This window comes from Opisthocomus hoazin, chromosome 10 (genome assembly GCF_030867145.1).
Source record: "Opisthocomus hoazin isolate bOpiHoa1 chromosome 10, bOpiHoa1.hap1, whole genome shotgun sequence".
NCBI lineage: Eukaryota > Metazoa > Chordata > Aves > Opisthocomiformes > Opisthocomidae > Opisthocomus > Opisthocomus hoazin.
The window spans coordinates 11,656,918-11,916,544 of NC_134423.1; the positions used below are offsets into that span (position 1 = coordinate 11,656,918).

The 259,627-nt window shown below is 55.8% G+C and overlaps 1 protein-coding gene and 1 long non-coding RNA gene across 4 annotated transcripts; both read right to left on the reverse strand.

Moving 5' to 3' along the window:
* Window positions 1-59,846: 59,846 nt before the first annotated feature.
* LINGO1 (leucine rich repeat and Ig domain containing 1) lies at window positions 59,847-190,379 on the reverse strand. Of its 3 annotated transcripts, XM_075432113.1 has the most exons (4): window positions 190,272-190,379; window positions 168,034-168,076; window positions 120,708-120,793; window positions 59,847-62,057 (listed from the first exon to the last, which is right to left on the reverse strand). In XM_075432113.1, the coding sequence occupies exons 1-4, from the start codon at window positions 190,344-190,346 to the stop codon at window positions 60,204-60,206; spliced, it is 2,058 nt and encodes a 685-aa protein (XP_075288228.1). In that variant the 5' UTR covers window positions 190,347-190,379; the 3' UTR covers window positions 59,847-60,203. The 3 variants fall into 3 exon arrangements, with proteins under 3 accessions (XP_075288228.1, XP_075288230.1, XP_075288229.1); XM_075432115.1 differs by lacking the exons at window positions 168,034-168,076; window positions 190,272-190,379 and adding an exon at window positions 126,091-126,190; XM_075432114.1 differs by lacking the exons at window positions 120,708-120,793; window positions 168,034-168,076; window positions 190,272-190,379 and adding an exon at window positions 73,957-74,235.
* On the reverse strand, window positions 110,380-110,853 carry LOC142362609 (uncharacterized). The gene is made up of 2 exons (XR_012765188.1): window positions 110,744-110,853; window positions 110,380-110,658 (listed from the first exon to the last, which is right to left on the reverse strand). It is a non-coding gene; the product is annotated as an uncharacterized LOC142362609 (long non-coding RNA).
* Window positions 190,380-259,627: the final 69,248 nt, after the last annotated feature.

Consider the following 259,627-nt stretch of genomic DNA (forward strand, 5'->3'; position numbering starts at 1 on the left):
GGTCCTGCCTGTGACAAACGAGACATCAGCTTCCTTCAGGGTGTGGGTATTCCTGGTAATATATTTTCCATGTAAATAAATGGGAGTGATTTACCTATCAGTTACATCAACTGAAGTAGAGACTGGGAGCAGCAGAAAAAGGGGTGACCAGATCCTCTGCTAGACTGACCCCCTGCTGCCGTGCTCTGCTCCCCGGGGGCTGCACTTTGGGCACAGCCATGGTCTGCTGTGCTAAGCGTCAGAGCTGCCTTCCTCCAGATTTGTAGCAGCGTCGCTGGAAGTGGAATCTATCCCCCTGACTTCAGGGAGGAGGAGAACCAGCCCAGCATCTGTCCTTGGCTGAAGGGTTTTCCGTGGGTTTCAAGTCCTCCCCTAAATCCCTTTATATTCCCAGTGCAGCCTTTTCCATCGGATATGGTTTCAGACCTTCAGATGAAGCACCCAAGTCGCAGAGCCCAGCAGGGATGTCTGAAGGTCCTTCAAAAATCTGTCGGCGCAGGTGGCACGTGCCTGCGTGTTCCTTGAAACATAAATGCTCCTGAATATAAAGATTATTTACATTCCCAAACAAAGCTGCCAAACACTTTTAAAATGCGCTAACGGTGCCTCTCTCTTTCCGCTGCGCTTGCTGATAAAGGGCCATAAACAAGCTTGACACATTTATAATAACCTTTCTCCCCTCCCTCTTCCCTGCTCTCTCCTCTTCCTCTCTTGCCTCGCTTGCAGGCTTCATCGGGTAATTCTTTATTCTGCTGCCATTAGCTGGGATATATTGTTTGATAGGGGGAAATAAAATGTCGAATCTCTTTTTATTTTTATTTTTATTTTTATTTTCTTGTTCTAGAGGCAGCTGCTTCAAATGCCAAGAGCGGATGTTTGGTTTTAAAATTTTGTTTCCCCCAGCTTTTTTTTTTTCTTCTCTGTTCCTTTTCTCCCCTTTTCCTGTGTCTCCCTTCTAAAAGGTCATCTTAAATGATGCAAGGATACATGCTTTTGCAGGTTGTTTTTATCACTTATCAGCCTATTCCAAAGGCCATTTAGTCTTCTAGGCAAAGGTTGTAGCTTTCAGCCTCCACTTCCCATTTACAAAGGAAAAATGGATGCTACATTTCTTGGTATATAAATGAGGCATAAACAAAAATGCTAACCCATCTAAAATAAAAGATCCTTGTAATTTCTTTGTCTCTAGTCTGAAGAGGTCTCAGGTTCACCTTTTTTATGTCACCTGTTCCTCTCAGAGATATTGATGGAAGTGCCACATCTAACGATTCCTTCTCCATCCTGTATTGATGGTGCTGTAGAATGGCCCACTTGCTGGAGATGAAAGGCAGTGGTGAGCGGTCCGGGTACAAACAGTTCCTTTGGGGCTGCTCTTGAGGCTTTTTTGTTCAGTAACCCATGGCCGCAAGAAAGGGTTTGTGCGCGAGGGGCATGGGAGCATGAGGGGCTGCGCCGTGGGGCCCACAGAGTTGAAAGTGTGCATTTCTGGAGCCATCCAGCTGGTCTTGGCTTTGCAATTTTGTACCCATAACAATAAAACACATGCTTGTTTCGCCTTCCCTTGAAGCACTGGCCAGAGGGAGAGAAATGGACATGGCAGACGTGGCCTGGACTTGCTCATCCCCTGGAAGCAAATGAGGCGCCGGTGAGCTGGGCTCAGCCGCTGACACCAGGTTAGCCTTGCTTGGGGACCTTGTGGTCCGGGAAATCTGGCAAAGATGCAGCAACTGTGTAAGAAAACATTACCTCAGGCATGGCTAAGATAAGGTGAAAGTCTCCCTCACCTCTCCCCACTTAGTGTCACTTGTATAGTATGTATTCTGGGGGCAAGGACTGTCTGTGAGTAAGTGTATGGCTCCTGGTACCGCCAGCTTAATAATTGTGGTGTACAGACCTTAGGTGGAGCCACTGTCAGAGCTGGAGTCTTTCAGATCAGAGTTGAGGAAAGGGTTTTTTATGATTGATGCATTAAAATTGTTGCTTTTCCTCTTCACTTGGTGCGTTCTGTTGTATGTACTCTGTAAATTTGCAGAGATACGGTTGTGGATATGGAAATCACACAATGGAATAATTAAACGGCCTAATTGTAAAGTACATTATCTTCACCGTTGCACTCATCAGCTATTCTACCACACCTCATAGAGGAGGGCAGTAATTATGAAAAGCTGACACAAACTTGTACTCAGCAGGTGAATCTATCCAGATTCGGATTTGATGAACTGATCCCACAACTCATTAAGCCCTCAGGGTGGTCTTTGGCCTGGTCAGAGACTGAAGAAATTGGAGGGGGGGACAATGATCCACACAAGATAGATCATGAGGATCTGTACTTGCAGCACAGAGGAAGCTGGGACCGTTTTAGCTTTGGTACTGCCCTGGCCCTCTAAATCTGTTTTATGGGCCTCAGCTCTGCGTCACGTTCAGGCGTTTTCCCCTCTGAGGTCCTGGCTGGAGTTCTGTCAGAACAGGCCTGTGCTAGATATCCTGGGGCTTGCGTCACGACTGGGGGCTGATACTGTCTAAAAAATGAGGAAGGAATGAAGTGTCCTCTCTAATATGACACAAACCCCTCATCACCCAAGCCATTTTCCAGCATATTAATATTCATTTTGCACTAATGTGGGATGAATACATTTCAGTGTTTGGCCAGAGCACATTCGTCATTTTTATGTCATACTCGCAGAATGCATCAGTGTGATATATTGTGTATTTTGCCATAATAGTAGACAATACATCTCGGTATTTCATTTGGACAAGTAGCAAGTATGAGGCAAGGAGACAGCCACTGCTGGACAAGGGGTGAGCCCAGGAAAACAGAAATAAATTAAAACATATTAATCTGGAGTGAAAAGTCATTTCTCCAGTAAATGAAAAGCAGCAGCCTTCAGCTCTTGTTGAGCTGCTCTATTAGGCTGCTTTAGAAACGCTTGGCCAGGAGCTTCTTCTGGACATGCCTTCAAGTGTCATGAGGTTGGCCACGTCGGCCGTGCAGCTGGCAGCGTCCCTGGCGAAAGGCAACACCCGAGAACGATGGTGACTAGGGCAGGCGCGGAGCTGGAAGGTCTGGGCTGGGGATCTGCAGCCAGATGTGTGACGGGAGGTGTGGTCGTGCCTGTCCTCCGAGCACAGCTGTGGGAGGGTGAGGGGCCTCTGTGTGCAGGGACGGAGGGAGCGAGCAGCTTCCAGGAGGATCTGTAGGGTGTCCACAGAGGGGAGGCTGAGGGGTGGGCAAGGAGGGAGAAGGGGCCTCAAAAACGGCCGGTGAAGTCACGGGGACTGAATGGACTTCTCCCTGTCGCTGTATTTGTTGCCATGTTTTGCCCTGGGCGCTGGTGTTTAGTAATTTAGACCAAAGGGATCTAAAGAGTTGCTATAAAGGGTAGTTCAAAAATCAATGGATGTTAGAAAGGGTCAAATGATGCCGTAAAGAGATTAACAACAGCATGGAGAGATATTCCCCTGACTGCAGAGCTGGCCTTGGGAGCTTTATGACAGGGCAAGAAAAGAGCAGAGGCAGCCCAGCACCTCTTTCCCTGCTTGACTTCTCCCCCTCCTGCAAGCTGAGGGCTGCCGGGGGAGAAAGGGGACAGGATGGCTGGGGCCAGCAGCAGGGAACGGCTGTGGAGGTGAGAACGAGAGGAGACAGGCAGGTGGGCCACGCCACTACCTGATGAATTCTTCTTCTAATGCAGACAAACTGCAGCTCCGTCGACAGGCCCTGCTAAATCACCCAGGAGGAAGCGACTTACTCAGCAATCAGCCGCAGGTTTATTGCACGAAGGTCAGATTTTACGAGGGTCCCCTGGAAACGCACAGGGGAAACACGACGCGGCTGTGTGTCACTCTCGTGGCATTAGACCTAAAACCAGGGCGGGCAGCGTGCCAGGCAAGGGACAGATCTGGCCGGAGCAGTCTTCCCCCGCATCGCTTTCTCCTCAGACCCATCTGTACAGCCTCCTCACTGAGCTGGGGAATAAAACCAGGAGCACAGCCCAACGGACCCAGGGGCCGAGGAAGAGCTGACATTTGGTGATCAACTGAATGTCCTTGTCTGGAGCCGGAAATCTGCTCTCTGGGGATTTGCTTTTTGCTTCTTTTTCGACCATTCTTTGGTTCCGTGGCATATTCTCAGCACTGACAACAGTCCCATGTAGGATCTCGTTGAATTAAATAGCTCTGCTCTCTCCTGTCTCTCTGTCTGTGGGGACAGGCAGAATGAAGCATTGGCATTTTTTACTTCGAAAGCACTCTCGATGCGCTTGGATCTGCTGAGGATGCGTGGAGGGGCCACTGCTTCATGTCTGCAGTTGGCTGGGCTCAGGGAAGGGGCCTGAAGGAAGCGAAGAGCTACACCGCACCGTGTTCAGCAAGGATTGCCTGGGAAAGCTCAGCCTGACCCTTCTGGGAAGCTTTTCCCCTTGGAGAGAAGCCAGAGGCAGCTTCCCCATGGCCCAGCTGATGCATGGGGACCCTGGGCAGGAACAAGTGACCAGTGAGGGATCTTGCTTCAAAGCGTGTGCAGTCATTATAGGCACAGCTCCCTGGACCTTGCCGTGGTGACAGTCAGTGGCAGGATAAAACCGAGGCAAGCAACAACAGTGTTGTTTTCCTGGCATCTCACGGTACATCGTAGCATTGCAGGAAATTAGAAATCACACCCCGAGGTACTTGATGTTTCCTGGATGAAGGGTTCTTTCTCCTGGGTGCTGCAGATGGCTGGCCTGACTGGAGCCCAGCCAGGTGGGGGCTCTGTGGCAGGCACCCTTGGTATCTGGTGGGACGAGGTGGGAAGAACATGGGAAAAGTGGGGTTGCTTTTGGTGCTGCACTTAAGTGAATCAATGTGCGAATCACTGTGTCTGGAAGAGATGTGTTGAAGAGCCAGCAGACTGATGTACCACATTAGCAAGCCTGAAAGGAAAAGAAAGAGATAGCTAACCCTTGTGAAAAGATGACCTTGATCCACTGCCCTTTGAAGCCATGAAGGCATCTGCTTACTGGAAGAGACAGCTGCCATGTTATGTGGGAGCATTTGAGTCAACGTGTGCTAAGGGGACTGCACATGCTGAGCTCTTTCGGCTGCCGTGTTTGGATGTCTTTCGGCCAGTGTCAGCTCAAAGACCCCTTTCCCCCAGGAAGAACCTGGGAACCTTGCACAGAGGGACGTTTTTCTCTCCCTCTTCCTTGCTGAATGTAGCAGAGACGCTGGTGGCCATCAGGATGCCTGGTCCCTCCCAGGGGAGCGCTGTCCCTGCTGGGGACACAGCAGGGAATCTGCATTGCTGTTGCTGGACCCTGGGGCAGAGCCGCCAGGAGCCCTGGGCAGGGCTTCCGGACCCTGGTGTGGACCAGCAGCTTGACCTTGGGTCAGTCTCCAAGCAAAGCAGCATTTTACTGACAGATTGAACTTCTGCATGTGCTGGCTTTGCTTTTTGCCGTATCTCTTCCCTCTCTCGCTCTGCTCCTTGTTACCACTGTGCTGTTTTACCTCGCTCCCTCTCTCTGCATTTCTGCTTTTTCTATAGCTTTGCTCCTGATTCTACTCCCCTCCCGATTTTTTTCCTTCTTTCATGTCCTGCTGGCCCCGACCTCACTCACCTCATGGCCAGCCGTGCTGGGGCTAGCTCCCGGCCTGGCCCTCTTTAAGACTTTGTTTTCTTACCTTGCACCCAAGTGACAGCAGATGAGAGAGTAGGGTGCTGCCACGAGATTTCTGTGCTTGCTTCCATCAGTGCTTCCTGCAGAGCCTGAGCGATTATTATCTCTGTAAACGACTGAAAGAAGTATAGTGATAAAAGGATTAAACTAGACATGTTTTATTTTATTTATTTATCTCTTGCCACTCCTTCTCCCATCCCCCTTAACAAGTGGTGGAGCATATTGTGCTGCAGCTGCTGCAGCTGTTCCAGGGAGGAGCGGTGACACGGGGACCAAGGGGACAGTGCAGAGTGGTCCAGGAGCAGGCAGAGAGCACAGATGGGTGCTTGGGCAGGGGGTGCAAGGGGCTAAAGCAGGAGAGTGACGGACCCCACTGTGGCTGGGGATGCTTGCTCTCTTTTTCCTTGGCAACGGTCTCCTGTGAGTCCCTCTTTTCAAGACAGCGGTAGAGAGCCCACAGAAATGAGGTCATGGAGCTGAACCCGGAGCTGCTCAGAGCTAGTGTTTCGGTGGGTTATGGAGTGTCTCTGGACAGGAACTGGAAGAAAACCAACAAATTGCTGTTTGCCTGGGGCCCCCAAGGCATGCTGCAGTGGCACAGCACTGCTCCCATGAGCAGCTCTCGCCAAGCAGTTCCTGCAGCAGATCCTTGCAGATGCTTCTGGAAGCAGGCTATTCCCAGCTGAAGTATATTTCAGGTCTCTGTGTGTGTCTGCTAAATAGGCTACAGCCCACAGACTCGCACAGACAACCTAGTCCTGTCTGGGAACTTGCAGAGCCCTGCCTGCATCTGTGTCCTCCTGTATTTCCCTTATAAGGGCTGCCACGGCAGGGAGCCAGGGTGGCAGCAGAGTTGGTTGGGACTTACACCAAGACAGAGGCTCCGAATTATACAAAGCAATTCACTCTGAATATTTAGGTTTTGATGTTGCACCCCCCTCCCAGCTCCCTGGCATGGAGGGAGCAGTACATGATTTCAAGCTCTTCCTGGATTGAGCCCTAGAGGAACAAAAGCTGGAGATGTTTTTCCTGGCGAGGGCTCCTCTCTAAAGGTCATTTGTACCAAGGTTGTATCTGTTCTAGTAAATATATTGAGCCAGGACCCAGTCTCTGGCCCTGAGGGGCTGTGATGTGGTCTAGTTTGTGCTGACAGAGCTAAACATTGGCCTCTCCCATGCAGTTCACCGGTGACAGTCCCTGGCTCATGCCATCCCCTGAACTGTGTCCAGGATCGTCTGGGAGAGTGCTGGCTAGTGCGGGCCAGGGAGCCTGTGAACAGTTAAATGGCTTGGATGACCATGACACAGTGCCTGAAGCCTGCACCCTGGCCCTGTTTTAATTACCAGTATAGATCTCTCCTGAGATGCTTCTGCAGAGTAGAAGAGGTTTCAGAGACCCACCGGTTGGAGCCAGGCACGGGGGGCTTTCTCCGGAGTGCTGCTCACCAGCAGCTCAGGGTCATCACGGCAGGGAGGAGGAGCAAGGGTGAGGGTGGAAGGGAGTGGAGGAGTTTGGATGGAGAGGGAAGAGTGATTTGTGTCAGGCTGGGAAGGCTCAGCAAGCAGGACTGGGGGCAGGAGGACCCTCGGTCTTTTCCCTGCAGTCTCTGTGCTGGCGTGATTGTGCTGCCGCTGCCTGTATCAATGGGAAGAACTTGGCACCCTCCGTCTCGCTGAGTGCTGCGTGGAGACACATCAGCTGCTGTGTTTGTATGACTAAAGAGACCCAGGAGCACAATCATTTAGGAAGTGAAACCAAACGATGGCAGCCTTTGGGCCAATACCTTCAGCAGACCTGGGCATACTGGAGCTCTTCAGGCAGGTGGAGGAGCCGCTAAAACTGTCTAAAATGATTGTATGTTCCCCTGGACCCCTGGGGCCACGAACTAACCCTAAAGGGGCAACAGATGCGCTGTGATATTCCCAAAGGAGTTCCCATCCCTGGGGTGGCATTGCAGATATTTGCCTGGTAGGTGTCTGGTGGCAGCAGCACCCCTTTATTAAATCCTGCTATTTGTTCTGCCATATGCTACGGCTGCCAAGCAGCTGATGCTTGCTGGGCTGTTTGTGCTCTGGGACTTCAGGGCCCATCACTAAGCCTAGAGTTAAAGGACATCTCTTTGGGTTCATGGCCAGCAAAAGAGGCTGTAGGTGTGACGTGACCCACCGTCACCTCCGTGAGGCAGCCCAGGGGCTCAAGGCCAGTGTAAGTGTGCTGCCTTTACAGGCTAAGGCCAGACCCATAGGTCTAAGCAGAAGCAACAATTTTGTCTTTTCAAGTAAAGCATTTCGGAGATGAAGCTACATCAGAAGGGTCCTTCGTGGACTCCCGTCCATCCCTGGAGAACATGAGCCAGGTGAGATGGCCAGCCATCACTGGAAGGTCACCTGAGGGATGGACACCTTCTCACAGCCTGACACCACCCCGCCTAAAGTCAGAGTAATTCCCCCAGGCTGGCTCTTGCTTTGGTGGCTTGTCTCCACAAATCCCTGCTGGCATTTGCTTTTCCCTATCTCTCTCTGCTCCACCATTTCTATCTTCCCTTCCACCAGTGCCCACGATGAGCAGAGCAGTCCAGCATGGCCCAGTTTAATATTCCACAGATCCTCCCAGGCTGAGAAATGAGAACAAGAGGGGGAAGGAGGGAGTGGGAGCCTGGTGCATGGGGGGGATAGAAAGCCCTGAGCCTGTATTCAGAGCGGCAGAGATAACAATAAGCGAGAATAATAGTCTAACAAGTCGGAAATGTCACACGCGATCTGATGCCATTAACACAACATGGATCTGAAATATCACATAATTAGTTTTGTGCCTGTTGTTCTGATTTGGAGAGAAAAAATATTAAAGGGAAGAGATTTGGGGGGGCAGAGAGAGGAGTGCCAGCAAAGTGAACTCATAAAAGGGCGAAGCCTACAGCGTCTAATGTTTTTGGAATAGTATAATAAAGCTCTATCTCCTTACCCGTGTTTGAGGCAGAGATTTTTATCTGGCAGTATGGGATAAAAAGAAATGAGAACGTGAAAAGGGTAGATAAAATTGCGATTGATCTCTCTAGGACTGCCTTGCCTCCTTTCAGGGAAGCTTGTGGGCCTCGTGAATTGCTCCACCGCTGAGACACATGATCCCCACCCTTTCCCATGCCACCTCGCTAAGAGATGAAAAAGCCCGATGTTTTCAAGGCTATTTTCCCCCATCTCTTTGTAACCTGGTGCACAATACCTGTGTCTGAAGGCTGTGAAATGACTCAGAAGCGGTTTGTCCCCCGAGAGAGAGCCTAATGCATGGGTGTTCTGGGGACCCCCAGTGCTGCCGAGGCGTGCAAGTCCCCGTGCCTTCGAACGGGCTGCTCTGAGCGTTCGGCCTCCCAGGCCAGTGTGCGCCGGCAGCTGCGGAGCGCAAAGATCCAGCCTCTGCCTGCGGAGCCTGCTTCTCGCTGCTGGCGTTCGGTGGCTCTCTCGGGGACACGGGTACTATCGGCAGACACAGAAGTGCCCAGATCTCGGTGGGATGGGCGCTCTCTGGGGACGGGTGTACAAGGATCGGAACAGGACTCTCAAAGGTGTTAGGAAATGAGAAAGCTGCGAGTATAATGCGGAACAAACACTGTCAGTCCTTTCCTACCCTGCAGCCCTTTGGGGTGCGAGCAACCTGGCGTCCGTGCAAAACCCTCGTGAGGCTCTGTGGTTGTGTCAGTTGTACCCCTGACTGCATCTGGTGGGGGGTTAGGAGCAACTTTAAACTGAGAGCAAAGCCTTCGGGCTGGCTGGGACAGCCCCACAGCCTCGCCGAGCTCGGGCACGCCTCATGTTCTGGCAGGAGTTGCTCCTTTCTGCAAGGCATCTGGAGCACACTGAATGAGATGGGAGCACTTCAAACGGGGGTATCGCGTGCTAACCCACCCCTCCGTCCTGGAGGAACTTAACATCTTCGCAGTCGACAAGGTCATGACATGGATGGGAAGGATTTCTTATGCATGCTTCATTTGAAGTGTTCCCCTTTCCACACGCTTTTGCCCTTTCCCTCTCCCTCTGGTGAGAAAGCTGGAGCTGCTTAGACTGAACCACGCGTGGATTTCGTTATCCCCTCCGGCAGAGGAGTCCCCTGCTCCATGCCCTGGCTGTACGGTGGCCTACGTGAGGTCGATGGATGCCTTGGTCCTGCTCATGTTGGCAGGCATGAATCCCTCATCGGTGCTCTTCCAGGCAATGTTAGCAGAGAGACCGAAGGACTGCATGGTGCACGGAGCTAGGAGCTGGGTTTGGCAGCTCATTCCAGGGACCGTTTTCAGAGGGGAGGTGGGAAGGCCATTTGCTCCCTGCCAGTGCAGAGCAGCTTCGCACCCAACCCGGCCCACGTTGCCCCTTTCCCTGGTCTCTTCCAGGCTGGGTGGATGGAGAGTGGAGGAGATGCGCTAACCACAGATTTGAATTTAAATGCGTAATGAAGCTTTCTGTCATTTTTTTTATGTGCCAACTGCTGATCACTTCTGAACATATTCTGGGAAAGAGGTGCTTTAAAACAAAAGCAGCACTCCTGTGCCAAAGGCATGGATCGCTGTGTCCAACTCCTGTCTCTGGAGGATGCCTGTAGGATTGGGATTCAATTAATTCGGTCCCGGCGGATTCATCGCTTTGCCCGCTACCGGCCGGGTACTGACAGCCAGTGCGACAGGAGCGTTGATCTATTGCTGGCAGCTCTGGCCAGCCATGACAGGAGGCTGATGTCACCGTAAGGCTGCCACCTCCGGAGCGAGCTGAAGGCTGCCACGCACGGAGCGGGGGATTTGCAGGGGGCTGAAATGCAGCTGCCTCTTGGGTGGAGCACGGCAGCTGCTGAACAGAGCTCTGCTCCCTGCATTTGCATGGGAAGTGGAAAGTATTTCTGCATTTTGTTAACACTGAACAGAAGTGATAAATATTAGGACTGGGGAAGCAGTGAGTTTTCGTTTTGACAAGAAAGTCTGCAGCTTCAGTTTTTCCCTTGACTCTGAAACGAATGTTAAAAATTCTGATGAAGCATATGTTCTTCCAAAATTAAACATATCATTTCTATTTGAGCCTTTGCAGCTTGCTAGTATTTTTAAAACACAAAAACAATGATTTTGTTTGGAAAAATCGTTTTGAACAAGGCGTTTTCGACTTATCAAAGTGCTTTGTTTCATTTTTTAAAATTGCAAGGCTATTGAACAGTCTGCGTGACATTAGTATTTTCTGAAACGTGTTGATTTAAATGAAAATTGATTATTTTTTTTTTGGTGGAGAGCAATGCTTTGATGAAAACCTTCTGATGTGCTGCAGTAAGATGGGCACGGTCTGTATCGTATATTGGCCTCCATCCAGAGAGCGAGGCACCTGTTTCTGCAGGCAGTACAGGGAAGCCTGCATGAACAATGCTGTCAAAAAAGCCTTACACACGTAACTCCTCTCTGTCGTATGTCAATGTAAAGAATTAAATTTCCTCTAGGAATTTGCAGGGAATTTTATCAGAATGATGCAGAATCACAGAATCACAGAATCACAGAATCACAGAATAGTAGAGGTTGGAAGGGACCTCTGTGGGTCATCTAGTCCAACCCCCCTGCCGAAGCAGGGTCACCTACAGTAGGCTGCACAGGATCTTGTCCAGGCGGGTCTTGAATATCTCCAGAGAAGGAGACTCCACAACCTCCCTGGGCAGCCTGTTCCAGTGCTCCGTCACCCTCAGAGTGAAGAAGTTCTTCCTCATGTTCAGACGGAACTTCCTGTGCCTCAGTTTGTGCCCATTGCCCCTTGTCCTGTCACTGGGCACCACTGAAAAGAGCTTGGCCCCATCCTCCTGACACCCACCCTTCAGATATTTGTAAGCATTTATAAGGTCCCCTCGCAGCCTTCTCTTCTTCAGGCTGAACAAGCCCAGTTCCCTCAACCTCTCCTCGTAGTGGAGATGCTCCAGTCCCCTCGCCATCCTTGTAGCCCTCCGCTGGACTCTCTCCAGTAGCTCCTCATCTTTCTTGAACTGGGGAGCCCAGAACTGGACAGAGTACTCCAGATGAGGCCTCACCAGGGCAGTGTAGAGGGGAAGGAGAACCTCCCTCGTCCTGCTGGCCACACTCTTCTTGATGCACCCCAGGATCCCATTGGCTTTCTTGGCAGCCAGGGCACACTGCTGGCTCATGGTTAACCTGTCGTCCACCATGACACCCAGGTCCCTCTCCGCAGAGCTGCTCTCCAGCAGGTCCACCCCAAGCCTGTACTGGTGCATGGGGTTGTTCCTCCCCAGGTGCAGGACCCTGCACTTGCCCTTGTTGAACCTCATCAGGTTCCTCTCTGCCCAGCTTTCCAGCCTATCCAGGTCACGCTGAATGGCAGCACAGCCTTCTGGTGTATCTACCACACCTCCCAGTTTGGTGTCGTCAGCAAACTTGCTGAGGGTACATTCTAACTCTTCATCCAGGTCGTTGATGAAGAAGTTAAACAAGACTGGGCCCAGTACTGACCCCTGGGGGACACCACTTGTCACCAGCCTCCAACTAGACTCAGCGCCGCTGATGACAACCCTCTGAGTTCTGCCATTCAGCCAGTTCTCTATCCACTTCACCGACCACTCATCCAGCCCACACTTCCTCAGCTTCCCTAGGAGGATATCATGGGAGACTGTGTCGAAAGCCTTGCTGAAGTCAAGGTAGACAACATCCACGGCTCTCCCTTCGTCTACCCAGCCAGTCATGTCATCGTAGAAAGCTATCAGATTGGTCAGGCATGATTTCCCCTTGGTGAATCCATGCTGACTACTCCCAATAACCTTCTTTTCTTCCACTTGCTTCATGATGGCCTCCAGGATAAGCTGCTCCATCACCTTACCCGGGATGGAGGTGAGGCTGACCGGCCTGTAGTTCCCTGGGTCCTCCTTCTTGCCCTTTTTGAAGATTGGAGTGACATTGGCCTTTCTCCAGTCCTCGGGCACCTCTCCTGTCCTCCAGGACCTCTCAAAGATGATGGAGAGTGGCTGAGCAATGACATCCGCCAGCTCCCTCAGCACTCGTGGGTGCATTCCATCGGGGCCCATGGATTTGTGGACATCCAGATCACTTAAGCGATCCCTCACACAGTCCTCCTCGACCAAGGGAAAGTCGTCCTCTTTGCAAGTCGGCTTCTTCCTAAAGCTTTCTCTTCTGTCTTGTGATGACTGCGGTTGCAACCCGACCCTCTCCAGCTGGACGCGTGCGCACCAGTGCAGGAGTCATTGCACGCGTGGTCACAGGCTGCCCCACACCTGGTGCAACCTCTCGTGACATTTTCCCTTTTGGAGTTTCCTGGGTCTCCAGCCATGGAAACAGGCTGCAAGATGAGCATGACACTACTAGTTCTGCCATCCACTTTAGTCTGCTTGAGTTCTCAGCAGATCAGCTAAGCCCTAGCTTGTGATGAAGGTTCAGATGGAGCCCTAACACCAAGCCGAGTGTCCGCTGAGAGTGCGGGTCACAGGAAACCCGGCAAACCCCACCAGTTCTGTGAATTTGGGTTGCAAGGCTGAAATACAGTTCTGCCCCAGCCGTGAGGCTCGGAAACGAGGGTGCAGCTGGAACTAGAGAGGAGTTAGTACAGAAGTTGCAGGTGGTAGCGAGGACAGGGTGGGGGTAGCCCACCAATAATGTCTCTTGCTCAGCCCTGGGCTAATTGCAAGCAGATGGCAGGGCAGGGGGGAACAGCCAAGAAACCTGATGCCAGGTGAGCATTGCAGCACCTGGAATTGGTAATGAGGGGTTACAAATCTGGTTGACCAGGGGAGCTGAGGATCAGATAGTTGGGGTGCTGGGGAGAGATGTGCAAGCAAGGAGAAATTTGGAGGTGCTTCTGGTATGTTGTTTCAGCTTCAGGGGAGAGAAGCCTCTGCAGAAGCCAGAGAAGGCCTGCGAGTGGTTGATCAGCGAAGGGTGAGTGATTTGAATGGGAAAAACTTGGGAGTTGAAAGAATGCTTTGCTGGATGTGCTTTGGTGGTAGTTGTGGCTAGAGGAGACAGCTTTTCTAGCCCTCATTCCTTCTCTCTCCCTCAGGTGCAAAGCTGGATTGTGGTAGTGGATGGAGTTATGCCAGCCCTGTAAGCATGAGGGATGAGGGGCTGCAGCTGTGCCCTGGGACAGGGGTCCCCTGGCCTTGGGGGGATCTGCAGTGCCTGGCTTGAGAGGCCAGAGGAAGCTGACCCCATGGTGGAGTGGGTTGTGGGTTCAGAGGAGCAAAGCATGCCCATTTTTCCGCATTTGTGGAGGTTGTGTTACCAGACCTTTCTTGGGAAATGGCCTCCAGATTGTGTGACTCAAAGAGTAAAGGGGAAAAAAGTGAGCTTGTTCCATCTGGCGTGCAGCCCTTTGAGGACCAGCTCTTCCCCCCCGCAGCCATGAGGATTAGCAGCGTTCCATCTTGCTCGGTTGATTCAGAAAGCAAGGTTAAGTACGGTGCCGAAGACTCCAGGACCTGAGGGTATGCAATTCCCTGAACTTGTAAAATCATGACTTGGCAAAACTGCGTTAGCTGCAGAGCTGTTCATGCTCTTAACCCGTGTTTCTCCGAAGCCAATTAGGCTGAGTTTCTAGTGAGGGCAATAATGGCTGGGCACACTCTTTTGAACCACTAATGTAGGTGGTTAGAGTAGATGAGTGGCCTGCTAATGAGGGAAGGGCTGCCTGCTAGCGATGCATAGCTAATGACCCCTGTCTCCAGCAATCCATGGGCAGGCGGAACAAAAAAATCTATTTCCACCAAGGGCTTCATTACCATCCAGTTACGCTCCAGTGAGCAGCTTGGTTTGCAGAGAGAGGGGAGGGCAGTGTGACTGGGATGTGGCTGTTTGGGGGCAAGGTAGCGTGTTTTCCCTGCGTCGCCCTGGATAAGCCTCTCTGGGTGTTGCTGTTCTTTCCCCTCCCTGCCTCTGCAGCAGTGCTGCGCTGAGGATAGTGTTGGGAGTGAAATGGGTTGTGATACCCGCTGCAAGTTGTGGTGGAGGGGAGGAGTGCCAAAACCTAGAGGTTTTAGTGCCGTGGTTTGGAGGTTCTTGCCTGGTTAGCCTCTGTCACCTCTTCAGCCTCTTCTCAGGGGCTAATACCCTTCTGGGTTTGGGGAGGGAACTCTGGGAAGCAGGCAAGCCCCAAGACAAAAGGTTTTTAGTCCCTGTGAAACACGGAGGTGTCTGCAGGATTGATCCCTGTCTGTCGAAACCAGCATCAGATGTAGGCGGGCCTGGGCTGGGCTTTGCTGCATCTCTGCACCGGGAGGAGGGAGCATGCCCCTCCGGAGCTGGGACAGGCTGGTGTAGCGCAGGGCAGGTGGCTGGTGGCACTGGTACAAGCAGCCAGGCTCCAAGTCCCCATGTGCTGAAGCTGAGGTGTGCGAGGGGCTGTGTCAGCTTCTCTGAAAGGGCTGGGCTGGCTGTGTGCCGCTCAGCTTCCCTGTGCGTGGTGGTCAGGAGGGCGGCTGGGTAGGCCGGACAGAAATATCTGCTGAAAGATTTCTTCCTTTCAACAGATTAAACTCTTCTTGCAGAGCTCCCGTGCGTCTCCCCTCCGTCTCCCCTCCCACTTGAGATTATAAATACATTTTTGAGTGAGTTAGAGAAAAATTCAGCTTTCTACTGTAAAGACCCCATCTTCTAAGCAGGCCCTGTGAGATCTACATATGTCTGTTGATTTAGCCTTGTTGGATTGCTGTGGTTAGTAAAACGTATTGAGATGCCTCTAAGATGCTAAAGAAATATAAATGATTGCTGTTAGGCTAATTTATTACTATTTAGTAGAGAACAAATACATTTTTAAAGGGATATGGCAAATTAAAAATCCTATTAAGCAAATTTGCTGACCTAGTACTTAGTAACACCTTGGGCTTAGATGCCACAGTCACTTAAATGTATGCACAACTTTACTCAGGTGTGCAGGCCAAAAGAAATCCGAGATCTCTGTGAAATCAGGAACATGGATATTAAATGTAAATAATTAAAAATAGAAACCCCCCACCAAACTAGTCTTTTGCTCTTGGTACCAGTAGTCTCTTCCTGACTCTCTCTGCCTTTGCTTGGAAAATGAAAATCAATGAGGTCAGCTAGACTTCTGTTTCTAGTCTGTGTCAGATTGGTGACCTTACCGCAGTGCTGGCTTTGCAGGAGCGTGGTATTGATCCTGCCTCTGATCTGCAGCGCTTAACACCACGGGCTTCTGCCTGCTGCTGGCCGAACAGGCAGTGCCTGTCTGTACTGTACAGAGCGCTGCGCTCGCCCTCTGCCTCGGGGGTCTGCAGGATGGGTGCTGTGCCCCAGCGCCGCGAGGAGCATGGTGGCTGGGTGGGTTGGGAGAGCTGGCTGCCAGGGACAGCCCAAAGCAGGATTCACTACTGAAATGTTACTCTGAAAACTCATTTTCTTGGGCTGCTAGATGGACACAGTCAGCCTCCTTCAGGTGTTTCTTAACTTGCCTTCCACACTCATCCCCGAGCTGTTGCTGCTGTGCTGTTCTGCTCCATGCAACTCCCACCTCCCCTTTGAATGAGCCATGAACACCCAGTTCAGGCTCCAAGGATTAGTAGAAATCAGTCTTGCTTTTCTTCAAATTCTAGTTTGTGTTGTAAATCAAAGCTATAATCTTTCTGCACCTGGGTCGGAGACTGGCATTTGTTTATTGTGTGAGCTGCCATTTTTCATCTGTTCTGGTGCGGATAGTGGGATGCTCTCTTACCACTTTGGCTTGCCAGTTCAGTTGCGTGCAGGCTGCTTCTTGGCGTGGGGTAAGTGTCGTGAAGGTGGCCCTGGCTGTGAATGACTAACATGATGAGGCGTGCTGTGACAGGGAGAAGCACCACAAGTCGTCCGTGGTGCTTCCACACAAGTCTGGGAAGATGTGAGCAGAGCGAAGCCTGAGTTCCTCAGCTGGAATACTGCTGGGGTCAGGAATTCTTGAACAGAGAGCACATGCTGAAGTGTTTTGAGCAGGTATGTACGCCTGTGGAGTCTTGTTGTGAAGATGGCTCAAGAAGGTCCTGCGCAGCTCCCTTGGTTACTCTGATAGAGCCGGTTACAGGGCTGCGCTCCGTTTCATCACTGAAACGGTCTGGTTGTAAAACACAGCTCCTGGTAGGTGTACCAGCACAGCAGAGGTGTGCAAGCACGTCGTGAGCTGTGGCGTGAGGGCAGGAATGAGCTGCTGGAGGGGCTGGGATGAAAAATGATGCCTGTGGGGGGCAGTTCAGCAGGCTTTACATTGCCAAAAGCAGTGTGCTCTGGACCTTGGACCTGGGGTTTCTACTCCATGGCTGGCAAGAGCTGACATCTGCTGAGATCCAGCTTTTAGGGGAGCTCTGGCCTCAAAACAAAGTGTGAAGAGCTGTCCTTGGAAAATGAAACTGTGGTGGCGGCGCAAATAAACTCTCACCCAAAACAGCTGTTCAGCGCAGGGCTGGGTTCTCACCGTGGCCACCAGCACTTTGCTTTTCTCCGCAGGAGCCTCATCCCTTGCAGATCTTGGTGCTTGCTGGAGTCTTCCCTCTCCTGGTCCTGCTGCATCTGGTGATCCTGGTGACAGTCCGCAGCAGGGTCTGCCCTGCCCACGCAGCGTGTGGGAGCCGGTCCCCCGAGAGCGGTCATTACTAGCTCTTCATTAGCAGTTGACTTGCTGAGGAAGGCCTGTGGGGAGGCCGGAGGCAATTCGTGCTCCAGGCACCCACTGATGTGTGCCTGCCCTGTCCAGATTTCAGATTTGAGATGTTAGCGAGTCCTGTGCATGTTCTTCTTGGAAACGACATGTGCTATAATTCCTGTAGAAAAAAATATACTTGTGAATGTGTTCCTCGGGAGAAGCGGTGAGTTCAGATGACGGCTTTCAGAAATCCTTCCTCACTATTTGTACAATAATTTCTATTTATGTGAGAGTGCAGCTTCTGTGAGCACCCTAAATTTGAGCTGAGTTTGGTAAAGAGGGTTTTTCAGCAGAGGTATGAGATTTTGACTACCAAAACTCTTTGTTTTGGATGTATAAAGCAGTTTTAAGTTACTTTTTTGACCAGATTTCCCTGGAACTGATTCTTTCTGTTGGAGATGGCATACTTCAGACCAACATTTGGCTGCTCTGGTACAGAAGCAATGTTTTTTACTTGAGGCCAGCCTAAAGCACTTCTGGGAAGGGAACTGGGCTCATTCAGCAGTCAAGGATTTGTACAGCTGTGTCTGCATGTCTCTTGGGTGCCAGCTGATAACTGCCTTCCAATTCAACAGCAGTGGTCATCAGGGCAAGGAAAAGAAACCACATGAAGTGACCCACTGCAGGGTGTGAATAACTACTGAAAACTGAGGGTATGGGCCCCAGCTTCCACAGTGTGATTCTTACCTAACTGCGAGGATGCTAGGTGGCCTCTCATGGCTGTGGTCTGTCTGGCTGTACCTTAAATTGCGATGCACTGTGATTTTTAGTTTGATAAAAATCAAACCAGGAGAGACTTCAGTGTGAAAGTAACACCTTCCTATGAAAAGGGACCCCTCTTTCTATTTTTAGTGTGCAACAGTGCTATCGCAAGCTGCTTTGTGACTTGCAGTATGCTTTTATTATTGTAGATCCACTGGGCAAATATTTTTTCAAAACAGGCTTTTTGCCTTCTCTGCCCCAGGCAGGTGTTAGCCTCAGTTTGCAGGAGAGCAAAGAGAACTCTTTCAGGGAAAGCAGGAGCCTGCTGGTGTGTCGGCAGGCTGGTGGGGTGGGTGGTTCTCCGGGCTGCCGGAGCGGGGTGGATGTGAGTCATGCCTTGCCCTTGTCATTCCCTTGTTTCCTGAGCCATGCTCGCTCATCTTTCTGAGCGCAGGATGTGGCTGGCTTTATTTGGAATGTTACAAGCTTCCCTGTCTGAGTTAATTGACCAAGACAAATTTTGTTAAAAAACCTTGACATTAATAATGAGAAATAAGAGCTGGGAGGTAAAACACATGCTCTCTAGGCATGCATTAGCAGTACCCCCACCCTGCCAGACTCCTCCTGAGGTAGTATGGCAGAGAGCTTAGGTCAGTTAGTTTTAAAATTAACTTCTAGTCCTCAAGGCAGCCTTTAAATAGAGTGAGCCGTGACTATCACTAGTCTTTCTAGGCTGTGTAAGAGTGCCAGTCAAGGATGGATGGAACAGCATAGACCCAGAGAAATCTGTAACTGCTTGTGACCGGTCTCGTGGCCGATCCTGGGCAGCTCCTTCATCTCAGACCCCCAGGCTCTGCAAACCGAGCTGGGATACATTGCGCTCATTAGCATCATGAGCAAGGATATTCCTCTCCTCCACGTGCTGTGAGGCTGCCCTTTGCAGCCCTAATCCGTGAAGGTCTTGCCATGATAAAGCAATCAAAATGGACCTTGTTCCTGCTCCTCTCACCTTGGGTGCTGATTAGCTGTGCGGAAGGTTCACCTTGCATGTGTGTGGAGGAACCAGCTGATGTTGCTTCAGGCACCAAACATGCACTGAGAAGCTGTGTAAGTACATCCATGAGGTGCACAGCCCTTCTTTTGGAGCAGTGGATTGAGCCCAGGAGATATGCAGGTTCCTTGCGCAAAGGCAAGAGATAATTTTAAGTGGGGAAGATGCCTCAGATAAAAAATAAAAAGCCCCAGACACCCTCGAAGCCTGGTAAGCCAGGTGATGCTGCTGAAAAAACGCCTGCTTCTTGGCTAGCGGAGTGGTGTGACAGTAGAAGCTGCAGTGACGGGGTCTTTCCCGTGCCAAAGCCTGGCAATGTTAATGTCTCTTTACTGTCATGGGGAGGAGTCTCCGACAGAACGATGGCTGCTGTGGGGCGAGTCACATAACTTCCCTTCGTTGGAGAAATATATCATCCCCGTTCTCTGCTTCCAGACCCTGACAGAAATTAGTGATGAAAAGGTGCTCCTGAGGGCATCAGGAGAGCAGCAAAAGCAGTGTCTTCATTTGCTGCTGGAAATGGGTGGGAGCTTGACGCTCAGGGTGGCTCCTGCCCAGAGTCACGGGGCGGCCCTGGTCTCTCTCGGGATGCTCTGCTCCCTTGCTGTTCCCTGGTGACATGGGCCTTGCAGGCGATCCATCAGCCCCCATCTTTCCCGAAGTGGCAGGGCTGCAGCCGTACATCTCTGATCGATACTGCCCAACCTTGACATGGAATCAGTCACTCGTAGCCGGCTCATTACTGCTGGCTAACCGTTTGCCTGCAACAGCCCCTTAATAGCCTTTCCCGGCTGCTGCCGAGTCACAACAGGAGTGTTTAGCAGGCTTATTTACATGCAGCATTTCACCAGTCCCTCCTTCCCCTTGCTCGCAGCTTGCCATCTGGTAGGGAGCCTCGGAGGAGAGGGAGGTTGCGAAGCGGGGACAGGAGCGTTGCGCCTGTGCGTTGTCTCTATGGTGACTGAGTGCCCTGCTTCGTGGTGGGGGGGCTGGTCCCGGCTAGGCCTGTTTTAGGCCCTCTCTGCTAAAAAGCTGTGCTTTTTCTAGAAGATTTTGGCATTGTGCTTTGCTTTTATTCTGGCTTAGAAGCTGATTTTAGTTTCAGCAATTTTAACCTGCTGTGTGTTTCAGTCTTCTCAGCTCTGTTTCTACTCTCCAAGGGGTGGGGAAGGCTCAGGTTGCACTTCCTAGAGAGCAGCTTTAAAATGGCAATTTATTATTTATAAATTGGGGGATGGATGAGGTCTGAGAATGGAGTTCCTGCTAGTCTATTAGCTGGGCAGGTTGGGCCCTGTGTCGCTGCGAAGATGCTTTCCTTTATATCAGCAGCAAAGCCTTAGAGTTGACTCCTGACCTCAGTTGTGAGCCATTAATGATCTCTGAAGGCAGAAATACACTGACATGCACATTGGGGGCTGCTTGGTACAGCTGCTAGCATGCCATTGATTTACATGAGAACTCGGAGTCCAGGGGTTTTTTAAAATGGCTTTTACTTAAACTGAAGTCCGAGTTTCAACCTTGACCTCTGATTTTCATGAGAAGAAACAATGTCACCCTTGGGTGCGAGGATGCCGAGGATGGCGAGACATGATGTGTATGCGGGCAGCAGGGTTGGGGAATCAGCTGGTCTGGGTGGGGGGGGCAGCCAGAACTGAACTGAGGAGGGTGGGGAAAGGCAGCGGCACTGGAAATGAGGGGAGCTGGCGCCAGAGACAAGTGATGCTGGTGATGTGGCACTGCTAGGGACCTCTCCTGCTCTTCCTCCTCATGCAGCCTCTTACAAGGAAGCGTCACGGGCCTAGAGAGCGTGGTGCTGTGGCAGAGAACCCAGGCAGAGCGGTACCTGTGTGTTTGCTGCTTTGCTGACTTGTGATAGTTGTGATCCTCACTTGTGGTGTAGGAACCCCGTGCTCTGGCACTGCGGTTGCGCAGAACCAAGACGCAGCCCTGCCCTCGGACTCCCCACACCAGTACTGAGGGTCAAACCGATGTCTGTGCCATCCCTGCTGAGTAAAAGGGCTGTTTCTGTGAATCTGAACTAGTTCACTAAATTACTGCAAGTGATTATCCAGTTTCTTTACCAATTAGGAAAATCTTCTTTAAATACACAGAGGGTGAGACTTTGTTCCTGGGCATGTGGGAGGACCCAGCGGTGCTGTAGAACGAATTGTGTTAAAGGCATCTTTACTGTGGTGTGAGAGATGGGAAGGCTTGCTCCACGAGCCTGATGAGCAAGGAATGTTTTCCAGTCTGGTGTTTAGAATCACCATGTTAGGGCCTCAGCTTGTCTTCAGTGGTGAGAAAGAAATGAGTACTTAAGTTTCCTTACTCCAGTGCAAGCAGTGTTTTGCGTATTGAGGTGCGCTGCGTGCTGCCTTTAATGCCAGGGAGGGGAAGGCTCTCTGCCTACAGCTTGAGCTTGATGGAGGTTTGAGATTGGAGAAGGCTGGCAGCTAAATGTTTTCCTTGGTATTAGGGTCTGTGGCCCAGCCGCTGGCAGACTCTGGGAGCCATACAGGCTCAGAGCAGATACCCACAGACTTTTTTCCCTTATCGCGTGAGACAGTCCTTGCCATCAGCACATCTGCACTGCGCTCTGTGTGCACACCATGGACAAGAGGTACCTGACTCAGTGAATTGAGGGTTTTGTGCTTGTGCCTTTCCACGCAGAGGTGGATACGGTGTTCCTGGGAAAGCTGGGTCTCTTAGCATGTTTGACAGAACACTGCCAGCCTTTGAGGATAGGGCTGAACCTTACTGCTTGTCTTAGTGCTGAGATCAGGCCTGCGCAGGTGCAGAGCGTATGCTCACCCAGCTGCCTCGGCAGACCCCATGAAGTTATTAGTGCTCCCACCAAGGGAGAGGCTGCAGTGTGGAGCTGTGCTGTGTTAGCTTGGACGGTTATGGAGGAGAGACTTGGAATGGTGAAATCACCAGTCAGCGTTTGTTCTTCCCGCTATGGCAATTGCTGAAGGATGAGGCACGGTTGTAGGAGACCAGGCTCAGCACCTGCCTTGATCATCTTCTGATACTTGTCTTCTGTGCCCTGAAGGTGCATGGCTCTTCCAGTTCATCTGGGACTCTGCCCTCGCATTCTGTTGCTGATGAAGGAGATTTCTGTGTTTCAGGGTAAGAGTTGTAGGTCTCTGTTTCTCCTCTTGATTTCAAGAGCTGAATATATGGTTTCGCAATAGAGGACTATGTGCTTGGCTCTCTTGTGTACAAATGTAGCTCCAGAGACTTAGAGGACAAAGGCAGCCTGAAATGGCTTTGCAAACCAACTTTTATGCAGCAAAGACTGTCTGCAATGCAACCAAAGCTATTTATTGTGTTTCTTTCCAGAAATCTTCCCCCATCTCCTCTAAGTTGGAATTACACAGCAGGTTAATCTTCTTCTGTGTGGGAAAAGTTGGAACTTCTCTGTGGGGTGAAGTAAAAATAGATCATCTTGGCTTGTTGCATAATTTCCTGGATTTTGTTTCCTTTGGAAAAGTTACTAGGAAAATAAAACATTCCTCCTTGGCTGGCTGGATGGCACGAAGATGAGAGGGCTGGGCTGGGTGGGGAGAAGGCGAGGCTGACAAATCATCTCACCTCCCAGGAGGCCAGCTGAAGGTCAGTGTGTTCTGGGAATACCAACAGCCTAGTTGGTGGGCAGGCAGTGGGTGAAGGAGGTGGGCACATGTGGGATTTTTTTTTTTATTATTCCACAGTCAGAAATTGAACAACCAAATTGTTAGGCTTCCAATCTTTGTGGTCCCAGCAGCTGGGATGGTACGTCCAACCTGCAGGCAGGCTGGGTGCTCTGGAGTGAGTAGGGCTACACCAGCATAGACAACGTAGCACTGGGATGTAGTGTTTATCCTCCGTCTGAGGCTGGGAGGATCTCTGCCGTCCTGGCAGTGCAGGGTGATACATGACATCAAGGTCGGAGCAGCTGTCTAGTCCATCTCCTCCTCAGCCAGACCTTGGCCCCCTCCGCTGCCGTAATCCAGATGCAATCAATCTGGCACTTTCAAATATTTATGAATCATTGATGGATTTTTTTTGAAGTTTGAAGTTGTAGCTTTCATGGAATTTGGTTTGATTAGCTGGAAAGTCAATATTTTCGCTGCACTGTGTCTGAGCTGCATTAATTCCAGCCCGGGCAGCTGCAATAACAGCACTGCAGTGCTAATGGCTCTCTGCCTGCAACGGCTGGTATTTAGGTAGTCTGGGGTGAGCTTGGAGCATGTGGAGGAACCTTAGAGAGACAATAATAAAGCAGTACAGCTCGTGGTGAAAACTGGTGGAGGCAGGTAAAGGCCTGTAGTAATGTCTGGGGATCACAAGGTGAGGCGTTGAGGCTGCCTTCCTTTAAGTCATCTCTTCCAGGACATCCGAACAAGGTGGATTGCTTTTTGCCTGAACTCCCATTAACTTGTCTCAAAAGAGCAAGGCACCTTCAGCAGAGTGAATCAGAAGCTCATGGGACCAGACCTTTATTCTTCTTAGCTGATGCAAATAGGAAATTGATAGGTGACAGTTATCCTTGTCCTCACAGATGAGGGAGCTAAGCCATAGGGGAATTGTATGAGCTCAGCAGAGGCACAAACACCTTCTCCTTCTGTCACTTCATGCTGTGATAGACATTGCTTGCATTGGAGAGCACACCTCTCCCGTTCCTGTCTGTGATATCTGTCCTGTTCCAAATAAACTGTCCCAATCCTGTTCCAAAGGAGCCAAACAACTTCCACGGTAACTTGACATGGCCAAACAGGCTGATGGAGAGCCCATGAGCTCTCCACCGTTAGCGTAGACTAGGCTGAGCGTCCTGTGCCCGGAGGGTGTATATCAGAGCATCTCCGAGTTGTACATTACAGTGAACGTGCCTGCTGCTGTCAGGGTCTGGGTATTTTGGTGCCATCCCCGGTGTTAGTTGCCTGCAGTGGAAAGTCACGTTTTAGGGTATTTCCTCTAAATCCACATGTCCTGATGTGTTTCTGTCAGAGCTGGTAGCCCAGAGAAGCCCAATGGTTTGCAGAAGGAAATGTTTATGATGAGCTGTGCTCCCTGGGCAGTGGCAGCTCAGTGGGGGCTGGGAAGGCAGGTGGTCTGCTGGGTATGGATGGGATCAGCCCTTGTGAGGCACAGTGGTGGTCCGCGATGGTCAGACGTACCGTGCCCAGGACTCCATCCTGGAAGGCAGCCTTAGCTCTGCTGGTGAGGCTGCAGGGACATGAAGGCCGGGGCCTTGAGTCGGATTTCTCCTAGCTCCCTGCATCAGGAGCTAGGAGGCAGGGGACCAGCCTGGTGTGGTTGTGGTAACGGGATTACAGAGCCGGCAGGGATGCAGAGCATGTGGTGGCCAGAGCTTCTTGTGTGCTGCAGGGCTGTCGTATTGCTGAGCTCTAGCTGAGAGGTGATGAAAGGCACAAGTGACTGTCGCTGTGGCACTGTTCTCGAGCTGAGGTGAGCTGGCATCCTGGCCTCAATAGCGTGGATCAAAGGTGCTCTGACATGGTAGCTTAAAGGCAGCAAGGAATGAGAAGAAGTGCAAGTTAATCACTGAACTGACTGTTCCAACAGCACCACTAACCACTGTCTTCCAGTATTTGGAGTGCAGTTTCTGTGGTGGATTTCCATAGCCTGCAACTTCCATTCAGCTCCCAGTGTGGTCCCTTTGCTGTGAGCTGATCTTGTCTAAGTTTCGGGACACCCTTGTGGCGCTGGCATCTGTGTGAATGACAGAAGCGATGACAGTCCCCTTTTAAACTTCACAGGCTTTTCAGCAGTGTTAAGTGTGCAATAATGATGCCTGAGCTCCTTTGAGGGAGGAAATACAATGGCAGGTTGCAGAGCCTCACCTGACTGCTCCAAGGCTGTCGGATGCTGTGAGGGTCTGAGTCTGGAGGAACGTGTACAGATGTACACACATAGCCCATGCTTCAGGAGAGAAACCATAAGAAGTACCGGTGAGAGAGGTGGCAGATCCTCATGGATTTATGCTCATCTTAGAGGTGCTAATGCCTTGCTTTTACGGCTTGATCTCGCTCCTGTCGTTTGTGGTGGCTAATAAATACAAGCCAGTTCATCTTCTGCTTTGGCTCTTCCTGTGACCTTTCTTTAAATTTGGTCAGGTTCCTGATGCGTAGATTGTCTTGCCCCTCGCCATGAAGTGACATGCCCTGGGACGACCACAAGTCTCACTATAATTTCTGCTGCAACGCTTTATTTCAGACTTTATTCTGGAGGGATAAGACTGCATTCAATCACGCTCCACAGGGTGCTAAAAGCTTGTGGTCTGGGTGATGCTCTGTGTAATCTGCCTTGTCAATACCCATCGTTCACACCCACAGCAGTGAAGAGGGTTTTGCCAGCTGACTGGGTGCTTCTGAACCTGAAGTGCAATGCTGAATTTCCTGCCCTAGCCTGGCTCTCCTGCTTTCATTTCAAGCAGTTACTTTCCATCCTGGGTTCTCAGGGCAAGTAGCAAAACCACTGTGTTGACCCCCAGGAGGTATACGCATGGGGAGCCTGGTATGAGGGTTCCCTCATTACACACGAAGGAAGTGTGTCTTCCCAAGGCAGCTGTGGGGGGCACTGCCGGCTAGTCCTCTGCCTTAGCTGTTGGATCATGTTCCCATTAGTCACCTCCTCAGGAGCCAAATCAATCCATTGCTACTTCAGTCTTCCCTGCAATTGGCTGTCAAAAGGAAAAGAAATATCACTTATCTGGGAATTGTGCTTTCTTTTTCTGGCAGTGAATGAACTTACCTGGAACATCAGAGTTCCCAGGGCTGCAGGCAGGGTCGGTTCCCTACCAGCTCGCAATGAGATAAACCAAATGCATGCTCAGAGGGTAGAGCCCGAAGATCACGTGTAGAATGGCTGCAAGTGTCTCTTGTCCCCAGGCTAGAAATGCGGCTCATTGCAGGGGCTCAGCCATGGCTTTCCATAAAAAGTGCCATGTCTGGATGTGCTGGTTCATTATTTTTGCAGGGCATTTGTGTGTGTGTTTGCTTCCAGTGGCAAACCCAACAGGAGATGGGAAGTCCTTGTCTTGTAGACACTGCAGGTTACAATAGTATGAGGTGTAGCAGGGGAGGGGAAGATCACTTGACAGCAGAATCGGCTGGTTGTGGGAAGGGCTTGAGCAGGCAGTTGGGACAACTTTATGAAACATGTATGGTGTGCACAGCAGTCAGGTCTGGTGTGTGCTTGGCTGTCATCATTAGCATGATGTGCTGCTGGCACAGGAACACCTTCCCTGCTGAAAGCAGCTCTCAGAAGAGACAGTGAATGTGCCAGTTGCAACGAGGTGACAGTGATGTAGTAGATAAAGAGCAGCCTGGGAGTGGGAATTCGTGTTTTCTGATCCTGTTCAGGGCCCTTTGAGCTTAACATTTATTCTGTTTGCAAGCTGCTTGGGAAGGGGTGCCCTGGGTATGTGCCTGCCTAACTCAACATACTGCTAGTCTGTCTTGGACCCTAGACACTACTGTCACAGGATCAAGAACAAGAGGCCCCAGACCTCTTGGAGCAGCCCTTGATATACAAGAGTAGTGAACCAGTAGTCCCTGAAAATTTGTTCTTTGTATTTGGACACTTGTTCTTGGACAGCTGATTATTCTTGCCTGGGAGAAAAACCTGGCCCTTGTATCTGCCCGAAAAAGAACCAGGATTATTTCTCGAGATAGCAAGATCTTACAATCCTGTCTTCTAGAAGTGCCTTCAGTTCTTCCCACTTCATGCTACCTGCAAATTTAACAAGTTTTCTTTTAGCTCCATTATCCAGGTCAGAAGCGAAAGCCCTGAAGAGAGCCAGTATGTGATAGGCTCCTATGAAATGAGAAAGAAATTCTTCATTCTGAGGGTGACGGAGCCCTGGCCCAGGCTGCCCAGGGAGGTTGTGGAGTCTCCTTCTCTGGAGATATTCCAGCCCCGCCTGGACGCGGTCCTGTGCAGCCTGCTCTGGGTGACCCTGCTTTGGCAGGGGGTTGGACTGGGTGACCCACAGAGGTCCCTTCCAACCCCGAACATTCTGTGAAATCCTGTTTGTCAACATGTTCTTCCTTCGTAGCAGGGGAGACCGCTGGTATCTGCCCTCTGCATATGGCTGTCTGAGCAGCTGTGTACCTGCCCTGTCATCGTTGCTCTTAAGACCATATTCCCCTTGCTTCTGGGAATGGCAGGCAAGACAGTGTCGAAAGCCTTACTAGAGCTGAGATGTTTGACAGCTAGTGCTCTCTGCCGAAAGCCTGTTATGCTGTTGTGGGAGGAAGATAGATTGGCTTGATGTGATTTGCTCTTGACAAATCCATATTGGCTGCAAGTCATCTCCTTGTTATCTCATTGATTTTTGGAGGGCTTGGAGTTGGGTCCTTGGGGAACAGGGCAGTGCATGTGAAGGTACAAGAGCTTCCCATCTGCAGTACGGACACTGTGGTGTTGGCCACTGTCCCTGAAGTCTCTCTCCTGGTCCCCAAATTGCTTGTTGCTCCTTAGCACTGAGGTGGCCATGGGGTGGTTGTCCGTGTGCCCTTGGTGTTTTGTCCCACCCTGGTGGCTTGATGGCACAGTGGTGGTGGATGTGATGTCGCTGTGGGCTTCAGAGGACTTGCTTTTTGTTCGGAAACTTTTGTCTTGTGATCCAGTGGCCTGGGGTTCAGTCCCCCCCTTGCTCCCAACATGCCTGGTGGTCTACTTGCAGGCACCGACACCGTTCAACCCCAGATCTTCCCACCATACAGCAGCCTGTGGGGTGTTGACCACTTGCACTGAGGGGAGTGTGGGCTTGTTTGTGCTTCTGTAGCACCAATTCTTTTCTTCCATGTTTAGAAAGGATGATGAGGGGTTCTTTTTCCCCTCTCTCGCTAAGAGGCTTGGCTAGGGAAAGGCAGGATGATGTGCAATTTTCTAGTCCCTCTCCTCTGAGGTCCTGTTAAAGGCATGAGTTGCTTTCTGGCACTGTAATGGCAATGCCAGCAAATATGATCTTGTGGAGTCAGCATCAGTCCCTGCCCACTTGGAAGAATGTTTGGCAAAGTTAGGTTATTTACTTGGTCTTCTGTGGCTGCTGTGGGATCATTAGTGTTCAGCATCTTCACTGGTGGGTCTTCAGGTCAGCACCTGGCTAATGGCACAACATGCAGACCCCAAAGCTGGGGCAGAGCGAGCTTGTCGCATACCTCCCTCCCATGTGCTGTGGGGTTGAGGCCAGACTGGTTTGTGGCTGGAGCCCATTCCCTCCTGCCTCAGAGGAAATGGGTGGAGGGAGGTTACCACCACCCTGAAGAAGCACACTGTGCTGTGGGTGCAAGCTGAGCTGCTCTGACTCATGGGTAGACACGAGTTCTTTGTCACAAGCTCCCTGGTAGCTGTTTCTCTTTTAGAGCCCCATGACCTATGGGGGGTGATGAAAGATTCTTCTTTGCGGGTTTGGGGTTATAAGCGCCGAAGGAAGCTCTCATGGTGCAGTTGTGAGACTGCTTTTACACTCTTGCTAATCGAGCCTGAAATCATAGGGCTCCTAACGCGTTAGTGCTAGCACTGAGCTGTCCTGGCGCGAACACTGCGCAGATGGAAACCTCTGTCCTTCTTGTGAGGCAAGGCAGGGAATCGTACAGTGAACCGTGCTCAGGTCTCCCGGCTACTAGTCCCATTCCTGTCCTGCTATTATTATTATTCCACTATACTGAGAGGAGGCTGCTGCTCCCTAGGCAGATGTCTGGGTGCTCGTATTCGGGCCTGCAAGAAGCAGAAGCTATTCTTGGGCCTTTAAAACCCATAAATAACTGGTGCTGTGAAAGCCTGCTTCAAATTGCCATCAGTGTACCAGAAGAAAACTGCTGAGTTTGTGCCCTTTCCCATATGGAAGCAGCGAGCATGTTTTCTGCTTACACATGTTCAGGAAGTCAATGCTGCTGCCACCCCATGTTGGCTTCCTTGCAGAGCTTCTATCTCACCTTTGTCTTGTGTAAGGGATGTAGCTGAATTTTGATTTCCCACTAATGGGACTCCTGTGCCCTTGCCCTCGCCCTCTTCCTCCTCTCACTTTGATCATGATATCTTTAAATATCCGTCTCCAAAGTGTCTGAGTAGCATCTGGAGTGGATGGAGGACAATATATTTGAACCTGAAAGTTAGACACTTTTTTTTTTTTCCTCAGCAGTCTCTTTGCTTGTTCACAACATGTGTCTGTCAGAATTCTCAGGCGGCGCTGGGTGCGATTCCCATGGAGAGGATCTCCTGAAGGCGTGAGGGTCTGAGCCTGGTGTGGCTCAGGGCTGTTGTGGGGAGCGGTTGGAGGGGATGGGGACGCTTGCAGGTGACATGACAGCTGAGGAGTGGTACCTGGTGGTGGCTGTGCCGCACTCGTCTGGCTGTGCTTTACCAAGCTGGGCTTCTTCAGGTCACAAAGCAGCACAGAGATGCACAAATCCAGCTTTGTAATAGGGGTGGTGACAGCAGGAGGTGCACTGAGAGGCAGCGGGGCCTTTCTCCGAGAGCTGGAAGCGACAGGGTCCCGGGCCACGGAGGCAGCAGGACAGAGGAGAAGGTCATTCCTTCTGTTCTTTAGAGATGCAGAAATGCAGCTGAATCTGGGGCAAAACATCTGGGCTGTCCTTGCTTTGTTCATGCTCTTCCCTACCCATATTTCTGATTAGCAGCAAGTCGTGCTCGAGTCAGGTGGAGACTCGAGGCACTGCCTCTCCACGTAGGTAGCGCTGGTGGTTCAGATTCCCCGAGATGGCTGAGGTGTCCCACAGACTTGCTCAGCCATGGTGCTGCCCACTGTGGGGTAAGACAGGCCTCCATGGGTGCTCGGTTCCTGGGCTTGCTCTGCTGACAGGCTCTCGGTTTTCCTCCCCTCCTCAGCCACCGGAGGGCAGGCAGGAATCCCGTCATTACCAGCCACCAGGGAAGGGAAGCACGGGAATGATTAAAAAGCAATTAATGTGTGCGCTGCTAGAGCTGTGGTGGCATTGCTCTTTCCAGTCGCATTCTCTGTCTCTGGCCCCCTTACTGCCCGCTTCACTTTGTGGGTTTTCCTTTATTAGTTGCTTTTCTTTTCCACTTCAGCTGGTGGTGAGAGCTGGAGTAGAAGTTCAGATTATGCTGCAGCTGAGATCTGCTTTGCTGGAGGGATGATGGAGTTGGCTGTGGTGTGTTAGCTGCCAGGTAGGGCAGGAAGAGCAAAGCCTTTAGCAGGCTGTGATCAGACAGAAGCCTCTACTTTCCAGGGCTGAAAGTGCTGCTGTAGGGCCCAATGCTCCGAGGTGCCTGACTGCACTGGTGTAACCAATACTGCTTCCAGCATGGAACTGGTTGATCCAGCCTAAACAGGACAGCTGAGCTGTGTTGACCTCCTTAGTGAACTGGAGCTTCTGGGCTAGCCCTGTAGAGCTGTGAGCACTGGGGAAGGTTCAAACAGCAACTGGAGCAGAGCAAAGTCTGCTCCCACTGGTGTGTTTCTGTGTAATGAGGGCCCTAGGTGTAGTAGGGAGAAAAACTGAGATGTATTTCAGCTTTTTTAATTGTTTAGGTGAGCTCAATTTCTGTAATAGCTTCCTGGAGGAAAGCTGTGCCTGTTATGCGTGTCGAGGAGATGCATCACCTGAGGATTCAACTGCAACTGCTGTGACTTGGGAGGCAAAACAGGGCCAGAAGCTGCTGTGAAGGGAGAGGTAGGGCACGAGCAGCTGTACATGCGGTAGGACTGGTCGGAATGCTCAGACCCTGTGCTGAGTTAAAATAACCAATGCCGAGTGGCTGTTTCTTTCAAAACGTTAAAAATATCCCAGGTTCTCCGTGAATCTGAGATGCAACTGCAGTTGCCTAGCACAAGTGTGGATGACTGTCCTCCCTCACAGACCTGGTGGGAGCTGTAATACTCGCATGGAGTTGATATTTTAAGGATCCTTACAGAGTAAACCTCCTTAATCTTTAGTTGGGTAGCTAGGCTGACCCAGCGGGGGTGTAAACCAGTGGCTCAGAGTGTGAACTGGCCTCTCGTTCACTGCTCTCATGCGGGGCAGAAGGTCCAGCCCATGAAGTTGTCTGTATGAAACTGAGGCCGAGTGTTTTGAGCATACTGCTGTATTTCCCAAAGAGTCCTCCAGAGACGAGAGCCTCCCTCATCCCAGGGTGGAAGGACCCTCCTCTCAGGTTGGAGGAAGGCATCCCGCTTCCCCCATCTCTGGAGCTTGTTGGGCTTGTTGCCCCACCATCATGCCACCGTGCTGAGGTTATGTTGCTGCTGCTGTATAACAAAGGCACATGATCACACAGCGATGCTGTTCCTTCCCTCTGCCCTTCGTGTGCATCTTCTGGCTGCAGCCTGTTACCAGGTCCTGCTGGTATCCTCTCCCTCCAAGCCCTGACTGATGGAAGACCAGTTTCTATCCTGCTACCTCCAGGCTTTTTTTCCCCCTGCTCTCACTTCCCTGAGTTACTTCAGAAGAAATTTAACAAGGAAATCTGCTGTTGCTGGAAGGGCTGCCCTTTTCAGAGCTCTGATCTCCCCACCCTACCTGTTCCGAGCTCCCCGTGTCACAGGCACGGCCTTGCTTGCTGTGCGCTTCCAGCTCCAGGACACACGTGGCAGAAATGCTGCACAGCTTAGCGGGGGCCAAGGTGATCTCTAAAAGCATCTGTGTGTTGCTGAGATAGCGCTTATCGGTTGGGAGGGAGCGAGTGAGTGAGCAGGCCTGACCTCCAGAGCACAAGTGACACTAAGATCTCATGCCTGAATCTCTCGGCTGATCTATCAGATCTCCCTCCACCCACGAAAACATGAAAAAAATCAGTAAATATGACAGCAAGGTGCTAGAAGACGCTTGGCTGCAAGGCGATTGTACTAATGGGGAGCAGTGAGAGGGTAGCGTGGTACTTGCAGCCATGAAGTGTGCTATAAATTGGGTCCTGCGTGATGCTGAGCCACTGTCGCAACATATGGCAGCCAGTGTGGGCTGTGAAGTCTGAGCCCTTCAGCGAGTGCCTACTGCCACCCAAAATGGCTTGAAGCCATCTGCTGTGACTACCCCCTTCCCACCTCCTGCTGTAGTCACGGCCTGAGCGTGGAGTTCCTGCTCGTAGCCTTCGCAAAGCAGCCTCATCCTTCTCTCAGAAGAGTTTGGAAAGCTGTCAACCCAAATGTTTCACATAAACCTGCCTGTCAACAACATGTTAACATGTTGGAGATGTTACAGATGCTTCCTGCCCTCCTCAACTGTTTGTTCCCTACTGAAAGGGGCCAGGGGTGCTGGAGTTCATGTCCAGACTGAATTCCTAAAACAAGGGACAATGAATGTTTGTTTAAAATTCCCTTCCCTCTAATCTCCGCAGATGCTAGTGAGATAACATTTTTTGCAGGGTTACTCAGCAACGAAAAAATATTTGGGTCAAGTTGAGCTGTTTACATTTGCCTTGGTTTATCCATCTTGTAGGGAATGAAACGAGTTTCTTAAGTTTCTCCCCCTTCATTTTATTATCTCAGTACTTTTTATGCAAAGCCTTCCATGTGAATCACGGATATTAGGATTCCAGTCATGATGAAGGCCTTGTGACATCTCTTTGTGGTGGTGGTACATGACGGATGAGTAAGCTGGGTTCAGTGCGGTAAGACCCAGCCTCCCGTCTCTCTCCTGCACTTCCTTGGCCTTCTGGTTTTGAATGGGGTGGCCCCAGTTTGTGAACTGTTGATGGTAATAGTAGTAAATTTAAACTCTTGTCTTCTAATGAGATGCCCAGCAGCGCAGGGTTTCACATGTGATTTTCCAGTCCGTGTGTGAAAATGCTCTCAAGGGAACAGACCTGTTCTTTACACTCATATTATGTTTTCATGAACTCTTCACTTTCTGACTCAAAGTGGAGGTGCAAATAACAAAATGTCTTTAAAAAGTCAGTTTCTGCTTTTTGTGTGATCACAAAGTCCTGCTAAAGAGACTTACTGAAAGACTGTACTGGCCCTGGTCTTGTGGAAAGCTTCGTGTTGTCTGTGGGGATTCATCCATCCTAAAAAAGCTCTAATTATTTGAAGATGGTCCTGTAGCTTTAGAGGAATGTCCTGTGCCTGTCCCAGTATATTGGTTCCTGATTTGTGATCTGTGTCCTCGGGCTCTGTTGGTCTCATTGAAATAAAATGGTGGAAGCTGGAAATGATCAGCATTGCTGAAGGGTGTGTGTCAGCCCTCTGTGCTCTCCAGCCAGGGGAAGCTGTCTCCACTGGGGCCTCCTTGGAAGTGCTGCCACTTGAAAAGGCTGGAGAAGAAGCCCTGAAGGAATGGACTGGAGACAGATGATGCCGCACCAGCTCCAAGAAAGCGCCAGGCCTGGCTGAATAATCTGAAAGCCTGATCTGTCATCTTAGTTATCCTAGTACCCAGGGGCCTGCCCCGTGCCCAGAGCCCCTGGTGTTGCCATGGGGCTCTGGGCAAGGTGTGGATGGCTGCTTTCAGGAAGACCTGGGGCTGCTGTGGGAGATGAGTGTGTCACAGGCACGTGAATGAGAAGTAGGTCAGCAATGGGGAGCAGGTCTCCATGGGCATTAGCATGCTTGTGTGTGTCTGGCAGACTTGAGGAATGAAGGATAAAAAGCTGTTTTTCATCCTCTTCTTCCCAATGTGTGCTTTGGAGGGAAGAAGGTGTCTTCGGGGACAGCAGGACAGATCCTTCTCTGGAGTAAGTCTCTGTAGCTCCCTTGATTTAGTTGGCACTTCACTGATTCATACCAGTTGAGAATCTGGGCTGGAGTGTTTTGTATGCTTGTAAATAATTGAAGACCGTGTGAATACAATGATGTAAGGGAGGATGGGAATAAAGCAGACTGAAAAATTTTAGGGTTTTTACAGCGAGGCTTTTATGTGGAAACACATTGGCATCTTGGCTGCAAGGTGCTATGGTCAAGTGTGAGATTTTTTCATCATAATTATAAGGACTAGAGCTGGAGAGCTGTTGAAGCTGCAAAAAAGGGCAAGCACATCTCAGATGGGGAGAGGGAGACTGCTGCCATGTGTTTTCCCCCCTCCCTGCTGCTTGACTGGGTTTGATAAATACACGTTATTTTTTAATACTAAAAATGAGTCCTAGTTCTGGCAAGGTGCTAAGTTGACAAACCTGAAGATTAAAGCCCTCGTTATCCAGGGCAAAGCAGTGACAGCACAAGCTTCCCCTGCATGCCGGGGGACCCAGTTAATGCTCTATGACTTTGGTGAAGGCCAAGAGATGCAACTTGTGGTGTGGACTACAGGCTCCTTACACACGCTGGCTGCCAAATCGCTGCCCGTAAAAGATGCCTTTTGATGGCAGGGGTTGGTGGGAGCTAATGTTGACCTGTCCCTTCCCACTGGTCTGGGAGCAGATCAAGGGTTCCCAAATTCATGCCTCTCCCATTTACCCCTGTGTAAGATGCCTGTGAGGGCTTCAGCCCCTGCTTGCGGGGAGATGCGAGGTTAGGAAACCATTTGATGTGTTTAAGCCCATCTGTGTGTGTGCTTCGAGGCCAAGTGGCGAGCCAAGCCAGTGGCCTGTGAGCTGGCGGCTGCCCTCAGCTGCTGGGCAGGTGCTCCAGGGGTCTGGGATGGAGGGCTGCTGGTACGCAGCTGTGAGCTCTGAAGCCTGGAGGCTTCCCAGGAGCTCCTATGGGAGGAGATGAAGCTGCGAGGCCTGGAAGTGGGCCTGCAGATCACGTATGAGATTCCTAAAGCTCTGTCACATGTGAGCTGGTCGCCTAGCAGAGAGGGGCTGCGTCTGCGCTGCATCTCCTTGCAAACCCAGAAAAGGAAAATGCAAATACTTAGAATAACAACTCCCTCTAAAGATAAATGCCCAAGTTCCAGGCAGGTTCAGGTTTGGTTACAGCCTGTGGGTTGTTCCTTTTGCCCATCACAGAGCAGAAATCGATGCTGTGCAGCAGCAGGAGCCGCCGTGCTCGTTGCGCTCCGGGAGGCAGGAGCTGGCTTTGCCCACTTGCGGAGCAGCTGCCATTTTGTGTCTCGCTCCAGTTAGGCTGTGCGGTGAATTGCTGTGCTTAGCCTCTTGGGGAGGCTTTACAGTCGTTTGTTCTTTGTTGCTGTCTTGAACTAGAAATAAGTCAGTTAGAAACGAATGACCATTTTGTGTTCGGTGTGGGGCAATGTAATAGTGGCTGCAGGTGCCCTCCGTTTGCTGGGCCATGGGCACAGCTTGGCACCATGAACCAGGCTTAGTCTTTTCTTGCTGTAGTGTTTATCAGTTGGCTCTTCACTACACTGCAGATCCTTTTGTGCTGCAGGACGCTTTTGTATGCTGCCAGATCTCTGCTCGGCCGGTCCCTGGGTCTGGGGCAGCCTGTGCAGAGCCTCCATGGACTGGGGTTGGCCCCATTCCAGCCCTCAGCCCTTGCCCGGGAGGGGCTCAGGTGGGAAAGCCTTGAAAGTCAAGATTAAGATGCCTTGAGTTACAGATAGAGGCTGAAATCACACGGATGGATGCCCTTAGGACAGTGTCACAGCAGAAGATGGCAGGAGCAGGAGGGATGCTGCTCTGAGGGTGGACTGCAGAGGTGAGCTGACGCTTTGCTGCTGCTCCCTGTAACACCAGAGCAGATAGGGAGAGTGCTGGGTAACACGGCGGGTGCTCTTGTACCCACGCAAGTGGCAGGAATGCAGGATTTAGGGAGCTGCCATGCCCTCCCAGTGCAGCAGAGGTGGTTGGACCTGGAGCCTGTCTGAACGCTCGCTGCAGGAAGAGACTGGAACCTGCGGGGAAATGTCAAACAGCAATTGTAGAACATGATGCTGGAAAAAATGTCAACCCTTGCCCCACAAACTCATTCCAAAACACACATTGAATGGTACCCAGACAGCCTTAATACCTCCAGCAGCATGACCTTGAGAACCACCTTGAGAGCCAGAAACTTGCAGGCAATCTCAGCTGCTGGCCACAAACAGTGCCCAGAGAGTAATGTGCTTTATTCCTCACCTTGCTTTCACTTGCCTACGATTGCTGTCACCTGAGACTCAGCTGGTATCAGGTTTAGCTCAAAGAGTGACTGCCCCTTGGGGAGGTTCTGGCGAGGCATCCGTGCCACACTGAAATATTTATTTCATAAGCATCCACCAGGGAAACTAAATTTCCAAACAAGCCAGCCCACTGGGAGTACTTCCAAAAGGACATCTGAAGCAAATGTGGAGCTCCCTGAAAAGCATTCTCTCTTTTTTTTTTTTTTTTTTTTTTTTCCCCCAGTTGCACTGCGACCTAGAGTGCAGAGCTGCCCCTTGCAGGAGTGGTTGCCTTCCTCTGTAAGGCAAGAGCTGGTCCTGGGGTCAGAGGGTTGCAATCTAATCTAAATATGTGAAAATGGAATTGGGTAACTAAATCAACCCCATGACGTTCCTCAAACTAGCAGAGACCTGGCTTCTTTCTAGGGACTGGAGTAAAACAACAGTGGGATTTCTATGCCTGAAACATGAGTGTTAGGACACTGGCTTGGCAGGGAGGGAAAACAGCAGAAAACTGTTAAAATAGCCAGACAACTTTCAATCACAACTTTCAAACCCTCCTTTGACTTGTGTTTCATTTGCCTCAAGCTTCCCAGAGGTCTGCCCTGCTCGAGGAGCTCCCCTGGGGCTCATCACGCTGTCACTGGGCAAGGCTGGGGACAGGGAGGCAGGAGCCTGGTCTGAGGATCCCCATGACCTGCTGCTTGTGGCCTGGCTTTGTTGATAGGAAGCTCTTGGCAGTCTGTAGGACCAACCCTGGATTAGATTCCCTGCAGGAGAGGGACAAAGCGGTGCCCCTACCCAGTTTGGCCTTATGTTAAAGCATCAAGTCGAAGCAGGAGTCGGGCTGCGGGGGATGCTGTGGGCTGACGGGTGAAAGCGTGTGGCTGGCCAGGAGGGTCAGGGTCTGTCTCCTCATGCTCCTGCCCAGCTCCGAGGCTGCAGCAGCCCATTAGCCAGGGCTTGCGTACTGCTGAGAGGTAGTGAAAAAGGTTGGGAGCTGCAGTTGCAGAGAAAAGCTGTTGCCGAAATAGGCCCAAAATGCTCAAGTGGTGACTCTTTCATGTCTGTGTGTTTCAGGGGCACTTGCAAGAGCACTGTTTAAAAAAAAAAAAAAAGGGGGGGGGGGGCAAGTGAGGTTTCTAATCTATTATTCATTCAGGAAAAATCATTTTGGAGTAAAATAAAATATTTTCCTTCCCCACCTCATTGTTAATATACTCTTTTCTCTTTCTCTCTCCCCTGCCTTCCCTCCACCCTGCAGGGCTCCAGTGAAATTATTTTGTAAAATCCAATAAAAATTTTAATCGGGTCAACATCATTACAGGAGAAGAGAGGGATGGAGCTGCTCTGATCCATTAAAAAAAAGTAAAGGAAAAAAGTGATGTAAACAGGCAATTGTAGAAAGAAGTATGCCTGGACTCCATGCAGTGCTGCCTCCTCCTCCTGTCTCCATGAAGCACAGTCTCACTTTCTGCCACGCGCGTGCCAAGTCTGTGGCTGTTTGCTGCCACAGCCAGAAGCACGCATACGTGCCTTATCCCCTTGCACATGTACCAGATACACTCCAAAGCAGGAAGGTGCAGGCAAAAGTCTTTGGCTAGTACCGTTCAGGTGAAGACCTGCCCCTGCCTGGAGATCTTTACAGAACCTTAAGCCCCCGTGTCCAGGTATCATCTTTAACCAGTGGTTAGCAAAGCAGAGGCACCAGCTAGTTGTGTGGCAACTTCCCTTTTTAATCCTTGTCTCTCCGATTACCATGGAAGGGAATAAAAAGCCCTGGCAACACATGGTCATGCTCTGAGGATTTGCATAGCGTATTAAGGCTTGCTAAGATCTCATTCCTATCCTGACATTTACAGAAACTGCAGCTGGTGAGGCTTCTCTCCATCTTCCCTCTTTCAGATTAAATGTGAACTTCTAAATCTGCCAGGAGGAGCGAAGGGAGGGCAGGGGAATGTAACTGTCTCCCACCGACCTTGGTTCATTACTGCCATCAGAAACGTGGAGCTAGGCCAAGCGATAGGGCTGATGGATGTCCATGCAGGTCAAAACACTGCTGGGAGAGGAGCAGACATACCAAGCCCTAAAAGTGATATACTGTTGACTCCAAGGGATTTGGAAAAGCCTCCAGGAATGAGGCAGTCAAGGCTTGGAATCACGTCTTGACACCGTCAGGTTCCTTGGGAGAGTGCGGAGGGGGCTAGCTACCTATCAAACCCTTCTCCACCAAGGTCAAGGTGCTGACTGCGGCTGACAATGCTGGCTCTGGAGATGAGCAGAGCACTCTGAGGAACCCACCCATGCAGTGGGAAATGTAACTCCTGAGAGCAAGGCAGCTGTGGGTAGAGATGCCCATCTCTGCACTGTTAGGACTTCTTCTGTGGAGTGATCTGCCACGCTTGGGGAAGCAGGGACCAATGGAGCAACCATGGGCCCTTGTGCTTTTCTGACTTACCTGGGATGTGGAGTTGTCATGGCAGACTGGGAATGTTTTGGTAACAACTCGGAGAAACTTGGGTGGGGGATTTACTCCTTAGGGATGAGGGTGCCTTGTGTTTTCAACCTGGAGACAGTTGAGGTTGAGCGGTGGTTGAGCTTACTGAGAGGGTAGCATCAGTGGGAGTCAAGCAGGGGTTGCCAGGGCCCTGAGCTGCCCTACAAAAGGTGGCTGAATCCTACCCTAGGGCAGGAGGTGTACGTGGGGGCTGTGTCCCCAGCCAGGGTCAGACCCTGAGGTGTTTCTAGTGACGTCAGGGTCAGTGTGTGTTGTGGTTCATCACCTCAACGGTCCTTCTGCGTGGTGGTGTCCTGCACGGCTTGTGGGGACATGTGGCTGGGCCTGCGAGCTGGAGCCTCCACTCTCTGCCGGCAGATGGGCTAAAACAGGAGCCGAAACATTCAGCACTTCTGGAAAGAAAAAGAAATGCCCAGGCAAGTGCCGACTGCAGCAACCATTTTGGCAGAGCACCGTTGTGTAGGGGGCTGGGGGCAACAGCCTCATGGTCAATGGGAGCGTCCACAAGTGGAAGCAGCCCCCAGGTAGGCTCTTGCACCCCCTTGCAGTCCGCCCAGCAGCGTCCAGGCTCGTGCCTTTGCCCCCCACAGACGTGGGCTGCGCGGCTGGAGGCAGGCAGAAGGCACCCTGCCCACGGCACACGGGCTGGCACCTCTCCTCCTACCCGCAATATTTCTTTGCCACCCTCTGAGTACATGCGCACGCACATCCTACGGCTCTGACGTTATTCCTTGGTTTATGTGAAGGACTGAAAAATGTCCATTTTGGGGTTTTTATATTTTGGGAGCCAGACTGAGAAATCTTTTCACGGTCAGTGACGAGCGGCTTGTGGGAAACAGATGAACAATACTCCCAGGAATTCCTCGTATTGCTGCCTGTGTTTAAAATCTAAAGTTAGAAAAGGAACCGGGAGGAGAAAAATAAAGTTTTGTAGGCTGAATTCCAGTTGCATGCTGTGAGACGGTCTCTGCAGCTCTCCCTGTATGGATGCAGAGCTCAGCTGTAGAAGTGGGCACGGAAAGCTTGGCCGGGTACAGATCTGATTTGGAGCAAGGCCCTGCTCCTCTGACGAGAAGCTGCTGATTCTCTCGAAGGGTTTGGTCTTTCCTAGAGCCCAGAAAGCACTGGCAAGGGCACCCAGAGGCTGACCTGCCGTGGCAGTCTGCGTGGCGCACCCCGGCCAGGCCTGGTACCTCTTTGCAGAGGAGACCACGTTATTCTGGTCTCTCCCACCGTGGAGAAGTGATTTGCTTCCAGGCAGCCTGATGGTGACGGAGGACTTGGTGACCGCCCTCAGCCACCATTGGTGCCTCCAGCAGGGTCCGTATGCCCAGCTGTCACCTTTCCCAGCGCCGTAGATGGGGCTGGGTAGGTCCTACGGGATCGATGCCTGGACCTGCCCAACGCCAGCTGCTGGGTCTTTTCTCAAAGCCTTGTGCTGCTGCCTGCAGGGCTGTGCCTGGTTGTGTCGGCAGGCAGAGCCATGCCTGAAGCTGTGAAAGGAGAGCTGCGGCTCCCTGTAATAGATGGCAGGAGCGAGTGATGGCCCAAACGGTCAATAAATCTTGTGGGCTGGGTGATATAATAAAGCGCTTGACCTTTGCCCTGGTGGTTTATTTTGTAATCGGTGCCCAGCAATTGATTTATAGGATAATCAATCTCTCCCTCTCTCCCTTCCTCTGGCCTTGGCGTTGCCTGCACCATGGTCCTTGCTTCTGAGTGATGGCTCCAGGTTACAAACAGCGTCCAGGGCCGAGGCTGCCCACCCCTGCCCCCTTCTCTCCCCCATGCCCAGCTCGGGAGCGGGCGTGCCATTTACAGCCTCATCTGCCCAATAAATGTTTATTAGGTGGCTCTCATCCCTCTTGCAGGGGCAGCCCTCTCCGCCTTGCCAATCTGCAGTGCTCCTGGCCCGGCAATTGGCTTCCCAGCACCTCAGTTTATAACTCCTGCAACAAATTGTCCTGAATGAAAACCTTTCATGCCTTGTGATGGATTTCCCTCACATAAATTGAGGCTGTGAGCATCCTTGCTCTTTCTAGGGATGCTCTGCACTGGGAAGCTGCAGTCAGAGCACTGAAGCTTGGGCAGGGGCAGAAATCGTGCCCAGGAGAGGCACGTCTCTGCTGCGTGTTCATAGCGTGGCTGCGAGTCCCCAGGGCTTCAGACCCACTCAGTAACATGCGAGTAACTTCCTCCCTGGCTGCAACGCACAATTTTTCATCTCCATGGCTGTTATTCTCCTTTCTCTTGTGCTGGCTTGTGTCTTCTCTACTCAGTGCTATGCTGCCATGTGGATGGGGGCAGGTGGGGGGCAAGGACCGTGGTGTGCCTTGGGATGGGGACTGTGTCCCCCTTTGCTGCCCAGTAAATCCGGTCTTGCTGGGCCCTGGTTCTGCTTTGCTCCCTGCGTCAGAGTCTGACGGGATCCCTCCTGCTCCGACAGCTGCTGTGCGGCCAAGGCTGTCCAAGCAATCGATAGAGACCTTGGAGGGATCTCATATATATGGTTCTGCGAGGGAAAAAAAAATAGAACAAGCGAGGGAGCTCAGTGTGTAGCGGGCCTTTGATGGGGAGCCAGTTCACCCAGTCAGCGATAGCCTGAGGAAGGCATTGAAGTGCCAATTCCGGCTGGGTGGCATTTGTGATGAGCCAGTGAGATACGAGCAAAGGAGAAAGGATCTGAATCTCACCAGGCTTAACTGGAGGAGAGGCAGCCAAAGCCCTAAGTTCCTGAAAAGCACTGGAAAATACTTCCCAATTTTAACAGCATTAAATTTGGACCTAGATTTCTATCAGAGGCCCATCCTAATGATGTGCACTTACCAAGACCTGCACGTCTCCCACCCGTCGTGAGGATGTGATACCATGTACCATACTTCGGGCAACCATGGTGAAGTGGTGGCACCAGGAGAGCTGCCTGCGTTGGCAGGGACCCGCGGGACAGACCAAGGGGAGCTATGGTAGAGATAAAGTGCTCTGAGTAGGAGGCTGCTGGGAAAACAGAGCCCTGGCCCCATGGCACGTAGGGCCCAGGTCTGTGTGTGAGGGACGCCGTAGTCCTGGGATGATGCTGGGTGGGATGTTGGGCTGGGCTGGCTGTCAGCATTCCTAGTCATGACACCTTTTTGTAGAGGTTTATTTAAACATCTCCCCCTTCCTTAGGGGAAGACTTTCCTTATATCTATTCTACACTTGCCCTTCTCTTATTTAAGGCTGTTTCTTCTTGTAATACATCATCCTTGGTCAGCCTTAAAGGTTGGCAAACCCTGAGGGAAGAAAGGAAAGAGTTATAATGTCTGAGGGACTAAAGGTTTGATTTGGATGCAACCACATTTATTCAGCAGCAAATTACATCTTCAATCAAACCAATGCAAATCAGGCTTCCACTTCAGTCTATTTATTTGGACTTAGTGAGTGCAAGAGGATTCATTATTTCTTGGTCTTCCGTCCATCCTGCAAAGTTCGTGTGCGCATGTACGGACTCGCGGGCGCTCCCCTGTAAAACCCTCTTCCCCCCATGGTGTTGTGTGGCTGGGAGCAGGTATGTGGTGATCTCTGGGTGTGGGTAGAGCCTGTATCCCTTGGGAAAGCGGCGGGAAGCCAGCAGTTTCTGCCCAGGGTGGTACCATGCGAGGGTGCCTCAGAGCTGCAATTAGAGCTCTCTGCGTAATTCAGTTTTTCAGCGTGGTGTCTCAAGTAGAACAGTTAAAAACATTTCTGGGAGACTGATAGCGATCCCTTTCCCCTCACACCCACCCGGAGGAAGAAACAAGCCATGAAAATCCTTTTAATTTTTTTGGGGTCACTTTATTTTGCTTCTTGTTTGTGCATGCTGGCTCGCTTCCTAAGTGAAAAGCGCTCCATTTCAGAAATGTCCATGAAAAAAAAAAAAGTCAGGTCTGAAATTTTCATTTTCACTGCTTTTTCTGAGGTTTGTCTCTGACTTTGACCTGTACGTCTCCGGCAGTGGGGAGGTGGGTGGGTGCAGGCCGTGTCCCGCAGCACTCCCGGGCTGCCTGCGTGCTTGTGCCCCTCGCACGCCAGGGCCCTCCTCCTGCACACACTCACCCGTGGCCTTAATTCTTTGCACTCTCCCTTTCGGTAACACTTGACCGGTAAAGCTCCGGAGGTGTCTGCGAGGTCTGGACTTGCGGTGGTAAGCCCTCCGAGGCTGGATGTGTCTTCGTGTTCTATGTGTTGCGTGGGGGTTTTGTTGCTGTGTGCAGGCTCCTGTTCCCCTTGCCTACCAAGCCCAACCTGGATTCACCGCACAGAGCGTTTTGAGCCGAAAACAGCTCAAAGCACCTCCTGGAAACAGTAGGAAAAATTTCTGTGCTGAGGATAATGAACAGGGCGAGTGCAGAGGAGGGACACAGCAGGAATTCCTCTCTCCTAGGAAGGTGCTCCAAAAACCTTGGAGGATTTAGTACATGGGTCTGGGTCTGTTGTGTGTTTTTCACTCCTGAATTGTGTCAAAAAGCTTTGCCTCTTTTTATGGATCCAAAACTGTGCACAGTATTTTTTCAGAAACACTGCAACTGTCGTTTGCCTGATGGTCCCCAGCTGCCTGGGGGTGGCTGGGAAGGGGACCAGCAAGCTTCCCATGGGATGTGTTCACGTGCCGGGGCTGGTGTTGTCTGGCCATGATGCGTCTCTCAAAAATGGGTTCAGGCAGTGCCAGGGAGGATGGCAGGGAGAGCTGGAGGCAGGGAGCCTCATAGCTGGTACAAAACACGTGAGGCTGTGATGTTTGCCCTCCTCGTGAGCTGAAACCTGCTGTTACGGGTAAGTGGTGGGTTGGCCAAGCCCGGCTTTTATGGGTGAGCACAGACCTCTAGCTGCTGGACCTTGGCTCCTCCATCCTGCCCAGGCTACCTCCTGGCCGAAGCAGAGCTGAGAACTCGCAAACCTTCCCCCTGACTGCTGGCAAAGCCCTCTGCAAACACCAGGTCCCGCACAGAACCAGCTCTGGGCTGGCATGTGGCAACAGAGAGAAAGACGTCAAACGACTGCTCGTGCTTTCAAAGCGGCTGTGGCCCCCTGTGCCCGCGAGCTGCCCGCGTCCCTGGGCCCATCCGTGTTTGCTAGGGACCTTGCTCACTTTAGGAGCTCGTCTCCAAGCTCCTGGTCTCTGTCCCAAGCAGCCCAGAAGTTGTTTCATTTATCTTTTGTAGATTCTCTGCCCTGTAGATATTTGCTTGTAAAGCCAAAGTTATAGACAGTGTTATTTATGTGGAGGAAATACGTATTTAAGGCTGCTCCACTTTGTTATTGCCCACATTATTTTCTGAAGGTCAGACCTCCTTTTACTGGGAAGTTGCTGGCATTACCAGGGTTTCTGAGCTGGCTGGTTTAGAGCTTTGCCCTCCTGATGCCTCTCACCCCGAGGGCCTGCAAGAGCCTTGCTGGGGGCCGCACTGACTTTTTCCTTGCACCGTGATTCCCTACTGCTTTCCCCTTTGATCTTCCCTTCCCAGACAGACCTGCTTTTTTTTTTCCCCTTCTGCCTTAGACCCCACCAGCTCTCCCCCACCCCTTTTTTCTCCCCAATTCCCATAGATTTTTGAAGGTGCTGTCAGTGACTGCTGGCTGGCTCTGCTCCTCTGGTTCCAGCACAGGGCTGGCCCTGTGCCCTGCTTTCCCTGATGCTGATAAGCTCTCCCTGGCAACAGCTCCACACTGGCAGAACGTTTCCCTCCTCCTGATCCCTCATCTCACAGACCTCTTGAAGACCTGTTCTCCCTTGGCAACCCAAATGGTCTTTCCTGGTTTTCTCTCTACTGCTTGGTTCATCTTGTCTGCCTGAAGATCTTCATCATGCCAGCAGATGACTGGGTTCAGAAATGGCTCCCCAGAGCCCGTTCTCAATTGCCATCACCTCCTGGACCCGGCTCTCGGCAGCCGTGTGCGAGCTCCGCGTGGGCAGCTGCAGGTTACCCCAGCCCAAGGGCCGCTCAGCGTTGCCTGAGGGCGAGGTGGCTGTGCTCGTCCTGCCGCCTTCCCTCGCGTCGGGTTGCTAAGGCACAGCTAAAGCTCTCATCTGGAGTGTCATCGTCTCACGGCTCAGTTCCTGCAACATCCTTTTCTCCGGCCTTGACAAATGCAATCTTCTCCCACTCCTGCCTGTTCAGAGCTCTGCTGCAAGCATCATTTTCCTCACCTGTCATTTTGCTCGTGTCACCCGTGCTTTACTTGCTTTTGCTGGTTCCTGCTGGCAAACAGCAGTTACCTGTCTCTGCTCCCCGGGCCTTTCACAGCTTTCTCTCCTGTTAACCTCGTAGTCCCTCTCGACGCGCGGTTTCTCGCTGTCAGTCAGCCTCTGGTGACAGCCTCTGCCAGCGCTCGCCGGCTCTCCCAGCACGCAGCTCTCCGCTTTCTGCCCCAGCGCCTCTTGCTCGGAGAGCAGCTCCTAGAGGCACCCTGCAGCCAGGAATGTCTCCCTGCCCTCCACCTCTCCTTTGCCAGCCTCTGTCCCCAGCTGCTGACAATGGCTTGGCTGCAGATGGGAACCACGTGTCTGTCGGGCAGCAACCCTGCTTCCTCCATCTGGTTCTTCTCACCTTCTGCTTAGGTTGAAACCTTTGGAGCAGGGCCTTTCTAAGCAGTGGTTGCCTGAAGAAATACAAGCTCATGAGATCCTCCTGGCTCCATGCGTGTGTGTCTGTCCTGCTACTGTGCTTTGTGGAAGCAGTGGTGAATCCAAGCTGAATTTGGCAGGCTGGGTGGGGATGCTGGGTTCCTCCAGGTTTAGTAGAAGGACGTGTTTGGATACCGGAGAGGGCCCTTCCCTGCCAGCCGGAGATGGAGGCTTGGGTCTGCACAGCTCAGTGCTGGTGGAAGGAAGGTTGAGCCCCTGCCTCTTCCCGCTTGATGCCTGCCCCATCGTGCCTGGAGAAAAGGGCTGCAGGCAGCCGGCCCAGGGGAGCGTCCCCAGCCCTGAACCTTGCTGGTGGCCAAGGGACAACCCAGGCCAGCGTTTGCTGTCACAGACAGGGTCTGGCCCCAGACTCGACCTGCCTGGGCTAACCCAGACCACGGGCAGGGTGCGGTGATCCCGAGCAGCACGTGGAGCCCCGCTCTGTACCGCGGGTGCAGGAGGGAGATAAAAACACATCAGGCCCTTCAATGTGCCCATATGGATTTTTCCACCATATTTTATAAGCGTTCATTTTTATTTATGTGAGGTTAAAGTCAGTCCAATTTGGAAATCAACTTGTCTAAGGAGCTCCCCTCAGATCTCATTAGCTTCACGTAGTATTTCTATTCATTTTTGCTAATACCATTCACCAGGCTGGCCGTGGTGGTGGCTGCGGGAAGTGGTAACCCTCTCCTTGCCAGCCCGCTGCGGCCCTGGGGACGGCCATGGGAGCGTCAGGATCCGGCCGTGCAGTGAAGGGCTGGGGCTCCTGGCTTTCCAGCTCCCAGCAGCAGGGTGGGGGACAGTTTCTGACATCTGCTCCTGCGTGTTCACCCCTTGCTGCACCCAGCATCACCCGCAGCCCACCTATCACTGCCAGCACAGAGGGTGTCTGCACCCACCGTTGCTGGAAATCAGTGGCTGGTTTGGACAGAGAACAGTTACGAAGTGCTCGGGCTATCCTGTAATTAGAGAAATTCCTGGAAGAAAAAAATAAAAAATAAATCCATTGAGGGCTTTTAAAGGAGAGATGGGATGCCTGACTCCAGAAGCCCTTCAGCTGCAGATTGCCGGTGGCTGGAGGAGCGTCCTGGGGAGGTATCGGTGCATGCTAGGCTGGCTTTTACACCCGTCCCCTGGCATTCGCTGCTGGCCCTTGCTGGGGAGAATATTGGCAGGATGGACCTTTGCGGCTCCGCTTGCCTTCGAAGGCGTTATTTTGGTATCAACAAAGGAGCCGGCTGCAGCCAGGATTACGGCGTGAAGGTGGGGGTCAGATGTGAGCCCCACGCAGGAGCAGCGGTGGCTGCCAGCGTGGGATGCCTGACTGCCCCGCGTGCCTGCCCCGCACACCTCCCCGTGCCAGCAGCATGGCGCACGTCTCCTCAAGCATCACCGCTGCCCTGTCTCTCCTCTGCCTTTGATTATTTATTGAAGCGGTTTGATACTGGGTGACTGTAATTAAAAGAAGAAAAATACACACAATAAAATGATTTCTAAAATGGCAACACGCTGGATGCAGTGAAGCAAGGAATGTATTAAATATTTATTGCCACTGGTCTGCTGGGGGGGGAAATTAAAATTATTCAGCCTGAGAAAAACATTTTAATTATTTAATTTAAGGGGAAACCTCCCCCACAGCCCTCCCTAGCATTAAGCCCCAGACAAATGGCAGCATAATGTAAGGTTTGATTAAAATCTGAATGGGATGAAGGTCTGGAGATGGGAACAAGGGGATGGGGAGCCACGTGGTTGCCGTCCGAGCCTGAGGCCCCCCCTGCTCTGCCGCGGCAGGTCTGTGCCTGTGATCCTGCATCTTGCAGGGCCAATTCTTCCTCTCAAGGGGTGGTTCGTGCTTGGCAGCGGTTAGCCGGGGATTTGCTCCACACGTGGGGGTCTGGGTTTAGGATGGGAGTTGCTGGGTGCGTCAGTCACGATGCAGGCTGGGTTGCTCCCAGGAGCTTCGCTGGGGCAGGAGCTCTGGCATGTCTGTCCCAGCAGCCCAGCTCCACCATGCAGGCTCTTCTGGGCTCACCAGGCATCCGTCTTGTGCGTGGCACAGGGTTCGCGCTGTGCCAATGTCCTGGGTTTGGCCAGGACAGGGTTAATTTTCACCGGACTCCAGGAAGGGGCACAGCTGGGGGGTGGGGGCTGACCCCACCTGGCCAAACGGAGCCCGGTATTCCATACTACGTGATGTCACGCTGGGTTCCGGTGGGGGGGGGGCGCGGCGGGAACGCACTCGCGGCTCGGGAGCGTGCGGCGCCGGTGCGGTCCGAGAGAGTGGGTCTGTTTTTGTCGTGTTTTCTCCTTATCTGTATCGTTGTTGTTACTGTTCCCTCTGTTTGCTGTTCTGTTAAACTGCCCTTATCCCGACCCACCAGTTTCTGCCTGGTTCTTTCCATTCTCCTCCGCACTGCGGCGGGGGTAGGGGCGGCCGCGTGGCGCTTTTGTTGCCGGCAGCAGCCGAAACCAAAACAGCCAACAAGCCACGAGGCTGTTCGAATGCCTGTGTCTTGTGGCATTTCTATACTGTGGCCCTGAGGCTTTTCCCGAGAGCCTCTGCAGGAAAGGTGCTGGGGCCAGCGTCCCACTGGCGTGTCCACTTGAGGCTGGAGCTAAGGAGATCTTCCAGCTGCGTATCAAAGATTGTGAAGTACAAAGCGTGGGGTCTGGTGGTGGGTGATTGTTTTCTGCAAGAGGAGGGGCTGTGATATTTTCCCTTGTGTCTCCAGACTGACAGTCTCTCATTATTAGCCCCCTGGAAACAGGCATTTTGACTGAAAGAGCCATCCCAGCCTTCACTGTAACAATCAAAGCGGCTCAAGAATAAACATGGCTTGGCAAGAATAAACACAAATTGCAATGCTTGCTGTGAACAGTGATATCCAAGGGCGCAAACATCAAATGAAGGATTATCCCTGTTTGCAAGGAAGCTCTTCTAGCAAGAGATTGAATAAGGGCCATCTGCAGCCCAGAGCGAAGGGGCTACCAGGAGAACCTGCTCGTGCTATCAGGAGCTCTCCTGTCTGAAGCTCGCGTGGTCTCCTTTAGGCACTGGCTGGTTTTATTTCACACGCTCTGTTGGCTGCTGGAGCCCAGAGCTCTTTGCAGCTACCTCCGGCTTGCAGACAGCCTGGACAAGCCCAGAAAGCCCAAGGAAGGGAGTTGTGTGGGAGGAGGGCTGGAGAGGATGAGGAGAGCTTTCCTGAGGCGGGCAGGTATTGGGGGGCCGCTAGCAAAAACACTGAGCTGCTGGAGGACGACCGCATCAAGCAAACCCTGCGGGAAACTCTGCTCTCTGCTCCTGACACTGGTGCCGCCAGTCTTGGGGCAGGAGCCCTAAAGGCAGCTCTGAAGCGACAGCCATCACCCCGTCGCCTGTGGGAAGCGAGCCCGAGCGAGCCTTCCTCCCCAAACCCTTGCCGAGAGACAGCCTGCACGACATATATCAAATTTGGAGGCACAGAGGTTCCATAAACAAGCTTATTTTCTGCAGCCAGGTCCCATTATGTTATCTGTCACTTTATTGGGGTTTCTGAGCCATTTATTTTTATGTATATACATCGGAGCTGGTGAGCTGGCGTTGGCCTGAGAGTATAAAGCTGACAAGACATGGTAGCGGCATGTGAAACCTGTCAGCGGAGCAGCCGCCTGTGAAATGAACACAAGAGCCGATGCTGGCGATTTTATTTACGGAGAAGCTCGGGTAGCGCGTGCCGGAGCAGGGGGTGCCACCGGGCATGCACCTGGAGCCTGGCAGCGCTGCCCTGATGCCGCCAGTCCCAAGCCCTCCGAGAGGGACCGGTACCAGACCCGTCGCAGGCGGGGATAAGCTCTCAAGGCAGCTGGAAATAAGATTTGCCTCTTAAGCAATGTCTTAAGCTGCTGAAATACGTTGGTCACCCAGACTCCACACAGAAGGGCAAAATTCCTTGGGGTGGAAGGGAATTAACACAGTTTGGCAACACTTTGCTTTCCAGCATTGATCTTCTTGGTAATTGTTCTCTTTATGCTTTGTTTGTTTCTTTGTGTTGAAGATAAACTCAGATTTAGTGTAAGGATATGTTCTGAAATGGGAGAACTGGAGTTTCCGTATCTAATAAAAGTAGGGCTTTTAAATGTTTTGGAAACTCTTTTCTAGTTATTTTACCCCTGCAGTAACATTTTGCCAAACTCGATAGCCTTTACAAAAGCCTAAATGAATAATTGCTTCTGTCATGTTCCAGGAGAAAAGCATTTAGATCAGCATTTTTTCCTCTCAATTGGAGCAAACATTTAGGATGTGAGATAGTTTTATGGGTCATTGAAAACCCTAAAGAATCATCTAGATTGTTATCAGGGTGACGGTACGAAACATGGACCCTACTCTCACCCTGTTGTGACCTTGCCGTAAGTCCTCTGGTTTCGCGCAGAGAGGCTGTTGCTGCCGTGGTCTGGTCCTTCAGCAGGTGAAAAGTGCTCAGTGCCCCCACGTTGAGCATCTCTCTAGTGCATAAAACCTGGTTAGGTTCTGTTTGGCAGGAATAATACTTAAAATTTTAATCTAGACTCCCACCCTGTCTTCGAGGTTCACGATGAGTCGCCTTCCTATCCAGGAGATCACCTCTGGAGCAGCTGCGTGTCTCGTGGGCGCCCCACGGAGAGCTCAAGGCCACGGGTTAGATGGTGGCATTTTTCCTCCTCAAAGCGGCAAGCCCTGACATGTTGGTAAGAAGTTTCCTGGTACTGCTCTGCTGCCTGCTTAGAAGCAAGCGGTATTATTTCACTCGCCAGCTTTCTCTCTGGTCTGGCTTGCGGCACACCCTGTGCCAGCCAGCTGCAGGAAGGACCTCATCTCCCTGCTCCTCCGCGAGCAAGAGTGGGCAGCTCTGCCTGATTGATCTGCTGCCTTCCAGCCTGGATCATTCCTCTGCAGGTATGTCTCTCACCTGCCTGGGCGCTGCTAGATCTTCCCCGGAAGGAACAGCTATTTGTCAAGTGAAATAGGAAGGTTTGAGCCTCGCGTTCCCCAAGGCCACTTAGCAGGGCTCTGGCTGCTCTCCGGACACTTGCTGTTTTGCACTGGAGTGGTACGAGGGAGCACGAAGGCCAAGAAAGCTTTTCTGGGCAGAGAGCTGCCTTCTGCCTGATGTTGGTGCCACTGCCCGTGAGCCCTCGTGGCCTGCAGTGTGTCCGTCCACCCCCGGCCCAGCCTGGGAAGCTGTGATGTGCCCCAGGTTTACACTCTGTGGAGCGACGTCTGTGGTCCCCACGCCATCGCCTCGTTCCTTTGTGCTTCTCTTCACTGAGCCACTTATTGACTAGGAGTGTAATTGTGCTGCATCGTGTCTAATTGGTTTGCTCTGTCGCTCCGCATTTGCTTTCTCTGCCCGCACCCTCCCCGCTCCCCTCCATGAACGCGCCGAGCTGTGAGCGTGAGCGGGGCACAAGGCCACAGTCCTGATTGCTGCAGGAAAAAAAGGCACCCAACTTCCTCCTTTCTTCTCCTAAATTCAAATGACAAGAAACAGAGCAAAACAATTTTGCAAACCCTTGGCAGAGGGCCAGCTCTGATAAAGAGCCATAATTAATCTCCCCAGCTTTATTAGAATATCATTACAATTAACTTGGCAATCTTCTGTTGATCAAAGCCATTGTTCCCCGCAGAGCAGAGGAAGCCGGTGTGAGCCTGGATCTGAAAAGCACCGAGAGCTGGATCGTTGCTGCCAGCCCGGCAGCAGCCGCGCCGTCCTCCCGGCTGGCGGCACGAGGACGGGCAGAGGTGCGGGTGGGAGAGCCACGCGGGCACAGACCTCCATCCTCATCCTGGCTCGCCGGCCACTTGCGGCTTTCATTTTCTTCACCCACTCTTCTTTCTCGAGCTGTGATCACCCAGATCCCTCACAGGCACCGAAGCGTCCCTCGTTCCCGATGCAGAAGCTTTTGGGTCCAGCCTGTTAAGCTGGTTAAGGGTCGATTCCTTTGTGTGTGTTTTCAGACAGCTCTTGGCACGCCTGCTTCCCAGCCTCAGCTGGGGGTGTGGTAATACAGCTAATGGCAGCGTAGCCGGTAAGGAAACCAGGGGGAGCATTTGCAGAAGCCACTTTTAAAGAAAGGGGAGTTGTCAGAATGAAGCTTCATAAGCTCTGCAGTTAAATAGCCCAAGATGCGTGCTATAGAAAAGCAGAGAAAATGAGCACCGTTAAACTATCCCTTTCCTCCTTTTCAAACTGTTCTTTTAATATTGGGTATTTATCTGTAATTTAAGCCCATGATTAGTTTTATCAAAAAGATAGTTCTGAGACAGAGATCTTAAAAATGATTAGGTGTGTGTTTGAAAGACAGGAACGGCTCCACTTGCACTGCAGGATGAAGACATATCTGCTCGCTGCCTTCAGCATCCATCTGCCAGAGGGAACATCCTGGTTCTACCCAGGTCCCGCCCCACCCCGGTCCTTCAGGGCACTTCTCCTCTGGAGGTGCCAGCGCCGGATCTGCTTGTCACTGGGCACGATTGTCTGAGGAGATCTGTGCCTCCTCTTCCTCGTCGCTCTTCATTTTTGGAAAGTAGTCTCGGCTTCGGTGCTGACAGTGCAGCCCCACTGACAGTTCAGGGCACGTGGACCTGGTGGCACTGGGCAGCTTTGCTTCAGGAGCATCCCATCAGAGAGGCTTGCTCTGGAGCGGGCTGGAGAGCCGGCAGCCCCTTCCCCGTCTGCTCCTGCCTCTTTCTGCGTAGTGGCAACCCCCTGCCATGCTGGAGCGATGCCCAGGGATGCTTCTGCTCTCTGGTTCTTGTTACAGAACCAAGGAAGGGACCTGTTTGCTCCAGGGCAAACAGCATGGCAGTGCCTCTGTTTTCAGCCTGATGCAAGATGGCACAGGTGGAGGTTTTATCCCTAGAATGGCTCTGCCATAAAGGATTTGTATGCTGCGAGCAGGCACAGCGAGTGTGAAACCGTGCTATCTGGTTACCCAAAGCGAGAGAGGCACGGGAACTGAAAAGGCTTTGGGTCTCTTCTCCCGTGCTTTCCAGAGCCAGTCGCAGCAGGCAGGCGAGCCGTAGTGGAAAAGGCAACGCTAAGCTGCCTCGCCGGTCTGCCTGGGAAGGGCTGAAGGCGTTGAACCCCTCACTCTGGCTTTTTGTCCGGAGTCCTCATCTGTTTGATTTGTCAACACTTGTGAGCCCTGGGAAAAGAAGAGAGAAGGAAAAGGCACGTCCAGGCTGGGTCTAACCGACCGCGGCATCATCCCGTTAAGCAGTCGCCCCGGAAAAGGGAGCAGCTGCCCCAGCCCATGTGGTGATTCCCTGTGCAGCAGTAGCAGGCGGCCCTGACTGCTCTGTCTGGCTTCGTCTGTGCTCCACAAAGCCTCAGCCCTTCGGAGGCCGTAAAAAAGAGGCAGGACTGCGTGTGGAGGGTGGATTCCCTGTGCACGGCGCAGGGGGTGCTGAGCAAACGCACCTCACTGGCGGCTGCCGCAAACCCGGCTCTGAGGATGGCACCGACTGCGATGCCTGCTGCTGTCGCTGGCCAGGGGCACAAGCAGTGAAAAAGTGTAATCGGGCCGCTTCAGGGAAGATGGGTTTGTCAAGGACTGATGAGAAAACGGTGCAGAGACACGGTGTGGCGCAGAAGCTCGCTAGCCCTGGGTCACCTGCGGCTGGGAGGGGTCACGCAGAAGGACGTTAGCTGGGGTTATTCGGTGTCGTCTGGGCCTGCCCTCTGCCACAGGCACCTGCCTGAGGCCGTGCCCAGGGACGCAGCCCTGGGGCGATCCTGTGGGCGATGGGCACCTGATCCCTCACCTCTCTGGACCACGAAGGAGGAGCTGTGGCTGGATGGGGGTTCCGTTTGCTTTCCCCAGCACGGCTTGGCTGGGGTGCAGCCTCCAGCGCAGGTGCAGAGACATACACCCCGCAGCCTGCGGCAGGGACCTGATGCTGAAATGGTGTCCTCTGTCCTGAGGTTTGGTGTAGGATGCCACGTAGGTCCTCCTTCCCACCTCTTTTCCCTGCAGCTTCTGTGGCCGTGGATCTGGGCAGTTGATCTGAGGCCCTGGAAAACTCTGAACAGCAAACCAGAACCTTAAAGGCCATCAAGCTGCTGGTGGTAGGGGTTGTGGCTTCACGTACGGTGCTGTAGTCTCCATGAAGTCAGTCCCTGAGATGAGAACTTGTCCGTTCCCACTGTGGTCACCAGCGCTCCTCACCATGGTGAGGGCAGGAGGGGTGGGCTGAGGACAGGAGGGGATGCTCAGTCCGGGCTGAGCAGGATTTCGAGGGGTCTTCTGAAGGACTTAAAGCAATGCTTCCCTCCCCGCGCCCTGTCCCACCTTCCGCAGGAGGCAGCAAGCACCGCTTCTCCCCAGATGGCCGGGGACATCAGTCAGGCTTCCAGCGTGGCTGCCTCAGGTCTCTGAGTGAGGCGCAGGGGCTGTGTGTCAGGTTGTCATTAAATATCATGAGTAAGTGACAAAACCGCGCGGAGCGCTTCAGGCACAGATGATGGCTGGAGGAGGATCGCTTGCAGCACCGGGGAGACGAGTGAGCGGTGGGGGTCAGAGACGCCTCGTGCTCGGCTGCCTCCAGCTCCGTCTCCTCGAGGAGGGAAGGGTTCGTGGGAACCCTTGCATCTCACCAGGGACTCCAACACAACTGAGCGTGGAGTCCCCAGGGTGGTCTGTGCATGAGGAGCCCCCAGATCCTCCTCCCCTTGTATCGCCCTGTTCTTCAGGGGCAGGCTCACACCCATCACGGTGGAGCTGCCTGGGGGAAAGGCTTAGTGTCTCTTCTACCCAGCAGAGGCAACTGGAAAAGAAACTTTGCAAATGTTTTTCTTGCTATTTTCCATTCTTGGTGCCAGCTTTCCCCCAGAGAGAGCTGGAGATGGTGGACCGCTGAGAAGGCAGCGCCCAAACCAGCAACCCCAGCACCTCCGGGAAAGCTGCCTGCTTGCTCTGTTGCCTGGCTAGCCACGGAGCTCCGGGGACGAGCTGGCTTTAGTGGTGGGGCCACGAGCTGAAAAAGGCAGAGCGCAGCTGTCTGAGGGGCATGCTGGAGGCAGAGGCACCCCTGGTGAACAGGCCTGGAGTGGGAGCCAAGGGACGGCGAGTCGTGAAATCATCTGCTTGAAGCAACCGCAGGCTGTCGGTAGAGCAGAGAGACACTTTCTCGTGTTTATTTAAGGCCAGATGCCCTAGTTTTGCGCTTTCGGTGGAGTCCCTAATTATTCCTCAGTCTTTGTAGTGAGCTAATTAGTTTCGCAGCACTCAAGGCTGGGGAACACTGATAGGCTTGGGAAGCACAAGCTGGGGCGACGAGGAGGAGGAGAGAGCTGGTGGGAGATGGCCGACTGGCAGACGGGGATGGCTGGGAGCAGGGCAGGGTTTGGAGAGCTGATGGATGATGGTCTGGGAAGGATGATGGAGGAGGGAAGAGCCATCATCTCGCATCAGGCAAGGTGCTGGAGCGTAACGATACAGGGAACAGCGACGGAGTGGCAGGCGGTAATCGAGGGGGATGGAGAGGCGGGGAGGGAGTGAGAGACGTGGTCCATGGGAGAGCAGGTGCAGGGTGGGATCCTGCACGGAGGGGTGCACAGCTCTCCTCTCACGTGGGTGCTCCCTTGGGCAGCTGCCTGTCCCGGGGTGCTGCCGACCCCGGGGCTCACAGCACCGGCAGCGTTTTTCAACTGTCCCGTCTCTTTTCTAGCTTAGTGGTGACCAGCCCAGTCCTCGCCACGCAGAGCGGCTGGTCCCCAAGCTGGGTGCTCACCTTTGCAGCCGATCAGAGCCGGCTCTTTCGGAGAGAGCCGCCGCGGATGGGGTAACCCACACGGATAACCGTGTCCGTGATGCTCCCATGTACGCAGCCCGCTCTGGCTGGTCTGTCCGAGCGGACGCCTCGCTGCTCTGACGTAGGCTTGTGCTCCCTACACCTGCACCGCGAGCCCAAGGAGCACAAAGGTCCCATTCCTGTTCTCGCTGTCGCCGGGAAGTTCCTGGTGGCCACCGAGCGCAGCGTGTGACAACTCCGAAGTGCCCAGGTGGCCATGGATTTATTAGAATATTATCCTACTAGTGCCACAAATGGTGTCATCTGTCTTCTAAACTTTGCACTTTATTTCAGGGAAAGACTTTAGTATATCCAAGCAATATGCTGTAGTTTTAGCATATGATAAAGCCCTGCTGGGAAGTGTAGTTTTATTGATTTTGTTATTAAAGTGCCACTGGAATAAATTTGCTCATTTGAATGAAATGTCTTATTACCTGGGTCGTAACAGGCACATGATGAAATCTCCAGAGGGGCTGGAGCTACCCGCTGCCTGATGACAGGGAGCTGAGATGGAGCAGCTGAGGGGCACCCACGGCTGCCACCCTGCCACCCCAGGAAGGGTCACCCCGAGACCCCACCAGCACCCGCCCCAGTCTGCTGGGAAACTCTGCCTGGAAACCTCTGGAGGCAGAGCAAACTGCAGGGGTGGGGGTGGCACTGTGTTTTGGTCGAGTTTTGTATTGCTCCGCTGACCCTTTGCTCAGGTAAGTGCATTGTTTTACAGGGTATTGAGGAGAAATCTCTTGCACAGGGCAATATTTCTTTAGTACCACCAGTAATGGAGGTGGATTGGGAAATGAACCATCCCCCATTACATTGGGACCTAACTGCACAGCCCATGCTTTCCAGTTAAAATTTGATTGCCTTGAATCCTGCGGATTATGGAAAATAAGAAAAAGGCCTAGTAAAATTTATGGGTTTTAATCATAAACCAATAGAATCACGGTAAATCTATCATAAGCATGCAGATATGGACCCAGAAAAAAGAGAGGAAAGCAACAGGCCGGCTTTCTCCTAGGGGAGCTGCGTGTACCTGCGGCAGGGCTGGGGGGCTGGGAGCAGGGCTCCTTCCCCAGCCGCCTCCGGGGTGCTGAGCCCCGCACAGCAAAGCCTTCCTCCTCTGCCGTGTCCTGCAGACACCCTGTGCCGGGGATGGCACCGCAAAGTCCATGCCTTTCTCTGGCAGGGCTGGAGAGCGCATGGGGGACGCGGGGAAAGGGGCACAGGGCGGGAGGGAGGACCGGGAAGCAAAGGGAGAAAAGGAGGCAAAGCCGAAAGGTCTTTCCCCTGCCATGCCACTGTGCTGCTGGCCGCAGAGAGAGCAGGATGGGACCCTGCCAGGGGAGGGGAGAGGCAGAGGTGCAGGGGAGAAAGGTGTGTGCAGGGAGGGGACTGTGGCAAGCCCAGGCGTGGCGGGGAGAGAAGAGCCCTTGACGGAGGGGAATGGCAGGACAGCAAAGCGCAGAAGGTATTTTAAAAAAATAAGTAAAAAAAAGGAGAGAGCGCGTGATAAGGAAGAAAAAAGGGAAAGAGTAGAAAATTGACTCTGAAGCAGAGATAAGAGAGGGAGGGCAGTCAGTGAGAGGAGGAGTAAAATTAAGCGCGATAAGGCCTGATGGAAACGGGGGAAGGCAGCAAGTCCGCGCAGAGAGCCGGGGAGCTGCGGGACACAGGGCCAGCCCGACCCCCCTCCTCTGGTCACCTTCACCCCTGCGTAGGCGAAGGTGACGCCTGCAGCCCCGGGCGGAGGGGGCAAACGTGGAGCCTGGCCGGGAGGGCGATGTGCCGGGGCTGGGAGTGCTGGGTAACCCCTCGTCCTGCTCCCTGCTGCACCCCAACACGCTGCGCTCGGCACGGAGAGCCCCGTGGGGCTCCCCATCTTGGAAGCAGAGGAGGGAAGGCATGTTTCCCCTCCATGCCATAAACAGATCTCTTCCTGTTTTTTTTGCTACCTCTTTTAAGCTATTTTATTAAGTGCTTTTTATTTATTCTCGTTAAAAAAAAAAACCCAAGTGAGACGTGCTGTCTGGCTCTGACACGTCGCCCATGGTTACCTGAAGAGCAATGCTGGAACCCAGCCCCTGCTCCCCACCCCTGATTAAACTGCAAAAGAAACACGCTGTGAATTTCAGCAAAGGAGGGAAAGAGTTACTCTTTGGGGTTTTTTTTTTTTCCATCTTTACCAGCCATGAAAATTGCTGAGCTGAGATGCTGGCTACTCCGAGATGCTTTTCTTCTGCTCCATCCATCTGCTTTAATCACATGGCGACTGGAAAAAAAAAATTAGCCAGTTCGCAAAGCGTCGAAGATTAAAAAATCAGTGTTGGATAATAAAATGTGTGGCAGGCAGCAGGGCCATGGAGCATCGGGCAAACTCGCTAATAAGGGGCTTGGAGCCTCAGTGCAGCTGCAGGGCCGGCAGCGCGGCTTCCCCCGGGGGTGCTGCGAGGTTTGCGGGGTGGGGGTCTGCAGGGCAGCGCCCGGGCTGGGAAAATCCTGCGCTAGCACAGCCTGAGACCTTAGGAAGAAAAGAAACATTTTTCTGTCTTCTTCTTCTAAAGCTTCTTTCTAACAGGGGAAGACTTGATTCCTCCCTTTGATTGCTGGGACGCTGCAGTGTGCAAATACCTCGCTGGACCTGGCTATTACTATGTCTTTTTTAATCTGCATGTGTTGAATTCGCTCTTAATTACAGCATTAAAAAAGGATAACCGGAATCAATTAAGAAGCTCTTTCGAATTGCCAGTATTAATAGCCGTCCAGGAGCATGGAGACCCCCCTCCACCTCTCTGCTGCGTTGAACGGCTGGTGGAGTTATTGTCAGCCCAGGCAAACAAGGATTTCTGCTCCAACATGCTGCTGTACGCGGCTGAGGCCTTGGCGCATCCCTGCCTCTCCCGGGGAGCGCGGTGCTGGGGTGCCTGGAGCAGGATCTGCCTTCAGCTCCGGGCCGAGGGTTGGGTGGTGCTGTTTGTGGTTTTTCCATCGAGCTCCCTGAAAATGTTGGTTAAACACTGGTGGGAGGGGAAGCTGGCAAAGAAGCGTTCTGCTTTGGCTCATTTAAAAAGCAAAACAAAGGCACAAGGCTTTTAAAAAAAAAATGTTTTGGTTTCAACGTTATACCAGGAAGATGGGTTAGAGATGAGAAACCAACAAATCAAAGCTCCTGAAATCCGCTGTGGAGGAAGAAACGCAAAATGTTTTGTTTGAAGATGAACAGAAAGCTGAAACCAGCAAAAAAAGTCTTTTTCCCCCCCCCAAGCGCAGCTGTTTCAGGCTGGTTCTTCTGGACTGGTGCAATGCTGGAAGAAAAGCAAAGCCAAGCACTCCAGATTCCTGCCGCTTCTTTTTTTTAATCACCTGGTAGTGACTTTGATCCCCGAAGACTCCTTAAGTGCTTTACAAATCAAGCATGCAAATCTTGGCTCATTCACTGCATAGGTGCCGCAGAGGCTGGTTGGGCCACGAAGCCGGTGCCGGTGCCGTGCCACCTGTACTGGTGGCAGCCGGGAAGGATGGGAAGCACCCGCTGCTTCACCAAAGCTTACAAAAACCTTCAATGCCCTCATCACCGCTCTTGGCAGGGATGATTTGTGCTTCCAGCGCGGCCGAAGGCCATCGGGCTGTGCTGGGGTCCACCAGTCACGGTACCAGCCCTGTTGGTCCGGCGGAGAGGCCCCATGGGAGAGCTGACCATGGCCTTCGCCCTGCTCCGCGCCTTCTGGGGCTGGCAGAGCTGGCACAGATGACCGGGGAAGGGTCGAGCTGCTCTGGTGATACTTCTCCTATTTTCAAACCTTGACTTGAGATGTCTCTTTCCCTGTCGCTCTCTGTCTCTGAATGTCACTCTCGCCCTCCGTGGCTGCCCTCCTGACTTGCTCCTTTGCTGTACGACACTTTTATGCCGATGCTCTCCGTAGCCTGTGCCGTGTCTCTCCCTGTCGCAGGTGGCTCCAGCTCGGGGCAGGTAGGATGGCACTGTCCCACCTCTCCCTCTCAGCACAGGCCTGCCCGGCGTCCAGTTTAACCCCCACTGCCCCCTTTCCCTCCTTGAGACAGTACAACCCTCCCAGCCCTCCTGATCCCGCATACCAGTGCTGAGCAAAGGGCGGTCGCTGCCTGGTGACCAGACACCGTGGCAATGGGCATGCTGGAGCTGGCATCAGGGCAGCCAGGGCCTTACAGCCTGCGCCACTGCCCTGCTGCAGCCCCGTGCCTCCTCCTCTGGCTTGGGCTGTGTGCGTGTCTATAAACGCATATAATTTTATAGTGTTTTTTTCAGCCAAGGTCTCCTCCAAATCGGGTCAGATGTCCGTAGCATGAGAGCCGGCTTGTCCCCATCGGAGAGGAGACGCCACTGAGCTGCTGGCAACACAGGCAGAAGGTCCTCTCCCCAGGCAAGAGGCAGGGGGAGCCCCTGGTGACCCTGCACCGCCCAGGCAAAGCCCCCTGAGCTTTGGGGCCTGGCAGGGGAACTGGCTGTAAAACCCCAGCTGGTCCTTGGGGGGGGGGGGGGGGGGGGGGGGGGGGGGGAAGTCCAGCTCCTGTCGGTGCCGCGCAGGGCCCAAGACCCCCCCCCCCCCCAGGTCGTGCCTTTTGGGGGAGAGTGAACCCTTGGCATCAGTGGGTGGCTCGCCCGTGCCTGGGGCTATTCCTAGCAAGGCGGCTGGAAAAATGCCTCGGCAGCGAGAAAGCGAGCGCTACCCAGAGATACGGGACTGGACAGATCAAGAAGTCAAGATTTTGCATTCCAACTATCTATAGGAAATAGGGTTTTTTTTATTATTTCAAGTTTTCATAAAAATCCATAATTATTGAAATCAAAGTTACAGAAGAAAGTTCGTAACTTTTTATTGATTTTATTTCTTTTTTCTTTCTTTTTTTTCCCCCCTCTCTGTTGATTTCCCCTCTCAGAGTTTTATCTGACACCGGAGTCCATTAGACAAAGTCCTTACAAACACACAGGAGTCCTGAAGACATCGGCTGGATGTTTTCCTGGTATAAAGAAGAAGAGGGGGAGAAAGAGGTGGTAACAGTGCAGGTGCAGTGGGTTTGGACAGGGGCGGAGGGCGTGGTGGAAGGAGAGAGGTCGGTATGTTTGTAGCAATGTTTTTTAATTATTTTTTATTTGTTCATTTGTTCTTTTTTTTAAAAAAAAAAAAGAAAAAAACACCGTTATTATTTGCAAATTGTTGCCTGGTTAAATCATTTTCATGTTGAACTTGCGCGGTGCGTCGGCGGAGCTGATGCCCGCGTCGGACTTGCGTGGCACATACTCGATTTCAATGTTGTGCTTGGTGTTACCTTTCCCCCGGCTCCACAGGAAGAGGAGCACCAGACAGAAGAGCACGACGCCCAGGAAGGAGATGAAGCCCATGGTGGTGGCGATGATGAGAGTCTTGATGTCAAAGGGGAAAGGCACGGTGGCACGCGTGCTGTTGGCATCGCTCTCGTTGGGCTGGTTGGAGATGAACGCGAAGGTCTTGTTGGGCTGGTGGGGCCAGTCTGGGGAGTAGCTGCGCACGTGCAGGTGGGCCAGCATGGTGTCGTTGCCACCCGCGTTGCTGGCGATGCATAGGTAGGTGCCATTGTCCTGGATCTGGGCGTAGCGCACCTCCAGTGTGCCGTCAGGGAAGACCGTGAGCCGCCCGTTGGTTTTGGTAGAGATGAGGTGCTTGCGGGGAGAGAGCCACATGATGGTGGGGGGCGGGTCCCCATCTGCCCGGCAGACAAAGTGGACCGTGTGGCCTTCATCCACAAAGATCTGCTGAGGTTTGCGGTCCCGTATCCGTGCTCGGCGGCAGGTGAAGTAGTTGGGCAGGAGGACATCGGGGAAGTCTTTGAACTCCTTGCCCTGGACAAACTCGGGGGTGGAGCAGGTGGGCTGCTGCTTGTTGAAGTTCAACCTCCATCGCCGCCGGAAAACCCAGAGCAGCCGGCAGTCGCAGGCTAAGGGGTTGTTGTCGAGGATGAGCGTCTCCAGGTTGCCCACCGAGTGGAAGGCTGACTCCTCCAGGGTGGTCAGCAAATTCCCCGACACGTTCAGGATGCGCAGGTAATTGAGGCCGCGGAAGGCGAAGGGCTCGACCATGGTGAGCTGCCCTCCCACCAGCTGGATCTCCTGCAGCCTGAGCAGGTCATGGAGCATGGAGCCCTCGATGGTGACAATGGGGTTGTAGGACAGGTTCAGGAACCGGAGGTAAACCAAGTGCCTCACCGACACATACGGGATGGACGTCAGGTTGCAGTGGGTGATGGACAAGGAGGTCAGGTTCAACCCATAGAGGCAGTTGGATGTCATAGTATCCAAGTAGGGCCAGTGTGAGATCTCGAGAACCTTGAGCCGGTACAGCCTCTTGAATGAGTAATCCCGAATGGTGTTGATGTTCAGATGGCGCAGCCGCAGCACGATCAAGCCATGAAGGTGAGACAGGGCCTCCGTGGGGATGGAGGTCAGGTTGCATTTCTCCAGGGTCAGCTGCTCCAGGCTGTTGAGCCCACTGAAGGCCCGGTGGGAGATGTAGACGAGGTCATTGTCCCCCACCTCCAAAGACTTCAGGTTGTACAAGTCCTGGAACATGTAGTCTAAGAGGATCACAATTTTGTTCTCGCTAATATCTAGCTTGGTAAGGTTGCTGAGTCCGGTAAACACCCCCAAGGGGATCAGCTTGAGTCTGTTACTCCTGAGCCCCAGCGTCCTGAGGTTGAAGAGGTTGTTGAAAGCCCCAGGTTCAATGGCACTGATAATGTTCTCATTAAGCTCCAGCTCCTCTAGGTGAGGGTAGTTGGCAAATTCATCTTGGTTGAGCGTCTTGATGCGGTTCTTGCCCAAGTCCAGCAGCCTGGTCTCAGTTGGGATCCCCTCTGGCACGACCATGAATCTCTTCCGGTGGCACAGGACGGCGCGCTCCTGGGCAGAGCACTCGCAGCGCGGTGGGCAGCCCGTAGCGGAGCCAGACAGGATGGATCCCAGCATCAGGAGGAGAATTGGCTGCCAGCAGGCCAGGATTGGGCTGCGCATACTCGCCTCCCCAGCTACCATCCTATCTCTCACCTGCAGGTAACACGGGGGAGAGAAAGAGCAAGGGGGACGTGAGCGAATGACAGGCACAGCCACGGCAAAAGGTCTACCCTCCCGGCAGAGCCGACATTAAGGCAAAAGGCGCTGCCGAGGCAGAGCACGGGTTCTCATTTTCCAGCTGAAATCCAGCCCTTTGGCTACAAGACCCTCTCCCCTCCCCACCCCGCAACTTTCCACTTGATGACTGAACGTGCACAGACTCCGAGTGGAAAGCCTTGAGGAATCTGTGTCAGACAGATCGCGCTTCCTTGGCTTCTTAAAAAAAAAATAATTTAATACTAAACACATCTATCTACATCCTATTTTAAGCTCTTGAAATTATTCAGTTCCCTGTAGATGGAGCCTGAATATAAAGGCTGCTCTGCAAACGCAGAGGAGCTGAGCACCGAATCGAGCGTCTTGGGGAACCCTGCTTGGGGTTGGCTGGCAGCGGGGTGTCCGAGCGAGAAGCAGCGGCGACAGCTCTGTGGGGACCGGTCCCCTTCCTCTGCGCTCCCCCCGGCTCTGCCGCAGCCCGCTTTCGGTGTCCCCTCCCTAGAGTCAGCCCCTTGCTCCCGCTGCCTTCCCGGGGAGGGCTGGGAGACCCACCCGGGGGTTACAGGCTGGCTTCTGCCCCGGCCCATGGCAAGTGGAAGCAAATGCTGCCTCCGTTGCATTTATTTCCTTGTGGTTCAAGCTGTTATGAGGGATCAAATCATATTAATATTGCCTATTAGATGTACAGCGACTCCGGACTGTGTTTATGTCCATTGTTATGGGTACTCTCTGCACTGCTTCCACTAATGCTATTTATGGCTATCGCTGAATATACTCGATGCATTACTTCCACTGGCTCCGTTTGCGTCCATCACCGTGTATCCTGTCACCGCTTTCCCTGCTCCGGCAATATTTATGGGTGCGGTACGCGTTCGGTGCATTACTGCCGTTGCATCCATTTACGTTCATCATTTCATACAGATATACGAGCCAACTGTAACTTTTGTTCCCCCCAAAATTATTCAGAATTTCTTTGCAAGACGCAAGGATGAAGGATGATGGACTGGCCGTAAAAATGTCCACCAGCACCACCTCGGAAACCACCAGGCCTTGGCAGAGCCGGTGCTGCGGCTGTGAGGTCCCGGAGTCCCTGCAGAAACCCTCCTGTGGTTTCCTCCCAGTTCATGGTCCTTCTCCATCCCCTTTCCCTGCTGTTTCCGCAGCGGGGCGGGTCCTGGGGACCACCCAAAGCACATCACCCCCGAGATGAAGGGGTGCAGTATCAGATGCTGAGCTCCCTCCCGCCGGCCCCAGGCCAGCACATCCCAGTCTGGTGGAGACATTTCCAGTGGGTTCGCCTGGGCCTGGGCCAGGCTGCGAGGAGCCACTCGCCGGGGATTTACAATTCATCATCTCCCGTGTCGTCACCTCCCTGGTGCTGACAGCGCCACCAGGCAGCCTCACCGATACAGCCGAGGCTGCCGCTGCTGTCGCGATGCCGCTGGGGCCGGGAACTGCCGGAGGGACGGCACCGCAGGTTGGCAGCTCTCGGGCTGGTGACACAGCCCCGGCCAGGGCTGAGCTGGCCGGGGTTCCCCTTCTCCTGCTCGTGAGGTGCCAGTGGCACCGCTGTGCCCACGACTGCTCCCACGGCACCAGTGCTCCCACGGCCAGCTTGCCAACGCGCCGGCTCGCTTGCAGCCGCCCTCGTCCTCAGAAACCAATTTCCCGCTCCTCGCAGCCGTGCTGAGAAAGCCATCAAAGAAAGCGAAAAAAACACTGCGTGCAAAACAAAATACAGTCTAAGGGGTTTAATTATACCGGGGCTGAAAAGACTTCAGCTCATTAGAGTGCCAGGCAGCCGGCCTTATTTGGCTGCGTTCTGTGCTGAAAATTCAGCTCTGCCCGCGCGTGCAGCCACGCGCCGGACCCTGCTGGGCACGGGGCGGAAGCGAGAGCCAAACCCTGCCACAGGGCCCCAGGCACAGCTCCCACCTCAGCCCCGGACCTCCCCGGGGCCAAATTCTGCCTCTGCTCCAGCGGGAAGGGGGCTGCAGCTGCACCACATCTGGCCCCGCATTGGCCTCGGTGGGGGGGGCAGTGGCCAGAGCTGCTGGGAGCGACGCGGCGGCGACGGCTGAAGGATAAGCAAGGAGGTGACAGATGAATGAAGTAAAATCTGCATGGCGTTAAAGACAAGCCGAGCCCACTCGTGTAGAATTAAAGTCTAGACACACCTCACGTGTTAGTTCTCAGCTAAATGTAAATCTGTGACAAATACAATCCCTGACAAAAACATCCGTAATCTTAATAGCCAGAGTCACAGAAGAGCTTGGGGAGAAAGACAATGAATAAGCTGAAGAATTCCGGGCTAAGATGAGCTTTAAATCACTTCTAGTTCCCATTTACCGCCGCCTGTTTCAGAGAGGAATATTTGTGCCTCGAGGTGAGGCAGATATTAAGAGGTGCCCTTCTAAAAACGACTTGAATGGTAATTTTTCTGTGAGCTGAGGTCAACAACCCGCACACGGCTTTATAGTGCCCATCACCCCCCCACAGCAGGTGGACTCGTGCCATGCCAGCAACCCTCAGCCCAAAGTTGGGGCTGTCCTTTCGGCCGTCCCGGCCGGGCGAGGGGCTGCAGTGGCGTTGGATGGGCTTGGGTGACGCCGGCACAGGAACCCGAACCCTGGCGATGAGCCAGGAGGGAGCCGAGGCTCGGCACCTGCGTTTGCCCCCGCCCCTGCCCCGAGGTGTGGGCAGCATGCCCGGCCGTGCCCTCCGCCGTCACCGTTGTCCCTGGGCTGGCCCCCTGCTCGCCGCCCCACCGGGGTGCCAAGCGGTCAGGGCTGGGCCGGTACTCCTCAGCACCGAGCGGTCCACCATGCTGACAGCCAGCGAGCAGCAAAAATCCCTGCGTCAGCTCTAACCCCCACCTGGCAGCCATAAATCAGCCTGGGAGACGGTCGCCCTTGAACCAGATGCTTTGAGAGCATCGAATGACGAGAGGCAATTTGGGACCAAGTGAGCCGTGTCCCGGGGGGGCTGAGCAGGGCTGGGGGAGTGCATTCCCCCTCCCCAGACGTCCCTGCTTGTGGTGCCATGGGGTAGCTGGAGCGAGCCTGAGCCCCCCACACTGCCTGCGGTGCGGGCACGGGTGCGGGTCAGCCACCGGCTCGCCCCATCTCTGGCTTCGCACGCAGCTGCCACGACACGGCTCTCGGAGCCGGTGCGCTCGTCTCCTCTAAGCTGCTCAGCTAAATCAAATTTTATTGAACTTGACTACATTTTAGAGATAAAGACTCCAGGTTTACAAATAAATATTTAACAACCTTTCCTGCTGCTAAAAGAGTTGCTTATCCAGACCCCGGGCTCTGCACTGAGTGTTCCTGTAGCTATCTGCAGAGCAGCAAAAAAAAGGGAGCAGCTTTCATTTGCCAAACACGTTTGTGGCCATCTCCTCCTCTCCCCATTGCTCCCCCGGCACGCGTTTGTGGGCCCTTCTGCTTTGTCTTTCTTCCTCCCCATCCCGCTGGCTCCCTCCTCCTCCTCTTTTCCCACCCAATCCCCGGAGCGCGGGAGACTCCCCAGCGCCCAGGGATGCTGCGGGATGGGTGGGAGCTGGAGCGCACAGGGTGGAGGGGCAGCTTCCCTCCTGTGACCATGCTGCTTCCCATGGGTGAGAAGAACCCGAAGAGGAAGATTTTAAGGAAAGCCCAGGGCTGGCTGGTGGGCAGCGGACGGGGGGCTGGAGGCCCAGCACTGGCCTGGGCAGTGGAAAGCTGCTGCCCCATTTCCTCTGGGCCTTCGCTAATGGGTGGGCTGTTAACGAAGGGTGCGCAAACAGGCCGTCGAGGGCTGCCCTGCGTCCCGTCCTGTGCACAAACCCTTCAGGAGCAGCACGAGAGGGTGTGAGAAGTGGGCGAGAAATGGGCAGAAGGTAAGCAGGACCCCTCCGGAGCACCTTGCTCAGGGCGGGTGGTGCAGACGCGCGAGTGGTGCAAGGCAATGACCCACCAAGCCAAGGAGACCAGCCCCGGCCCCACCAGCTGCCCGGGGTCACCAGCTCCTGCTCCCCCCATGATGGCACCACTCTCCAGCCCGGAGCTTTTGCTCAGCCTTCCGAAGTATCTGCTTTCAGCTGCTCCAAGGCGGAAGCCTGGAATAGGTGTGCCGCAACCTGATCTGCTCTGGCAGTTGCTCGGAGGCTGTAGAAGAGGACGGAGAAGTATTTAAGATGCGATCCCCATCCAGCACTGCTGTGGCCTGGCTGGCACCAGAGACCGGCAGCAGCCAGCCTCGCGGTGATGGGCTCTTCCACCCAGCACGCGGATGACAGCGGGGACGCACCACACCAAAGGGCACGAGGGCAGCCGCCCTTTCTCCTTGCACCAGAGGGACCACTGGTCTTCCCTGGGAACGGCCTCGAGCAGTACCTGAACACCTTCTGCCCTGCCCTGAGCTCCCCAGGAGCGCTGCGAGCAGCCCCGGCACCGCCAAAGGACCCTACGCTGGGCAGCAGCAGTAGATTTTGGGCTGGAGGATGGGGGACAGCCCCAGCGGCTCGGCTGTCCTGCCCACCAGCTCCGCTCGGCCCCAGTGCTGCCGGCGCAGGTCTGTGCGGCTCCGCGCGCTGTCGCGGTGCCGCTGAATCAGCCGGAGCGCAGCTGCACGCTGCCCGGGTTCGACCCTGCGTGTGGGCCAGGGGCAGGACCACCGCGTGATCTAGCGTAAAAGCCACCCCGCTGCCGGGACGCATTTCCCCCGGCTCAGGAGCAGACGGCATTTCTGCACGGACTCGCCTCGGTGGTTGGTCCGGTGATCGGTGTCTTCCCGCTCCCCCAGACCCCAGCACCAGCCCCCGAGGACGGTCCCCGTGCCGGCTGCCTGGCACCAAGACACGCTGCCCGGGGACATCCCGTCCCCTCTGGCCACGGGGCCACAAGGGGACGTCGCCGAAGCTTTGCGACGTGGCCCCCTCCAATAGATGCCACTCCAAGCTGCTGCATCCCCGCCACTGCTTGGAGGTGGAAACCCCAGATCGAAGCCCCGGAGGCTGCACGGCCACACAAGCGGGGACCAGCGAGCGCGTCCCGAGCCTGCGGTGCTACAGAGCAACGCTGCTGCCAGGGACCGCTCGCCTTCCTCATGTTTAATTTAAGCGGCAGACTGTACTCATGGCACCGCTTCTGTTCCCACGCCGCATCCCTTCCATACCCCCACACCCAGCGCAGGGTACCTAGAGAAGCACCAGGGCTGCTCCGGAGCGCTGCGCCTTCCCCTGGAAGCCTTTCGGATAACAGCGAGGGCACAAAGCCAGCAGCTTCGCTGACTTCCAGGAAACCTGCGGATTTACCTCCCTTTAGGACCAGCCCTGATATTTTTATACTGCTGCCTAAAGTAAGCGGCCTCAGAAGCCTTTCGGGAAACACCGACCCAGCGAAGGCGGCTCTGGGATAACCCATCGGCGGGACAAGCGGCCCCGTGGGCCCCACGAGTGCCGGGCGGCATCGGCAGAGCTGTCCCTGCCCCGTCTCCGGCGGTGGGGACGCGGGGGCAGAGCGGGGTGGCAGGCTCGGGCAGGGGTAAGGCCGTGTTTCAAGGTGCTGCGACAGATGACAGCCCCGGTCCTCTCCATCCGCGTCCTTTCCTGACTCCTTCCCACATGCCAGATCTCTCTCTCCCCCACAGCTATTATTAAGTTTCATTCACATGATAACAAATCTGGTCCCCCAGGAATTTCCAGGAGGAGAGAAGTGGAGAAAAAAGGGAGCCGAAGAAAGCATGAGCGATGGCAGACGTGGAGAGGACTCCTCTTCCCAGCCTGGCTTTCTCTCTGCCGCTTTCAAATATATAACTCTTTTTTCTTCCCCCCTTTCTCGCTTGTTTGATTTTTGCATTATTTATGGCTTGTCTTCAGGGCCTGTATTTGCTGTTATTGTTTCATTCAACAATAAAATAGATTAGATAAAAACAAACTGTGCCGAACCACGGCTGAGCCCGCCCGCCCTCCAGTGAGCCGTAACCCACGGGGCCCGGCAGAGCCGGTGCGAGTGGCCAGGCAGTGCCGGGGGTCAGCTCCTCGCCAGCCCTTCCCAGCCCAAATCCGGCTGGGACATGGCCTGGCCAGGACCTGGCATGGATACGTGTCCTCTGTGGGTACGGGGGCTGAGCACAGAGCTCCCGGCACAGCAGCCAAAATTCAGGACCCCCCACCCCCAAGCACGAAGGAAAAGGTGGGAAACGCCGCTTGAGAGGAGAAAATGAAGCGCTTGGGAATATTTTAGGGCAATTTCGAGAAATCCAGCACACTGATTTCAGCAGCGAGGGTGCGCCGAGCTGAGCTGGCGCCGGCTGCGGGTGCTGCGCCCCGGTAAATCTCAGCCCCGGGCGCTTTGGGAACAGGTCCCGGGGGCAGTGGGGAAGGGCTCGGCGCAGGGGCGAAAAGCACTGTTGGTTGGATGCCTACGGTAAGGGCTGCCAGCACGGCAGCAGCCTCGGGGAGCCGCGCCGTTCCCCGTCCTTTTCCGCCTTCCAGTGTGTGACCGCGCCGAGCCCGCGGGCATGGAGAAAAAGGAGGGACCCACCGTGGGGACGGAGCGGTTCCCCCGCTGCCCTTGACGGAGGGCTGCTTTGGGGTGGTCTTGTTTTGTTTTGCTTGAGCTGAAAGGGATGCTTTCCGCCCCTTCCTCCTCCTCCCTAGTGATGCTGATAATAACACAGAGGCCGCACTCTGGGCTGCACGCGAGAGCAGAACTAATCACGGGGAAACAGGGCGCACAGAAATTAAATGGGAAATGCAAGGCCAGGGTTTCCATTTCGGTTCAGCTTCTGCGCTGTTCCCCGTCGCTAAGGAGAAACGGGCCGAGCACCGACCAGTTGAATGGCAGCAGCTAACGGCAGCGCAATTCCCGGAGCCAGCCGTAGCTCCAGACCAACGCGGCAGCGCGTCGGCTGCGTGGGACGGCCGCGGCATGGCACGGCCCCCGCTGACCGGTGGGGGGTCACCGGGGACCCCGCAGGACTCGCCCCCCTCGGCAGCAGCGCTGAAACATCCCGGCTTGCTGGAGGGACCGCGTGGCTGGGCTCGGGGATGCCAGCGGGCCCTTCGATGTCCCTGTCGGGCATCCCTCACGCCCCTGAGGACCGAGACCCAGGCTGCTCCCCGGCACGGGCTGGGCGAGGGGGTCTTCATGCTGCTCACCGCCCTGGCCCTGACTCCTGTCCTCTGGGCCCTGCAGCGTGCATTTGCTCCAGCACGGTCCCTGATTTTTTCTGCCTAGTCCTCGCTGCTGCGCCTTGCTCCGCGGCCCAGGGCACGAGCCGCTCGCCAGCGGAGCTGGGGCAGCAGCCATCTGCCCGGCCAGGGCTCACCTGGCTCGCCGGGCTGGCCTTTTGGGTTAGACCATATCAATTTGGCCCCCTGCGACTGCCCCCAGCCCGAAGGGGTGGCGGGGAAAGGCCGGGGTCAGGCTCGGAGGGAGAGGTTTGTCCACGTGGCTGTGTGGAGGGAAGAGCCTCCAAGAGCGCTCAGACTTTGCTCGCCACCCCCAGGCTGCCTCCAAGGTCTAAATCAGTTGTTTCCCATTTCACACTCGACATCTCGAATCCAAACAACGAGCTGGAAGAATAGATCACGTCAAAATATTTCTGCTGCTCCCTCCTACGAGAATTCCCCATCAGAGACCAATCCAATTAAGGTGCTGGTTATGAAATTAACTGTAATTACAGGAGTGGTATTTAATGTTTTGTATTCTGATGAAGAAACGGAACAGAAATGACTGAAACAAAAAAAACCTGTGGGTCCTACTGAGACAACTAACTGCAACGTGGTGTGGCGGGGGGGAAGGGCTGCCAGGGGAGAGAGGGCTCTGCAGGGTGGCAGGGGCTGGGCTGCACCATGGGTGCCCAGCCCGAGGACCCCACTGCAGCAAGAGCAAGGGCCGGGTGCTCGCGGGGACAGCCCTCGGGGAGCGGTGGCCCCCAGAGCAGGGGATCAGCCCGGCCTGATGGCTGCCAGCGGGTATTCTGCCATCCGAGCATCCCTTGGAGAGCGTCGGGATGCAGGAACCATGTCCCGGGAGGCACAGCCCGGTCCGGCACCTCCTCACACTGTCCCCACCCGCTCTGGGGACCAGCTGGCTCACCCACGGGACTGTCCCCAGTCAGGACCCCAGTCCTGAGACAAGGGGCATGGGAGCTTCAGCGGGCAAAGCCTCTGGCCTCTGACCAGGACACCTGGGTCCTCCTCCAGAGCCCAGGAGAGTCATGGCCATGTGTGGACACGTCCGCTGCAGGACGCTGTGGGCACCGAAAGGCTGGCAGCCTTACACACATGAAAAAAATTATGGAAGAAAACACCAGGATGGTTAAGCAGAAGCCATTTCTGCGCTCAGCTGGGAGAACGAGCAAAGCCATGTCAAGCTCTCCAGCCCCCGCGAGAGGGATGCTGACCTCCTGCCTAGCCCGGTCCCGCGCTCAGCCAGGAGCCGCTGTTTGCATGGGGTCTGGGGCCGTGGAGGGCAAGGAATGGTGGCCTGAGCCGCTGGTGGGGCTCACGGCCGAGCTCCCCCCGCCACGGCCGTGCTGCTGCCGGCGCGTCCACCCCCTCCGCGCGTCCCCTCGGCAGAGCAAGGCACGACCTGGGCTCCCGCAGGGGGGGAATCGCCCGGGTCTTGCCCCTGCGCAGCCGTTCGCTCCAGCGGCACAGGGTCCCTGCTCTCCCGCTGTCCCCCCTTCCCGAGCCAGCCGGCGTGACCCGCTGCTCGCAGCGACGGAGGGAGCCTCATGCTCCCTGCCCCAGGCGAAGAGGAGATGAGCCCCTCCGTGGCAGCTATCAGCGTTTACTCAATTGCCCGGGTCAAACTGACAATTAACGCTGCCTGCTCAGACATGGCCACCTTCGTGTGACCCGTCTTTCTCCCGGCTCGCCGTGCCAAGGAGGGGCAGCAGCCACGCTGTGCTCTGACGGCATTCCTGGCGCTGGGGGAGCTGCTGTGGGGGGGCTACGGGTGGTCTTCCTCCCCATCCCCAAGCCAGTCCCATCCTCGGACGCTCCTCTCCCTCTCTGCGTGTCACGCACGCCCTGACACCATCCCAACGGCTGCAGATTCAAACAGCCACCAACAGTGGCTGTTGGCGAGACGCGTCCTCAGCCGGGGTCACCGGGAGCTGGAGCTCATGGCCAAGGCACCGAAACCTCTCTCCGCGCAGCCGTCCCCCTCCGCAAGCTCCAATTTTTACTCCCCCAGACAGAGAGAGAGAGGGGGTGGAAAAAAAGAAAATTGAGGCCGTGGCCTTCAGGTGCTTCCTCCCTTTATTTTTCTTGGGTGGTTTGATTTAAGTGCTTGTAGCCCCTCTTCTCCCTCATCCCAGCCCTTCCCGCTACCTGACAAGCTCTTCTGGCTCTTCTCCCACCCAAGGCCACTTCTGCTCGCGCTAGGAGAAACCCTTCTCTCCCTTCGTTTCTCGGGGCTCAGCAGAGCAGGGAGGAGAGCTGCGCACCCCCTGCACCAGACGTGTTCAAACCACGAACCATGACAGGTTTGGTTCGGTTGTGCTTTATAATTCACTATAATTACGCTGTAATTGTGGCGTTATGATGAAGTGATCTACCAACCCCTGAAATCCAACCTCAGGTTACGGGATTTTACACTTGCTACATACCTCAAGCAGTACAAACTCCAGCGTCACTACGGCGACTGTGTTAGGTAGGAAGCGAAAGGAATAAGAAGTCGTTCAGTCGCGCTGCTAACCCTCCAGTGATATGAAACAGTGGTAATTAGAGGTATCACGGAGCAATTACGTTCTAGGTGTAGAGCAACTGCAGTACGGTACGCTACTACAGAAGTGTAACCACCCGCTTTGCAATGAATCCCCCGCAAACAGGCGTGGAAAAGGCGACTCTTCCCCGGGCGCTGTGAGCTCGGCCCCACCACCTCCTCCAGCCTCCTCCTGCCCATTCTCTCGGGGAAAGCCGGGGCTGCCCCAGCTCCCAGCGTAGAGCTGAGGGAGGCGGAGAAGCCCCCTCCTGCTCCTGGCAACCTGCCCCCCAGCGGGGAGACTGCCGTCCCCGGGGAGTCCCAGTCCCAGCACCGGGGATGGAGCCCAAGGGCCTGGCTGTGGGAATTGCCCCAGCGCCTCTGCAGGAAGACATGGAGGCTTTGGCCCAGGGAGACGTTTCTCCCTCGGCTCTGCTCCCCAGCCCTGCCAGGCTAGGAGCCACAGAGACCACCTCTCCTCCACTGTGTCAAGCCACCGAGCCACCGCACTCCGGCAAGAGGAGCAGCAGGCGAGAAGGCACGGCCAGCCCAGCCCTCTCCTCCCACCGGCCCCAGCCCACGCTGCTGGGACGGGCAGGGGGCTTCGCAGACCCCTCGGCTCCGTGGCACCAGCCATTAACAGCCAGAGATCCACGAGAGGGACCGAAGGCGTGGGCTGCGGTGCTGGCGTGGGGCTGGGACAGCAGCACAGGTAGCCCTGGTGAGGTGCTGGTCAGGTCCGCGCCCGGGGTCTGGCTGGGGGCACGGCCACGCCGCTGCCCCACGGCCTCCTCCCGCAGGTACGAAGGTCAGGTCAGGGCTGCCGCAGGCGGGGAGGAGAGGGTTAAGGCTGGCGGGAGGGCTGGGGTGGGATATCATTTCAGGAGGTGCTGCAGGGGAAGGGGAGATGGAGGGAGAAGGAGCAGATCCATGGAGCGTGCCGCTGGTCACGCCGGCACCGTTCGGCCCCACGCTACCCCCCAAGAGCCGAGACCCAGAGCAGAGTGTGGGGCTGTCACGGGTGTCCCCGGCTGCAGGCCAGCGGGTAGAGTCACTGGCTGGAAAGAAAGGGCGTTTGCCGGGGAAGGATGGAGGACGGCGAGCGCTCGGGTGGTAGCTGGGCTAGCGACAGGCGGAGGAGAGCAGCAGCGGAGCCACGGCTTCGCCAACCGTCACGCACGGCAGCGAGGAGAGCGGATCCCACCGTCGCCCACGCTCACCCGCGTCCCTCGCTCCCGGCACAAACCGCTTTCACGGGCTCCGACGCTCTCCCATCCCTTCCCCGGAGGCGGCACCGCCAGCGCCCGGAGCGAAACCCTCCCTCGGGGCTGCTCATACACCCAAGGCGCAAGGTGAAAAATCCGATAACCTACGCGTGGTGTCGGGGAGCAAGAAGAGAAGGCGCTGCCTGGGAGGGGTCCCCAAGCCCCGCCAACCGGCACGCTCCTGGGCTTCCTCGCCATCCTGGCCGCCCTCGGAAGCCTCTTCAGCATCACCCTTCTATTTTCCGCCAGACGCTGAGCCCATGCCGGCAGCCTGACCCTCCCCAGCATCTCCAGTTCTCCAGGCTGGCTCCTGCGCGTGGGGCTGAGCCCAGGTGTGTGGGGGGGGCCCTTTGGTACCCCCACATCCCCCCACCCCGCAGCCCGAGGGATCCATCACCCCATCCGGCAGCCACCCCCCCCCCTCCAGCCCCAACTCACCCACCTCCGGGCTTTGGGGCTGCTGACAGAGGAGTAAGCCCCCACCCTCAAAAATGAGTCCCCCCCCGCCATGGCTCCTGCCTCTCGCTCTGGGCTGGTGGGCTCTCCCTGCCCGAATCTGGACCCTGCTCCAGGCCGGGTACCCCATCTGCCCCGGGGGGGGGAAGGAGAAGGGGCTCCCGCACCAGGCTGCAGCTCCTTGCCCCCCCCCGAGGGAAACTGGTCCCGCACCCCGGGGAGGGGTGGGGGGCTGCCAGCTGCCCCTCCCGCAGGGGCTGGGCCGGGGATGCTGGGGGGCAGCGGGGGCCCGGGGCACACATTCCCCCCGGGGCACGAAGTTCCCCCTCGGGCCGGACACACCCCCCCCCCCCCCCTCCCGCAGCTCCCCCCATCCCGGGGTCCCCTGGCTCCCGCAGCCCCGTCCCCGCTCACCTGCATCTCATCCTCGCCGGCGATCTCCTTCGGTCAGAAACGGCATCCCTCCCCCCCCACCCCAAACCTCCTCCGCCCGCAGTAACGCAGCTCCCCCACCCGCAGCCACAGCGCTGGGCGGCGGCGGGGCTCCCGGCTGCCCCCCCCGCCCCCCCCAAGACCCCAGCCCGGGGGAGGGCCGGGGCCGCCCTAGGGCCGCGCGGTGACCGGCGGGGGGGGCGACGGCATCGCCCCTGCTCGGCTGGCGGGGGGTCGGGGGGGTGTGGGGGGGGGTGGGTCTGGCGCCGCACGCCACGCAGCCGCCGGCCGGGTCCGGGAGCAGCCGCCGCGCCGGGCCCCCGCCCCCCCTCCGGGAGGAGCCGCCAGTCCCCTCCTCCCGCCCCCCCCATCCAGCGGGGAGGGGAGAGCGGGGGGGGGACGGACACACAGACACCGCGCTGCTCCCTCGCACCACCTCACACCGGGGCCGGGGGATAGTCGGTGGGCAGGGGTCCCCCCCCCCCCGGCAGCCCTCGCAGAGAGGGGGGGGTCCCCGGCAGCTCCCCATCCCCCCCCACCCGGAGCGGAGGAGCCGCTGCCCTTGCTCCGAGCTCGCAGCCTGGCCCGGGGGGAGATGGCAGCCCCCAGGGGGAGATGGCAGCCCCCAGTGGGGGGAGATGGTAGCCCCCAGGGGGAGATGGCAGCCCCCAGGGGGGGAGATGGCAGCCCCGGGGGGGGGGGTTGGCAGCCCCCGGGGGGGGAGATGGCAGCCCCGGGAGGTGAGATGGCAGCCCCCCGGGGGGGAGATGGCAGCCCCCGGGGGGCAGATGGCAACCCCCGAGGGGAGATGGCAGCCCCCGGGGGCTCAGTGCTCCACCCCGCAGTGGCTGCCTCTGCTCCTCTTTTCTCACCGCTCCCCCCAAAAAAGAACAAAACAGGGGAAAGGGGCTGCAGGTGGTGGGGGGCACGCCGCCAAGGGCTGATCTGGGAGCTGGTGATCCCCCCAAAGGCCTCCGAGCTGGTGGCATCCGTTTGGCGCGGCTCGCCAAGCGCTGCCCACCGCTTCACCCCCTGCCATAAGGGACCCCGGTTCATCCAGCGGCGTTAGCGGCTCTGCCAGCGCTGGCTCTTCCATCCCGTTTCTCCTGCAGCCATGGACACAAACTTCGCTCCTAACGTGCGCTTTCGGCCCCCCCTCCCCGCTTCCTCCGGGCATGGCTCTCCTGGGGTGCTTCCCGCTCTGCCCTGCTCCCACCCAGCCGGCCGCGTTGGCACGGGCTGGGGCCGGAGGCTCGGCGGGAGTCCCTGCTCTGGGTCCCTCGAGCCTCCCCTCTTTCAGCCAGTGGGAGCTTTTGAGGAAGACGATGGCTTGGCCTTCCTCCAACAGCCACTTAACCAAGCCCGAGGGTGGGGATTCCCACGCAGAGCATCCCTCTGGGCAGGCCTCCGGTCCTCCTCGAGCCTCTCTCCCCGCGTGACGGCGTGTCCCCAGCTTGCGGGATGGCCGGCAGCGTGCCAGATCTGAGCCAAGCACAAGCCCCATGGCTGCCCCGAGCCCACGTCCCCGCGGCGCGCTGCAAGCCAACCCCAGGGTGGTGCGAGCCCCCGCTCCGTGCTCGGACGGAGGACGCTGCCTCGTCCTCCTGCTCGGCACACGGAGCAGGGATAAACCGAGGGCGGGCACGGCGAGCTCGCCAGCGCAGGGATGCATCGCTCCCTGCTCGGCGTTCCCGCCGCCTGTCCTCCCGCAGCCGAGCCGGGAGAGTGGGTGGGTGGGCGTCCGTCTGGCGCATGGCCTCGCGAGGGATGGGGCGAAGGGACCTCATGGCGAGAAACGCGGTGGGGGCCAAGCGCAGCTGCGCGCGGGCATGCGCGCTCCACTCCCAACTCCAAGGAAGCTCAGCCCGGCCCCTCGCGGTGGTCCGCAGACCTTTCCTCAGCACGGATCGATGCCGCTTGTTATTACGGCGATTTCAGCGACGCCGTCGACGCTAACGGCGCTTCGCATGCACGGACAAAGCCGGCGGTCTGAATGCGGCCAGCAAAAACAAACGGAGGACAAAAGACAGCTCTGACTGATGTTTTTCATGCTTCCCCCCCCCCCCGCCATGGTTAAAGCCCCACCAAAGCGCAGGGCGCCGCGTACTCCATAACAACGATCCGGAATAATTCCTGGCGTTGTCTGGGGTGAGAGGGGGAAATTTCACCTCCGCCCTTCCCAGAGAGCTACAGCAAACGCGCCATCCGCGGCACGGGCGGCCGTGCCAGAGCGATGCTATACGCTGCCTGGAAGCAGGGGGCCTTCCAAGACCGTCTTTCCCACCTCGACTCTGCGGCTGTCCCCACCCCGGCAGCAGAGGACGAGAGACTTGGCGTGCGGAGGCAGAGGAGCTTTTCGACTAAGATGGCACCCGCACATGCTTCTCCGGCAGAAAAGTCCTGCGCAAAACCTGCCTATTCCGTAACCTCCATGTGTGTGATGTCTGCAGCGGCGGAGCAGAGCCCCGGTTTGCCTGGCCAGCTACGGTGGTCCGCTTTGACCGGCAGCGAGGTGAGGCCGTGGGAAGGACGGAGAACGCAGTGGAAAGAATGCATCACTTAACAACTGCTCTCCTGGCTGGGCGCAGGAGCACGAAGGTCCCTGTCCATGGCACCAGAGCATGTGAGGGGCTGTTCTGCCTCATCTCCCCGAGATCTGCCACACGCCTCAAGGACCGGCGCTGCCGTCTGGGCTTTTCACAGAATCCCAGCATGGCAGGGGTTGGAAGGGACCTCTGTGGGTCACCCAGCCCAACCCCCTGCCGAAGCAGGGTCACCCAGAGCAGGCTGCACAGGACCGCCGCCAGGTGGGTCTGGAATATCTCCAGAGAAGGAGACTCCACAACCTCCCTGGGCAGCCTGAGCCAGGGCTCCGTCACCCCCAGAGTGAAGAAGTTCTTCCTCATCTTCAGTTGGAACTTCCTCTGCTTCAGTTGGTGCCCATTGCCCCTTGTCCTGTCGCTGGGCACCACTGGAAAGAGTCTGGCCTCATCCTCCTGACACCCACCCTGCAGATATTTATGGGCATTTCTAAGGTCCCCTCTCAGCCTTCTCTTCTTCAGGCTGAACAAGCCCAGCTCCCTCAGCCTGTCCAGTCCCCTCATCATCCTTGGAGCCCTCCGCTTTTGCCTTCCTCCACCTCATGGCCACCACTTCCCTACCCCAACAGCCCCAAGGATGCCGTGGGCAAAGGCAGGTCCCGGCAGCGGCAAAGCCCCTTGATCTCTGCAGGAGGAACCGCACTGATCCCCGCATCGAAGCCCCAACGGCTCCCGTGTGCCTGCGTTTACCGGTCTGGTGTCGTCAGCTCTGTGCTGGCAGACCCTCGGTGCCCTCCTTGCCCCGAGACGTTGCCGCCGTGCAGCCCTGGTGCAGCAGTGAGCTCCCGGGACTGGACAGAGCCACCCAAGAGCAACGCCGAGGTGTTTTCCCCCAGGGACCAGCAAGCGGCACAGCCCACTCCCCACAGCACCAGGCCTGGATCCACCCGGGACTGCCAGGTTGTCCCCAGCTCATCACGGGGCACTGCTGGCCAGCATCTCACCACCACAGACAAACAACGCCCGCAAGGTCTGGGACCACGCCGCACGCAGAAGGTAACGCTCAACATGAAGGTCCCGCTCAAAGAGGAGTGGTGGTGCGGAGCGGAGGGGTGAAGTTTATAGCGGTACCTTGGAGCAGGGCACCAGTGGGGCATCAGGAAAAAGAACAGGGTAACTGGGAGCTGCTGTTCCTGGCAAAGGGCTTCATTTGTGGAGGGACATTCAGAGTTAAGGTAGGGGTGAGCTAACTGCTAAGGTCCCCAGGGTGCTGCGGCATGGGTGATGGAGCGCTGGGGACACGCACCCAGCCCTCACTGAAGCTCTGCCCTCTCCTGCTGCCGCCACCAACCTGGATTTGCGGCTGCCAGCTTTGCAGCAGACGTGCTTTTTCCCCCCTCTCCCACTACCTTTACTGGCCTCCCTTGCGCTGTGGGGACCGACTGCGGCTGTTGCGGGAGCCCACAGAGACCCACACGACTGGGTCAACCTTCTCCCCGCAGCACGGAGCGACTCACAGCGGAGGGCCTCCTGCCCCCCCCCCCCCCCCCCCAGTGTGACGACTCCATCCCGACCTCCGAGCAGCCCCCAGCTGCGGAGGACACCGCAGGGAGCAGCTCTGCTCGCTGGCCCTCCTCGGACGCTTTCCCTCCTTCAAACCAGCAGCAAGTGGCAAGAACATTGGGCGCCCATCTGCGGGGGCTCATCCCTCAGCCAGATGCTCCAGCTCTTTGCCACTGCCATCTTCAGACGATAACGGTCTGTGGCAGATGGTTCCCTTCTGTTGGCAGGAGGCAGGAGCTTCTCCCTCCCCGAGAGGCGGCACCTGCGCGTCACTCGAGCGACCGAGCCTCCAGCCCAGGCCGCGGGGAGCAACCTGCCCCTCGGTGGGGTGAGCCGGGACGGGCTCTGATGGTCCCCAGCAGCATCTCTCTTGGTTTTGGCGCACGCGTCCAAGAATCCCACAAAAAGGTTCGGGAAGGGCTGAGCTGGCAGGAGGGAGATGGATTTTAATTACTCCCATTATTATTATAGTTCCTTTTCTTTCAGATTTTCACACTTTTGTTGTAACAAGCTGAGCTGAGAAAATACGTGCAAATGCCAGGCTGAGATAAGCTGCACCACACCTTGAAGCGCTGCCAGCGACCGGCTCCGGGAACACCAGATCGGCTGTCTGCCCCGCCAGCCCCCTCCCTTGGTCCGCAAGGATGGGGCAACGGTCTGCGCCCGCTCGGCCCCCGCGGCCGCTGGCTGCTCCATCCCGCCCAGTGCTGACCCATCCCTGCGGAACCCCAGCCTCCTGGCTGCTGGCGATGGGGATGGGAAGGCGACCCAGACATCTGGCGTTTGCCTCGCATGACACACGGGGACGGACCTCCCCTGCCCACCTCGGCGCAGCGGGACCCGCTCTCGAGGACGGCCAAGCACTGCCGGCCCCCTGCAGACGCGGTCGGGGGAGAAATGCGCTCTCAGGCCGCGTGTGGGGTCTTCCTCATCGGTGGCGATACTTCGGGGAGTTGGGGGGGGAGCGGGATGGAGGGGCAACGCAGGATCTTCCCGCTTCCCCATCCCCACGGCCATCTGGACGCGTACCGATGCCTCCTCACGGCAGGCTGAGTCAGTCCAGCGGCTTCTCATTATCGGCTGGAGCCAGTCCAAACCCCGCATCGTACGGCTGCTCCCGAGTGAAATTGAGGATCGTTACCAAGCACTATCATAATGGTTTCTCTCTGTACTGTCTTGTACCGCTCCTTGCCCTGGTCAGCAGCTTGATTTGGAGCAGAAGGAGGCAATGTACCAAAAATCCTTCGGCTGCCCGCCCAGGCCAGTTGCAGCAGCAGCCACGCCGCGTCACCACTGAGACGGGCTTGGGCTGCGCAGGCTGCCAAGGCCATCCCACCGCCGTCCCCAGGCACGGGCTCACTCGCTGGGAGGCTGCAGCCCCTCCAGCAGCAGACACGCAGCCAAGCCCACCTCGGGGCGTCTCTGCTCAGCCGAAGTGAGGTGAGAGCTAGGAGACAGAATCATAGGCTCATAGAATCACTGAGGTTGGAAAAGACCTCTGAGATCATCAAGCCCAATGTCACCCCAACACCACCGCGCCTGCTAAACCATGTCCCAAAGTGCCACATCTACACGATTTTTGAAACCCTCCAGGGACGAGGACTCCCCCACTGCCCTGGGCAGCCTGGTCCAACGCCTGACCACTCCTTCAGTGAAGGAATTTTTCCTAATATCCAGTCTGAACCTCCCCTGACACAAGTTGAGGCCATTGCCTCTTGTCCTATCGCTAGTTACTTGGGAGAAGAGACCAACACCCACCTCACTACACCCTCCTTTCAGGTAGCTGTAGAGAGCCATAAGGTCTCCCCTCAGCCTCCTCTTCTCCAGACTGAACAGCCCCAGCTCCCTCAGCCGCTCCACATAGGACTTGTTCTCCAGACCCCTCCCCAGCCTCGTTGCTCTCCTAATGCCGTGCTCGTGCCTTGCCCATCTCAAACCACGACACGACCTCCGCAATGGTCCAGAGAACAGGTAGAAAGAGAGGAAGAAAGCCTTCCTGTAGCCCCTCTCGAGTGTGTGCTGCTGGAGGGGAGATGAGCTGCTGGTGCACAGGGGCTGCCCCAGTTCAGCTCACCCAGGTCCCTGCCAGGGCACTGCCACCACCCTGTCCCGTTCGAGCTCACAGCGCAGAAATCAGGCCTTGGTACGACACGCTCTGCTGTGGGGAGAGGCCACATGCCCCAACGTCAGCCTGACTCCAGCGCCTGATAGCTTGGCTGCTCTGTCAAGCAGCCCAAACGCGCCGCGTGAAGGGCTGCGGGGAAAGGCTCCATTAAATTCTTAAGCTCATTGACACATATACAGAAGGTATTAATAATATCGAGCATCTCAGTGCCTATTGTAGCCCACATCCAGGAGATGAAAGATAATTTCTGGGACAGGGAAGTTATGACAGTGACAGCTTTTTAACTGCTTGGCGTAAGAATAGGAGCCGCACAGTGGGACGAAGAGAGATGATTAAAGATCTTCCCACAAAGGACAGAGGGCCTGGAGACTGCGGCGAGTGTGGAGGACATGCGAGTCATGCCAACAGCCCATGCAGAAGAAGAAAAGGCTGTGTTGGATGAGGAGGACGGGAAGGTGGTGTGGGAGATGTCTCACCAGGGCTGACTCACGAACGCTCGGCAGCTGACGGACAGGGGTCGGGGTGCCTGGAGGGGATGAAACGGGCTCCTCACAGGGATGTTTGGAAGGAGTTTGGTCCCTGCCTGGCGTGCCAGAGATGGGCACGCAGCCAGCCCAGCAAGCGGTGCGGTGTCGGGCGATGCCGGGGAGCGGGAGAGGGAGCTGGGCTGCGCTGGAGGCTGGGGGCTGAGAGAACGCATGGGCTGGGGACGGGGAGCTGGGCGCGGGGCAAGGTGAGGAGGAGGGAGCTCCGCTTCCCGAAGGCTGGAGCCGGACGAGTGGAGGCAGCAGAGCCAGCACCCGGACACCCTCGGGAGCGTGATCATTACTAATATCCTTTGTGTTTCTTTGCACGCAGGCACGCTCCCCTAATACACGCTGCACGTGTAAACAGCCGCCGAGCGACATTTGCACACCCAATTACACCTGCGTGTCAAGGATTCGCATGCCCAGCTGGACAGCAATTAAAACACCGCAGCCCGCTTCGACGGCGCTTTCCCACGGCTGCCTCTGCGAACCCGCGCCAAGGGGGAACAGCACCTCGTGCCAGGGACAAGCCTGGGCCCCTACGGCTTGCCTGCTTTGATCTCCTCCCCAGCAGCGGCATGCGGGGAGACCCCCGGCCCCGGCGCGGGGTAAGCTCACGCCGGTGCCCTCTCCTGCAGCGACCCAAGCCCTGGCCGTGGCGCTCGCTGTTTGCTCAGCTCCTGTCAGAAGTGACTGGCGCCTTTCCAAAAAGGATTAAAAGCAGGGAGTGAGAAACATAAAAGCTTGTGTAATTATGTGCAAAAAGCCCCTTAATAATTTATAGAGGGAGAGGGTAAATATCTTCGTGTGTTATTCAAGTGTAGCTCATTGTCCCGTCTGGCTAATACCCATCGTGCACGCATCACAGGCTTTATCCGGGAGGCTGCTTTGCCTTTAATACCTTTCATAAATTATTGAATTTATAAAGAGGAAAGCAGGTGTCATGTCGCTCCTATAAACAGCTCGTTAGTTAAAACTAACAAAGGTGGGGAGCAACAGTTTCCCCCTGCCTATTCTCTCTGCCCCCTCGCTGTCACGTGCCATGCAGCGCAGACCCCTGAGTGGTGGCATTTGCTGGAAAAAACGAAGACCCCGGGAGAATTGGAAGCTCTGGCTGCAGAGCAATGGCCTACGGCACCCCTGACCGCTGGCTTTCCGAGACCTGCTTGGGGTCTCCAGGCAGGCTGGGGAGGGGATGAGGACGGGAGGGCGCAGAGGGTGCCTGGCTCCGTCCCCAGCTCGCCTGCTGCGGTGTCACCATCCTCGCGTCAGCATCTTCGCGCTGCCTGCGGTCAGTCCTCTGCCTGGGCGCATCAACGGGTGCCTGAGGATGCTCCGGGCGCTCCACTCCTGGCAGAAGGGCAAGCCCGAAAGCTGTACCCCGAGGGCGGGAGGCAGAGATCTCCATGGCAGTGGGGCTGAGCGCAGGGTGTCCTCTCACTGCAATCGCCACGACTGTCCCGCGTCCAGCAGACCCTGGCCAGCAGGCAAAGCCTGAGGGCTGCTCCCGAGCGTGGGGAATTGCATTTCGGGGGGGGGGGAGGGGAAGCGCAGCACCTCGCTGGTTTTATTTTGCTGATCGAGACAGGGTGTGAGGAGGCCGCCTCTGAAAACAGCAGAGGTGTGACTGAGTCAGGCAACGCGTGTCTGCGCGAGGGAGGCCACCAGAGCGACCGCGAGCATGCCCACGCAGCCTCCACCGGCCAGCCGGACCCCCCCCCAAGCTGTGCCCCCCAGCCCTGCACTGCGGGATGGGGGGTGGCGATGGCACGCTGATGGGGCACGGCAGCCCGCGCGCGGGGAGCAGCTGGTTCGGAGGCTCCACTTTCGCACCCGGGAGCGAGTCGCCGGAGAGACAAACCCCCGCGCGCACCCTCTCCAAATATAACGCAGACGCGTTGAAAAAACAGACAGGGAAAGGGGAGCCGTCAAAAATACTTCAGGGTTCAGAGCGGCCAATGCCAAATTGGGGCGAATGTGCTGCCAACGCGAAAGACCCACGTGGAAAAAAGCCACGCGGCATCCTGACGGCGACGGCACGGGGACGGGGACACAGGGAGCTTCAGCCCATGACGGATGGTGGACCCTGAAGAAGGGTTGGCAGGGCCCAGAGGGCTTGGGAAGAGGGAACTGAAACTATTGATAATCAATTAACTCCTTCAATTACAGAAGCCTAATGAGGTAGCACAGAGTCGGCTCTAATGAACATCGGTTTAATAGAGGCGGTTCCTCGGGGCGCTGGTTTTTGACTCAATCTTTACAAAGTAGGAAACGCTGCAGAAGTATCAAGCAATTAGTGTCACTTAACGAACAGCCTGCTCTCCGCAGAGCTGGTGGCCCTTATGGCACGGGGTGTCCCCGACTCCCGGGAGGGGTCCTGCCCCGTGCCCGGTCAGTCCTCAGCGCAGTGGGACCCCGGCACCGGGATGGCCTGGGATGCAGAGCTGCCAGCGCAGAGCTCGTTCATCCCGGCGGAGCGTGCAGTTTCTGGGGATGCTGCCGGATGGATTAGTTGCCGTAAGATGAAGCGAATGTCACAGGGCCTGGCTCTCCCCGCCCAGAGGCAGCTATTTTTTCCTTTTTTTGGTGACGGCAGCGTAAGTGACAAAACAAATGTCACTGCCCGCTGGCCCCGATGCCTCCCGGGAAACCTGCCGGGTCCCACGGAGAGCAGGGGACGAAGAGGGTGGTGGTGGAGGGGAGATGCAGCTCCCCAAGGCCACTGCTCTGGCCCCCCATTGCAGGGGAAAGTGGTGGAAGGGGGTAGCTGTGCCAGGAGCCCCGTGGCACCCCAGTGCCAGGGCTGTGGGCAGGGCAGGGGAAGCCCACCGGAGGAGAGCGCGGCTGTCCCCGCTCAGTGGGACGCTGCCGATCCAGCACCGGGGATCTCCTGCCACTCCGGGATCCCAGCGGTGCCATCCCCTCGGAAGGGACGGTGCTGCAGCGACCGCACTGGGGACGGATTTACGTACTAAGGAGCCTCCAGCGGAGTAAAGACATCCTAACATCTATTCCGGGCCTCGGAGCCAAAGGCTGTGCTTCAAATCCACTCGTCAGGTGAGAACACAGCTAACACGGATGGAGAGGAGCCGGGAAAGGAGGGGGCTCCACAGCCATGGCCCCACGGGGGGCTGGAGGGGGCTTGATGGCAACGGGCCCCGGTGCCCCATCAGCACCCGTCAGAGCGGGGCTTCCAGGGGAAGGGAACCCTGCTTTCGTGGGGGCTGAGCCTCACACTGCGTTGGGTCCATGCAGGGGGCCCTTCCAGCATCTCACACCCCGCGCGCAGCAGCTGCCAGGGCTCTGCCTTTCCTGGGGCCGTACGGAGCTGAGCCAGAGCACGGATGCCACAAAGGCAGCAGAGAGCAGGAGGGGAGAACCCTCCCCGCACCTTGTTACAATTATTAAGATGCCTCCCCCACCATCTGCAGTAGCCAGCCCTTTTTAAAACACAGTGCCTCCACCCGAAAGAGCACTTTAAACACGGAGACATCTCCTACGAAGTCGCCCAGCCCCGCAAAGGTCCCGTGCAGCCCGTGCTGCTGGAGGGGCACCGGCAGCTTGGCCCCTCTCCCCGTAGACGCAGCAGATGGAGGCAGACAGGATCGCTCCCCGAGCCCAGGCGTGCGGCACGGGGGCTGCCCCTGCCTTCGGCTGCCCTGGCAGAGGGAGGGAGGTGGATGCATGCTGCCTGTGCCGCCTGCTGGGACCGTGCGCTGGCCTGGGCACAGCCTCCCTGCCCTGCTGATGGGCTTGGGAGCAGGGCGGATGGCGGGAAGAGCCCAGATGCCGGGAGAGCAACAGGCCAGGCAATTCGCCCACACGGACGTGCCCGTGTCTGTACAAGCTCTCGGGTCTGAGCTCTGTTGGCAGGGATGTAAAGTGTGAGGTACCCCCAGGGCAGAAGGCCCCTTGGCCCAGCTTGGGCAGAGCACGGGGAGGGGGTGAGGAGCCCAGAAGCCATCCCTGCCCTCCCTGCGCAGAGCTTGCTTGGGAAGAGGGAGCCGGGATTCTCCCAGGATCGCTGGTGCTGGCCGGGATAAGCCAGAAGGGAATTGCGAGGCAGCGGATGGGAGGGAGAGATGCAGGCAGCTAGCTACAGGTACGAACGATAACAGCCCCACATGCCTGGTGTGAGACCCCTACAGAAATCTGAATCCGGGAATATCCAGCTCCCATGAGCAACTCCTCGGAGACCAGTGTAACCAGCGACTGCCCCCGGCTCATACCGGTCCAACAGCAGTGGCTACAGATGCCAGGCCCGGAGGGCTACTGGACCCTGCGCTCAAACGGCTCTGCAGAGATCTCCAGGGGGTGGTCGCCCGGCCCCTGGGTGGGCAGGGGTGCACTGGTGCCCTCCAACCCTCCCCGCGCCCGTTTTCCCCGCAGCGTGGAGGGGACGCAGGGCGCTGGTCCTGGCTGGCTTCCCCCAGACCATCTTGTCACAAGGGCCAGAAAGGGTGCTGAGAGCGGGCCCCAGAGCGCGAAACGCCTGGGGAGGTGGAGTGCAGGCTGCTGTACCGAGGGCGCTTGAAGAGCCGGCTTAATTAACAGCTACGCAGCTCCAGGCACCGGAGATTTTCTTGTTTGGCTGACTTACTGAAAGACTATGAGTGGATGAACTAGAATTCTCACAATGCTAGGGCAGCATCCTCACAGGGGGCTTAGGGAGGTGGCAGGGGTAGCTTTCATGTTACCCTGGAGCAAGTCTGCAGCTGGGTGGGCTTGCCAGGGGAACAAGAAGAGGCGCGGAGTCCTGGCAACAGCCGCTCTCCTCTCCAAAACTGGCAGCGTTGCAGAGAAAACAGTGCTGTCTGGAGGGCAGCAACGTCAGAGGCTGGCAAGCCGCGCGGTCCCTCCCGCCTTCCCCCCTCTCCCATGCTACGCTCGGCAGCTTCTGGGCTCCGTTTGGTGGGGAGGGCTCGGGGACGCAGGGGACTGAAACCCGGGATGTGGGAAGCCTCTTCCCATCCTTCTGTTCCTACGTGCTCCCCCCCCACCCCGCAACCGGCTCCCGCTGGGGATGTCGCTCCGACGCGCTCTGCCTCCTTGCCCCAGAAGGTCCCATGGCCGTGCCCTGGTCTCTCCGCAGCCCCCACAAGCCCTCAGATGAGCAACCTCACAGCGTCCCTTGTTTTCCCGGGCTGTGTCGGCATGTGCGGCGGAGTCTTCCCCCTTCCCACCCCCTCCCCATCGCCTGGCAAAGCCCCAGCGGTTTCCCCCAGAGAGCGTCTGGTGAGACACAGCATGAAACAACTGCAGATAATTAAAGGATTGAATGGGGCATCGGAGAAGAGCAGGGAGCTTGCAACATCCATAAATAGCTCGCCTTGCCAAGCTGCTTAACTCCTTGCTTGTTCTTGCCCACATGCAGACCCCAAAGGGATGGTGCCTGTGCATGAACAGGGGTGGAAAGTTCAGGAGCGTATTTTTAAACCATTTGAGCTGTACTCGGGCTGAGTGATCCGTTATTGTCTGTGTCTGTGTCACTTCAGACGTCTTATGAATGCAAGGGAAAAAAAAAAAGCACCATTCTGCCTCTCTAAACTCCCACCCCTCTGCTTCCACCCAAATAACGTCAGGCGAGACATGGCAGGCGAAAGGAAAGCCCCACCAGGTTAGGCTGGGTAAAAGCAGCGTGAAATGCTCTCCTCCAGAAGGCAGACCGCCAGTTGGCAGCGGGACCAGCAGCAGGCGAGCCCCCGGGAAGGGCAGTACAGCTCCATGCCCGATGGAGACTCTGCCCTTCGTCTCGCACAGTAGAAGCTCTTCCCCAGAGCAGGGGAGTACTGGGTGTAGAGTCAGCGGCGCAGGACAGCAGGCAACTGGGGTGAACTAGTCTTGACTGTCACTCCAAAAGCACCACGGGCATCAGCCCATTGCTCCCCTAACCCTGGTTAGCTCTCCCTGGCTCAGAACCAGACGGCATCACCTCCGTGCCATGGTGCTGCCCACCCTGGGGCTCTGGGCCCTCTCTGGGGGGTGGCACTCAGTGGCAGCGACAGCCCGCCAGTCCCCGGGGCTGGAGACAGAGATACCAAAGAGCCTGACAAAAGGCTGGAGCTGTGGCGAGGTACAGCGGGACGCAGGGAAAACAAACCCGAAACTCACTGGGAAATCGTTCCTCTCCTAAATGGTGCTGCTATAATTAAGCAGCACGGGCTTTATGAATGATGCCATCTCTGCCTCGAAACACATCATTACCTCTCTCTGTTAGAGCAGTGTTTTTAAATATATATTTCCTCTTTAAATGCCTGGAGCAGGCTCCGTGGCTGGGACGCCGGGATACGTTGCTAATCACCTCCTATTTCACCCAGTGGCAGGGAAGCGTTTCGTGCCGAGCTCTGGCTCTCCCGCACGCACGCCTCTGCTCCGAGACTCCCCTTCCTCTCCTCTCCTCCGTCCCCTCCCCTCCCCTCCCCTCTCCCCTCCTGCCACCGGTACCGGAGGGAATGGCGGAGCCAAACCGGCACCCTCCAGCCCCAGAGGGTCTGAGCCCCCCTGACCCGCTCGGGATGCCGGTGCTGGGGGTCACCCCAGGCGCCTCCACCCATGCTATGTGAGCCCCTCACCACACCGTTTTCCTTGTTTTACAGAAACCGGGGCTCAGGGAGAGGAGAGATTTCACCGACCGCTGACCCGAGCTGGTTTCCCCACTCCAGCATCCTCCCCACCCCAGCGGGGTCTGGGTGATGCTCTCGTTTTGGTACAATCTGGGCATTTCTGTTCCCAGACGACTCACCCAACCCGGGCCAGGTCTACCACGAGGGCTCACCGCAACGGATTAGAGAGGCCCGAGCATGAGTGAAGGGCTTTTGTGCTAGAAATTGAAAGTTGATGGAGTGTGTCATGGGAAAATGACAACAACCTACTGTACCTCGAAATACAATTATTCTTCCCTCATTGGAAGTGATTGAATTTCTCCATCAGTGACACCACTAATGTCGTCAACACCAACAGCTCTCTTAAGGAAAGACTCTTTCTCAGCTGCGCACCTGAGATTTCCTTGGACCTGACGTTTCCTCCCCTCCCTGCTCTCCTTCTTGCTCGTTCGCAGGACATGCTCAGCTCACGGCCAGCCGAGAAACCAGCTTCTCAGACGCGTGCGCTCTCCCCCTCCATCCCCACGGCTGCCGCTGATGCGTGCCTCCGTCGGATCTGCTCCTCCAGACTATTTCTGAATATGCTGTGGCTGGAAATTACAAAGTTGAATCATGTTGCTTAGCTGTGATTGGCAGTGCTACCACCATGTATCACAGCGACGAGGCCGCACTCAGCTGTACGCACCCAGACTGGCGGAGAGAAGAAGCTGGGAGGCACGCTGCCCTTTCTGGAGATGTGGAAAAGGATCAGGCTGCACCTCTGACCGCTGCGGGAGCGGAGCGTTGCACAGCCCCCAGCACCCCGGAGACCTCGCTGTCCCTGCGGACCCCGGAGCACGCTGCTCGGGCAGCTCCAGCCTCCCCCACCGCCACCTCCAACGGCACGGACACTTGTGCTGGGGCTGGACACTGGCCTGGGGATGCCCTGCAGCCACGTGGGTCTCACACCAGGCTGAGAGGGACCCAAAAGCCCCTTCTCCGAGTGATTTTGGCCCAGAATCTGGAGTAGCACAAGCCCCAAGGGCTGTGGCGCGGGGTCTTGTCCGCGCCTGGGGCACAGCCATGGTGTCCAGTGGCACCAGCTCCCTCCCACCCCCACGGTGCTTCTCCCCGCCAAATCCAGCCCCAGTTAATGCCTGCTGGCAGAAGGCCAGCCCGATTTATTAAGACGCACAAAGTAATGAATGAGCCACAGAGCAGCACTGGGAGCCCGGTACATCCTGCAGCACCATCCCACACCCGGCTAACCGAGCCCCGCACAAGCCTTGTCCTCCCCAGCAAAAGGCCCGTGCCGGCACTGCGCAGGGCGAAAATCCCGGCTGGGAGGCCGGGGAGGGCGATGCCACGTCGGGGCACGTTACCCCGCTCACGCCAGCCAGGGCTGAGGAACACGCACGCTCCGGCGGCTTTCTGAGCCGCATATGTTGTGTGGGTTGAGAGCACATATGTTCGATATACACACATCTACGCGTGTGTGCGTATATCTATACACAGACATATATGAGAGAGACTATTATAGATACAGATTTACATATATAATCAACACCAGAAATTACTGCAGGATTTTTAAGACGGCAGAACCAGGCATCAGGAAACAGCTATCTTTATCTCTGCCCTCCCAGTGCGTGGCTTTGGTTAGGCTGGCGAACGCCACGTGCCCCGGCTGGGCAGGGCGCTGGGGAGGCAGGGCTGTTTGTCTCCCACGCGTGCGTTCAGCACAGAGCCCTGGGCAGGAGCAGAGCACCCTCCCTGGCGTGCGAGCCGAGAGCCGCGCACAGGGCTTGCGGGTACTGAAACCCTCCACCCCGGGAGCATCCCTCCGCCCCAGCGCAGCCCACGCCCACCAGTGAGCCCGAGGAACTGCCAACAGAGAGAAAAGGCCTCTCAGCGGCAGGATTAATCTCTTTCTAAGGTGGCTGCCTGAGAAAGGTCAGATGAATTGTGCCTGAACGTGCCTTTTTTCTCCCCTCTGATTATAAATGTCACCCAGCTGTGGGCTCGGAGGCAGGGACTGACGGAGGGGCCACGTGCAGCCAGGCGAAGTCAATCCAAGCCCTCGCGTCCGCAGGCAGCACTGGGAGGTACACGTGCCCCTCCGTCGGATAGCCCCAAAGCAGCGTCACCCAGCTGTAAAGCACCTCGGAGTCAACTCAATGTCACATTCAAGTGCCAGATGCATCAGAATTCAGGATGCTTCAGAAAGGTTGTGTAAACCATCACATCGAATCCTGGGAGAGTTATTAAGGTGAGCGGCGGAGCATGGGAGAACGGGTGATTATCTCGCAGCAGCACTGTGGGACCACACGGGCAGTGTCCAGCGTAAGGATGTAACCCATTCTCCTGACAAGCCCAGTTTTGCTTCTGCCTAGTGCTCCTTAAAAAAAAAAAAACAAAAAAAATTTAAAAATCCATCTGCCAAAGAATTCTCTGTTCTGGAAAACAATTATTCGAGAGAGTCTCCAGTTAATCAGCTAAGGCATTGGGGAGACAAGAAGATTTGAAAAATGGAAAGTTTCTCACTATTGGAAAACTCTTCTGTTCCAATCCGCCCCTTTCTGGAACGTCAGATTTTAAATTCAGTGTGGTCTATTAACTCCAAATTTATTTTACTCATCTGAACTAGTGCCTTTGAGAACTTGGGGGAGGACTGCACGGTTAATTTTGGAGTTACCTGCTACGGACTCTTGAACCTTGCGGAAGTGCATAGGCTCCCCGGGGAGCTTCTCAACTCTGCAGCACTTGTCTTCAAGGACATGACAGCAGCGGCGGGGGCCTGCGATATTCCACACTTTGGAACAGATCCAGACAGGTCGAAAGACGTTAGGAGAAGCAAACGCATTTTGCAAAGCCCAGAGCCAATCTATTTGGGTTAAACAACGGTAAGAAGCCTGCAGGAGCAACACCAGCCCTTTGGAAATCGCAGGCCTGAAATAGCCGGTCGAAGGACCTCCATAAGTCAGCAGCCAGCGTGCTGAACATCCCCAGGGCTATTGCGATAGAGTGGCCAAGGCGCGCTAATTATAACAACATTGCCGATGGAGGTCCTGCAGCGTCCTGTCTGGAGCGTCTCCCATGCAGCAGCGCTGCCTCCTCCCGAGAAACGCCGCAGAAAGCACAGAGGGATAGCTAAAGCTGCCTTGTAGATTGCCAAATCCCACGGGATTTACACACTCCACCTCCACATCGGCAGCCCGCGCCCACCCCCGGGGTGAGCCGCTGGGACGCCGCTCCCTCACGCGCCAACGCCAGGGTGAAGCGGGGAGCGGACCCCACTGCAGTCCGATCCCTAGCACGCGGTCCCGGTCCACCAGCTCCAACGCCGCGATCCGGAAAGGCAGGCAGCTCCGCCGGCACGCGGGGTCTGGGCGGCTGCACGCGCGGGGATGCTGAGCGTGCGGGCAGTCCCAGCCTCCCCATCCCCACGCACACCTGCCCACGCTCAGCCCCTCGCACGGAGGAGCAGGAGAGCGTTGCTGAGTAACTCGGTGAACTCCTGGACAAAAAAAGCAGCATGAGCGGCGCCGGGCGTGCAAGAAAAGGTTTGGACCTGCAGTTGCGCTGCTTGCCACCCCCTCTGGTGGTTATAAACGTAGTACATGCCATTGGCGTTTGAACACTTATTTTCCTTTCGCTGCGGTATTCAGCGATGCGTAATCACGCCGGCGTCGAACAAGGGGGCAGTGACTCACGGGCGGGCTCCAGCAGCGCGCGGTCACTGTCCAGGGCGAGCTGCGTGACAGTCCTGGAGAGCTGTGCCTTTCTGACACCGCAGCACTAAGGCTTAAATCCTAAACGCACTGCTATCGAAGAAACCGCACGCGAGCCCAGGACCCCAGACATTCCCCACGGGAATCTCTTTGGAGGATGCTGGGGGGTCCCAGTCTTGTTGGGACCGGAGCTGGGCCATAAGGAGAAGGTGCCGTTACTGGCAGCTCACCCAAACCCTGCGAAGAGGCTGCGGGGGGACGTCTCGTCCCCAGGCACGGCTCCCCAAAGGTGGCAGGGGACCTGTGCCCATGGGACGGTGTGGAGGAGCGTCCAGGCCAGGGCCAGGCTCGACCTGCCCTGTGCACAAAAGCAGCCTGGTCTCCTGGGCTACCAGCTGCCACCTTTCACTGATGTTACCATTCGTTTAAGTAAAATTACAAAAAAACCCCAACATGGGCTAATTAGCTAATGACATTATTTTGGCCTGATGCGCCATATAATTAAACAACTAATAAATGGCAAGAGTCCTGTGCTGCTGAGGCTCCTGAGTCAATACCACGCTATTACCACGGTGTAATTGAGTTTGCCGAGAACCTCAGCAAAGACACCCCAGAGCCTGTGCGAGGAATGGTATTGAAGCAGCCACCTGAGACCCACCTGCTGGATAAAGGAGAAGGACAAATCTGTTCATCTACAACACAGCCCCAAGTCGCACACGGAGAAGACAAGCTCGCGCTTCATGCGCATTTGCTAGAGAGGAGGGTACACGCAACCCGGGGCGGGCTACACGTGCGAGAGCTTCTCCGGCAGCAAAAGGGACTTCCTGGGCTCCCGGGAGGCTGGGAGCGGGACGAGACGTGGCCTGTCCTCACTTCTGCAGAAACGCTTCCAAAACTTGATTTCTTGGCAACAAAAACGTTGACATTTCTCTATTAAAAAGGTGCATTCTTGGTGCATTTCTGGTGACAGAACCAAAAGGCACGTCAGGACTACTGGGAGGTCTCAGGGGTGGCTCAAGGTTTCCTCCCACAGCCCTGGCCTTTGGAGACCAAGTGTCCCAACCTAATACTGTGCCAACGGGCCAAGAATCACAGAATCACAGAATGTTCGGGGTTGGCAGGGACCTCTGGGGATCACCCAGTCCAATCCCCTGGAAGCAGGGTCACCCAGAGCAGGCTGCACAGGACCGTAACCAGGCAGGTCTGGAATATCTCCAGAGAAGGAAACTCCACAGCCTCCCTGTGCATCCAGGGCTCCGTCACCCTCAGAGTGAAGAAGTTCTTCCTCATCTTCAGCTGGAGCTTCAGTTTGTGCCCGTTGCCCCTTGTCCTGTCGCTGGGCACCACTGGAAAGAGTCTGGCCCCGTCCTCCTGACACCCACCCTGCAGACATTTGTAGGCATTTCTAAGGTCCCCTCTTAGCCTTCTCTTCTCCAGTCTGAACAAGCCCAGCTCCCTCAGCCTTTCCTCGTAGGAGAGATGCTCCTGTCCCCTCACAGAGAATAGGCCAGGAGCTGGACTTGGGGCCACAACACTCCCTTCAGATGCTTTTAGTGCTCGTAGGAGAAAAGGAGAGGAGTGGGTTGCAACCGAGCTCTCGCTTGAGTCATGAAGCATCTACAGATGTCTTGTTACTGTTTGCTGTCCCCGGGGAGGGGACCCTCGGAGGTGATTTTGCTAAATGGACGTGTTGGAAGTCAAATGTAATGAACACACGACCTTTGCACACACAAAGCCTCTCTTGCAGCGTGCAGCCCTCACTCACTCCTTTCTTCTCCCCTCCCCGCAGCCCTGCTCCCAAGCCTGTGTCCCCGTATGCACCCGTGCTCCAGCTTGTGCTCCTCTTCCTCCTCACCTCCCTTCTCCGGCAACGCCAGGCAAGAGCTTCTTACGCTCCCAACCACTCCCACGCTGAGCCCGAAAGCTTCGCAGTGGCCGGGCAGTGTCTGTCATCCCAAGGCAGAGGCACCAGCCTCTCGCGCCGTGTCGCTGTCAGGTCCCTGCATGGTGGTGGTGGGCAAAGCCCAAGTCCTGCTGGCAGGCATCGAGCTGACCGGCCCCGTGATGGGAACCGCCTGGCGACAGCTCAACGGGGAGACAAGGATAGGACATCGTGGCTGCGTGGCCAGCAGCCGCGGCCGGACTTTGGGAACCTGTGTTCTTCACGTTGGGGTCCCCCATCCCGCAGAGCTCCTCAGGAACAGGAGACTGGAGACGACGCGATGACAGAGCCCGGAGGAACCACTCTCAGCCTGTACTTGCTGCTTCTGCTTAGCACAACCCACGTCATCCCCCAGGAGCAACAGCACCCAACCCACCAGGGCTCCTCGCTTAATCGCTGTCGGTATTTCAGACAGACGCACAGCTCTGAAGGGGACTGAGCTTTGGTGCTGCCGCGGGTGGACAGCGGGAGAGGAATGAGGGCTGGGGGACGGCGAGCAATGGGGTGACACCAAAAGAAGGGCAAAACCCGTGCTTGGGAGAGGGCAGAGAGTGGGCGCCCACCAGTGCCGCGGCTGCGGGCGGACAGGCGAGCCGTGCCAGGAGCGGAGGCTGGAGAAGCTGCCACCGGCTCTGGGGAAGAAGAGGGGGACGTGTGAAGGCTCCGCTGACAGTGAGAGGCATCTCCCGCCACTAGCATCAGCCAGACTCTGCCAACCCAAATACCGAGATCGCTGAAAACAAGATGTGCGGTCGTGCGTCTCTGCCGTCAATCAACAGCATGTGGGGAGTACGCTGTGGCTGCTCCGTCTGCGGTGGAACAGGGCTCGTGCTTGCACCGAAACCACTCCGTGGTGGCCGCGGACAGCCCCGCCGGGGTCTGGCCAGGGAAGGAGGAAGGCTCTGCCCAGGCGGTGGGAATGCGCTCCGTCCTCCCGGTTCCCTTGCCGCAGCTCAGCCTCGCCGTGCGAGTCTTGGAGAGGTGCTTGTGTGGAGAGTAATTCCCACACTTGAGAATTACTGATGGAGCGCTCGAGAGCTGTGCCAAGAGCAGGCAGGGTGTACTGGCACGGACCTGAGCCCTTCGCCATGGTGGGCTGCAGCCCCCGGGACAGCCTTGTCCCGGTGCCGGCAGAGTAAAGTGGCTCAGCAGCAGCGGCCTAGGTTGCTTCCCCGGACCAGGGTGGTGGGAGACCTTCCCCAGTGCTGGGGGGGCCTCATCTGTGCCCAACACCTGTGGCTCATCCCTCGCCAGGAGAAGACACCCAGACCCCAACCTGCTGAGATGTCTCCTTCCAAGGAAAACAGGCTGAGAAGAGCGGGTGCGTCGCTCACCTGGAACCTGCTGGAGACCACCGCAGGAGGTGACCCCTTTCACAGGGACGCAGCCGGCACACAGACCCCTGAGGCACCCCCTGCGCCCCTGAGATAGGGCTGGGCTACAGCTGAGCTCTGGCTGCTCCCTTCCCAGCCGAGCCGCCCTGCTTCGCTGCCAATGCAAAGCCTCAGCAGCCCCTCTGTCTCCTCTTTCATCTCGCATTTCTGTGCTGACATTTTGAAGGGAATTCGCTCTCCTCCTTGAAGCACGGAAATCCGTGTCCGAAGAGCACCCGGGCCCAGAAAGCCGAGAAGATAAACATATTTGGACGTGTGATTTCACAGTCGCTACGCTGATAGCTTTCAGAGGCCGGGTCCTGTCCATCAATTACCCACAATGTGCATTCAGACGTGATATGGGAGAACAAAACCCGACTCATTAGAGGGGAAGAGAGGTGAGCGAACGCCAAGACTAGTTAAACAGAGCAGCTCCCACTTCAAGGAGTGAGCGCAGACATTCCTCTCCTGCTCTCCCCTCCCGCCCCGATACTGGGAGGTACCCCCATGCCAGCGCCAGCCCCCCGTTTCCCCAGCCAAGGGCAGGGCACAGCCGTGCCAACCAGGAGACCCAGAGACCGCCAGCGGAGCTGGCCTTTGGGCAACAGACGCGGCACGGAGCAGAGCTCGCTAAAGAGACTTTGAAACAGAGACATTTAGAATGGGATTTTTAAAGATATTCAGGCCCCTCTCTTCCCTCCGGCCTGCAGGTACTCGGGAACGCTTTGCACATAAAGAATTATTTGTCTAATATATCACGTTAGAATGCGAGATGACATATCCAGGACAGACTTTTGTATAAAGCAGAGTCTTAAAAGCAGAATTTTAGCAGTCCCGGGAGAGACTGGGGCACGTAAAGCATGCGGAGGAAGCAGCAACGATTTCTGTTTAGTCTAGGCAAGGATTCTTGTCTGAATTCTCTGTCCCTAGGAAAGGCAATCACCATTGGCACCTCTGGCACCCAGCACAGCCCCGGCTGGAGGTTGCCAAGAGCCGCCATGGGGTGGTCCCTGGGGGGCTGCAGCAGCCTGGGGGCGGATGGGGAGTTATTGCCAACGCTGTGCAGACGGGGAGCGAGGAAAGTTGGCTCTGGTCCTCCAAAGCAGTTGCCTCTCCTTGGGCTTCCGAAAGGCTTAAGCACGAACTTGACAGTAGGATCAAACAATAATAATAATTATTATTAATTATTAATAATTATTATTAATAAATTATTATTATTATTATTATTATTGCCTCAACCTCATAGCTTTTCCCTGGGAATGTGATGGGTGACGCAGGGCAGACCCCCCTGTGCCAAACGGCCCCACAGGATGTGAGCAGGGCTGCCTGGCATGGGCGGTGCCCCGGGAGAGCGGGTGGGCTCCAACCCCCACCCCTCTCTGCCTCACCATGCTGGGGCATCTTCCCATCTACGCTCTGCCAACCGAAACCTGGGGCCGACACAGTCCTTCCGCGCTTCCTCCTCTTCACCAGGTCTCTCCTCCTGCCTCGCTGCCTCACCTCCTCCCTCCTCCTCCTCTTCCTTCGAGCTTTGCCAGGGAGTCATTTCCTTTTTAGTGCACTAATCCCTCTCCCGAGTACACACTGCTGCAGTCTTGAGAGGGGCAGGGAAATATTTCTGTTTGGAATATGCCACAGATCCTCCTCTGCACGGAAACAGACACTATCATTACTGGTATTTCTCTCTTTTAAACATCTCAGCTAAGGAAACACTCTTTCTCCTATTAACCGCGAGCCTTTGCTATAGCAGAAATGAGGGAGAAGAGGTGTAAACCAGCCAGACCCCCGCTGCGAATCTCTCTTTAATGCAGCTCGATAGGGAGTCTCTGCTGCTTTCAAGGTAGATTTCCATGCTGGGAGAAGGTGTGTGACACGCCCAAAGGCCCCATCGGAGGGTGACAGCACAGGTAGAGGCAGCGCACACATCCTGGGTGCTGTGGCAGGGCAGGGATGCTCGGCTCTGGGAGCAGCATGGCCCCACCATGCTCCCAGCTCCTCAGCGGGAGACTTGGATGCTGGGACCTTGCTTGGAGACCCCCAGGGAAGCGGGGTCCTGGCTAAAACGGCACTCAGGGCTCAGCCATTTCAATAGCTGGCTCCCCATCATCGAGTTCCGCTGGAGGTGATGCTAGGTGACGGGTCACAGCACTGCCATTCCAGGTAAACGGGAAGGCAATCCCTATAAATATTTATATATATATATAAACCTTTATCTATCTACAGGTGGAACAGAGCCGCCCTGAAATGAGCCCACAGGAGACCTCCCTCACGCCAGCAGCCCCACGGAGGGGGCCAAAGGCTGCCCTGCTTTAACAACCACGGCACTGACCAGATTAACACTAATTCACCAGCAAATGGATTAATCAGTTGCGGAGGAATTTAAACCAAGCAATCGCACACATCCAGGCTCGGGAGTCCCGAGGTCAGGCAACGCCGAATGGTTTTGCCGTTCTGAACCTGCCTGGATTACCCCAGCCAGCGTGGGGATGGATTTACTCGATGAGCAGCTGCATCCCCGCGGGCAGGGACCGCTTGGCAGCGATGGCAGTGCCTGCGGACAGGCACGCGCTCAGCTTCGCAGGTGGCTGGTTTAAAGTATTGAGCTGCTCAGGTAGAGGATCGTATTACTCTGGAAACGGAGGATCAAATTATTCCATTATTCCCCAGAGAGGGGATTAAATTACCCTGGAAATAGAGGATTAAATTACTCGCCAAGGGAGAGGATTGAATTACTTTGTGAGTTGCAGGATTAAAACACTCTGCAGGTGGCAAGCTCAAAATAGACCTTCACGCAGAAGGCAGGATTATTCTATGGCTGACCAGGAAAACAAAACAAAACAAAAATCAAACCACTGTACTCTGGGGGAAGCCATATTAAATTATTTCTGGAGATTAAATTGCTCCACAGGCCTGTTGGATCCCAGTGCTCCGGAGCAGACCATCTGCTTGGTAAGGTGTGCAATACCCAAGCAGAAACAGCCGTATGACGGTGTCCCACCGCTGGTACTCAAGCGCCTCTCGTCGCCGCAGTACCCGGCACCTGACAGTTCTGACTCTATTTCTTTGCACGTCGAGGCCATGACGTGGGGCTGGGCTCTGCTCCCCCGCACCATCAGGGAAACCCGGGGAGGGATGGGGGAGCCCAGGTCTCCTGGGGAGCCCCCAGGTAGATTGGGAGAATGGAGACAAATCTTCATTCGGTTTCTTGAGGGCAGTTTTATCTTAATTTTCATTTTCACATTGATGCCTACACCGCTGATGAGTCTCTTCTCTTGAGCAATGGCATCACCGTGTCTGTGGGGCAGCAGATCAAAGCCCGCCCTACTCCCAACCAGGATGAGCTCTCCCCCCCTAAATTCCTCGCTTCTCCACTCTTTTCCCTGAATCCCCACCCAGCCCATCACCTCCCTCCCCAGTATCCCACCCCTGGGCCCAGCCCTCCATCGTGGCAGCTCTCACAGAAGCCGGCCGGCCCGTGGCTGTGTCACCAGTGCTCAGCTCAGCTCGCACTGCTGCATCCCCTTCCCCGCTGCCTGTCACCACCTGTTCCCGGCGACGGTGACAAATTGGCATTTGAAACCTGTATTGGTATTTTTTATGCTGATTTCTTTCTGAGGCTCCACTGCTGAGATTTCGAGAGAGAGAAAGAGAATGAGCGTTTTAGGATAATCTTAAAAGCAGAAAAATTATTACATGTCAAACACCGAACAGGGAGTTTAAAAGGCTCCCAGGTGGGCTGCGGAATTAAATGTTTGGAGGCTTTTTTTCCCCCCGGCGAGGTAAGAAACGGCAACATCACCATAGCAACCGCAGGGCAAATTCTGCTCGGCAGCTCAGCGCGTCGGCAGGAGCTCTGGGGTGCAGAGGGGCTGGGGCAGCCCTGCCTCCCGCACATCCCAGCAGCTTTGCAGGCATGAGCAACAGCATGGGCCAGAGGTCCCTGGGACTCACAGGAGTGAAGAACGCTCCTGATCACCTCAACCCCTCCTGCCTTCTCCTTTCTCCCTGCTCTGGCCCCTTGCACGGCGCGGGGAGCTCCCTGCATCCCTCTGTCTGGTTGCACTGGTGCTTCCAGGGCCGAGGGGACAGGGTCCTGCACCTGGGGAGGAACAACCTCATGCACCAGTACAGGCTTGGGGTGGACCTGCTGGAGAGCAGCTCTGCGGAGAGGGACCTGGGCGTCCTGGTGGACAACAGGTTAACCATGAGCCAGCAGTGTGCCCTGGCTGCCAAGAAAGCCAATGGAATCCTGGGGTGCATCAACAAGAGTGTGGCCAGCAGGTCGAGGGAGGTTCTCCTTCCCCTCTACACTGCCCTAGTGAGGCCTCATCTAGAGTACTGTGTCCATTTCTGGGCTTCCCAGTTCAAGAAAGATGAAGAGCTACTGGAGAGAGTCCAGCGGAGGGCTACGACGATGATGAGGGGATTGGAACATCTCCCCTATGAGGAGAGGTTGAGGGAACTGGGCTTGTTCAGCCTGAAGAAGAGAAGGCTGCGAGGGGACCTTATAAATGCCTACAAATATCTGCAGGGTGGGTGTCAGGAGGATGGGGCCAAGCTCTTTTCAGTGGTGCCCAGTGACAGGACAAGGGGCAACAGGCACAAACTGAAGCAGAGGAAGTTCCAGCTGAAGATGAGGAAGAACTTCTTCCCTCTGAGGGTGATGGAGCACTGGAACAGGCTGCCCAGGGAGGTTGTGGAGTCTCCTTCTCTGGAGATATTCAAGACCCGCCTGGACAAGGTCCTGTGCAGCCCGCTGTAGGTGACCCTGCTTCGGCAGGAGGGTTGGACTAGATGACCCACAGAGGTCCCTTCCAACCCCTACTATTCTGTGATTCTGTGATTCTGTGTGAGAAGGGGACAGAGAGGCAGCCGGGACCAAATGCTTCTGGCTCAAAGCAGGGCTCAAGGGTACCCCAAGCCGCCGGGCGAGAGTGCCAGAGGAGCTCAGCAGCACAGGCTTAGGTCCCTTGTGCGGGTGGGCTGTGCGGTTCCCGTGCCACGCAGAGGATGCTCTCAGCCCCCTCGGCTGCACAGAGCTTTATTTGCCTCCTGCCTGTCGCTGCGTACATGATGACTTTCCGACGGCTGCTGGGAATGGGGGGGAATCAGCACGAGCAACCAGGGGTTAACTGAGTATTAGTTAACTCCTGGTGCTCTCATCTGGCCTGCCAGTGTTAGAGTAATTAGCACAACCTGAGCTCGCTCATTAGCAGGCTTTGCAGTGAGAGTTACAGGTAGCAGGGGGGTTAAACTGGCTTGATTACTTCTCTTCTCCATTAGCACCAGTGACTCTGAGAAAGGAGTTGTGGGAGGGAAACTGGTTTCTCTCCAGATGGAGCAGGACCTGCCTTTGCTCTGTGGGAATGGGGCGGGCGGTTGGCCATGAAGGTAGCACTCATCCCACAGGAAGGGACCGGGAGAGCAGAGCTTGGCTCACAGCACGGTGAGGAGGGCTTGAAGTCAACGCCCGCTCCGGGGCTGAAAGCTGCCATGATCGCTAATGGAGCTGCTGTTTAGTTTCAAATGATAATTAGGAAGGGAAACATTTTGCATTTTCGAAGGGCTGTCATTTTGCAGGGGCTCCAATTCGATTTGCGGACTACGCCCAGCAAGATCGCGCGCTGACAACAACAGACTCGGCTGCTCTGACCACAGCAGGCCATCAGGCAGAGGAATTGCAACCTGGCATCCGACCGCTCAGGCCTGGGACTTGGTGGACACCAGGTGAGGAGGGCGGCCCAATGCTCCACAGCTGATGGCCACCATCATCACTGCCCTTCTCCTAGCTCCTTTTCCCCCATAACACGTGGCTCCACAGGCTCCCCGGGAAGGTGGATGCCAACACCTACTCCTCCTCTGCCCACCTTGGAGATTTTCCATCTGCTGGGAGGTTACCCTAAACACCGGGTCCTATGGGGAACCCAAGGCCATGCTGGAGACCCCAAACCCACTAGCTCAACCACTTGGCCCCAGGAGCCAGCCGCTCACGCTCCCCTGCCCTGCGGCTGCAGACCACACCAGGGGTTAGCCAGCCCTGGGATGAACCGCCTGTAAATGCGGCCACCAGCAGCACGGGGCGCGTGGCAGAGCCAGAAGCCAGCTCCAGACCCCAACACTGCCCGGCAGAGGTAGGGAGTGATTAAAGCCCCCTCGCCGGCAAACGGGCTGGCTGAGCCATGCGGGATGGATGCTGCTGTCGAGAGCCAGCGGAGAAGGCTCCCCTTGGCACGAGATTTATAGCAAGGCTGTAGATCAATTACCAGCAGCCTCCGACCTTGAAAGCAGCAGCGCCGAGAGCTGCAGAGCATCTGGCTCCTTTTTCCAGCAGGAGGTGCCCATGGGAGGGGGCTCCATGATAAACTGGGGAGGGGGGGCTGTCAGCAGGAGCCCCACAGTCGCCAGGGGGGATGCACGTGTGCACATGGGGGTTTACTGACACGCACATGGGCTCTTTTCTCCCTCCGGCACCCCCTGTACTCCTGTTTTTCTGCTCCCTCGGGCACCCAAGCACACACGCAGATCTTGAGCCGCAGGCAGGGGCAAGAACCCAGCTCTCAAACCTGCTGCAAAGCGACCGAGCAAAGGACGCGACGCACAAGGATGCGGGGGAGTGGGCAGAGAGAACCCATTTTGTCTTTACTTTCCCTGGACTTGCTATGGACTCCAAGGAAACCGGATTTTTGGAGGCAGGCGAGATGCTCAAAGCCCAAGGATTTGATTTCAGAAAGCCTCGCCCTAGGGTGAAATACTATAATTTGCTCGAGAAAGCAAGGTAGCAAGCCCTGGTGCCGGGAGCTGCTGGCAACTGGCAGCTCCTCCTTCCAGGAGCGCACAGAGACAGGGGCATCATGCTGCACGGACGGTGGCAATGCCCTCCCTCCTCCCAGCCTGAAGCAGGGGACGCTGACACCCAGCTCCCCCCTCACCCACCCTCAGCTCAGAGGGCTTTTTTTTTTTTTTTTTTATCATGGCCAAACAAAGTGGAAAATGAATTCCTTTAGATAGCAAATGAGTTTAATAGAAACGGTGAGGGAGTGACGCTACGCTGGGAATGTTAATCCAGTACCCGATGCGGCCGGACTCCCAAGCAGGGCAGTGCGGGAGGAGGAAGGTAGGTTGCACTGAAGAGCGGAGAGGTCAGGCCTGCGTCCCAGACCGTGTCCCCAGCTGCCGGGCACACTGTGGAAGGCCCTGGGCACACCGAGCAGGACAGACCCCAGCTCTCCTGCCACAGCCCTGGCTTTCCAGGCTGGGTGCAGAGCAACCAGGGTAAGGTGCTGGATGATGGGCACCTGTCAAGGGTGCCTTCACCCTCCCGGTGACACGATGGAAACGCAAGCAGCCCTGCAGACTGCAAAACACGCACAGCACCTCACACACACCTCCGAACCCCGCTCCGGCGTGGCGGTGGGGCGAGCGGGGCACAACTTGCTGCCGGGAGGGATGAGCATATTCAACAAAGCCATACAGAAAGGAGCAGGTCAGACAAACAGCCGCATGGGAGCTGAGCCTCTTTTTCTCCACCAAGACCCAAAACGTGAAGACAGGTGATGACAGCGCAGCGTCTGTCGGTCCTCACGTGCGATCGGTGTGTTTTGTACAATGAAGTCCAGGAGAGCAGCAGGCCCTGACACAGCAGCGGGGGCACGGGCAGGCTGGGATCTGGCCATGGCAGAGCCTCTCCTTCCAAAGCCCGGGGCTCCTGGGTCACCAAGCACAGGATTCGTGTGCAAAGTGGGAAAATCCGCGGTGTGAAGCACAGCGGCACCTCTGCCAGCACGCAGACGGCTCTGGAGACCGTCCAGATCCACCCCGGGGGCAGCCGAGATCTCAGTCTAGGTCTTCGTAAACAGAGCTATGCAAAAACGTGAATGTCCCTGCTCCTACTGCTCGCTGAGCCTTGCCCTCGGGTCACCCCTCTGAGCACGGCCCCGGGGCTGCGGAGCTGGCCACTGGGTTATGCCGCCCTCGGATTCCTCTTTTGGAGGAGCACCCCTGTCCAGCTAGCAGCCCGGGGCCAGATCCAGCCTGCACCAGTCACAGAACCACAGATCACAGAATGTTCGGGTTTGAAAGGGCCCTCTGTGGGTCACCCAGCCCAACCCCCTGCCGAAGCAGGGTCACCCAGAGCAGGCTGCACAGGACCGCCGACAGGTGGGTCTGGAATATCTCCAGAGAAGGAGACTCCACAACCTCCCTGGGCAGCCTGAGCCAGGGCTCCGTCATCCTCAGAGGGAAGAAGTTCTTCCTCATCTTCAGCTGGAACTTCCTCTGCTTCAGTTTGTGCCCATTGCCCCTTGTCCTGTCGCTGGGCACCACTGAAAAGAGTCTGGCCCCGTCCTCCTGACACCCACCCTGCAGATATTTAGAGGCATTTCTAAGGTCCCCTCTCAGCCTTCTCTTCTTCAGGCTGAACAAGCCCAGCTCCCTCAGCCTCTCCTCATAGGAGAGATGCTCCAGTCCCCTCATCATCCTCGTAGCCCTCCGCTGGACTCTCTCCAGTAGCTCCTCATCTCTCTTGAACTGGGGAGCCCAGAAATGGACACAGTACTGCAGATGGGGCCTCACCAGGGCAGAGTAGAGGGGAAGGAGAACCTCCCTGAACCTGCTGGCCACAGTCCTCTTGATGCACCCGAGGATCCCATTGGCCTTCTTGGCAGCCAGGGCACACTGCTGGCTCATGGTCAACCTGTCGTCCCCCAGCACTCCCAGGTCCTTCTCCGCAGAGCTGCTCTCCAGCAGGTCAGCCCCAGCCTGTACTGGTGCATGGGGTTGTTCCTCCCCAGGTGCAGGACCCTGCACTTGCCCTTGTTGAACCTCATCAGGTTCCTGTCTGTCCAGCTCTCCAGCCTCTCCAGGTCTCACTGAATGGCAGCATAGCCTGCCGGTGTGTCCACCACTCCTCCCAGCTTTGTGTCATCAGCAAACTTGCCTGTCCTGGCCTCTCAAAGTGTTTTACCACCACGACAGGGTTTATCTGCCAGCCCCGGCTGACCGGTAGCTGGGTGTCGGGGATGGCGGCAGTAGGGCTTGCTCCCATGTGGCAGCCGCTCCCTTGACGTTTACGGCCCTGAGCAGCAAATCCAGCCTTTACCCAGAGCTGCTGGCCTCTTCCAGCAACACGAGAGAGAAGGTCAAGGCTCAGAGCGGGGACTCAAGGGGCTGGGGGCAAGCAGGGTGTTTGGACAAAGAGAATGGGATGCGAGAGCCACTGGGGCCATTTGCTGAACCTGCAGCCACCCTCCTCTCCTAGGCAGACATTGCTACCATTGCAAACCTTAACCAGAGCGCAGCTTCAAGCTGGTTTTCCAGCCCCTCAGCTCTATCCTGAGTCTGGCACTGACAGGTTACCGCAGCCCTCCGCTCCTCCTGCAACAGCCCTGCCTCGCTTCATCCCCGCTCCCAGCCCAGGAGCAGGGACATGGAGGGGGACACCAGGAAGTGCTCCCCCTCCCCTGCATCTTCACTGTCGCCAAGGTGACATGTGTCCGAGTTTGATAAAGCCTTTCAAAGGTAGGCTGGCATTTCTTCTGCACATGTTTTTTGCTCATCCTTTTCATCTGGGTAATTTATTCCCTCTTCCCCCAACACAGCTTTAATTGAGTTCACAGCAGGATCCCGGCATCGGAGCAAAGAACCAAACACCATCAGCTTCCCCGGGCAGGGAACCCACAGAGAGCGACGGGGCAAACGCTGCGCCTGGCCAAGTCCTGGCTCCTTGCACCCCATCGTGCATCTCCTGCCCACCTCGGCAGCCTCCCAGGCAGGGCGGGATCTGCTCCAGCAGCGCAGTTTGGCACGAGCTGGCGCTGGTGGCAGATAGACCCTGGTGAGCCCCGGTGCCCCCCAGCTCGGGGTCACACTGGCGTCGCGTCCCCTGCAGCCCACTCACATCAGCCCATTTCCAAGCAGGCCCCTGTACGCTCTCACCCGACACTGCTCATCCTTTAACATCTGTCTTGCTCGGTCCCGCACTGCCAGCCTCGCAAGCCCACCCTTGCTTCAGCCCTGCCCTCCCCGGGGAGCGGGAGGCTGTGGTGGGATGCTCCCATGCACCCAGGCACCAAGGAGCAGGAACCGCTGCTGCTCCCACCGCTTCTTTCCTCTCCACTCAGAGTCACCAGGAAAAGCCCACGCTTCTGCTGCCAGAGCATATTTGATTCTTCTGCTAACCTGACCTTATTTAGTTCATTATAAGCCCCCAGGACATTGCAACTGTAACTTAAAAGGAAAAAGAAAAAAAAAAGCCTAACAAAAACACAAACCTTTTCTCTGATCAATAGTGCAGGCAACTGGAAAAGGTATAATTCAATTTGTCAGCGCACAGTTATTAGTTACTGTGATGGAGCCCTTCCTCCTTGCCCTGCTTCACTCGCCGGCCTGGAGGCTGCTGTCCCTGGGGCAGGGATGCTGCCCGCGATGGGACACGGAGCCAGGGAAGCGCTGAGACCTAGCAGCTGCACACAAGCTAACGCAGCTGCTGCCTGCGAGCGGTGGCAGGGCTTCAGCACGCCCAGGCAGAGGGCGAAGGAGGGAGAGACAGTGGTTCCTGCATTAAAAACAGGGGTGACATCTTCCCTGTCCTTCCGTCGGCTTCGCAAACTCCCCTCCCAGGGCACACACAGTGTCCAGGGGTTGCCACATCTGCATCCTCCACTTGAAACACCAGTGCCACCGCTCCTCCCGAGCATCCCAGCCCTGCCTTGCTGCGCCCAGTCTCCTCACCGCACCCCTCTGGGACGCTGCTAAAGCCACATCTGTCCTCAGCAAGGACCCACCAGGACACCATCCCTGGGCTCGCGTTGCTAAAGCTCCCCTCTTCCTTCCTCGGAGGGAGGGCTGGGGCAGGAGCCCAGCTGGAGCAGGGGAGAGCCAGCTCGCAGCCAGGGAGACCAGCAGGAAAGGAAATGCACCGGCGCACGCACGGCCTCAGAGAAAATCAATTACCATACAAAACAAGGGGCCAAGAGGCTTTGGGGAGCCTTATCATATTGCCTTTCATTGCTCTCCATCGGCAGCCTAGCCTGAAATTACCTCCCGCAGCTCCCGAGGAGCAGTGAAAGCAGGGGGGGAAGATGAACAGCCGTGGGTAGCCGTGAATACCAAGTGGCTTCTCACGTGCTGATCCTCCTCATCCATCCCTTGGCACGGTGTCTCCTGGATCACCTATTCGTCCAGCCCCAAGACCCCACTGGGGGGCAGAGAGCGCCCGTCGGGCCATGCCACGCCACCCGAAGCCCTGCGAAAGAGGCATTTACAGCAAGATGGCTGCTCAGCTCCCTTCCCGCTTGCCTCCCCCAACTTCTTCACCGGGGAAACCTCCGGATACGCATCCAGAGACATCTCTTTCCATTTGTTGCTGTCGACAGGCGTATCACACACATTCATTATTAAATCTACCTTTGAATTGGGCTAAATAGTTCTAACTATAATTACAGAGCATTTGTATTTATAGAAAACCATCATGCACAATCCGCATCCACGTGGATAATGCCACTGTGATCTATAAATACGGCAGGGGATGGCGTGGGAAGGCAGACGACGCTCCTAGTCACCCTGAGAGGCAAAAAGCGTGCCCGGCGTAACCACGCAGGGAGCTGTTATGGCTCTGCTCGTCTCGATCATGCCGCAAACGGAGAGCCGCTGTGCAGGGACCAGGGGCAGGAGCAGTCCGGCTGGCAGGACACAGAGAGGTCCAGACCAGGGAAAAGCAGGGCAGGGACAGGATCAAGGGGAGCAGGAGCAGAGGGGAGCGGAACGCTGTGCTGCCTGACATCAAGGCTCGGGGCCTCAGAGGCTGCCGGAGCAAAAGCTGGGGAGCCACAGGGACAGGGAGCAGGGAAGGAGGATGCACTGTTCCTCTCCACACAGCAATAAAAGTTTTACAGCAGCATAGCCAGCTCTTATGGCTTTATTGCCAGTATTACAGAGGTAGAGCTTCCCAAAGCCCCAGCCCCTGGAGTCAAGTTAAGATGCAGGAAGCCTGGCGTTCATTAGAAACCAAGGGGAGAGGAGCGGGGCCAGACCTCCCGGCTGCGCGGGAACGCCGGAGAACGTGAAAACACTGGTCTCCGACTCCAGACAGCAAAGAAAAGGACGCCAGTATTTTCATCTCTACTTGTTCTTAAAATAACCTCGTGTGCAGAGAGCAGGGGGTTGAGCAGCGCCGCGATCTGGAGGACTCGCAGGAGGCACCATTAACATTGCCTCGGTGAGACCCTCGGTGGAATATCCCTGTGGTGGTCCTCCCCTCTCACCCCCCAGCCTTTCGGCACATCTCGGGCTTCCCTTCCCCCCCTTCCGCTCCAGCACGGAGCCTCAGATCAGGCACGAAGCAGAGAAACCCCAAGTGAGCCGTGAAGCTGTTTCACAGGCGGGCTCGCTCAGGAAGGGCAGGACCGTACACGATGCTGCTCAGGGCCACGCAGCGCGGGATCGTTATGTTGCCTATCCCCACACACGCACACACGAATTATGAGTACTTCTATTGTATTAGTGCCTGGAAATTTCATTCCAGTCATATCCCATTCAGTGAGATACTGCACAGATACAGAACAAGCAGCATTTTTTTTCTTTTCCTAGAGAGAAAAGCTGTATATCTCTGTATATTGGTTTAAAGCAAACACAGCTAGAGGCTGCGCACGCTTGAGTAATGGCCCATGACTGTGCCAATGAACAGGGGAGAGATGGCAGCCCAGTGCCCGTGCTCATTTGCTTTGAGATCAACTTGTGCCGCTCCAGTAATGGATCTACCCACCGCTGCTCTGCAGAGACCATCCTCTGTGGGAGGAAGAGTCCAATCCAGGCCCCATCTTTCTTCAATTTAGGGCTTTATGTCTCATGTTTCCCATTGCTAATTTACAAGCAAATATTTAGCCATCTGGCAGCCCCTGTCCACCGGGCAGCAAAGCAAACCGTTTGGCTTCGCTGCTGAAAGGGCGAAGCCAACAAGAAACTTCTCTCCCCGAACACCGGGCACCCCCTCCCGACACAGCACGGCATCCACTGTTTGGCAAGCCGCTCCTCTGCCATCTGCGTGGAGAACTCTCCAAAGGGCACAGAGGCTGCTAAATATAGCAGAGAAGCTTAGCAAACATTTGCAGCCGGGCTGAGAAGACTTCTCTCAAAGTTACATCTTCCCCAGACTATCTCCCTTGCCTGTGACATCTCCAAGATCCTTAAACACCTCTGCATTTTTCAGTCCCATTTCCTCTTTGGAGTCTTTCCCTTCCCCTCTCTTCTCCACTCCCTTCTCACTACCACTCTTCACCTCTACTTTTATGTCTGATTTCTCCTAATGCTTCCCTTCCTGCTCGGAGGAGGGCTCTAGATATGCCAACGCTGGTTTCCCAGCCCGTGGATCCTCAGATGCGGAGGGGGAGGATCATACAGCCCATGGGCCGGCTCTACACTCACTTCTCCACTCCAGGACCACCTTCTGCGCACAACATCCCTGCTTCCACCAGCAATTGTCCGTGGAGGGCCTTGCTGACTGTCCCATCCCAACTCGCACGAGGCGTGCACCATTGCTGCATGGGGCTCCCCCTCCTGTGGTCACCCAGCTAGCGGCCAGCAGCAGGCGAGGGGCTGACTTCCCCACTCCTGCGTGACAATCCACTGCCTCGGCAACCGACCTTCCGTCTGACTTGGGGTACACGCAGTGCCGCCAGCCCTGACCTTCGCATCCAGCTGCGGCTCCACACTCCCTCACTCTTTCGAGGAAGGCACAAGCCCAGGTACCTCCTTCTCCTGACCCAGTTTTAACCTCTCCCGTCAAGGTCAACAGGGACCAGGAACAGCATCATTAGTGGCACCGCTGACCTACTCTCTTTGCCCTGCACAAAGCCGAAGCAGCTAAGAACGAGGAAAATTATTGTAGGGTTGGGCTGAACCATGCTTACAGACTTCTCTTCAGACAGCTTGATCCCACCATCTCCCTGCTTTCTGCAGAAGAAACAGCCACCTAGTCGTGTTTTATCATAGCAAACAAACTAAGCAACAGAGAAGAAAAACAAGCACCCAGCAACCCGGGCATGGACAAGCTTGGCAGGAAGACAGCCCTTGCTGCCGTACAGGTCTGAATTGTTAATAGTGCAGCTCCGGTAGTTTCCTCACTGGGAGAGTAGAGAAGGGGAAAAAATACAAGAAAACAAAACCCCTTTAACAATGAACTCTCATGTTCACTCAGACGTAAAAGACAGGAGAAGAGGGAGAGAAAGAGAGAGAGGAAAGGAGGAGAGACAATAGAAGACAGAGTACTATTTCCTCTTCAAATATTTATTTTCAGGTCTGCCTTGAAGTGCTGCTTATTGAGATATAGAGCCTCGCTGAGCAGCAGCTTGTAAGCTCCTGCCGCATGTGTTCACGGCACTGCCTCATCCGGACGGCTGGAGCTGCTGGGAATCCCCGTCAGCCCAGTTCCAGACCCCGCAGCGGCCAGCTCTCCTTTGGGTCCCTTCCCAGCACCTCACCTCCGGGCACCCTGCCGTGCCTGCTTTCCAGCTCTCCACCCCAAGTCCAGCACCAGGCATCTCGGGAGCTTATCTCCTCCATGCGCTGTGCTGGATTCTAGCTGGGACCTCAAAACACACGGTTCAGCTCCAACCCATGGCTCTGTGGCCAAGGCACAAAGCAGCTTTGGAGCTGGGGCCCTGAACTGGCACTCCACAATATTTTGAGCTCCCTCAATACTTGCCGTGACGCCCTCAGGGCAGCAGAGGTGGCCTGGATGGAGATGGGAGACTCTCCAGCCGGTCAAGTGGGTGAGCTGAAGGCAGTGACCAAGCAAGGTGGTAGAGAGACCCAGGCTGCTGGAAGTGACATATCTTGGAGGAGAGCCAGAGCTGACATCCTGATCACAGACAGCAATTAAGAAATTAAGCTATCAGAGAGGCTTTTAGGGAGGGATGAGTGTCTGTGGTTTGGTCAGATGCCAGAGCAGGTCAATAACATTTGTCCTTCCCCTCTCCGCTGCAGATGGGATCGGGAGCAGGGGAGGATCTCCAAGGCGGCCATGCAGGTCCTTCCTCCCACCACCGCGCACCATGGAGGACACACAGTGGCAGAGAGCAAGAACATCGGGACTCTGCAAGGCAGCGACAGGGAGGAGAGGGCTTGGACAGAAACCACCTGGAGAACTTCATCCTGGCAAAATCAGCTTCATGTTCCCCTGAACTACAGCCCCCAGCTATAGCTCCAGCCCTTTTTCTGCAGGGGAGGACGGGAACCTTCAGCAGTGCTCCCTGAGCGGGTACCAAGGGCTGTTCCCCACCCAGCCCATGTCCTCTGGGCAAGAGGCAGCCCTTGGACAAGATGCCCGGCACTGGGGCAACGCTGCCACAAGCCACGAAACACAGCACGTGGTGCATCCAGAGCGGTCCTTGGGGTGGGGGTCCCACCACTGTGCAGAAAAGCCTTCACCTGAGATGACACACGTGACCAGCAGCGAGAGCACCCCACCCGTTATCTGAAATGCTGCCATCCTCCAAACGATGAGCCTGCAGGTCACAGGGGAAAGTTCTTTGCTAGAAACCCTAATTAGCCTTGATTACTCCCATCTCCCACGCAGCTCAGCCCCGCGTACCAGGGAGTAGAAACCAGGACAGCCACAGTGCACCAGCACCAGCTCACAGCCCCTCGCTGCCCACTAAATCAGATGTCACGAACCCGAGAAAGCTGCGTTTCCTCATCCGAAAGACCGCAGGGGGAAGCACGTGGAGCTGCGTCCCCAGACACAGACCCGAGCGAGACGGACCTGCACCCACGCCTCTCCCTGAGCAGCACGCAGGGCTCTCCGCCATCGCGAAAGGCCACGTCCTCCTCCCTGTCCCCTGTCCCTCAGCCATGCTCCCACGTGCCGCCCGTGCTCCCGCCCAGCCTCACGCTCATCCGCGCTCACACGCCCGCAGCCACACACAGACAGCTTCCCCTGCTTGCCGGGCCTCAGGAATATTGATTTCTTTCCCCCCTGTAATATTTCGCTTGGCTGAGCAGATTTAGAATTGAAGAGTCAGACTCTGCCTAGAGACCAGAACCACATTTAATTCCACGGTTTAAGAAGCCCTGGAGCAAGTTATTCTTATTTTAAACTATCAGTGCATTTAAAAGCAAGTGACATTCGCGGGGGGGGGGGGGGGGGGGACACACAGACGGGAGATGGCTGGTGCCCTCTGCTTCCGTCCAGCCGGCGCTGGGGAGGGTTCTGCAGCGTTGCATCCCCACAGCCCCATCAGAGGCTCTGACGAGACGAGAGGGGGTGGCAAGCTCACGGACGAAGCTCAGGAGACCCCTTTCCGTGCCTGTCTAACCAAGGAGAAAGGAGAGAAAGGAAAGGTGTGAAAACCTCTGATGAAAATTGCTCGGCGTATTGAGGTTTCACGATTCATACCATCTGCTCCTGCACCCAGTCCCTGCTCGTGGAGTCCTCTGTAACGAGCAATTTGCAGGTACTGAACAGAGACATGGTGCCTCATCCGGAGGAGAGTCCCCGATGGTGCGCGATGATGGAACAGCTCTGCAGGGAGGCACCTCCCTGCCAAACGCTATAAGTCAGGGCAGCCCCTCCTCTCCAGCCACAGCTCCCAACCACGCAGTCTCAGCCCGCGCTTCCAAAGGAGGGGCGACACTGACTTTCATGGGAGAAGTGTGTGTGGGGGGGGAAAATACAATAGCAAAAGCTCGCCCAAAGCATCTGTGAGCCTATACCAGGTCCAAGCAGTTGTGCAAAGACCAGGCTCGCCACACACACTGCCCGCTCCGTGCCACACAGAGCACGTCTGCACGACACAGTGTCCCCAGAACGGAGGGTCCATCTCAACAGGAGGAGTCCAAAGGGGACCAGCAATGCCAAGGAGCGGATGCAGGCACACTGGAGAAGGCAAAAGGAAACACAGGTCCCTATGTGCTCCTCTCATCTCTAAGGACTCTCAGCACAGGCCCTGCTGCACAGCCATCGCCCTGCCCTGGCTAAGGCAGTCTGGCCACTGGGTCAAGCACGCAGACCCCCCTTCACCTCTTGCACCATCTCCGGGTCCCTGCCCTTCCCAGCCACTCAGCCTTCCCCAGCAGCCCCAAAACATGCCCACGGAGTGACAGGCAGACAGAGATGCTCTTTACAGCCTCTAAATAATGAAGATGAAGACACCAGGTGCCAGACACCTCAAGGGCACTCCGGTACGTGTGTGTCCACATGTACGCACATGCATCTGCTGAGCAGAAAGAGATCCACAACATGATGGAGAGCTGGTCCCAGGGCTGCTGTGGTGGACACGCAGGGGTCTCCTCCATCTCACACTGAGAAGGAGAGCCCCTTCTTCAGCTGGGACACAAGCCTGGCGTGGCTGTGGTTTGCAACCCAGGACCTGCAACTCCGCGGAAGACATGATTCACAGCAGGGCAAGCTGCGGGCTCCTGGGGCCCGGGGGGTGAAGGCAGCCCCCCGGGCTGCGGCAGGGCTCAGGACAGATGCAGTACGGAGAGATGGAGCACCTACCACAGCAGCCCGTGCATTAGCTCACTGTGGTCTGCTATGACACACAACGCTGTTAGCTGCGGCGTTGTGTTTTGACTGAAGCAGACAAGCAGGAGAATGAAAATTGATCCTTTTATATAAGCTCCCACACATGCTTTAACAGCTCTTGACATCGCTGCCCAACTCTGCTCCTTGATGGTCCTCATGCGCGCGGAGCTGGGGGCAAGCCAGGATCCCACCGGGCAGGGGGAAGGGGGGCTGCAAACCGCTCCTGGCCTTGAGAGCATCGGTTTGGGCAGTGGAGTGGCACTGCCGGAGGCAGGCAGAGCGTGTCCTGCTCTGGAGCCCACCGAGCAGCCTGGAGGGACACCTGGACCCAGTGCTAGGCAGGCCAGCACCCAGGGCTGCGGGTATGGATGCCATAGGGGACCCCAGCACCGAGGGGCAAGGCTGGAGGGAGGCATAGCTCGAACTCGAGCACAGCTCTCTGGCTAATCCCAGGCAGGGGCAGCTCCAGCAAGACTTGGTCATTTTAGTGCACAACAGGGCCGCGGCTGCCATGAGCTTGGGCACAGGGACGTCACATCAAGGTGGGCTGTGCGGGGACCCACTGTGCCTGGGGAAAGGTCCGAGTGAAGAGGAGACAGCTGAGACGCAGAGCAGGAGGAATGAAAGAATGCTATTAGCTGTGGTAAAAGCCAAGGCTGTGAAAGCACATTACCATTAGTGTAATTATTATTGCAATTATTTTTTCCCATATTTTTGACAATTCAGTAAGAATCAGCTTAACAGAAGAAGCGTTTCACTCTACATCTGGACATTCCTAAGGGTTTACCCATTTCCAAAAGCTAAAAGTTGAGGAACTTCACAACCAAAATGTGCTTTCTAAAGAAAAATGGCAATCACTTCAGAGAGAAAACAGCAGAATGAAACCCCAGGACATTTTATTTTTGTTTGTTTTGCTGCCCCAAACAAACAATTCAGGAAAACAGAGCCATGTCTGCAGACTTCCAGTGCTGCTGAAGATGCATTTTTCTCAGCAACAACCGCCGCAAGAAAGAGCAGCAGCTTCTGCAATATCTTGTCTTAATCTGCCGAGACCAGCCGGTGTCACCCGAGCTACCGAAAGCTTGGGCACTCGGGTGCAGCCGGGGCACCGCTCCTCCTCCCCCCACCCTCCTGGAGAACCAGCACAGGCGATCACTATCCATGGTGAAATGGCATTAAAGAACAAAGAGTACGGGAGGGCAAAGTTGGAATGAATCAAAAACGTATATAAAAATAAAAAAGCATTGCAATTAGTTAAACTGTTAAATGAATAAAAAAGTATTAAATAAAGTTTTCTGAATGTCAGGTTGACACACTTTTTTTCACACTGAGGAAAGGAAACCAGTCCCTTGAGTAAACCTCCCCGCTCCAGGGCTGGGCATTAAAGGTTTTCTGGTGGATGTCGCTTGCTGAGGCCCCTTTGACCCGGGCTGCCGGATGAAGCGCACATCTCCTCCCGGCCACCGCTGCCCCGGCTGCCCTCCTCCTGCACCCTCGCAGCACGGGGACAGGGCAGCGAGAGCTGCTGGCATGGGCGAACGAGTCCTTGTCCCCCGCCACCATCCGAGGCAGCACCTTTCCTTTTGGGGAGGATGGCAGATGCTCCCTCCCGCCGCAAGCCCTGCCAGCTCCCCGGCACGGGAGCCAGCACCTCGGCGGCCTGGGTCCCCTGCTCCCCACGCCCACAGAGCAAGCACCCAGCGGCTCAGAAGCAGCGGGCAGGCTGATGACAGCGTGTCATGCCCGCAGAGTCATTTGCGGGCGATAACTACAGAGACAGAGGCGTATATATCTGCATGGAGATGTATTTCTGGGTTTCTCCTGTGCTTTGTAGGCATATAAGGCAGAAACTTAACCAGTGAGATACCAACAAACCCATCAGCTGAAGCAATTTGTCTCAGGCAATTGCCTGAGCGGCCTCCGACGTCGCTGTCTCGCCGCTGACAATAAGAGGCTCTGGAGTGTCCTGAAATCGTAGCGCGAGTCCCCCAGTCCTCTCGCCCCCGCCTTCGCTCCTCTCCCTTGAGCTCCTTCCTGTGTTTCTCCAGCAAAACGCTCTTACGCAAACAAACATGCGGGGAGGCACAAAAGGCATTTTGTCTGGGATTTCAATATGACCACGTATTTCTCATTCAACTATTCAGCTGTATCCTTCCGAGATCAAAAGCATAGGACTGAAACGAGGCGAGGCATGAGCATCCCGAGATCATCGTGCAGACTTCCCTTTCGTTCCTCCCCTGCCCAGGGGGATGGACAGGGGAACTGTCACCTCCCCCACGGTGGCTCCCAGGGGTCACAGACCCACGGTGCCTCTGCACACTGGTGTGGCTTTGTCGCACCATCCATCTTTCCTTCTCCACACAAAGCCCCACACAGCCATAGCTGACAGTAAAGACCATTAAGGCTTTATGAGCAGTGTCTGTGCAACGGGGAGGTGATCTGGATGCTATGAGGTCTCCGGAGAGGTGCAAGCTGCGGCTGGCACATCCTGGACCGACTGAAGAAGGCTTCCTGCTACAAGAAACCCCTGCCTTCCAGCCAGAGACTGCACCATAGGCTCGGATTTGTTAACAGGCACCGGCTCCCCTGCCCAGCCACCTCCGCGACTGAGCCTTTCAGCTCTCCTTCCATCCCACACAGTCCTTTCCCCCCATGGGGACCCTCATGAAGGGGCAACAGTGCTGAGCCCTGACAGCCACTGCTCCTTTCCCCACCTGAGGAAGGTGCTCAGCTCGAGTCACAGGGTTTGGCATTTTTACTGTATAATATATGAACTCACACCGGTTTTATAAGCCCCTCCTGGCTCAAATCACATTGTAATTCTGAACAGCCTTAAACTCATTTAAATCCTAATAAAAACACCGCCCTGCATTTGCATTCGCTGCTCACCGGTCCCTTCGGCTGCTGTGGCAGCGGTTCCTGTGGAACTGATAATGCTCAGGACGCTGCGTACAGGAAACCACCCCTCAAAGGCAACGGTGGGACCTGCACTTCATCGGACAATTAAAAAAAGAGATGCGGAAAACGGCCCTCCAGATCACGGAGCAGCTGGGTGCCGAAGCTTTCACAGCAGCGCAGGAGAGCAGCAGCACCAGTGCCGAAACCTCAGCGTCCCACCTCCTCTGGGATGCCAGGGGAGGGTCGGGCCAGGTCCATGGCTCTGCCAGAACAAGGCACCTGCAGACAGCGCCGCGAGGGGTTTTTAAAAGGGGACAGGGAGAGACTAACGAAGTGCCAGCAAACGAGCAGCGCTGCAGGTGCTGCAGGGAGTCGGTGCGTGAACGGTACAGGCGTGCTGGGGGTGGATAGGGACAGACGCAAGTCCTCGCCCTGGTTCCCCACAGCATGGGTGACACAGGGGGGCTGCTGGCACAGCTCGGAGGCGCGTTACGCCGCGGGGAAGGCGCCGTGACCACATCTCAGTTGTGACTGCATCTCACCACGCATCCTCCACCCCCAGGCCACTGCGATGGAGCACCAGTCCTGTCCTTCCCTCCCCAACACCGACAAGCGGGATTTGCTCTGGCCGTGCCTGAGGAGGCAGCGAGGGGCTGGGCGACGGCGACCCCGACACCCCCAGCAAGCCCACCCAGCTCTCCCACCTCACCCTCGGTTCAGCGCTGACCCAGGCCCTGCCCGTACGCCCAGGATCACCTCTCCTACCCTCCCCAGCTCTGCTGTTCCACACACCCCTCTGCAGCCTCCTGCCTCTTTCCTCCATGCCCAGCTCCGCTCCCTTCCCAGCCCTCCGCCCCGCTCGCCCAGCACTCGATGCCTGGCTGTTCTTGCCGATGACATTAACAAGCTCCCCTGAAACAGTGAGATTATGAGCTATACCCTTCCAGCAATAGAAACGCTAATTATTACCGAGATAAATGGGAATATCAATGACGAAAGTCAATATTACTGCCTCCTTTGTTCCTGTTTGTTTTATTTGTAGATGAAAAGGCCACTCGGCCCGTCTCCCCAGGATGTGGCCAGGAGCTTGAACAGCTCCTCTTGGCAGGCTCGGGCAGAGCCACGCTCTGATAAGAAATCATGCTGCACACACGCTTGCAAAGGGTTCTCTAAATCAGCAGCTCTCAAAAGCAGGCATTGTCTTTGATTGATTCATAAAACCAGAGCTGCCTCCATTCCCCACTCCAGCACCAGGCGAGGGAGGATTTAGGGGAGGGGGAAGGTGTAACGTGGGTGAAAGTGATTAATTGCGGAACGCGGCACTGGGAATGCGCCACGGTTTGGCTGGGTTTGACACTCACGCCTTCATTCTCCTCACCCACTGGTTTAACCACCAAGGTGGGAACCCAGGGTCCTTTCCAGGCTCCGACACCGACTCTCGGGCTGCCCTTGGGTAAGTCCCCCAGCGCTGCTGCGGCCAAGCAAGCGCTTACAACAGCAGCGCTGCCTTATTCAGCACGTCTGCTCCCTCCGTGTATTCTGAGTCAGAGCTGCTGATTTCAGTGACAAGGGACCTCTTTTTTTTTTTTTTTAAAGCCCTATTAGCCTTGCAGAGCTAACACAGTGAAGAGCGACTGAATGGGATGCTAATTTTGGATCACTGTTAGCAGCATCAGGAGCGCTTCCTGAAGCGGCACCTCTCCGCAGCCCCACGGCCACCACCCACCGCCGGCTACTTGCCTCTGTGGGAGGCAGGACACAGCGAGGAGGGAGCGGTGGGATCAGGGTGGGATGCACTCCGCTGCACAGCTTGGCACACACAGAGCACAAGGGACATTTTTCTTGTTCCTAATACACCCTAGTATGTCACTAGATTGCCTTGATTCCCCAGTCCATCACCAGAAAACATTCATGGGAACAAAGCTAGCCCACTGACCCCAACTCACCCATCTCCAAGCATCAACACAGTGATCACCTCCACGAATGCAAACCAGTCCAGCCCCGCTCCGTGCTAACGAGGACAAACACTCCTGCTGCCTCTCTGCAAATGCCATGAAACCAGAACTGGAAGCCTCGCAGGAGTAATTATACCAGTTTTTAAAAAGAAACCAGCCTGTCCTGAATATTTAATGGAAGGTAATCTTAAAGCTTTTTTAAAAACCCCCTTTCCCCCTCCTTTGTGCATGTCAGGGTGCAATTAAGCAGAAACTATCAGCGCATAAACCCAAAGAAACAAACTGCCTCGCACACCCAACTCCTGCTTCCACTTGCTTCTGCTTCTTCCCTGCATTTAACATTAATGTGACATCCCAAGCTGTGTGTGCATGATACTATCTCCTACCGTGAGATGGGGAAGAGCTGTTCAGCTGCTAGAAAACCTCAACCATCCCTCAGCCTCGCTAGCACAGCACCCAGACTCCTGCCACAAACAGGCCCCCATGATCCCTGCCAGGTCTTACAGCCACCGCATAGCCCGAAGCACCACGCACCCCACATGAAATCCCGACACCACAAAGCTTGCTGGAGCCACTGGACCGCAGTGGTGGCACCAGGTTGGCACCAAGGGCCAGCAGCTGCAGGCATGGTGCCATCCCTGGGCTGCGCAGCCTGGCACCCTGCCTAGCTTTCTAGCATTTCACCCAATTAATATTTATTTTTGCAAATGCGCTTACCAAAAAAAGTAATCAAACAACTAAAATCTCTGTGTTAATGGCTCTGTCAGACCTCAGAGTGAGAGGAAAGAGATGTGATTTAATCTAGAGCACTGGGTGGGAGCGAGGTAAGGTGTGGAAAAGAAATTCAGGGCTTTCCTTGGCCCTGCTTGGGGTGAGGAAGCAGACCTTCCCAAACAGCACCTACCAAAACTGGCTACAGACTCCTCTCCCTCTGCTGCACCCCCTTCTCCAGCCTTGCTCTCCCTCGGCTCTTCCCAGCCATCCTATTTAACCACAGCTTTCGGACCAGCTGAAGACAAGAGCATCCGTAGCGTCCCCACTGTCCTGTGTGACTTTCTTGGGGACGGCCCCAACATTGCTGAGGCTCCTATGTGAGACCCCCCCCCTCCTTCTGGGGCCACCAGCTGGTCCCCTTTGAGGGACCCAAGCAGGGTCTCCTGCTGCATGGGCAGCCAGTCTCTGTTGCCTTGATGTTCCCTGCTCTGAGCTGGGAGATTGCTCAGCAAAATGAAGTTATCAGGGGAGGTAACAGAATCATAGAATAGTTTGGGTTGGCAGGGACCTTAAAGATCATCTGGTTCCAACCCCCCTGCCATGAGCAGGGACATCTTCCACCAGCCCAGGGTGCTCAGAGCTCCGTCCAACCTGGCCTTGAGCACTGCCAGGGAGGGGACAGCCACAGCTTCTCTGGGCAACCTGGGCCAGTGTTTCACCACCCTCATGGGGAAGAATTTCTTCCGAATAGCTGATCTAAATCAGCCCTCTTTTAGTTTAGAGCCATCCCCCCTTGTCCTATCACTACACACCCTTGTGAAAAGCCCCTCTCCAACTTGTATTGCTCCTTCTCAGACAAGTGCTGTCCTGCACAGCACGGTATGCTCCCAGAGTAGGCACCTTCTGGTAAACGAGCCGCCATCCCTCTCCTCCCTCTGCCACGCCAGGTTCTGCCACCCAGCCCCTGCCTCTCTCCTTCTCCCTGCTCCCCCAGGACCCTCCTCCCTGCCCCTGACCAACCTCACAGGCGGTTTCTGGCCCACTGCAGAGGATATGGGCAGCTTGGCGTGCCCCTGGTCACACTTCTAGGCTTTTGACATAACCCTCATGCTGAAAACTGGTTTCAAAATGTGAAAATCTAAGATGCTCCCAGTACACAGGGGCTCAGTGGAAAGCTTGACCTATTGCAAGTCTGTGGCTGCATCACCAGAGCTAGCAACAGCGAAGAGGAGAGGGAGGATTTTTTGGGAGCATTTCTGGCACACGCCTTCAGAGAGGAAGAGAATCATCCCTCAGAAACCACACAGGTTCAAAGATTTGCTCACTTTAAACACTAAAAATGTCTGCATTAAAAAATCCACTCAGGTTCAGCCCTGCCTCAGAACTAAATAAAACCCCTGACCACATCACGCAGCCCTGCAGTTCACGATCTCCTCGGGGAGAGGGCTTACGCACCCGCTCCAGGCTCAGGCTGAGATGCCCCCTCCCAGCACCGGGTCCTGCTTTGCTCCAGGCTTTTAGGCAGGACCCGCATGCTGGTCCCAGGGTGCTCAGGACCCAAGATGTGGCTGCTGCTGCCCATCGCGATGCTGTGCAGCACATGGGTGCCTCGGTCTTGCACTCGTTCATGTAGAGGGCAGGCTGAGAAACAGACTATGCTCCCCTCCATTATCCCAAATCTCCTAGGAAATAACTTGATTTTTCTTTTCTCAAAGCAAAAGCAGAACCGCTTCGTTTTCCAAATACCGTTCTTCAGAAAAATCTTCAACATTTTCAAACAGCAGTTTGTAAGAAAACATCTCAATCGAACCCAAAACCAGCTGGCTCTCAGCACTCATTTTTTCAGGAGGACTTTAACCAGCACGACCATTTCCCAGCGGAATTTTGTTTTGATAGCTTGCTAAGCAGCAGCGTTTCAGGGCTTGCTGCTAAGCAGGTGTTTTGACAGAAGACTGCCATTTCCATGGTCCTTCCACTTGCTCCGTCAGCCCTGACACGGTGGGAACTCCTCTGACCAAGCATCCTCCGCAGACACCTTTCCCCAGGGCCCAGCCCACAGGGAGCGCCCACGGGAGCAGGGAGGGCCAGACGGGCGCCCGGGTTCATTCCTGCCTACCATAAGATGGGAAACAGCGACAAGCAGCTAGAAACACCTCTCCGCCAGCCCCTCTCGCTCAGGAACGCGAGGCAAGGTGAGGACGCAAGCCCCTGGTTTGCATGCATCAGGTGGAGCCTATGCAGCCTGCTCTTCGCTTTGAGCAAAGAACACAACATAAAGGGGAAATTATAGATCTGCGTGCGTAAGGCAGTTCTGCCTCGCTGGTTTGACTCCCTTTTCTCCGGAGCTGGTGCGGGATGCTGCTCCCTGCCCCAAGCAGAAGGGTCCCTCCTGGTGGCACCTGCAGCACCAAGATGACAGCACACCCCACCATCTCGTACCACCTTGGTCAACATCCCATTTCAACAGCTCCCCTCCCAGCCCTGGCATATAAAAAAATGCTTGAATCATCCTAATTTTCTTTTTTTTTTCTCCTTAGGAAACCAAATTCTGCTCTTCGCAGAGAGATCCCTTTGTTCCCTCCCGACGCCTGACACCCTGGGAGATTGTCTCAGCCCCGTCAGCTCTGATGTTTGCCGTCTCACGCGTTGCCTGCATCAAACCGACAGTTCACAGATTTCAACCGAGGACGTGTGCATACAGCACAAGCTGAAACCTGCTCCCGTCTCTAACTGTCCCGGCGAGGGCGCTGGAAGGAGGTTGAGTCAGCAGAGAGTGAGCGGGCGCTGTGCGACGGTAATAGAGACATCTCAGAAGACACTGCCTTTTGGGGACCCGCTCGCCTGCCCTCTCCTGGAAGACAAAACCATTTCTGCCCAGCATCCCCCAGCTGTCCACGCTGGTTCACTCCACACAGACAGCGTTTGCCCCTCGCCGATGCAACACGAGTAGGAGCAAACCCACCCGCCCCATGGCAAAGCCCTCCTTTCTCAACAGTGCCACCATCCAAGTCTTCATTTTGGGTGCTTCCCCCAGTAAAATCCACCCCCGATGGATCAAACACTCCCTGCCTGTTCAGATCCTGGTTGAAAGCATTGCCTTCTGCCCCGGGAGGGCCAGGTAGCAGCCCCGGGCTGTGGGGCAGGGAAGAAGGCATTTCTACCACGCTTACAGCGGCAAAAACCAGGCCAATCCTGGACTTGGCGCGACCAAGGTATGCGTCTCGTGCTCAGCAACACGACATCGCGTGAGCTCATGTACCACCTACCTGGGTCAGATGAAGGCAGGGTGCTGGGGGACCAGATGCCAGGGGCGTGCTGGGCTTCGGCCTCTCCTCTGCTTTCCACTCATGCACTGCGGGTGGAAAAAAAAAAAATCACGATTAGGGCTTTAAACCTGGCATCTGCGACCCAAGCAGGAGCGAAATCAAAAAGCCGTGAATGCTTTTCCCCTCTCCCTCCCAAAACCAGAGGTCAGCTGAGCTTAATCTTCATCTGAGCTGATATTTAAAAGCTACAAATCAGACTGCAACAGACAGAAAAACACAACTACCAAAATTTAGTGGACCTGCTGCTGAAAGGACCAGAATGAACTGCTTAACAGAAGCCATTTTCCCATGGAAACAGAGCAGGCCTGTGCTTAGCAGAGCATTGATCTGCTGACAGCTACCGGGACAGATCTGGGCCAGAGCACTTGGGAATCATTTGCAGTGATCTCTCAAGAAACACAGGCATCCAAAAGCCCTCTAAAAAACACTGCTGTAAAACAGCACCGTAGCTGTCTACAAGGCCAGATAGCACTCGCCAGCCAGGCACGGGCTCGCGCCATCCTCGGCAAGCATCCCTGGGCAGGCAGCACGGACCCAAGGCTTGCAGCGGGCTGTACCCCTGTACCCCAGCCTTGGTGGCTCCAGGTTGTGCAGAGCAATCAAATCATAGAATGGTTTGGGTTGGCAGGGACCTTAAAGATCATCTGATTCCAACCCCCCTGCCATGAGCAGGGACATCTTCCACCAGCCCAGGGTGCTCAGAGCTCCATCCATCCTGGCCTTGAGCACTGCCAGGGAGGGGGCAGCCACAGCTTCTCTGGGCAGCCTGGGCCAGGGCCTCACCACCCTCATGGGGAAGAATTTCTTCCGAATATCTAATCGAAATCTGCCCTCAGGACAAGAACTGCAAAACATCATTAAAGCCCACAGCTGCAAAAGGGAGCATTTTTTGACACCCCCCCCCCCCCCCAAAAATGCTCCCTAGCACCAGCCGGGCAAGCTAACCCCTCCACCTGCCCCACCCCTCATCTGCCCCACACCCAGGAGGTGGCACAGCCTGGTCAGGCTGGCAGCACCAGTGCCCAAATCTGCCACATCCCGGCCTCGGGCTCCCCTCCCCTGCCGAGGTCCATGCTGGAGAGGAGCCGCACAGGTACCAGGGCTGTGACTCTCCTGCCACACGTGGCAAGAGGAGCATGCCACATTCACCTCTTCTTCTGCCAGAAACCATCTTCTGGCACAATTTCCACTGTTTCAGGCAATGGGGTCAAGGCAGGGGGATGCATTCCTCCTTTTTTGGAAGGAAAAAACCTTTCTGAACCCCGAGAAGCTCCACAGGTAGGGAGGCATGGAGGAGCCTCAGGAGACATGAGCACAGCTGGAGGGGCTCCAGCCCTGCTGTGGGACTCTACCTGACCTTCCCAACACAGGGACGTGGTGCTGGGCTGGCCAGGAGCCTCTCGCCTGTCTGCTAGCTTTTCCGAAGCTGTTATCATCCGAGATAACCCAAGGAAAGCAAAACCATCACATTTCCAGAGGTGTTGAGTGCCCTTGGCGCTTACTGGCTTCAAACCCAGGTGCTCACTGCCACCAGCCCTGGGCTAATTCTCACCATCACACAGTCCCCACAACAGCAGCAGAGAAACAGATGACTTGGGGGACACGTGGGGCAGAGAGGGCACAGGCAAGGGGGGACGCAGCACTGTCTCTCCTGCCCAGTCATCTTACAGACACAGCTCCTGCACGGACTGGATCTGTAATGCCAATTAATGGTTCATTGTTTGTTGCGGGGTCTTTTCACTCCCATTATTCACTACACCTTCTTCTGGACTCCCATACTTAGCAGATCTTACAAAGACCCCAACAGCTACCAAAACCAACCTTCCGTGTGAAAACTAGGAGCAAACCAGTGCCTCTGCTTTTGGGGAAACGCAACCTGCCCAACTGGGCTTCAAAGGACATCTGAGGCCCTGACATTGCTCAAGAGCCTGCAGCAAGCATTGAAAAATGGGAAACAACTTCTTTGGTTTATTTATTTATCTTTGCTTTCACACATTGCTTATTTTGAAAGACTAAAAACATGTTTACGAATTTAACATATTTAAACAGGTCAGAATCTGTTTAGCTAGGAAGGAGAACAACTCTCCCACCCCAAACTTCTTGTGGGCTGGGACCTGCCTTTCAATCTTCCACCCACAGCAAATATTTCAAACCCCTTTTTAAGCTGAAAGGCTGCTGCTGGGCACAGCTCAAGCACCTGTGTGGGGCTGTTCCACCACTCTCCCCCATCATTACTCCAAACACTCCTTACCCAGAGAGTCAGGGACACCTGGGCAGAGGGGTCAACAGAGACAGGGGTCAACAAAGACACCTCTGTGTGGGGAGAGCATCCAGGGGAGGTGGAAAAAATGAGAAGCCTTCCTTCCTCCTCCTCCATCGGCAGCGTTCCACAAGGAGGATCAATGCAGCCCACTAACTGCACCGTTGTTCCAATTTTAATTAATGAAAGAAAAAACTAATCATTGAATTAAACTTCTCATTACTCCAGCTGAATACCCACTAAGTAAATTTAATTACTGTACGAATTGGGTTTCTCCCTGCCTGTTTCATTAGCTACTGATAAAGATGAAGGGTGGGGGGAAAAAAAAAAAGGAGAAGGAGAGAAGAAAACAGAGATGGGAATAACAAATGCAAAACCAGGTAAGTGATTCAGCAGGTTTCAGGGGCTTCCAGTAAGCGCCTGGGGAAAGACCCTTCCACCCCTCCCAAGCCAGGCTGGATGGATTCCCTGAGGGATAAAGCCCATCCTTCCAACCCACCTCCTGCCCAGGGACAACCATCATCTTCCCAGCCCACATCACGCATAGGAACATGCAGCCCCATGAGCTCTGCCCCTGCTCATCTACCCCGTGGTCCCAGAGGCTGGTCCCTGCTCCGAGCCCCCTGCAGATGAGCTGCAATGACCCCTCAGCATGGAAGCCACCGGGACGGGGTCCCACCGCCACCACTTGCAGACCCTGGGTTCAGGGCCAGCTGCAGAACAGCAGACAGGCTTGGGCAGAACTGGCTCCCCTCCAAACAAGGGCAGACACTGATTTCAGACCCACAGCAGCCCTTGATCTCTCCTGATCTCGCGCAGCTCTGAACAGCCAATTTTTGCCTCTGCAAAGGCAGCAGCCCTGTAAGGCTCCAGCGGGGAGCTGGTGCTGACAAAAGCACGGGGAGCACACGAGCAGGGCTATCCAGCACCTGCTGTCCCACCACATGCCAGGACACCTGCCTGCTCTGCTGCTTGTCAAGCCTTTCTGCTGGAGCCAGGGTCCTGCGCACCCAGGCTGCTGGGAGCCAGGGCCGTGCCAGCGGCACACTCCTCCTAGGAGATCAGTGGAGGATGCATTCCTGCAGACCACCCCCCTCACCCCCCCACGCTACTGCTGCACAGATTTTGTTTATGGCACGATTTTGGGTGTCTCTTACCCTCCCCACCACGATTCAGCCCCTACGCTTCCCCTTCCTGACTTAGGGCACGAGCCATCGCGGGGCAGGCACAGCCCCACACGCAGCCCCACACCAGGGAGGGGTCCAGCAGCCCCCACCAAGCACAGCCATCTCCCTCCCAGCGCACGCCTCCATGTCCAGCACTTCCGTGATGTGACTTCAGGTCACATTTGGGATGAACCAGGGGTGGAGAGGGTGTAGTAAATAAGAAGTGCTGCCTCTCTTTTAAATTAGGTAGCTTCAGCTTCCAGCAGAGCTAAGAGCATGGTGGAAGGGCCACCCAGGTGCTCACAGTGATGGGATTTGGCAAGTATGGTCACAGAATCACAGAATGGTCAGGGTTGGAAGGGACCTCTGTGGGTCATCTAGTCCAATCCCCCTGCCGAAGCAGGGTCTCCTACAGCAGGCTGCAGCCCAGCTCCTCCTTGTCATTAAGGGGCCAAGAGGAGCCCATGCAGGGCTCTTCTGCAGCCCCACGGGCAGGGTCTGGCTCACAAGGCACTGTCCCACCCCCACCTTGCATCAGCAGCTTGTGGCCCTTGCAGTTGCTCTTCTGCAAGCCAGGGCAATGCTGGGAAATGGGGTTTCTCCCCCATTCCCATGACTTTGCTACATCTTCTGATCCCAAACCAAGCTGACATGTGTTTGAACCCTCCACCTCCATGCAAACCAGCCACTTGTCACCTCTTCTTCCCCGCTGCTTTCCCAGCCCTTTCCTGCTCTCCTCCCTCCCCAGCCCAGCAGGCTCCTTCCCCAGAGGGGTTTCTCCCACACAGGACAAGCCCAGCTGCAAATACTTCCCAGGCAGACCAGAAGGTCCCCTCAGCATCATACCAATCCCCCCTTAAGCTGGGCTTTCTCAAACACAAGACAGGGAAAGCATGAAGATGACAGGCACAGATGCTTTGGGGAGAAAAAAAAAAGCGCCATGCACCCACGGCACCCAGCACAGCACCGGTGCCAGCGGCCATCACCACAGCCTCAGGGCTCCATCCCTTTTCCAGGAGGATGCCGGCTCCCAGGTGGGCTCGGCACAGCACGCTCTCCTCGCAGGCACGAGCTTGCTGCTGCAGCTAAAATTAGCTCCCACAGAGCCTCTCCTGCCATCCCCGATGTCCCTGGTACAACGTGTTCTGCCACTACAGGCTCTTCCCAAGCTCTCGCTCAGAAAAAAATCAAACCCCCAACGATGCATCGTACATGCCTCGCAGCTCCCACTCCCTCGCACGCGCAAAGCAAACCAGCCCGCGCGCTGCCCTCCGACCCCGCCGAACGCCCGCTCCTCTGGCTTTCAACCCCAACAGCAACACATCCTGAGCATCCGCGGCTGGGAAAGTGGGGCGGGGAGGGGTTTGTTCACTCGCTTGTTGTTTTGGTGGCCAAACTGATAAAAGAAAGTCATTCAAGTTGACTGTAGGTTTGGGTTTTTTTCTTCTTTGTCAAATTTCAAAACACCAGTAATAATCTGGAGCTGAATGAAACATTGTGTTTGGTCTGAAGTGAATCTTTCATTTTGTTTGTAGGTGGCTTCCCCCCCACACAGTAAAAAAAAAACCTAGAAAATCCAAAATGAAATGTCATCTCAAAACAGATGGCTGAAAGGTTTCGTTTTGAAAATGTCAAAATGAAACTTTTCAGCATTTCACTTTTTCCTCCCAGCCAAAACCACTTGCTAAATACAACCTGAATTCGTGAGCTGTTTCTGTTGACTGAGACCCGAATTATTCAGTGCATGAGGCTGCTCACACCAAGCTTTTTTTGCAGGCCTGCGTACACACCCCACGCCATGCTTCTTGCCGCAGCGGGGAGGGAAAGCAAACCCTGGAGCAATGCCCTTCTCCAGACAAGTGGCACGGGAAAAGAAAGCAAAATCCCAGGGACTTACCGTGGCAGCAGCCCTCTGCAGCTTTGTTTTGGATGCTGGAGGGGCTTCCCCTGCAGCGGAGGGAGAGGGGGGTGCTGCGGCCCCGGGTGGGTAGGACAGGGTGGTCCTGCCTGTCTCATGGGACACAATGCGGAGCAGCCAGGCACCTCGCTCAGCCCTGGACACACAGCCCTGTGAGAAAGGAGGATGGAAAGAGCGTGAGAAGGTGCTAAAGGGAGAAACATCCAATTTAGGCAGAGGAGGAGGGAGGTTTTGGGGGCTGAGACCAGGCACAGCTAAGGGATTAGGGCAAGGTGGTGGCAGCGAGCAGCTGCTGGTGTCAGGTCTGCTCCCTGACACCCCACTGCCTCACGCAACAGCTTTCATCTCCTCTTGCCCTGCTCTCATGGAGCACTCGCCCACCCGCTTACCAGCACAGGGCTTTCTGTGCCAGCAGCCACAAAAGAGGCAAGCAGGAGGACTCCTGAAGCATCACGCCAGCAGCCAACCCAAGCTGAGGGACCTGCCCTGCAGGAGAACAGGTCCAGGAGGGGTTGCTCACCCCTTCCACCCACAGCCATCCATCACTGCAGCTAGCCCACACCACAGCAGTCATCAAGAAAGGCTTTGCCCGTCAGACTTCTCTTGCCCAAGGAGGGGTGATGATCATTCCAGAGCTGGCCAAACTCAGATCCCAGGGATGAGCTCTAACCACCTGGGTAAGCGGCCCAGGGCTGAGGAGATCTTACCAGCAGCAAACCCCATGACCCCTCTCCCACACCCTGAGACCACAGGAGGGTGGTCCTGGGTGCTCGTCCCTGCCTTGTGCGAGGACCACAGCCAGGCGACTCCATCCCTGCACCAAGGCCTGTCCCCCAGCACAGTGTCTAGGTGACAACTGGATGGAGGGCAACGAGCCCGTGGAACCACACACACAGGGCTCCCACCTCCAGTAAGCAGGAATCAGGGCTTGATTGCAGAGCTCACAGGCCAAGCACTTTCATGCTAAGCCCAGCAGCCCCCAATTCTGCCTTGAATTCAGGGCCTCACACACCTCATGGAAATATTTTAAATTTGCTTTCATCCTCCCTTCTCGTCCTCCCCCGAACTACCCCTCAGTGCTGGCCAGAGACCCTGCATTTCCTTGCCAGGCGCTGTCACTCCTGTCACCCCCCACAGAGCTGTGGGATTCCTGGGGTACTCTGGCAGCATGCAGCAGAGAGGAGCAAAACAGGTCAGATTCGAGGGGCTCTTCTCAAGAAAACTCCAAATCTTTAGTACAACCCAAAGTCATGGTTAGAAAAACCTGGTTTATGTTCCAGAAGAAGCCAGGTAAGGAAACCACATGCCGCAAAGTCCCACAAAAACAAGAGCCAACACCTAAACCTGAAATCCACACAGCAGGGGCAGAGTTCAGGTGAGAAACTTGGGTTTGTGCTCTATTCCCTTTTGCCTCTGGCTCGGTTCAGGGGCAGCGGCACGGAGATACAGCAGGAGCGTCACCCTCCCAGCACGAGCACGCCCCGCAGACTGCCGAGGCTGGTGTCAGAAAACCTGTTTCTGCGAGATCACCAGCCCAATCGCTAGATGAAAGAGGATTAGGTGAAGCTTAGGCTAAGCGTCTCAGTCTCAAGCTGTAAGATGCTGCTCAGCCATTGATACTGCTAAGGTAACACAGAGACTGATTTATCTGCTAAGAGAGAAAAATCTTACTTCAGAAAGCCCTTCTCAGCACGAAGAGGGGTGTTTGCCAGGTCCTCATTCAGAGGCTACGTGTCTGCAGGGGCAGGGCAGACCGGGCTGACCACGGACAGGAGTCTGCCAGAGTCGCATGGAAAAAGCGGCAGACTCGCTCCAAACTCCAACCTCCTCCCAAGTTCAGGGGGCAGTGATCGGAAATTAAGCCCATCTGTTCCCAAAACATTGCACTAGCAGAGAGGTGAGGAGGCTGAAAATGTGAGCTCAAAAGAAATCAGAAGCACTAGAGCCAGTGAGCTGCCCGTCAGAGAAGGGATGCTACCCCTCCGGCTCACTGCAGCGATGAGTTTGGAGATCTCGGTTCACACCTCAAATCCCTGCAGAAATGGAGCTGCAGCAGATCCCACAGTTTAGCCCACTACAGCAGGAATGGGATAAGGCAGTCGTGGCTCCCCAAATCTCATGGACAAGCCACGTGGGGTGAGGGAAGGGAAACTGAGGCAGGCACCAGCGGTGTGGGGGGCTGGCAGGCAGGGTATGCAGCAACCCAGCCCTGGCAAACATGCCTTGTCACATGGAACAGCATTCCAGAAAGGAATATTAAGTGATCAATCAGCATTAAAACCAGCCAGTTTTGATACGTTTAAGGGAAAGTCTCCTTTTTTCCTCCCTCTCTGAGCCTGCTTTTCATTTAAAGAATCTCCTCATTTTCTTTTCTACCCCCAGTCCAAACTCTGCTGTCAAGCCTGAACACTCCCTTTCATTTCTGTCGCATCCATTCAAATAAATCCAAATGAAACCCTCACATTTTCCGCTTCTCCCTTGAAGGGAATGATGCTAAACCACCCAGCCGACCTGGGAATCCATCTTTTGCCTGGCTCCTGCTAAAAGCCAGGACAGTGAGGTGTTGGCTGGGAGCAGAGGCATGGGAGGTAGCAGCCAGGTGGGATACAGAAGTACCGCCTACAAAGCACCTCTTGGTGCCAGGACATTCAAAAAAAGCTGGTTTTACACAGCCTTTATCCCTGAGAGACGGAAATAACGAGGGAGCAGAACAGGATCAGGCATGGGGAGGCAGAGGGAGATGCAGGAGCACGTCCTAAGCACCACTCGCGGTCCCCGGGGCCAGACCAGCACAAGGTGCCTACACAGAGGCACATCCAGCATCAGGAACAGGGCAGAAGTACCTGGTCCCTCGCATTTGCAGAGTAGAAATTCAGATTTAGCAAGGAGTATTTATGAGTATTGAGGAAAAAAAAGGCATGCCACAGGGAATAACGAGGCTTTCTTGTGGCTGGCAGCTGAATGGAATAAATCTATCCACCGGGCATAAATTGTTTAAGCAAAAAATCCCTCTCAACTTGAATATTTTGCAAGAAAAATAGCAACAAAAAAAGAAGGAAAACTCTGAACCCTCATCATTTCTCTCCTCAAGGTCAGAGCTGTTGTTCTCTTCTGTGAAGGAGAAAAAAAACACCTTTCGCTGGTGCATTTGGCTGAAAGAAATGAAACATTTAGGAAGCAAGTGCATTACTGCCTGGGCTGACCCGCCTGCCTGGATTAGGCTAAATATTGCTATTTAACAGGGAGTTATCTTTCAAAAGCCAGTTGTGGGGAGGCTCAGTGGTGGAGCAGAAGGGCAGCCGGGTGCGAGGAAGCACATGGTGCTTTAGTGACCAGCTCTGTGCCCACCAAACAGGGATGGGGCAGGACCCCAGAGCCACACGGGGAGCCCTGCGGCGTCTCTGGCCCCAGGGGCAGGACCCTGCTGCCATTCTCCTTCTGCCCCTGCCCTTGTCCCTGGTGCAGAAGATGCCCCACCACCTCCAGGAGCAGACCTGGTTGTGGCACAGAGCAGGGATGGGGCAGAGGGATATAAGAGACACAATCAGCCACTACAGCAGTCCAGGAGAGCAGCCTTGTGCCAGAGCAAAGGATCCAGAGCCTCTCCAGTTATTATGCAGAGGCTGTGCTAAGGTTGCTGCTTTAGTGCACTGCAGGCATTAAATTAAGGGGACATTTACAACCCGTAATGCAGAGAAGCAGCTGCTAAAGGTGGTCACAGTGAGTGACTTCACCTCTGGATGAAAGGCTCCACGAAATCTCAGCCAGGAAGGAATGAGAGGGGGGGAAACAGGTTGTTCCTTCCACCTACAGCCCAATGCCAGGACATCTCTGGGCTCCTGGGGCAAGTGGGGACCACTAACGACTTCTCTGCTCAGTGCCAGACAAGGTCTCCGGGACCTGCCCTGTTTGGGGGGGATGCAAAGCCCATGAGATACTGAAGTTTGGCCCAATTAGCAGAATCCTAGTGTGACAAACTGCACCACCACCACCAGGACAGCACTCAGCCGGAGCAAACCTAAGGGATCTGCTCCCCAGAAATGATGCTCCCCCAGACCAAGCCTTGCCAGAGCTCCTCACAGCACAGACCAGCAAGGCAGTTCTCTAGATCATCAAGCAGTTCCTGGTGGTAAAGCAAGTCCTGATGCCTGGTCAGCCTTTTTCACTGCCCATGATAGCCATGCTGGCCACAGCTTCCAAAAAGGGGGTCATGCAGGGTGATGGCTCCCATGGCTCCTCCTAGGAGCAGCCAGCACTGCTCCCTTCCTCCTCCCACGCCAAGCCCAGCTCACCAGGGCTTTCCACCCAGCACTGCTCCTTCCTCCCCCTGCTTGCCCAGCAGGAACAGCCAACTTTAGCACTGGCCAAAACCCAGCGTGCCTGCACGGATGAGCCAGCCCGTGCCCTGTGCTTCCCTTCTTCTCCGGTGCCATGGCAGTGCCCAATTTGTTTGCTGATGAGTGGCACCAGGATCTTTTCCTTGCAGGTCCAGGGATGTACCACGCTGTGCTCAGCCATATGGAGGAGGGGATGGCTCCTGGTGGGAGCTGGCATAGACCTGTCCCAGCCCAAGGCACCGAGCCTGGAGGCAGTCACCTCCTGGACGTGGCTGATGGGAAGGGGAAGCAGAGGAAGACGAGGTGAGAGCAGATGAGCCAACACAAAGCGTGAGACAAGGAGAAAGAGATTAAGTCAGCTCCAGCCAACACAAAGGCAGGAGGGTGCACTGAGAGGGGATCTCAAGGTCGCAGCACGCTGTGCCAACCAGCGCACGCGTCGGCTTTGGTCAATAATTCAGTGTGTTTGGTCATGAGCGCTGCCGCAGAGGGGCTGCGACCAGAGGGGGAGTTTCCATCCAAGCAGAGGGAACAGCAGCAATGGGTGGGAGAGCACCCCTGAATGGGACTGCAGCACAGCAGGGTGCTGGGCACCAGAGAGACTGGCCCACTCGCTCACCAGAAGCACAAACAGCATTGTGCTCGCATCCCTGCAGCTTGTAGATCCTGCTGAGAATGTTAACCCCACGAATTAACACCCAAACCCCTCCAGACCCAGGGTGCTTCCTGCCTGTAGGAATTTACAGCCACAGTAACCACCTCTGGAGCGCAAGCCGTTTGCTTGGCGGTACCGTAATGTGAACGCCCAGCCACCGGGACCAGCCCAGGGCAGTGTCCACGATCCCTCACACAGTGCTTCGCCCCATGCGGGCCCCCCCAGAGCGGGGTGCCAGAAGCACCGGCCAGCCCGGGTGCTCCAGGAGCACCCTTACTCCAAGCATTGCTCCAAAGGACCCAGCTAGGAACAGATGGCTGCTTCTCTGCGGCTTCGCAGGGACCTCTCCTGCCTGCCAGCAGAGCCAAGACCCCACAGCTCCCATGTCTTTGGGAACCAGGTGCTCAGTTGCCCCCAGAGTTACTGCACTTGACAAGGGAATCGGCAGCAGAGGATTTCTGGCTTCTGTTGCGGAGCAGGTCAGACCAGTGGGTCATGAATTGTCTCCTTTGGCCTTTAGATGTGCAACAGGTGGAATCCAGAGGTCTTGAACTCCACTGAAAGATCAGCTCTCAGCCTGGAGGGCTGCCAAGAGCGAGGGATCCTGCTGTCTCAACCCAAAGCCTGTGCAGCAGGCCCCCAGCTGACCATGTCACAGGGTGATCATCTGATGAGCCATGGGGAAGCCTAAGCCACAGCCCAGGCCGGTTACAGGAATAGAATTGGCTCAGACTGAGCAAATGTAACTTTCCATCTCTTTGCAAGCAGCCAGCCACCCTGCAGGCCAACTGGCTGCCGTGTCCCTGCACCTCCCATCCATCTCAAGTGTCCTGATAACACCGAGGCTTCACAAGACTAGCTCAAGAAGGCTTGGGAGAGTTATTATCCAAAGCCAGGTGGCTGGACTTGACCCAAATCTTGGGCAAGTGATTAAAACGATTGGCATTTCTTTGGAAAGAAAAGTGCTGTGCTGTACCTGCTATCCGTCTTCAGGAAACCATTAACTGCACAATCACAAAGCCAGGCAGGCCTGTAAGGCTACACAAGAACGCAAGTGCTCATCCTCACCCGCAGTCCTGGGACCAGTGCCCCCCCCACCCATAGGCTCCAAAAATGGGGTGTTTTGGCCAAGATGCTCCTCCTGAGCATCACACTAGCACACCTGGACAGCTCTCACTGCAGGGTCAGGCATGGGATGCTCAGTCATGGGGATGAGCGCTGAATTGCTGGTCTGCATGCCCGTGGATGAATTTCACCCATGGGTTATGTGATGAATCTATTCTGGCTGGGAACAGATTGTCACAAAACCGCCTTTACTTACGATCCAGAGGATCCAGGCCCCTCTACTCCTATGAGACACAGTCACACTGCCAGCCAAGAACAAGGCATCACTCTTCCTCTTTGACTACATGTACTAAAAATCAAGTTTCATTTCTTTCAGAGCAAAGGAAACTAAAGGCAGCAGCATTTCCAGGTGAGCAGAGCACAAGATCAGCTACTGAATGACACCAACCAGCTCCCAGCCCCACCATCTCCCACGTCTTCCCTACCATCGCCCCCGGCAGTGCTGTCCCCACGCTGGGGCCAGGGCTGCTTTCCCAGGCAGGGTGGAAGGAGCAGGGGATGCTGCTCCCAGGGACATGGGGGCTCAGGCCAGCTTTCTTGCATGCCAATATCCAGGAATCCCCGGAGAACCAAGGGAGGTCATTCAGTTTTGTGTCCTGGGTATAAGCAGCCCATGCCAAATGCTTTGCTGGGGCAGCACCAGCACGGAAGCTGCCTAACTTACTGCCCCAGGAAGTTCAACCATGCTTAGATGGAGATCCCAAACAGGGTAAAATCTGCATTTAATACCTATTATCCTAACATCTCCCCATCTGTCTACTTCCCTCCTTGCATGCCTGTAACTGCAGTGTGCCAGGACTGCCTGATATGAATGGCACTTTAATTTCATCATTCCCAACTTATTTAGAGCAATTAGGAAGCAATGAGCACACACCAGGGGCCAGGATGCACTTGAATAGCATCCAAGGGTTACCACAGCATCACAGGAGACCTTCAGATGGAATTATCAGTCCACAGAAAAACTTAAAGAAAAAGGAAGGTGATCCCCAAAGGGAGGATAAGGTTCTTCTTGGTCCTATAGGTCTCTTTTTAATTTGGAGTCAGCTGACACAAATATAGAGAGATGATATTCCTCATTTAATTAGTGAAGAGACAGCATCTCAGGTTGGAAGACAAAGACAGATGCTTTGCCTGGGCATCTGGCTGGAGAAACGATCAGGGGAGCAAGGCAGGGATTCCTGCGAGGTCGATTACCTCATCCCACCTCAGGCAAGCAAGTTTTGCCATTGACTTTTCTAGGAGCAGATGTAAAAAAAAAACTGAGCCGTTTTGGAAATCCTATCCAGAAAGACAAAGCAAAAAGTAAGCTGCTTCTGCCTATCAATTTCTGCTCGATGGTAGGAATGCTGCACGAAGCCAGTGCCACCAAGAAAGCTACCAAAAAAAGCCAGTCTGCCTACAGCCTGGCTTCCCGATGTCCCCATTTCATGCAAGGCAGGTGAGATGCCAAAGGAGGGGATGGCTCCTCACTTCTGATTTAGCCACATGCCCACACTCCTCCCGCACAGGCTCTTTAAATGCCTGCCTGCGTGAGAAAAGCAATGGCCTATTTTTTTTATCCGAGCAGCTCGGTACAGCCTCCACCTCAGAGCTCAGCACACACAGGTCTTATTTAGAATGCTTCAGATGCATCCAGAGGGACTTTGGGAACGGTCTGTGGAAAGAGGAGACTGAGTGGGCAACCTGAGTCACTTCATCGCTTACAGAAGTGTATGCAAGCATCTTCCATTTGAGCAAAACTCAGCGCAGCTCCCCGTTGACTCTGGGGACCAGAGGAAAGCGCATCTTCTCCAGCACGCTCCACGGATGCAGAATAACTGCACACCACCTTTCTCATCTGGGCTTACTGAGAGAGGGATCATCCCCCCCGCAGCTACGATCCAAACCTCTGATCCCGGCAATTCCTCTGCAGCGCAGGATGAGTCGAGAGCTGCTCTAATCTGCTCTGTGGAGGAGATCAGCTTCCTCCCAAGGAGGAGAAAGCAGAGATGAGAAGGGAGAGGCGCGTGCACATGCGTGTGCATGCCCTGAAGAGATATGATTACAGCTGGCTGCAAAACTCAGCTCTGAACTCATTGCCAAAGAGCCTGGCTCATGCAGACAAAGCAAGCCAGCACCATCCGCTGCGCACGTGAACAGGAGGAGATAAGCATGGGCATTACAGGAAAGCCCGGTCCAGAATCAAAATAGGCTCAGCCTTTACCTTGAGCCCTGTCCTTGAGGAAGGTGCTTTAAAGCTATCAGATAAGGGCCTCTGTGCAAAGATCCCCATGTGGCGGGGCTGAGGAGGATCACTGCGAGGCAAGGACGTGCCCTGCCATGGGGTCCCCTCGCATTACCTTTCCTCATTAATACTGGTAAAAGGTGCTGGTTTGTGCCCCAAACGCACAAAGCCTCCGCTCACCTACCCAACAGCACAGCCCAGGTCCCACAGACATGCCCCACTGCTGTCCCGCCATTGAACCTCTATCCTCATCTAGGACAGGATGGCCGCCACGGGCTCCCTTTGCTCTCCCAGTGTCACCTTTCCATGAAGCTGGTCACTGCAGCACCTCACAACGCCAGCAGCAAGGTGCTGGCTGTGGGTTCGGATGCCCTGAGCCAGCTCAGAACAAAGCCCTAGCCATTGCAGCTGCAAGACACTAATGGCCTCTGGTCGCTGCACCCCAGGGACCAACGGCACTTTCGCCTCTCTCCATCAGAGTATTTATTTTTCCAGGAGATAAAAGCCACAGAGTGGCATCCAGCACAGGCGACGTTATTTCACAGGACTTCAGCAACCACACGCACAGCAACGCCCCGGGACAGCACGGAGACGGGGTTCACGGGAATACATGGAAAGTGCCAAAATATGAACTGCTAATAAGACGTAGTTTCAGATGTCACCAAGTTATGATCTATTGATCTCGCACCAGAAGCTTGACTTTTTCTGTGTAGTATTAATCTATGTCACTTACACGTCCTGGTCACCGCAGATCGAATGAGTGCCAGTACACCAATATTAGTTATGACAATTATTAACTGCTAGGGGCCCAAACCGGCACCCATGCACACGTCAGCTCGAGCACCTCGCTGCAGCGGTGTGGAACCCGGGCACGGGGTTCAGGGTAACACCCCTGCCCAGAAATAGCCTGCAAGGAGTAGATGTGGGTGCAGCTAGGCACATGAGCTAAACCCTACCCTGAATTAGGGGAATCCCAGGGAGGAAAGTGTTCCCCCACAGCTAAGGCCTGACTGGCCCCCCCAAGCTGCTGGGGGGCTGTGACACACAGCCAGGGCATGGTGCCGGTGGCACCTCCTAGACTGGCTAAAGCCCTTCGGAGCACCCGCAGCTCCCCAGGGAGGTCACCCGAAACTCAAGAGCACGATTCTGGTAGGAACTCTTGAAACCAGTCATCTAGCAGACAGCTTTTGCCAAAGTTGAAAATGCTCCAACAGGACTTTGGCCAAATATTTCAGATCCCTTTTAAAAACAAGGCCAATCCATAGTCACTTCTAACGATCCCATTGACTGTTTTCCACTGAGTGCTAACAGAGACAAGTTGTCTCCTTTAAACCACTGTACCATGGCTGAGAGCATCAAGAAGGCAAGATGATGGGCTTGAAGAGGAAGCACATCCTTCCTTTGCTCCACTTCAGCTGCTAATAGGCATGCCAGAGCTCTCTGAACAGCATTACATTAGCGCTGCGTAAGAGCAATAAAGCCCTAAAACAACACATTACATATTTACTGAACTAGATGTCACACAAAAGACTGTCCCCGGGACACCACATGAAGACCTGAAATAGCAAAGCCAAGGGCTGTAAACAGCACCAGGCTGGGCAGCCATCCACAGCACCCACAGCCGGGGCAAGCGCTGGGCACACAGGAGCATGGCTGCAGGCAGCTGAAGGGATAATCCAGCCATCGCATTTTACCCAAAAAATGGCATAAAACACTGAGTCTCCTCTGCCAGAGACTCGGGCAAACCCCAAGCCTTGGTCAGAGAGTCGGCAGAGGAATCTGTGTCCAGTACAAGACCTGTTGCTGTGCCAGCACACAGCCCTTGTCTGGCACCAACCCACCATTTCCCCCTGCTCCCTGTTTTCACTTCCAGCACTTCAAAATTTTCCCTCTTGGGCACAATGAATTCTCATTTCCAAATCCCTCTTGCCCACAGGAAAGGGAACTGCACAAAACACTGTCTGATATTTTCTCATAACTGTCATGGTGGAACAGGGCTGATACGGAGCCTTCGGTGGTAAATTGTCATGACCATTTTGGTGGGATGAAGTAAGTGGATTTTCTCCCTCTGCTCCCAGCACCTGGCAGGCCTACAGCGTGTTTCCATAGCCAGGCATATGGCGAGATCACCGGGCCCTGCTCAGCCACCACCCAATGTCCCTTGGCTGGAGAGGTGAGGTCCCCACCAGCCGGTGGCCCGCGGCAGAGAATGACCCGACAGCTGTGCTGGGACAGAGGTGGAGAACTAGAAGGGGTCAGGGGCAGGAAGGGGTGACTCTCCCCCGTGCTAATCCTGGAGAAGTGGAGTCAGTTCGAGACTTTTCAGCTGCGTGTTTCCCCCCTGCCCTCAGAAAGGACAGATTCACTAAATCAGCACAGCTTTGCAGGATAGCTTTGCCCTCGCTGGCAAGCAGGAGAGGCTCAGCTCCCCAACTCTCAGGTGAACTGCCAGAGGGGCACAGAGAAGCCAGGTGCACATCTGACCTTGAACACAGCCTCAGCTGCATTTCAGGGCTCAGCCAGAACCCTTCGCACCTAGCAGGAGCAAGGGCAGGAGAAAGCATTCTCCAGGAGGTCTGTAGTCCCTGTCTGCCACTGCTGTGACACACCGGGCACGGATCCAGAGCACGACACTGAAACAACCTCAGTCAGGCACCCATCTGTACAGTTCCCTGCTACCCAACGCCCCCCCAACCCCACACCCCCCCAACCCCTGAGGCCTCTCTCCCTCCACAAAGCTGAAAGCAAAGCCCACTTTCTGAAGACTCCTTCTGGAGGAGGATTTCTCCAACACAGCTTGCAGAGGGACAACCAATGCACAAAATCAGAGAGGGGTCGGCATTTCTGCGAAGCTCTGCACCACCTCGAGAGCACAGCTGTGAATCTGCACCCCATGCTCTGGGAAGGGCAATGCCAGGCAGCTGCAGCCAAGCTGCAAGCCCCACAGCCCCTGCATACAACCCAGGGCTGGCAGCAAGACGAGACGCGATGCCCGAGAAGTTTTGTGAGCTATTGTGTCACACCAAACAGCTCTGACCTTTTCAATATTCTGTATTTTTATTGGCTGCCCATTCCCCCCAATCCCCACAGGCCCATTAAGACAGCGAGCAGAGCCGACGGCAGCTCCAGCAGCCAACGCCGCTGCACAACACTGAAAAGGTCAGAGACATGGAAGCTGAGCGAAGGCGCTCTCCGGAGGGGAATTACAGCAGGACATGAGCACTCCTCGGCCGACGCAGGCTGCAGACCAGAACCTAATTCCCAGGGACCCTCCCCAAGGCAGAGCTCCCACCGTGGGGTCCCTGGGGCAGCAGGGACCTGCACCACAGGCACGCCAAGCAGACCAGGTGTTGGCACCCACAAAAGCACCCTGCAAGAGGCTTGGTATAGATACTTGCAATAAATACCCCGCAGTACAGAGGAGCACAAGCCAGGGCTGTGCTCCTACACCACAGAGCCCAGCACAGGGGAGGCTGCAGAAATGGTCACAACTGGTGTGATGGAGAGCCACAAGGCTCCTGCTGAGGTGCTGCTGGCAGGGAGAGGACCAAGGACATCTCGCAGAGCCTCTGGCACACTGGGATATGGAAGGCAACTACCCAAGGTGATTACTGCCCATCTTTAGGGGATGTAAGAGCAGACTGTCTGAAGTCCAGGCCTACTCTGAGGTGTTCACGGAAGTGAAAGGAAAAATCAGCCCTGCTCGGGGGCTTAAAGGCAGGCAGGTAAACACATCATGCCGGCAGGCAGGTAAACACATCATGCCGGCAGGCAGGGAGAGCACATCCACAGCACAGCAGCTTCACTCACAGAGTTTTGATCAGCCACAGTCCAGCCTGGCCACCTCACGTGACATCAGACCATGGCATCCCCTCGCTAAAGACCTGGCACCCCCTCTGCCTAGTCTGGAGAGGAGAAGGACAAGCCCCAGGAGTTAGCCTTCCTCCCAGACACAGGCTCCAGCCCCAGGAGGACACCACAAGTCCCATCCTCAGCAAGGATGGGGGTCCTGAGCAGGCATAACACATGGAAACCCAGCCTGGCTCTCCACACTGGTCCTCAACACACCCAGAGTCACAAGCACAGCACATTGAGAAAGCCCAACTCCAAGGATACACACTAGAAATCTCAACCAGCAAGCTGCTAACCAAGAAGGTGGTAGGAAAGACAGGGCTCTCCTAGACCTCAGCTATCAGCCCTCTACTGTGGGGTCAAAACTCACCAGGTGGCTTCAGAAACACGTCCCCTGGAGCAAGGGCAGGCTGCTCTTTTGGGGTAGGCAAGCAAGGAGCAAAGGGTGCCCTCCCTGATGTGGCATGGGCCCACAGCTTTAAACACAGCAGGCAAAGATGGGTGCTACAGCCAGGTCCATCAACATCCCAGGTCCAGGGCCCCCATGGGCAGCCCAGGCTGGAGAAAAAGGAGACGCATCCACCCATACTGAAGCTCAAAAAAGGAGTGAAGGGGCCAGCCCTGAGCTTAAATATGGCCCCAGCAACAGTTGGAGGGGGGGGGGGGGGGGGGGGTCAGGTGGAGGCTCCAGGTGGGGCTGTTTAGGGTAATTAAGCCCCTTAAGCAGTTAGCTTGCCTCACGGCAGCTGGGCTCTCAGTGTCCACCCTCTTCTCCCTATGGCAGAAGAGGACCCGGATTCAACCCCGGCTTATTTGTTCATAAATGCTCAAAACCAGGGGAAATATGTGGTAAATGGTCTTTCTCTATTGACACAGAATACCAGAGCGAGCATTGCCAGGTGGGCATGTTGGAAGGGGGTAAATGGCACTTGATCAGCTTCTCCTTTGCCAATATGAAAACACAGGCAAAAAAGACCCCGACCCGCAGACAGGAAAAATGAAGGACAGAAATAAAGAAGCAACAGCCAGAAACACCCCAGGAGAGAGCAGGGAGGAAGGGGCAGAGCTGCTGATGGCGGAGCCCCTCGGCATGAACACCGAGGGTTAAAAACTGCAACAGCTCCTTGCCGAGAAATGGAAAATATCACAGCTCTGGCAACACGTACTCTGATTTTTCTAAAATAATGTAGCTTTTTAGTTTTTTTTTTAAAAAAAACCCTGGATCTGGGCAAAGGAGTGCATTGACATTAGTGACAGATGGGATGGAAAAATTTTTGTTTGGAAAAAAATATCTTCTTTTGAGTCACAGGCATGCAGAAAGGAAAACAACTTAACCCCTCCGAGGGTGAGCTGTAGCATGGCGGCCAGGAGCCGAGCCCCAGCGGGCTGCAGGGACGGGCCGTGCCCTTCAGGTCAACAGGGACCAAAGCTGGAAGGTGCAGAGACAGGATTTTTGCCCTGCAAAAAAGCAATTTTCTTCTTCCCTGAAAGGCAGCGAAGGCAAACTGGCATTCAGCCCTCGCTCTTCAACCCAAGTGGCCCCCACCGTGGGGCGGTGGCACTGCACGTCCCAGGAGCTGCACTGTCACCTCCTCGGTTCCACGTGGCCAAGCCCAACCCTGAGGCCAGGGACCACAGCCCAACCCTCAGCCCAGGGACCCCAGCAGCCCTTGGATGGCATCAACCACGCGTTGTCTCCGAGCAGAGCAGGCTTTGCAAGAGCTTTGCTCAGACTGCAGAAACCTGGAGCATGAGAGAGACGAGAGCTGGGGAAAATGGGCTGTATCGTGGAAAGCGGAGCTGAGCGAGGAGTTGTGTTTGCCCAGCAAAGGCGTGGAGAAGGGAGGAATGAGAGGCAGGGGGAGGGCCAGGACGAAGAGCAGAACAGGGGAGGGAATTACAAAGTGTTTGCACTTGTAGTGAAACCGGCTGGAGATGAACTCCCACCATTGCTGTTTTGACAGCCCAAACGCGCTTGCTCGCACAATATCTCTGTCTTGTTAAAGGTAATTACAGTTCTTCCTGTGTAATGAGATGGTTTTTAAAGGCCATTCAAAAGAAATTTTCTATAATGAGGTTAAGGGTTTTACGGTGTTATACATCAAGGGAGCTGGTAATTGGTGGGATCCAGGCAGCATCCTGAAGCAGGGAGATAGGAGGTTCTGTGAAGAATAGGCTAGCACAGTCTCCAAAACGTTTTGGTGCTGCAGAGGAGGGAGAACAAAAGTGGACGAAGCAGGGAAGAAAAGAGAGGAAGGAACAGGCAGAGAGTCGGATGCTGTCAGCTATTCCGTGCCACCCCCACCCCGCGAGCCCCAGCCACCAGCGACTTCATAGCAGAGCTGGTTCTCCCGGCGTCTCCAGCCCACTTGTTCGCACTGAAGAGGCAGGAATGGCAGCGGAGAGACAAGTACCTGAACTCTGGGGGGCTGAAGTGTTCGCCTGATTGAAAAATCAGCCTCTAGACGTGCGGAGGTTCACCCACCACTTGTGCCGGCGGTGCTGAAGGAGTCGGACAAGTGTGCTGGTGACGGCAGGGGAGGGTGTTCTTTGCATCAGTCCCACCTCCGCGGCGAGCGCTGCTGGCTCTCATGGTTGGGGGGGAACGACCAAACCTCAGCCTCCCTCATCAACCTCAATTTTCCCTCAGCGCATCAATTGAACCGCCTGTGAACTTCAAACGATGTTTGATTAGGGGCTTTTTTTTGTTTGCTTTCATTTTCCCAAGGGTTATCTGCCCGTACGTCTGCTTGATCATCCACAACTCGCTCTTAGCAACAGCCAGGCCCAAGCTTTGCATCGCGCTCTCATGTCTCAGTGGGGCAGAGGAACCAGCTCCTGAGGGACGGGCTGATGCCAGGACGTGTGGGGCTGCAGCCGAAGTCCTATGAAAACCCAGCACAGCTGGAGGAGGGAATTTCCAGGCAAATCCTGCAAAATCCCAAGCGGGCGCAACTTCGCACAGCTGCGCTGCGGCTGGAGGAACCGCCACGGCTGTCACTCACGGTGGACGTGGACCCCAGACTCAGAGTCCTCATTCAGCCCTGTTGCCTTATTCCCGTCTGAACTTTCTGGCTCTTCTCACCCCTATCTACTACCTGCCACCTCTCGTTCCCAAAGACGGCGAAGCCCCGTGTTTGAGCACCGATAAACTCCAGGCCGAGGAACGGGCCGCACACCCACTCGCGCAGCTCAGTGCCGAGCAGGGCTCCCTGATCTGGGGGCGATGGGTCTGCTCTGGGAGCGAGCACAAGCCTGGCTTGGCTTCTCGAACCCCCTTCTCCGTCACCATGCACTGGGGCACGGTCATCGAGTGCTCTGCAAGGCTGCGGGGCATGAGGTGGAGGGAAAGCACAGGGCTACGAGGATGATGAGGGGACTGGAACATCTCTCCTATGAGGAAAGGCTGAGGGAGCTGGGCTGGTTCAGTCTGGAGAAGAGAAGGCTGAGAGGGGACCTTAGAAATGCCTCTAAATATCTGCAGGGTGGGTGTCAGGAGGGTGGGGCCAGACTCTTTTCAGTGGTGCCCAGCGACAGGACAAGGGGCAACAGGCACAAACTGAAGCAGAGGAAGTTCCAGCTGAAGATGAGGAAGAACTTCTTTACTCTGAGGGTGATGGAGCCCTGGCCCAGGCTGCCCAGGGAGGTTGTGGAGTCTCCTTCTCTGGAGATATTCCAGACCCGCCTGGACGCGGTGCTGTGCAGCCTGCTCTGGGTGACCCTGCTTCGGCAGGGGGTTGGGCTGGGTGACCCACAGAGGTCCCTTCAAACCCCTGCCATGCTGGGATTCTGTGATTCTGTGATTCTGTGAAAGGAGCTTTCCCTGGCACCGCAGCTTTCCGCTCCCGTCAGCGTCCAGAAGAAAACCAACCATCTCCCAAAGCCCTCGGTTTCAAACCACACGAAGTGCATTTTGCAAGATGCCACCAGTCGCTGGGTAACACACATTACTCGCCTTATTCTGCCTGCGGAGTTGCGTTTAATATCCTGCCTATTTATGTTTTTTTCAAGACCAATTAAATATTAAAGGCATTTATTGAGGTTTAACGCTGCAGTGAGTGTAACAGCACAGATGCCGGTGACGCCAGCGTGTGCGGTTTCAGCAGGGAGTTGCAAGGGGAATGGTGGGCTTCTGAGCTGCCCTGCCCTACGCAGGGGACACGGGTGGCCCAGGGGACACGCGAGGGGACACTGCCGCCCTTTCCAGCTCCAGGTCGCTGCTCTGAATCGGAGCTAGATAGGCGCAGGGAGCTGTGACTGTCCGCGAGGCACCTGCTCGCAGGACGCGTCCCCACCCGGGATGTGAAGGCTCCTAAGCCTGCACCAAAACCTTTCTCCGCTCTGCTCTGGAAAGCTGAAATCACAGCCGCCGCCTGAATAGAGCCAGTTCGGGAATTTGTCAGCTAAATGTGTTTTCATCAGTAAATACCAGTTTGCTGAAATTCAAAGCCTCCCAAAAAAGGATCAATTGTGACAAATTACCCATTTCACGAAAATTCTGGAAAAAGGCTCAGAAGGTCAAAATCTCCCATTTTTGACACATCTGAAATGAAATAAAATCAATTTTTAGGTTAATAAATCTAAGGTAATTTATAGTTTTGCAAAAAGAACTAGACATGAAAAGCAACTATCAAAATGTTTTGAAATTATTTTTAAAAGAACCCTATTCAGTGGCATCAAAAGCGGGTTTTTTTTCAAGATTTTTTCTTTTTTTCTTCTACCGCTATTGGAATTTTACATCTCTGTTCCAGTGTCTGGTGGGAACTCCTTTCTTTTCTATCTCTAGAATTGCAGGGGTGGGGAGACTCTTCCTCAGCCGGATCTGGTCTCGCTCACTCAGCCCTGGATGGATTATCGCTCTTATTGACGTTACAACAGATGCCAGAGACCTCCGCTAAGCTCCACTGCCCAGGAGGCTCCAGGCGAGCGTGTCTGCAGACATCCATCCCGCTCGCCCTCCGAGTGCCAGCCCCGCCATGGAGCGGGAGCGAGGAAGACCCGTCGGATCAGCCGTCACCCTCGGCACCACGCAGGGCGGGACGCAGGCTACAGCTGCCGAGAGGAGGGGGTCCCTTGGTCAGCGAACCCCAAACCGGCGGACAGGCAGCGAGCCTTTGGGCACAGGCGGTGCTGAGTGAGCAGCAGATAAGGGGGGGGCTCTCCCTGCCCTCCCCGTCCCACTCAGCCTGGTCAGACGCAGTTGTGGATCCACAGCATCAGACACTGGTACCCGGCGTGGGAACGCAAGACCTCTCCCTCGGGCAGCAGGCCTGCAAAAAGGGCATCCTGCTCCACCTGCCAGCCCTCTGCCACCATTCGACGCGGGCAGCATCCTCGCCGCCATCCCACCGGGGTCCCACGCTGTCACCGGTGTCCCCAGCTCCCGGTACCCCGTGCTTTGGGGTGAGCTGTGCCAGTGATGCCTGGAGCTCAGTGGCCGGTGTGCGGGTCGGCACGTGCTTTGGGCAAAGAGACAGGCAGCAGAAAGGGAAAAATCTGCTGGTGGGAATAAGCGAGGCTGAGATAACGAAGCAACACGCAGCGTTTCCAGCAATGAGTAATAGGCAGGCAGATAAAACGGGCGCCCTGCGAGAGAGGGAGCCAGCCGGTCCCCCCCCTCTCCCCGCACGCTTCTTCCCCCTCTCTCTCCTCCTCCCTTGCCCTCCTCCCCCTGCATAAATTTTTCATCCCGAATAACGTCTCTCTTCATAAGGAAAGAAAGAATTAAATATTTCAGGAGGCTGCAGTCAATCTGGCAGGGCCCTTCTGTTGACATCTCAACTGTACATTTGACATTGCTTTCTCATTCCTTCCCGGCAGAGCGGAGGGCTCTGCGGAAAGCCCATTACCCTCCGCCAGCCCGCGGGCTGTTCAAGCCACCCTCATGGGCAATAAGCTGGAGAGAGCAGCCCTCTGCCACCCCGCCTGCCCCTCCTTTGATCTCCCCTCCCTTCTCTTCGCCCTCCCTCGCCGCCTCTCCCTCCCCAGCTCCCTCACAGCACAGGCAGCCCCTGCCCTGTGATTTGCCCCTTCCTCCCAGCGAAAGCTGAGTCGTGCCCTTTGCTGTGTCCAAGGCAGGAGCCCAAAGCCACCGGCTCAGTCGGCGCCGAGGGTTTGATAAAGCAAGGCTGAGCCATGGCCGGGGGGAATGCTGTCCCCTCTGCTCCGCAGCCCCCTGACAGCTCTCCCCGCGTGGGCACAAAGCACAGGGAAGCGGACAGAGGCTGGGGTTTCGTTCTGCTGCCAACCTCTACATATCATCTGGCCATTAAAATCTGGAAGGAGGGTGCTGAGAGCTCTTGTCCCCAAAATCCGCGTTCCTCTCCCCGGGGCGCTTGTTAGTCTTCAATGCTCCCATGCGTCTCCGGAGAGAAGAGGGCTTGGGCAGCGTGAAGGCAGTGTTCAATAGCAGCGGTGGCTGCTTTGCCTGCACGCAGGGAAACGTCGCCGCAAGGCTGCCGGGAGAGCCCCGGAGCCGTGCCAGAGGGGTGACACCCCCGAGGCTCCTTGCACGGGGAGCCTCGCTCACCGCTGGAGCACCGAAGGGTGGGGAACCCTCACTCCCACACGAGAAACAAGGGAGGAGGAAGGTGGAGGGACGTTCCTTCCTCAGCACCAACGTATCCAATCTTCTCTCAAACCCGTACGCCACCTTCAATAGTTCCCCGGGTGCCAGAAACCCCAGCTGCTCTCTGTGCCACTGCCAAAATCTCCAGCATTCCTCTGGCATCCCAGGAGGCAAAAATCCGCAGCGCAGCAGCTGTTGGCAGCCGGGCTGGACAGGGCTGGGTGGCATGTCCCCACGAGCCACCGGCGCGGCATGCCCTGACCGTAGCACACCGCAGCAGGGTGCAAGGACACCCGGTCCAAGCTGTCACCCCCTGTTAGTGCTTCTGCGGCAACCACCTCTGATCCCCGCGGCCCCTCTGTGCCCTCTCCCAGTCTGCTCTCCGGAGAGGGAAAAATAGCAGCAGCATCCCCAGTTTCTCTTCCGCGATGCCTCCAAACAAGGAGATGAGGACAAGGAGACACTTTGCAGCGGAACCACGAGGTAATGCTTCCAGAGCAGAAGGAAAACCACATCTCACCCCCAAAGTCCCACCTCTGACCCAAGGCACCCACCACCCCTTCCACTCCTTGTGCTAACGTGAGCCTCACGGAGAGCCATCACCCAGAGAAACCGGGAGAATCAGAAGCAATTACAAGGAGGGACCCTGACCCTGACGGCACTTCGTATCCTGCATGGCAGCCCCAGGTCCCAGGCTGCGGCTCGGTGGCTGGCGGTGACAGCAGGGACCTTACCGCAGCAGCAAAGGGTTGGAGCAAGAAGGAAGCTTCAAAGTGCTTCAGGAAAGCTGCACGGATTCACAGAGCCTTCTCCTGTTTAATGAGGTTGTACAAATTGTTTCTAAGGCCCTACAATTCCTCCTGAACAAATCCCTTCCTTCTTTTTAAGTTCTATATTTAAAGACGCATTTAATCCCCCTGTTAAAATGTTTCCCAATTCCTAGTAAAATCACAGAATGAAGATTTTCATCCGGTTCTACCCCTCTGACTCAAACTCCTACTGTAACCTTTGAGTCCTCTTTAGATCTGCAGAGACTGATGTTTGCAGATCAGAAGGAAAACTTGATGACCACCGGCGCTTCCCCTCACAACACCCACGCCCCGCACAAGCTCGCGGAACGAGACCCAGCGGCTGGAAGTCAAAGCCAGACAACAGCGCAAGGGAAACGGAGGAACGGAGCCGTCGACCGACGAGCGCTTCCTCCCGCCCCGCGCCGCCTTTCATTCCGACGCAGAGGTTCTAACACTGGGGATGCCAGCGGGGACGCTGGGCGGAGCGACGGCATCGGGATCTCCCCACCCAGCCAACGAAGGCTGCAGGGACAGCCTGGAGACCGTCCCCGCAGCCCGGGTGGAAGCCCCGTGGCGCGCGCCGTGCCGGAGGGTTTGCTGAGAGGATCGCATCGATTTCTGCCGGCGTTGAAGCTCCAGGAAGAGAAAAATACCTGACGTTGCAAGGAAGCATTTTGCAGCGAAGCGTTTATGCGCCAGTTCTCTTCCCTGCTAATTTTCGCTTCGTCAAAGCTACTGGAAAGTATTTCTTGAGGCTGACAAAGCGATGGAATTTATGAATAAGCAAATTAAGAATAAAGAGGGAAGAAATAAGTCTGTGATAAAAAGCTGAATAATTCAGTTGAGGATCAGTTCCTTGAGTCAATTCCCCAGAATTTGAATGAAATCATTTTTACTCAAAGTTTGTCTTTTGGTTTGAAAACCTGCGAGCCGGAAAGCAACATATTTGCATTTTGCTTTCCAATACATAAACTGAAACTTCGTTTTGTAGGCTTTCTCGTTGAATAATCTGCTCTAATTTAATTGGAATTTGAATCCTATAAAAAGCATTTTCTACTTCGTTTTGTACTGATCTTGGGTATTGAGATTTTGTGATCTGAAAAAGCAATACGGCTGCGTGTGCTCATTATCCTACTCAGAGGAGCTTCATTGTTCTCGTGTTTTCTGCTGAACAATCTGCTGAATCTAGAATGCGGTTTTGACTTAGCTCCTTATTGATATTTTTATTCTAAAATGTTATGACGTGAAGAGTGATTTGTTCGTATATTCTGCTGGGAAGTGTTTTCTATTGAGTAACAGGGGGGCTGCTTCTGTCAATGTTTACAGGAGCAACGAAGTCAACAGAATTACTCACACAATTAGCTTTACCTGGCCCTAATAGCCAGATATTGGAAGACATCTAAAATGCAGACGGGTATCTACAGGGCAAGCGAAGAGGGTGTAGGTACCTGATCTTTCTCAGCTCCTCTCTCCATCTTTAGGTGCCTAAGCACCTTTGTAACTCTGGCCCACAGTTCGTAATTCTGTAGAAAATGGGATAGGTTGGAAAAAATAAGTGACCATAGAATCATTAAGGTTGGAAAAGACCTCTAAGATCATCCAGTCCAACTGTCAACCCATCACTACCATGCCTGCTAAACCATGTACCAAAGTGCCACATCTACACGTTTTTTGAACCCCTCCAGGGATGGGGACTCCCCCACTGCCCTGGGCAGCCTGGTCCAACGCCTGACCACTCCTTCAGAAAAAGTTTTTTCCTAATATCCAGTCTGAACCTCCTCTGACGCAACTTGAGGCCATTGCCTCTTGTCCTATCACTAGTTGCTTGGGAGAAGAGACCAACACCCATCTCACTACAACTCCTTTCAGGTAGTTGTAGAGAGCGAGAAGGTCTCCCCTCAGCCTCCTCTTCTTCAGACTAAACAGCCCCAGCTCCCTCAGCTGCTCCTCATAAGACTTGTTCTCCAGACCCCTCACCAGCCTCGTTGCCCTTCTCTGGACACGCACCAGCCCCTCAATGTCCTTCTCATAGTGAGGGGCCCAAAACTGAACACAGTATTTGAGGTGCAGACAGAGTAGTGGAGGTACAGTTTGGCTTTGGTTCTGGCTGCCCAGGCAGAGCCACTCGCTCCTGCCTGGCTTGGACCAGACAGTCGCAGGGCACGGGAACAACCCTGCCGGGAATGCAAAAGGGAACTGAGCCAAGAAAACCCACGTCAGGAGCCTGACGCTTGCTACTGGGGCTAAACCTCCCCTGGGAAATGGGCAAAGTCCATGCATCCAAGAGAACTGCACCACACCAAGCTCAAGGCCAGGACCCAGACCTGCCAAAACCGAAATCAAGCAAACACATGTGCCGAAATCCCTCTGCAGGTCTGTGCCAAAGCCTTGCATGGGGAAAACTGGTCCTGGCTCATCTATCAGTCTCACTAAGCCAGGCCCTGTGCGTAAGCTCTGCCACGGCTTGTAGCGCCTAATCACTGCCAGGGTACGTACAACCTGGCACAGAATTTAATCACAGCCTCAATCGTAAGAAATTAAAATCAATTTATACGTGTAATAATCACTCAGCCCAGGGTTATCAATAATACAAGAGCTTGTGAGAGAGCAGAAGACTGAAGGAATCCGTAGCCCGTCCCTGTTCTGCGACAGCCCATCATAATTCACAGCGGCAGACAAACACCGCTGCCCGGGAATGGTGGCAGCTTGCTGCTCGGGAACAAAATGGGCAGCAGGAGTGCTAGGGGGAACACAGGATTTTATTCGGTGCTTCAGCAGAAATGGATTAACAGTGATCCTTTGAGCAACGTCTGGGTAAAATATCGCCAAGAGGACAGGAAAGCTGCACTGACTGTGAAACAATTCCAAAGGGCAATATCATCATTTTGGTATCCCTTCTGTCCCATGGGTGTTATTTCACCACTCCTGCCATCCAAACAAAGGCATGCAAGGCTACAGACCAAATCCACCGCGTCGGAGACCCATGGACTGACCTGTCTCGCTGCCGAGTGCCCACCGCGCCGGTGGCATGAGCCAGGACACTGGCGCAGGGCTCAGCATGGCCCTGGCAGGCACCAGAGATGCATGGGTCTGCGGACGGGTGACGGGCTGGATGAGCCAGATGCTGAGGGCACCACGGCACGACCTTCGGCAGGGACAGAAAAGACAGTTTTGGCTGCCTGACAAGCGGCCACGAATCCCCCTGACCTCAGCGGTAGCGGTGCTGCCGTTCTGCAGGGCAGCCTCTGACTCCGAGACGTTAGGAGTTCAGCGCCGACCGTTCAGACGTGCGTAATCCCCTGCTTCGCTCCAGACGACCGCGTGCTGGCATGGCTCTGAGGCTTTACCAGGAGGAGCCCGGGGACGCACGTGGCTCTCGTCGGATGCGAATCCATGACAGGTCTGTGTCAAGCCCTCCAACGTGCCCCTCGCCAGTGCTGGGCCAGTGAAATCGCCCTCTCACCAGTGCGAAGCCGTCCTGTGAGCCCCTAAGCCTGGCTTCTTTGCTTCACGGTCTCTTTTCCACGTCGCAGGGGGCGAGGGGAGCAGACCCTCCTGCCGCATCCCCCCAGCCGCTGCCCTACAGCCCATCCCGACGTCACACAACCGTGCAGAAACCGCCCCCGAGGTTTCCCCCAGCTAAACACGGAGCCGTGGTGATGCGCAGCCCACCTGCCCCGCTCCAAACGCTGGGACAGGCAGCTCTCCCACAGCCCACAGCCCACACCAGCCCCAGCGCCGCACACGTACAGGGTCCCTCGCTCGCCCGGACTGACAGCGCAATTTAGGAAAACCGCAGTGTTTTCGCTTTCACCATCGTGGGCAGTGACAACAAACGTCGGCAGGGCTCAGAGGCTTGGCTGGTTGATGAAGGCGGGAGGAGGAAGGTGTCAGGAGGGGAAAAAAGAAAGAGCTGCGCTGAGACGGGGAGGTTGCAAGCACTCGCAGGGCAGGGACAGGCTGCCGAGCACATCGTCGCCTTCGCTGAGCGGGCTGTGCCCCGGCGCGTGGATGCGAGCGAGCGGCCCTGGGCATCGGGAATCACGTAGTGGGTACACGTTCCGTATGTATCCCCGGCACACGCGCACACATCCATGTCAGGCTCCGCAGCAGAGCGCCCATGCTCCAGGCTTCAGTCAATAAGCAGATGGCTCCCCAGCACTGTCATTTTACAACATTACAGCTTCGGTTCTACTCATGCAGCAAACATTTTCTGGCTTATTGCATGCAAAAAAGGTGGCTACCGTGGCTTTGTAAAATTATACATTTCCTACATTATCTGTTTATTGAATACTTTTGGGGTGGAGGGAGGGAAGAGCACTCTATTTTTGATTTGCATCCCACGGGACACAGATTTTTCCCTGGATCCCAGTGGGTTTTTGCTGCCTGTTTGCCTCCTTCCAGATTGTCATAGCTTTGTCACTCTTTGCGGGGAACCGGGAGATGGAAGGCTGTTGTGCAGACATCAAGGGTTTGTGATTGCATGCTGGTAAACATGAGAGCAAGAGGGATTTCAGCTGGTATTAGAAACCACAAGCTATCTGCAGATGTAAGTGCTCCTGGAGGCAGCGGGTCTAGCTGTTAGCAGAGCAATTAGACCTGGTGTTATTTCACCGGGAGTCACCACGGAGCAGCGGACGGTGCCCGCGTCCCACCACATCCACCCGCGGCAGCTCCAGGGCACGTGTGGCTCCTGGCGTCCCACCCTCCAGCCAAGCCACCGCTCGCTTCCACCACGGCCTTAAGAGCCGGGGAAGGGGGAAGGACACGATCTGGAGGAGATGGCACGGTGCCTTGCTTTACATGTACTGCAGTTACCACGCTGGCATTTTCCCTGTGTTCAGAATAAAAATGTCAACAAGGAACAAGTTATTAAACCAGCGAGAGAGCAGAAACGGCAAGAGCTCCCGGAGGCTGGGGGGCCCAGGCGTTGTCACAGACACAGCCCATTCCCACTGTCCCTGGGCTCCGGGGCATGGGGACGGGGCTGGCTGCTCCTGCCTTCCCTCCATGGCCACAGCCAGGGTCAGTCCCTCTCCTGAGCACCATGAGACCAACCCATCTGGGGCTCCCCAGTCCAACAAGGCGCTGAAATATGGGCGCAAGTCCAGCAGGGAGCCGTCAGCATGGTCGGAGAGCATGGCATATGAGGAGAAGTCGGGTTTTCAGCCTTTAGGCAAGATCTTACTGCCCTCCTCCACTCCTCACAATCCTGAGGCTGCCCCGATAAATGAATATGTCATTTGGTGAGAACTTTCTGTCCTTTTTACTTGCCTTTTCTTGGTGCCCTGCCAAGGTTTCTGCCTCCACCAGCACTGCCGGAGCCGCCCTCCATCGCTCAGCCCCAGGGCTCCTGCATCAAGCGAGGCTCTTGGCAAAGGGCAGCCCCAGCACGGCGGGCACCAGCGCAGACCCCACCGCAGCGCAGGGCGCAGGAGGAGGATGACGAGGGGAGAGGGATGCTCGCAACCAGAGGCAGGTGTGCTTTCTCCCATGGAGCCCAGCAGGCAGGATGAGGGCCGGGGTGCGGGTGCCAACAGTGCCTGGCCCAAGGAGCCGGGACAAGCGGGGCACCCATGGCACCCTCCTGAACGGGGATGGTGAAACGGCCCCGAATGCACCCCTGTTCTCCTGCACCCACAGTGCCTCCCGCTCCCTGTTTTCAATTATCACAGCAAAACAACACCAAAAAAAGACCCCCAACCCTCCAGGAATTAATTAATGATTCACATCAGAGCCTTGGCAAACCTCGCTTTGCAGAAGTTCAAAGCAGGAACAATAAGCATTTGGCAAGGAGGAGGCAAGCGGCTTGTGCTCGGCAGCGTGTGGTGCGGGGCGCTGGCAGCATCGCTCGCATCGCGCTGCCCGGCTGCAGGGAACGGCACCACTGAAGCCACCCCGAGCCGAACTGTCACGTCCTGCCCGACGGGTCAGCTGCCTAAAAAGTACGACCCGGCTACGAATAAACGGGGGGCAGAGGCTTGGGAGAAGCCCACAGCTTCTGCCAAGCCAAAGGGGCTCAGGGCCTGCTGACAGCGGTGGCTGCGCGTGCCGTCGGCATGACGCATCCTCTGACTCGCACTGTCACGCACGCACGCCCTCCCAAAAACCTGGGCCTGAGCAAGTCCAGCTCCGCTTCCTGGAGAATGAGGATAATGAGAGATTTTTAATGCAATTAATAGATGTCATGGGACATGGTCTTGTGAGTCTGGAGCAAATGAGGCTTGGATAATTGGTGTTGAAACACATATATCAGTGAGATGACTTTTCCCCCCCCGGCAGAGGTGGAGGCTGGAACATGCTGTTGACTGATGTCGTACAAATGCGTTTGGCTATTTGCTGGCGGCATCTTCCAAACAAAATTCTGGTACGGAGCCTCTGCCAGGCAGCCCCGCAATCCTCGCAGCAAACAAGCTGTCGTTTGTTTTTTAAAAAAGCTGCCCAGAAAGCAGCTTTATCCCCAGATGCATGCACAAACAGACACACGCGCGCACATGCAAGCGAGCAGCCAACAGGCACCGGCAGCGTTTCACACACCCCGAGCCCTGCCTGCAGCTCCGCTTTCCTTTTGCTCAAATGGGCGTTCGCCAGGGATCACAGAATCCCAGCATGGAAGGGGTTGGAAGAGACCTCTGTGGGTCACCCAGTCCAACCCCCTGCTGAAGCAGGGTCACCCAGAGCAGGCTGCACAGGACCGCATCCAGGCGGGTCTGGAATATCTCCAGAGAAGGAGAATCCACAACCTCCCTGGGCAGCCTGGGCCAGGGCTCCATCACCCTCAGAGTGAAGAAGTTCTTCCTCATCTTCAGCTGGAACTTCCTCTGCTTCAGTTTGTCCCCGTTGCCCCTTGTCCTGTCGCTGGGCACCACTGAAAAGAGTCTGGTCCCATCTTTCTGACACCCACCCTGCAGATATTTAGACGCATTTCTAAGGTCCCCTCTCAGCCTTCTCTTCTCCAGGCTGAACAAGCCCAGCTCCCTCAGCCTCTCCTCATAGGAGAGATGCTCCAGTCCCCTTATCATCCTCATAGCCTCCGCTGGACTCTCTCCAGTAGCTCCTCATCTTTCTTGAGCTGGGGAGCCCAGAACTGGACACTGGATGCGAAGGCAGCTTTGATCCATGGCACCCCGAGACCTGCTACGGCTGCAGCAGGAGCAGAGCTGTCCGAGTGCCCCGGGGTGGGGAAGTGGGATGCCCTGCACAGCCCCCAGGCACCCTCCCTGGCAACGCACCCGCACCAGCACCGGACACTGTCCTCCACGGACACCTCTGTCTCCGGGCGGTCGGGTCGAAACCATAAATCTTCCTCTCCATTATCTCAGCAGCACCTTTAAACACCAGCGTAGGACACGCTGCTACCCCAGCCCCCCCAGACCTGCTCCAGGGCTCTGGTGCCCCTTGGCAGAGGGCACGTAACAGAAAATCCACAAACCTGTCAGAAACTGAGATATCTGGCTTGTGCCAGATTCCGAAATTAAAAGTTTTGCTTTGCACTGAACTCAGTGAATCAAAATCGCTCACAGAAGAGGACTCCGGAAAAAAACCAAGCCCTCGCATTTCACTGGGAAACATTCAGGCGTTCTGCTGCAGTAAGGGGAAAAGTATTTCATTCCTCAAACACGAACCATCATAAAACATTAAATGTAACCGGGATATTAAATTAAAACCTAAAAAGTCAAAACACGTCAAATCAAAGAGATACATTTGCATTTCCCGGACCCTGTCAACAGACGGAAGTCAGAATGATTTGCTTAGGTACTCTCCCACCCGGATGTTTGCTCCATGGCTACACAATTCTGCTAACACAGCCTGACAAGAAATGCTTTTTCCAATGGAAAATTTAATCCCCGACATCCTGCACCTCCATTCCCAGAGCGCGGGAGCACAGACCTGCCCGGCCGAGGACGCGGGGCGAGGAGGTGGTGTCCCTCCAGCATCACGTCCCCAGCAGCCGCGGGACCGGGCTGCAGCCTCGGGGTGCTTCCCCGCGCTCGCTCCGCTTGCGTAGGACAAGGGGAAGGGGCCGGGGCGGCGAGGCTCCTGCCTGCACTGCTTAACGAGCGGGAAAGCGTTCCCCTGGGTTATTAAGCATTTGTGCATCGGTTTGGAAACTGCAACCTTGTCACCTCGTTATAATTATGGATAAACACAACGTGGGCCATCGGAGCGCATCGGAGTGTGAGGCTGGAAGGAGAGGGGCCCTGCTCCCTTCCCCATCCCCTCCCTCGCCGGGAGTGAGGGAGACGGCAATGGGCAGCCTGAGCCATCAGCTCCGCCAGCAGCTCTGGGCAGCTCCGGGCTTGCCAAAAACGTGCTGGCTGGGGGCCAGGCTGCTCTGAGCCAAACACCGGGAGGGCTCCCCGGGGACAAATCACTTCTGACAGCGAAAGAGGGACCCAAATGCTGGCCGAGCCCCATTCCCTGCTGCCAGCAGGCACCTGCAGCCCAGCCCCAGCCCCTGCCGGGACCCGCGCAGATGTATTGGTAGGGCTCCAGCCCCCGGGAGTAAAACCACAGCCGTGAAGAGAAGCCTGTTGAAAAAAACAAAGGTGGGGGGAATAGCGTAGCCGTGGCCTCGCGTTATTACTATGCGGCCCCGTATTTCTGCGGTGGTGGAAGGGTACCAGGGGAGACGTGCCTGTCTCAGGGACCATCTAATGAAGCTTCAGCTCTTCATTCGGCAGCCGTGGAGCCCCGTGAAGCCCCGCTCTCCCCAGGCTGGTGCCGGAGCGGGGAGAGGCAGGGGTGTGGTGAGAGACTGGGACATTGCCTGTCCCGGGGGTCTGCTCTGCCCAGCCTGCCCGCACCTCTGCCCGCTGCGCTGCCCAGGGAGCGGAGACCCAGCCAGGGTTTCCCTGGGGCCCCGGACGCACCACGGCTCAAGACGTGGAGGAGTGGAGTGGAACGCGTGCCACACCTTCAAGCCAGAAGTTCAAGAGCAGCTCCGTGGCTGGCTGCCAGGCGACACAAGCAGCATTTTCATAATTCAACAGGCAATAAAGTGCTGCAGAAACGTAAGCCCGGCAGCCTGTCTCGGGGAAGGCATCTTGAGAGCAGGGGTAGCACCTGAATCCTCAAGCGGACAGGGCTGCATGTGCAGGAGAGGCATGGACGTCCTGCGAGCAACCCGCAGAACTCACTGCCACAGGAGGTGGTAGCAGCGGGCACTTCTTTGAAGGCTTAGACGGTGTTGAGATGAGTGAGAACAGTGAGTAGAGGCGGACAAATGAAGGCAGCAGCGTGGAAAGCCCTCAGCCCTTCTGGGCTAGGGCGAATAGCTGGAAGGAAGATTTACCAAAGACCTGCCACTTTCTGTTGGACCCGTAGCGCAGAGCACGTTCTCCCGTGCTGGAGGTGCCTCTGCTCCAGCTGCCAGAGAAACAGAGACAGGATGCCTTCCCGAGCGATTCCTCCATCTCTGTTGCAGGTTGCTGGGCTCCGGAGCACCTGCACGAGCAGCAGGGAAGAGGCTTTCTCTGGATCTCCCTCCTGGAGAGTGCAGTTGGAGGTCCTGGGTCCTGCAACATCGCAAAGCCACGAAGCTGGCACTTGGCTGTTGCAGTCTGAGGAGCTGCCAAGGGCTTGGGAACAGCCTGGGTCTTGCTAGGTGACCTGCCAGATCCATCTACCATGTTCCTCTCTTCCCTGCAGGCAGCCTTGCGAACCTCCAGCTCTGCTGACCATCCAACAGCGGGGCGTTAGGACAGTCGTGATGGCAGAGGAGAGAAGGTGGCAGCTGGACACTATCGCTTCAGACACAGCCCAGGATGGGCACCCAAACGCCTGATGCCGCCCAGCTAAGGGATGCTCAGAGCCGTCACAGGCTGTGTGCAAACGCTTGCTGTGCTTACAGCCGGTACAGGCAATGCCTGCCCAGCCACCCCAGGCACAGCGACGGTGCCAACTCCTGCCCGGGGAGATGGGGAAGCACCAGGAAAGCCGAGGCGGCACGAGGAGGGTTAAAACGCAGCCACAGGAGCAGAAAATGAGGTTTCAGTTATTAGTTGATTTATTGGTCTGTCCTCAATTGGCGCTCAGGACTCAGAAGAAAATGTTCCACTCCAAAGCATTAAGCATCTTCAAACAGCAGAAGCATTAAAAATTGAAATCATAAAACAGACATGTAAATATAGCAGAGGGAAACGGGGCAGCGAGGCAGGGAGCGGAGCGGAGCCAGCCCCGGCTGAGTCTGCAGGGCAGGGAAAGGGCTGCGCTGGGGGGCTGTAGCCGCGCTGGGCTGGGCTGGCTGAGGCTCCCCAGGCTGGGGGACACCCTGTGGGGAAGCTCTGCAAGGCTTCACTGTGTGACTGCCCCGCTTGCCTGGCTCTGCAGGCTGCAGACATGCTGGAGGGGAGAGGAGCCTTGCTTCACGCATGCGGGAGCATCACGTCGTGGACCCTCACCTCTACACGGTACCGTAAAGCCCGCAGGGGTTTGCACCCAGGGCTTCCCCTTCTCCCCCAGCACTCTTTCCCAAAAGACTTCAAACGCGGCAAGACACGGGGAGCGGGGCTGGGAAGGAGAGAGAGGATGGAGGGGACCGAAGTGGTGACAACAGGAGACAGGCAGGGAATCACAGTCCGGCAGCCGCGGGGCTGGCAGAGCCTTCCCAGCCCGGGGGCCGAGCCGTGCCGAGCCTGGCTGGACGCCCGGGTGAGGCGTCCAAAGCGGGGGACGCGCGGTGCCAGCAGCAGCCCCTCTCCCCGCGCCTTGCCGGCAGTTCAACCGGGGCGAGCGAACGCGGTGAAGTCCCCCCACTCTGCGTCACGGGTCACAGCTGGATGGCCAACTAACGCTGCCATCGCTTCGCACAAGGGTGGCTTCTTGCAGGCGGTATTCCACAGAGCCAGCGACAAGAACTCCCTTTCCTCCTCCTTGACGTGAGCAAGGCAGCACTCCCGCGAGCTCCTCTGGCCCTTTGCCTGCCACCCACCACCCCTCCCGAAGGAGAGGACCCGGCGGCGGGGCCGGGAAGTGTGAGGGGGGGCTGAGAACTACTCCACGTGTTGCTCCAGCATCTGGCCCAGCATAAGGTACCATCTGCCAGCAGGGATGGCAAGCAGGGGGAAAGATGTGCAGGAAGGAAAAAAAAGGGAGGGAGGGGAGGACAAAAAACCCCCTTGCCACAGAGAGAATATGCAGCTGGCTGGGGACTGGCATTTGGGGACAAGAGTGTGGCAATCCTACCCGTCTTGTGAGCAGCAGGTGACGCACCGGGCTACCTGCTTACAGCATTTCAGGCTACCCGCAGAGGTACCGAGCCCTCCTGGCTTGCCACTGCTTCACAGGAGAGTGGTAGATGCTCGGCCACCTTCCAAACCCACGTCAGACTATGCTCGGGGGGTTTGAACCCCCTCACACGAGAGCAAGCTCCTTTGAGAACCAGCAAACCAGCCAACAGATGGAACGCCAGCCAGCCGAACACCAACACTCACGCCAGCTCCTAACCTTTCAAGCCTCTTGAAGTGCAACCAGCGCCTTGGCAAAGCGCTCCGGTGAGGACCCGGGGCATCGCTGCGTCCTCCCTCGTCCCGGGGTCCCCGCAGGGCCCCACCCTACGAGTGGTCAGCGAGCGGGACCACCACCCCTGCCCCTCACCACGCACAAACCCAGCTCTCTTGGCACCATACCTGTTTTTCCCCTACCCACAATTTTTTCCCTAATTGGGAGCTTGTTAATTATCCCAATACTTTCGCAGAGGAAATAAACAGCAATTAGAGAAGCAAGTGGCATTTTTATTCCCTGGCACCCTCGCCGAGCTCCCTGGCGCCTGCCATGCGCGGCTCCCACGCGGGCACGCGTTGCTGCCTGCTCCAGCGCTGCTGCCCAGGCGCGGGGCTCCACGGCGGTGGGCTGCCTTGCTCTCCCCAGGGTGGGAAGCGTTACTGCCTGAAAGCAGCAGGCTGTCCTGCTCTAATCTGTTTTAAAAGTCATAAATTGCTGAGAAAAGCCAGTTTTCCTGCACAACAGAAGGTTAGCGTGTTTAAAGAGAGCACTGGAACTGTTTTTATTAATCAGAACTGCTATAAAGAAAGCATTTTAATTAACATAATTATCCTGTTCGAGAGAAGCAGCCCGCACCTCACAGATACTTCTCAAACTAAAGATGCGGGCTGTCACAGTCAGTGATAATTAAGCAAAACGAGCTGGTTTTCCTCGCTGTACATCTCCTTCCTCCCATCCCCACGCTTTCCCTTTTCCTATCATGCTCCCCGCAAGGCGAGCGGAGATGGCGTTGTGCCGTGGGGGTGGCTGGGCCGCCATGTCCCCATCCCTGCACCCCTGACCCCAGCACAGACCAGTTCAACTCTGTCCTAGCCAGCAGTGCCAAACCTGGGCGAAGACCAAGCTGCCAACAGGCAGCCGGGGAGATGGAGGGGGCTGTAAAAAGCCCACAAGGTCTGGAGGGCTTTGCTTCCAGCACGGTCTCACAGTCAACAGATAAAAGGTTTATTCTTGTCGAAAAAGACTAAAAGAAAACGCGTAAAAAGCCTGGCTCCGGGCCATCCGCCAGCAGCGAGAGGAAGGAGCGGGGAAGGGGGATAAAAGCAGGCGCAGGCATGCAGCAGTGCGGGTCCGGGTTCCTCTGAGCATCCCAGGGCCAAGCTAGACCTCAGAGCGCAGCGAGCCAGCCAGGAGCTGCAGCCTCCATTGGCAGCCTTCCTCCTCCTCCTCCTCCTCCTCTTGGTCCTCCTCCTGCCTGCGGCACGAGGCAGAGCCTTTTACGCTTCCTCCTGACGTAGTCACAGGCTCAGCAGCTCCCATGCCACAGCCCTGCCTACCCTTTGCCCCCCGACGTTGGTGTCCCCAAGATGGGGCACACAGGCTCCACAAAGCCATCAGGCGTCACCTCCAAACCCACCGCTCGCTGCTTTAGCCGAGATCTCTCGTCCCGCCGTCGCGTCCTGGAGCAGGACACTGACCTAGGGCTGAAGGCAACACCTGCCCCAACCAGCCAAGATCCCTTGAATGGCAGGACCGTTCAGTATTTTAACAAGTATTTTAATGGACGTGCTGCTATTTTGCTAACATCTCACCTTAATGTGCAGTATAATCGACTGTTAGCAATTAGTGCTTTTAATTAAAGTCTCCTTTATTTGTAAAGGACGGCTCTGAGTTGCTGGTTCTGCCCTGGTGCTGCACAGCCCCACTGGAGATGCTCAGGCCATGTCTTTAATGCAGACTCAACGCCACAGCAGAAGGACCAAGGTCACCGCGCCGAGCGCTCAGCACCGTGTCCCCGTGGACTCAGGGGTCAAGAGCACCCACCCTGCCCATGGCGGCACCCAAAGATTTTCCAAAGTGGATTTTTTAAGGGTTTTTTTCCCTTTTTTTGGCATGATTTCCGTAAGAAAGCGAGGACTGTGCAATTGCATGCTCCACGTGCTGTCTGTGTCCCCTTTCTGCAGTCAAATTCAACAGCGTGGGAGTGACAGCAGGAAAACTCAGAGATATTAAATTCCTGGAGGTTTCACGAAAATAGGGAGGCGGACAGAGGGGAGAGGCCTTAGCCAGGCTGTGGCAGGAGCCCGGGTCTTGAAAGGCTCCGGAGGATCCACGTGGGAGAAAGGAGAAGCGTGAAAGCCCCGATGATGCAGGGAAATGGCTGAACCAGACAACGCATCTTGCTAGATATTGAAATCAGTCAATCTTCTGATATTAGCCCCTGGAAAAACAGCCTTCTGTAGCCCTGCTCGGCAAGTTAACAGCCTGTTTCCAAATAGGAAATGCAATTTCTAGGGGAAATTCAGTTTCTTCTTGGTGGAAGAATTAAAATATTCAGAAAAAAAAAAATCAAACACGCTTTCCTACTTTGATTCAACACAGACCGACGCATTTCAGGTGACTGAAAAAGACAAGAATGTTTGGCTGAGATTCCCTTCAGCCGTGTCCCTGCTCCACATTTATCCCCTGCTCTCACCTCCCTGGGCTGGAGATGGGCTCCACGAGCCCCACGAGCACACGAGGAACCGTGGCAGAGGAGTGGGACACAACCCAAACATCCCCTTTTGCAGCAGCTGGGGGTTTCTCTTCAAATGCTGTGCTGAAAAAATTATCGTTACTTTCCCGTTCCTTGGTTTTCCCCCCGAACAAAAATGCCCCACCAGCCCCATCCACCTGGGAGCCACCACGGAAAGTCTAGAAGCACCTTCTGCAAGTGAACGTTGCTGGCCACGCGTCAGTCCTCGTGGCAGCCGGTGTCCCCAGGAGAGCTGGGGCAGGGACATGGAGCAAAAGGAGAGCACAGGGCAGAGATGGAGGAGCAAAGCCTCGGGCTCGCTGCCGTGAAGGGTTTTGCATGGCGCACGGGAGGGTTTCATTGGCGTGTAGGCTGTGAAGCACCCACTTAAGAGATGTCTTGAGATCTACTTGTAAGACCACATAAAAATACCTCTTCTGGCCCTGGATAGAGAGAGCTGGGAAGGAGGCTTCCAAAACTGGGTTCTCTCCCTGCCTGCACGGAGGATGGGGTTGCGACACCGCAGAGAAGCTGTTTGTGGGTCTGCATTCGCAGGCTACCAGACGGGCAGCCTCAGCAGGCCACATGCCTTCCCCGAGCTCCCAACCCCCGGCACAAATAGGACTCCTCGCTGGGAGCACTGGGGTTGGCGGCACTCCCAGCTGCGACCCTCTCTCCCTCCGCTGCCCCATCGCTGGCTGGGCAGCACCCGCGGAACTCGGGGAGCATTCCCCACACAGCCGGCCCGCACGCTCCTCTCATCGCAAGCCAAAGCCGCGGCAAGATGAAGCGACTTTCGTAAACATCTTCGAAGGGAAACGTTCTCGAGCACTGAGCGCAGGGCGACGAAAGCCCTTAATCGCATTAGCTCCACTGCCAGAGCTGATCAACGTCCCCAGGCCGCGGAACCCCATCCAGCTATGTGGCACACGAGCGGCTGGGGAGAGCCAGACCCCGGAGCCGCTGCCCCGCCGCTCGGGGTGGGAAGGGAAAACGCTGCTCAGAGCCAAGCTGATCCCTCACTTCGCCTCAAACGAAGACGCCCTGCGAGTTGGCGGTGCCTGTGCAACGTGGCTCTGGAGCCACGGGCCCTGCCGGGATGGGATGCTCGCTTGCTCGATCTGAGCAGGAGCGGGAGGCCATGCCAAGCACACCTGCCCATGTCTCCTGTGGGTTTATGCTCTGGTTGCATAAATAAGTCACGCGCCAGGTTTTTATACTGGGAGGTCAGTTCTGAGCTTGTGTAACTCTGATGATTTTTTTTTTTTTATGCGGCCAGGAAATTGCCATATAAAAATATACGTATAAAAATAACGGCTTTCCTCAGCGAAACAGCCACGTGAGCAGTGCCTGTTGTGCTGCCTTGCCTTCCAATCCCTGCGTACGCACACGTGTGCCGCTCTACGACATACGGGGACATTTTTTGTGGTGACAGCCTGCCGCTCCCCCTTGGGGGAAAACGTGCTTTAAAATTAGTATAACCTTAAACAGGAGACTAGCGAAACATCTCTCCCATAAATTTTGCAAGTGACATTTACTTTGCGGTGCGTTATCACCAGCGATGGACAAATCTCGAGTTTGGGGTTTTGGTTCAGAGGGGCAGCCATCTTCCGCCAGCTCCACCAGGGTGAGGCACTTGTGCTTAGGCTCAGCTTGGGCACTGCTGGGAAGGTCTCCAGCGGCGTAGCCATCGTCTCCTTCCGAGACCACGGCCTAGCACGTGGCACCTACATGCTTTAGGATGGACTCTGGGAAGCCTTTTGGCTTCTGGAGACCTCATCTCTAAGCAAACCCCCACTCGCCTCTGCCCAGGGGCCAGGTATCACAGAACCACAGAATCACAGAATGGTAGGGGTTGGAAGGGACCTCTGTGGGTCACCCAGCCCAACCCCCTGCCGAAGCAGGGTCACCCAGAGCAGGCTGCACAGGACCGCATCCAGGTGGTTCTTCAATATATCCAGAGAAGGAGACTCCACAACATCCCTGGGCAGCCTGGTCCAGGGCTCCATCACCCTCAGAGTGAAGAAGTTCTTCCTCATCTTCAGCTGGAACTTCCTCTGCTTTAGTTTGTGCCCGTTGCCCCTTGTCCTGTCGCTGGGCACCACTGAAAAGACTCTGGCCCCACCCTCCTGACACCCACCCTGCAGATATTTAGAGGCATTTCGAAGGTCCCCTCTCAGCCTTCTCTTCTTCAGGCTGAACAAGCCCAGCTCCCTCAGCCTTTCCTCGTAGGAGAGATGCTCCAGTCCCCTCATCATCCTCGGAGCCCTCCACTGGACTCTCTCCAGTAGCTCATCATCTTTCTTGAACTGGGGAGCCCAGAAATGGACAGAGTACTGCAGATGGGGCCTCACTAGGGCAGAGTAGAGGGGAAGGAGAACCTCCCTCGACTTGCTGGCCACACTTCTCTTGATGCACCCCAGGATCCCACTGGCCTTCTTGGCAGCCAGGGCACACTGCTGGCTCATGGTCAACCTGTCACCCATCAGCACACCCAGGTCCCTCTCCACAGAGCTGCTCTCCAGCAGGTCCGTCCCAGCCTGTACTGGTGCATGGGGTTGTTCCTCCCCAGGTGCAGGACCTTGCACTAGCCCTTGTTGTATTTCAACAGCAACGACACGGCAGAGCTTCCCACCCAACCTCATCAGCTTGGCCCACAGAAGCATCCCTGGCAGACTCAGCTTCCTGCCCAACCTGGCCGGGCTATAATGGAGTTTGCTTTAAGAGCGCAACAGATCTTGCTGGTCACCGAATCCAGCTCCCTGCCACCCGTAAGCCTGCCAAGTTTCAATCTGAATACACATAAAAGAACTCAACAGCTGGGTGTTTAATTACAGGGACTAGAAATCAGGCTCCGCAGAGTTGTATCAGGTTATTCCAGCTCCCTCGAGCTGGCTTCGGAGCGTGCCAGGGCCGGACCCCCTGGGAGGCTGGTGTTTCCAGCTCTGCCCAAAATGGTGGAGGCTGGAGGAAACACAAACCATGCCCAACACCCAAAGGCAGAGCTCAGAGGAGCAGGGCAGGCACTTCGCAGCACAGCCCTCTCCAAAACGTGTCTGCAGGGGGTTTGCACCACCGAGAGCAAGGGCAAAGCCCTGTTATTTGTGCTTGGCCAGAGGAAAAGGCAAGACGCCGCTAAAATCCATGGCATCCACACAGCTCCTACAAGAAACAGAGGGACAGGAGACACCATCAACCTGACTGGGCTGCATCAAGAGAAGTGTGCCAGGGCACACTGCTGGCTCATGGTCAGCTTGTTGTCCACCAGCACACCCAGGTCCCTCTCTGCAGAGCTGCTCTCCAGCAGATCGCTGCATTTTGCTGTGGCAAAGCACTTCCAAATAGCCACAGCTGGCTTTCCCCAGGCTCTGGCAGTGGCTGGAGACTGCGGAACTCTTTTCTTTGGGTAGACAAGCACTTCCCTCTGCCGAGGGTCTCAGCATTGCCGGAGCATCCCGTGTGCTGCCAGGGATGCTTCGCTCTGCCATGCCCCGAGCAGCGTCCCTGCTCCTTCCTGGCCAAGCCGACAGCAAATGCTGAGCGGAGCCACCGGCAGCAGCCCCGATCAGGCTCCGGCAGTAGGTCCTGCCCTGTCCTAGCACCATCAGCAGCCCAGCCGCTTCTTCAGCCAGGCCTGGGACTGATCCTCACTGCTCCACCTCAGACAAACCCAAGGCAAAGGCATCTCGCCCGCCATCACTGTTCCCTGCTGCCAGACTCCTGAGGAGCGCTGCCTGCCACCCTCTCAACACGCGCTTCGGCAGCCTGAGCTGTTATTTCCCAGGCTGTTGAATCATTCCTCGCACAGGCATCGCCGCACGCCTCTGACTCCCCACGTAACGTCTCAGCAGCCCCCCAGCATCTCCACCCAGCCAGGGGCACAAGCCAGTCAGTCTCGCGGTTTGGCAGAGGGGTGCCTACAAAGCCTTTGATTTAGCCCTGGCTTACAAAACCACGAGGACACAAATAGAAGAAGGCAGCCTGGTAAAGCAGGCAGCCTTGGCAACACCGACCACCAGCACCCATCCCCAGTGCCACCAGGGCAAGCGCTGGCACCCCTGGGAGCACTTTGCCCCACAGCAGCAGCTCACTCAGCATGCAGCCACGCCAAGCGAGCAATAATTCTTCCTCTGCACTGACCAAAGGCTGTATCACAGCCCACAAGCCCCCGGGGGGAGTCAAAATAAGGACCAACATCAGGTTGGAGGCGTCTCCCGCTCACAGCCACATGCGCATCTGCCTCTCCCAAGAGCTTGGAAATGCAGTCGCAAGCACAGCCCCAAAAAATGCTCTAAAGCATGCGGACGAGGAGGGAGGAAAACCCCACGGTCGTCCTGGCAGGCTGCAAGGTCTGAGGATGAGGCTCAGAGATGCTCAGACTGAGCTTTCCCTCCCCTTTTGCTCACCTGCCCATGGGTGCCGGTGCCTGGTGGCCAGAGACCATGGGGATACGTCTGAAGGAGACCCAGAGCCCCCTCTCCCCCTCCCCAAAATGCCATGTTTGTCTCAAAGCCACCCCACTGTGGGTGCCAGGGAGCCCACGCCCTTACAAGTGAAGGTTTAAAGTTTTAACCAAAGTGATTCGCTGCTTTGTCTGGGAGAGCTGCTGGGAGAAACAGCAGCTCAATTTTTATTGACAAAAGCCTCTTTTCTCTAAAAACATGGGACCGGTTCTCCCCATGACAGCACAACGTGGGCAATGCAGAGCCTCACATCACAAAGTCCAACTCTCCCTACATTTCCGCTGGGCCACGAGGTAAAAACCCACATCCGATGACAGTTGCAAAGAGAGTCGTCATGAAATCCTCAGAGAACAGCAGGTTTCCAGCCTCTCCCACCAGCTCAGAGCCCACTGGAGCATGCCGTCAGTCATCATACGGGGCATCTGCACGGTGCTTTGCTTTGCTCTCTGTTCTTTCGCATCCCAAAGCAAGCATCCGCCGGGTTGTCAGCAGCCCCCCGCGAGCTCCAGGAGAGCAGCCGCAGTAGACCTCTGCCAAGGTGCTCCCATCGACTACGGGGGGGAAAAAGCAATCAGGGAGCAGACAACGAACACATGATTTTCCCGTCGTGGAGGGACTGCTGGGACTTTCTGGAAGGCGTCCAATTAGTTAACGAGCACTCCAGAGCAGAGTCTGGTCTGGAATCGGTAATTAATTGCCACAAGACGAGCGAGAGCAAATATATTGGAGGAACCTGCACCCGTCCCGGGGCTGGTCGTAGGAGAAGAGGGACTACCCAGCCAAAGCCATATTGAAGTGGAGAGGAGAAGCTGGCAACAAGCAAGCAGGATGATCCGGATCCCGAAAAGACGTGTGTCCCCCCGTGCAACACCAGAAGCAAACACCAAAACCGGCTCCCATCCCAAGTGTCCTGTAGCGGGAGTTGGCACAGCCGTGTGCCCCCAGGCCTGGGGCCGGTCCTCCACGTCGACAGCCGCCCATCGCAGGCTGCACGCACGCTGTGGGCACGCAGCCGGTGAAAGCTTTGCTTCTCATGAGCAGCGCTGTAGTAATTAAGCGAAGGGGACATGTCAGCCTGGTTGGGCACCTCTCGCTTCCACCGTCCGCAAACACCTGGAGTCATTTCTTCAAGTCTGTTTTCCTCATTAGTCTCCTGCTCTGGGTTCCTGAGCATCCTCCAGCGCAGGAGGACACGTCAGCTCCCAGGTCACCAGCATCACCAGCTCTCCTGGATGCAAGCAACCTCCTGCCAGGTTCTCCCAGTTGAAAATCAACAGCTGAGCTCCAGGAAGGAGGAGAAGACCCTCCTCCTGAGACATCCACTCCCAGCCCTCACAGCTCCCCGGCACCGTCCGCCTCTCCGGAGTGTGTCTCCATGCAGCGGGAGCTGCGGAGCACCTCTGCATCCAGCCCCTGTGATAAATTAGCCAGAGATTCAGGCATTTCACGCAGCTGCCTCATCCTCTGCTGGCATGACAATGTGATTAATTTTGGGTGCAGATGAAGCTCATTTATCGGAGGCACGTAACGGCCACGCAGGCTGCCAGGGAGGGAGCCCCAGGGCACGGGGGACAGTGGGAGCAGAGGCAAAGGCAGGAGGCTGGGAGGGAAAGCAAGGAGCCCAGCCCGGGGGGTCTCCCAGGAAGGCCGTTTGCCACGTTGGCTCGCGATTAAGCACACTGGGCAAGAAGAGCCCTGCATGGGAAGAGAGCTTTTATCTCTTCTAACACACACGGCCGCGTCTGGGGAGAGACGTGCAGCAGGAGGGGTGTAAGAGGATCGGGGAGAAGAAGCCGTGAGCCAATTACCGTGCCTCAGGAGAGGCAATTCTACCACTGCCGCCACTTCTCTCCCCACTGCCCTCTCCTCCAGGCCATTTTCCACCTTCTCCTCTTGTCCGGGGACCTGCAGGTTCTGTCCTGCCCGTCCCTGCTCTGCAGCCAGAGATGCTTGCTCCTCGCTGCTGGAAGGAGTGAGGCCAGAGCTAGCTGCTCCTGCAGGGATTGCCTGGGGAGGCAGAGCTGGACATAACACGGCCCTGACATGGAAAATCAGCTGGTTGGCTCATCCGTCCCTTGACTGGAGCTTCTCCGTGCACTAGAGCAGCACCCAACGCAGCAACGCTGCTTGCATGACACAGAGCAGCTCTCCCGAGGGCCAAGGCTGCCAACACCACAAGCAAAGCATCAACAGATCAGGAGTCTCTGCACAGTTTTGGGGTGAGGAGGAGTTTTTGCGGTGAGACACACTCCGGTGAGATGAACGCGCAGGGAGGGCACCGGGGCGGTCCCTCGGGCACAGGGATTTGTGGCCACCCATGCTGCCAGCACCAGCTGGGGAGGGGACAAGGCAGGTGATACACCGCTGGCACAGCAGCTCGCATCACAGAACCACAGACTGTTAGAGGTTGGAAGGGACCTCTGTGGGTCACCCAGTCCAACCCCACTGCCGAAGCAGGGTCACCCAGAGCAGGCTGCACAGGACCGTGTCCAGGCGGATCTGGAATATCTCCAGAGAAGGAGACTCCACAACCCCTCTGGGCAGCCTGTGCCAGGGCTCCGTCACCCTCAGGGTAAAGAAGTTCTTCCTCGTGTTCAGCTGGAACTTCCTCTGCTTCAGTTTGTCCCCGTTGCCCCTTGTCCTGTCACTGGGCACCACTGGAAAGAGTCTGGCCCCACCCTCCTGACACCCACCCTGCAGATATTTAGAGGCATTTCTAAGGTCCCCTCGCAGCCTTCTCTTCTCCAGGCTGAACAAGCCCAGCATCCCAACGCTCCTGCACGGACAACAGCCTGGGAACCTGTCAGATAACACAGCTGGGAAACCGTGGGGATGGACTGGACCGTGCGCAGTTGGCGATGGCAAGAAGCAACCATCCTTATAGGGAACTGTTTGCCCCGCGCTGTGGTCAGGTACACCCCAAGCAGTGGTGTCCCCATCCCAGAGCAGGTCTGTCCCAGAATAAGGTGATGCCGGCGGCATCTGAAACCCTGAGACCACAATAACCCCCTTCCCTCTGACATTTTTAGTCTCCAACCAACAAAACATTTTCTGCTAAAGAAAAGAAAAATCCTCGAGTTCAATGGGGCCACGTGAGCTGGGACGATGGCAACAAACCCTTGGGCACATGGCTGGTGTCAACACCTTCGGCGGGACTCAATTATCAACCCAATAGGGAGCGTCAAACCGAGAAGCTGCTTCTTTGGCAAATACATATTTTTTTCAAGCAACCATGTCAAGAGGCCAAAGGCGAAGGCAACACAAAATGTGGCAGCCCCGCTGCTTGCAAGACCGTTCTGCTAATTCATCCCAGCACAGAAGCAGCACCCTTTCTGCTGGGTTAAGTGTGTGGTTAGGAAACCCGTGGGGACTCTGGAACTGTAAAAACATCAAACACAGCGGTGTAGGGACCACTGAGGGAAAACAGCAGTGAGGAACGGGGAAATTTTTTGCTTTTCCCCGCTGGGTCCTGGGGAGGATTTCCCCCCAGTAGAAAGCAAGCAGAGTGGCTGGTGGCAGAGCGGGTGGCCTGAGAGAAGCCCATCGCTGGAAAGGTTGCAGGTGACAATGCTAGCTTGCGGCCAGGATCGCTACCTCTGACTTTCACGTTTCTTCCAGGTCCAAAACGCTCCTCTAAACCTGGCTCCTCTGCAAGGTCCCCGGGGAAGTTTTGCTCCGCTCCCGCCCATTACTTCACCTCCTCCTCATCTTTCCAAAGGTCCCCCAGCTCCCATCCCAAAGCCACTGTGGCGGTGGTGGCGTCATCCTGATTTTTATTGCAATCATCACACCAATTAGTCAACTCAAGTTTTCAGCTTCCATGCATTGAAGTTTACCCAGGAAGGGCTCTTACCCCTGCCCGGGGTGCCCAGCCCCACTGCTCCTCCAGCCCACGTGACGCTTTAGCCCCGGCACGCTCAGCGAGGAGAAAACGCTATTGCACTTACCAGAGCTGCAATCTTGCAAGGACCCGCTGGCGAGGCAAGGAACCTGGAAAGGACAGAGAGATGTGGCTCAGTGGGCTGGCTGTTGGCAGCAGCGGGCGTTTGAAGAGGCTGACAGAGGAGGTGTTGGTGCTGCACCAGCCCCGCACAGGTGGGACGGGACATGTTCACAAAACCACAGAATCACAGAATGTTCAGGGTTGGAAGGGACCTCTGTGGGTCACCCAGTCCAACCCCACTGCCGAAGCAGGGTCACCCAGACCAGGCTGCACAGGACCGTGTCCAGGCGGGTCTGAAATATCTCCAGAGGAGACTCCACAACCTCCCTGGGCAGCCTGGGCCAGGGCTCCGTCACCCTCAGAGTAAAGAAGTTCTTCCTCGTGTTCAGCTGGAACTTCCTCTGCTTCAGTTTGTGCCCGTTGCCCCTTGTCCTGTCGCTGGGCACCACTGAAAAGAGTCTGGCCCCACCCTCCTGACACCCACCCTGCAGATATTTAGAGGCATTTCGAAGGTCCCCTCTCAGCCTTCTCTTCTCCAGGCTGAACAAGCCCAGCTCCCTCAGCCTTTCCTCGTAGGAGAGATGCTCCAGTCCCCTCACCATCCTCAGAGCCCTCCGCTGGACTCTCTCCAGTAGCTCCTCATCTTTCTTGAACTGGGGAGCCCAGAACTGGACACAGTACTCCAGATGGAGCCTCACTAGAGGGGGAGTAGAGGGGGAGGAGAACCTCCCTCCACCTGCTGGCCACACTGTTCTTAATGCACCCCAGAGCCCAGCCCCGTAGGGCACAAAACCACTCCATAAACCCCAGCTGCCCCTTCCAGCCATCCCAAGCCACAGCCTTGCCATGCAACAGAGTTTGATGGAGTCTTAGACGAGATGCCTACGCCATCCTACTTAGTTAGCACCGGTCAAGGTCCTGGGCATCACCCAGCACTGCTCGAATACGGACCCTCCTGGCTGCTATCTCAGCCACAGCACCCAGAGGCACGTGTGATGCCTCCGGAGCTGGCCGGGGTGTCCCAGCACCAGAGGGGCTCCCGCAAAGCAGCAGCCTAACAGTGCCAAAGTCAAAGAGCAAGAAAAGGAAACCTTCCCTGCCTGTGTCTCTCCCGGTACTGGGAGCAGGAGGGAGGTTACCTCTGCCTGTCATGTCAGGGCCACCTGAATTCATCAGGGCCACCCAAATTCACCCAGCCCCCCTTGCCAGCCTCTCCGGGCGCTCAGCCGGTGCCAGCCGGGCTGCAAGCCACCACACACGGTGGGGATTTGCCAGGGGATTAAGGAGACGTTCACTGCTCCCATCCCAGTAGGAATACAGGGCTGCCCCATCGCCGCTCCCCTCTCCCAGTGCCTCATGAGCTCCTGGAGCATGCCATGCAAATCTGTGCTAAGGAGTCACAACAACGTACCTGGGAAACCGTAAATATCCATGAAAAATCTGCCCATAAATCCAAGGGAAGGGGAATTTACGGCACTTTCTTTGGAGATTTCTCCAGGTGTTCCCTATTAAGCGTAAGTATTTCTCAGACAATAAAGTCTCCTCCGCCATCAGTTATCAGCTCCACAAACAGGAGCAGCGCCGGGCACGGAGTGGGCAGATATCCAGGCGTAAAGATGAGGGACTGGCTCCTCACATCGCCAGCTCCTCGGGGACGGGGCGATGCTTTAAATCAGACACAACCAGGAACAGGTCGTGTTCGCTTGGTGCCAGGGCAGCGGTTCGGTACTGTGCCGGGCGGAGGCAAGTCCCTCAGCAGTGCCAACGTCCACGGCCCCTTCTGCACACGGGGGACGGTGGTGGCTTCTCAGAGGTGGGGACAGGTTAGACCCAGAAGCCCACGCAGCCAAGGGACATACCACAGCTCGGTCCCTGCTCGGGGTCCAGAGCCCAGTGTTGCTGTGCTTCTTTAGAAAAAATATGAGCCAAAATTGAAAACCTGCCCCGCTCCTAGACGCCACGTTCAGCAGACTTCTCCCCGAGCAGCTCCTGCAAGGCTGTCCAGGTTAATTGCCAGGAGAACTTGTTGTATTTCAGCGATCACATCCCTTTGCATGTTTAACGTATCCTTATCGTGACTTCCATGTACTTCTGTGTAGATGGGTGGGAGACAGGAGAAAATGAATAAGACGCTTCCTTCCAGCATGAAATTCTGAGCCTCTCCTCCGCCGAGTGCAATTACTGTGTATATGACTCCTGTAATCTGGCTAATACTGTTAAGTATACTGGAGATTAAAGGGTTTGGGGCTGCAAAGTCCATTTCATCCATCCAGGCCCATGCAAGGGAATATGAGCTGGAAAAAAGTCTCGCAGAAGCTCCCAGACCAAGCAGGGCCTGGCCCGCAGGTGACTGTACCACCACGTCCCCTTGCTGCTGAGGACCTCTTGCCTGGGGCTCGAGGGGGACGTGGAGGAGGGTGACCAGAGCTGCTGGGGCCAAAGCACCTGGAGCTCCAGCCCCAGGGCTCACCCCTCGCTGGCAGCCCCCAAACCCAGCGTGCTGCTGTTGGGATGCTTCCGACCCTATGCCCAGCACTGCGGTCATGTTCCCAGAGTGCTGAGCCCGTGCCGGGGACACGGTGGCACAGTGAAGGAGCTAAGTGGTGATGCTGCTGCTGCTGAGAGAGCTCTCCAGGCACCTGGAGAAGAGCTGCTATTTCCAAGCTGGAGACTTAATAACAGCACGGGAAGATTTCTGCCTTGGCCGAGGCAACGGCCTCTGCCTGCCCCATGGAGAGGGAAGCCGCAACGGCAGCGTGCCCGTGGGGCTGGACCACGCTGCCCCAGCCCTGCCGTGCCCCGGCTCCCCAACTGGGATTGCCCCAGGGGTGCAGGCTGAGCCAGCGTAGAGGACACGCCGCCCCGGTGCCTAGAAGCAGGGTAGCAAACCAGTGCTTTGCAGCTCTAATGCCCAAGGAAGCCTCAAAATTAACCTCTGACAGAGTCAGCATCCATCTCTGGTTCAGACTGGGCACGGCCCGAGCCCGGACACGGCTCCTGCTCGGAGAGGAAGCCACAGCCAGCTACCGCCAGCCCCTCCAAGCCAACAGAATATGAAGCAGAGCAGATACAGGGTTGTTCTGCGAGCATAGATGAGCAAAGCAGAGCAAAGAAATGCCTTTAAGCAGTAAAAGCTGCCCTTACATTGTGAGCTCAGACACAGCCTTATCTATCCCCAAGCAGCAGAGGAGCCATCTCCACTTTGATCCAGGTTTGATTTCAAGCAGAGCATCTCCCTGAGCATCGCCAGCGGGACAGCAGCGAAGTAACCCTGTTTTCCTTCACTTTGTCGCTTTTGCCACGCGCCACATGCCAGAGGCCCCAGGGCCATGCACCCCAGGGCCGTGCGCACAGGCCGGCTCCCTGTGCTCCAGGGGCTCGTGCCCACGACGTGCCAGGGCTCTGGCCACGTTGCTGTCCCCGTGCCGCCCCGATGCCAGCAATGCCCTTCTGCCCTGCCCAGCACCCGTGGACCAGTACGGCAGGCGGGGATGCTCGGGGCGACGCTCCCTCCCCGCGCTGGGGTGTGGGAGAGCCAGCACGAAGCCGGGGAAATGAGAACCTGCCGGGGCATAATGCCAATTCGCTGCCCATTAACTCCCCACAAATCCTCCGCTCTCCGGCCTTATCTTCCTCCGCCACGGCCCCCACGCTCCCCCTCCTCCTCCTCCCAGGCTAATGGGCTTTTTGGACATGGAGACAGCTGTACAGTTACCCTTGGCTGTGCTTGGGAGCCCTTAAACGGCAGCACGGCAGCGTCTGTGGAGAGGTCTGGTGGGAGACAGCCCCAGCACTCCTCGGCCACCCTCCCGGCACCCACAGGCGATGGGTCTGCCCCACGCAGCAGAGCTGGTTGCCAAATGCTCGCTTGCTCTTGCCGGCTGAGTGTCAGACTCCGAACGTTAACTTTTATGGTGTAATATATCCAGCGCCAACCCACGTTGTCAGGAGACACCCCAAAGCTATCGACACATCTGGATGCGAACGATTGTTTAAACACCCCACACGGTCCTGTGCGTACGCGATAGATTTACTGTCGCTTCTCGTAAAATTAGGAGGGATAAAATCAAACAGCTGAGCAGCAATGTCTGCTGGGCAGGAGGGAAAAAACACCAGCACGGCTCAAGGGCTTTGGAATAAACACCAGAGAAGCTCACCACAGGGCATCTTTGCTTACAGCTCCTGAACTTGACCTGAGAGCCCTCCCGACCCGTGGCAGCCTAGCCGAGCTCTGGCTGGGTTTTGAATCAGCATTTTTCTGAAATCAGCCAGGTTTCAGCCGGCCTTTGTTGCAGCGCAAGCAGGGCAGGAGGAGCAGGCAGCTCCTATGCCCGCGGCGTGGGCAGATGAGTTGCCCTGGGAAGTTCAGCAAGGTTCCTCGGATCAACAGCGGATGAAAACCACCGGCAGTCGAGCACGGGGCAATCCCCGACCACGCGTCCCGGGCTGCTCTCCTGGCTGAGGCAGCCTGCTGCATTGCTGGCTGCGCAGGAATTCGGCGGCCGTGCGCGACGCCGGGGCAACAGCAGCCCTGAAGCTGGACGAGAAACAGCTCCTGCCCGTTGGATGGCCCCTCGTTCCTCTAGCGAGACCCGAGCCATCCGCTCCCCACCTTGTTCCCCCAGGAGGGGACACATGCGGCTCACACATCTGGCTTTTCAGAGAAGAAAGAGCACCTCTGCAACCGAGAGCATGTATTCTACGTGACAAACCGAGCTCAGCCCAAACCTCAGTTTTCCACCAGAGACTGTTTGCAGGGGAAATCTGTGCCCAGCCCTTTCCATCAAGCAGCACAGCTTCCTACATGAGCAAGAGTTTTGGAAGAGCGGAGCGTTCCTCAAGGCTGCAGATAAATGTCGGACCAGAGTTAGTGGCTGGAGGTGGAATCTAGACAAGCTCAGGCTTCTAATAAGGCACAATTATCGGACAGCCACAGGTACTACGGCAGCCGCTAAGTTAGGAGCGAGAGGAATACTCTGTCCTCAGCTATCTCGAGAGGAAGAATGGCTGTTCCTCTAAAAGAGGGGCTATAATGTTGCTCACAACAACAGCCAAGAGTTACAAGTGTCCCTGTGGGAGCCTGGGGACACCAGCAGCAGAGAGGCTGGGACGGGGTGCTCGGGGATGACACGGCCACCGTGGTCTCGGCTACGGCACCGACCTTCCCCGCCAGCCTTTGCTCCAGCTCGGCAGCTCACATCCATCTCCAGCAGCACCAAGGCTTGTGGGGTGGGAGAGGAAAAGCATTCCCAAGCCCAGCTAACTCGCCTGCGAGAGCTCACAGCGTCGCAGCGACATCCCCAGCCGGGTGTCCACAACCCCTGCAGCATCTCCCAGCCCTGCCCCAACTTCCTTTGATCGCAGCTCCCTTTAATCGCAGCTCCCACGTTTTATCTTGAAAAACCACAATAGGCAGGGTTAAAAAAAAACAGGACAAACAATCCAAGGGGAAGAATACAACAGCCCTTGAAACCCCATCCCACCTTTGAAAGAGAGGGATGGAGGCAAGGCAAGAAAGCCAGCATAAAGCCTCATTACCATGAGAAATCCGCTCTCCCTGCCCTCGCCTCACCGCTCATTTCCACATCGCAGCGGACACAATACCTTTCTTCTCTGGAAGAATGTCCCGTTTTCGCACAGACTTGCTGTTCCCACTCCCAGCCCCAGCTTACAGAGCTGGAGGACAAAAGCCGGGCTCACACCTGCCCTGGCAGGCAGTGTCAGGGTGTGAGTCTCCAGGCCCTTATCGTCGTCGTGGGAGCAGTTTTTATCATTATTATTATTATTAGTCTACTTTATCTCTTTTTGTCCTTAGCTTTGAGATCCTTTAGTCAGTCAAATTACACTCAGAGTAGCAGAAGCGGCAGAAAATAAAGCATTATCAGGGGTTCGGGAAGTTATTTTCATCTCAGGGAGCGCGTAAGAAAGGTTGACGAGTCTTTATTCTGATTTTATGGGATAATCTGCAGGTTCCCAGCTGATATGGGGGAAGAAATTAAAAGCATCAGAAGAAATTACAGAAAGAAGTTAAACCCAGGTCTCTGCATAAATTGAAGTAATGTGCACCTCAGCTGAGAGGTGAAGGTGCTGGAGGGTGAAATGTCACTGCGGGGATGGAAAGAGACGGCCGCGGGGCCCGGGAAGAGCTGGGCAGAGGGTGCTGGGTGCGGGGCAGGAGGCTCGCTCAGCCCCCCTCCAGCTGGTCTTTTCTCCCGCAAAGTGGACCTGCCACGTCTTTCCAACCCAAAGCATCGCCAACACGAGCCGGCGGGGAGGAGGGGGGCAAAGCAAAGCAGCTCAGTCGCCGAGCAGCGTCTCCCGTGCTGCCCCGGGTCGCCGGATCCATCCTGCTTCTGTCTGGCTCCTCTGCAAAAACCTACAAGAATCAAGTCAGGGACAGCAAAATTTTTCAGCGAAGCCTTCGGGCTCTCGCATTTAGATGCGTAGCATGGGGCCTCGGCAGCTCCCAGCACCAAACGCGGGGCCAGGAGTGGAGCCAGGGTGCTGAGGAGGGGGCCAGCACCGCAGAGGGCTGTGGAACCATCAGCTCCTCTCCATGCCACCAGCCCCACGGGGATCAGCGCTGGATGCCTGCAGTGCTGGAGCGCCAAGGGATGCTCCTCAGAAAGGAGCACAAAGGTGTTTGGGGTGCAAGACAGCCTTCCTGCCGGCAGACAGGCAGGGGGTCGGGGTCCCCCTCTCCCCGGGCAGGATGCGGCCCCCTCCCAGCTAGGCAGGGCTGTTCGGCGACCAAGCCGCGCGGTGCCGAGGCGGTGCTGTCACCGGTGATTGATGGCACAGTTCAGGAGGAAATAAATTCCCAGGCTTTCGCAGGAGGTGAACTGGGGGGTGTATCCATCTTTAAGATACTTAATGAATGTGCCACAGCCCGCGGAGTGGCAGCAGATACATCTCTGCAGCCAGCACTCCCCACGCTGTTCATTGCGAGGTTCAGGCACAATTTAACAGCTTCTTATTGATTTTATTTATGTTCCCCAGGCCCTGGCAGTGTCTATATCGCCCCAGTCCAACAAGAGCCCCATAGTCACAGCAGGGCCCTGCACTTGCTCTTGCCTTCCTGCTCCTCATCCCTCGCCTACCCTGGAAGGGGTGATGCGAAATCACCTGCCCCAGGGCAACCCTGGGGACCAGACCTGGGGTTTGGCGAGAAAAGATGCAGTTTGGGGCTCCTTGAAACATATTATGGTTCATGTGGGCTTCAGCTCAGCTCTTCAGGCCGAGGAAGAGGATGATGCAGGATTACTAGAGCAACGGTGAGCACCGGCACAGCACTGGGGAGAACGCTGGTGCCACACACATCGCCATGGCCCCGGGCTCGGGGTCGCGTCTTTGGAACTGAAAGCAACATATAGTCAGGACCTTACAGAAGACACCCTTGCAAGACAGACTTTGGAAAGTCTTCGCTTTTTATGTAGCATAGCAGACCTTCGCTCTCAAGGCAAGAAAAATGGCAATCAGCAGTGCTAGTGCGTGGCTTGGCTTTGTTTTTCCCTCTTTCCCTTGGGGGGAAGGAAAAAAAAAACGAAAGAAAAGCAGCAAAGAATGGTAGAGACCCAGGTGACCTTTCTGGCTAAGAGACCTTGTCTGAATCACTGGATGGTAACGACGAGTGAAATGCCAGTGCCTTGCCTTCTAAATACCAGCTTCCTCTTGGGGTGAAACGTCAGCTTTCGAACGCGGAAACGCCGCAAAGAAAAATGTCACCCTCCACCAGGTGCAAAATGCCAGCCTGCTGCCAGCGCCCGCGGGAGATGGGCAGCTGCCAGGTCCCCGCTCTCCTCCCGCCAGGCTCTGCTCCAAAGCTCACCAAAGGCAACAGCGCGAAGGGGAGGGGCTGCAACGGGGGCAGCCAGGGCGTGGGTCTTCCAGCGTTACCCATAGCATCATGGCGGCGAGCGGCTCAGAAAAGCTGCCTTTGGGATTCGGAGGGTTTTTTCCCTTCCCTTTTCCCAGTGGCCAGCAGATTTGTCATTGCGGCCAGCGAACCAAATGAATCACGTTTAAAGATTGTTTCGTATCAAACCAAAACAGTTATTTCCAGTTTTCCCGGCTAAATGGAAAAACAATTGAGTATAAGGAGATTTTGCGATCTAAAGAGTTTATCACAACCCGAACCCCTAGGTCTCAGCGAGCACTGTTGTTGCTTGGTTTAATCCTATTTATGAAGCATGGGAAATCATCCAACAGACTGTCCTCATCTGCGAAGAAATGCTTCCCATGGAGCTGGCGATATTTGCAACAGCTCCTCTACCCTTCCCAAAGCCAAGCTGGGTAAAAGTTTGGCAGCAAAGCAGGAGGGACAAATCCCCCCTTGGGGACCTGCTGCACCCCGGGACCCTCACCAGGAGCTGTAGGGCCACGTAAATGTGACCAAACTTTTCTAACCTGACAAAACTACATCGGGAAATGAATGAAGTTGCTTTTCGCGGTGTGGGAGTTGGAGCTGTTCTCTTTCCCCAAGCCCACACCTTTTTTTTTTTTTCTTCCCCCCTTAAATGTGTGAAATAATTTTACCACCCTTTTTTCCTTTCAGTTACTCCCCCTCCCCTTGGATCTTGCCCTTCCTGGTGTTTGAAAATAGCTCATGGAAAGGAGGAAGGGAGGGGGGAATAAAAGGAGATGTGGGGGGATGCAAAATGGAAGGGGAGAAGAGGGAAAAACACAAGAAGAGTGAAAATACATATTTTTCACAGCAAATCAGGACTGGCCAATTGCTTCAACTCCAGCATCCATTCTGGGAAAGGTCAACCAATTTGGCAAGTTTTGGAAGGTTCTTTGCACCCTGTCATTTGTTCGGCAACACCTTGGAAGAAAGCAGCGTGGGCACGCCTGCCTACCCCTGCCCGCACCCTCGCACGCAGGCACCCACCTCCAGTGGGGCACCGGGGCTGCGGCCAGGCAACGCGACCTTCCAGGGAACCCAGCTATCACCCACCCTTAAAGCTGGCTGGGAACCCTCTGCCTAAACGGGTCTTCTCCTCGCGTGATGCTCATGGCTGGAGCTGAAGCGGCTGGAAAAAAACCACGCTGGGTTTGATAACCTTCCGGCGGAGCAAAGGCACAGCCACGTCCCCGGGCTGCAGCTCTGCCCAGCGGCTGCCGGGACCCCTGGCATGGCAAGGGGAAGGGTCTCAGCCGTCTCCGGCACTTTGGCTCCGAGGGGCTGGGGTTGAAGGGCTCCTTTCACCAGCCGGCGCCGGCTCGCCGGTAAATGCACGCCATTAGCACTGGCGGCAGCTCCGGGTGGTGGTTTTGTGCCCGACCCCTCTCCCTGCCTCGCGACCGGGAGCAGATCTCCGCAGGAAGCGGTTTTAATGCATCAGCCTCCACGTGCATCGCACCCAGAGCTCTCCCCCAAGTGCTTCTCCGTAATGGATTTCATCCCTGACCCGGAGCGATGCTGCCCTTCCAGATGTCCCTGGGGAATCGACATTCTGGTTCTCCCCTGAGTTTCCTGCCAGAGGAGCATGGCCGAGGGGGCTGATGACCCCAACGGCATCCCACCTCTGATGCCCCACACGCAGCATGGCTCAGCTGCCAACCCCCTCTCAGCCTCGGCAGCAGCGATGCTGCCGGCACGGGAGGAGGGATGCTCGGTGCCAGCGATGCCGGCTGGGGCAATCCCCTCCTCCTGCATCCCGGGAGAGCGGGCGCAGACACAGATTTAAGGCCTTTGGCCACATGGCTGGGTGCCTGCACCCCGGCTCTTCACTCTTTCTCGAGGTCTCTCCCATCATTCCCGCTTGCCTTGGCAATCACCCGGGCATCCCTTGTGTCCTTTTGATATCTCCTCTCTCCCTGCACAGCACCTTCCAGCTCCCTCCCGCTCCTGTCCTTCGGGCAGTGGCTCTGGGGCCAAAGGGATGCTTTCCAGAGCTTTTCTCTAAAAAATCCCAACAACTTAATTCCTTGCAAAACAACCATTTCCTGGCTGACACAGAAGGGACTTGGGGATTTATGTCAAGGGTGGCACAGAGGGGAATCCGTGCCGGGAGCGGCAGGCGTTGCCAGCACAGCCGCTGTCAGAGCCCTGGGGAGCGATCCCCTGAGGGGCTTGCCTCTGCAGGGATGCGTGGGTCCAGCGCCAAGCCCAACGGACGCTTCCCACCCTGATCAGGACCTTGCCTTGGAAACAGCGGGAGCTGAGAGGGGAGCTATGTCTCATCCCGTGCCGCACCAGCACCCAAAAGCACCAGGAAAGCTGGGAAGGGCTGGGCAGAGGCTGGCTGCTCCGGGCCGGGTTCAGCCCAAGCAAGAGCATCCCCATGCCCCCCGAGAGTGAAGGCGGGGGCCCTGCCACCGCATCCAGCTCCTCTGGGAGCTAGTGGGAAAAGAGCTGACCAAGCCTGACTGGCAGCGATGCTCCAGCCCAACACCCAGCAAAAGGCAGGTCCAAGCAGGACCATCTTGAGCTTGCGGTGCGACACCAGCCATTTCTCCAGCTGAACGCCCGAGCCCAGCAACCCGCTTCTTTCCTCGGGAGATGCCACCCTACAACACCCCATCTTCCCACCCTCCCACGGGGACACTCACTTCTTCCAGCTGAGCTGAGGAACAAACAAGTCATCACCCACTCCAAGGAGGTGGGTTGGCAACGGCCAAGGAGAAGATGCTTGATGTTTGGCGACAGTCCACGGAGCTAACTCAGCAAAGCCAGATGATAGGCAGCGAAGCCACCCTTTCCAATAATAGCACTGCGTGGCACGCAGATCACTCCTGCTCAAGAGGTCTCCCAGGGCTTAGTGTGAACTTCATCACATCCCCGTTTCCAGCACACGGCAATGCTGCTTGCAAAGCTAAACATTTTCTAGTGCATCTTTATTAGCCTTTAAGCACTCTGCTTCTGGCCTCCTGCATCTCCACAGCTGCTGGAGGCCCCGGGCCAGATCCTGCTCTCGCGCACACCGGTGTAAATGTGTTTATCCGCAGCTGAAAGCACACTGCTGGGTGTTACACCGGTGTCCAAGCACAGTCTCCGATACTCCCTTTGGCTCCGAGGTGACAAGCCCCAGCCCACGCCAGCGATGTAACCCAGGTCCAACGCAGCTCCTCCTCCAACACCCTGCTTTTTAGCCCCAGCAGCCTGCGGAGGTCCTGAGGTCTGCAGAAATCCCTCCTATCCTTAGCTCACACAAGATGTTTCACCTCCCGACCCTCGAAACAAGACTCAGTACCTTCCCCCTGCACCTCCCTTCACGCCCCAGACCAGGAGGCGAATGCTCTGAAATTTGCCTTAATCCTTGCTCACAGGAGTGCCTCTTCCCGCAGCGGCAGAATTATTTCATTACAGGAAAAGCCCAGCCCGAAAGCCCTTCCCAGGCCACGTGCAGATAACCACGCGTGAACAGCACACGGCAAAGCCCTCTCGGTAGCAGGCAGCTGAGCAATGCCGGCTTCGACTGGAAACATCAGCTCTGCCCAAGGCATGGCCAGCGCTGGGCCCTCCATGCGCCCGGAGCCCCCCACCCTCTAGCATCTGGTGGTGGGGTCCCTTCACGGCTCTGGGGCCGTTTGCGGGGGCAGCCCACTCTCCTCTGCACCTGCGTGGGAGCATCCGAAACCTCCCCGGGGTTTCAACGCGGAGTCCCGCAAGCGGTTTAGCTTGGCTGAACCAGCTTTTTTCCCAGGAAAGCAAATTTCGATGGATGTTTTCCAGCCAGCCGGAAAGGAGCACGGCACCCACGAGCGCTTGCACCTCTCGTGTTCCCCGGGGCTCTGGACCAGACCCAGTGTAAACCAGCAGCTACCCTGGCAGGGAGGTGACCAAAACTGGCAGCTCAGCCTTACAAAGCCACGTCGAGGAAGACGTGGGGTTTCCATACTCCGCAGCCCCACCGCGTCTCTTGTGTGGGATGTCGCGCGGCGGGGAGGCACGACAGCCACCGGGGGAGCCCAGCTCTCCCACTGCCGCCGGGGTTGGATGCTGGGCTGATTAGAAGGACGGAAAACCAGCTCAGCAGCTGGCAGCAGGAGGGATGCGCTGGCAGGGGCCGGGCTCGCCAGCCTGCGGGGTGCCACGGGGAGACCTTGAAAGGGAAGGAAGATCTGAGCGGGAGCATCGCCGCCCAGCTCCCGCTCTAACGACGGACAGGAGCAACCCACGGTTAGCAAAGAGCTCCCAGATGAAAGCAGCTCCATCCCTGGGACCTTGTTATGATTTCACAGATGCTTCTCACATAGCTTTTCTTTATTGTGATTTTTCTAAGGTCTGTCTTTGCTCTGGATAAACGGTGCCTCAGAGGCTGCAGGCAGTGGGTGGCAGAGAAGGGGAGGCAGCTCACAGGGGCTGCAGCCTTGGCTGCCCTCGGCCCTGGTAGGGCTGGGTGCTGCTTGAAAACCTGCACCCTCACCTCCAGGGATGCTCAAACGCCCCAAGCAACGGGATTTGGCAGCAAACACCCCGCACCGGACCTCAACCCCCAGCCTTTTCCGCTCATCGCCAGTAGGACAGGCTTCGCAATGGCTGGCTTCTCCAGGAAACCCCTAAGAAATCCCGGCACGAGCATCACCGGCGAAGAGAAAACTGCTGTGACCCAGCCTTTACCTCTGCCGCTGGGCATGATTGCCATAAGACAATTTGAAATCCAGGCTGAGAAGATCCTGCCCAGCCTCCAAATCTGACAGGGAAGAAAAATCCTCCCTCCTTGCAACGCTAATGCTGCTAAATGGCAGAGAGCTGTGGCTCGTTCGTTCTTCGCAAAGCACCCCCGACAGGGACAGCCTCAGCGAGGGTTGCTGGGCACCCCAGAGAGGGATGGGCTGTCCTCCTGCTGCGAGCTGGGGCACCCAGCCCGGCCCTTGGCCTCTCCCGAACCCCAAACGAGCTTTTGCGGGGTCAGCACAACAGTGGAGCAAAGGGGGAAGGCAGCAAAGGGGGAAGGGAAAGGATTAAAAATAGATTCCAGTTTTGTCTCAACTATTGTAAAACAAAAGGTCCTGCAGCAACCATCCTCGAACCAAAAAGCACGCCTGCGTCTCGGGCCAAGAGGCACCCGAATAGCAGATGTATTTTTCATTAAAAGGCTCGTTAATATTGCAGGTTCCTGATGCGGACCTGCTTTCCCAGCTCTGGCTGATTGCCAGAGAGCCACTTCTCCATCTCCCTTGCCCGGCAGAGAGGGGCTTCGCTTCCCCAGCCCTGAGCATTGCCTTCCGCACACCGTGTCCCTGCCTCAGTGTCCCCAGGAGCATCGCCTTCCACACACCATGTCCCTGCCTCGTTGTCCCCAGGAGCATCACCTTCCACACACCATGTCCCTGCCTCGGTGTCCCCAGGAGCATCACCTTCCACACACCGTGTCCCTGCCTCAGTGTCCCCAGGAGCATCGCCGTCCCCCGTCGTCATCCCCCCGCATGCCCTCGGCACTGCTATCGGTGGGTAACGAGAGAGCCCCAAGTCCAGCGCAGCCACTGCGGACGGGGCGAGAGACATCGTGCCATCAACCTGGTGAGTGATGGGAAATAAGGAACAAATTTTCTGGCATTTAAAGAAAAAAATAAAGGCAAGAGCCCTCCCAACTTCACAAGCCCAACGGCTGGTGGTGAGCAGAACTCATTTCCCCCTAAAGAGAGATGACTACACTTCGTTAACTCAAACTTTCTCATTAATCGCCTTTGCATTGCCTCTGTCTGCCTCATCGCTGCCAGGCCGTGATAATATATGAAGAACAGTCATTTATCCCCCAAATTCCCACTCGGTAAAGATCTACAGTGCTGTGGAAGTGGATTCACCCCAATGCCCGGCTCCCAGCACAATAAGGCTAATTTCAATGCACTCATGAGCCAAACCCTTCTTTCTCCTCTTGCTTCCTTCTATTTCATTTTCAAGCCAGCAGGTGCTGGGCTCGGCAATTAGAAGCAACAGGCGGCTGTGGGCAGAACATCGTGGCTTGGGAGGCAGGGGACTGAGCGAGGCTATCGCTTGCATGGAGACCCCTCCCCTTGGGTACCCACCGCGGGTGCTGGCACCAGGGAGGCTGCACCAGAGTACCCGGTCCCGCCAGCGCTGGCTCGCAGCCATTTTAGGGCTCTGAAAAGCAGTCCAGGAGCCACTGACACGCGGGACATCTCGGCGGCGAGGTCTCGATGCTAGCGATAGCCTCTCTCGGTTCCCCCCTTCCCCGCCGTTGGCTTTGCCGCTCCTCATGTTTCCCAAACACGCTGTATTTTATGTAGATCGTATGCAAAGCGTGGGCTCTGCCTCCCACGCAGCTGCTGGTTCTGCAGCGGGGCTCGGTTTGCTCGAGATTTGCTCTCGCAAGGAGGGGAGGAGGGAGCAGCAGGCAGCTCTGTCAGGGGGTGTGTGGCCAGATCCTGCCTTTTCTAAAAAATTAAAAGAATTGGAATTAATTAATTCCCAACTAATTAACAGGGACTTCGACGTCGAGAGGTGCAAAATGCAGAGGAGAAGAAAAAAAAAAAAGGCAAACTCCCCTGGTTGCTGGACACGTTTCTTCTGGTAGAAAAGCTTTTTAGGAGATTAAAAAAAAATCAGGTTGAGATGATTTTGGAAGAAAGCCGTGAGCAGCAGGCAAAGCCGGCCGGAGCCCGAGCGGTGGGTGCTGCAGTGGGTGCAGCCCCCAGCCTGCCTGCCCTCGGCCCGCCAGCCCAGCCTGCCTGGCATGGGAGGGACATCGCCGTGATCAAAGGAGCGAGCCGCCCGCAGAAGTCCCCAGGGCTTGCTGGGATGAAGAAATATCAAACCCATCTGGAAATCAAACAGGAGAATGGGAACAGAGGGAAGAGAAGAAAGAAACAAGGGCAAAACGAACCCTGAGCTGACACCCTTTTAACTGAAAACATCCAATGTGGAGAATCATCCCCCCCAGAACGGGTCGCTCGGGGGGCAACACACTTCCTTATCACCCCTCGACGCTGTGGCAGCATGCGATGGAAATCCAAAGTGATGCCAACCACGAGGAGACGACGGCTGCCGCTTTCTGGCTGCAGGTTTCTGGTGACAAGCTCCGAGGCAGCACGCGTAATGAAAAAGCCCCTTTGCTGGAGACGCGAAGGACATGGAGCTCCTGCCGGGAGAAGCGGAGTGGGCATCCCTAAGGACTCTCCCACCAGCAGCAGCAAGGTGAACAACTCCTTGCGTAAAAAGAGCCCCAGCACTGGAAGAAGTCTTCCCTGGGGGTACCTGTGATGGAGCCCAAACCTCACGTTTCAGCCTGCCGCCATCCCCTCCAGTGCTCTGGAGCTCCTGAGTGCTTCGCCGCCGGGCTGGTGGCGACAAGCAAAGACCCGCGAAACCTCGCAGCTAGCCCGGAGCAGCCACCAATCACACGCCGATGAAAAACAGACCTAGGAAAAAACCTGAAGGTGCCGATTTCATGGCTTGCTGACACCTCATCTGAAAGCGTTACATTATCCTGAATGTTAACAGAAGCCATGTAGAAAAAAAAACAATAATGACGGGTGTTAAGATTGGAAACGGGATGCTGTTTCTCTGCTCATCGTCGCAGTGATCTCTTGCTCATCTCCAAGTTGAAGCCGTACTTTGAATACGTTCACGAGCGCGCGTCAGGCACTGCGGAAGCAGGACCTCCCAGCAACAAGCACTCCCATCAGTTAAAAATCCATCCAGGGATCGGGAATCCCAGGCAGCGGAAAGCATTTACAGTCCAGCTGCAAAGGCCACGGCGGGTAGAAACAGAAAGCGAGGAAGAAGGGGACCAGGCGCGGGATGGATGCTCCATCCCCAGAGGCTCTCCTGCCCCAGTCGGACCAGTTTGAGGCGGATGCCGCCAGAGGGGAGCAACGTGGAGTCCCTGGAGCACACAGGGCACGAACAGGGAGCTCCCACAGGTTCCCCAAGCCCGTGAAGGAAAAGGACGGCAGCTTTTATGTGTGACGTGGGATTTTCCCCCCTGACCCGGAGGGTTCACTGCTGGGTTGGACCCGAGCACGAGGAGCTGGCTGCCAGGGAGGAGTTCGCAGCCATCATCCCCAGGCTGTCGCCACGGGTCCGTCTCCGTGTGCCCACAGCCTCCGCTGCGGCATGGGCGAGGACAGAGGACACGCGGCAGGCAGCAGCGTCTCAGCCTCCCTACCCGGCTCCGTCCCAGGCAAGACAGTGGAATTAAGTGCAAGTTATAATTAAGACTGGATGTTTGAAGAGAAACATAATCTCCGTTCCGTGGGATTCGTCAGCACAACAGTAATTAACGTCTCATTAACATTCGCCTAATTAAGCAGTTTATGAAAGTGGATAGATTTGCATACTGCTCCACTTCAGCTTCAGTGCATCCAGCTATATCCAAACTCCAGAATTAACCCTTCCAGGACATTCCCAACCCCCTGCACAGCTTCCCAGCTCCTCGCCACGGGGCCACGAGCTGCCGTGGTTGTGCATCCCACCGCGTGGCACTACCCAAACCCAGGTACCATGTCTCCTCTCCATGGCCCCTTTTACAGACAGACCCAGCCTAAGCCCTTCAAACCTTCGCCGTTGGTTATCTACTTTTAAAACCCTCAGCTGGTTTCAGTGCTTTCCCCTGGATTCGCAACACATTCATCAGGGAAGCGAAGACGACTTGGAAGAGTTTCAGAAGATGGGAAGAAACGTCTCCTGAAACATTTCATGCTATACTCATTTCCAAATCCTCTTTAATGTTTAAAAACAACGACTTGAAGATTAAAGAGCCGCTCCATTTTCCACACACCAGCTTTTAACAGAGGGATGCAGCAATACATCTCAGCAGCTTCCACAAAAGTTCTGGCGTGGAGACCGTGTTCCCTGTCTTTCAGGGTCTTCCCCTCGTTGGGAGGAAAGGAAAACTAGCGAGAGCAGTGACAGTCCCCAGGTCCCCATCTGATGCCCTGTCCCTCTTGGGGACAGCAGGTACCAGGACCACCTTTCCTGGGCGGATCCCAGAGCAGCGAGGGATGCATAAGGCAGCCCATCAAATGCGACGCATCCCACACGCAGCCCCGCAGCGGTAAGTCCCTTGAAGTGCTGGACGTAACATTCTTCACTCTTAATACTAGCTTTCTCTTCTGTTGTTGGATTAGTAAAGCCACTGCATCCATCATGTTCTTAAAAAGACCACGTGCAAACTTGCCTCCCCCCCCAGCATCTCCTGGGGTGGGAGGGGGGGTTGGAAACGACCTCTCTAGTTAGTGGTTAATGCTTGAAGTCAAGATGCAACTTTGCAGCAAATACAGCGGGAGAGAAAAATTCATGACGCAGCCTTTCATTGAAAATCAATAAAGCCCAGACCTGCCTGTGATATACATGCTCAATTTATTCCCCGCCTGGCTCGCTGCATCTTCACCACCGGCCCTCCCCGAGCAGCCCAGGTCCTCACCGGAGGATGCAGAGCCCACCTCTCCCCTCCAGGTCACGCCACCGATGCCACCAGCGCCACGTTAGCATGGGATTGTCACCTCCCTGAGCCTGACAGTCTGAGGCTTGTGGCCCTGGGCCACCGGCTGCGGCTAGCCGTGCTCTCATGGCTGCGATCCAGCACCCGCAGCATCCCTCCCCGCGGCACGGCCGGGAGCGGGAGCCCAGCCGTAGCATCGTGTGGCAAATGCAATTCCAGAGTTTCCTTCCATCTCACAACAAGGAGGCTACAGCGAAACCCGCCGGGGAAACGCTCCTGATTTGCACTCGAAACATCTCTGCCTTGAAAGCACGTCTTCATTTTCCCCTCGCCTCAGCAGCCACGAAACCTTCCTGGAAGTGGTGATGGACTGAGCCTTCCTCCTGAGCCAAGCTGAGGCACCCTCCAGCCCCGCCTGAGCCCGAACCACGGGACCCCCACCACTCGTCCTGTCCTAACGCCCCCTCCTCCTCCAAGGGGGTGCTTTGACAGCCAAAAATCGCTGCAGGTTTAGGCACTGCACTCTGCTTTTAACCTATTTTTTCCTCCCCCCCAAACCTCCCTGCCGAGACAGAAAATGGTCCCTTGTGATGCCGGACCCCCATCCCTTGGGCATCCCTCCCGCGGCCAAACACACCCCGACGCCAGGGTGAGGGCCTTTGCGGGGGGTTGGGGGGGCAGGCTGCCAGGGAAGCGGCCCGGCGGGGCAGGTGGGAAGCGGGTGGTGGTCTGGGGTCTTTGCCTTCGCACCGGGCTCTGCAGTGCAGCCTGACCTACTTTCTCCGCCGGCACGGCCACAGCAGCCGCAGCAGCGGCGCGGGGTTGCTTGTCCCCTCTGACACATACAGATGTCTTGCTAGAAACCAGCGGGAGATCGCGACGGGGCCGACCACGTCCCCCTCCTGCCACCTCGCAGCGCTGGCTGTCCCCTCCCATGCCCTGCTTTCCCTGCTCTTCCCCGAAAAATTTGGGGCACATCTCAGCCAAGAGGAGGATTTATTGATCGTCTTATCCGTGTCTAATCCCAGCCGGAGCGTCACGATAAACGAAGCCAGCTAAATAAAATGCCTTCCCGCAAGGTCTCTGTGTCGAGAGCAGTTGGCTACTAGTGGGGTGCAAGGGGGGGGGGGAGCAGCCCACAGGGACCCCAGACCCACCTGCACAGGGAAGAGCAGCCCACGACGGCAAAGGCATTGAAGCGCGATTAACGTGCCGTGCTGCGAACACCCATCCGAAGCTGAGGGCAGGGGCAGGGGGACAAAGCGAACCCGAACCACTCCATCTAATCGATGGTAAGCAGTTTAAACACCGTTCCTCTGCAGTTCAGGGAGCCCTAATTCCAGCCATGACCTGAATCTCTTTGAGGAGAGAAGCGGGGGGGGGGGGATGGGGGTGTGTAGGCGGGCAAGGAGAGGGAGAGCCAGAAATGCCAGGGATGCTAATTTGTCCTTGTTCCCTCTCCTCAGAACCGCATCGGGGAGGAAAAGCACCCGCTGCAGAGAAGGGACCCGCAGGAAGCAGGCACCCGAAGGTGTACGCTCGCAGAGATCTGTACCACCCAGCCTAGACTGGAAACATCCAACGCAAGAACGGGCTGGATGGCGGACGCTGCTGTCTTCCCGAGCAGAGCCCGGGGTGCGGTGGGCACGGCATCAACAAAACCACCAAGCGACACAAAGAGGGAGCAGGGGAGACGCGAGCGAGCGCAGCCCAGACGCGGCGCGGCCGTCTCCAGGTCAGCCGGTGAGCCTGCCGGGAACGCGGGGCTCGGGCTGCAAAAGGCACAGGCGGGATGCTGGGAGCATCCCAGAGCAGCGAGGACCCCGACCTCTCAGCACGGGGTGCCAGGGTGGCGATGGGCTGCGGACGGCGGCACCGGCCACGCGGGATGGTGGCAAACACCCTGCTCCCTGGGACTTCCAAAGTAAGGATCCGCAGGACAGCACCGACTAAGAGCGACTGCTGGTTTTCCAAAGGGAGACGGGGTGTGGAGGGAGGGGGACAGAGATTGCCAAGCCAGGCAGCAGGAGAGACGTGGTTCAGCACCCACAGCCCTGCGCCGAGGAGAAGGAGGGGACATTGGCATCGCCATCACCATGCCGGCATGTGGCACCAGCCGGGGACCACTGGCCCGGGAGCCAGCTCTGCGCAGGATGAGGGCACCGACCCGATGAGCCTGTCGTCCCCTCAAGCCTGTTCCTGGACAAGGCATGTGCACGTGGCCGAGAGCCTTCCCCTGATCTCAGCATGGCCCCAAATCTACTACAGCCAGCAGAGAGTGGCTTTGATCCCAAGCTGTTCCCACCCTGCTGCCCTCCTGTCACCCCGCGCTGTGATGTCCCCACCGCTCTCCCAAGGAGAGTCCCAAACCTGCCCCCAACCCCTCCTCGGAGGCCTGAGCTTTGCCAGACCCCCCGTCAATGGGGGGCAAAGGGTCAATGGGTGATGGAGGGGGGAAGGCTGGAATGCCCAGTCCCCCCTGTGCCCCCCGACGCACAGTCAGCCGTCACTACAGCCCCTCCAGCTCCAACGCCGGTAGGGCCTGGCAGGGCGGGCAGGGAGCTGTCAGGCCCCATCATGACTCATGCAGTCATTTCTCCCTTCAAGCCAGAGGGAAAAAAAATTAAGAAATAAAAAACAAAAATCAGAGAAGCGGTTGGACAAACTGGAGACAAACAGAGGGGAGAGGAGATGGAGGCAGCTAATGAGGTCCCCGGCTCTGCTGTGAGGAGAGCCCCGATGTTGCTCTGGCCCACAGCGATCCCACCAGCCCGGCGCAGGGAGCACACAAGGGACGGTGCTGCCCGACACAACCCTGGCACAGCCGGCAGAGACCCCTGGGCAGCCCCCGGGAGCGTCCCCAGGGTGGCGGAGCTGCCGGTCTCGGGACCAGGACCCCTGCAAGCCCCCAGGCAGCATCCGCTTGGTCACGTTAGCAAAAGGGATGCCAGGATACCCTGGCCCCACGGCAACCCGACCGTGCTGCAATGACCACACTGGGAACTGCTCCCAGAGTTATTTTTCTCTCCCCTCCCTAAAACACCCACAAGCTTAGCGATGCTCGGCTGGGGAGGAAGCCAGAGCCCCCAGCCCTACCCCCTGCAGCCCCCCGGCTGAGCCACCTCCTGCCCCAAGGCCTAAAAAAGGAGAAAAGCCAAAAAAAACTTGATTCTTGCAGCTAAAATCAAATGTGTCACTTCGGTAACAAATTGGCCTGCCTGACTGGCAGAAATAGCTCTGTTAAAATATATATACGGGGGGGTTTTTTGGTTGCCTTTCCCAAATGAGTTCAAGAATGAGGAGGTTTTAAAGTCCCCGCGGACAGCGAGTCTTTCTGCTCCCTTCCTGCACCCAGCAAGGTAATTATCTGCCAGGAGCCCGGCCCTGCAACGGCTGGTTACACGGCTAATTAGTAGGAACGAGACAGTCCCCCAGGGCACCCTGGGTCCATCCCCCTCTCTCTCTGCCTTCCTCCTCTTCCTCACCCCAGGGCACAGAGCAGAAGAGCATCTTGTGTCAGGCATGGCAGCAGGGAGGGCCTTGTCCTCCCCCCTTGGATGCCAACGGCGCAAACATCCCCATGCCCACCCAAGGGACGAGGGACAGAGGACAGAAGGACCCCAGAAACTTCTCTGTTGCCAAGAGGTTGCTCCTTGCCATGAGGCTACCTCCCGGGATGAGGGCACGGTGGAGAGCACTTTTTCTGCTGGTGCCAAGTTACAAAGCTCATGCTTTACAATCTGCTTCAGCCCCTTCTGAGAGGGATGCTTAGGAAGCGGACACTTCCCAAGAAGTCTCCTCTTCCCAAAAAGAAAGGAAAAAACCATGGGGAAGCGCCGGGAACGTACCCCTCTTGCACGTGACGCGCCGGGAGGAGCATCCCCCGGTGCCTGGCCCAGCAGACGCGCGCTTCGCCAGATAGGAGGGAGCTGTTGGAGCCCAGACACCCCGACAAGCACAGCTTAGGGCTGCCAGGACTTCACGCAGTTGTCCTCCTCGCCAGCAGCAGGAATAGGATCTCAATGGACTACGTGGATGGATGTGCTCTCCATCCTTGGATCTCAGAGCGCAGACCAGCTTGGTGAGCTGAGGAACCCAGGAGACAGCCCAGGCTCTCCAGATTTACACCCATCCCTTTCTGATGCTCCAGCGCAAGACTTCTGAGGCCCCACGTTGCCAGAAGAGCAGGCACCTTGGATCTCAAGGGAGCCGCAACAGCAAGAACTGGGGCTAGTCTCAGCACTTCCAGGCACCATGTTCGAGATCGTTAAGCTGGACACCCCGGCACAGAAAGCCTCCCAACCTTCCCGCCCTGAAGCTACTTCTCCAAAGCTACACCAGGACTCTGAGAGGAAGCCCCAGATCACCACTCCAGGACTCCAAGATTTCACTGGACGATACACACAGGCTGTCCTCCATCCTCCATCTCCCGGGAGCTCCCCTCTCCAGCCGCATGTCCCACCCTGCCCCAGTGAGCCCAGGGCAGAGCTGAAGTAGCCCTCAGTCAGCTGGTGAAAGCTCAGGACTTGCATGTTCCCACCAGCAACCTCTGCCCGCTTGTTCCAGCTCCACTAGGAGCCACAGAAGGAGAGGACGCTGGTCCAGCAAGAAGCCGGTGGGGCACCTCTGGCTATTAACAGGCAGGATCCCAGATGTGCCCAAGGTGGGATGAGCACAGGGCTCTTTCCCATCTCCCCATCACTGTAAGGAAGACGGCTCTGCCCTCCACAACCCCCTCCCCATATTGCAAGGCTCCCAAACGCAGGGAGCTGCTCGGGACTCACCCAGACACCGGTCCTGAATAACTCAGGCTCCTCTTCCTGCTCCCCCTGCTCAACCCAGAGCAAGACCAGCCTGCAAGCAAAGCCAGCCACCGCTGCTCCACGCTCACCTGTGCTCTGCCCCTCCGGAGAGCGGCTTGGAGCTGCTCAGCCTTTGCATCAAACTCCCTTCCGCAGCAAGGCATCAGCCTGTGGGTGCTGCTCGCCCCTTCCACTTCCACGCGCTGGCTGCTCTGCCTGCCTCGGGGATTTTTTTTTCCTTCTTCCCCCCCCCCGCCCCGGCCCTGGAGCGTTTTGAATGTGCAGATGCCCCAGCTTCTTAAAATTCAGCCTGGGGGCGTAGGAAGTGTTTTGGAACATGCCCAAGCTGTCTGCTCTGTGCGTGCACGCTGCTAAAAACGATCCACCTACAGCCCCCAGCCCCTGCGCCACTCGTCAGCGCTGCCGTGCCTTTCCAAAGATAAGCAAGCTCACACGCGCAGCCGGGGATAAAACCCATCGGGGCACGGGGAGAAACTTCTCTGCTCAGAGCCACCAGGCAAACTTTTTTACGTAGCAGCGGTGAACGAATGAGGTGGCTGATGGACAGCCCTGGGAATGATGCCCTCGAGCCAGCGCCGCCTCCATCCCCTCTTCGTCGCAGTGAGGAAAGGGCATCGCCGCCGCACGGGTAGAAAACAGATGCAGAAAACCAACGTGCTTGCTACCAAAGGACACGGGACGGGTAGGGGAACGCAGCCCCCCTTGTTATAGCGAGGGTGTCACAGTGACGGGCTGCGTGATGAGCACATATTTGGGATACCCGGCTCGGCAGCTGAGCATCCACGTGGTCACGCGGTCCGAGACAGCGTAATGTGTCTCCTCCCGAGCCATTCCAAGTGCTCCACCAACAAATAAACGAGCTGCAGGGATTTAATGAGTTAACCTGCAAAACACCGCTGGCGAAGCCCAGCTTCATAGAATCATAGAATGCTTTGGGTTGGAAGCAACCTTTAGAGGTCATCTAGTCCAACCCCCCTGCAGCAAGCAGGGACATCTTCAACTAGACCAGGTTGCTCAAAGCCCGCCCAGATCTTGATCTTGAATGGTTCCAGGGATGTGGCCTCCACTATTCCTCTGGGTAATCTGTTGCAGTCTTTCACCACCCTTATCGTAAAAAATTTCTCCCTTATATCTAGTCTAGATCTACCCTCCCTTAGTTTAAAGCCATTACTCCTTGTCCTATCACAACAAGCCCTGCTGAAAATATTTTCCCCATCTTTCCTACAGGCCCCCTTTGGGTACTGAAGGGCTGCTGTAAGGTCTCCCCGCAGCCTTCTCTTCTCCAGGATGAACAGCCCCAACTCTCTCAGCCTTTCCTCCCAGGAGAGGTGCTCCAGCCCCCTGATCATTTTTGTTGCCCTCCTCTGGACCCACTCTAACAGGTCCATGTCCTTCTTGTGCTGGAGGCTCCAGAGCTGGACGCAGGACTCCAGGTGGGGTCTGAAGCGGAGTAGAGGGGCAGAATCCCCTTCCTCGACCTGCTGGCCATGTCGCTTTTGATGCAGCCCAGGATATGGTTGGCCTCTGGGCTCCGACTGCACATTGGTTCACTAAGACACTAGCAAGGAGCTCTCGGTGGAGCGCCCAACCAAGGTAACAGCACCGATTTACACCAGTTCAGCATCTGGTCCCAGCAGCCACCACGTTAAAAAAAAAAGGCAATATATATCATAGAATCATAGGTTGGAAAAGATCTCTAAGATGGCTGGACTCATGAAGTCCAACCACCCACCCAACACCACCATGCCTACTAAACCACGTCCCGAAGTGCCACATATAAACCACCCAGGCTGAGATCCGGATTTGCAACGCAAGCTGTTCGAAAGTGGTGAGAAGGTTGCTTTTCTGCTTGCTGTTAAACCCCTCCAGCAATCTGACCTTCAAGTGCTCATCAACCCATTCAGGGCAGTCACACATCCCCACCGCCTCCAGCATCGCTTCTCTGCAAATTTGAGTGAAATTGATATTTTCCTATCGGCAACATGAAATTTCAAAAACACAGAACATTGGATTTGAAAGCTGACTTTTGTTGGGAAGGTGCCTGTCTCTTTCTTCACAAAAGGGCTCATTTTTCCTGGAAAAGGGCCCAGATTTTGAGTGAAAGATCAATAACATGCAGAAAACGAGTCCTTTTATTTAATTTTGCCACGATACCGAAAAGCAAAGAAAGAATCCAACGCCGAGACTGAATGGCTTCAAAATATTTTGCATTTGTTTACCCCACTGCGACGCTGGAGCATCTATTCAAGGGAGCTCGGCGGGAAGCAGGCAGCCCTCGAGGCTGCCTTGGAGCATCTCCCCATCGCCTGCCAGTACCCCACTGGGGACAGCAGCCCCGCCACCGCCCCAGCCCATCCCCAGCTCTTTTTGAAGGAATTATTCGAGATTTGACTGCTGCCTCCGCTGCCCTGCCTTGGCTGGAGGCCAAAGAGCTCTCGCGTGACCCTCTGCCCACGTAATTAGGGGGAAGGGGGAACCAAACTTTTTTTCTTTCAGTTACAGCCTGGGCGGGGAGGGGGGGGAAAAAGGGAGAAAAAAAGCCCCCCCACGAAGACGCAGCATTTAAGGCGCTGCGCAACAGTCATGCCATGCTGCATCCTCCCCGATCCATATGGGGGAAAGCTAACACTTTGGCAAATTGACGAAGACGTGTGAAAGTGATTATATTCCTGAAAATATCTCAAGTGGAACGGCCTACCTGGCATATTTTGTTAGTCATGAAACACGCTCCCTCCACTGACTGTAGTTTGTGGCTTCCCATCTGCTTAAATACTTTAAATACTGAAACCTTCGTGGTGGTTTTTTTAAGCCAAAAGAGCACGCCAGCAGCAGCGGCACATTGCTGACTCAGGGGTGCGGGACGGGGACATGCTTGCCATCAGCAAAGGGATGATGCAGAAGATGCCACACCAAGACCAAGAGAGCAGAGGACTCAGCCCTGAGGATAAGCCCTGCCTCCGGCCAGGGAAGGCAAAAGGGCAGCTTGTGTTCATTAAATTAAGAGCGTCCGGCAAGGGAGCTCCAAGTACACACCAGAAGAATATTTTGGGTCAAGTGTGGGCGTGAAAATGGTGAAGAAATGGCTCCTGTTTGCCATTTCTTTCACTTTGTCAGAAATAAAAGGTGACAGCCGTAAAGCTGACAAGTCCCCGCTGCCTAGCCCAGCTTTTAGAGAGAGATGGGGTTTATGGGCACTCAGCCCAGGGCAGCTGCCACCCTGACCCCCCCCCGCCACCCCCGATTCCTGCTCTCATGGGGAGCGATGCCCCAGAGAGAGCTTGGGAGAAGGCTCTGAGGCACCAGGGCTCACCAAACCCCAAGCAAGACAGCACCAGCATCCTCCTCCTGCAGGAACCCGGCTGCCTCTCCCCTGCCCTCTCCTGCTCTTTAGTTAATAGCTTCTATTTTAAATCTCTGGCTGGAGTCACTCCGACGGCGGCGGGAGGTGGGCTGGGCATGCATGGGGCCGCAGCCGGAGCTCAGCACCATGGCAGCACGCACGGGGCCGCAGGGCTTCGGCAGTGGGTGCGAAGGAAAACCAGTTGCGACTCAAAAGGGATAGCCAAGGGGGAACCACGGCAGCAGACAAACAGAATCACAGAATTAGGGATTGGAGGGGACCTCTGGGGATCATCTAGTCCAACCCCCCTGCTGAAGCAGGGTCACCCAGAGCAGGCTGCACAGGACCGCGTCCAGGCGGGTCTGGAATATCTCCAGAGGAGGAGACTCCACAACCTCCCTGGGCAGCCTGGGCCAGAGCTCTGTCACCCTCAGAGGGAAGAAGTTCTTCCTCATCTTCAGCTGGAACTTCCTCTGCTTCAGTTTGTGCCCGTTGCCCCTTGTCCTGTCGCTGGGCACCACTGAAAAGAGTCTGGCCCCGTCTTCCTGAAACCCATCCTGCAGATATTTAGAGGCATTTCGAAGGTCCCCTCTCAGCCTTCTCTTCTCCAGGCTGAACAAGCCCAGCTCCCTCAGCCTTTCCTCGTAGGAGAGATACTCCCGTCCCCTCGTCATCCTCGTAGCCCTCTGCTGGACTTTCTCCAGTAGCTCCTCATGTTTCTTGAACTGGGGAGCCCAGAACTGGACTCAGTACTCCAGTAGAGAGAACCTCCCTCGACCTGCTGGCCACAGTCCTCTTGATATGGCCCCCAAACAGCTCCAAACGTCCCCACCAGGCTGCCTTGGAGGTGCCCTTAGATGCCCTTGAGCATCCCGCACACCAGGAAAGCTCTGGGTATCAGCACCCACCACGCATTCAACCGCAAAGGGATAATTTTGGGTCATTTGAGCAGTTACCTACTGGTTGCACGAGGCAATGGCAACTGCGGCCCGCAAAGCGACAGCACATAGTACTCACGGTATAACTACAGTGTAATTACTCTTAGCTTGATTATGGAGAATGATCAAACTGGACAGGATCATCTCAACCAAATCGCCTCCTCCCCAGGGCACGTGGGCTGCACTGTAGAAACCCCAGCTACAGATATACAGAAAGTAGAGCAGAGACTGGTGGAATATGACGAACGTTTTCCCAAATGGCAGTGCAAAGCTGAATATTAGGTGATTTACAGCAGATTCCCTCCAAGTGAAAATCTCTCCTACCATGGTGGTGGGTTTTTTACAGCTCATTTGGCTTTTGATTTGCTGAACAGCTTTGTGCTGCTTTCCCTTGCACGATGGGGCCTCATAATTTGTGTTTTCTTACTTTTTTTTTTTTCTTTCTTTTCCCTCCTGGGAGAAAAGCATCTCTCCTCCTGTCCTCTGTGAGCCTAATTCTGCATCCCCAGCTGGTGTGCGAAAGGCTTGGAGTTACTCCCACTTTCCAGGGGGATAAATCCTGTCGGAGGCAGGGGCTTTTGTTCAAGGTGCAATACCTGGAGGAGGAGTTTCTCCTTCCAGAGATAGCCCCCGGGAGAAATAATCTCACTGGAGATAATCCAGTGCAAAGAGGGTTTATTGCATCTTTTTAAAGGCTCTTTCTTACCAACAACTGATGAGTTCATAGCTACCAATATCCATTAGTGGGTTTATTTTATTTCTTGTTAGAAAATAAAAAAGGCAGAGCCTGAGAAGAGTAAAACCAGCCACAGAGACTGAAGACCGACAGTAGCTGCCTGGCAGACAGTGAGTGAAAATGCTCTGACAAGATGAAATGTTTTTTCTTTCATTGAAATCACTCCCTTTCCGAATGACTAATACGCAGCCATCGCACCGTGGATATTTCCAGAGTGATGAGATGTTTTTAAAATATCTCACTATGCCTCAAAATATCTCTACTCCGGCTCAATAGATCATCCGAAACACCACCCACGGAAATCATAAATAAATAGATACTATGGTGTCATATGAGAGCAGGCTGACCAGCGCCAGGGCAGCATCCTTCATCGGCAAGTAACCGAGGCTGCTGAACTCCTCACCTCGGTGCGTGGCTCCTGGAGAAGGAGATCTAAACCCTGGCAGCGGGCTTGGACACCGCCTCTTCTCCCCAGGACCTCTGCGGATCTCTCCCATGCAGATTAGCTCCTCGATGCTGCAGATCTCCCTCGGACACGAGACCTGCGATGGACCCCACGGCACCAAGCACCGGCAGGGTGGTACCAGCAAGCACAAACACAGCTGCCCCCAGGAACGTGGGTGATGGGCTCTGGCCCAAAGGGCACCCCTGGGAATCCACCTACCCCTCAGGCACCCCCCTTGTCTAGGCAACAGCTAAACCCCAAGCAGCAGCACGCAGAAATGCTCCATCCTACTCCCTGCCCCGCAACACCCGGGGATGCTGCCATCTTCCCTTCGCACATCGTCCCGCAAGCGAAGAGGGTGGGGAAAGGACACCCACCCCCCGGGAACAGCCGGTGTTTGGGTGACGTGCCGGTGGGCATGCCAACCCGGCACCCCCCCATCACCTCACTCTGGCCCCCCCGATCGGGGTCCCAGCCCGGCACGCAGCTCCCCACTTCGGAGCCAGGAAACTCCAGCCCTGATGGCAAAGGCTCCGAGGAATTGCGACGGAGAGGTTGCGAAGCCGCCCCCAGGCAGTCGATTTATTTATTTTTTGTATTTTTACACATTTCAACGCACTCACTCCTGGCTCAGAGAGGAAAAAAAGCAGCAAAATGGGAACGAGGAGGCACGGAGCGGGGGGCTGCGGGGCAGACTTGCCTCGCACGGGCTCCAGCTTGTGCCAGCCGGCCGCCTGTGGCGTTCTCCAACTCGCAGGGAAGGGACCCAAGGCCCAGCCCAGACCTGGGTGCAAGGACAACTCCATTTCACAGCTCAGCAAAGCTCTGCCTGGAAAGCCCGAGCGCAGACGTGCTTTAAAACCTCCCCGACTCCTGATGCTGCCGGCTGAGAGCAGCCCAAGCCGCGCGTGCCACCCCAAATCGCTTGGCGGGAGCTGCTGTGTCCCTGCCCTACGAAGCAGGCAACGCTTTTCGTTTTGCTGATCGAAGGAAAAGAGAGCAAACTGTTTTCAGGAACTGAAAACAGGCTCCTTTGCCTTTCTCCACTAGATAAAACACCACTGTTCAGGTCACCCAGGCTGTGTCGTTCCCAAGCTGTTCCCTCTTTTGAGACATTTACCGAAGCATGTTGTGAAACTTCTGGAGATGAAGTGGCTTTTTCAGAACAGCCGAGTCAAAATATATCCCTCGGAAACCACAGACAGCCTGACACCTGTCTTCTTTTTTTTTTCAAATGGGATGAAACTGCTTGTCCAGCACAGCAGGAACTGGTGGCTTCCCTGGGTTTGGGAAAGGAAAACACCTTCTCTGCAGAAGCTCAGCCCTGCTGCTGCGCGACACGGGAAGCCCGGCATCAGGACATGACAGCGACGGGCCATCAACACCCAACATCCCTCGCAGAGCTCTGCCAGCCCAGCCAGCCCTTCTCCTTCCCAGCAACCTCTGCCTGGCTTTTCCTTCCAATTCCCTTTCTTCCCCCCGGGAACAGGCAGCACTGGAGGGGCTGGAGGGAGATGCTGCAAAGGCTGGAGAGGGCAAGCCAAGGCCCCGCATTTCCGATGAAGACAGCTCCAACATCTGTCCTCAGCCAGAAATGTATTCACCCACGCAGACACACTCATCAGATGAGGCTCTAAAATATTTACTGCCCAAATATCAATCCTCATAAAGCCAGGCAGCCATTTGGGCTTGGGAAAGGGGGAGGAGATGGGGTGGGTTGTCAATAATGTCATAACCACAGCCAATTTTATGTATCTCTGGAAATGGCCAAGGAACACACAGCTTGACAGATGTGCAAACGGGTAATGCAGGCTTCCTAGTTATGAGCAGGAGGATGTCAAGAGGAATAGATGAGCAGTAATTCAAAGTATATTGGGCTTAGAGAAGTACACAGGCATCGTAATGAATACAGGATGGGCACCGCGGTGGAGGGAGGGCTGGAGAAGGAGGCAGCTGCTCTGGGAATGCAGTCCACGCGCGGGGCAGCTGTGGGGATGGGGGACTCTGGGCGGGTATCTGATGGGCAGAGCCACGCTGCCGCCGGGTGTTACGGCACCAAGCGACGCGCCAGCCTGCCTGCGGCTTGACGGGGCTGGACCGACCTCCTGGCTGACTGCTCCTCCTTCCCAACTCCATCTCTATACAAGCCTCTCCCACCACTGTGCCACCTTTCCTTTCTCGTGCTGGGAAACTCAAGGCTTTTCCCCAAAAAACCTGCATTTTTCACCAAAAAGAGTCAAACTCAAAAACCAAATGAAGTTTCAACTTTAGGCTTAGCAGAACTACTACTACTTTTTTTTTTTTCCTTTGCTTCTACCTTCAAAACCAGCCCGCAACGACACAGCAAGGGCCACCGCCGTCCCCGGGGCGTGGGCACCGCTCACACCTCTGACTAGTGCTGTCACCCGGCGTTTCCCCATCCCACCCTGGCTGCTTTCAGAAAGCAGCATCGCACAGATGCACGCTACACCTCCCGCGCACGCTCCTGCCCCGGACCCGTGCGTCCCGGCGGCACGGGGGACCACGGAGGCTGGCCATCTTTCAGCACAAAGTTGAGGTGCTGGAAATAGAGAAAAACCAAATTAAATAGACCTGAATGGCGCTGGGACACGCTTCTTCTCGGGGGTTTGCTTTGCCAGGGGAGGGCTGCGGCATGTTGCAAGCAGGAGCATCAGCTGGTCCCAACCGACCTCGCTTAGCGAAGCCCAGGACAGCACGCATAGATGTCTCGGCTCTGTTCTTCCCCAACCCCCCCAAGATTCACCTCCTTCAGCATTTCTGGACACGAAATTCCCACTCCCCCACCTCCTGCAGTGCTCTTCAACAGGATCCAGTCATTGGCTGGGGTGGCAGAGCCAAGCACACCCTTCCTCCCCCTCCAGTCCCCCCTCCAGTTCCCGCAGAGAAGTTCATCATTTTGCCACACCCCGGTGCTTTCGGGGGCGGGAGGGGGGATGGAATTACTCACCGAGGCAAGCAGGCACCCCGCACACCAACAATCCCCACAAAAATGATTTCTCCTGTGGAAAAATCCATGAATCACTGTACAAGTCAATCTGGCTCGAACCGAGACACGCTGCTCACCAATTGTTTACGAAAGAGAATTAATCAGCAATCTTTTTCCCGGCTGATTTTAGGAAATACGACTTCTCCCAGCCATTCACCAGTCAGTTATTGCAACATCCAGCTGCAGACTTCCCCCGCCCGTGCTCTGGGAGGCTTCCCCTCAGCTCACGGAGTGCCACAGGGTTTGGTGAGGTCAGATGACCGATGAATGAATAAGCCCGAATCTTAAGGAAATGTTTCCTCCGAGTCTCAGACCTCGTATTTGCACTCCCAGGAGATGCTTTCGGCACTGTCTGTTCCTGCAGCCCTGTGGCTCAGTGAAGAACGCCGCCGGAGCCGGGGAGCCCTGGTGCTGCAGCCCTGGGCAAGGAGTGACGCTGCGAGAAGGAAAGGACACAGGCAGAGCAGGAGCCCAACACAGAGCACTTCTCCTCTGCCTTCCCCAAAAACCCACTCGCAGCCACCACCCAAGCCAAGCCCCGCGCAGGCAGGAGGGCAGGGGCAGGCAGGGGCTGGCATCGCCCCGCCTGGGCGCAGCAGCTCTGACCCAACGAGACAACCAAGCAGAAAAACCAAGAACAAGAGTTTCTTTCCCCAAGATGTCCTCACTATAATTGACTTTTTTTCTCCCGGCAGCGCCCTCCTGCGTGCAAGAGCTCTGCCGTGACATGGTATAAGAGCAGCAAACTTCAGTGCCCACAGTTGCAATAGCAGAAAAGGGAGATAATTGCACTTCTTACAGCAGCAGTAACTCATCTTGGGGGAACTTTTCCTGCTAATGAGGCTGTTCTGCTCTGGAATTCAGTGAGGGCTGGTCCTGCTGCCAGCTCGTGGCAGGTACAGGCGGAGGGCAGGCAGGCGTGGGAAAAGCTGCTCAGGAAACCATTGCCACGGTCCCAACCTCATCGCTTTGCAGCTCACTGGAGTTTAGCTTTCCAGTGCTGGCACTGTACCAGCGACCCAGCTCGCATTTGTTTCTCCTTCAAGCAAAATACCCCACTATATCAGCTCTCGCCTCCGCTGCCTCCCCTTGCCTTTGGCTATGTGCTGGGTTCAAGGCATCTCGCAGCGGAGCTGCTCCTGCCACCCAGTCCTAGCCCTCTGCAGAGGATTTTCTGCACCAGTGCATCCCTTACAGGTCCTGGGGAGCGCGTGGCTGGCACCGCAGGAGGGGACCGGGAACAAGGCTCACTGCCAACGAGTGCCAGCTGCTGAGCTGGTCACCTGGGCTGCTGCAGCAGCTGGAGGCAGAGGTAGTAATTTGTATGCTCACCAGGAAAGGCAGGCACCCCTCCCATCCCTCACAGAGCTGCTGAGAAACCAGCTCCTGGCTTTTCCCCTGAGAGTTTAACATCATTGTATGGAGCTGCACGGAGAAGGTGCAAAAATCCACTCTCCCTTGGTCCAGGTACCCCTGTGGCAGAGCCAGAGGTGAGCCAGCCCTGCAGGAGATGCTCAGAGGGTGGCAGGTGCAGCCACCTGGGACCCGGCACCTCCCCATCCGCAGGGGACCCCGGCACCAGCCCTGCTCCCCATCGGCATGACGGGCACGCGCATCCCAGCAGCATGGGGCCGCTGTCCCCAAATCCAATCCGCGTACCCAAGTGGTGGCAGTGGGAAGGCTTGGAAAAGTAGAGCAAGGCAAGCGCAAGGGAGCCCGAACCCACAGCTGAGCGCAGAGCGTCAGCTCAGGCTGCAAAGTCAAGGCTGGTGGCATCGCTCCGGTTACCTGCACGACCTTGAGAGCCTGGGACAAGCTGCAGAGACGGGAGGGAAAGCCTCCAGCAGCAGCTCTGACAGGGGAGCTCAGGCAGGGGACGGAGGAGTGGGGGCCGTTCCGGATGTGCCACCCCAGCGATGGAGATCGCCGGACGGGCCAGGCTGCTTTTTTTGGGTTTTGCTCCCACGTGAACACAGGCGTGGGAAGAGGAGAAGACCCCACCTCACTCATCTCAGACCTGGCTCTTGCACGGGGCAGCAGCGGGAGCAAGAAGGTAGGTTCTGCGTGGGCTCCCCAGAGGGAAGGGCAACCAGACCCCCTCTGCCACAAACACAGGTGGGCTCCCCAGATCCCAGCACACGCATCCTGAGAGCTCAGAATAAATATTTAAAGGCAGAGTGGAAAAAAAACCCACCCACTCCTCTCTGCAAGCAGGTTCTCAGTCTTTGCTCTGGGATTTGAGGCAGAGACGGGCAGAAATATGACAAAGGAGACGCAGGTTTCAGCAAATCATGGGCACATCAGAAGCGATGGCTTTCAGATGCGGGCTTCGCTGCAAGATAAATTCCCTCCTGGCTGTACAGCCAACAGCCCCACAGCCCTCGGGGACTGTGGGTCTGCTTTCCCTGCAGACAGGCAGGGCTGCAGTGAGCCCACCTCCTCACACCCATCCACCCCAGGGAATGCCCAGCTGGTGATGGGAGCCAGACCGTTACCCCAATCCCATTCCAAGCCAGTTAAAGCTGGTCCTGACCCGCAGGGACGTGTGTTCCCTCCTCGCCCTGTCCTGCCAGCATGCCCAAGGCCACCAGCTTGTGCCACTACATCGGGGCGTCAGACAAACGGTCTCAACCCCCCATCCCCGCAGCAGAGCTCTGCCAGAGGAGCAAACCAGGGCTCAGCTTTCCAAGTGCCTCACACAGGTGATGGCTGGGGGGAAGGACAGGAGCGACAGCTCCGTTCAGTTCCCCACAGCCCCGTGCTGGGCCGTCGCTCGGAGGCAGTGGCCAGAGCAGCCGCAGAGGACAGGCTGTTCTGTACGGTAAGGCTGTCCTCAGGATGCTTTTATTTCCAGAGAGAGCTCATTAGCTCTGGTTGTGCAGGAGTTTGGGCTTTTTTTTCCCCCCCTGTTACCAAGAGCTGGAAAACTCTGCTGAATAACATCTCTGAGCACAGGTGGAACAAAGACAGGGCACAGAGGGAGAGCAGCCACAAAACCAGAGATAATCAAAGCTGCTGCTGCAGCTTCACATCACTTCCAAAGGCCGTCTCGTTTGGATTTCCCAGCTGGAGCGGTCTCTGCTCACTCAGCCCCCAGCAGCCTCCAGCGCGCCAAGGCTGTGCCCAGCCCCGCTCACCCCACTGCCGGGGACGGCAGGACTTGGCCAGAGCCAGCTCTGCTCGACAGGGGAAGGAGCTGCAGGGTTTGAGACAGAAGAGAAGCGGATTAAAAGCTCTCCAGGAGCAGCCCGCTGGATTGGACGGGATGCCAGGAGCTAAAGGGGCTTGCACAGGCACTAGGCAAGGAGGAAGGCTCCGTCTCCGGCATTGCTGCAGGAGGGGTTAAACACAGGCGCATCCCATCCAGGGTGGGTGCCCAGGGATGCCCTGCTGGGATCCGCCTGGAGCAGCCACCTCCTGATCAAGCCCTGATGATCCTCTGGGACGCTGCCCAGTCCAGCACGTGCTGCAGGGGATGCAGCCGAGAAAACGCGTACCGACGGCAGGCGATAAGCCAGCTCCCCGATATGATCACAAGCCCCATTATCTCCATCACCCTTATGCAATTCACTTCTCCATCCCAGATCTATTCCTCCTTATCCGAACCCTCCTCCTGCTCTTTCCCACCTCTCACCCCGTGTCACTCCCAGAGCACCGCGGCCTCCCCAGAAGCGAGGGAGGCTACAGGAGAGCCCGATGCCCCAAGCTGCCACTAACCATAGCTAATAGGATAGAACCCGATTGACTGGCCTCAGCGATTTAAAGTTTATAAAACATTAAAAGCAGCCCTATAAATCACCCACGCGGGAAGTGACCTGGTCAGGAGGCCTAACGAGGTAGCGGAGGGTTTTATTTAAAAGCCATTTGTCTGAGAAGCGCAACACAAAGAGTCAAATAACTCTTAAGAGAACAGCAGTGCTGGAGCTACCGGGAGGCTCCGAGCAGGCTGGATATTTATGGCTGAGGATGTCAGGCTCAGTAGCGCTAACCAGCCCCTGCTTCCCCCGGCTGGAGCATCCCAGCTGATCCCAGCTCCAGAGCTGCGGGCAGGGAGATCCCGAAGGGAGGCAGGACAAGCCAGACCCCAGCTCTGGCTTCTGTTTTAGCTCGCTGGGGCTGCTGCGACCCTCTCGCCAACCAGGGGTCTTGTGCCCATGCCCACCCCGCGATAGGCTGGTGACACCTGCATCTTCCTCTGGGTCCCAGCTCCCCCGCTCAAGGGGCTGTACGCTCGGAGAAGGAGTCATTCCCATATGTTCCCGCACACAGCTGACTCCTCCATTTACAAGAAGCAGCTTGAAAACAAGAGGCCCAAAAGTCTCAAAACCCAGAACAGCCCCAGGAATCGAGTTTTTGGTTTCTAAACCCGATTTCCGCTCCTCAGCCGTGAGTACCGATGTTGCGCCCGTCGGGAGGGCGGTTGGCCCCGCACCAGCCTCAGCCCCAGCTCACCCCCTGCAAACCGAGCTCTACTTCTTCAACCTCAAAAGAACCCCCCCACCGCAAAGTGCGACAGGCAGATGAGGGTGTTTCACTGGGGCAGGGGCTCAGCCCCCTTCCAAGTAGCCCCCCACAGCCACCCCGTGCTCCCCTGCCGCAGGAAGCCTCCAAAATACCCCAGAGGCCTTTTACAGCGGGAGGAAAGGCAGCGCGTACTTGGGAAGTCTCCAGAGCATCATTAAGAGGCAAATTATAGACAGTTATCCTCAGAAGCACGTCAGGGAAGCGGAGGCAGTCACAAGGCACTGGTCCCACCCAAGCCCAGCCCCTTGCAGCAGCCCAGGCTACCTGCTAAAACACGAGAAAATTCGCAGATGAGATACAGTCTACGAGTAACAGGTTGCATCAGGAGCTCCCCCACCTTCAGAACCACCTCTTCATTGCAAGACAAGGGCAGTTCTTGCACCTGACCCAGCACCTTGCCCTCCCGGCGAGCACAGGGCAGGCTGCCCAGGTAGATATGCCCACCCGGAGACACGACAATCTAAGAAATAACCCGTCTTCACAAACCCCCTTGCTTTTTGCCGACAGAAAGGATGCGGTGCTTACCTTGGAGGGATGCGTGAAGCCGGGTGTGGGCGCAGCCAGTTCTCCCCGCCAGCGACGGGTGCCTTCCCTGGGAGCAGGGAAGCCTAGCAGCACAAGGGGGCTGCGGCCGGGGGGCTGCTCCAGCAGCTCTGCGGGCAGCTCATGGCTCCCGGGCGCAGGGGGCTGCGGGCAAGAAGGCACAGGAGACATCAGACTGGGAACACCGGGATTCAAGCGCTCACCAAGCAAACCCAACCCCACGGCAAGTCTGACTTGAAAGTTAGGAAGGTTAAGAACTTCAAATATTGACTTTTTTCATAGAATCATTGAGGTTGGAAAAGACCTCTAAGGTCATCAAGTCCAACCGTCAACCCAATACCACCATGCCTGCTAAACCATGTCCTGAAGTGCCACGTCTACATGTTTTTTGAAGCCCCTTCAGGGATCGTGACCCCACCCTGGGCAGCCTGGTCCAGTGCCTGACCACTCTTTCAGTAGAGAAATTTTGCCTAATATCCAATCTGAACCTCCCCTGACACAACTTGAGGCCATTGCCTCTCATCCTATCGCTAGTTATGTGGGAGAAGAGACCAACAGCCACCTCACTACAACCTCCTTTCAGGTAGTTGTAAAGAGCAAGAAGATCTCCCCTCAGTCTCCTCTTCTCCACACTAAACAGCCCCAGCTCCCTCAGCTGTTCCATTCTATATTGCTCTTATTTCACCCCTCCCCATCATCAAGGAGACAAGCAGAGTCAGGTGGAATGTGCTTAGCTCTGGATGCTAAGCAGATGTGAATAATTGAAGAGGTCCACCAACTCCTGAGGGGCTCCTGCCAGGTGTAGAGTGGTACCTGGGGGCAGTTCCCAGAGGGTCTAGTTGTGCTTCCAGCATCACTGGTGGGGTGGGAGAGAAAGCACAAGCTTGCCTGGGCAAGCAGCCCACCTGCCTATGCTGATGCACACAAACATGGAAGGACCCCCAGCTCAATGGGCCCAGCCAGCAGTCTCATGAGTCTGGGGGAGCCCTCCTCTCTGCTCCCAAGTCGAGGGGTCCCACTGCCACCTTAGAAATACTATAAGAAAGCAGATCCTTGACCTGCTGATCTGCAAGCACTCCTCCCGGCTTCATCACTGCAAGAGAAGCAAGCTCCTCTCTTGATGGAGGAGGTGGCACCTTCACCCCTCCTCTAATCAGCTTCACCTTCGCGTGCAGCACTAGCCTCTCCAGCATGGGTTTGATTTAATACATTTATTTAGCAGTGAGGTCCCCAAGGCAGAGCTCACATCCTTTTTTGCGTCTCAAACAGTTTAGAGCAGTCAGTGTTTAACAAATTAATAATAAAGCCACGGCGCCTTGAAAAATAGACTCTCCCATCCTCGGAATAGGGGCCGCGTCTCCCAATTACTCCAAAGGGCACCGCTTCAGACCTTGCTGAGCGAGTGGTATTTAGCCACAGCCACCTTCTAATGGGAGCGATGTGATCCGGCGACGGCTGCAGTCAAGCGTATCATCTCTTCAGAGATCCCCACGCTGCACAGCGAGCAGGCAGGAAGGAGGAGGGATGGAAGCAAGCGCTGCTAGCTTGGGTAGTTTTTAGCAGCCGTCCCCAACGCGAGGTCTGGCGTCCTACGCCAAGCTGCCAGTCACGCTCAGCATCTCTCAGTCATGAAAGGTATTCGCGAGGTTCGTGGCGGAGGCTGGCAAATATTTGCCAAGGATTCTTCCAAATCTCCCAAGCCCGCCATGCACTCACTGCAAATTTGTTTGCTGATCGCGGGCCTTGAGCTAATTTGGAGAGCGAAGACTAAGACAGCCATACCGCGTAGGGGAAGGCGAGCAAGGAGGATCCTATTCCGAAGGGAAGGCAACCAACTCCACTGATCTAACGAGGGCTCGGTAATAAGCGCCCGCAGCACTGGAGCGCAGAGAGGTCTGATGCCCAGCTCCTAATGCTGATCGTGGCTGAGGGAAGCAATCTCTCAGCGAGGGCAGCACCGGGGAACAGAAGGATGCTGCTGGGGACGGCGACAGCTGCGTGTCAGCAGCACCTCCGAGGAATACAGGCAGCAATTTCACTTATCCCAGCTCCCGGCACGGGCATGTTGCAATGGGGTGGTGGGACAGCATCCTCGCCCCTTCCCCGCTCCCCTGCCCCACTCCCCAAAGAGGTTCTCACCAGAGCCACTTCCCCAGCTTCTCCTCTGATCACAGAATCATTAAGGTTGGAAAAGACCTCCAAGATCATCCAGTCCAACTGTCAACCCAACACCACCATGCCTGTTAAACCATGTCCTGAAGTGCCACGTCTACGCGTTTTTTGGCACTTTACCAAGCTCCAGCCCTGGCCAGGCATGCTGCTAATTTGCTGCGCTAATTAATCACAGTTTCCATTGCTTATTCTTTTGTTCTCATACAAACAGCCACGCTGCCCAGCACGGTAAGCTGCCATGGCGTTCACCCAGCACCAGCACGGCTGCAAAGCGAAGATGGTGGAGCTGGCCCTGGGGAGCGGAGACATGGAGCAGGCACCTGCCACCACCCCGAGTCCCACCAGCATCCATCAGCATCACAGCCTGGGCTGCCTCTCCCCAGCCATGAGGACGGCTGTCTGTCTGTCCCTCCATCGGATCTCCCCCACGGAGACACCCCAGGTTTGCTCCCGGGAGCGGGCACCGCAGCCAGAGCTGGCACACAGCCCCGGCGCAGAGGCAACCATCCGCCTCCCCCCCGGCTAATCCCCCCCGCACACTGAAATCCTGCCTCTGCACTCGCCGGATCCACGGCCCGAGCATCAGGCACCCCTCGTCCCAAGCTAATCTCCGGAAAGCTGCCTTTCCCAGGGGGGTTCCCCTTCCCGGGGCAGCCCTGGTACCCCAGAGGTGTGGGGGGGGCAGGAGGACACCCCGGGTTTGACTCCTTGCCAGCGCTGGCAGGCTGTGCTGGGGATGAACCCGACAGAACATTGCCTTTCCGCTTGCTCCCTTTTGTCAGGGCTTTTTTTAACCAGGTGTTTTTGAAAAAAAAAAAAAAAAAAAATAAAGACAGCAAGGGGAGAGCAAAGCACTGTTAGTCCAAGGGAGCTTGTGTTGTTAAATACAGAGAAATCCAAGTCTGGAGTCCAACAGAGGCCAAGGTTTCCGGTCTTTGACACAGATGACAAGCTGGAGCACAATGAGAAAATACTCGCACAGAAATAGCCAGGCAGGATAAAGGATTTACTGCCTCTTTCACAGGAAAGAAAAGAATAAGCTTAACACTCCATTTAGGAGCGGTAAAAAAAATTAAAAAATAAAAAATAAAAAAAAACCACCACAGATCTGCAGGAAGAATATTTGAGCAGCAGGATTACCGGGAGGTGAAGAAAAACCAAATCCTGCCTGTCCTGGGTGCAGGAGGGGATGGTGCAGCTGCCAGCACCCAGCAGCGATGGGGCAGCAGCATCCCCGGGGAGCTTCTCCCCAGGCCTCTCCTGACCCCCAGCAGCATCTTGCAGCGAGCACACACACAACATGCCAGGTCCCACCTCGGACCCGCGTCATCTGTCCCTTCCTGCCCTGTCCTGGGTCAGACTGGCATGAGCGCAGCCCAGCTCTGGGTCAGAGCATCCCGGCACAGCCAGCATCCCGGCACGGGCAGCTGCCATGCCAATATCTGCAGGGTCTCCTGCCTGGAGCATCTCTCCCGGACCAATCCTAGCAGCAAGACCACCCTCTTTGCTCCAATGCCTCTCCAGGGTCCGCTGCCCCGGTGCCACCCACCCCAGCTGATGAGGCTGCAGGTCCCTGGCTTGCAGACAGGCTTTTCCACGATGGGAAGGCTCCAGGCTTTTGGCTGTCCTCCATTTCCTGAGGAAATCATCTCAGACTGCCACCGGGGCCATGGCTGGGGAGGGCCGATGGAAGGAGAGCCAGGGCTGGCATGGGCTTCGGAGACTGGCTCCCTCACACTGTCTCCCCAGCTTTGTCCTTGTTGAAGAGGAAAGTTCCAAGTTCCCTGAAAGTTTCCTCCAACTTGTGATGAAAGAGAAACTCTCTGGAGGAGAGAGAAACCTTGTTTCCCTGATGAAAGTATTGCAGTGGGATTCTGGGGTTTGTATTTTTTTTTTCCGTTTGAGGAGCACCAGCCAGAATAGAGCGTTGCAACCAGCCAGGCAGAAGGTCCTACCCTTTCCATGGCAGAAGGCCAAGTCTCCCAGCTGAAGACCAGGACAGAACCCAGCCCTGGTCCCGCCGAGAAGCAAGTCAAAAGCCAAAGCCATCATTTCTGGGCTGAAACAGTGTGAGATTCACAAACCCGCTCGCCTTCCAGCCTGGAAGTGCCAGCACGGCTCAGAGCATATCTCTGAAGCTCCTGGGTGGGTGGGAGCTGCTGGTGGGTCGTCAGCCCGTTCCCCGGCCGAGAGCAGGGATTCAGCGTGCCTAAAGCCCGCCCAATGGCGGCAGTCAAGCCTGGCCTTCAACACGTCCAGCAAAGCCATTCCTACAACCTCCCTTGGCAGCTTACACGCTGCTTAATTGCCCTGATAGTTATGCATCGAGGGTTTTTTTTCTTGTAAAAACCAGCTGATTTCTCAGCAGCAACAAATCCTTGGGAAAGCTTTCTCTCTGGCAAACGCTCTCTATTGTTCATCTCTCACACAGAACGTTCCTAATGAAGAGAGAAAGCAGGATCTTGGCTTCTTTCAAAACAATCTGAAATATTATATTAAAAACATGCCCCGAGTGTTGACATATTTAGTGCGTTGCTTATAAAGCAAATTGCCCGAGCTCATTCAGAGCTTGACACCACGAAGACAGCACATAACCACGCGACTGGGAGGATACCACTGCAAGAAGTCTCACTCTGGGGAGGTACCAAGCGCTGGGTTCGTTTGGAGCTGAAATCCAGCATCACAGAATCCCAACATGGAAGGGGTTGGAAGGGACGTCTGTGGGTCACCCAGTCCAACCCCCTGCCGAAGCAGGGTCACCCAGAGCAGGCTGCACAGGACCGCGTCCAGGCGGGTCTGGAATATCTCCAGAGAAGGAGACTCCACAACCTCCCTGGGCAGCCTGGGCCAGGGCTCCGTCACCCTCAGAGGGAAGAAGTTCTTCCTCATCTTCAGCTGGAACTTCCTCTGCTTCAGTTTGTCCCCGTTGCCCCTTGTCCTGTCGCTGGGCATCACTGAAAAGAGTCTGGCCCCATCCTCCTGACATCCACCCTGCAGATATTTAGAGGCATTTCTAAGGTCCCCTCTCAGCCTTCTCTTCTCCAGGCTGAACCAGCCCAGCTCCCTCAGCCTTTCCTCGTAGGAGAGATGCTCCAGTCCCCTCATCATCCTCGTAGATCTCCGCTGGACTCTCTCCAGTAGCCCCTCATCTCTCTTGAACTGGGCAGCCCAGAAATGGACACAGTTCTCCAGATGGGGCCTCACCAGGGCAGAGTAGAGGGGGAGAAGAACCTCCCTCGACCTGCTGGCCACAATCCTCTTGATGCACCCCAGGAGACCACTGGCCTTCTTGGCAACCAGGGCACACTGCTGGCTCATGGTCACCTTGTCATCTCTCAGCACACCCAGGTCCCTCTCCGCAGAGCTGCTCTCCAGCAGGTCCGCCCCAGCCTGTACTGATGCATGGGGTTGTTCCTCCCCAAGTGCAGGACCCTGCACTTGCCCTTTTTGAACTTCATCAGGTTCCTCTCTGCCCAATGAAGTCACCATCCAGCCCCCGAAGAGAGGGTTGTACAAGCACCACTCAACATGCTAACATGAGGATTGCAGCAGGTTTTCAACCCGTGAATCCTCCCTGCTCAAACCCCCAGCTCCTCACCTAGCCATCTGCGAAGGTCCGAGGCTGTGAGGACAGGGTACCCTCCACACCGGGCTCGCCCAGCAATGGGTGCAAACCTTGGCATTGCCCTCGCCATGCCAAGCCTAGTCCCTTGGAAATGGGCAAAAAATCTCAGTTCAATGGGTTTTGAGTAGGACACATTTGAGTTTCTTCCCATTCAAAAGGAGAGCGAAGGAGACAATCCACCCGATGTATGCACATGTGAACAACCGAGAGCTAGAATCGCCAAAACCCGACAATTTCTGTCCTTCAAGCAAAATGCTGTTCAGCAATCCAGCCTGCAGACCTCAGTGCCGCTGGACCCCAGCCCTTCCCGCTGAAGGCACGAGGGTCGATCCCCCGATTGGGCTGCTGTCTGCCGAGCCCGGCTGGGTTTCGCTGCCCACCTGACACACGCAATGTCCCTGCGGAGCATCTGTCCTCTCCCCGAGCATCTTTGAAGTGCTCCGGGCTCTGCCACAACAGGATTTTCGAGACGTTCAACTGATGCTCAGAAAACAGATAGACACAGAAAAAGCTTTCATTACAAGGTTGGTTTGTGTCCAAGAGCAGCCCAGGGGCCAGGCTGAGATAGGAAACGATGCCTGAACAGCCTCTCGCTGGAGGCCGGCGTGAGGTACGGCTCCCCGTGGACTCCTGGTCCATGCCAGCTCCGCGTTTGCTTTGCAGGAGCAGGAGAACAAAGGGGGTTTTCTGGCACATCAGCTCTCCTCCAGGGACCAAAATATTCTGATGCTGAGAGAGCTGCCACACCTTTCCTGCTGCAAGAGTGCTCAGCTGAGACCTTTGGGTGGCTCCAGAGATGCTGCTGGCCTTGGCAGGGACATCCCAAGGGTGACCAACACCCTCCCTCCAGCACGGGAAGCACGAGAAAAGGAGAGGGAACCTCCAAAGGCTGCCGTGAAAATGTCAGCACGGAGAACTTGATAGGATTTTCTTGACCACGTTCCCGTCTGAACAACCCACCGTGCCGTTAATTATCCAGCCGTGGGAAGTCACGTTTCAGGCAGGGACCTTTTGCAGCAGAGGGGCAGATGCTCCTCCACGCATCCGAACCTGCTCCTGCCAAAGCGCTTGGCGTTTAAACACACAGAAAATTTCATCCTTTTCAGGTTCAAACCGAGCTTCAGGCAAGAAACATCCTGCACTCGTCACCTGCGAACGTCCTGACACGTCTGAAGGCAGTGGTCCCGGGGAGGGTCCTCTCCAAGGAGGAGACCAACGCCTGGTGGGCTCTCAGCACAGGGCAGGGAACGCCACAGCTGGAGCGTGCACAGAGCGTGTTTAGGTGCATTTCCCTGTGACCTAGCTCCATTGGCAAGGTGGGTGCCTGACACGAGGTCCTGGCTCCCCAGGACAGGTTGGTGCAGAACCAAGGAGTACAGCATGGAGAAATGCCGACCCACGCCTGGACGCAACTAAAGCCACCCAAGCAGGGCACAGACCCTCAGAAGCCTTCGCGCCCCAAGCTCTCTGACCTTCCTTGACTCAGGACTGCAAGCGCTCCGAGAAGGTCCAGCAACACCCCATCGCTTCCACCCGAGGGTATCTCCAGAGTGTGGATCAACACCGGCGACTGCGCAGGCTCCCTGCAACGCGATCCACCCAGCAAGAGGCATCACACCAGCTCAGAGGGGCCTGGGGGCTCCTCCTCATTTATATTCCCCTCCAGCCACAACCTTCAACATGGCTGAGGAAGGCAAGGCAAGATGAGGCCTACAGAGAATGCCGAAAGCTTATTTCTCTCAGATTCCAATTTACTCTCCATCATTAATGCTTTTGAAAGCCCAACACATCCTGCAAATCGAAAGAGCATGTTAAACGTGCGGGCAGCGGAGCGGCACAACTGAGACGAGCACGCGCCTGGCACGGCCAAGGGCAGGGCTTTGGTGCCAGCCAGCATCACCCCTCCTCAGCAGAAGCCTCAACAGAAGCTAGTTGTCCCCCACGGAGGGGTTCTCACCATGTGCCTGCAGGAGACTCTTCCCGCAGCCCCGGAAAAGCGGGAGCATCATCCCGGAAAAGCAGCGGCACCGCAAGCCAAGGCACTGAGCATCGCGGAGTGGTGAGGAAAAGGCGGGACTGGGGGACAGCGACTTGCAGTGAGGGATGAGAGGAGCTGGAGTCTTCCATAACGTAGAGAAAATTGCTTTTGCCAGCTATCTGCAGTTTGATAGCAATTACATCGGGAGGGAAGCCGAGCGTGTGTCTGAGTGCTGTACGCATGGCGGGCGCATTTTAAAATGCAAGAACTGAGTAAGGAAAAAAATGGAAAAAGAAAATGCCTTTTTTTAAAAAAAAATTATTTTATGCAGTAGATACCGAGAGGATAAAATATTTTTAACTCGGGGAGGGGACAGATCTTGGAGGCAGCCAGGCATCGCAGCGATGGGAGAACTGAGAGAAGAGGAGCCTGTGTTGCATGCTCCCACCAACCATCCCCTTCCCCCGAGCAGGAGAAATCCTCCTTAGGGAGCTCTGACCGTGCGGCAGCCGAGCTCTGCCCAGCCCAGCAGAAACAGAGCTAATTAGGATTAATCAGACAGGTTTAGACTGGGAGGCAACAGTCTTATTTGGCCATAGGTGAGCAGCTCCTTCAAACTACAAGGAACAATTCTGCTCTCCTTCCCTGACAAGCCACCACCCTTCACCACCAGTTTTCCCCCTTATTTTCCACTGGAATTAGGAAGGATCCCACGCCACAAGCACACCTTCTCTAATTACCAAGGCAGCGAGGGCCAAGGTGCCCCAATCCCCGGTGCTGCGGCAGTGGCTGCTGCCAGCACTGCTTCGACGTCTGATTTATCAGGCAGATACCCTTTTTGCTTTCCAGCCATGCATCATCCCCTCGTCTTTATCTGCCGCGGGGACAGGTGTGGGAAGCGGAGAAGTGGCATCCGCTGCTGCTGGTGACAGAGCCCCTTTTCAGTGGATACCGTTCCGCTGTTCTTCCCAACTCTCGCCAAGTGGAATTGAGACATGAAGTAGATTTGTGCCCGAGATAATGGCATTTATTAGACAAGCTATTGAGGAGAAAACAAAAACTAACAGTGGTGAGCCAGTAAGAGCAACGCTTAAAGAGAATCCATCAAGAATACAAAGAGGAGCGGTGTTAATAGTTGGTGCTCCCCATCAACGACTGGAAACCTCAAGCAGTCCCTTAACGACGCTGGAGGAGGGAAGGTTAGTGTCACCCAGCAAGAGGGGACAAACAGCACAAAGGTCTCCACACCCGCGAACGAAGCAGCATCCGACCCCTTCCTTCGCAGCCAGACGCAGCTGAGCATCTTCGGCCCAGGGTGGCAGCCCCCAGCTCACCCACAAGCCTTCTCCTCATCTATCTGAGCACTGCGCGATACCTAGACTGTCCGCTCTTCCCACGTACGAGGCTGCCACCCTCCAGAGCGAGGGTCCCAGCACGGCTGCTCCAGGCCCCGCACGCCACGGCCCGACCAGGGCAGGGTGGGGAGGGAAGGAGAATTTCAGCTCTGTGCTCCCCTGGAGTCACCGGGGCACTTCCAACCAAGCCAGAATTGCCTTTCCTTGGGGAATGCCTGGAAAACCATGGATCCATCTAGATTTTCCTGTCGGAGACCTATGCCTTCTCACTGAAGAAGACCTGTTCCTGCAAAATCTTCCAATAAAAATGTTTTTTCTATAGGAAAAACGTCTTCCATGGGATCTTTCACACCCAGACTTTTTTATCCCAACCCTCCCCTTCTTCTCTGGGAGGACGCTCAAGGGCCAGGCTGGGGCGAAAACCAGGGGTGCAGGGTGAGGTGGAGGAGGGTGAGCCCAGCCGGGAGCACGAGGGTGTTCCTGCAGCCCAGCAGCTCCTGAGAAATTTATTGCTTGTGACACGTTGTCAAAGCGAGATCCGCCTCATTAGTCAGAGCTGAAGCAAATGAGAGGGCTCCTTAGCCAATTAAAAAAATATAAATAAATAAGAAATCAGGGATGCTCCATGGGGCTCACCACCTCCCCTTCGGCCTCGCCGGTGAGTGGGAGACCACAGACCTGAGCCACAGCTTCTCCCCTTCACCGAGACGGCGACTTCCCCGTTTCCAGCAAGGAAAGCTTCCCCATTTCCAGCAAGCTGCTGGGAGCAGCCAGCAACCATTACGCAGCCAAGTTGGATCCGGCACAGCCGGCTGGAAAAAACCGAGCTGGAGGAGCCACATGTGACACCTGGAGAGCTGGAGAATGAGAGGGTTCATTTCACAGCTCCTGGAGCGTTTTGTTCCCCCAACCCTTGAAAGAGAGTTCATTTACTCTCCTGAGTGGCATTCTCTGCAAAAAAAATATCTATTTTTAAAAGCTTTTCTTTTTTAAATGACGTGGTTTTCCTTTGTGGGTTAAGCTGAGCTGGCACATGCCCTTTTTTTTTTTTTGCTGTTTTTTCTTTGGTTCTTTTTCCTCCAAGATTTACCAGCCTTTGGTGCAGAGGGCACTACAACTCTTCTCCTGCTTGGCGGCAATGCCAACCCTCGGGAGTTTCACGCCGCCCTCCCCCACAGCATCCTCACCTCAGGGACACCCTGGCCCCCAGCAGCCCGGGCAGAGCCCAACCCAGACCCCCCGACACGCGGTAAGGGATGCTCGATAAGCAGGGGCTGCACTCCCCAGCTGCACCCCGCGGTTTCATGGCAAAGCCGCACAACGCTCGCCAGAGGAGAAGGGCGAACGGGGGCAAAATGGGCTTGCAGAGGCAGAGGGACCATTCCGATGGCCATGGGTTTGGCGCCAGCTTCCCCGTCGCAAACCAGCTTGAAATTTTACCAGGGCGGAGACGTGCCCGTTCGCAGCGAACACCCCGAGCAGCAGCCGGCCGGGGAGCGTGGCTGAGCGGGGACGTGCCCCACGGCTCCCGTCCCATCCCCTGGGCACACGGATGCTCGCCCAGCCCCTGGCCCAGCACCAGGCAGGCTGAGCCCAGCCCAGCCTTCAGCAGCATCTGCCTAAATTAAACAACGAACCAGGAGCCATTGCAGATTTTCCTTACGCTGCAGTTCCTTATTAATCCCCACAGTAAACACAAAGGAAAAAAAAAGACAACATAATTAACCGAAGAGGCTTGCTTCCTGTTTAAAGGTACAAAGGGATGCTGAAAGCAGACAAAGGAGCCGAGCAAAAGCATGGCAGGAGGAGCGGGGAGCAGCCCAGGGGTCCTGGCAAGGGAAGGAAGAGCAGCGGGGCTCGTGCCAGCCGAGCCCGGGAGCCATCAGCGGCGTGGGAAGGCAACCAGCAACACAGCCCGGGCTGCACAGCCCGGCACCCCTCGCAGGGTCTGTCACCCCGGAGTGGGGGCACCCCTATATACAGCCCGCCTGAAGCCACCATCTCCTCCCAGCAGGTCCCCGAGGCCGGGCGGGCTGGTGGCTCCCATGGCAGCACCGCACCGGGCTCTGGGGGAACGGGTGGGCGGCAAACCCCAATTCCTCAGCTGGAAAAGGGCCAGGACACTGGAACCAAGCCCCTGTGCCCAGTGACTAATGCTGCACGAGGCTGGTTTAATGGGAGATGGCCATCTGAAGCTGAACAGCCCTCGCTGACAGGTTTCCCCATTGTAGCTGCCTCCCCTGCAGCGCACCCAGCTAATTAATTACAGAGCACAATCCAATCAGTCGGGCCATCTTCTTGCAGTTAAAGGCGTTTAAGAGGTAATGCCATGAAACTCCAGATGGACTGGCCTGACCCTAACCTCCGACATCGCTGGGGTCCTTGGGAGTTTTCGCCACTCCGGCTGCCGTCCCAGGTCCAAACACACTGGAAAAAACCTTCAGACTTTCACAAACTCCCCATTCGCCAGGGTTTCTGAGCCCCCACTGACTTCAATGAGACCTGTGCTGTCCTCTCCCGCTCGCACCTTGCCCCAAGACAGCCCGGGCTCCCTGCTGTCTGCGGAGCGCACGCCAGCCTGGCTCAACACCAGCGCAGGCGAGGGAGATGCCACCTGCCCTTCCTCTGCCCGCTCCGAGTTTGCTTTCAGGGCGGCAGAAGGACAGATTTGAAGGCCAGATGCCAGCCCGTCTTCTCCCCGCTGCTGCCGATGTGTTCCCCACATACGGCGGAGGCTGCACCGACGCCGATACGCCAAGGCAGGCTGATCCATCCCTTCCCACCTCGCCATACGGCTCCGCTCCACCTCCCCGCCGCTCGCCCAAGTACTGAGAGATGACAGCCACCACTCAGCAGCAGAGCCCAGCCGTGCCGAAGACGGGCTTTGGTGGCAAGCGGAGCTGGGAGAGCAACAAAAGTGGCGGGACGCTGGACAACCAGCCCCTTTATGGTTATTGTTGTTGGCATCGAAGTGCTGATCTCCATATGGGACGTTCTCAGCTTTGCAGGGATGTTTTAAATCTCCTCCCCGGGCTAAAAGTCTGGGAGTTCAACCAAAAACTGAAGTGCTGAGGAGGTAAGAGTTATCAGACCCCTTTGAGAAAGGGGGGGGCTCGCATTCGCTCAGCCCCTGGGGCCCTCCCATTGACCCCAGCAAGGGGTTCGTTGAGCGGGTGCCCTCAGTACCTCAGGCAGCCTTTTTTTCTTAATCAATCACCCGCCTTTTAGGGCTACTCCTGACCATGTATCGCTGGTCCCCAAGCCACTCGCTGCAATGGCATGAAAGAAAAAAAACTCCGCAGTGCCAGATCCTGAGCATCCCCGCAAAGAACCGGTGCGGTTACCTCGCTCTGCACCAGCCGCCTCAAGTTCGACGATGCAAGCAGCTGCTCCTGTGATCTGCTGATCCCACCCTCGGTTAATTTTGCCTACCCAGGGTGAGGATAAGCTCTTGGATTTGCAAACATTTTGAGGATTGTGGTTTTAATTTACTTTTTTTTCCCCCCTCTCATTGTGTGCGCACGCAGCAAAAGCTTTTACGTCTCCATCCAAAGCCCCAAGTCAGGGCGGGGGATGTACATCAGGTCTAAATATGCTCCTGTCACAGGTGGCATCAGAAGCTGGTTGCAGTTGAAACGAGCGTGGGTTCTGCTCTCGCTCGGTCCAGCCCATCTCACGGCGGCTTGCCCTCCGAGGAGAAGCGAGGAAGAGCCTCTGCCCCTCAAGCACACCTCCAAAACGCCTTTGCCAGAGGCTCAGGCACAGCTAACCACGACAGAAAGCCTCTTTGCAGAGCTGTCCTCAGCCAAGTCACCCCCGGCCAGACACCCAGTTGTCCTGCAGCGGGACCAGCACCGTGCAGCATCAACAAGGTTCGCGCCCAAACGACAACCCGTGAGTTTCGCTACCGCGGATTTGCAAAGGAGAGATGTGATTCTGGCCAGACTGGAGCATGGCTGCAAGCAAACATCGGCGTTCACCAGGCACAGACGGAAAGGAGACGGTGCTGAGATGACGTCTAATCACGGGGTATTCCCGCAAACGCCGTATCTGCGCATCTACAAAACTCACCGCCTTACAAGGACACTGACTGGATGTCTCCTTACACTGCCAGCAACAGACACTGGCAACCAGCAAGAGGAGCCAGAGCTGACGGTGGTTGGTACGGATGAGACGGGACCAAGCCCAGACCTCTGACGCCAGCTGCCGTTACACGCTGGTGGAAACTGCACGAGGGCTGGCTTGTTCCACCCAGCACTGAAATGAAGTACAGCTAAGTCGTTATCACGGACCCTAAAGCAAGGAAACTAACTACAATAACAACACAACACCACAGCTTCATCAGCGGCACCAGCTCCTCGCGTCGCTCCTCATATCCACATCCCCTCCAACGAGCCAGCAGGGATGGGGAGCATCATTTCTTTAAAACATCTGTCCCACATCCCCCCCCGGGAAGGCTAAGGAACGAGGGCAGAGAAGATCTCAGCACATCTGGATGAACGATAAAATAAACCACGACATCCTTCCTCCTCCCACTGGCGTGTCCCAGCCCAATGCATCACAGGGTCTGGCCACACAGAGGCCGTGTTTCATGGCAGCGACGCGGCCACAGTGGGATGCCACGGCTGGAGGACTTTACGGAGGAGCTTCTGCTCCCAGATCCAAATTCGGTTCCGGGGTCCAAGGAGCGCGGCACGAGCGGGAGACAAGGAGACAGATGCTCCGTGCACCCCAGCACCGCAGCCCTGGCAGGGCAGGGACATCTCCCATGGGTGCCGAGCTGCCGTTCGGAGGGGGAAGAGGCTTTTCCCCACAGAGAACCGAAATTCTTCAAACCTTTATCTCGAGAGCTCCTGTAAAGCATTTCATTGGCAGTAGGAGGGAGGAGAAGCTGCTCGATGAACCCTGAGGCCATCCCACCTTACACAGCTAGAAGACAGCTCTGGAGTGCCCTGGTTCTGGAGGCAATTCCCTCGCTCTCGGCTCCTCGGGCGCCTCGTGGAACAAGGCACGTCTCTCGATGGCCCCACAAGGACTCCCTCGGGAACTGACTGAGAAGACGAGCAGAACCAAAGCGATGGTGGAAAAGCATCAGCCCCTCGGAGGTCGGCGTCGACCTGAGGTTGTCCTACCAGCCCAGAGCACCCGCTCTGCGCCAAGTCCCCAAAGCACCGCACCGGGGAAAGTCCTCTGCCTTCGGCATCCCTCTTCCCTCTGCCACAGCTGCGGCACCGGGCTCGCTGCTGGAGCCTGCACCGTCCCATTTTTGGTACCTTGACATGAACCCTTCCTAGGAGCCGCCAATTAAACCACTGAACTGTTCTCAGCTCAGCCTCCCATGCACGAAAACATCCTGTGATTTCGCACCTGCCAAGAGCTGTGTCCCAGCAGATTTCTCTTGAACTGACACTTGAGGATAATTAAACCCTTCTCTCTCCTCTGTTAGCAGCGCAGCAGATAAAAGGAGAGCCCTGGGGCCCTCCGGTCGCTGTTGTGGTGGGTTGCTCCTGTACAAGTCGAGGAACATGAGATGAGACTCCGTTTCTCAGGAGAGACACGGACGGGGAGCGGGGGGACAGCTTTGCGGTCTGCCCTGATTTGGCGGGGATGCGAGACGTAAGACCCGTGCAAGCAGCTTCCCTAGCAGGGCGGATCATCTGGTGCACGGAACGCTGGAAATTGAGTGTCTGGGATCGAATTGAACCCCCTCCTCGTTGCTAAACCTGGGGTATCATCAATCATTGAGTCTTTGGTCCCTAGAGGTCCAGCCTTGATGGTCCAGGCACCCTTCTCACCCCCCCCCAGCTCTAGTCTGAGCTTCCCAAGGCAGGGACTGGCTCCCGTCGCACAAACCACTGCCGTCAGCGCTGGGTACCAGGTGCCCACATCGTCAGCCCGAAGCTGGCCGGTTCCGGGGAGTGGGTGGCAAGGCAGGCAAGCAGCGGGGCCTGCGGGCAGCGAGGCAGCCCTGTGCCGAGCTCTGCCCATCTCCCGCAACCGCTGCCTGAGGTTACTGGATGCATCGAACCTCAAAGCCGAGCTTCGATCGCGGTGGTTTTGAGGTTGGTGCTGAGCATCTGCCATCGCCCCGGGCTGGGCCTCCAGCAGCTGATGGCCAGGGAGGGGGCCGAGAGCTTGGGGACCCCCACCTCCCTGCCCCAAGGAGCCAGGTGGGGAGGGGGGGCACTCCCTCACTCCATCCCTGCTGCAAGAGAGCCAGGTGCCACTCACTGAGCGATGCTCTAAGGAGACACAGGTCCCCGAGGAGCACGGGGCGGTGGCAGGGTGTCACCTGCTCCACGGATACCTCCCCCCGCTGTCGGATACCCCCTCCCCAGGGTTGGATATCCAACTCCCGGGATGGATACCCCCCTCCCTGGGGTCAGATACCCGCCTACCCACTGGATGGATACCCCCCTCCAGCGTCGGATACCCCCACCCCCACGATGGACACCCCCCACCCGGCGTCGGATACCCCGTCCAGGGTCGGATATCCTCCCCCCCCCGAGATGGATATCCCTCTCCCTGAGATGGATACCCCCCTCCCCCGGGGTCGGATGCCCCCCCCCGGGGTCGCATAACCCCTCCAGGGTCAGATGCCCCCCCCTCGGGGTCGGATAACCCCTCCAGGGGATGGAATCCCCCCTCCGGGATGGATACCCCCTCCAGGGGATGGAACTCCCCCCCTCTCCGGGACAGATACCCACCTCCCCGGGGTCGGATACCCCCTCCAGGGTCGGATGCCTTCCCCCCCGGGGTCGGATACCCCCTTCCAGGGGATGCCCTCCCCCCCCCCCCCCCCATACCTCCACGGGCTCGCTCGGCGGCCGGGCGGGACGCGCCGCGCTGCAGCTGGGCTCGGCTCCGCGGGGCTTGGCGCATCCTCCGCCGCCCGGCCGGGCTGCCGCTCCCCGCTCCCCGCCGCTCCCCGCTCGGCTCCGCGCTCCTCCGCTTCCCCGCAGCGGCAGCGGCGGGGGCGGGGGGGCGAGGGCATACCCCGGGGCTTGCGGCTCCGGGCTCCGTTCGGCACCGCGCACCTCCCGCAGCAGCCGCCGCCGATACCGAAACGCCGCGCCCCCCGCCCGCCCCCGCCTCCCCCGGTGACAAATCGCGGCCGGCATTGCTTTAAAGAGAGAGCGCCCGCAGAGCCAGCTCGGGGGGGGGAGGGGGGGGGGGGGGGGTTGGGGTGGGGGGGGTGCGCGATGTCCATCGCCCCCCCTCCGGCCTCCCTCGGGGTCCCCGGGGTGCTGGGCGTGCGATGCGGCTGAGCCGCGACAGCTCGGTGCACTGATGGCTGCTCAGCCGCGGCCCCAGTGCAGAGCCCGGGGACCACTGAGGTCGAACCCCAGCGAGCAGAGCAAAAACCAAGCCACCTCTGCTATTTTGCGACCCCCCCGCCTCAGCAACCCTGCAGTGATGCCAGCCCAGTGGGGGCAAATGTTCCCAGATCCCTAGGGAGAGAAGAGCTGGCTGTGGCTGGGGCAATTTATCCGCTGCTCTGCACCTTCCCAGTGAACCCCAGTCCCGCTGCAGTCGGGGGACACTGGGACAAGCTGTCCCTGGGTGCAGAGCACCGCCAGCGGCCTACGCCTCACTGGAGGGCCTCGCCGAGGAAGATTTGATCCATAAAACATCTCAGTGGGGTCTGGGGGAAGCCATAGCCTTCCCTTGGCGCTCGGTGCATTCAGCAATGATGCTAAAAATTCCGAGGGGAGATTTTGGGCCCAAACCACCAGCTCTGCAGGGCCTGGTGGCCCAGCTGCCCAGGGGGGAAGCCCCTCTCCTTGCTCCCCATGCCCAAACATCTCCCCTTGGCCTTGCAGGAGCACCCTCACCCATTTCCTGCAAAACCAACTGGCATCACGTCCCACGCACGGGTCTGTGCTGCCGGTGCAGGAGACGCTAATCCTTGCAGAAAGATGTACGGAGCTATGGCAGAGCCCCCTCCCCGAGCAGCCCTCGCCCTCTCTGCAGGCCCCCTTTTAGTGAGCATGTCTCTCCACTCACCCGTAAAACCCATCGCCGCGCAGTGTTTGGGGTGCTCTGTTGCAAGTTTGCGAGATGATCGAATTGTGCATGGTTCTGTTCCCAGATCTAATCTTCTCCCCCTGGCCGGGTATGCCTTACCCCTTCCCAGGGCTGCAGGGAGAGGAGCTGCCGAGGGCTCGGCACACTGGACCCTGCCTCGGGGAAAGGCACCCGGCTCCCTTCCACAAGCCAAGCTGCGAGCCCCCTGAAAACCTGCCACCCTCAGATATCTTGCCTCAGATACCATCAGATGTTTTCATTTTCTCCTGCCAACATTATCCTCATCCTTATTCAAGCGGGAGCCGAGGCTGGCGGGTCTGTGGGTTTTAATCAAAACTGGAATTCTCTCCACAGGGTTACGTTATCTCTGTCTTGTTGGAATGAAACAACGGGCTTGGTGAGGTTTTACAGAGCATCCCTGCCTGCGCAGCCCCGGAGGGGGGTGAAGGAGATGCTCCCTGCTCCAAGGAAACCACAGCCTCCATAGCCAGGGCAGGCAGCGGTGCAGGCAGGAGCAGGCAGAGGTCTGGGCAGCTGCCCAGGGGTAGGGAGCCGGGAGCAGGGCAGTGTGCTCGGGCACCGCTGCCCAGCCCCGGCTCTGCGGCGAGAGCGCGGGCAGCATCCCTCCGCACCTCCATGCTGTGGTACCGATGCTCACTGCTTTTCGCTTTTTCCGTTGGCGAACTCCATCTGAACCAGAACCGGTCGCTGTGATGACCTTTGAGGCTCCATCCAGTGGTTGCTTCCATCAGGTGCTTTTGTGCCTTACTACAATCCCAGGCACGGTGCCAGCGTCGCAACGCGCTGGAGGCCGGGAATGCCTTTCCTTCGGTTTCAGGAAGGAGGTACGGCGTCCAAAAAACCTGCCCACGTGCCAGGATCGGGTCTAGAATTATTCCCATTCCATTAACACCAGAGAGAAGTGAGATAGGAAAACCCACCTGGTAGCAGGATTGTAAAGTAATTAATGCATGATATTAGCAATGATCTTCTTCCAGCTCTGCTTATTATTACAACAAGCTTTGCTCTAGTCCACTGCGCTGCACTGCGTAAAGCAGCTATCTCCGGGATCTGATTGCCTGTTTGGAGATGATCTCTAGCTGAGAAATTACCTGCTCTCAAAACTGATTAGAGTCCTCATCAGCAGATTCTTCGCCCACCCTTCAGGCAGACTCTAGAATACACAGAGAATTCAGCACAGCGAAGCCTGGAGCTGGCTGCCCAGCTGGGTGCCATTCCCAGGCTGGCATCGGCTGGCCCTGCTCCCTGCCCTACAAAACTGGGGACCTCCGGGGATGTCGGCAGCACTTGATGGGTCCCGCATGTCCCTGTCTGGCTCCTACTGCTGTTGCAGGCAGCAGGCTTTCCGCTCCCTTCGCGTGCTGGTCCAGCTCTGCTTGGAAAGCAAGCATCCGCGTGGATGACAAGTTGACCACGAGCCTGCCGAGAAGGCCAATGGGATCCTGGGATGTATTCGGAAGAGTGTGGGCAGCAGGTCGAGGGAGGTTCTCCTCCCCCTCTACCCTGCCCTGGTGAGGCCCCATCTGCAGTACTGGGTCCAATTCTGGGCTGCCCAGTTCAAGAAACATGAGGAGCTACTGGAGAGAGTCCAGCAGAGGGCTACGAGGATGATGAGGGGACTGGAGCATCTCTCCTACGAGGAAAGGCTGAGGGAGCTGGGCTGGTTCAGCCTGGAGAAGAGAAGGCTGAGAAGGGACCTTAGAAATGCGTCTAAATAGCTGCAGGGTGGGTGTCAGGAGGACGGGGCCAGACTCTTTTCAGTGGTGCCCAGCAACAGGACAAGGGGCAATGGGCACAAACTGAAGCAGAGGAAGTTCCAGCTGAAGATGAGGAAGAACTTCTTCACTCTGAGGGTGACGGAGCACTGGCACAGGCTGCCCAGGGATGTTGTGGAGTCTCCTTCTCTGGAGATATTGAAGAACCACCTGGATGCAGTCCTGTGCAGCCTGGTCTGGGTGACCCTGCTTCAGCAGGGGGTTGGACTGGGTGACCCACAGAGGTCCCTTCCAACCCCTTCCATGCTGGGATTCTGTGATTCTGTGAGATATTTTTCCTTCGCTGCTTCCCGTGTTTAAAAACCATCTAGCAACTCCCATGGTTAAAAACTGTTTCCTAATTTCCAGCCTACATTAGCTATTTAAACCTATTTGCTCTTCTGCCAGCACAGTCTTTCAGCTTAAATGGTTCCTTTCTGTACCTGGTGTTTACTTGCTTGATATATTTATGGAGAGTAATCATATCCCTGGTTTGCCTTCCCTTCACTGGGCTAAACAAGCCAAGCGCTTTCAGTCTCGCGCTGTAAGACAGGGTTCCCATTCCCCCCACCATGCTAACAGCCCTCCTCCGCTTCCCGCGCGAATTAATCTTGCTGGAAGACGGGCCATCACGGCTGCGTGCGATGCTTCTGATGCCATCTCCTGGTGCCTGGCACAGCCACCAGTGCCCACTCACAGCATCACAGAATCACAGACTGTTCGGGGTTGGCAGGGCCCTCTGTGGGTCACCCAGTCCAACCCCCTGCCGAAGCAGGGTCACCCAGAGCAGGCTGCACAGGACCGCGTCCAGGCGGGTCTGGAATATCTCCAGGGAAGGAGACTCCACAGCCTCCCCGGGCAACCTGTTCCAGGGCTCCGTCACCCTCTGAAGCCACCACAGGTGTGCCAGCCTTCCCCAGGCCAGATTGTCACCTGGATGAGGTGACGGTGTTGGGAGACCTTGCCTTGTGCCTCCTGGATGCATCCACCCAGCCGTCAGCCGTCCCAGCCCGCTCCTCAGGCTGCCGGCTCCTGCCTTCCCCTCCGGCCAACGGCACAGAGGATGGGTGCTCCTGCATACTAAAGAGGGCTGATTCCTCTCCTCTCCACTGCACTGCAACGTGTACGTGCGGAGGGAGCTCTCCTGCGGCGGGTTATAAACCTCCGTAGCCTTAAACGAAACTCACAGAGGACGCACAGACTCATCCCACCAGACACAAGAGGGAGATGGTATCACCATGCTCTGATGGTCACTAATAACTTTGCCTCTCCTGTGCTATTCTCAGCAGAGATAAACCTCCAGTGTCTGATGAGCCAGAACAGAAATATCCAATGGCTCTCCGTTCTTTTCTATTTTTGCTGCAAGCTGGTTAACCCTAAATCCAATTACTGCTCATTATTCAGTGGAACTCGCCTCTTATCAAATGGACACATTGCGGGGCTGCTGTGCCGCCTGCGAGCGCTAATGGAGCTGCAAATTACTCCTGCCGTGCTGGCGGACCCATAGGTGGGAGCCTGGGGGTACGGCTCTGGCACCCCTCCTGCACACGGGGCTCCGGGACGCCTGCCCCTGCATCCCTTCCCCAGCTGCCCACCGCTGCCCGCACGCTGGCCACGGGCTGATGCAACCACAGCTCCACGGAGCCGTGAGCACAGCGCATACGCGGCAGCGCTTGTGGTGGGCTCGGCTCTCGCGGCTGCTGCGGCACATCCTTACCCTCCAGCCCACCCTGCCCGGGCACCCGTGGGTGCTACGGGCTGGTCCCACTCCCCAGCACGGGTTGAGCTTGTCAGCTGGGTGCTTGGAGGAGCGACGCGGGCTGAGTCGGCGGCGAGCAGCCTTGAAGGGTTATCGGGCACAGCGTGAAACGCGAGGGGCTGAGCCAGGCGCGCCGCGGATTAGCCTGGGAGACTCGAGGTGCGGGAGAGGCTGGCGTTTGCTCGGGAAGTGGGCACGCAGCCAAGCCTGAACACTGCCCTATTCGCATTCGGCGCTGAATTCAGCAGGTGGGGAAAGGCAAAAAAAAAAAAAGAAAAATAAAAAGGCTTTGCATTTTTTTCTTTGCTGATTAAAGTCATGGCACAGCAAGTTTCACCTCCTTTCATTAGCAAGAGGGGAGAGAGGGGGATGTTCCCAGCAGCAGCTGCTGTCGATGCTCCCCCAGCACCAAACAGGCTGCCGTCCACAGACCAAACCTCCTGCCCATGACCCCACGCTGTGTGGGCTGGATGCGGCCCCGGGCCCCCGACCCACACGCTTTGCCCTCCGATTTCCCGTCTTGCCCTCCCTGGCGTTCACGCTGCCGCGATGGCCTCGGGGACAGTTTCTCAGGTCAGCCTGGCTTAAATCAGCCCCACAACGTTCTCTCTCTCTTCCAGATCATCCATCAGTCCTTCTCCGAGACAGTTTAGGCTAATCCTCCTTCGCAGAGGCAGGTGATGGAAATGGCAGGGGATACTCCAGGCAAGGACTCCTGACACCATCAGATGTGCCTGCCACGCTTTCTGGCACCCACTGCGTTGTCACAGGGTTACTGGCGAGCCCTGCCAAGCCCTGCCCGTAGCCTCCCTCCCTCCTCGCTTCCCTTTCCCATGCGCTGCCTGTAATATCGCACCTTCTGTTTTCTCTTCAATGGGGCCAGCGGGCAATCTGGCGGGGATCCGGACCTGCCAGGGGTGCAAAGCTGGGGACCCGTGTCTCATTTGTCTGATTTGACCCTCACCGCCTCAGCATGAGCACGTCCTCGGAGCACGGAGGAGCTGCTGCCGCCGCTGCCTCTGCCCTCCTTTCCCTGGCTGCTCCAGCCTTTTACTCACTGCACCAGCCACCCCTGCCCCTGCAGAGAGGGAAGCGTTGTCTGCTTGCAACCGAGACTTTGTGGCTCCTGGCAGGAGGATGGGAGAAGGACCAGCATGATGGATGCTGGGGCAGGATCATCCCCAGGCAGCCGAATTTTGGCCCCTCCGCAGAGCTGAGCAGGGGCTGGAGCCCTCACAATCGGTTTAAAGTGATGAGAGCCTCGCAAACGGCAGCAGGGAAAGCCAGCGGTGGTCTCCCTCCGACCGCAGGGCAACCGGCCCACACCTGCCTGCCGGGCACCCACGAGGACAGAAGACTGAGAGGTGCCACCGTGGGACCCGGCAGCTCCTCTTGACCTGGGACTGGTCCCCGCTTTCCAGCCCTGGCTCAGCTTCCTCCAGCTCCTGCCGAACGCAGAGCATCCCAGGGAGCTGATGGAGGGGGAATGGGAGAAAGGAGCCGATGAAATCCCAGCAAGCAAAAGATTAAGCATAATACCAAGTAAATTAATATACAAGCAGAGAAGGCAGGTTTTAAATCAACTGATTACACTGCTAGGCTTTCAAATCCATTTATTTACCCCGTAGGTCCTGCAGCTTCATATGGAAAATGGCTTCTGCTTGACTGCTATTAAAGCTCAAACGCAGAGCAACGTGGCTGCGTGGTGGCCGCTGCCAAAGGCTGGCAGGCAACACCTGAGCGCGCCCACAGATCGACGCGGGGACAGGTAATTGCACCCGCGAAACGCTCGGCTGTGACAACAAACAGGACGAGTGAGCAGAGAAACGGGAATCCATTTCCATGCACAATTACCTGGGGGGGGTGGGAAGCTGAGCCACAGCTCCAGAAGATGACAGGGCTGGGTGTGTTCCCCCCCCCCATCCCCCCCAGTGCTGGATGTGCCATGCGATAGCCTCCTCCTCTCTGTGCCCACCTGCTTCCCCAGGGAGCAGGGCATCTCCATTCTTGCGGGAACCGGAGGATGCTGTGCCGAGGTGGACGGACCCTTATTAGCGGGTTCGCTGTGATTACGGAGCAGGCGGCTTAATGAAAGAGCTGTTCTTTGCAGCGGATTTACTGGGAAAAGGGGCAGGGGAGGAAGCAAATAGTCGGAGCCCTTTGTTTGGGAAGTCTCTGCGATTAGGTGATGCTTTTCTACAGGGTCTCTCTTACCGAGGAATTGCCATTCCCAGGTCTTACCGAGGAGCCAGAGCTTGTTCATAATAGAAGATAATAAATAAAAGGGCGGGGGGGGGGGTGAAGAAGAAGCCCAGAGCTCATTTTCTTCGCACTGCCTCCCCTCAAGCTGGCAACCGAAAGCCAGGCTGCACAGCTGGGTGCTCGGCCGGAGCCATGGAGAAGTGGCCGGTGCCGGAGGCAGCCAGCGCATTGCCCATGGGCTCTTTGTGCCATGGGCAAGGTCTGGCACTGGCTCTGCCCCGGGGAGCCAGCCGAGAGCCTGCCTTTGTCTCCATCCCTGACCACCCACTTCACTGCACTACAATTCCCAGCAGCCTGCGAGAGGGTCTTTGCCTCGGAAAGCGGCATCAAATGGGGCCCGATCGATCGATAAAGCACTCTGGCGGCAGAGACACTTCGCCAGACGGCAGCAAGCTCAGCGCTGGGCTGACAGAGATGGATGCGGGCAGCGCCAGGAGCTTTTAAGGCCGGGGCAAAGCGGGCCACAGTCCCTTCCCAGCTGGGCTGCGGGATGTGGCAGGCAGGGCAGGACCAAGGGCAGGGTGATGAGATCGTGTCTTGGACCCCTCCCACCTCCTCCCAGGGCCATCGCGATGCTTCGCTTTACCCTTCAGCTGCTCGGCTGGCTGGGCAGCAAGAGAAGGTCCTGGGTAGTCCAGGGAAGGCTTCTCCTGGCCCAGCCCGGGGAGCAGGACATGAGGGACCACCTCCCTGTCCAGGCTGGAGCAAATCCACCTCTCCAAGTGCTCTGGGGACAACGACACTGCAGTCCCAGCTTCACATAGGAACCATTGGGAGGGGGCAGCCTCCAAGCCCCCTCCGCATGTGCCTCTAATTATCACACCTTCACCGCTGGGCAAGCCAGCCCTGCTTTCCCCCCATGCATAATTCAGCCTGACACAGCCCAGCAAAAATCAATTCACTTCTTATAAGAAAGTGCCAGGGCAAATTATTTCCTAAAGCCTTCGACAGGGCTTTCTCCTCTCCCAATGACTGTATCTTTGGCTTTGAGTCCTAAATTACAGATTAACCCTTTGAGCTCTCCCAGGGCGCTGGAGAGCCAAGCCCGCCGGCTGATTGATGAAGCTGTCAGCAGGAGCACCTTGTCGCCTCGTCACCCAGCCATTAGGGGATGGGCCCTTCTAGCTGCCTGCACGGGAGTCCATCCATTTGTCCTTCCCTAAATCATCCCTCTAGGAACACTGCTGGCTGTACAACCCTCACCGCACAACCTTGGCAGGGGAGCGAGCCAGGCAAAGCCTGCTTTGCTTCATAGCCAGGCAGTTCAGGCATTGGGGTGCCCTTCCCCAGAGCTCCCAGTTGGTCTTCTCAAAGGCAGTTTGTGGCCAAAGGACTTGCTTTTTGGTCTTTTCCATGGTGTTCTGGTAAAGTCACCATCGGGAAGACCCAGCTTGGCATCCCTGCTGCCTGTGCAGCCGCATCTTGATGCCGGGGCCCTGCTTTGATGTGTGCCGAGCCCTGCACCTCCCAAGGCTGCACAAGCCTGGGTGTGAGCTGGTAACAGCACATGGCTTTTGCTGGTTTGTACCCTGGTGCCTGCAGGGACGTTCCCGTATCCCACCCTGCATCCATTCGGGCACTGCTGGTAGGGACCGGCCATCCTCTGCCTGACCCACACTCCAGTTCACCTTAGCTGTAATTAATTCTGTCATTGCCCTGCCAAGAAATAGCGTTGGGGAAGATAATGAAGCTCTTTCCTTGCGAGGTCGCTGGCTATGGTGAACTGGATTATTATGCAGCCTTTTCAATTCATTAACCTAATCAGTTCCCAAGTACAGAAAGGGAAGAAGGAAGAGAGAAAAGAAACGATGGGGTTTGGGGTCTTGGGAGCGGGGACTGTGAGATCCCTGGAGCATCCATTGGCTCCCGGCAGAGCATCGTGGCAGGGGCTGTCACCCCCAGCCTGAGCAGATGTCAGAGGAAAACACTGCAATGCTAAAAAGACTGAAAGTCTTCTGCTCAACGAAAAGGCTTTCCCCAGCCTCGGACCACAAAGAATGGAAATCAGAGGGAGCCGATGAAAGAGTAAATCTAATACAGGGAGTTTTAATCAGAGACACAAAAAAAAAAAAAAGAGGGGGGAGGGAGAACAGATCAGAGTTGTAAACTGGCTGGAAATCCGTCTGTTATCACAAACACCTGATAGGAACTTAATAGTATTTGACATTTCATTAATTTAAACCAGAAGTCTTGAGAATAGAGGGAGAAGAAGAAAGAACATCATTAATTTTAAATACCTCCTCCCGGAAGGGCTCACACTGAAAGAGCAAAATGTTAAAAGAAAATTGTTTCTTTATATTTTTCTCCCCAATTTCCTCCTCTGCCTTTCCTCCTCTAGATGCGGAAGACCTTGCTAGACATGAAAAACTCAGGGCTGGGCTGCCCGTGCTTTTCCTAGCCCCAAGCAGCTAACATTAAAAGGCCTGCTCCTGAGGGTACCATGGGATGGATGCAGGATGGGATACGGGAACGTCCCTGCAGGCACCAGGGTACGAACCAGCAAAAGCCACGTGCTGTTACCAGCTCACGCCCAGGCTTGCGCAGCCTCGGGAGGTGCCCAGAAGCGTCCGTCCGTCCTCCATCCGCAGTGGATGAGGCATTGAGGACCGAAATAGCCATCCCCGAATCCACTGGCATCACAGCATCCTCAGCAGCCGCAGGGAGGGAGAGAGCATCCCCCCCCGCCACAGAGGAGCTGAAGGCGAAGCTGCCAAAAATAAAATGATTCAGGACACCGTCTCTATTGTGAGGGCAGATGGATGTCGCCGGGGCTGCGCTTGAAAAGGCAGATCTAAAAGGATGGAATTAAAGAGACTTTTGGAGAAAGAGAGGCTTTCTGCTAAAGCCGATATGCTGCTTTGCAGATAAGGCTTCTGCAGGTGGAGCGGCAGGCCACCATCCTTCTGGCCTAATTGGGAAAGGGGAAAACCCACCCCAACCCTCCCGAGATGCCTTCAGCAGTGGGCAGGTGGCTTCCCTCGCTTCTCCAGCGCCCACCACCAACTTTTTAAAAAGCATTTCTGCATCTTCTCCTGGTATTTTAGGAGACTTCAATGATGTTAGGCAAGTATTTCAAAGTTTTTTTTGAAATTGCCATTTTTTTCCTCCCCTTCCGGCGCAGCCGCACATCACGACACCCGAGAAGCCGCACGGCTGCCTGTGGGGTGGACAATTTAGCTCTGTGTATTTTGACTGCTTTCTCCAGTCCCACTATTGATTTCTCTGCCAGGTCCAGCTGAGAATCCAGTTTATTAAAAAAAAAAAAATATCACAACCAGGACAAAGCTTGGCCCGCCAACGCCTGCCTCTGGAAGGAGCTTCCACCTTCCCCAGGTGCAGGTCCTGCCACACCAGGGGTCCTTTGTTTTGAGGGCTGATGGGGCCCATTGATACAGGAGAGAAATTCAGCGATGCCTGGGGTTTCCTTGGTGCCAGCAGTCACCCATTTCCCTGTTGCACGCCCCGTTTAACAGCTTTTGCTCTCACCCGGTTGCAACACAGATAATTTCAGTGCTTTAGAGCTCGCTTTATCTCTTCAACTGAGGACTTCATTTGCCGCCAATGAAGCCAGCAGTTTCAAGAGCCAGGCCAGGTTACTTGCCTTCAGGCAGATGTTCAGTGCTACTCAGCCTACTGAAAATTGGGAAATAATAGGAAAGACGATGATTTCCATGCTGAGCCCTTGAGGAGCCTTCCTCCAGGAGCTCCCGACCTCACCGTCTCAGTGCTGGGCTCCCCACACCACCGGGTCCCACCCAGCTAATTGGTTTTTATTCCCCATTGCTATTAAATATGCCTTGGCAGGGGTAAGGAGGCACCAGAGCCGCTGAAGCTGACCCGTGATGGCTTTGGCTTTTGTTCCCTTTTATTGTTGCCTTCTGACAGAGGCAAAACACAAAGGGGATATTTATGAGCCCTACCAGCAGTGAGTTTGGCTCTGGGCTGCGTTTAAAGCCCCTCTGTTGTTTCCCAGCACTAACCGCCTCCCAGATATTTACAGCGTTGGACAGCTGGCAGGTCCACGCGCCCGGCCGCTCGCATGGGCGACCAGCACCTTGGGCGGAAATTTGTTAGGGGATGCAGACAGAGCTCTTCACCAGAGCGGGTCCCTCGCCCCGAATCCCCACAGAGGCATGGCCAGGAGGAGCCAGGGATGGGTGCCAAGAGCTGCCCGTGTTATACCAGTGTGCTCCCAGTTTGCTGCCCTCAGTCCCTCACTTCCCACGCAGGGGCTGGGGCTGGCCAGGTCCCCCCTTACCTTTACTCCTCTTCCCCATCCCAGCTATTGGATCTGCCTTATTTTTCTCTCTCTCCCACGCTCCCTTTATCTCGTGTTTATTTTTCTTCGCTGCTTTTGCATCCTATTCATCTGTCTCTTTCCATCTCATCTCCCCCATCCATAAAGTCTTCTCAGGAGAAGAAAGAGCAAGCCCAGCTTCTCCCAGCTCCATTTACCAAATAAGGCCTGGAGTCAGGTTTTATTTAAGAAAAGGAAAATGAACTGGATACAAGTAGGCCAGAAGAAGCGCCTGAGAATAAAAGGGATGACAGCAAAGAGGAGGATGAAGAAGGGAGAAGAGGCAGAGCATCCCCTTGGGATGCTGGACACAAGCTCATTGCCAGGTGCCAGGGGACCCGCTGGCCGCAGCCTTGGCAGCTCTGCTCATTAGCGGTGCCGAAACGGCGTGAAAAATACTGGAGTGTCATGGGAGTCTGGCAAGCACATCGGGTGGCTAATTAGTGGGTTTAGGGCATCTTTTGTTTGAAGCCAAAGCAGTGGTTTCCTTCCCCCCATAGGCTAGGACACAGCTAGGCAGGCAGCAGCTTCAGACTGGGGGGCAGTGGGAAGGGGGAAGAAAAGCTGCAGACCCCCTCCCACGGTGCGGGAAGGTGCCTGAGGGGAGAGAAACCCAACAAGCAGAGCTAGGGGAGGGTCTGCCCCACAGCCCTGGGGCACAGAGCCTGTAATGACCCTATGGCACTCTTTGGGGGGGAAAGCAAGCTGGCTGCTGCTGCTGCTGCAAACACGGGTTTTCAGGGGTGCTGCCACACACAGCTCGCTTAGGCTCAAGGCAACCGGATCAAAAACTCCTGAAAATACATTTTTACAGGCAATCCAGCACCCTTCTGGAAAATAGCCTCTAAAGAGGGGCCTGGCCCTGCGCCCTAGGAAGTTAACTTCAATTGACTCAGCTGCATTTCAATTCAGGCCCTCTCAGATTTTTCTGGAGCACCATGTAACGCTGAAGCGCTGTCGCAAGGCAATTAAATTCACTGCGCTTAGCATAAGCATAAACCCTCTCCCACAAGCCACGCTCTTATGCGGGGACCTGAGCACCTTCACCGTCACCTACCTCTGGCTGCCTGGTAGCAGAGACGCATTTCCCAGCATTCACGGTATCGGGGCCCCAGCAGGCTCCTGGCTCTTCTCCCGGGAGTTTTACTGGTTATTCATGGCCATGGTTCCTTGTCGCACATCACTCGCCAGCCCTGCCACCGCACTCCAGAGACAGCAAGAAAATAGATCCGCCACAGAAATGCTGTTGTATGGAGCTTGTACTTTATACATATTAGCTTCTCCCTATGTGGATTGTACATTCTCCAGCACAGCTCTGTCAATAAGCTGTAACAGGAACCTTTATATTTCCTTTAAATTAAACCCTAATTTACCCAGATAAGCAGGGTCTGGGTGGAGAAGCTGCTGAATCCCCACAGCTTGTTGGTCTTCTAGTTCTTATTAGCTGTTACTGGCCGTCACCAGCTAATTAACCCATTTGCTGGGGGCAAACAGAACCCCAGGCACCTCCTTAGAGAGGCTGAGAAGGGATGCAGCTCCTGGCCAGCTGGACCTGTGGGGCTGGGGGACATCCCTGGGGGGGGGGGGGGGTGGTGTCTGGGATGCTCTCGGGGGGTGGATGCTGACCCACTGGAGCTTATCTGTGCTGCAGCTCCAAAGCCCTGTGCCGGGGGGAGAGCAATGCCATCAGCAAGAGGAGCATCTCCAGCAGCAACCCAAGACCATCTTCAGCTCACCTTGTTATTGCCTTTGCCATAGCTGGACAAGCTGCCCAGCAAACCCTCTGCCCCACATGAAAGATGGCGTTTCTTTAAACAAAGTCATTTGGCCTTAAATCCCCTTTTTTGCCTCCTTGTGAACAGATCTGGTCCAGGAGCCGGGCTTGCTCAGCAGCGAACCCCATGTACAAGGAAAGCACATCAGCTCCTAGCAGGAAAGTGAATTATTGAAGTGGAGGGAAGTTGTGACGATTCAGTGAGGGTGGACTGCCATACACTCCCGGTGAATTATTCAAGGCCTGATTTTAAGTGATTCTTGAAACAAAGATGACAGAGGCTGAGGAGGGAGGAAAACTCCTGCAAAGGGCCACCCCGATGCATCCCTGGGTGTGGGGACCAAGCTGTCCCCACCTTGGGCTGCTGCTGCCTGGCTTTGCTCTGCACATCCAGGGCTTTGTAAAAATATTCCCCCCCTCCCCCCAAAACAACCCCACCCCCTGGATGTACCTTTTAATGCTGTTTTATTCTAAGGCCAGACATTGTGATCTGGAAACAGCGAGGCTGGCTTAACCCCACTGGCGCAGCCAGGCAGGAGAGCCAGGCAAAGAAAAGTCCCTGCTCCGGAGGACATCATGTGAATTTTATTTGATTTCAACAGACCAGAAAGCAGCAGAGCTAGAAGCAGTGTGCGGCGCTGGGAGGGGGAAAATCAGGCTGAACTGCCTTGAAGGCTCCTAAAAACGCCAAGCCACAAAGGGAAAACAAGAGGGAAAGAGAAAATACTTTATTACATCTGTTTGAAGCGAGGAAGATACAGGAATGAGCAAACACCGAGCTGTTTTGCTTCTGCTCACAAATGAGCATGCTGCCGAACCTAATGGGATTTTAGATTAAAAGATTTAACGAAAAATAACAACCACCTCCACAAATAGAGCTTTATAAGGTCAAATAACAGATGCACGGTAGCAAAAATTACTGCCTGTCTTTTCCTTGCTTCTGCAGGGATGCCTCTGCCAGCCTGAGCCCCGGTCTTCAGGTGCCCTCCTCGAATTCCTGCCTTGCTCCTCAGCGGGCATGTTTCCCACTGAGGAAGGCTGGGGAATAATCCTCGGGGTCCTATTTTGGCTGCCTTTTCTAGGCAGGGCTTTGCGAGAAGTTTGGTACCTGGGAGCGAAAGCAGGCTGGGGCTGGAGACCAGAGACCTGGCCTGGACGGCAACAGCGGTGCTTCTCCAAGGGGTTTCCCCATTGCTCTTGGGGTTTCCCCAGCGATGCAGGGCTGCAGCCTGCCTTGGCATGCGGCCAGGGCATCGCTCCCTAACACCCAGTGGCATTCTGATACCCCCCGGCACCCCCTTTTATTAATAGAGACATGGCCATCCTGTCTCACAGGCTGGCCCTTTCCCCACCTATTTCCACTGGGCGTCAGATGCAAGTCTCCCATGACCCATTTTTGGAGGTATCGGGTGCTTTCAGCAACTCCTGCCTTCAAGGGCACCTGGGGTTTGTAGCACCCTTGAAAAATTCGGCAACTTCTGCACGCCTAAGTAGTTGCCTGATGACAGACACTGCTGGGCGAGCGTGTTGGCAGCAGATCAGGGCCAGGAGTTGGGTGAATCAAACCCTGCCGCAGCACGGTGTTGGGCTGTGCGATGGGCGTCGTGCCATCCATCTTCACTTTGCCTCCACCCCACCCCCAACCCCGAGATCCCTCGCCCAGGGGACAGGTCCCCATGGAGGGGTCCCTACGCTCCCCACTCCGCCGGTGATGCTGCAGGATGATGGAGGACCACCCGCATTTCGCTGCCTGTACCCCAAATCTTCTGCAGAGGGATGCTCGGACGGCTGCTGGAGTGGGTCCGGGCCCCAGCACGAGCTGCTCAGGGTGGCTGCTCAGGGGCCCGGATCCTCTCCAGCAGCTGCCCTGGGCCATGGAGTGACTGAGAAACTTCCTTGGCCTCTCCAGCGCTCTCAGCCCCGTGTCTCCCCTGCTGATTGCAATCAACACCTCATTCATACGCCTCTGTTTACCAAATTTCCAGGAGGTATCACACTAATGAAGGGAGTCAGGCAATCAAGCAGCCTCTCAGAAGTGGGGAAAAGGAGGAGAGGGGTGGAAGAGAGGGCTGCTGCCAGGAGAAAGAAGGCAATGGGCCAGGTAGGGTTGGGAGAAGGGAAAGGAGAGTCAGACGGGGGGCTCCTGGGGTCCACTCTGCCCTGCATCCCTTCCTGCAGCGGCCGTGCTGGCAAAGATGCTGTTACCTGCTGGGTAACTCCTGCAGCATCCTTGGCAGAGGTGTCGAGGTAGCTGGGTACCGTGCTGCGGAAGCCGAGGATGCTGGCCAGGGCGCCGCGAGGAAGGCTTGCTGCTATTGAGAAAGTTTAGATCCACCTCTGGAGAGCACATCATTGAGCCCAGGGCAACGGGCTCTGCTCTGCAATAATAACTTCCTCATGAATTGCAAAAGCGCTGTACAACTGAGGGCTCCATGCAGGTATCGGAGATAAAACTCACCAGCACGTGCCCAGCCCTCGGAGCCACTGTCTCGGCTGACTGCAGGCGAGCATCGCCAGTGCTTGCAGGGATTTTCAAGGACTTCTTACCTGGCAAGGTGGTGAGATGGGTTGGATATTTTGCTCCTTTTTCACTGGGAGGTTTACAGCACGTGGCTGCGAGACCCAGAGTAAGGGTTACAACCCTCTCCCCGAAATCCTGCCCTGGCAAGGAGCCAGTGACCTACTTTGGGGGGTCTCTGGGCTGATCCCCTTCTAGCCTGCTGAAGGCATCTAGCCACTATGGCTAGAGCCAGCAGGTCTGTGCAGGCGGAGCTGGCAGCAGAGGTGTGGTCCAGCGCTGGATGGAGAGGCCAGCGGAATGACAGGCGGGGCTGCATCCCCTCTGTCTCCCCATGCCTTCAGCTGGCTTTTATTTTTCCCAGCTCCAATTTGCTGGCCGCTGGCTAGCAGGAAGGATGACACAGGCACAAGATGGGCAGGGTGGTGGCTGCCCACCCCAGTACCACCCCTCGCTGGGGTGCCTTGATCCCACGGGGTTCGGTGGCGAAAGGAGCCGGGAGGTCTGTCTCCTTGCCAGCACACCAGCTCTCTCTAAATAAGCAATAAAGGGTCCTTCAGCAGGATTTGCAGACCCCGCGCTGCCCGTAACACACTGCTGGCAGCCTCTTCATATCCCTTCTGCAAGGCTACGCAGGGGCATAGGGCAGGGTCCAGCCCCGGGCTCACCGCAGATGGGGACGAGCTCGCCATCACCTCCCGCTGCTCGCTGGAGTGGAGCGTGGGACGGATGCTCCCTGCCCGCTGGCTCACTGCTGCCAGCACCGCGGGTTTATGGATGCCCTTTGGAGCAAGGTCCTGTTTCTCAGAGCAGAAAGTCCCCCAGCGCAGGATTTCCAGCGCTTGTGATCTGGGATCCCACGTCAGGTACTGGGTCCCGAGGGCAGCTCTGCGATCACACAGCTGAGGACATCTCCTTGGTAGAAAGCAAAGGAGAAAGGATGGGTTACAAGTGGCAACCAGGCAACAGATAACACAGCGGAAGACAGACGTGATTCAGCCAGATGGAGAAACAGCAACAAACAATCTGTCTCCAGCAGAGGAAGCCCCGTCAGCCCCAGCCATCAGAGAGCATCCGAGAGAGCATCTTTGAGCGGAGAGGGGAGCGGAGGCTTTGCCAGGGACCCACCCAGCCGGGTTTGAGCCTGCCGCGGCATTGACACCTCCCCAAACGAGCCTTTCGGCATCCCGCTTCCCAGCCCACTCCGATCCTGGGGGACCCCCCCTTTCCCCCAGGAGCAGCTTTTTGGGGCGCTGCGAGCTGCCTGCGTTCCCTCCCTGCCTGCCAAGCCCTGGCATGGCTGCTTGATGAATGGGCTCTCGAAGTGATTGATCTCTTTGACGCTGTGAAATGCGGTGATTACCTGGTGCTAGTAGATTTTTCTAAGTGTATCTCACACAGGCAAAGGACATTGTGCCATTATCGTTATTAACGCCATTGTTAGCAGCTAATCTATGCAAAGATTTGCCCTGGCCTGTTTGAAGCATGCGAGGCGGGGGCTGTGTTCATGCCGGAGACAGACCCTGCAACGGAAAAGGGGATTTTTATCAATTTAATGATTTTTAAAATTTTTTTTTCCACTTTTTGGAGTCCCTTTATGGAGACAAGCATCCTCCGGGTACTTGTGCTCACTCCCTCGTCACAGGGTTTGCAGATTTTCCACGGTTACGACCATGGGAGCTCGTGAGGCGAGATGCTGAATAGCTTCGGTGGTGAGCGGTTCCTACGGCTCCCAGCATCTCAGGAGTGGGGGGCTGTGCCGTAGGGGAGCAACCAGGTGACACGAGGGTCCCCACCTCCCCAGACCAGGCAGAGCTGCTGTGGGGGTGTTGGCCATGGCCCCTGTGTTGCCCTTCAGCCCTGGGTGCTCGGCGTTTCTGGGGTGGCAATGGCAAGGTGCTTCAGGAGCCCTGCTCTCTCCTCTCCCATTAAAATCCATCGCAGGCCTTGGCCTTCCATTAGAGAAAAAAGCCCAAACCTCTTCCTGAAATATTTTCTCCCCAAGTATCTGCCGTTTTCCAAACCTAAACTTCAGCCCAGAAACTTAACCACAATAAATGAAACCCAGCTAGGCTACGAGGGACCAAACACCATGACCCTAAAGCCATTTCAACCCGCGTTGGCCATCCAACCCCAAACCCCAGGAAGCCAGAGGAGAGCAAAGACGCAGCCGGGTTATTTCTCCTTTGCAAGCAGCCATCAGCTGAGACCTGATCAACATCTTTCCAAAACGGGGGAAAAAAATCCCTCCACAAAGGCCTTCTAGCTGATTCTGTAGTCAGGGGATCATTGAGGGCATGATTTATTAAATAGCAAAGTGGTAAAAGGGAGCTTGGGCCAAGGGGGGAGGCAAAACAAAGCAGGAGGGATTTTGCAACAAGGCAAAAATAGCCTAAAAATACGGCAAACGAGAAAATAGCGACAGTTGCCGTCCCCAGAAGGATGAGTTAAAATCCTGACTGGAGTAACTCAGCAGAGAGCCCGGGAAGCCAACGGACCTGCAGTAATTTACAATAACTGCTAGTTTGGCTCAATTTAAATAGCTCGGCTTTATGAATACCGGGAATACGTGTGTGTGTACGCGTGAGAAGCAGGAGAGGCGAGTTGGGAAGGTTTTATTTACACTGCAGCTTAGAAGCTGCTTAAACTCATTTGGAAGCAGGTGAATAATTAATTGCATCTTTAAGGAATCGAGCTGTTAATGATACTCCCCACAGTGGCAGTTTATAAATGTTCCTGTCAGGGCAGAACATGGAGCATCGCAGAGGGAAGGGGGGGGAAAGCCTGGAGAAAAATCTTCCCCCCCCCCCCCCCCCCCCCCGCCTGCAAAACGAATTAAAGTTGCCATTTTTTCTGCCATCCAGCTGTTCCTGACACCTGGATGTCAAATCAAAATTATAATGACAGCACCACAGGAAAAAAAAATAGAAAAGAAAAGAAAAAAAACGTCCTATTACTACACGGAAAATATTTATATTACCTCCCACTCTCCAAGGTACAGCCTGTTAATTGAGCACAAAGAGTAGGATTTGCCTGGAGCCTGCAGAACCCATTAGAGAAGCAGTCGATAACATTACGATGAAATTGGGTCAGTGGGTGCTGCTGCGAGGGGAAGGTGGTCCTGAGCGGTGCAGCAGTTGGTCCCTGCTGCCCCAAGACAGCCCAGGACCTCCTGCTGCATCCACCCATCCATCCATCCATCCTTCCACCTGTCCATCCACCCGTCCATCCATCCATCCGTCCATCCATCCACCTGCCCTTCCATCCATCCATCCACCTGTCCATCCATCCATCCACCTGTCCATCCATCCTTCCACCCATCCTTCCATCCATCCATCCATCCACCTGTCCATCCTTCCATTCATCCATCCATCCACCTGTCCATCCATCCGCCCATCCATCCACCCATCCTTCCGTCCATCCATCCACCTGTCCATCCATCCGTTCATCCACCTGTCCATCCATCGACCATCCTTCCATCCATCCATCCACCTGTCCATCCATCCATCCATCCACCTGTCCATCCATCCACCTGTCCATCCATCCTTCCACCCATCCATCCACCTGTCCATCCATCCACCCATCCTTCCACCCATCCTTCCATCCATCCATCCACCTGTCCATCCATCCGCCCATCCATCCACCTGTCCATCCATCCATTCATCCACCTGTCCATCCATCCATCCGTCCATCCATCCCTTGGTTATCCTCGGGGACCCCATCACCAAGAGGTGCTTGCAGAGGGGGGGATGCACGAGCAAACGGGTGCCTTCATGCTGCTTTCTCCACCTGCCAACGCCGCTGCTCTGCTCAGCCCATTCCAGCGCCCCGGTAAATCTCGCACGGCCAGGCTAGCCCAGAGCCAGAGCAGCCAGAACAACCAGGACTACGGCGATTAAAACAGCACAGCAAAAGCCTCCAGAGCCAGGAGTCTGGGGAGAAATCTAAAGCCTTATGCTTCAGGACAGGAATAAGCCGCTAATAGGAAGTCAGAAGGGAGGATATGGGAGAAAAGCTGCTTCCTTCAGGGAACCTTTGACCCTCTGCTGAGGGAGGGATTTGGCTACGTGCAAGCCTAAATACCCTGTACAAGCGGCCGCGGCGAGTATCACTGAGCATCCCCAGCCCCACGGCCGGCAGCAGGCCCTCCACTCCCGCCCAGGACAGGTGTGTGGGGACAAGAATCACCGGAGGCTTTGCTCATTCTCTCTTTGGGTGTTTTTCTGCTTCCTTGTTCCAGCAAGGGGGCAAAACCATCACTCCTCATCTTCAATCTCTCAAGCCGTGTCCCAGGACCTACGTGCAGGGTAGGGGATGGCAAGGGAGCCCCGCGCTGCTGCTCCCAGCATCTCCTCCTCTCCCAGCCCACCTACAAAATCAGCACCTGAGGAGCACTGCCTCCTTTTCGACAGTTAATCAGTTTGCCTGAGAGCAGCAGGACTCCCTCCTCGTCCATCCCCCCTCCCCAACAGCCACATATGAAGGCTGACGTTAATCAGATAAATTTCTTTGCAGTAGCACCAACAATTTTTCTAAAGCACAGTCTCCCTGGAGCTACTAATAATTACTCCAGACCCAGACATTAAAGAACTACCCAAAAAAAAATATTTTTAATTAAAAAATTAATTTTTCTGACAGACCCACCAATGCTAACTTGGAACAGCAGAGCATTCGTCAGGAGGGAAAGGAGAGGGATGGCATCGACCTGTTCGCAAAGGAGCGAGGAGAAGGTTCGCATCCCTCAGAGCTTTGGAGAAGTCACCCCTGCTCATACATGCAAAACACCCCTCAGCCAGGCAAAGCAGGACCTGGTCCTGCACCGAGTCACCTTAGCTCTGCCCGTGGTGACTCTCCCTGCACCAGCAGTTTAATTTTATCTTCGCTCGTAAAGGCTGGATCGCTTCATCTCAGCCGCGCCGTGGCTGCGCGGCTTTACGGCTGATGTTACTGTCAGGCGTGCAAATACAGCCAGTCGCTTGCCTAATTACATGGATTGATTGCAATTGCTCCCCGGTGGGACAGGGCTGGCTGGGGACTCTGGGCATGCTGCTGGCCGGCAGGTCTCCCCACCGAAACCTCTCAGCCCCCACCAACCATCGCCCCGACAAGGGATGCTGGTTTTATAGTGGAAAAGCTGAGCTGGGGATGAAGCACCAGGTCTGGCCTCAGAAGCACGAAGCTGAAGAGGCGTCTCCCAGTGCCCCATAATTTCCCAGCTCCATATAACGAGTCTCAAGTGGGGCAGAGTGAAGGTGACGCCCAGCTCGGAGGCTGCAATCCCAGCTGGACCTTTCCCAGTAAATGCCTCTGTGCTGCTGGTGAGGAGAAGGTACCTGAACCATCCAGCCAGGTTGTATTTATTATCCCTGGGCTGGGAGGGGAAATGATAGCAATAAAACACGTCATCAGTGGAAAAAATATCCGCTGCCTCAAAGGGTTTGTGATGGGGAAAATAAAGGGGGGGGGGGGGAAGAAGGGCAGACTCCCTCAGCTCCAGTTTCCATGGCCGAGCTCATAGATGCAGCCCACCGTGGTTCCCCAGCACCATTGCTCGGCACTACGGTTATACAGTGGATGGTGCTAAAAAGCCCACTACGATGTTCCGGTGAGCTCCGTCACAGCTCCCGGGGTTATAGCCCCAACTTCTTTCCAACTAATCAGAACATCACTTGAGCTCTCCTTCCCTCCGGCTGCCTCTCATCTGGGGGGCTCAGGCTTAGGTACCTCTGCAGAACATAATGAATCTCTTCCCTTCCACTCACCGTTGTCGAGGTTTGCAGAAGAGGGTAATGAACGTCTCTATCTAACAGGTTCCAGGGGTGTTTTACACAAGCCCGGCAGCGAGCCGCTAACAAAAGATGCCTTTATTGCGGGAGGATGAAAGGCAGGATGGATCGAGGCGGCGCGACGCTTCAGTCGCGGGGGCTGAATTAATTGGATACGGGAAAATATCTAAACATCTAAGTGGAGGGAGAAACAGCGAGGTGCTAGTGCAGGACTGCATTCAGGAAAAGCCAAAGCGACGGGCTTAGATAAAGATGTTGAGAGCTGATTTCTCGGCTGGCACGAGGCTGTTGGTGTCACTGGAAGAGAGGTGCTGGTGAAGCATCCCCCGTGCCTTTCCCCAGGCCCCCAAGGCATCGGGGCAGCGGAGAAATCCTTGCCTCCAGCAATGAGCCTGGACTCGGGCAGAATCCTCCTTCCTCCTGGCCCAAGCACCAGCTAATGAATTCACTGAAGTCAATCCAGGAGGCCCGGGGAATACAAAAGGTTGAATGAATTTGGGTTTCTTGACCCTGAGAAGAGACGGTCAAGGGAAAAACCATGTCTGCGAATACAGAAGACAAGAGCTGCAAAGTGGAAGAGAAAACCTGGTCTCTGCATCCAGTGTGGGGAGGAGAGAAAAGGTCAGGCTAGATATTAGGAAACCCCTTTCCAGCAGCGTTAGTGGGCAAATTAGACAGCCCAGGTCCCACCTGAGTACCAGTACATGGCCCGAGTTGATTACCCAACGATGGGTAGATTTTAAAGTGAAAAGTTATGTTTTTTGGAGGTATAACTGGAAGACCAGTCCCTGACAGGTGGATTACTGGTAGATTACAGGTAAATATGCTGGGATATCTGCTGGCATACGGGACATCTGCCCGCTGCTCCCTGGACCATCACAATCCCATACGTGGCCTCCACTGGAGCAGGGAAGGGGACAGCAAGGAGGAATAACACTTTCTTTTCTGTCATCTCATCAAATTGGTGAGCAAACAACCTGCAGAGCTACTACCCTTCACATACAGCGAGACGAGACTAACGGTGATTTATTTCAGGCGCTTCGCTGGCTAAGCACCCCCCTCCCTGGGCTGGGGGGACGCTGGGTGCCAGTGGAAAGGGAGCAAGGGCTGGGGGGAAACACCCGTGGGGCTTCGGGAACTGTGACTCACTGCCTTTCGCCTTTCTTTGAGGATAATTCAGCAGGCGGAGCTCTTTGGAGGACCTCGGACGTATCGCTGCCTTCCCGTGCCTCACCCCGACCTCATTTTGGTGCATTTTCCCTCGTCTTTGAAAAAGGGAAAAAAAACTCACTCGAACCCTTCATCTTTTCTGCAATGAGGGGAGACTGTTTCTGCTCATCTGACAGCCTTGAAAATCAATCCATAATCCACCTGTAATAGTCTTACACTTCAGGAAACTATTTCAAATCACGTCTATTTGGGGAGACGGTAATTTAGCCCGGCTTCCCCCCAGGGACGGCTCTTCTTGCCCAGGTGTGGCTCAGTCCTGCGAGCAGCAGGTCAGCGGAGCGGAGCAGCCTGCTGCACCCCACGACAGGGTCCCCGAATTCCCCGCCATCCTGCCGGGCTCTGCCACCGCCCCTGAGCATACCTGGGCCAGCACATGGCCGGACAACCGCCCCCCAAGAACCCCGAGTTGTGTTCAGGAGCTGTTCCCTGGGGGGGATGGAAGAGAAACCTCCCAGAGATTAAATGCGGAAAAAAACTCTCCATTTTGGTAAAACCAGAAGCCAGCCTCGGCACCTGTTTGAAACACACCACTCAGCAGCACCACCAGCGCCAGAAGTGGGTACCAATTAGAAGCCTCAAACTGAGAAAGCTTGCTTGAGATGCCTTCAACCCATCAGGGATGGCACGCGGATGTTTTCCTCCCTCTTACAGCACTTCAGCCCCCCTCCCACTCCTCTTGAGCATCTTTAAGCTTTTTCTCAGCGTTCACCAAGGACAGAGGCTCATGTGAAAATCAACCCGAGCCGGATCCTCCTGCATTCTCCTGCTTCCCTGGACAGAAGGGACAGCGGGTTTTCAAGCACGTGAAGATGCACAGCAAGAGCCTGGCCCTTGGTAGCAGTCCAGCCTCTATTTTTAATGACTGATGGCATCGCTGCCAACTCCTCTCCGCAAGCCGAGGTTACTCCTCGGAGCAGAGGATCTTCTAGTAACGCACCATGTCAGGCAAGCCTTTCAGAAAAGGCAGCCAAGCATTGTTAGCGTGTTTTTGGCGGCAAAAGAGTGGCTTTGATGGTGTTTACGGCTGCATCGGGCTCAGCCCACGTCTCGGGCTCCTCTCGGGGAGCACCCAGCACCCTGCAGCGATGCGCTTGCGGTAAATGTCTTCCACTCGGCTTGGCCAGCTCTGCAAGGGGCATTTCAAAGGGGCCAAAAAGAAGTGCCAGCAACAAAAGAACGTTATTGTAATACGCAGTGCTGGGGAAACCGGGACTGTGCTGGTAAAGCCGAGATACATCAGTACGCTGAGCTAAAGCTTTCCCAAAGGTGAAATTAAAAGCAATGTGAAAAGACCCAGCTCTAACCTCTGCCCTCCCCCAGGGTCTCCTCCCCAAGCAAAGGTTTCCCCTTTGCTGTCCCACAGCAGCCTGTTCACCATAAATATTCTGGAAGATATATAAATAATAAATATAATACAGATATATAAATACCCCTGGCAGAGATACTCGCATTAAGGGGGCACAGCCGCCTCCGGGAAGCTCACTGGGAGGGGTGGTCTGTCCCTTGCCATTGGGGTGCCAGCACCACCAAGATGCACGTGACAGTCCGTGTTCAACCCAGCATCTCTCCTACGAGGAAAGGCTGAGGGAGCTGGGCTTGTTCAGCCTGGAGAAGAGAACGCTGAGAGGGGACCTTAGAAATGCCTCTAAATATCTGCAGGTTGGGTGTCAGCAGGATGGGGCCAGACTCTTCTCAGTGGTGCGCAGTGACAGGACAAGGGGCAACGGGCACAAACTGAAGCAGAGGAAGTTCCAGCTGAACCCGAGGAAGAACTTCCCTCTGAGGGTGACGGAGGCCCAGGCTGCCCAGGGAGGCTGTGGAGTCTCCTTCTCTGGAGATATTGCAGACCTGCCTGGACGCGGTGCTGTGCAGCCTGATCTGGGTGACCCTGCTTCGGCAGGGGGTTGGACTGGCTGACCCACAGAGGTCCCTGCCAATCCCCAACAGTCTGTGATTCAGCCCCGCAGCCCCTCATTGGCCCCAGATTCTGCTGACACTGCAGTTTCTCAGCATTCCCCCCCCCCTACATTTTTAATACCAGGAGTGTTTGCAGTAAAATGGGATCGCTGATTTTTTTTGCAGTCCCCTGCTCCTTGGCAGATGGGAGTTTTCAATGCGCTTCGCCTACGGTGCCGCAGGCAGAGACTCCTTAAGCCAGCATGGCAGGAGGGTAACGAGAGGCTGGGGATGGCCCTCGCTGACCTGGCCAGGGCTCGGGCAGCAGCAGGCAGGAGCAACGCCAGCCCCGGGGCTCCCATGCCAGCACGACCCCACCGGTTTGTGCCACTTCTTTTTCCACAAAGCGCCGATAGAAAGGGAAAGAGCCCAAATCCTCAGACACAGGCTTGGCTGCGGCTCTCACAGCTGGCCGTGCCGCTCCCGGCTCCAGCCCCAGACAACCTCCAGGTCTCCATCACTTCTTCACACATTTTTTTTTTCTGAACTTTTGAACTTCAGTGCTGCTGATTTACTTTGCAGAAAGCTCTGCATCCTGCCGGTACTTCTCTGCCAGCTGTGACCTCATCCCCCAGTGATTGGATTTGGGAGTAAATTAATAGACCCAGTCCATTAATTAATTGCGACTAACTCGCATGGTGAAGTGAACCCACGTCTCATGTTCACAAACTGCCCAGGAGCCGCTCCAGATTCCTGCTCAGAGAGCACCTATGTTTTAATTTCAGCCGAGAGGTTTGGATGAACATTTTCCAGGGCATAGGCTATTAGCAACCAGCAAACCTTTAATTGTCCTCTGTTCAGCTCCTGTGTCTGAACCCCAAAATAAAGAGGGAACCTCAAAAGCAGCATCACCGCGTGCTGAAGCTTCTGTAGCCAAGGATAACACCGAGCATTGTGGAGGCGCGTTTGTAGATAGGAGCTGGCGGAAGGCAAATCTCTAAACACTGCACATATATTTTCAGTTTATTCGCTGGGCCTACCACTGAATCTTATTTGCTGGTGTGGTTGGGGTCCGCACCCCCCTTCTCCCTGGGAGAACTTAATAAATGTTTGAAATCATCAAAAAGAAATGCAGCTTCAACACTTAGAGAGCGCGGTGAAGTTACTTCCCGGCAATATAAACTCAGGCTGTAAAGTCAAACATTTCCATGTCATAACACGAGGTGAAAATGAGGTTTTGGGAGGAGAGGGAAGAGGAACGGCCTCGCCTTGTCTCTCCTGTCACTCAGGGCTAGAAAAGTCTGGAAAGCCTGCGGCTGGCGGACGGCGGGGATGAGGACGTCACTGTCCCCCTGCCTTTTCCACCGCCCCTCTCCCACCATGCGCAGCGATTTCAGCTCTCCTCATTACGGTGGCTGTCTCTGCGCGACCCTGCTCCGAGGCAGGCGCCGGCCTGATGAAGCACACCTCCACCGAGGCACGCAGAGCAGCACGGGCACCAGCCGCCGCGACGAGGGACCAGCAGAGACCGACTGAACAACCTCCGGGGTGCCCGCCTCCCTCCCTCTTTTTATCTTTTAATAATGTTTCCTCCGGTGCTTGGAGAGATGGGAGCTGTGGAGCAAGCAAACCCACCAAACCCCTTTCGGCGGTCACCCGAGGGAGGAGGCTGGTGGCACTCACTGGCTGCTGGACCAGGGATGGATGCAGGCAGGACCAGGGATGGATGCAAGCAGCATTGCCATGGCAACACGGCAAAAAAAAGCAGCATGGCAGCAGCCCCGAGAGGTGAAATGGGTCAGGAGAAACTTTGCTGCTGGGGAGGGCACAGCAACACACGTCCTCCAGCACTGGGGAGGTATCTGGGTTCCCAGCCCCTGGCTGCAGCACCCACAAAACCCCTCCCCCCCGGCAGCTCGGGGCGCGATGTGGGCCCTGCGCCGGGGTCCTCGTGGTGCGGTCCCTCGTCCTTCCCCAGTGCTGGGGAGCTGTAGGTAACTGCGATGCAGGCTGCTGAGGCTGTGCCATGCCCTTGATTTACTCTCTTCAGCCTCCTGGTTTCTAAATCTCGCTTTATTAGTATTACTGCACAGTGGAGCACAATTAGCAGTATATTAGCAATAAAAAAGCAGCCAGAGCCAGAAGTACCGCAGGTTATTGTTTAGAATCCTGCACCTGCCAGAGTGGCCACTGATACGTGCTCCCCCCCCATGACCCCCAGCTCGGGCTGTCGTGCCATCCTGTCCCCACCAGCAAGGGGGGTCCCCAGCACCCCACTCCCCCATAGCACCAGGGCTAATCCCCCATCTCAAGAGCTTTTACCCCATGCTGCAGCAGAGCTGACACTAACCCTGGCCACGTTTAACCATTTATATTGATTACTCTGTCAGCTCATTTGAATAATTAAAACCAGATGGAGCCCTTTTATGTGTTTGAGGGAGCAGCACCGGGAGTGTCCCTGGAGCTGTGTAGTTTTGGTGGAGGGGTGCAGGGGAAGCCGGGTGGCTGGGCAGCTTCTGCTGTCAAATCGTCCTTTCGGTGACATTTGCCACCCTGTGCGGTACCTCCCGTGTCCCCACGGCCACCTCGGGGGACAGGGTGGTGGCATCGGCTCAGTTCCCATCCCAGGGCCCATCGGGGGCAGCCGACAGCACACATGCTGTTATTTATAGAGAAATAATTGCTGTTGTACACTGATGCCGTTCCTTCTACAAACGGCACTAAAAACGCCAGCCAGCCACAAACCTGATGAACAGCAGCAAATAAACTCATCCAGTGCCAGCAGCTGAACATTCCAGTGCCAAAGGGTGTATGTAAAGGTGGGGACGGGGGGTCCCAGCATCCAGCCCCACCTTGGCATCGTGATCCCCGGCTCCCACTTCAAAGCCTCACCCACCTGCAAGCGAGAGCAAAGCTCTTCAACCAGCATTGCCCAGCAGGTCTCTTGGCCAGCCAAGGGACCTCTGGCTTCTTAAAATGGATGGGCGATACCAGCTCAGACCTAGTTACTTGTTATTCCACCGTCTTTCAAAGGGAGTGAAATATTCCTGGCGTGGTGCTGGTTATGCACTCCTGCCATCAGGCAGGGATGAGTTATCTTTGCAGAAAGAAGCATAGATTAATATGTCATATGAAAATGAACTATTGGCAGATTAAGATGAAAATGCGATGGCCAGTGCTAGGGAGAAAAGGAGAAGAAAATATAAAATGAAGCTTCTCAGGAAGACAGGAACGTTAAAAATTGAGTAATTGATCGGCGTTGGTGAAGGTGGATGGAGTCTGAACGCGCTGTGCAAGGCAGGGACCGTCCTCTCCTGCTCACTGACAGGATGGGGGAGGACCACACTGGGAGCCTCAGCCCATCCCGACAAGGGGACAGCCACCCTGGGGGCAAGGGGACATCCCACAGCAGCCCTGGCTGGTGCGTTGGACCTTGCCATGTCGGTTATCGTGCCGGCACCCCAGCTCTGCGCCGAGCCTCGGGTGCTCAGCAAACAAGGGGCAAGTGAGCGCCGTCATGCCCCCGGGATGGGGATATTTCATTCAGGGGACGCTAAGCCATCCTCACCTGCCACGTCAAAATACATCTTCTCTTTCTCAGCATCTTAATTAAGGGAGCCCAGGGGGGCATGAGCTGCGCTGCAGCCCCTCAAGAAACGTCAGCTTTCGGAGAAGCACCATCAGACCCCAAGCCCAGCACATCCTTACCCTGGCAGGCAGCCCCAGAGGCCACAACCCCACCGGATCAGCCCAGAGGGACAGGCTCATCCCCGCGAGCAGCTGCCTGACACTCACGCCTGCTCCGGCAGCTTTGCAGGGAGGAGTGTTTTGCCTCCGACCCGGAGCTGGGTGGGTGCTCAAACAGCAACGGCACGAAGGAGCAGGGACCATCACTCAGCACATGCAGGCTGGCACAGGAGGGAAGAGATTCAATCCCCTGCCCTGAAGGGGAAGGTCCCAGATGCTCGTGGTCTCAGCGCTGAGGCACAGGAGTCAGGAGAGGATGCTCAGGACCAGAGCCCTACAGCACCAGAGGACTCTGCCCAGAGCAGGGCACCACGGCCGAGGTTTGTCCTTGAGAACCAGTCCCACCATCACCTCAACAGCCCCCAGGTAAAGGAGGTTTCCCTGGGACGGGTCAGCAGCTGGTGGAAACCCAGGGTGCTCAAAGCAGCTCTCCCCTCGCAGCACACCATCGGTCTCAACCCTAACATCATCTCTGCTCAAAGACCACTCTCCAGGCTGCTTTGAAGCTTCTGGACCAGCTGCAGAAGATGCTGGCAGCAGAACACCCCAGCCCATCTCCACCCCATCGGCAGACCCATGCCCCCTTCTCCTGCCTTCCTCCAGCACCACCAGTGCCCTGCTCCATACTCTGGATCCAATCTGCCCCTCACCGCAGCCCTGCTGTCCTTTCCCAACTACAGAACCAACCACCAAAGATAAATACCACCAGCCAAGCTCAAAAATATTTTTCCAAGCAGAAGTGGGTGCGCTCCAGCAGCGCGTCATAGAAACCTCAGAATTTACAGGTGTTTATTGTCCGGGACGAGCAATCAAGCCTAGTTTGTTTTATTTAGACATACTTCCAGTACCTGGAAATGGATATTTATACAGTCCCAGTGTTTTGACGCGTTTAGGTGCCTGGATTTTGATGGATCAAGCCCACGAGCAGCAGGCTGCCGCGTTTCTGTTTCCTCTCCTCCCAGCAGACTCCCATGCTCAGGCACGAGCCCCAGCCCCGCTCCATGCCACCAGGATGTGGCCGTGGAGCCCCGCCGCTGGGCAGGGTCGTGCAGCTCCCCTCCTGCTCCTCAGCGGGGAAAAGTGGCCAGAAAGATCCCTTTCCCTGCCCGCTGCTCAGTGCCGCTGTCAGAGATGAGAAGAATTAATTAAATTTGCCTGCCTTTCCTCTGCCTTTGTAACCGCCAGGGGATTTCTCAGCTGCCTCCACCACAGGGTCTATCGGATTTAAGGGGGCGATGAGTGTATACTCCGTTACACGTGTCTTAATATTGCAGATGGGATATCACCCCCGAGCGCCGAACAAATTGCAATGGGAGCTCACAGGCAGGGCTGGGAGGGGAAGGGGAAGGGACCAGCCCGGCAATAGGCAGTAACAAGGGTCCCTTTGCTGGGACAGGGCATTCGGGACCCAAGCCGGCATCTTCCCCCCAGCCCCGACCCGACTGCAATGGGAGATGTCACCAGTGACTCCCATGGTTTGTAGGATCCGTGCTTGGGCAGATGTCAGGGGTGGGAGCACCCCACCCCTTACCTCCAGCTAAGACTTGAAGGCCATTTGCAGAGGTACTTCTTTATTCCTCAACATCTGGGTGCCACGGCATCCTTCGGCAGTGCCGGAGCAGGCAGGGGGCCAGCCCAATGCCCAGTGGGGCTCCCCCCACCCCATGGATCACCCCCCATCTGGGCTCTCACCACCTCACCTGGCTTTATGGCCAGGCAGATTATGCAGAGGAATAAGGGATGGCTCCCTCCAAAAATCAAATCCCGCTCTGTCCCCACAGCCCTGCCCACCCCCCACAAGAACTTTAGCCCTCAGAGAGCTGGTGCCTTGGCAAGCAGCATCCTTGGGCTCAGCACCGGCCACCCCATGCCCTCCGCCCCGTCCTTGCCCACCCGGGGTTGGCAGGGCTGTAAAAGCGCTCGCCGGAGGGACCTGCCATGAATCACGCTGAATTTACAGCCGAGCTGCGGGAAAGGGAATTATATAACTCTCAAGAGACATGCCGGCAGGGAGCGAACATCCATCAAGCACAAATTCTGGATTATTTACCACGGCTGGATCTCGCTAAGAGAAACACCCCCTGTACTGGACAGTCTGCAAATGGATTCAGCCATGGGGACCTGCTCAGCAGATGAAAAATCTCTGTCTTGCTTGTCAGAAGAAATCCAGATGTTTATTCCACCACCCCCCCTCCCCAGGTCCCTCTGCCCGCAGGATGAGCCCAGTGTCCAGCACAGGATGAGGTCACAGCTCTCGCCACCCCGTCGCAGCACAGCACCCACGGGGTCCCGATTCCTGGAGATGGAGGAGCCTGGAAGCGGTGCCGACTGACTCTTTAATGAGCAGCACTTCGTTATTCACCTTTTTAAAACCTTTTGCATCATAAACCTCGGATGGAGCGGAGGAAGGCGATTATTCTGCCGCTGGCTGTCTCGTGCTGGAGGCCAGCAGCGAGAGTCAGGGGGGTCCGATCAAAACCAGGACCCAGTCTGATTGGCGCTTGCATGCTCTTCTCCCTTCCGTGGTCCAGTATTTATCAGGCAAGATCACACCTTCACCTGCACCAACACCAAGCCCTGGGTAAGCAGCAGCCTTCCCCCCACAGCCACGAGGAAGACGAAGGGCAAAGCTCACTCAGACAGCGGGAGGAAGAGTGACACGTCCCTGCTTTGTGTTGAATGAAGACACTCATGGGAAGATTTACAGAGGTGAGATGTGGACCTCAGGCATGCATCACAGGCATCCGGATCCATCATCAAATCACTGCATCCCTCTACACTGACAGCCTTAAATCAAGGCAACCAATGGGGCAGGAGATGTTCTCCAAAGTTCAGCCCGGGTGGCCGCAGGGGTGCCTCTGATATACTGGAGCGATCTTCCCCAGACACAGGCTGTATTTTGCTCTCCTGAAGTCCTGGCCTTACCAGGTCATTGGCTCCCACCCTTCGGGGACATCATTTGTCTGCTTGGCTCCAACAGCTGCTTGAGGAGCAGAGCAAGATGCATCTGCATGACAGAAAAAGAGCTAAACAAAACCTTACTTACATAAATAAACCCCCACTGATGCCCTGTTACTTTTCTTAGACTTAAGCACAGGTAGAAGTGTTTCAACAGTGAAGGAGGGATTTGAGCTTTAAATTTAAGGCAGGACTTTCAAATCCTCTATATTGGGTTTTCCCCAAATGTGGCTGGTGAGATGGCCTGCAGTTTGTCCTTGCTTTTGGCAAATACCTGGAGCTTGCGATGTGCCCCATTAACTCGCTAATTCTGATCTGCTTTCACAAAATCCCACAGAATCACAGGGGTTGGAAGGGACCTCTGTGGGTCACCCAGTCCAACCCCCTGCCGAAGCAGGGTCACCCAGAGCAGGCTGCATAGGACTGCGGCCAGGCGGATCTGGAATATCTCCAGAGAAGGAGACTCCACAGCCTCCCTGGGCAGCCTGGGCCAGGGCTCCGTCATCCTCAGAGGGAAGAAGTTCTTCCTCGTGTTCAGCTGGAACTTCCTCTGCTTCAGTTTGTGCCCGTTGCCCCTTGTCCTGTCGCTGGGCACCACTGAAAAGAGTCTGGCCCCATCTTCCTGACACCCAACCTGCAGATATTTAGAGGCATTTCTAAGGTCCCCTCTCAGCCTTCTCTTCTCCAGGCTGAACAAGCCCAGCTCCCTCAGCCTCTCCTCGTAGGAGAGATGCTCCAGTCCCCTCACCGTCCTCGTAGCCCTCCACTGGACTCTCTCCAGTAGCTCCTCATCTCTCTTGAACTGGGGAGCCCAGAAATGGACACAGTACTGCAGATGGGGCCTCACTAGGGCAGAGTAGAGGGGGAGGAGAACCTCCCTCAACCTGCTGGCCACACTCCTCCTAATGCACCAGAGGATCCCATTGGCCTTCTTGGCAGCCAGGGCACACTTCTGGCTCATGGTCACCTTGTCATCTCTCAGCACACCCAGGTCCCTCTCCGCAGAGCTGCTCTCCAGCAGGTCCACCCCATCCTGTACTAGTGCACGGGGTTGTTTGTCCACAGGTGCAGGACCCTGCACTTGCCCATGTTGAACCTCATAAAGTTCCTCTCTGCCCAACTCTCCAGCCTGTGCAGATCTGGCTGGATGGCAGCACAGCCTGCCGGTGTATCCACCACTCCTCCCAGCTTTGTGTCATCAGCAAACTTGCTGAGGGTACATTCTAACTCTTCATCCAGCTCATTGATGAAGAAGTTGAACAAGACTGGGCCCAGTACTGACCCCCTGGGGAACACCACTAGTTACCAGCCTCCAACTAGACTTAGCAGTGCTGGTGACAGCCCTCTGACCTCTGCCATTCAGCCAGTTCTCAATCCACCTCACTGACCATGCATCCAGCCCACGCTTCCTGAGCTTCCCTAGGAGGAAGTTATGGGAGACTGTGTCGAAAGCCTTGCTGAAGTCAAGGTAAACAGCACCCACTGCTCTCCCTTCACCTACCCAGCTGGTCATGCCACCACTTCTGTTTGCTACTGATGTACTTGAAGAAGCCCTTCTTGTTGTTTTTGACATCTCTTGCCAGACTTCATTACAGGTGGACCTTAGCCTTCCTCATTGCTTCCCTGCATGCTCTGACAACGCTCCTGTATTCCTCCCAAGTGGCCTGTCCCTCTTTCCACATTCCCCAGACCTTTCTCTTCCATTTCAGTTTTGCTAGAAGCTCCTTGCCGATCCATGCAGGTCTCCTGCCTCCTTTGCTTGACTTCTTATTCATGGGGATGCACCAATCCTGAGAATGGAGGAAGTGATGCTTAAATAGCAACCAGCTCTTATGGACCCCTCTACCTGCTAGAGCCCTAACCCATGGGATTCCTCCAAGCAGGTCCTGGAAGAGGCCAAAGTTAGCTCTCCTGAAGTAAGCTGTGATCCTACTTCTTGCTCTGCTTCCTGCGCACTGGATCCTGAACTCCACCATCTCATGGTCACCGCAAATGTTCCTTGGTCCCACTGGGAAAAGGTGGATGCTCAATCCCAAAACATTTGTGCCCACATGCATTCAGCATCGGAGCCATCACAATGAGCTGCTGCAATCCTGCTTCCCAAGCACCTCCTCAGCCCTCACACAGAGGAAAACAGATTTGATCTGCCCAAAGGCTGAGTTTTTAGGAGGGGTTTTTGATCCACTCCCAACCTAGAGACTTTATATCCGTTCTTTCTTCACTGCTTTCCTTAAATTAGCAGTAAAAATTCAGGGAGACTAAAAGTCTGTGATTTGTACTTTGCACATGGGAAGCGGAACAATCTTTTGTTCATTTACTGTGACAACTGCAGTTCAGATTTAATTATTTACGATAATGTTCCAAGGCGCATTAGGGAATGTTCTCTCAGTTCGTAAAAAATAATGACGCCTTAGTACTGAGTGGCATCTAGCTACGGGCTCTGCTATTGCACCAGCAGAGGCACATGCAGCTCCAGGAGCAGAGCAGAGTCATCATCCCTCACCTCTTCAGCAGCCAAAACCCATCCCTCCTACACCCACAGGAAGGGTGGGAGACAAGCCATGTATGGCCCCTCATGCAGGGATGCTCGCCAGTGGCTTTTCTGCTCTTCTCACAACCCCTCTTCCACCTTGCAGGTTACAACAGATGAAAAAAATAAGGAAAAATGGCAGCGCAAGATGTGCCGGCAAGGAGAGCTGTGCTGGCGTGCAAGGCAGCGTGCAGGGACCAGGCGTGCCCCCAGCCCCAGTGCTGAGCCTGGCAAGCCAAGGCAGTTGGCAGCCTGCTGCTCTTCTGTGAGGGCATCTCCCACTGCTGGAGATGCCAGCACCCCCCACCTCGCGTGGGCTTGGGATGAGCAGCCAGGAGTATCAGGCCCACTGAAAGGGCTGGGAGTCCTTATGGGCTTTTCTCACCCCTCTGAGCAGTAACACCATCTCTCTGATGGAGTGACACCTCCCTGATTCATTCAGAGACAGGGTCTTTGCTCAGCAAAGCCTCCTCCAGCCCTGGAGAGCAGCACAGGCCCCCAAAGCCATCCCCAGCAAGCTGGCAGACATGCCATACCCATCACCCAGGAGAGCAGGCAGATCACGACGGGGTCCCTGCAGCACTGGGAAGCACAACCAGGACCGAGGCCACCATGGGAGGGGACAGCAGGAGGATCCCTCTGCATGAGCAGCCAAGGCTCCTCACCACCAGCCCCAGCCTGATGCTCCCCTGGCTGGCTAATCCAGATGACCCTCACTGCCTTTCCCCTCTCCCTCACCGCTTCATCGATTGTGATTGTCAGCACTAAAGGGGGAGGGGGGGGGAAAAAAAATTCATTCCCCAGTCTCAATTTTTCCTGGCTTGTTCAGAAGCACCCTCAGAGCTGGAGCAGGCAACTGGGAGAGGACGGGCTGCCGGCAGCCTTTAGCTGCCCAGCCCCAACACACTTCATATTTTGCCCCTTGTCCGTTTGCGCTTGTATAAATGCCCACCGCCCTGTCTCAGTATGTCTTCCAGCACTTATCGTACCAGCCTACGCTGAGACTTTTTACTATGTCCTTCTCCATTAGTCACCGGAATTAGGAAAGACAGTTGGTATTCCATCATTAATTGTATCACATCCAATAAATTGATCATTATTCTCTGCTGATTAGCAGCTCAGTTTCCATCAGTTTAGAGCAGTTGCAGTTTTTTCCCCCCCATCTTCAAGGAGCAGCACAGTTTCTCTTAAGATCTGTTATAATCAAAGGATTAGAGCTCTGGAAATGTCCTTTGCATAAGCAGGAAGGTGGTTTTTTTTCCTGCTGCTCTGCCTCTCTTGGTGAGTGTGCGCTTTGAAACCCTGGCTCCCAGCTCCGTGATACCGCCTGTACCTGACCTGGGTTAATTTTAGTCTTGCCTGGATCTGCCACCCGCTCACTTAGCTGGAGCACCGAGAGCTCTCAATAGAGCTGGCCACAGGTCAGCTCACATACTTTTATTATAATCGCCGAGCCCACCTGCGTCCTGCGGCTCTGACCTGGCTCCTGGCTGCCCAACGCCTTCCCGCTCAGGGCTGCAACCCCCCGGCTCCCCCCACATCCCTCTGCTCCAGCCAGCCGCTGCCTTTGGGATCGGAGACAGGAGCGACAGCCCAGGCAGAGCTCCTCTTTTCTCACAGCCCTACATCACAGCACGGATGATGATGGCAGGATTTGCATCATGTCTGCAGCTTCACAGGCTGTGGGGAAAATGGGAGGTGGAGGTTTTCTTTTGGGATGCTTCCAGCATTTCTGACATGGCAAGTGATGCTCCAGAAAGAGCTGACCCAGCTGCCCGGTTAGGGCCATGATGGGCCAAGCAAGAAGGAAGAGCATGAAAATGCCAATGAATATTCATTTAAAAACTTGCTCAAATATTCCCAAGGTAAATTTGGCTCTGTATTAATTTCACCCTGCACTTTAAGCACGTTGTTATTGCAGAGATCAAGTCGTACAGCCAGATAGAAATGGCTTTGGGGTTCTCTCTCACCAGAGCCTGAGGAAAGGGCTCTGAAGCAGCATCCCACTGCCCTGTCCCTCTTCCACCACGGATGTGACCACATGTGGTGGGAGGACAATCTTCCCCGCCGGCACGGCTGCTGCCAGGACCACAGTAGCAGGTCCCACCGAGCCGCAGAGGAGCATGTGGCTCCCCTTTCAGTTTGTGTTTTTCCAGAGGTATGGAAAAAGCAGGTTCTGAAAACAGCCACATAAATGCTCTTGCTGGAAATTCAATTCAGTTAGCTTCATTGACCTCTGAGGCAACCCTTGCCAAGGCTTTTGCTGAGCCCCACAAGTCACAAAAAATGTGGCAACGTAATTAGCCAGAGACCCAAGCTGTGAATCCCAACGAGAGGCAGCTCTTCCCTGAACAGACCTAACCATGTCAGCTCCTCCTTCGCCAACGCTCTGGCTTTTCAGCACCTGAGGTCACCCGCTTCCCTGCAGCAGTCCAGAGCTTTCCCCACTTCATTGATGCCTCTTTCATCCATTGCTTGCACGCTGCATTTCTTTCCAGGCTGTAACTGGGACGGAGGCCATGTTTGTGGATGTGTTTATCATCAAGCTCATCTTTCTGTCCACTCCATAACACAAGACCCACATGTATGTATATATTCATCATTCCTATGTGCTGCTCTGGCACTAATGTCCTCATGAGCATCGCTGGATTGCTTGGGAGATGAGTTTGCATCTTTAACAGCTCCTTCAATATTTGCACTAGCTCAGTCTTTGCCTGGGTTGAATCTCTCTTACCAGGTCTCTAATTGTGATCAGATGTGTCGGCTCAGCCGGCTGATCACCAATCACTCTGTCAGCCAGGCCCCCAGAGCAGCACCTGGGGACCAATTCACTCTGGTGACATCTCAGACACCTCTGCACCATCCCGGGAACAGGAGGGCGACAGCAAGGACCGGGATGCAGCCCTGCAGCCAACGCAGCTCTCTGCAGCTGTATCCTGTTGCAAGGCCTCCAGCAGCAAAAAGAGAATGCAAAGAATTGGAGCTGGGCAATTTTGGCTCCTACTAGCAATATGCCAAGTGAAAACAAGCAGCCAGGCTTCAGAAAGGTGTGTGGCTTCTGCCTCATATTGAAATGTTTTAAATCTCTACCTCCTCTAAATCAGCCCTGGAAATCAATCCCTTCCAGACTCAGGGTCAGCTGCTTGTCCCTTCTTAATCCCCTTAAATCACACCTCCTCACTTTCCATCTGTGAATCTGGGGAGCAACACCCATGTTGGGGTCCATGTCCATGGTGCAAGTTTAGGTTTATCCCTTTAAAGACACCTTGTGCTGTTTGGGATGGGGGTTCGGGCTCTCCATCCCGTGCCAGAGGAAAGGTAGCCAACCCCAGCTCTTCCCACATCCCATTTGCGCCAGTACGAACTGGCACTGAAAAAAACCCCCCCAAACCAGGAGGGCTATGTGGGGAGGGGCAAGGGGTGGGCTCTTCCCAGCCCTCCTCTCTGCCCTGGTGAGGGTGCTGCAGCTCTTCCCCCATCCCACTCCGCTGTGTTTGGTGGCTTGCTCCGCTCCAAGCTCAGTGGGTATTTCAGCCATTTCAGTGCTCCTAATCTCTTTGGGAACATTGCTGAGAAACACAATTTCAAGCCTCCCAAGATGTGACATGACTTGTAATTCGAGGCAGAGGTGAGAGCCTACCACCCAAGGGACAGAAGATAAACAGCCACTGCGCACGCCTGCTCCCAGCCCTCCTCCCTGCTCTCGGCGACGCTCACTTCTCCAACCTGGGGACCAAACCCTCAGCCCGGGGTCCCTGGGCAGACCCCACCTTCAGCCCCATGTCCTTGCACCCTGGGCAGAGTGAGAGGGCAAAGCAGAGGCTGGGAAAGCACCTGGGTGAGAAGGAGCAGGAGTTTGGGGGCACAGGGTCTGCAGGCAGGCGATGCCGGCAGCGAGGAGCGTGCAGGGCAAGGATGGAGGGCGAGCTGGGGGAGCATGCTGGGCCACGGCGGGCAGTCCCAGCCCAGAGTGGCTGCAGGGAGAAGCTGGAGAAGCCATTTCAGAGCAAAGCAAGAGGCTGTGCAGTACATTCGGGAGTGCCATCTGCTGGCACCCAGCCCTGCTCCCCACCCCACCAAGATCCCCCCAAAACCAGCCAGGATGCAGGTCACAAGGCAGCCTCAGACCCCACCGTACCCCAAAAACCAGCCTGGCCAGCTGCAGGCAGGCTCCAAACCCCTCCTCACCACTGCAGCTCCCGCAGCTCTGCTTCGGTTAATCTCTCCACAAAAAATCAGTTGCCAGGTCAGATCTGCAGCTGGACTCAGCCACGCTCCCCAGAAGCTTGCAGAACCACTGCTCCCCAAATTAAGTTCTCTCCCCCTACCCGTCCCAGCCCCCCCATACCAGCAACTGGGAAACGATGCTCACACACACTGCCCAGCTTGCCAGCGCTCAGGTGAGTGAGGCTGAAACCAGAGGAGAAATAACGCTGGCAATTAGCCTTGACATTTCCAGGGCCAAAACGATGGGGTGGCAGAGGAGTGCGAAACAAATCAGGGGCACGAAATCTCAGCACCAGGCAAATCCAATTAAGCATCCTGGATTTCATTCTTTCAAAAAATATAATCCATCATTGATTTTACTGGGTAACAGAATTCATCTGCAGATCTGTGGATGGGTGCTGGCCGTCCCAGTGCCCAGGGATTTGCTTTGTCCCCTCGAGCCCCCCATGAAGGTCACTCTGGCCAGGAGAGGCATGGAGCGGATGCAGAGCCCACGGGCTGCGAGCAGGAAGGAGCCGGCAGCGTTGGCACACATGCCTTTGTTTCGCAAACAGAGGAGGAGATAATAGCCACCCTGCGAGCCTGCAAGCTTTCACTGCCATGCCAGCGTCACCAGCGATGCTCTCTTCATGGCTCGGATGTTAATTGCGAGATTCCTCCGCATTGGTTAATGGAGCAGCGCACGGAGCTCCACAGCTTTTTGGCTTAGGGATGGTTTCATCATCATTTCCTATATGTTAGCTTTAAATCCCCAATAATCCCACATGACTGGAGCCCATTCCAAGTGAGCAGCCAAATCCAATTTAGGAACCTATTCTCTCTAGCTGTGTAACCAGAGCCTACTTCATGTGGGCACAAAAATCCAATTCAGCTTCTTTGCCTCTCAACAGCTGCCCCCATGAGACTTGCCCAGATGAAAAAAAACATCAAAAAAAACCAGATTTGGAGGTGAGATGAGCTGACCCAAGCAGGTTGGTGCCTGCGACAGCTGGCTCCCGCATCCCTGCCCCGCTCCCAGAGCTCTTGCAGGGTGTTTTCATCATGCAGATCCTCTCTCACACCATGACCCCGCTCCACCCGCCATGCATCCCTGTGTCCTGCTCTGTACCCAGCTCCGTCACAGCCTAGGCAAGGACACACCAACACAACACACGTCAGCACTCAGGAGCTTTCTAACAGCCGGAGCCATTAACAACATCTCCCAGAGGAGTCGCTGCCATCGGGAGCCATGACAGCCCTTAACACCACAGACACCCCGGTCCACACTGTCCTGGGCAGCATCTGCCAGGGAAGCCTTTCACCGGGGCTCTGCTGTAATTTCACGGAGCCAAGCACAGATCATCATCCAGCTCTTCAGCTTTTTCCAGCCATCACCTCCCTCTTGCACCAGCATTGGATAGCGCAGGTCCAGCACGCCATGAGCAAGAGTGAGGAGGGTCAGGGAGCCTTGCAAACCCTCAGAGCCCTCCGGTGAGCCAGCAGCCCCCAGACCTTCCCCAGGGTGGTATGCAACTTTCAAATCATACATCACTAGCTGCCAAATACTCTGTACTCTGCCTGCAAGGTCGAGAAATAAGTAGCCTTGGCTGGGTCTGAGCAGATCCCCTGCCGTGCCCTGGGAGGTGCCCCCAGACCTGCCCCTCCATCTCAGGGGACAGCTGCAGCATCCTCCCTGCCCTGAGGCTTTCTGAAAAGCATCACCTAAAGGATCCCATTTTCCAGCCATCCCTTACCAGTAACCATCTCCCTGGGTGCTTTCCAGGTAACACTTCCCCCCCCCTTAATGCCCATTCCCAGGCTCTGTAGTCCTCCCAGTGCTTCTCTCCCATTCTTATTTAAATCCCATTAATCCTTATTAACCACAAGACATTCAGAAGTCACTCCGGCACAGACTATTTAAAGAAGATATCCCCAATTTAGCAGCTTACCCTGGCTTCCCCTGCGTGGGTGCCAGAGGATGCTGCTGCAGGGCTC

Excerpts from the sequence above, each read along its gene's own strand:
- LINGO1 (XM_075432113.1), bottom strand. The coding sequence starts at position 190,346 with ATGCCTTGCTGCGGAAGGGAGTTTGATGCAAAGGCTGAGCAGCTCCAA. Across the intron at positions 168,077-190,271 it reads TCCGGAGGGGCAGAGCACAG|GTTCCTTGCCTCGCCAGCGG; the intron begins GTGAGCGTGGAG and ends TGTCCTTTCCAG. Across the intron at positions 120,794-168,033 it reads CTTGCAAGATTGCAGCTCTG|TGCATGAGTGGAAAGCAGAG; the intron begins GTAAGTGCAATA and ends TTCCACCCGCAG.